The sequence below is a fragment of the Chelon labrosus genome, assembly GCF_963514085.1.
Source record: "Chelon labrosus genome assembly, chromosome: 1".
NCBI lineage: Eukaryota > Metazoa > Chordata > Actinopteri > Mugiliformes > Mugilidae > Chelon > Chelon labrosus.
In genome coordinates this window covers 37,436,718-37,707,078 of record NC_140337.1, presented here as the reverse complement: position 1 = coordinate 37,707,078, position 270,361 = coordinate 37,436,718, and the positions used below count along the sequence as shown (strand labels likewise).

At 42.7% G+C, this 270,361-nt stretch overlaps 5 protein-coding genes across 7 annotated transcripts; 3 read left to right on the top strand and 2 right to left on the bottom strand.

The window, feature by feature from the left end:
- Positions 1–6,514: 6,514 nt before the first annotated feature.
- Positions 6,515–9,595, bottom strand: LOC311496776 (high affinity immunoglobulin epsilon receptor subunit alpha-like; the record flags this gene model as incomplete). Its single annotated transcript, XM_084556757.1, has 6 exons — positions 6,515–7,173; positions 7,262–7,414; positions 7,490–7,735; positions 7,815–8,075; positions 9,459–9,494; positions 9,565–9,595. The coding sequence occupies 6 exons, from the start codon at positions 9,593–9,595 to the stop codon at positions 7,103–7,105; spliced, it is 798 nt and encodes a 265-aa protein (XP_084412883.1). The 3' UTR covers positions 6,515–7,102.
- A 28,745-nt stretch (positions 9,596–38,340) lies between these two features.
- LOC311490591 (butyrophilin-like protein 2) lies at positions 38,341–105,846 on the top strand. Its single transcript, XM_084548168.1, has 7 exons — positions 38,341–38,547; positions 73,654–73,998; positions 81,047–81,385; positions 82,436–82,543; positions 83,210–83,542; positions 92,558–92,893; positions 103,230–105,846. The coding sequence occupies exons 1-7, from the start codon at positions 38,481–38,483 to the stop codon at positions 103,283–103,285; spliced, it is 1,584 nt and encodes a 527-aa protein (XP_084404294.1). The 5' UTR covers positions 38,341–38,480; the 3' UTR covers positions 103,286–105,846.
- Positions 40,287–43,319, top strand: LOC311490599 (CD226 antigen-like; the record flags this gene model as incomplete). Its single annotated transcript, XM_084548178.1, has 3 exons — positions 40,287–40,647; positions 41,416–41,772; positions 42,027–43,319. Coding segments are annotated over 3 exons (939 nt in total), but the record flags the coding sequence as incomplete, so codon positions are not given.
- Positions 105,847–108,969: 3,123 nt separating the features above from the next.
- LOC311490574 (uncharacterized protein) lies at positions 108,970–163,080 on the bottom strand. Of its 3 annotated transcripts, XM_084548138.1 has the most exons (11): positions 162,684–163,080; positions 147,099–147,443; positions 146,470–146,808; positions 144,276–144,389; positions 142,973–143,299; positions 139,366–139,692; positions 117,201–117,527; positions 115,917–116,237; positions 110,659–110,988; positions 109,944–110,264; positions 108,970–109,669 (listed from the first exon to the last, which is right to left on the bottom strand). In XM_084548138.1, exons 1-11 carry the CDS (start codon positions 162,748–162,750, stop codon positions 109,614–109,616), a joined length of 2,874 nt encoding a protein of 957 aa, XP_084404264.1. In that variant the 5' UTR covers positions 162,751–163,080; the 3' UTR covers positions 108,970–109,613. The 3 variants fall into 3 exon arrangements, with proteins under 3 accessions (XP_084404264.1, XP_084404263.1, XP_084404265.1); XM_084548137.1 differs by lacking the exon at positions 108,970–109,669 and having other exon boundaries at positions 109,754–110,264; XM_084548139.1 differs by lacking the exon at positions 108,970–109,669 and having other exon boundaries at positions 110,126–110,524.
- Positions 163,081–204,974: 41,894 nt separating this feature from the next.
- On the top strand, positions 204,975–237,921 carry LOC311492962 (butyrophilin-like protein 2; the record flags this gene model as incomplete). The annotated part of the gene is made up of 7 exons (XM_084551422.1): positions 204,975–205,116; positions 221,410–221,745; positions 222,314–222,412; positions 223,079–223,402; positions 231,382–231,708; positions 236,891–237,214; positions 237,307–237,921. The coding sequence occupies 7 exons, from the start codon at positions 204,975–204,977 to the stop codon at positions 237,324–237,326; spliced, it is 1,572 nt and encodes a 523-aa protein (XP_084407548.1). The 3' UTR covers positions 237,327–237,921.
- Positions 237,922–270,361: the final 32,440 nt, after the last annotated feature.

Sequence of the window (270,361 nt, the reverse complement as noted above, 5' to 3'; positions counted from 1 at the left end):
ACAAATTGGGATTATTCCACCAATGTTGATTTCTAAACTCCTCCTAAGTTTGAAAAGTAGTGTTGTGTTCTAAAATGAATATGAACCTGTTTTCTTTGCATTATACAACGTCTGAAAACACCAGAATTGTTTTGTCATTTTGACCTGTTGCCATTTTCTGCAAATACATGTTCTAAATGACAATATTTTTATTTCCAATTTGGGAGAAATTTTGTCAGTAGGTTATAGAATGAAACAAAAGTGTTCATTCTACTCAAACACATAGCTATGAATAGTAAAACCAGAGGAACTGATAATTTTGAAGTGGTCTCTTAACTTTTTCCAGAGCTGTATGTGTAAGAATCATGTTGGTCTCATTGTTTTTTAGTTTTTCAAAAGTGTTCTGATTGTTTCTGTAATAAAACTTTAAAGAAATTGCACTTTTGTGTTGTCAAACTTTCCCCCAAAGGTAGGTTCTGTTAATACATTGTATTTATTTTTTTGTTATCAATTTTTTATTGTGTTTTATAAATCATACAGCAAACACACAAACAAACAGAGATACATGTAAAACAACAAATAAGACAACATATATCAAATAAGAAAACATACAGCATTCAACCGCATTCCTTCCCCCCCACCCCCAGGTCTTGCTCTCCCCGCCCCAGAAAGAAGGAGATTCGGTTATTTGATACAGCTCAACAAAGTTGACAAAATAGATGTGCCAAATTAAAATGAGAGATGACAAAGGAAAAGAGTAAGTAGCAAGGGGACATCAGGCCACTATCTACTATGGCTACTATCTTGACATACTATCAATAATAATAATACATTGTATTTATATAAATGTGTTAATTTATAGCAAAAAATATTTTTAATATCATTTATTAATCATTAAATGTATTATCTATATGTAAACACTGTAATTGTTTTTACAGTTAATCAGTCAATTTGAACAGATAACATTTCTACGTTGAACAAACATTAAAACGACGTCGAGACCTAGACGCAGCCAGGGGCTTTAAAAGTACCCTGCAAACATTTCATCAACCTGGGGGTTGACGGTAGGTCTAAGGGGCGACCTCTACCGTGAAACGAGTTTAAAATAGGTCTAGGTCGCGCTTCGACCACAAACCAACTAGATGAAAAAAATAAATGTAGGTCTAGGTTGCACCTCGACAAAACACCAACTAGAAGAAAAAATTAAATTATACAACCAATCGGGTGAGAGCCCTTCTAGCCAATCAGAGGCGAAAAGGGCGGGACCTTCTACTTCAAACCTGGCAGCGGAACACCACTGCAGAGAAGCAAGCACGGCACGTACCGAACAGTTTTTACGGTAAGTTCGTTGACATAAAACATTGGAGACGGTTTATATGTGTTCATATCATAGACTGTAGGTTCATATGCAGCTTTCTGTGTTTTAAAAAGTGGCATTGACCGACCGTGCGTTATGTGTTTAACTGTCGAGTGGATTTCAAGCTAGATGCTCACTCAGCTAACATGAAACAGGGCTCTTCAGTGTGCTTTCTGTCTAATATTCTGATATTTTTGGACTATTGGAGTTTAGAAGTCCAGACATAAATCAGTGAAGCACTTATACAGACGAGCTGACATGGAGGTGTCCAGAAAATGCATTTTTTTCCCCAAGATAATGTGAAAATGTTAATTTATCTTCATTAAAAAACAAACAAACAAAAAACAATAGTAGCCTAATCTATTGATTAGCTGCTAAAATGTTAATATTCAGTGGATTGTAAACATAAAAATTTGACTCCTAATGCAATGCCTAATTGTCTGCTTTGTTAATCAACAATGCTTCTTCTATTTAAAATCATGTAATGTTTTTATTTTATCATTATCTGGGACTTTTTGGCCTATGTAAATATAACCAAAAAGCAATTTATGTCTGTTTCATGACTTAACATTCATGTGATGTATGTAGTATGTACGTAGGTGAATTAGATGGTAAAACGGTGTACAATTTATCAAGATGTGTTTAAGAATTGTTAAGTAATATACTTCAAATGTTTTTCCAGCTTCCCATGACAGAGTGAGGATCTCCACACCAGGTGAAGGAGCCATTGATAGGAGGGAGAGGGGGCCAGAGGAGATCGTGATCGTGAAGTGTTTTTCAACTGTGTTGGTGTTTTTATGTTTATTGCACATACAGCTAAAAATAAAGAGACCACTGCTGCGATTAAATTGGGATTATTCCACCAATGTTGATTTCTAAACTCCTCCTAAGTTTGAAAAGTAGTGTTGTGTTCTAAAATGAATATGAACCTGTTTTCTTTGCATTATACAACGTCTGAAAACACCAGAATTGTTTTGTCATTTTGACCTGTTGCCATTTTCTGCAAATACATGTTCTAAATGACAATATTTTTATTTCCAATTTGGGAGAAATTTTGTCAGTAGGTTATAGAATGAAACAAAAGTGTTCATTCTACTCAAACACATAGCTATGAATAGTAAAACCAGAGGAACTGATCATTTTGAAGTGGTCTCTTAACTTTTTCCAGAGCTGTATGTGTAAGAATCATGTTGGTCTCATTATTTTTTTAGTGTTCTAATTATGTTTGTGTAATAAAACTTTAAAGAAATTGCACTTTTGTGTTGTCAAACTTATAATTTCCCCCAAAGGTAGGTTCTGTTAATACATTGTATTTATATAAATGTGTTAATTTATAGCAAAAAAATATTTTTAATATCATTTATTATTCATTAAATGTATTATCTATATGTAAACACTAATCGTTTTTACAGTTAATCAGTCAATTTGAACAGATAACATTTCGACGTTGAACAAACGTTGAAACGACGTCGAGACCTAGACGCAGCCAGGGGCTTTAAAAGTAATGCTGAAATGAAGGTTGAAAAGACGTCAGATCACAACGTCAACATCTTCTCTACCTGCATTTGTCAACCTCTTTTTAACTTCACTTCACCGCAGAAACAACATCTAAAACTCGACACATACAGCTGTAAAATATATATATCAGAATATTTACACTGGATCATTTTTAGAAAGTGAATAATGCGCGTTTAGAAGACATCTGTGTTACAACGTGACGTTGTGGAGACGTTGTTTACGACCGTTAAAAAGACGTCGAGGTTGCAACGCGACGTCGTTTCAATTTGCATTTCAGCATTACTTTTAGACCTCCTGGCGACGTGTACGTTTAGACGTCGTTTCAACCTTTATTAGACGTCGAAATGTTTGCAGGGCTGTGTCACTTCTAAGCAAATCCGCGAACTTCGGAGGTAGACGGTAGAGGTGGGCGGATCGATCCAAATATCGATTATATCGATACCAACGTTGGTATCGAGATTGATCGATACCAATGTAATGAGATCGATACTTAAGTTTCAGTTTCTCTCGTTTCATTAAAGAAGCGACCTGACTCTGTTTGTCTAGATGCCGCTGCTGTCACAGAGCAGATCAGGCTCGTTTTGCTCCTCTTCCCCCTCGCGTGTGTTTGTTGTACCGTCACGTGACTCCGCAGCGCCAGGTGACCGAACACCGAACGCCGCCCACCGCTACCAGCCAGGCTCGGCCAGCAGCAACGCATTACACACAACAAGAGAAAGAATAGGTCTGTTTGGTTGTATTTTCGGGCCGAAAATGAAACGATAGCAAGTCGTGCTATTTGTAAAAAGGTGGTAAGATACAGTGGTAACACAACAAACTTGTAAAAGCATATAGAAATTTTTAAAATCCCCGCCCACTTGGCCCCTACAGATCGCTGATACGACGAAAAAAAGTGCACTAAAGGGGAGAAATGTTGTCTTATTTTTGTGTTGTATTGTACTTCCTAAACACGTCCTTACATTATTTATAATATTTGTTGTGGAGTGATAATTTTCTACACTTTGTTTATTTAAGAAAAGAAAATCCAGAAAGAAGTTCAATGAAGGGAGAGATTAAGTTTTTATTGTAGTTTCTGAACATGCCTGAAAAATAATTTGTTTTTATTTGTCCTCAAGTGATCATTTTGTGTTTCTGAACAAAAACTTTTATTGTGATAAAGTATTTTCTATTTACTTATAAACCAAATTCTGTACTGGACTTTAATTGATTAATAATCCAAAAGGCAAATCACGAAAACACTTAAAATGTCATGAGAATTAATTCAGATTTAGATTGATTCAGACTGATGGTGCATCCACCTTAATTTTTAAAAAGTATCGATATCGGTATCGGTATCGGCGATACTGGCCCAGTATTTACTTGGTATCGGATCGATACCAAATCTAGCGGTATCTCACACCTCTAGTAGACGGCGCACCGCCGCTATTACGCAGGAGTAAAAGAAGTAGCAGATACTGGCACACAAGCCTAGAGCGCCCTCTCGCGGCTGTCAGTATGAAAATAACGAACAGGTGAAATTATATATTTTAATATATAAGTCGCACCTGAGTATAAGTCGCAGGGCCAGCCAAACCATGAAAAAAAGTGCGACTTATAGTCCGAAAAATACGGTAATTTCAGACTGATGGAGACTTGAAAAAGGCAAATTAGAATCTAAAGCAGAGGAGACATGAAGCTTCTCTTGTTGCTCTCTGAGCTGGTTTCCATGGAAACACTTTATTATAGTCAGTAATGTTGACTGAGAGACTTTAATGTTGTTACTCTGTAGTCTGAGTGGAGTCATTGTAACAGAGAGACAGCAGCACCACCATCAGGTCAAAGTGGAACACTGCAGTCTGTGACTTTCATCCTGCACAACTTCACTTATTTCTCACCTCTACACACTCCAGACAGAAAACAGAAGAAAAGCTAAGAAAACCACTGAAACGAATCAACCAATCACACAGGCTGTTCTTCAAAACAGGAAGTAAAGTATAGCAGCTTCAAGACTGTGAAGCAGCTCAGATGACCAGAGAGAGAGGAGAGGGAGGACAGTGTCTCCTTGTGTCTGATGTCTGGGACTAGAACTCAGTCCAGCTGCCACATGTGTGAGTGTGTTTCTCAGAGGAATGTGTTTGAATGCAATAAAAGGAAATGTTGCTTCACTCTTGTCCTGCAGACAGAAACTTAGGAAGCAAACGCTGCAGGATGCTGCTCTCTGTCTTCTTTACTGTCGCTTCTTGTTTCCCTCAGTGATGTTCACTGACCTGCTGTAAATCAGAGACACATTAATGTTTGTGAAACTAAGATGAAGAGATCCTGGAACACTAAGACGTGATCCTGAATCCTGTCTCCTCATCAACACACTGAGACATCTGAGCTGGGCTGCTCTCTGAACCTTCATCTGCTCTCACTCTGACTCTTGACCTTCATGGTTGACCGTGGTGTCCACGGCTGCAGCAGCGAGGCTTCCTCTCTGCAGAGTTCACTATAAAGCCCTCTGAGCTTCAGCTCTGGGATCATCACTGATCTTTGAACTCCTCATTCTGCAGCATCTGGATGCTGCTGCCTCCACAGCACCACATTCTGACTGAAGATGGAAGTGATCCAGGACTTAGAGCTCAGTTGAAGCAGGTCTGCAGCAGGTTTCAGTTCAACTCAGAAACAGCGCCCTCTGCAGGGCTCAGCAACTGTTCAGACTGAAGCTCAGCTGCAGTTCAACTTAGAATAAACTTTATTCATCCACAAGAGACTTGACTTGGTCACAGTAGCTTAGTATTACAAAAATAGAAAGTCTCTGCCAGAAACACTGTTCTGTTTGTCAGATAATCAGAGTCTGCTTCTGTCGTCACCAGTGAAGAGTGATTCCATCTAATGTGTGGATGCTCAGTCAGCGTCCTGAAAGGGACTTTGGTCCCTGACCTGGAGACAAAGCAGGACGTGGGACTCGTAGTTAACAGAGTCTCCAGCTGCTGCCATCACGGCCTGACTGGCTGTTCAAGTCCACCTGACATGAACATGAAGGAGTCTTTGTCAACGATTAGGACTGCTGTCATCAAGTGTCTTTTAGTCCATTCATTAAAACAGAACCAAGAGAACCAATCACACATGATAGTTGAATGTGATGTGAACTGAGAACCTTCTTTCAGTTGGATCATCAGGTCTGTTCTGTCTAAGTTTATGACAGGTTCTGTTGTCTTGGTCCAAACTGATATAAAGTCACAAAACTGACTGAATGACTCAGAAAGATTCCTTCATGTTCATGTCATGTGTTAGCAGCACTTTGTCTTCATCATTAATGAAGTTCTAATGTTAGTATTTATCTGCTTTCAATCTAGAACTGGTCCTTTTGTCAGTTTCAGAAGTTAGTAAAGAATCTAAAATAATAATTTATCTGAGGAACAAGAAGATCACCAGCTCCTCCCCCACTCCTCTGTTCCTCTCCCTCCCTCCTTCCAGGACCCGGATCAACAAAACCTCTCATCAAAGATTTTACTTTGGATTGGACTGTGTGAAGACCAGACAGCTGTCAGTGTGAGAAACACTTCAAAACATTACATCAACTGGAGATTCATCGTAGATTTCAAGAGAGACCACTGCACTGTCATCAGGGTGAGAGGAATTTTACAATATCTCATCATAATAAAATCACCAGCAAGACTGTATTATCTTAAGATTTATTGGAGATTTCAAGAGATACTGTACAGCTGTCATTAGCTTAAGAAACATTTCAAACATAACAAACTAAATATTCATCAAAGATTTATAGAGAGACCATACATCTGTAATTAGAGTGAGAACAATTCCAAAATACCTCAGTAACACAAAATCTAGCAGAGCCACCGTAGAGCTGTGACCAGTGACAGAAAGATTTCAGAACATTGCCTTAATGAAAGATTTATCATAAATGTTTAGAGAGACTTTAATGAAAATATGTTGACCATCATCTGCTCTGACTAAGAAGAGGAAAGTGAGTCTGTATCAGAGATTTGAAACCCTCCCTTCACTCAGTGACGTCAGACCTGTAAAATCAAACCTGACAGTGAGCAAAGGTCAACAGGACGTCTCACTCTGTCAGCCACAACAAAACCACACATGTACAAATACTTTCTATCTGATGACACAGGTCTTTATTTACTCTGCAGTGACTCCAGCTCCATAAGGGGGTACAGAAGATGAATGAATGAATGAATGAATGAATGACTCCAGCTCAGCTACTAAGAAAACAGAAAGGTCAAGATAACACCATCAGAGACTCAGGAGAGATGCTCAGTGGTGGCTGTCTCTCTGCTCCGCCTGGGTGGGTGGTGCTGTTGCCATGGAGACGAGGAGGTCATGTCCTGATAAATGAGGTAATCAAACATTGTTTAAGGAGGAAACAAGTATGATGAATAATCAGCTGATCAGATGAGTGATTCAGAGTGTTACCTGTTGGTCTGTGTCGACATAAAGACACCATGAGGAGAGTGGAGATGAAGTATGGACAGAACACCACCAGGTGGCAGACCAGTCTGAGGACAAGGTGGAGGGAGGATGAAGGAGAGGCCCCAGAGGTCGGCTGGATGAGGCCTGTAGGTTTCTCTGTAGAGAGAATCTCACCTGGTCAGGTGAACATGTGGATGAAATAAGAGTTGAAATCAAAGTGAAGCTCCTCACCTGTGACAGTGATCCAGCTGGATGGAGACTCTCCAAGACCACTGATGTTACACTTGTAGAGGCCTTCATCAGACCTGGTAACATGGTGGATGGTCATGTGACCTGTAGACTCATTCCTGATCAAGGAGCCATCTTTATAGAAAGCAGCTGAGAGGATGGAGGGAGTGGTCTCTGTTTTACAGAGCAGAGTGACGTCATCTCCCTCCATCACAGGGAGGACAGGACTCTGCAGGATCACTGGTCCACCTCAACACAGAGACAAACTACAGCATTTCATCCATTTCCACACAGCTTCATCAATACTAACTCCACAGTCTGAGCTTACCAGAGACAGTGAGGTTGATGCTGTTACTGGTTGCTCCCTCTCTGGACTCACACCAGTAAACTCCACTGTCCCTGGTGAGGATGCCACTGATGGTACAGGAAGAACCAGCTGGTTTTCCCCAGTCCTCACACTGAGTCCTCTGTTCTGTAGAGGTGTTTCTCCTCAGAGTCCATCCAGCAGAGCTGTCGTCCTCCTCACAGCTCAGAGACACAAAGTCTCTTTTAAAGAACTGAGAGCTGCTGGGACTCACAGTCAGACGAGCTGGGAGGAAGAGGGAAGGATTAACTATATGTTAACATTTTCAATAAAATCTGACAAATAGTGAGATAATAATTTGAGTTAAAGAACCAAATGAATTCAGCTCAGTTCAGTCTTCTTTATATAGCATCAATGACAATCAACATCTCAAGATGCCACCACTCAGAGCCTGAAAGCCCCAGAGAAGCACTAAGACTACGGTGGCAAGAAAAGCCCTTTTGAACAGAAAAAAAAGCCTTTAGCATCCCCCAGCAGCCTAGGCCTATAGCAGCATAACTAAGGGATGGATCTGGGTCACAGAGGTCAACCTAATTCTATGATTTGTGAAAAAGGAAGGTTGTAAGGCTAACCTTAGAGAGAGTGTCTGCCTCCTGAACCCACACTGGGAGCTGGTTCCACAGGACAGGGGCCTGATAGCTGAAAGCTCTACCTCCCATTCTACTTTTTGAAATTCTAGGAACCACAAGTAGGCCTGCACTTTCAGACCAAAGTGATCTGTTGGGATGATATGGTACAATGAGGTCTTTAAGATATGATGGAGCTAGGCCTTTAAGGGCCTTGTATGTAAGGAGGAGGATTTTAAATTCTATTCTAGACTTTAAAGGGAGTCAGTGAAGAGAAGCTAAAACTGGAGTAATATGATCTCTCTGGTTAATTCCTATCAGTGCTCTTGCTGCTGCATTTTGAATCAATTGGAGGCTTTTTAAAGAGTATTTGGAGCCAGACAGTAATGAATTACAGTAATCCAGTCTGGACGACACAAATGCATCAACTAGTTTTTCAGCATCACTCTGACACAGGATGTTCCTGATGTTGACCTATCTGATGCAGCTGACCCCTCACAACCCCTACACAATCTGTTTCCAGCATTACAGAGCACTGTACGCCAAAACCACCACCAAAAAGACAGTTTCTTCCCCCAGGCTGTCCACATGAACAACAACAATAACTATGCATTAGTTGTATATATTCACTGTACAAATTCCTGGATCATTGTATATATGATATGTGCTCTTATCCTTTTTTCCTTTTTAATTTTTCAATTCCTTTTTTTTTAGTTTTTGTGTACAGATTGAGATTTATTGTTTGCAGTTATTTAAATTCTGTGTGTTTTTACACAAGAGAGCAAAAGTTACCGAGTCAAATTCCCCGTATGCGGACACAAACTTGACCAATAAAGCTGATTCTGATTCTGAATGTGAAGACTATTGCTCCTAGCAGCGTTGATCTCCATGACTAATTGTCATTGACCTGAACAATTTGGATCTGATCTAGTCTAATGCAGTTCTTTTAATCCCAGCAATACATTTCAGTCTTTTGTAGTGAAATATTAAGTCTGTCGTTCAGTAATTCAGCTTTAAAGTGTGACAGAAGAAGTTGACTGACCTTGGTTTGTTGTGCTGAACAGCAGAGAGATCAGAACTAAAGGGAAATGACACTCAGGTTAGTTTGAGGTTTCACCTTCCAGAAGAAAACACTGTAGAGAACTTACAGAGCAGACACAGTAGAGATGTTTCCTCCATCCTGCAGCTGGGTCATATTATATCAACACTCTGAGCAGGTCATAGTCACATCAAGTAAATCCCTCCTCCCTCGTCTGACTGTCAGTGCTGTGGTTTCCTTTCTGTGGTTCTCAGAAATGTTTGTTATTTTCAGTGAAACGAAACAGAGACGTGACAATTTAAAATGAGGTCATGGACCATAACATGGAGTAAAGACACAATTGATAAGAACATCTGACAGAACAGCTGTATGTGAGTGATGCCTTCACTGACAGTGGATCAACTAGAGCACAGATTAATAATGATATGACTGACTAGTGCATCAATAGACTGATCTCATCAATCATGTTGCACGTTGGTAGATTCTGCAGGAGGCAGCGGTTGAACTGAGAGGAAGTGAGCTGCAGGCTGTCTGTTCCTCTCTCTGCTTTAACCACTGAAATGTGGTGAGAAACAAAATGAACAAAGTGAAGGGCATGGTGCTGACTTCTCTGGTTGTTGGTCCAGACTTATAGACTGAATGACACATTATGTGACAGTTTCTTTACACTTTAAATCAGTCTGTTGATGAAGACTTATGAACAAGACAATGAAGGAATGAAAGGACTTAAATGATTCATTCTGGATAATATCCAAACATATAACCATTGATTTAACCTAATCACAGACTATGTCTCAAGATTGAAAAATTCAAAGAGTTTATAGTCATGTGCACAGTGATAAAACCAGACCTGAATTATGTTTCAGGTGAATGAACTGATGAGTTTTACTAAACGTCCATGTGTCATACTGTGGAAGTAAAGCTTGTCATGGGGGCGGTTGTCCACAAACCAGAGGGTTAGCGGTTCGATCCCCGGAATGTGCCACATGCTGAAGTGTCCTCGAGCAAGACACTGAACCCCCAGTTGCTCCCAGTGTGTGGCACTGGTGTAAATGTGTGTGTGCTTGTGTGAGTGAATGGGTAGATGTGTCTGTGACTGTAAAGCGCTTTGAGTAGAAAAGTGCTATATAAAAGCAAGGCCATTTACCATTTTGTTACCATTTCCTTTTGTGTTATAGTTAGCTTGTCCTTCCTGTCTTCTTGAGGAAGGAAGACAGATTGTTTTCATCTGTGTCTCATTACCCCAGCATGTATATATTGTCTGTGTCCCCCTTAGTCTCATGTCAGTGGAACCAGTTCCATCTCTGCCTTTTCTTAACAGATCATTGTTTACCTTTAGTTTTTTTTTTTTTTTGTGATCAATTCTTTATGAAATAAAGACAAAATACAGCAGTCAAACATAGAATTTTCAATGTTCAACACCCACACCCCATGAACAAACTACCCCCCCACCCCCCCCCCCCCCCCCCCACCCCACCCCCCCCCCCCCCCCCCCCCCCCCCCCCACACCACACCCACACACACCCCCACCCACCCAGGTCTCTCTCAGAAAAAAATAAAAATAAAAAAAAAATAGAAAATTCTGCACTTTTTACGGCATATCATGTTGCACTCTGTCCTTCACCAGTCTATGAGCCACCTCCCACTCCCGAAGAGTTTTAACGCCGGCTCCACGTAATCGGGCAACAGAACACTCCATCAAAACTATATCAAGAAAGGTGTTGGCCCACTGCTGCCAGGTCAAAGAATGTGGTGGTTGCCATCGTGGAGCCAACATTTTTTTGGCAGCAGTGAGACCTGCCCACAGAACACGTCTCTGTTGCAAGGTCAGATCTAGAGGGGAGCCGTCATTAAGTAGGAGCAACAATGGCGAGAGTGGGACCCTGACTCCAAGTATGTCGCTTAACGTATGACAAACTTTTTCCCAGAATTCGGCCACCCCTGGGCATATGGTCTGGATTCTAAGATGTGTCACTCAAGTTTTTCCATATTTTGTCCCAACAAATGTCTTCATTTGCTACAGAAAGATCCCTATGCCATGTAGCTTCCACTGGCAGTGACTTGTGAGGGTCAGAAATGAATTTGTAAAGTTTAGAAACCACTCCCCGCAGTTGAAAATAGTAATTTATGAAGAGGATGTGTAGGGAGCACTGAGCCCCATGGAACACCATAAGCCCGTGTAGCAGTATAGAGATTGGTGGGTTTTTATTGACATCAATACAGCCAACCACTAGGGGGCGCACAGACCTATAAAAGGGGTGATCCCCCACGCCGCCAGCTCTCTCTTTGCTCCCCGACTGGGTATGTCATTTCCGGTTCGGAACTTCCGCCTCGGGCAGAGCATCTAATTGGGTGCCTCCTGTGCTCCTGTGTGTGTGCTGCCTGAATTGCCTTCGGTGGTGAGCGTCTTCCTCTCTCTCTTTCTGCACAGTCGAATGCTGCTAGTTAGCACAGCTAATTATTATATGATCACAGGTAGACGCTGTAGCTGTGCATCACTCTCTTGTCTCCCCCTGTGATGTGTTGACTAGCCAACCCTGCTAACTGGTACGTAGCCCCTTCACCTTTTCCACTCTGGTACATCAATACTAGTTATTATTAATTGATTTATTGGGTCCCCAGATCCCCGTGGTCAACGGTGCGCGGGTGACGTCAGCATCAGCCGACAGGGCCACGTGATGCTAAGCACGCTATACACTAGGCGCGTTCGACTTGTCTGCGCCTGTCTGAGTCTGACTTGCTTACGTCAGCGTGATCTTACGCCGACTGTAGGGGTGGAGCATAAAACGGCTGCAGACAAGTCGGACACGGTCAACTTCGTGTAAACAATGGCGGATCTCGCGGTGTTTGCATTCGTTGTTGCCGACGAAATAGAAGCTTTGGAGTTACCGGAATTTATACCCGTGTTACAACAAGCATGCTGCATGCAAAGGATTGTGAATAGCAGCAAATCTACTGAATAAGGATTAAGTAGCATAGTGCTTTGGTCTCCAATCTTGGCGAAAATGAACTGCTGATTAGGCTACTTATTTGAATATTTACTTTTACACCCAAAGTCGTTTAGCACCTGTAACTCAACCATGAAACGAATTCACACAAAGATATTGAGATGGAGATTAAATGCCATTTGTTTTCATTTTTGGACAGACAGGTGTGAAGAAGAACCCCAAAAATCCACTAACCGTTAACAAGATTTGAAGTACGGACGGCCGATCGCCAGACTGACGTGTTACCCACTAAACCAATTTAGGATGATACTGAAGAAGCAGTACTACGATATAAGTAAAGGATAATGGACGACACTTCTACAAATTGAATGCACGCGTTCTAGATGGTAAAACGGCCCAACGCCAAGCCTTAGAATGTAACCTGCGTTGTGTTGAACTTTGCACACGCCCGGTCTCGAACCAGCAGCACCTCGGATCGGGAGGCGAGCGTGCTGACAGTTGAGCCAATAGCCCAGGCTATTCAACCTCGTGATGCGTTTATTTTCGGATAGTCTAATGGAGTGAAGTCCATTATCCCGCTTATTCTACTGTTACCAACATGTTAAAAATGCCTTTTTACTGTTTAATCGAAGAAATGAACTCTGCATTGAACTGCAGTCAGATGTACAACGTTTTCAGTAGGCTAGCCTACCATTGTTGCAGAAATCACATATAAGAAGGTATCCCTTCGATTTCTGTTCATTTTCGCATATTCCAACATAAGGAAGCGAGAAACGTCAAAATCTTCATGAGGAGATTCCTCCCAAACTGCCCAATCACGTCTTTGAACTGACGTCATGAGGGCGGGTTTCCGGTCGTGCAGTTCGTTGGAGAGCAACTGCAAGATCTGTCTGCAGGCGAAGACTCCCGCGATATTTTAAGGTCATGTGACATGGTGACGTAGTGGTAAGTCCCTCCCCGTCTGACTCAAGTCGGACAGAATTTCTAACCAGCATGCATTGCGTCCATCCCAGCATGCATTGCGTCCATCCCAGGATGCATCACGTCAAGTCAGACTCAGACAGATCTGCATCAAGTCGAACGCGCCTATTGCTACCAGCTACGGGGGACCGCTGCTGTTTTGCTTCGCTGCTGTTTTGCTTCGCTGCTGTTTTGCTTCGTTGCTGCTTTACCTTGCTGCTGTCCTATTAGTAATTTGATGCTTCGCTTTATGCGTTGCATCGTTTTCGCAGTTTTTATATTGTCTCCCCTGGTGCTTAGCCGCCCATTGGGCGGCTCGGGCGTATATTGTTTCATGCATTAAGGGGGATTACATTTAACGGTTGACTGAGTAGTGGGGTTTACTCCCCTTTATGTTCGATTATTTTGTTTTCTTTTTATAGTTTACTTAGTTTATTTTGCCTGTTATTGGACTTGTTATTTTTCTTTATTTCGATATTCAGTTTGGTGGATTCCTTTTTATTATTTTTCATTATTATTTTCTAGACCTGGCAATTGGCTGTTTGTATTTTTGTTTTGTTTATTGATGGATATTGTTTTGCCAGTTGCCTGTTTGGTTAGAGTTTGGATGTTTTCTTTTGTTTGTGTGTTAGTGTAACCCCACTAATTCCCCTGTTTTCTTCTTTAGTTGCTGAGGTCCGGTGGTGGCGTTGGTGGTCTGGTGGTGGATCCCCCCCCCCCCCGTTTGGTGTGCTGTGCTTCCTTTGGTCCTGGGTTTCACTGCCTTTGTGTGTGCATGTGTGGCGACTGGCACGAGTGTCTGGGTGTTTATTGTTTTAGTTGGGTGTCTCCGCCCCAGCCCCTAGTTCCAACACCGGTAAGCCTCAGCACCCATTTTCCCCCATTAGTTTCCCTTGTGTGAATGGTGTTTTTACTGTGTGTTTTAGACCCTTTTGTAATAAAGTATATATATATTTCCCCTCATAAGTGAACTGTGTCTCTTGCCTTGAGCAAACGAACCCGTGTGTCCTTCAGGTGGCTGGGATTTAAAACTACTTCCTGGGGCGAAATTCCCCAGGTGGCGTTGTCGGTGACCATTCTCAGTGATAGTATAACTATGCATAGACTCCTCCATAACTCCCCCGACCACACCTCGCCACACCCGCATAGCTGATCTTAACTGAAGGTAGCAGAAAAAGGATGTTCCTGGTAAATTATACTCAGCCTTCAAGTCGTTAAAAGCCCGTAGACCACTATCAACACACAGGTCTTTTAAAACATGGACTCCCTTGTTTTCCCACTGTGGAAATGAGACTGGTTTACTGTCAATAAGAAGTGAAAAATTGTTGAAAATTGGTGAGTGTTCGTGCCATTTGGGGTCCGAACACACATGCTTCATTACAGCCCGATAAGTTGTCAGTAGAGAAGAAATTACAGGGCCTAAGTGTAATTTGGCCGTTTTCAGTGGGATATTGGAATATACTAGGTCCTGTAGTCTATGAGGGAGGGAAAGGTTCTCCTCAATCAATCTCCAAGTCACAGAGGAGCTAGGATTAAACCATATGGAAAGAGGACGCAGTGCAAATGACCAAAAATACATCTTGAAATTTGGCAAGGCAAGTCCTCCCTGGGACCTATCACGCTGCAGAGTTAAAAGTTTTAAGCGAGGCCTCTTTCCTTTCCATATAAACTTAGAAATCAGCTTGTGCAATTTCTCCCAGTAGCCAATAGGAGGGGCGAGAGGTATCATAGAAGAATAAAAGTTTACCCGAGGTAGAACATCCATTTTTACTGTGGATATACGAGCTTGTAATGATAATGGAAGTTTCGTCCAGCTCTCAAGATCTCTCTCTACCTTTCTGTAAATATCTTGAAAATTTTTTAGGCCAATGACTGAGGTAGAAGGAAAAATATCAATACCCAGATATTTAAAACTCTTAACAATTGGTATACAGGAGGGCAAGGAAACCTGACATGCAGCTGAGTTTAAGTGCATCAACGCTGACTTATTCCAGTTTATTTTGTATCCGGATAGAGAACTAAACGACTCAAAAGTAGACAGAAGATGCGGTATAGAAGTATCAGCCTCACCTATGTAAAGAAGAACATCATCAGCATGTAACGAAATCCGATGATGTGTATTACAAAAAGTAATTGGGTTCACTAACGGATGTTGTCTGATTTTCTGGGCTAATGGTTCAAGGGATAAAACAAATAATAGAGGTGAAAGAGGGCATCCTTGACGGGTTCCCCTAAATACATAAAACTGGGTAGAGCATAAATTGCCTGTACAAACCATTGCAGAGGGATTGGCATATAGGACTTTAATCATATCAATGAATTTCGTTCCTAGCCCAAATTTAGCCAAAACAGTCCAGAGATATTCCTATTCCAACCTATCAAACGCTTTCTCAGCATCCAGTGATAGAATTGAACAGGGAGAGTCAATGCTACCTGCAGCATGTATAATGTGCAGCAAGCGACGCACATTATCAGATGCTAGACGAGTTTTAATAAAACCAGCTTGATCATCATGTATTAATTTGTTAAGATGCATTTCCAATCTGGTTGCAAGTACCTTGGCAAACAATTTGACATCACCATTCAGAAGGGAGAGAGGTCTGTAGTTGCCACATTGAGTCGCATCCTTGTTTGGTTTTGGAAGTAATGTAATTAGGGCCCGAGCAACGAAGTGCAGGGGCCCAACGGGGCCATGCAACGGAGTTGCAAGGACCCTATTGTTTTCGTACTGTTTCTTTTTATTAGTGCCGAGTGCCTATGACACGAGGCCACTCCTCCCATGGGAGGAGTGGCCTCGTGCCATAGGCACGAGGCCACTATTGATCTTCTGCGTGTTTCTTTGCAGTTTTATTTTTTTTTTTACTTATTATTCATTTTCCGCCCTTTTTCGCCGATTAATGCGGCCCGAACCGGCGAGAGGACCCCAACACATGATATATCAAAACGTGTGTTTTGATCCCGAATCCCGTGCTATTACTTTTATAAGGGATTCGTGAGTTTTTTCGCGAAAAACCGCGATAAATTTCCCATTGAAATGAATGGAGAAGCCCGAAAAAAAAAAAAAATCAACAGACATTTTCAACAATGAACTGCTCTGGCATACTTTAACCGAGAGACTTCATTTGAACTTTAAAACGTAGGTACTCTCGCCTTCTCTTCAGAGATTCACTTCACTTATCGACAACTTTTACCGTTTTTAAACTATGAAGCCTCAGAGTTGTGTAGGTTTTTACTCAAATTTCAGGGTTTATAATGGGTGTGTATTGCGCGGAATGTTTGTGCTAGAGTGGATGACATCATCAGCTAGAGTGAGGAGGAGAGAAGAAAATTAGTCAAAAAACTGTACAGAAACTGCTCCCATGGCCACAAATTTCACACGACAGACATAATTTATACATAGAAACGTAGGAAAATTTGTCTTCTCACTCATATTCGTCTGCTAAAGCTGTAAGTCTTATAGTTTTGGCGTCAGACACAAAGATGCGCCAGCAACACCCATCCACAGCTCCATAGACTGCCATGTTAAAAAGGCAGGGAAATTTCTGGAGGAAAGCAGAAGTAACCTTTTTTGAATCGCTTTAAATAGGTCACATTTCTTCATTTTACCCACAAATTGCACATGTAGACGTTCAGGAAAGCCTCAAGATGCCCAAAGTTAAGTCGGTTCAATGATTGGAAATACGGTTTGGCCACAAGTCCTTCCTGTTCGAGGCGTTTTTTCAGCATTTTCTCTCTCTCTCCCCGTCTTCCAACTGACATTCTGACAGGAGCAGTTGACCCTGGTAGCCATGACAACCAGACCCGAGTGGCGGGAAAAGAGCTCTGAGTGGATAACAGGATCTGCCAAAACATTAAAACCCCCTCAAACCATTACTGCAGTACTGTAGGGGGCCAGAACCTGACATTATGACCCCCCCCACTCCAAACCCCCCCCACCCCCCCTCCCACTATAGCATTACAGACACAGACTGCCAAAACATTATGACCCCTCAACCCATTACAGGACTATAGTAGGGAGCCAGAATCTGACACTATGACCCCCCCCCCCCCCTCCACTCCATTTAAGCATTACAGACACAGACTGCCAAAACATTATGACCCCCTAAACCCATTACAGGACTATAGTAGGGAGCCAGAACCTGACACTATGACCCCCCCACTCCAACCCCCCCACCTCCCCTCCCACTATAGCATTACAGACACAGACTGACAAAACATTAGGGACTCTCAGACTGTTACAATGGGGAGACAGAACACTCCATGACCCCCCCCCCCCTCCCTCTCCCTCTCCCTCCTTCCCTCTCTCTCTCCCTCCCTCCTCTGTTGGTGCTATCACTTTATTAGGTAAGTGAGTTTCTAGAATTATTTATATGTTAAGTGTTTGTGCCCAACATAGCTGAACTGTTAATAGAAGTTAACTACTAGCTGCCCAATGTTTTAGCCTTAGGCTAGCCTTCCAGCAGAGCTCATGTATGTTAGCGAGCTAGCGGAGCTAGCAGCTAGCTAACCGCCGCGGACTAAACCGCTGAGTTAGCCTCGAGCTAACCGCGAGCTAGCCTCGAGCTAACCGCAAGCTAACCGGGATTTAATCGCGAGCTAACATTAATGACAGTATATATAAATAATTGGAGTAATTTAATATAATATGATATTTTTAATTAAATAAATAATGAGCTGTTGAACACTCATAAGAGTTATATTCAGTATGTTACATAACATTATTTGACATGTACTATTACTATTACTATTTGAGGGTATTGTGAAGCTATACCACACTAAGCCAATGCTAAAATTAGTGGCTAGCGCATCATGCTAATTGCTAACATTTGTGGTTAATGCTTTACTGCCATGAGTAGCTAGCGTGCTAGCCGCTCGTGGTAGTAAAGACATGCTAATTGCTAACATTAGTGGCTAATGCTTTACTACCAAGAGCAGCCAGCGTGCTAGCTGCTCGTGGTAGTAAAGACACGCTAATTGCTAACATTAGCGGCTAATGCTTGACTGCATGTAAAGACATGCTAATTGCTAACATTAGCGGCTAATGCTTGACTGCATGTAAAGACATGCTAATTGCTAACATTAGCAGCTAATGCTAGAATTAGTGGCTCATGTGTGTAAATATACATGTTAAAAATTACTATTTGAGGGTATTGTGAAGCTATACCACACTAAGCCAATGCTAAAATTAGTGGCTAGCGCATCATGCTAATTGCTAACATTTGTGGTTAATGCTTTACTGCCATGAGTAGCTAGCGTGCTAGCCGCTCGTGGTAGTAAAGACATGCTAATTGCTAACATTAGTGGCTAATGCTTTACTACCAAGAGCAGCCAGCGTGCTCGCTGCTCATGGTAGTAACTCAACTCTCAACTCAACTTTATTTATAAAGCCCTTTAAAACAGCTGTGGCTGACACAAAGTGCTGTACATAAAATACAACCTAAAATATAAGACATCAAACATAAGAGACAATATAAAAGCAATAAAAACAATATAAAAACAATAATAAATGATAAACAGTATTAAAATAATAATAAAACAGAACAGAAAACAGGGTCTCATGCTGTGTTAAAGGCCAAAGAATAAAAATGGGTCTTAAGATGTGTTTTAAAAATGGACAGCGAAGGGGCTTGTCTGATGTGTAGGGGGAGATCGTTCCATAATTTAGGACCGGCACCAGAAAAGGCTCTATCCCCTCTGAGCCTCCGTTTGGCCCTTGGTACCTCCAGGAGCAGCTCAGAGAGGTAAGGCGGGGCGAGACCATTTAAAGATTTAAAAACAAATAAAAGAATCTTAAAATGGACTCTAAAATGCACAGGCAGCCAATGGAGAGAGGCTAAAATGGGAGTAATGTGCTCCCTCTTACGTGCTCCAGTTAAAAGGCGAGCGGCAGCATTTTGAACCAACTGGAGACGTCCGAGGGAGGATTGGCTGACTCCAAGATAAAGTGCGTTACAGTAATCCAGCCGCGAAGTAATGAAGGCGTGGATTACTGTTTCAAAATGCTTACGTGCAAGGAAAGGCTTCACCTTTGCCAGCTGCCTAAGGTGAAAGAAGCTGGACTTTACTATTGCACCAATTTGCCGATCAAGTTTAAAATCACTATCCATCCTAAAACCCAAGTTTGTGACTATTTGCTTCCTGTAACCCACCAAGGGGCCCAAATCAACAGGAGGTGGTTTGCTGGGGCCACCGGGACTGAACACCATCACTTCAGTTTTATTTTCATTAAATTTTAAAAAGTTCAAGGACATCCAAGCTTTAATGTCCTCAAGACATAAAAGAAGCGATTTCAGGGAGAACGCATCCTTCTTTCTTAGTGGCACATAGATCTGGCTGTCATCAGCGTAACAATGAAAAAAGATCCCATGCTTTCTCAGGATTGAACCCAGGGGCAGCAGGTACAATGAGAAAAGTAGGGGCCCTAAAATTGAACCCTGTGGAACCCCATATGACAGCGGAGCAGAGCGGGACTCAGAACCACCAAGGCGTATGCACATGGTCCTGTTTGCCAGGTAGGACTTAAACCAGTCCAGGGCGGTGCCAGAAATACCTACTAGGTGCTGCAATCGATGCACCAAAATGCTGTGGTCCACGGTATCAAAAGCCGAAGACAAGTCCAGAAGCACAAGAGTCACGTAGTCTCCAGAGTCATTTGCCAGGAGGATGTCATTAAAAACTCTTAATAGAGCTGACTCTGTGCTATGCATTGAGTAAAGACATGCTAATTGCTAACATTAGCGGCTAATGCTTGACTGCATGTAAAGACATGCTAATTGCTAACATTAGTGGCTAATGCTTTACTACCAAGAGCAGCCAGCGTGCTAGCCGCTCGTGGTAGTAAAGACATGCTAATTGCTAACATTAGCGGCTAATGCTTGACTGCATGTAAAGATATGCTAATTGCTAACATTTGTGGCTAATGCTAGAATTAGTGGCTCATGTGTGTAAATATACATGTTAAAAATTACTATTTGAGGGTATTGTGAAGCTATACCACACTAAGCCAATGCTAAAATTAGTGGCTAGCGCATCATGCTAATTGCTAACATTTGTGGTTAATGCTTTACTGCCATGAGTAGCTAGCGTGCTAGCCGCTCGTGGTAGTAAAGTCATGCTAATTGCTAACATTAGCGGCTAATGCTTGACTGCATGTAAAGACATGCTAATTGCTAACATTTGTGGCTAATGCTAGAATTAGTGGCTCATGTGTGTAAATATACATGTTAAAAATTACTATTTGAGGTGTGCTTTTTCAATGCAGAACCCCGGCAACAGCCCACTCGGCACTCTCAAAATTTCCTGCGGGAATTTTCTAGTTATTATTATTCTTTTCAGCGTCTTTTAAAAATTCTAACGGCTTCAAATATGCGCGAAAAGTCCTGAAAATTTGCAGAAAGATTCCTTTGCCCGAAAATTGTAATGTATCAGGGCCACAAGCACGGGCGTGGCAAAATGGCTCTATAGCGCCACCTACGGACCTTCTACGGACCAGCCCCTGAAGCCCGTTGCGTCTAAAACACAGGGGTGGGACAGATGAAACAGAACAGCTTAAACGGCGACTATTCATCTAATGCTTGTTTTTATGAACAATGCTTGACAAGTACCTTATGTCCATACTGTTAATAACGTTTTTTGAAATTTATTTGTAATTTAAAGATCCATATTAACCATTTTTGTTCTGTCGCTCAATAAACAATAAGCGATAAGCCTATGCGCATTTTGCGTAATCTTTCTAATAGGATATTTTTACTAAGACAAACACATCCGTTTACAATTCATTTTCTTACATTTCTTCCTTGAGTCATATTGAGTGCTAGAGGCCGGAATAGCCTGTTATTATGAAGAAAACGAGGTCCACCGGAAGACGTTAAACTACTTCCAACTCACCTGATAATTATGGGCATCTTGCGCAATATTCTTCCTTTCCGTCGCGACCGGCATGGTGTGCAGATGTCACTCGACCCATCGCCCTTAGTTAAGTAAATAATATTGTTGTAAATGGTCTAGGCTTACAAGATGATGGAAATAATGTATGCATATAAGATTAAGATTAAGGTCTCTCGGCCAAGTATACTTGTGTATACAAGGAATTTGGTCTCTGCATTTATCCCATCCGTGAATTAGTGAACACACAAAGCACACAGTGAGGTGAAGCACACACTAACCCGGAGCAGTGAGCTGCCATTCTACAGCGGCGCTCGGGGAGCAGTGAGGGGTTAGGTGCCTTGCTCAAGGGCACTTCAGCCGCTTTCTACCGGTCGGGGGTTCGAACCGGCAACCCTCCGGTCACAAGCCCAAAGCGCTAACCAGTAGGCCACGGCTGCCCATATTTATAATGTATGTATTCTTATTCTTGGCATTTTCTGTAGGTTCATATCATTAAATAACTAGCTATTAAACATCGAAAACACATCTTAAGCACTAAAAATGTTTTTATTATTTATTGCAAAACACTCTTTATTGAATGCTTTAACACGTAGTTTGACTACATTCGTAGCGGTTTTCCTATGATCATTGTAGCGGGACGGTTGAAACAAGTGTTTCAATCGTCCCGACAGCGCCTCCTGCCACTTAAACCTATCTTGTCCTTAAACTAAAAAACTCTGATCTTGCACACTTATGGATGTGTTGTAGTACTAATACACCTGTCGTATTATCATTACAATGACACATGAAACAATAAATACAAGTTGTAAGTCAAAAAAAAGTACCGCACGAAAGAATTCAAAACCGTACTCAAAAACAGCTTTCCGACTATAATTTCACAACGGCATGACGTAAGCAAGAAATTTTTTCGCGGATATAGTTGACATTGCGTGCTGTACGTGCTGACGAAGTTTGATATATATGACGTGAGTGGTTTTTGAGGAAATCGCAGTGTTTCATCCGTCCCGTGTTTCAACTGTCCCGGCTCTCCCCTACTACTACTGTAAACAGTAGTTTGCACACAAGGTAAGCAATATAAGTGTAATGTACACCGATAGAGAAATAAAATGAAATAAAAATAAAAATATAGACTGGTAAACTCAGAGGGGGGCTAGTTGTATACAGTAACGTGCAGTGAGGTCCATGGCTGGGTAGGCAGGATCAGCCAGAGCTTAAATCGCATTCAAAAATATATATTATGTAGAACTCAATATTAAAACCACTGCAAAGTCAGTCAAATGCCGCTGTCAGAAATGTAGCTAATTACTGACATCGGCGGATTATAGCGCGCACACAATTACTGCCAATTAATTTTCAGAGAGTACATTCACCTGCATTTCTACAGGATTTAAAGCTAAACATAGGGGCACCCAGTTACAATACATTTTTTTTCCCCTCAAAAGTCAAGGTTGAAAATTTTCTCAGCTCAGAAATCTCCATCTTCGCTAGCCGAAAACACTGCACAGCGGTGACAACAGCATCGCGAGATCTTGGGGGGGTTCGGCACATGTCGGGATTCCCGCCAAGATTCCCGACATGTGCCGACTCGGACTGTGGAGGCAGAGAAGTGTTGTGCCTCAACGAAGCCTATTGAAGACAGCGTGAGAACAGACTACGCATGCGCGAACCTTCTAAACTGTTTGCGTTCATTTCACACAGGGCAGAGAGGCAGAGGTTGAGTCTGCCTCCCCTTAGGAAAAAGTAGTATACTTGAAGTTTATTTTATTAAGTATACTTGAGTATAAGTATAAGTATAGTAAGTATACTACAGACCATGTACTTGTAGTGTACTAGAAAGTATACTTATTTAATACTTCTTCCGGCTAAATTGGAACGTTTTAAGTATACTTTAAGTATACTTTTATAAACTAAAATGTGGACTAGAAGTATATACCTAGTACACTAGCAGTATATAAATGAGTGTACTTGTGGTATACTTAGAGTATACGTTTATAAACTAAAAAATGAACTAGAAGTATATAACTAGTACAGTAGTAGTATATTGAAGAGTGTATTTGTGGTATACATAAAGTATACTTTTATAAACTAAAATGTGGACCAGAAGCATATACCTAGTACACTAGTAATATATAGATGAGTGTACTTGTGGTATACTTGAAAGAGTACTTTTGTAAACTTAAAATTACCTTATAAAGTATACCTAAAGTATACTTTTATAAACTTAAAAATGTTCCCATTTAGTCCGTAGAAGTATTAAATTAGTATACTTTCTAGTACACTACAAGTACATGGTCTGTAGTATACTTCCTATACCTATACTTATACTCAAGCATACTTAATAAAATGAACTTCAAGCATACTACTTTTTACTAAGGGTAAGTATGAACTTAGAATTACTAAAACAGAATTTTTTGGCATTTTACTAGTTTACTTGTCGTTATACTACAAGTATACTTGTAGCATACTATTTATATACTTGAAATATACTTCTTAAAGTATTCTTAAAGTTTACCCATACTGTGTGTACACTAGACTGCAATGTATTTACAAAATCACAAGACAGAATGTTGAGAACAAGTTATATATTTATAGAACATACCATACAGTGTATTTACAAATACCTGCTTAAATATGCGCATTTCAAAAACAAAGAGCTTCTATGAAATCAAGTCCTTCTTTGCTGTTCACATTTACATGTAAAAATGTGTAAACAAAATGTCTCCAACTTAGAACTGAAGTCCTTCCTTGTCAAAAGAAAAAGGTAAAAGAAAAGTGTTATTTATTATTTTTGGTTCCAAAGACGTGCACTTTGGAACCAAAAATAATAAATACCTTGACAGAAACGAAAACGTTACTTTTATAACTTCTCTTCAGCTACTTGCTTGGCATAGCTTATATTGTTGCATTTCTTCTTCTGATTGATCTCACATCGTGCATGGTGGTGTCGGGGAACTTGGCCTGGACATGGACTGTGAGGGAAAAAACACAAAACATTACTTCAGTGTTATTTTTATTCACCATCCACAATTAACACACTTGTTAAAGAGGCATGAAGGATGGTTTATCAGGTACATTTCTGAACTTAAATGCGATCAGGAAAAAAAACTCTATTGAGGGAATGCACATACATCACACCTAAATCAGCTAGACCAGGGATGGGCAACTTAAATGATGGAGGGGGCCACAATTTTTCATCAACACTACCAGAGGGCCACATTGGACCGCACACTTAACCATATATGATAAAACTGCCATTTTAAATATGTTTGTGTATGTATGTATGTATGTATGTATTTAGTTTATAAAAGTATACTTTAAGTATACCACAAATACACTCTTCAATATGCTACTACTGTACTAGTTATATACTTCTAGTTCATTTTTTAGTTTATAAAAGTATACTCTAAGTATACCACAAGTACACTCATTTATATACTGCTAGTGTACTAGGTATATACTTCTAGTCCACACTTTAGTTTATAAAAGTATACCTAAAGTATACTTTAAACGTTCCAATTTAGCCGGAAGAAGTATTAACTTAGTATACTTTCAAGTACACTACAAGTACACTCATCTATATACTACTAGTGTACTAGTTATATACTTGTAGTCTACATTTTAGTTTTATAAGTAAACTTAAAGTATACTTTTATATACTTAAAACGTTCCAATTTAGCCGGAAGAAGTATTAAATTTGTATACTTTCTAGTACACTACAAGTACATGGTCTGTAGTATACTTACTATACTTATACTTATACTCAAGTATACTTAATAAAATGAACTTCAAGTATACTACTTTCTGCTAAGGGTAGCCTAGCTAGCACAAAGCCTCAATCTCCCAGCTGGACAGTCAACCGACTAGAAACCCAGCACAGACAGGATGGAAAGGGAGAGAGACACTAGCAGGCAGCGAGTCTTCAACAGCAGTGCAGTAAGTTTTTCCACTGTCTATTAGGCTAGTGAGTAGCTTCAACAGTGTAGACCAGTCTGATCTCTCGATGATGTATATATATGATAAATGATAAAACTGCCATTTTAAATATGTTTGTGTATGTATGTATGTATGTATGTATGTGTGTGTGTGTGTGTGTATACACACACACATATATATATACACGCACACATGTGTTTATTGAAGCAAACAAAAATAACCACTTAGTTATTTTTTTTAGTGCAAAGGGCTCATGAAAATAAAACATACAAATTACCATCCTCTTCAAGGATGGCAGAAACCTGCAGAACATCAAACATTAATTGCAAGAACTTATTTGTGATTTTTTTACACTAAGAAAGAGTTGAACATTTTCCCTGTATACCCACTCTACCTCACCACTATCAGTAGTGGGCACTGGTAAAAAGTCGCTGTTGTTTGTGTACTTTTGATTTAAGGTCCGCTACAATAGCAGCCCTTGCAGCTTCAGTATACTTCTCGTATTTAACTTTGTGCAACGTGTTGTAACGGCAACTTAAATTGAAATCTTTCATGGCAGATAACGTCTCTAAGCAGAAGCACATAGGTTTGCTTTTAAATTCTGTGAACAGATAATCTTCTTCCCATTTCACCTGAAACACACACGATTTTCTCCGCTCTTAGCCACGGCTCAACGTCTCTTCTTCACTGGTAGAGAAGACCCGGTGGAAGCACGAGGCGGCGTCTGCATTAGAGGCGCCATCTAGTGGCCAACTGTGTCATTACAACTGATTCAGTGCCGCAGAGGACACATTTTTATAATTATCAAAAATTAATCTAAAGGCCACTTCGAGTGAGGTCGCGGGCCGTGTGCGGTCCCCGGGCCGCCAGTTGCTCATCCCTGAGCTAGACTGAATATGACAGAGTGGTAACTGATGGAAAACAATGGGCAGCATGCCGGCGGTGACGTCACGTGCAAACAACTGGGCTATGACAAAGTGACAGATTAAATCAATGCTATGGTAACTAGGAAGAAATAAAAGGCAACAACTTACCACCAAACATTACAACCTTTGCTGGGAAAAAGGCTGGACCGTCTGACTTTTCTCTGCCTTTAATGTTCCACTTCACCTCCATGTCGTTTTCTCCTTCTTTCCTTGTTGAGAACGGGACCGTTGGTTTTTCTTTGGAGAACAAGATCGTTACCTGCAGCGGTGGACGCCAGTTTGAAACTAGGCTCCCATTGGCTGCCAGGTAGGGAGGCGGGAACATGGACCGGAAGTGCAACGCGCGACCGTACAGTTTATGTGCGCGACACTGTGACAGCGAGAGCTGGAGAAGCTTCTGAATTAGCTCATTAGAGCTAACATGGAGAAACGTCGTAGACCTTATAAAAGACATTTGGAGGATTACACAGCAGAGATTCCAAGGACTACCAAGTACAGATGGAAAGTAAAAGTAAGTAACAGATAATGAATTAAGACTGTTATGATTTCATGATGTCTAAGATCAGAACACAGCAGCTATCGTGCTGCTTACAGTGCAGCAGAGCTTTATGTTCAACACAGTTGGTAGAATATTCCATTCCATCACTTTCCACAGGCTGCTGGTGATGTGAGGTCAGCTCCAAGTTACCATGTGTCTAGCTTTACATTAAATGACCGTTTCCAGTTGCATATGTTGAACTGGTTTGATATGTAAATCATCATCAGTTGAAAAGGTCAGACTAAAATGTAATGTTTTATTTTAGTTTATTTGGGGACTACTGTATATAAATTACTAGTTGCATTAATTTGTAATACATTTAGTTGAGCAACTTTGATTGAATTCATCAATTTGTAGCCTGGTTTTGAAAAAATATATATATAGAACAAATATTTACAATTTAAGGCGAAATGTTGAATCTGGTTTTATTTTCAAAGGTAATTGCTACCCATGCACTATGTACAGTCTCATTTGGAGGCATCTTCCCAAAAAATGTTGGGATTATTTTATGTTAAAAATGAACTCAGTATACCCATGGGGAATGAAATGACTTGAGTAATAATTGACATTCATATTTGAACACCCCACCTTTCCAGGGCAGGACAGAACTACAGGACAACACACAAGATGACATGAGTCGACCTATTGTTTCCCACAGAGAAGTTAGAGATGGTTCAACAGTAGGAGCTCCCCCACACCTAGGCTTTTGGATACTGCCTTTCAACAGGTAAATACACAATGACACAGTTTGTCCAAGTTATTACACACATCCAATCTTGAAATATGTCAGGACATCTTCTGTTGCCAGGATACATTCCCCCATGTATCTGGGTAACTTTCTTATCCTGCTTGATTGAATTTTAAGAATCTTCCCTAAACTGTGCTGTCAGCTCCCCAAGTAGCTATAATCATTACCACATGTCATATGCCACGTCACTGATTTATATAATACTCATCAGAGGGCTTCCAGTGACACCCTCAAAAAGTGTCAGCAGTGCACACATGTAGTTTACTGTACATGTAGTTAGAGGTTTGCTGTAATAGTTGAGTGCATTCATACCATCTAACAGACAATTTATCTTAATTGTGGTACATTTTGACCTATCCTCTAGTCTAAGTGTAGACGAATGACAACATTGTCAGTACAAAGCAAAGGCTACAGTAAACCACCTGCACAATTTCAGTTAATCGTTTTATTAACTACATTTTTCATTCTCTTTCCTTGGTTCACATGTAGAATGATAATAAAGATAACCAAATCAACACAGAAGAACACTGGAGTAACACTTCCAGCAGTGAAGAAGATGATGATGAAGTCAACACTGGGAACCCTACCACAAGTAAACTGGACGTGGACATTTCAGACTAAAGAAGAGATACAACAGTACTGTATGCTTGAAAGATGATACATTAAGTTTAATTAATGACTTGGTTATTTTTAAACACATGTGTTAACATCAAATGTCTGCTTTTTGTTCATGTGGCAAACTATGTTGTGTTTTAGTTGAGGTACTTACTGAATGAGACAGGCCTGTGTATGTAAAGATTTCACAGAAGTACTTTATATATGAGAATAAAACAAAACAAAACTGTTAATGCTGTGTGGCCTGACATGATTAAAACTAAATGTGTTCTTGTTGAAACGGATGATGATGTGTACTTAACACCATTGCCAAACTCTTATGAAAGGGACTAGAACTTGATCAATAAAGTCAAGTCAATGTTTCTGTTGTTGTGTATGTGTTTAAGGTACATAAAGATAATGTTAGTGAACACACATACCATTTACTGTAAACTTCTGAAGTCCAGCACTATATGATCTTAAACATGTAAGTTTCTAAAAGGGGTAATACCACAAATAAATTGTGTAGTGGAAAAACATTTTTATTCTGCTAAATTAAATATATGCACAAGTCAATGACTTGATCTTATTCTGTACTTGGACTAAGATACAGTAAGTATTAGTACTTTGTGGCAGAAAGTAGTAAAAAGTATACCAAAGTACAAGTATAAGCTTTAGTCTTAAAGTATAAGTGTAAGTCTTAGTATATATATACTTAGTCTTACACTTTTCTTTATACTTTTCAGTATAAGCCAAGTATACTTCAGTATACTATTCTTAAGTATATGAAATAAAGTATATAAAAAGTAAACTTCAAGTATACTACCTCAATTTTAGTATAAAATAAGTATACTTTTAGTACACTTGAATAAACTTCTTTTTGCTAAGGGTCAGCCTCCTGTATTCACATGAATATACGCCAGCTTTGAAAACAAGCTCTCCTGAGTAGTGACATTCCTTATACCGTTAAAACAACACATTTCACGTTTTCATTTTTTAATTTTAAAACAATAAATCAACAATCAAAACAAAATTATAAAAATATTATTTTTATTTCTTTTTCTTTTTTTCTCATTAGTCTAGGTGAGGCACTGCCTACCCTGCCTCACCTGACTGCACACCACTGGTTGTATATGTACATACATTTACAGTATTTGTCAGTCTTTACTAGATGCAAAGAGAAGTTAGAGATACTTAGAGATACTTAAGATATATTCTTTATTTTATATTTAATCATCTTTTGTTGTATGTATTTCAGTTTTACGACAAACTTCAATTGGGAGTGACAAAATAAATCCTTGAAGCAAGAAGACTTTGCCTCTCATTGGAGAACTGTTAGCTATCGTGCCACGGTGCATTGTTACTCCTTTGTATCCCCTGAGAATTGCAGTGACCCCGTCCTTGCCGGACGCCGACGGGCGTGGGATGCGAGGGCCCGTTCAACGCTGCTTGCAGCTTTAATTATAGCTGTGTTTGCACTTTGATTGAATGCACCCTTGTCAATAGCCATATTAATCATATTTAACAGTGGTGGTCCCAATTCATCCCAGAATGCAACATATAACTCTGGTGGAATCCCATCCCAACCTGGGGATTTACCCTTCTTCATGTTAACGAGAGCCTTTTTTAGCTCATCTAGGGAAATAGGGGCATTAAGTGACATTGATTCATCATCAGACAAAGAGGGGAGATGGAGTTCCTCAAGAAAATTTGTGCACATATTTACATCAAATGAAAATTCAGATTTATAAAGATTAGAGTAGAAAATCTTAAATTCTGTATTGATACCCCGAGGATCGCTTAAAACCCCAAGGTGTGTTTTAATTGCCATAATATTTGAGTACTTCTCCTGATTTTTTAACCTCAACGCTAAAAGATTACTCGGCCTGGCTCCATTGAAATAATATGTTCTTCTGGTTCTATGCATTAAAAACTCCGCTCTGCGTCTCAGCAAGGAGTTTAGTTCAGTCCGTGTCACTGCAATTCTCATTCGCAAAGTCTCAGAAAATGTAGCCTGTTGTTGAGTCTCAAGACTGGATAGGGTATTTTCCAATTCAGTTATCTTGTTAAGCCTCTTTTTATTCAGATGGGATGAAAATGAAATTGAAGAGTCCCTAATACAGCCTTTTATGGCATCCCATAGATATCTAGAGTCATTAACTGAACCTGTATTAAGCTCTATGAAGGTTTTCAACCTATCTTTGAGAAAACCACAAAAGTCTTTGTTTTTCAGAAGTGAGACATTAAACCGCCAACGAGAGGCTTTGGGAGGTGTGCCCAAGAGTGTAAAATGCGCCGATACCATATTGTGATCAGACAAAGGGCAGGGCTTAATTACAACATTATGGATCTCAGAGAAGGATGTAGATGAAGCTAAGATATAATCTATCCTTGAGAAACTGTGATGTCTAGATGAGTAAAATGTGTATTGTTTAGACGTAGGATTGATGGTACGGTATAGATCTGTTAAACTGAGTGCCGACAAAAAATTCTGAAAATCATTGGACGCTCGTAGCTGGATAGGCGTGGAACGCTGAACAGATTTATCCAACGCTGAATTCACAAAAGAGTTCATATCAGCCCCAAGAATAAGTGAAAATTCCTGAAGATGCAGTAGTATTGAGGTTAAATTAGGAAAAAAATCTGGTTCATATTGAGATGACGCGTAAATGGAAACAAAGGCAAATTTACGCCCAGATATAACAGCTTTAACATAAGAAACCCTACCATCCCCACTACCAAATTTCCCTAATATGTTTACAGAAAGATTCTGTTTCAGTACCACTAAAGAGCCCCTGGTTTTGGTGTCCAGCGACGCAGATGCAGCAACATAATAGTATTTATTTGAAAAACGACGAACATTTCGTAAATGAGATTCCTGTATGAAAGCGACATCCACATGCGGTCTGCGAAGAAGATCGAGACAGGCTGTGCGCTTAATTTGACCATTCAGCCCATTAACATTCCAACTAATGACGTGTAAACTACTCATACTGACTGATAATAGTTAGATGTAAATCACAATCCATTCAGTCACTAGCGTGCAATCATAAACTACAAAGAGTGCGATGAACTGATTAAAAAAAAAGACGAAAATACTGAGAGAGACCCCTCCCACCCCAACACCCCAGTCATCCAAAACCCACCTTACTCCGAGGAACGGGAGAAGTCATAAACTTAGAACCCACGCACAAACACCCAAAAATATTAACAACAACAAAAATTCCTGTCTCCTCCCATGGAGACGCATACCCCCCCCCATAGGTTGGACCCATGATCCTCAGGTGGCATGATCCTCCCTAATGCCCCGCAGCCAACCCCCTCTATATGCAAGAATAAAAGAATCATACTGTTTTAACGACTGCCACAAAACTAAACCAGTGAGCAAATAAATGAGGAGTGGCATAATAAGATGTATAATAATAATAAAATAATACTAATAACAACAATATAGAAAATAAAAAATAAATTGTGCGTTCAAATCTCTAGCCCTACGCAGTCTAAAACTTTAAATTAGATCAGTGGACACACTAGTGATGGGAATTCCGGCTCTTTTTGGAGAGCCAGTTCTTTTGGCTCGGCTCACTAAAAAGAGCCGGCTCTTTCGGCTCCCAAGTGCCTCCTCAGATTTTCTGTTGCTTAAAGTATATTTATCACCAAAAATAATGCAAAACTATGTGTAAAATGAATTACTAATGTAAAAAACATACACTATATCAAATATTTATCATTTATACGGCTTTATTTAGCAACTGAACACACTCAAACTTGAACAGAGAATAAAATTTTTTAACAGAGAATAAAACAAAATATATAAATAATAGAAAAATAAATAAACTATAAAGTATGCTATAAAAAACAAAGACCCATCCAGGGCCATCCATTGCATTGATGGGTGAAGAGTTCTCATGTGCCTGTGCAGGTTATTTGTGGAGCCTGCTCTATATGATATTTTTACCTTGCACAAGTTACACTCCGCATTTGAGCTGCTTATAACATTGAAATGGGTCCAAATTTTACTACATTTCCTGCTGCTGTCGCTCATTTTCTCACCGTTTCTTCGTTGTTCTCTCTCTCTCTCTCTCGCTCGCTCTTTCGTCCTCTCTCTCTCTCTCTCTCTCTCTCTCTCTCTCGTTCGCTCTTTCCTCCACTCTCTCGCTCTCTTGTCTTCCTCCGTGTGTGTGTGCTCACTGCTGTGTGTGTCTGACCCTCCCTTTCCCCCGCCCCTACTGCTCTTTGTGTGGACACTGCAGTTGTCGCCACACATCTTGACCAATCACCGTGTGGCTTTCACCAAAACAAGCGGAGGAAAAAAAAAAAAGAAAGAAAAAAACTAAATCGGCTCCCAATGAAGAGCCGGCTCCCGTCGTTCACTTCAAAGAGCCGGCTCTTAGAGCCGTCTCGTTCGCGACCGACACATCACTAGGACACACATTCCAAGGTAAGGACCAACGTCCATTAGTCCGCATACAATAAAGAACATTGCACATATAAGTCAAAAAGCAGTGACAAGTCTAAGTAGGCATTACTGAACATATAAACAGCTGCTCTCATGCACAACATATAAGAGCAGCCCAACTGACTAAATTACCTGAATAAATGTGTGTTTCAGTCTTTGATGGAATCAACAAAGTCCTTCGCCTCTTGAGGTGTGTTGAAGACTTTGCTCACCTCTCCGCGTATGGCCCTCAGTCTCGCAGGATACAGAAGGAAAGTGCGGAAGTTCAGCTTCTGCAGGGTGCCCATTATATCAGAGAAAACCAGCCGGCGCTTGAAGGTGTGAGGGCTGTAGTCAGGAGCGAAGCGGATCATCTTTCCTTCCATTTCCACGGCAGCGTTACGTGCAGCTGTGAGGATCTTGTCTCTATCGGTAAAACGGAGAAACTTTACAATCAGAGTTCGAGACACGGGTTTGCCATTGGCATCTTCTTTAGGAGCGCCTACTCGGTGGGCCCGCATAATCTCAACTGGATCCAGCTGTGGGAACCATCGTGGGATTGCATCGGATAGGTATGCCAGAGCATGCACTGTCTCAGCATTTTCGGGTATTCCATGGATTCTGATGTTATCTCTGCGCGACCGGTCTTCCATATCAGCTATCTTATCCTCCAATTGGGCATGTTGTTCGGTCAACCTGCCCACAGCCATTGACAGCCGGTCCACCTCCGCCAGACGGTTCTCACATGTCTCCATATAATCAGTACACTTCGAAATGTTTTCCTGTATGGTAACCATCTCACCCCGAAGTTTAGTAGTTTGAGCATCCACCAAAGCTTGTGTTTTAATCGTGAGCCGAGCGACCACATCATCCACAAGAGTAGGGATAGCCTCTTTGATAGCCTCAGCGACTGCTAGCTTAACTAGCTCAGCTAACTCCTCGTTATCAGCTGAACGACAAAGTTGTTTACCGGTTGCTTTCCTTGAGCTTGAAGCCATCACGATGTACAAAACGTTTTCAAAAACCAGAAAAGCGGGCAGAAGTTTTTAAAAAAAAGGCACAAAGTATGAAACTATTATTAAATTTTTGGGGCATGACTGCAGCAGCACGAACAAAACCTCCTACATCCTTCGCGGTGGTCACGTGACTCCGTTTACCTTTAGTTTTTGATATTTTCCTTGATTGTCTGAGACTTTGTTATTTTACTTTACGGTACTTTTTTCCTCAAGAGTGATTTTGTCTTACCTTAGTAGTCATTGACTTTCTTGTCATGTTTTTGCCTCTTGAAGAGTGATTTTTAATTATTCTCAGAAATAAACACTGACTGAATTCAAAAGTCTTGTCTGAGTCGTGCATTTGTGTTCAAGCCTTGAACAGTCATGACACCATGATAATCTAGCTACGCAAAGTCCAGAGGGAACTCCGGCATAAAATCAGAAAAGGGAAGGACACCTACAGGAGAAAACTGGAGGAGAGGCTGGAGAATAACAACGCCAGAGACGTCTGGAGAGGGCTGCAGACCATCACTGGCCATGGGAAAGGAGTGAGGAGAGACCTAATCAGCGGGGACAAGGACTGGGCAGATGAACTCAACCTGTTTTTCAACAGATTTGATTCTGTCACACCTCCCCCCTCCACCCCCCCACCACTTCTTCTCACCTCCACTGGACAGCCCCCCCCCCCCCCCCCCCCCCACTCTCCTCAGCCGGCCACCCTCAGCACCTGACCCCCATCAGTCCACTTCTCCCCTCCTCACCAGCTCACCACCCCCCCCTGAGATACTCGCCACTCATCTCCCCCACATCACCACCCCAGTCATCCTCCACCCCCCTCTCCATAACAGATGATCAGGTGAGGAGTCAACTTAAAAAGATAAAGGCAAGGAAAGCCCCGGGACCGGACGGCATCAGCCCTAGACTCCTAAAGGACTGTGCTGACCAGCTCTGTGGGGTTGTCAGGCACTTATTCAATCTGAGCCTGAGCCTGGAGAAAGTCCCGGCCCTGTGGAAGACCTCCTGTGTGGTTCCAGTACCAAAGACCCCACGCCCCAAGGAGCCTAATCACTTCAGACCTGTTGCCTTGACTTCTCATCTGACGAAAACCTTGGAGAAGATCATCCTACAACACCTACGACCCCTGGTGGACACTCAGCTGGACCCCCTGCAGTTTGCTTACCGGCCTAGGATTGGGGTGGAAGACGCAGTGATCTACCTGCAGCACAGATCACTGTTACACCTGGAGGCAGAGCCGTTTCTTGCTATAGGCGAACTAGGCGAATGCCTAGGGCCCCCAAGCCACCAGGGGACCCCAAAGCTGCATGTTCATCCTCATCTGAGGAGAATTAAAATGTCCTGTCTATCTGTAGCTATCTCGTGTGTTTGTTACATCCGTTATATGCTTAAAAATAAACGTATGATATAAATAAAATAAACTGCAATGATAAGCAGTGGCTGGTGTTTTAATAGCATTATTGGTTGGACCCTGGCATATACAGTCAATGGTTGGAGCGCACTGTCGCACAGTGAGTGACGTAGCGGGCCGCCGACAGGTGTGATGGGCATGATTGACAGCTACTCATCATTCCCATTAGCGAGAACTTTAAACAAAACAAACACAGTAATGGCATCAAAAAGAAGTTATCTCAGTGGCGCGAAAAAACGGAAGAAAAAAAAAACGGAGGAAGAAAAACGGTAAAAAGATAAAGGTAAAGCATTTGTTGGTGATGTGGGCTGGATAGGCGGAGGTGAAACGCCGTTTTTAGCAAGTATGTTTATTTGTCCTGTTAGCCAGCTAGCTAGCCCTGGATAAATGTTTGCTAGCTGGCTATGATTTGTTTGTCATAAACTCAGCTTTAGTGTTTGCTTCATGAAAGTTGTCTAATATAAAATGAATATGTCGCATGTGAATGGACAGTCTGTCCTGCCATGGTCATGACTGACTGACTCCAGACCCCTTTATTCATATTATTATTATTTTTATTATTTAGTCTTCACTGTCATTGTTCAGTGGAAGTTGTCTCTCAGATATTTGACACTTAACATTATTTTAGCTTTACTTAGGATTCATTTACAAAGTTTAGTGTGTGTTTTATAGGCCTCTAATTAGAAGCGTGCTACTGTTTTATAATTTAAATCAATATTTTAAAGGTTTGTTTTTAAAGTGATTTATAAATATGAGTCATCGTGTTTATTATTTTAGACTATAGTGGCAGTGGATCATTTATTTTTAATTTCTTTAACTAGTCCAATGTGTAAATGAATGCAGAAAAGTCTTAAAAGTGACAACTTTTAATTTGGTATTTGGGTACAAGCTTTAAAGGCACACTGTACATCACAATATTTAATATAAAAACAGATTAATTTAAATTTTCTGTATTACTGCAGTTATATAATAGGAATATGTGCCATGATCTATTTTGCTTGATAACCTAAGGAGCCTTGTCTTTGCAGGGGCAATTCTGAAATATTTTGGAGCTCCAGACGTTGAGCCAGAGGGATCTTCTGACCAGGAAGCTCCATGACCATCACCTAAACATATAAAATGTTATTATTACTTTGATTAAGTAAATTAGGTGTTATGCTGATAAGTGTCAGACTGTGATGTTAAGCATTATTTTTAGTGTTGTTTTGTTTTCATTTTTGCACTTTAAAATAAATGTTGGTTTGTTGTATTTTCCTGTTTAAAGTAAACATTTAACTTAAACACTCAAAATCTGTTTTTTTATTGACGTTTAGAGGATTGTTGTTTTCCTTGTATTATAGTTTCAGTTTAACTTGCCTGAGTGGCTCAACTTAAGATGTTTAATTTTAACTCTAACCTGTTTTGCTCATGAAGTGTAATAGATTGTGGCATGTTTTAGGAATCTCCAGTTTGACAAACTAGGGGCCCCCAAACAGCATCTTGCCTAGGGCCCCCACAAAGCTAGAAACGGCCCTGCCTGGAGGACAGCGGGAGCACTGTGAGGGTCATGTTTTTTGACTTCTCCAGTGCTTTTAACACCATCCAGCCGTCTCTGCTCAGAGTGAAGATGGATAGTATGGGAGTAGACCAACACCTGACTGCATGGATTACAGACTACCTCACCAACAGACCACAGTATGTGAGGCTTCAGCACTGTGTGTCTGACGTGGTGCTCTGCAGCACAGGTGCCCCTCAGGGTACGGTGCTCTCCCCTTTCCTCTTCACTCTCTATACATCGGACTTCACCCACAACACCTCACATTGCCACATCCAGAAGTTCTCCGATGACACAGTCGTCGTTGGCTGTGTTTCAGATGGGAACGATCTGGAATACAGGATGGTCATCAGGGACTTTGTTAGCTGGAGTGAGCTTAATCAGCTTCAGCTTAACACCAGCAAGACTAAGGAGATGATTGTTAACTTCCAGAGGAAAGCATCTCCTTTCACACCGATGAACATCCAAGGATCGGACATAGAGGTAGTGGACAGCTACAGATTCCTGGGTGTCCATCTAAACAATAAACTGGACTGGTCTGTTAACACCCAGGCCCTCTACAAGAAGGGCCAGAGTCGCCTCCACCTGCTGAGGAGACTGAGGTCCTTCGGTGTCTGCAGGACTCTCTTAAAGACCTTTTATGACTCTGTGGTAGCCTCAGCTATCTTCTACGCTGTGGTCTGCTGGAGAGGGGGCAGCACGGACAGGGACAGGAGCAGGCTCAACAGACTGATCAGGAGAGCCAGCTCTGTCCTGGACTGTCCTCTGGACTCTGTAGAGGAAGTGGGGGAGAGAAGGATGTTAGCCAAGCTGACATCCATCATGAATAACACCTCTCACCCCCTACATGACACTGTAGGGTCCCTGACTAGCTCCTTCAGCAGCAGACTGTTACACCCTCGGTGTAAGAAGGAGAGGTTCTGCAAGTCCTTCATCCCGACCACTATCAGGCTTTACAACACCTGCATTGCCTGAATTCATGTGGTTATAGTCACTGTCACTGTTTACCCCTGCAATATTATATTATTCATATCACTTCACTTACTTTGAAATATTTTTTATATAATTTTTCAGGTCACATTACACTGCAATATTTTAGTTTTCTTATCTTGTATAAAACCTTGCACTGTTATTTATATTTATTTTTTACCACTTACTTTGCAATATTTCTTACAACAGTACTGTTTGTATATTTGTGTCTTATTTTCCTTTGTTGATTGTTTATTCCTTGTTATTTGTGTTTCTGCCTTTCTATTTTTCAAAATTCCGTGGTGTATATTACACTTTCTGCTGCTGTAACGGGTGAATTTCCCCGTTGTGGGATAAATAAAGTATAATCTAATCATCTAATCTAATCTAGAATAAAAGGTCAGCAGACTGTAGAGTAAAACCACCTGCAGCCAGACTCTGTCCTCTCAGGAATGAGTCTGAACAATAACTAAACTGACACAGAAACAGAAAGAAAGAAGAAAGCAGTAGAAAGTTGAAATGTCCTCAGTTCCTCTGAAGTCACGTGATTTAGTAGAAAGGCTGCAGCACAACAGACGCATGCGCACTCTCCTCTGAAGACTAGTCGGTCCTGTTGGTCTGGACATGTTTCACTTCTGCTAGAGACGTCATGTGACAGAAACCTGGAACATGTTTCCTCCTTCATGCGGTGTTGGAGTTTAATCATTAATATACTAATGTCAAATATACACTTTACATGCTCTTCATTCATTTGGAAGCTCTCTACGTGATGGTAGACAATGATGGACAGGTGAGATATGTTGTTATCTTTGTCATGGAGATCATTATCAGTGACACTCAGAGCGTCTCTTTACTTTCTGTTTGTAGTGACTCATTTCTTTATGGTTTGATTATCGCCCATCCCTCCATTGCTGTGACGCTCCATCGCTCCACCTCCATCGCTCCAACTTCCTGGTCGATTTAGCGCTAGCAGCTGAAAGACAGACGAGTCGTCACCGTCAGAGACTGTCAGGTTGATTTCAGGTTTATTTCAGTTTTATTTCAGTTTTACTTCAACCTTCCACAGAATGTGATCTAGTCAGGTTGATAGATTGAAGTCAGGAAAACAGAGGAGGAAGAAGAAGACAAGATGGCTGCTGGAACATCTGCGTGTCTCTGCATGACTTTACTGAGCGTCGTCCTGTCTGTCTCTGCTGGTGAGTTGAAACCAAAGCGTCTTTAGCTCTGACATGTTCAGGAGACAACGTAGAGTCTGACTGGATCTAGAAGATCTGATCAACCACATGTTCTACAGCAGCTCGTGTGTGTGTGTGTGTGTGTGTGTGTGTGTGGGTGGGTGGGTGTGTGTGTGTGTGTGTGTGTGTGTGTGTGTGTGTGTGCACTTGTCAACCAGCATAACAGTGGACTTTGGCGTCGTTACACTTTCACAAACAGGGGACTCCACGTTGAACATTTTGTGTGCGTGTGTTGTATGCGTGTGTATTGTGTGTTTTGTGTTTGTGTGTGTGTGTGCGTGTGTGTATTCCTGTGTGTGTTTTCGTGTGACCACTCAGACAGTGGTTTCAATCAGCTGATTATTATGTGAGGTTTTTTTTGCACTTTGCAATGTGGCGGGCAGCTTTGTATGAGGGTTTTTATTTACTGATGCCGCGCTCACAAAATGAGCGGCCTGTTAGCGATACCCTCTGTTAGCTCTGTACACTGGTGTTTAGTGGTGGGTGGATCGATCCAAATATTGATACTGATCGATACCAATGTAATGAGATGGATCCTTGAGTTTCAGTTTCTCTCTTGTTTCATTAAAGAAGAGACCTGACTGTTTATCTAAATGATGATGCTGTCACAGGAGGGGGAGACATGTTGTCTTCTTTTTGTATTGTATTTCCTAAACATACATGCTACTTGAAAAAAGGGAATTTGTTTTACATTATTAATAATATTTGTTGTGGAGTGGTAATTTTGTACACTTTTAGTTTATTTACGAAGAAGTCCAGAAAGAAGAATGAAGGGAGAGATTTAGTTTAGTAACTGTATTGTAGTTTCTGAACACTCTTTTTATTTGTCCTCAAGTGATCATTTGTGTTGTTTCTGAACAAAAACATTTATTGTGATAAAGTATTTTAATCCAGACAATTAATAATCAAAGGGCTAATCACAAAAACATTTAAAGGTCACGAAAATGAATTCAGATTTAAAATGATGATCCATATTAATTATTAAAAAGTATCAATATCAGTATTGGTATCAGCCACACTGACCCTGTATTTACTTGGTATTGGATCGATACCTAAACTAGTGGTAATCTATTGATTAATCTGTTGATTAGTTTGAGTTCTGCTGCCACCTAGTGACTGGAGGCTTGTTTATAGTTCAAGCATCAATAAAGACAGTAATTCTGAAAGTCCCCCGCTGCCGCTCACACTCCCCTGACCCACCTCAAGTCAGTCAGTACTTGAGAAGTACTGACTTAGACTGATCTTGAGCTCCTGATCCAGATGCAGCAGAATGAGACAGATCAGAAACCTTTAGTCCATCACAGATCAACCAACACTGATCCTCACCACAACACTTCATCTACTGCTCACTTCCTGGACTCTAATGTCTCTTCTTTGGTGACATGAACAGTTGATAGTCCTCAGACTGCTCTAGACAGATGTTGAAACCATCAGTCGTCTAGAACTGATTGTTACTGGCTCTATTCTTGAAGCTCATCAACAGTTAGGTCCATCTACGTCTTCATCTGGACACATTCAGGTTACTGTTCTACAACCAACTCAAGACACACTGGCTTTAACAGAGACTTCTTATTTAAATGTCTCTCCAGTGTCCTCTGGTGTCCTCTGGTGTCCTCTGGTCCTGTCCATCAGAGACCAGTGTCCTCTCTTTGGTAGCTCTTCCCACTGACTGACTGCTGCATGTTGACCTTTAACCTCTCTGCTCTGTCTTGTTTCCTTCAGGACAAACAATCATCAGAGCTGAACCTGGACAGACTGTCTCTCTACCATGTAAAGCTCTGAACAATGATCCTGTTACAGCTGTAGAGTGGATCAGAACTGACCTGAAGGAAGATGAATATGTTCTTTTATATCATAATGATCAGTTACAGTACCAGCATCCATCTTATAAGAACCGAGTGGATCTACAGGACAGACAGATGAAGGATGGAGACGTGTCTCTGATTCTGAAGAATGTGACGATAGAGGACAGTGGAACATATGAGTGTCATGTTGAAACTAAAACAAACCGCAGGAAGAGAGATGCTGGTCCCACCGTCATCAAACTGAACGTTGTTCCAGGTGAGTGAGTAGAGTTGAGTTTGTGTCTTTGTCTCTGATCAGAGTTGAAGCTGCTTCCTGGTTGTTGATGTGAGAGAGAAAGATCTCAGATCAGATGTTTGACTTTTAGAAAGATGTTGTTGATGAGACTTTGTATAAATCAACAAACTATTCTTCTTTTATTCCGTATCCAGCTAATACCTGATTTCAGAGACAGGTTTAGGTCACAGAGACATGAGCAGCATGTTGTTAGCAGTGAAGACAAAGATCAGATGTGTTTAATCTGTGTTAAAGGTTTTCTATCGTCTGGACACTGTGACCCATTAATGTGATATGACTTTAATATTGTGGGAGGTGTGGATGGGGGCAGGTTGGTCTCAGCAGACCTCTACAGTAGACTAGTCTGTATTTAAGATGACTCCATGATGAATGAATTCATTCCACTGTTAACATAGACCCATCACTTCATACACCATGTTCTGTTCTGTGTTAAATAATAACTCAGTAGCAGTGTGTACTCCATCAAGGTGGACTGGTTTAGTCCTGACTCCTGAATGACTGAGTTAGTCCAAGGACCTGGATCAGAAACATGGTTCAATGTTTGGTTTCTCTGTATTTAATTCACTTATTCTGAAAATATATATGGTGTCCTCTGGTGTCCTCTGGTGTCCTCTGTTGTCCTCTGGTCCTGTCCATCAGAGACCAGTGTCCTCTCTTTGGTAGCTCCTCCCACTGACTGACTGCTGCATGTTGACCTTTAACCTCTCTGCTCTGTCTTGTTTCCTTCAGGACAGACAAACATCACAACTGAACCTGGACAGACTGTCTCTCTACCATGTAAAGCTCCGAACAATGAAACTGTCATATTTGTAGAGTGGAAAAGAACTGACCTGAAGGAAGATGAATATGTTCTTTTATATCGTGATGAGAGGTTTGTTACTGTCAACCAGCACCCATCTTATCAGAACCGAGTGGATCTACAGGACAGACAGATGAAGGATGGAGACGTGTCTCTGATTCTGGAGAATGTGACGATAGAGGACAGAGGAACATACGAGTGTTACATCAACCAAAGAGAAAAAAACATCATCATGAAATATGTTGATCCCATCAGCATCATCATCATCAGACTGGAAGTAGATTCAGGTGAGTGAGTAGAGTTGAGTTTGTGTCTTTGTCTCTGATCAGAGTTGAAGCTGCTTCCTGGTTGTTGATGTGAGAGAGAAAGATCTCAGATCAGATGTTTGACTTTTAGAAAGATGTTGTTGATGAGACTTTCTAGAAAACAGCTGGTCTGAGTGATGTGATCAGAGTGCAGTAGATAATGTCTGACAGCAGTTTGTTCTTCACTCATCAGCTACCTCACACCTCACACCTGATTCTGTTGCTTCTGTCTGCAGGTCACACAGATGGACACAAGGAGGACGGAGGAGACAAGCAGGGAGGAGACAAGGAGGGAGGAGACAAGGAGGGAGGAGACAAGGATGGATCTGTTGGTCTGATAGTTGGTCTGATAGTTGCTGGTGTTGTTGTTGGTGTTGTTGGTTTTCTGATCTACAGAAGACGTAAACATCGATACCATCCTCCTCCTGAACAATCAGCTGATCCTCAGCAGCTTTAAATGTCTCAGATCAGTTTCCAGCTGAACTCTGAGTGTCCTGCTGCTGTTTGTTGAGGACAGACAGGAGTTAACAATGCTGGACATCCAGCAGACATGAGCAACCCACTGTAGCAGCTGACCTCCAACACTCAGCAAACAGCAGGACTGTGTCCACAGAGGAAGGACTCAGTGGAAGCTCAAGTCATAGAAACAATCAATCTTCACTAAGAAATCTTTCATTCCTTTTTAATAGTAATCCAGAATTCTTCAAACATCTCGTTTCAAACTTCTTTCTGTTAAACACAAACTCTACAAAGTCTTCAAAATGTTCTCAGTGGCAGACGAGAAGATCTACCAGTGACCCAAAGTGTCCTGAGAAGTCTGGGAGGTTTTATTCATTTCAATTCTAGTTTTTATTCTTTTTTTTTTGAAAAAAATCTACTGTGAAATATGTAAAGTTCAGACAGAATTTAATTAAAAGAGCAGTCTTTCCTCATCATCATCATCATCACAACAAAGACACAATGGATGATGATTACTGTTGATTAATAGAAACCAGTAGAAACAGTGTGAAGGATCATGTTGATATGCTGAATGTATGAATGAACTGATCTACTTCTTCAGTCTCCAGTAGAACATCTGTGTTCTGCTGGGTTCTTCCTGTTCTACTGTTTCTCTTAATGAAGCTGTATAATTAAAGGTGATATTCAGAGCAGTTGATTGACAGAGAGTCAGATGTCAGTGATGAGCAGCTTCAGTTCAGCTCTTTGTAAAGCTCTTAGTTGTGTTAGTGCTGAATGTCACTGAGTCTTTATTGATAATGATGCTTGTGTAGTTTTCTGAGCTGAATGTAGAAGCTGCTCCATCACAAACTGTCTGACCTGTTGAAGCAGTTGAAGCAGCTCTAATCTGATCTGGAATCAGTCCAACAAAGCTCAGGGAGCAGGAGTGGAGTCTGAACCAACCTCCTACATTCACTCTGACTGTACCTGGGATTGACAGACTATAACTTGTGTGCCTTATCATTTGGTTTACTTGATGTGTTGATGCTGTCTGCCTATATATCAATAAACATTATATATTGTATATTACACTTTAATGATTTTATTGTTCCATTTATTGTCTTCATTTATGTCTCAGGGAGGGATAAAGGTAATTGTTATTTAACCATCTATATGATGACAAGATGTTCTTGATCTTTAAACTCACCTGGAACCTGTCTGAGAAGAGAGAGACACCAAGATGGAGGAGGAGAGTTTCCACCAGGAAGTGGTTTGATCAGAGTTCTTCCTCTAAATGTTGAAGCTCCTCCTCCATCTTGTTGTCTCTTGTTACAGGAACAGATTTCCTGTGTGTCTTAGTTGACATGCTGGATGTCTGTCTGTCAGCTTCTTTCTATTAACTAGAGATGTTATGCTCGAAGCAGAGGCTCGAAACAGTGTTGAGCTTTCAAAGCAGAAGTTTTGCAACAAGATGTTTGGATGCCTCGCTTCATCAGTTGAAAAATCACGTGACTCCCCAAATGAAAGCTTCATTATGTCACATGCGTATCGGCCGTCATCGGCGACGTGTCACGGGATTGTTAAACTCACGATGCTTATAAATGGACACAGTCCCTCAGATGGTTGTGGGGTTTTGAGAGGAGGAGAGTTTTTCATACGTTACATAGTTTCATTGATTTAGAACGAGGGACAGTGAAGTTTAAGGTATTAGTAGAACATCAGATGAACTTGGCACATAGGCATTCACACACTAGACATTGATTTACATACCTGGATACATAGAAGAGGACCATACTAAAGCCTAACTCAGCTGAAATGATCTTGTTTTTAAATAAAAATCTCTGAATCCTCTTCCCAGTTTCAAAAGCATTTAGTACAACTACTGTCATCACCGTCCCTATAGACGCACAAGCATTTGACTTATTTTGTAAATATATTTTTGTATTTCTATCAATCTCATAAAAGCATATATCTAAAACATACAGTATTATATGATGGCAAACTCATACAAGTATATTATTTTATATAAAAGAAAGAAAATTAAGCATTTCAAGATCCTTTATTGTTAAGCAAACACAACTTTGATGTGATCTATGATCTATGAAAAAGCAAAATACAATAAACAGAAACCCAAGAAACTTAAACTGTGACTATGAAAAGACCTGACAAAAGAAAACATGACAAAACCATGACAGATTAACTGCAGCTCTTCTTCTACATGTGTGTGTAAATGCTGAGAATCCATGTGAAGATAAATCCTAAACAACGAAGCTGAACTGAGTCAGGTGACATGAGAATGTGTCTGTGATTGGTTAGTAGTTTTAAACTCTATACGGTTTGTCTGATCAGTTCATGAAAAGTTTTTGTTATAAAATGTGATTAACTTGAGACTGATGGAGACTTCTATGAAAAAAGGCAAATTAAAATCTAAAGTGGAGGAGACATGAAACTTCTCTTGTTGCTCTCTGAGCTGGTTTCCATGGAAACACTTTATTACACTTAGTAATGACTGAGAGACTTTAATGTTGTTACTCTGCAGTCTGAGTGGAGACAGAGAGACAACAGCACCACCGTCAGGTCAAAGTGGAACACTGCAGTCTGTGACTTTCATCCTGATCAACTTCACTTATTTCTGACCTCTACACACTCTAGACATAAAACAGAAGAAAAACTAAGACAAACAGTTTGAAAACCACTGAAAGGAATCAACCAATCACACAGGCTGTTCTTCTAAACAGGAAGTGAAGTTTAGCAGCTAACGAGAGACAGAGACTAACAGCTCCCATCTTTAGAGAGCATCAAACCCAGTTCAGGGGGAACCTTTAGATCTTTGCTTGATCATCTCTGAGCTCTCATCTCATCTCATCCTGCTCCAAACTCACTTCAGGACACTGGCTGCAAGGCAACCCACCACCAAACACTCCTTCAGGAAATGGTCACCTGTGGCAGAGGAAGCTGAAGGACTGTTTCCAGTCCACTGACTGGGAGTGCTGCAGGAGGCCTGCAGTGAGGACTTAGAGAGGATCACTGGTCGTCTTCTGTGGCTAATAGCAACATATTAGCAAGAGGCTAATAAATAGCCTATAGCCTACTGTCAATCACGTCACTCATAGAAATCTGCATACCTTTATCTTTTCTTGTTTTTCTGAACTGATCACCTGATGCTTCTTTGGTCTTTTACTTTGATCCATGATGAAGATGAAGATGAAGTCATCATTAACTTTTGCCAACACCGTCCGTCAGTATTCCTCAGTCACGTAGATGACTGCACAGATTTATGTATTTATATTTTCATTTTCATTTTTCACATAACCCAATTAATTCCATGTAGGTCTATGGGTCTATGTTAATTTTAGGAATGAAATACAATGTATTTGAAGCAGTTTGTGTTGTGTGGCCCCCTCGCCCCCCTCCACCTTGCCTCTTCTGACACACACACAACCTGTATGACTCTCAGCAGCAAGTTAACGTGACAATAAGACAACTCCACTAACTTGAAATGAGCGGTAGGCTAGAAAACTGGAGAGTTTTGAGTTACTTTTATTTATTTATTTTTTTTTTTTTTCGAAGGCACTCGTGCGTCCTCACATAGATTGTGCCCTTGGCGGTCGCCCACATTGCCCAAAGCAAAAGCCGACCCTGATCTCAGGTACACGTTCGAAACTGTTCAGAAGGTTTTCATAGAACTTGGTACAGACCTCGCTTCAAGGGTCAGATCCCTCAAAAAACAGACTCCTTCAGTAAACCCACAAGTGAACTGATAATGTTGGTTCTGGAATTGTTGACCTCTAAAAGTTCCCTTCTGTCCAGCCAACACCATGTTAACTCACTCTTTACATTTATTTTGCACTTTATTGGGTTTTTCTTTAACATGTTACATGATAAGATTCAGTGTTCAGTATACTGTCACATAGTATTGAGCAGTTACAAAAAATATACTGATTCATTTGAGACTGGAGGTTATGGTGCTCAATAACCTTGTAAACAGATTTATTATATTCATAGCTGTGTATCATACTGGTTCTGTGAAGTCTGGTGTACATGACTCATGTTTGATCTTTTTCTTCAATCTAAGTTTACACGCATACAATGTAGCACAAGTTGACTGCTAAGACTGGGACAACTCATTAGTTTTCATTTACTTAGCCCTGCTGGAAGGGATTTGATGCTGGTAGTAAATGTTTTGAATGTACATGTTGCATCTGTAATTATTCATACATTTGATAAAAAGTTATTGGTTCTAAATTATAAAGTTGGGTTACACTATAAACTCACTGTGCAATAAATTCCTCTTAAATTATTCTCCTATACTAAACCAAATTAAAGTGGAATCTGTATAAGAATTCAGAGTAAAATTCATGACAGAATACAGAATTCCACCTCAAAAGCATCTCCAAACTCCGATCCTCCCTCAACGCATCTGCAGCAGAAACTCTCATACATGCCTTCATCACATCTAGGCTTGACTACTGCAATGCTCTACTGTACGGCATCCTGGCTAAAACCTTAAACAGGCTGCAGTATGTCCAAAATTCTGCTGCAAGGCTACTCACCCGCACCAGGTCCTGGGATCACATTACTCCCATCCTCCAGCATCTGCATTGGCTTCCTGTCCACTACCGCATTCAATACAAAATCCTTCTCTTAGTCTATAAATCCTTACACAATCTGGCCCCATCCTACCTATCAGATCTCCTTACCCCATACTTGCAATCCCGCACCCTCCGCTCTGCAGACACATGTCTTCTATGTACCGTGTATCTCTGTATCCATGTCCACCTTATGTTATGTCCTTCCTTGCCTATACCTAATTTGTACAGTGTCCTTGGGTACCTTGAAAGGCGCTTTTCTAAATAAAATGTATTATTATTAATATTATTATTAAAATGTACAGGAGAGTTAGAAGAAGTAAGTATTAAAAGTTTTTACAATGTAAAATTATAAGTTAGTACAACTTGCCCATCTTAAAAAATTATCGAAGTTTGTTGCCTTGATTTTGAGTTCACCCAGCTTTTCTTTTTTTGCAGTGTACGATAAAACAGTGCAAACTCTGCAAGACAAACAATACAATGCAGATGGTGTAAAATGCTTGGAGTCAATGAACCCATAAAAAGACGTTACACAACAACAGAGAACCGACGGCTGTAAAGATCTGAATGATTAGTATCATAGAGTACAAAGGTTCAGATATGATTGTGGGTGTGTGTCTATTGGCGTATGTTCAAGAGTCTGATGATCAACAACAGGGAAGTACTGTATCTGTATGTAAATGGAGACGAGTCAAACAGGTTTCTGATAGGCTCCTCCCACAAATGTTCCTGTTTACTTCATCTTCGCAGCAGTTCCATAGGAATGATGAAGCTTTTTTTAATACACATGACCTGTTGAGCTTTGATGATGAACTGAAAGAAGTGACATTGAAAGTGTTGGATGTGTTGAAAGAGTGAAATCTGATCCTGTGTGTGGATGTGTCTAATTTGTCTCTACCTGACAGATAAAGGAGCATAAATCAGACTTTATGGTGGTTGTTAACCTTTGAGCTGCAGCTATTCATTCATTCATTCATTCATTCTGGTCGGTGTTTACATCCCGCCGGCAGCCAACGTCCATGACGCACAGCGCGTGCTGGCCGACCAGATTCTACACGTGGAGAAAACTAACCCAGACTCCTTAGTTATTGTCCTCTGTGACTTTAACAAGGGAAATCTCTCCCACGATCTCCCTAAATATAAACAGTTTATCAGCTGTCCCACCAGGGAAGACAGAACTTTGGACCACTGCTACACCACAGTCAAAGATGCCTTTCACGCTGTCCCCCGTGCAAGACTGGGAGAATCAGACCACGTCATGATCCACCTGATTCCAGCATATAGACAGAAACTTAAACTCTGTGAACCTGCTGTGAGGACATCTAAGATGTGGACCAGTGAAGCTGTGGTAATGAGCTACATATATGCTATATGCTAACTTAAATAACTTCTGTACCGGTCCAGGGTCAGGAAGCGGGCCAGAAAAATCACCACAGACCCCTCACACCCTGGCCACAATCTGTTCAGACTCCTCCCCTCAGGTCGGCGTTACAGAGCGGTGTACGCCAAAACCACCCGACACAAGGACAGTTTCTTCCCCCGGGCTGTCGCTCTGTTGAACTCTGAGTAGTCACAGAGTGTGAGTCCATACACATGATCAATAAACTATTTTTGTATATACTCACTGTACAATAACCCCGGTTCGGTGTATATATTATCCTGTTTTTATGTGTACAATTTGAAGATTTATTTTATTTTTATCTTATTTATCTTATTTTTTTTTTATTTATTTTTTTTTATTTTTATCTTATTTATGATGCTTGAGTACTAGAGAGGAAGGTGCCGGAGTCAAATTCCTTGTATGTGTCATACTTGGCCAATAAAGCTGATTCTGATTCTGATTCTGATTCTGATTCTTCTAATATACATTGACATGGTGTGCATTATGGTCATTTTCATTGGGTAACTGATGCATGTGTGATGTAAGTGTGATCTAACTTACATATTTTATCTTAACTGTAAATTCAGGGGCACTTCTGAAATATTTTGGAGCTAGAGCAGCCACTGGCCAAAATGAGGAGTCAGATACTTCCACAGCAGCCACAGACATGATGAGGAGTCTGATGAGGAGCCATCTACCTCTGCAGCCACACAGGCCTCTTCAGGGATGGATGTTTTGTATAAGAGTTATATTGTAGTCTATGGTCTCGTCACTTTCAACTGCAATTGCAATATTTTGGAGCATCCTCTGCCACTGGTCAGGATGAACCACCCACCTCCTCTGTTAGACAAGACCTGACATCTACCTACCTATGTTGGAGGTGGAGATTGTGCACCTTAAAAAGTGTGTTTCCTGTTGTAATTGCAATAGTTGAATAACTGGATTCTCTTAAGTGTGATTTTCAAATGTGCTATTGAGGGATTTGTTCTGTTGCTTGCAGGGAGTCTCGCCCCGGGGAATAATTCAATGTAGAACCGCCACTGCCAGCTCTCTCTGTCACAGTGTCACGCACATAAACTGTACTGTCACGTATTGCACTTCCGGTCCATGTTCCCGCCTCCCTACCTGGCAGCCAATGGGAGCCTAATTTCAAACTGGCGTCCACCGCTGCAGGTAACGATCTTGTTCTCCAAAGAAAAACCAACGGTCCCGTTCTCAACAAGGAAAGAAGGAGAAAAGGACATACCTAAAACGTAACTGTCAGCTTTAAGATACCACAGTGGCATTTACCATGTATTATTTCAAGGACAAGACTGGGGAAGGTTTCATGTATGAAGACTGAAGACCAGCAGCAATGTCCAAAGTTAATCACCCAGTGTCCTAATCTGGAAGATGAAGATGGATGGATGGAGGTGAAGTGGGACATTGAAGGCAGAGCAGAGTCAGACGGTCCAGCCTTCTTCCCAGCAAAGGTTTTAATGTTTGGTGGTAAGTTGTTGCATTTTATTTCTTCCCCGTTACCTTGATAGCATTGATTTAATCTGTCACTTTGTCATAGCCCAGTTGTTCTCAAAGTTCTCTAACAGCTTCCTCAAAGGCAGAAACAACAACTCAAAAAGCCACTTTAGGTCGTACTGGAGGCTGGCTGACAGCGAGGACACTGACGTAGCTGGAAAACCAAATCATCTGACATGAGTGGTGAGGGTGAAGCAGGCTTTTATGGAGCAGTGACTCCTGGATTGAACTCAGGTGTGCTCTGCTGTGCTCCTCAGGAAAAGTGGGTCAGCCACGCCCCCGAGCTACTACCTGCACTGCTGGAGAGGAAAAAGGAAAACCTAAACACAGCCACAAACCACATGAACACAAGATTAAACATAGATAAGTAATATCTAAGACCCTCTGAGTCTCTTTAAGCCTGATCAGTATCAGCAGATGATTAAATACATTTAATAATCGGCCAAGTCCACATTGAAATGATTTTTGTTTTGATTATTTACTCATTTCTGAATCTAAGTGTGATCCATCAGTGGTGCAGTTGATTCTGTAACTAGATTAAATCATTAACAAGGATGTTATAAAAACAAAACTGAATTATAATTTTGACAGAAGAGAAAAAGAGAAGGGTCAGAAAGAGTGAGCGAACCAAATGATGGAAGAGCTGAGGAAGCAGCTGGCAAACAAAACATCTTCAGAGGTAAAATATCTGACTGTGTTTTAATTGTGCTGCTTTGAGTTGATGCAGTAGTCATGGTGTGAATTTTGCTGCCACAGAGAAGGCTGATTCTTTGATTCCATGTGTTTGGGTGTAGTGAACTAACTCAGACAAGGAGCAGCTGCCCAGAAACTGGAGCGTGGCACAGCAGAAACAGAAAGAGCTTCAGAGAGAAACCAAGAGCCTGAAAGAAGACCATGAGAGGTATTTCTGTTTGTTAATTCAAGTAAAGCAAATTCTAAAAGAGCAGCTTTGACAGACTGTGGTGGTGTGTCTGTACTGATTCCTGTGGTCAGGCACCATGAACTGCATGAGATCCAGAAATCCAGAACATTCATTTGTTTTATTGTCTTTGTGAGAAGGTGGTAGGCTGATAACAATCAAAGCTGGTTTCACCTAAATAGATGCTCCAGTAATGAAGCACTGACGTCTGGAACATGAACACAAAGAGACTCACAAATCACACAGACAAACAGTTGCTGCCAGGGAGAGCTGGGATCTGCTGCCATGTGTGGAAAACACTGAATCTCACGTGGCAGAGTAAGGCCACCTAACTCATGACCTGGAGGATCCAAACCAAAACTAACGACTGCTAACCGTAACCTTAACTCATAACCAGATTCCTGCTTTCACTCGCGGATCTCTACTTTCTCACAGTCTCACACATAGACATGAGTTCTTCTGTTGTCGATTAAACTGTCGTATAAGCTTGGAGCATGTGTTGTGAGTGAATTAATATCCTCTGCATCCACTCCACATACATTTTAGACCAGAAGAAAATAAAATATTCTTTTGTAGTAGTGACCCTGTCCTCATTCAGTTTTTTGAACAGAAGGTTCTCAGTCATCCAGGTCATGGTATATCCAACAAAGGTTCAAAAAGGCAACTGAGTACAAGGATAAAAGGATAGCTATGAGTAAAGTGCAGTGGTGCAGTGGTATTTAAGTCCAGTTAAGGCTCAGAGTTGAGCAGGGGTATGGCATGTGGATAGAAACTCTTCTTCAGCCTCTCAGTCTTTGTCCTCAGGCATCAGAAACGCCGGCCTGATGGCAGTAGAGAGAAGAGAGAGTGTCCGGGGTGACTGGGCTGTTTCAGGATCTTTGTGGACCTTAACCTGCAACGTTTGGTGTAAATGTCCTGCAGGTTGGGTATGGGGGTTCTGATGGTCTGGTTTGCCCATGGTTACCATCATCATCTCTACAGAGACCTCCCTCAGAGACTCATCAGCTGCTGTTCAGTCGACTCGTGTGGAAACAAGAAGACGTTGATACTCAGACTCAGCGTCCGGTCATTTTAATGTTTGTGGCATGAATACACAACTGCTGATGTTTGATGATGATGGTGGTGATGAAGGCTGTTAGTGGCTGATGTTTGATGATGACGATGGTGGTGATGAAGGCTGTTAGCTGCTGATGTTTGATGATGAACTGGATGAAGTGAATTTGAAAGCAGCATGTCTCCACCTTTGAGCCTTTGAGCTGCAGCTAATAACCGTCTTCAGGGACAGAGAGGAGTCCTGCATGGCTCTGAATGAACCTGGTCCTCGTTAACACAACTAAATGGAGGAGAGTTGTTGTTTGCAGCGCAGTCTGAATCAGGAAGTGGCCTTCACCTGAAGGCGGCGGCGGGGATTTTTGTCAGTGTCATGATGTCATTGTCAAACTATTCTCTCTCTTCCTGTCGTTCAGCTCTGTGACTGAAATGGAAACTAAAGCCCCTTCATCACACATGACTCTGTGTAGGACCTGTCTCTAGGCAGCAGGGACACAGTATACCTCTGTAACCCTGAATTTGAATTTCAAATGTCAACGCAATCTGTTTTCCTTGTTCGTGCCACGTGTTGCATAAGGCTTTCATAAGGCTGAGGCGTTGAATTGACACCTCCTCTTCTCTGAAAGTCATTGAGAAACTGTTCAGAGGAGTAGGTTTTGTTTTACAGTGAATGAAAGAACAACAAGCAGCCGCCATTTTACAGTCTGAGTCTGACATAATGATCACATGAGTTATGAACATGTTCTATATAACACAGCAGATCAGCCTTAGTTCCTCCAAATTATTCAGCCTAGTTTTAAATCCAGACAGACTCTGTGACTGGGACTCAGTGTCTTTACTGTGGCTGGGTCTTAATGTCAGCTGATGTGTTTTTATGTGCTATGCTACTGATCCAGATCTCAGTTTGTCAGTGAAGAACAAAAAGCTGCAGCGTTCACTTCCTGGTTTCCTTCTTTGATATTTGCTGTAACTCTCAGTGTCTGTGAGGATACAAACCTCATACCTTCACGTTCTTCCTCCTCAGACGTTACAGACTCCAGAGTCAACTCCATCATGTGTTCATAGACTAACTGAAGCTCCTGTGATGCCCCCTGCTGGCTGCATCTACAGGATGCTTTTACCCAGAGTGCTTCACTCCCCTCTGACGCTCCACTGACAGGAGCTCTAATGTGTTCACAAACAGTAGCTGCTGATGCTGATGATTTTAATTGAATCAAATCTGTTCTGTTTCAGTTCTAGGTCTCATCATCTCAATAAATTCTGTTTCCATTTACACTCCTTCTGTTTTTTGTTCTGACTGTAACAAGTAAATCATACTAATGAATCATAAATCATTGTAACTGAATTAAAGTCAACATCCATGTTAAAGTGAAGACATGTGGGCTGTACCAAGGAATCAGTGATGAAGTGAAGACCTTCAGATAGTTCTCTGCTCTGAGGAGAAGTCCTGTTAGTCCAGCTCTTCATCTCTGCAGCCTGTCTGGATCAGCTGGAGGAAAACTAGACACACACAAATAGACATGGACACAATATTACTATTAAATGTTGACATTGTGCTTCCTCCATGGTCTAGGTTTACATCAGCGTCTAGCTTCAATGACTGACTCTGTCTGGATCAGCTGGAGGAAAACTCTACACACACAAATAGACAGTGTTGGGCAAGTTACTTCCAAAATGTTTCTTTACAATATTACCTTCTGTGTAGAGTAATAAGTTTCTCGTTACTTTTTAGTTACTTCCACCAAAACAACTAAACATTCAGGACAAGGCATTACAAAATGAAGGTGTGGAATATTTTGTCACTTCAAGTAGTCCTCAATTAACTCATAAATATAGTGTGTGGGGTGGGGTGGGGGCATCTGCAAGTAGTGGTTACCATGAATATCTGAATTACAATAATGTAATGATATAGAACAATTAATCAACCAAACCTTTACACGACATGACACAAACTCTTCTTCTACGCCTCATTTATTAGCTCCTGAGTTACAAAGTGCAGCCACACAAAGATTTATCAAAGAAGTTACATTTCCATGAAATGAAACATGTTAATAGTTTAGACTATTTCAATAATAAAATAAAAGTGCACTTCAAGAATGAGGTCTAACAGCCCACAGACAGGGCATGTTTTGTAATTAAGTATTTTAGAACCTGAGCATATATCCTGCCCTGAAATAACAGCAGTAATAAAAAGAGCATGAGAACAGCATTAATAATGAATCACATTCAACATTTCTAAATATGGCTCATTTCAGTCCCACAGAGACTTTACAAGGAACTTATGCTTAGAGCCTATGAATATTTTGGTTAGGACCAAACAAAGTCTTAATAGACCAAATATACAGCCAAACAAAAGCTGATAATAATGAACACAACTACTGAAGGCATTAAAGCCTTGACCTTAGCCTAAGGCTCTACAGGACTACTCCATACCACTAAAGTATTTGTTATAGCGCAACAGGAGAAGCTGCTGAAAGCGTTCATCACCAAGACGGTTTCGCTTTGGGGTGAGCACGAGTCCTCCTGCACTGAACAGTCTGCTGCACTGGATGGTGTTGCAGCGTTATACCAGAGTGCCACTTTTTTAACTCTTGGAAAGCGGTGCAGGCTTTCCATCACAGGAGCAGGTTTAAGATAATCTATTACCTCTGTTTCCACGGACATGGGTGCATTTGAGTCATCTAGCTGTGCATCAAAAGAAAAAAAGTCATGTTCACTGGGAGCGGCCGCAGCAGCAGCTGGATGAGGATCAGGCATCTGGGCTGGAGGTTCCTCTGACAAGGAGCTGCAGTCTGAAGTAAGCAGGACCTTGATGTAGTCTTTTCTTGGTTTCTCACTTACCCAGCGAAGTTTAAACTTTAGCAGTGAGACAGCAGCCAGCAATGCATCCTTGGAGTCAAGAGTTGCTGCAAACCAGCTTTTGATTGCTTTCACAATGATGCCAGGCAGTTCACCAGTCATCTTTGATAGGCCATTTTTACCTGCGAGGGTGTTGGCCATCAGAATTTCCAAAGTTGGCAGAAGTGTACCGTAAAAGGAAGCGTCCTCACCCTGCAAAATGTCTACGGTGCTACGGTGAAAGGTTTCATGATCAAACAGTATTCTTTGAGAAACTGGTATTCCTTGTCATTCATGCTTTTAATGTGAAGCTGTGTGCAAAGCTTATTGATGTTGTCAAGGGGCATTTTAGTGATACGTGTGTAGGCATCATAGAACGAGTTACTGTGGGAACGATTAGCTTTTTTTCACTGACCTCTTCCAGGTACTGTGATGCAACAGTGGAGCGGCTGGCCTTTGTCCACAGTGCTGCACATTTTCCTGTAGCACTACGATACACAGCCCTTGAGTCTGGATTAGATGGCAGCCATTTGTCAACTTCATTGTTTGCAATTAGATTTAGTGTACGGGCTGCACATCTATGATGGGGAGGCAGTTCACAAATGCTATGACCATCATCGTCAGAGGCGGTGGTGAGCACATTGTGCAGGTCTGTAAAGGTTACCTCACTAGCCTCTTCCTCCTGCTCTTCATCAGACTCAGGTTGTGCTTGTTGAAACTCCTTGAACCCCTTCACAAAGTTACTCCCATTATCTGTCACACATGCAGTCACTTTGTTGTTCAGTCCATATCTGGAAAAGATGTCCTCCAGCTCTGTTGCAACTGCCCCTGAATCTTTTTCCAGCTATTGCTGCTTTCTCTCTTATTAAGGTACCTGCATCGATCCAGTGAATAGTCACTCCCATGAAACTTTTGTTATTGACGCTCCATATATCAGCTGTTGCAGACACATAATCTTGGGCGTCAATCTTTTTCTCAAGCTCCTTTTCCATCGCTTCAAAGGCTTTGTCCAAATCTTTGGCAAATGTTTTTCTGTCTGGTAGTACACGTTGAAAATGAAGAGGACAACTAGGTTTTATTCACCCACATGGTCTGCAGTGCATAAGGAGGTAAGACACTACAAACATTGTCTACTCGTGCACTAATCAATTTTGAATTGGGAGCAGTTTTGCTGTCAATATAAATTTTTCAGACTAATAGAAATAAAATATCCAAAATAATGTTCTGACCATGAATGCAAATTTGTGCATATTTAATTAGACAGAGCATTTGTGTGTTTAATCATAAAAATCAGACTCCACTCGTAGTAGAATGTCTCATTGTGATTGATGATTTATGGTTGTATTTCTTTTAAATTAAGCTTTTTAATATTTTCACTTGTATTCTTTTAATCTGCTACAACTATATGAATTTCAATTTACATTGCATAGTTTTAAAGGTTGTCTGACCGTGAATGATTTTTCCTCAGACACTGAGACAAATCTCTAGTGACTCATAACTTTATATATTTCTGTCCATATTTTTTCTTAGTTAGGGCTTTGTTCATCACCACCCACAGTCTCATTTATGATTATTGTAAAACATGGAGATGTATTATTTATTGTTTTACTTCTGAGATGATGTGACAATAACAACCATGAAAATCCCTCTGCAAACACAACCGACTTAACAAATTAAAACACTTTTTAATCATTGAATTACCTCTAACACCACCTGTAGTGTCTCATCTTAAATGAACTAACTGTGGAAATGTGTTTATACCTTAACAACAGGACTGTATCATTACAGATTTGTTTTTACCTTGTCACTTGATCGAACAGGGATTTTGCTGACAAGCTTTTGAAACGCCGGCGACTCAACTGTAGAAAGAGGCAGCGCATCCTCCACGACATACTCAGCCACCAGCCTGCTCACTTCTCCTGGGTCAAACATCTTCACCTCTGGTCTGGAGAAATCCAACTTTCATTGTTTAGATTTGCTCACGCCGTCATCTTCCGCCTGTTTGCTAGCAAGAGGTCGTTCAGTCACTAGCTTAAGGTTGCTGTGCACTCTCTCCAGGTGTTTCTTGAGGTTACTTGTACTATTTGTAGCCGTAGACAGTTCCCTCAGCCTCCCACCAGCACATAAAGAGACTGAACAAGCTGGTGAGACGGGCCGGCTCTGTCCTGGACTGCTCTCTGGACTCCATGGAGGAGGTGGGTGAGAGGAGGATGTTAGCCAAGCTGACATCAATCATGGACAACCCCTCTCACCCACTGCATCAGACTGTTTCAGACCTCAGCAGCTCCTTCAGCAGCAGACTGCTGCATCCACGATGCAAGAAGGAACGCTACCACAGGTCCTTCATCCCAGCTGCCATCAGGCTGAACAACACCAGCCTGAGTCAATAAGAACTGTCTTTCTGCACAAATTAATCTGCCTTTTTGCACAAACCAGTACCTCACCAACTCATGGTTTTTTTCTTCAAAGTTTAAGCAACTATTTATCTGTAAAGTTTATTTCACCACCACACTGTACATACAGAATGTCTTTATATTTCTAGTTCTTTCTCTCTATATTTTCTCAGAGTATGGTTATTTTTTGTATATGTTTTTCGAAATTTTTGTATTTGTTTGTTTTGGTAACTTTTCCCCTGTCAAAGTTGTCACTGTTTTTCTGTATATATATATTTTTTTTTTTGCCAAATTCCATGCTACCATGACAAGGAAATTTCCCATACGTGGGATTAATAAACATGTCTTATCTTACCAGCACATAAAGGGCACCTTACTGTGAGGTTCTGATCCAATTCTCTGATAAATTCAAAATAGTGCGAGTATAACCACGTAGAAAACGTTGAATTATCAGTTGTTGTTGTTGTTGCCATCTTGCCATCTCCAAACCGTCTTCTTCTCCTCTTTATTTACGGCCGTTGCGCCTGGATTGTTTTTTCTAAACCTCCGCCTGTGCGACAGCTCGGGATGTAACGCGTTACCGGACTCAGTAACTGTAATATTATTACCAAAATATAGTTAGTAACGCGCTGTCACCCTCTATCAGAGTGGGAGACCATCCACAGGAACAACAACAGTAACTCTGCATTAATTCTATACTCACTGTACAACTCCTGGATCGCTCTATCTGCTCTTATGATTTATTTTTCTTTTTTCTTTTATTTATTTTATGTGTACAGATTGAGATTTTTTTTTTTTTTTTACACTTTTTTGAGTTCAGTGTGTTTTTGTACAAGACACACTGCAAAAATTAACAATCTAACCAAGTCTTCCAATCTTGTATCTAGCCAAAAATGATCTTGTTTTGAGAGCAATATACTATGCAAGCACAGAATGTGTAAGATTATTATTCTTGTTTTGAGAATATTTTCTAACTTTTTGTTTCTTAGTAAGTAGATCCTAAAACTACATATTTTTCACAGAAAGTAAGCCAAATTATGTCAGATACTCTTTCATGACCACTTCTTAGCTTAGAAAACTTGTTTCAAGACCTCCCAGTAAGCATTCACACACTTTGGCCACAGTTGTAACATATTTATTCACATTCATTTCAATGTTTAAGTGCAACAACATCACCAAGATAATATTTTGTCAGAACATATGTGGTGTTTTTGAAACTGACATGGTAATATGATGTATGATCCACTAGCTTTTCAGCATCGATCAACTCTGTTGCTTGAACAAGATTAGGCACTGCAACTTCATAGGCTAAAAGATCTCTATTCCAACCCACCATCTCATAAAGTTGGTACTCAAAACAATACAATGAACTGTCTACCACATAAATGTTTTTTATAAATCCGAAGACAGGCACTGTCTCATTTGTACTGGTGATTATTAGAGACCTGTCACTTAAGTACTTGTTCCCATTGAGAATAAGCCACTTTACTTTGACTGTGTGTTGTATGCCATAAATCCCCCAAAAATCTCTCATCTTTGTATTAACATACTCCATATTTGCTACTTCTGAGACAGGACCCAATTCTTTCTCATGTAAAAAAATCGGATGCTCCATACCCATTTAATTTTGACAGCATTCAAAAAGCTGATTATGTTTCACAAGTGACTTACAGACTTTTTCAAAGTTTAATTTAGATGACTACTGTTTGAAAAAACAGTGCTTTGACTCAAATCTCATGCACATGTGTCTTGTCATGGGGCCCAGGGAAAGAATGTGGGCAGGGAGAAGCAGCAGGTAATGTTGCTTAGGAATTACATTATTCTCAGGAAAAAGTTGCTTAAACTGTTTCAGATGCTGTTCAGTCATACTTCTCAGTCTTAATACAGTCTGCACAGATAAAACAGGAGCAAAAAGTATCTGAACTACCTCAATCAAGTCCAAAACAAACTGAACATACTCATTTTTCTCTATAGTATTCAGCAGAAAAGGCATGACCTTCAGCAATATCAGCATTTGCCCTGAGGACTGTTTAAGTTTGTTATCATTTGATGCCAAGGTACTGACACTTATAGGGCAGGGTTTGTCACGTACATCTACTGGTGACAAAGGACAACTCTGCATGGCTGAATTGAACACATCCAACTCCATCTGTCCAGACAAAACAAGGTATTTTAACACACACTTAATTTCCATCGGTGCAACACCCTCGAGAATTATGTGCATTATGTCCTGTGGAGTTTGCTGAATGAGGTCAAAGGCTGGAAAATCAAGCAGCTTGCTTCTTCTGTTTATACCATAGGTGGTTTTGAGGGCTGATTTCAAGAAGTCTGTGCTGGCCTTTTCTATTTCACGGCACTGCTGAATATGATTTTCCATCGTCCTGTTTGTAAAGGTCTCTTCATTAAAATTAATTTGCATTTCCTCAAAGGTACATTCACAATGCCTACACTTACTGTATGCAAAACCAACTCCTTCCTTGAACCCAGCAAGCTGATGCTGCGCAAGTGTGTCACCACACACTGAAACTACTGCACCAAATAACTCAAACCCACCACCCTGTGTTTGGATTGTGACACCATTATACAGCAACTTTAAGTCTTCATCAATTCTTTTTAATACAAAACCAACACCACACTTGTCAATATCACCAGCTTTTGCTATAGCAAGGAGTCTGATTGCTGCCAGTTTTGACCTAAACTTGGGGTTTATGTTTCCTAAAGTATAATAAACCATCAGTAATTTCTTTACTGAAGCATGTGACCCAAGGGGATTGCAGATCTCTATTTCATCAGTGTATAAAATGATCTGTAAAGCAGAAGGTTTCACTGAAAACAGTGGGTGGGATCTGAAAAGGCTCCCATCAACAATATCATACAAAAATCCATCTTTGTGGCAACTCTGTGGCGTGGTGCGGATCATATCAAAAATCCTAGAATTGGACAACAGCTGTTCAAGACTCTTAACCAGGGACACATAGTAAAAACTTCTGTTTTTAATTCCAAGAACTCTTGATTGTCCTTTCTTAACTCGACAAACCCTCTGAGACATAACTACCTCCTCTGGTTTCACTGGGTTAAAAAGCCTCTGGATGGTGCTGTCTTGCATGTATGTGGTGGCCATCAAGGAGAAAGGATCTTGAAACTTGTCTAATGTAGCCAGTACTTCCTCTTGTAGCTGCTCCACGCTGTCTGAATGTCTTTCAAAGATCCTCTTCATTGTGTCCCTCAAGGTGCTCAGAAGAGTAGTTTGATACTGCTGGACTTCAGAAACAATGCTGTTGACGCTCCTCTGAAACACAGTCAAGAATGAAGTGTCAGATACATGATGTTTGTCCAGTACAACTAGCAGAACCATTCTTAAGACTCATTTGAGGATTTCACACCAAAATGGTCACTGTCCTTGAACAATGTGGATCATTTGCATATTCAAAATTACATCCAAATATGACCCCCTGTTGCTTGTAGTAACTGAAAGATGCTAACACTAATACAAACTGCATCCTAATAGCACCAGCATTACAACAATTAAAGCTAACATTAAGTTTTGAAAAACATTGAAATTGAGGATAACTATGGGGCTGTTGTTGCTCTGACAGTGGGAATATGAAATTATCCAGTTAGAGAAATGTCAGGTTACACCCTCTCAGGGTTCTTACACTTTTTCCAGAGTCAAAGCACTGTTCAAACACTTTCAAGAATTGTTTTCACACTGCACTTCTTCACAGTACTGCTACTGATGCAATTATGCGTATACATTTATAAAAATGGTCTCCTACTAAGCAGTTTACTGACTAAACACTCTCTAGTGAATCATTTAAGAATATAGAGCATTTTTAACACTTGCTTTATAAAATCCATTTTCCTACAGCACTTTTAATATCATTAAAGGATAAACATGTTGCCATAATGGTAAAATCATAATAATGATGATAATATTAACACTGGGTTATGTGCAATACCTGAGACAGGGGACATCTCTCCCTCACATTGATGGCAAATGCAGCTGCACGTCTAATATTTGCACTTGATGCACCAGCTCCTTCCTGTAAATATGTTGTGTTAATAATATACATTAATATACTCTGTACATAGAAGACTGGTTCACATCAAATGTTGGATAATATTATCATACTGGAGCTTAGCTGATTATCAGGGTGTGGAATCTGATGACATGTAGGCTCTGGGTTCAACATTTCATTGGAGATGACAGGTGTGTTGACTTCACTGTTGGTCCTTTGCATTCCCCGTGTTTCAGTGGCACAGTCAGAACAAACTGGGATGTCAAAATGTTCACTTCAACCCGAGATAGGTCAGATGCAGCTGGTGTCATCCATCCAGTAGGTGGGTGCCCAGTGGTAAAATATAGAGCATGTGTGCGTCTAATGTGGTAGTAAAAGGAGTTGAAGACTCTGTATTCAGCAGTACAGCCATCAAATCAGGACTGGGACTATGTGCTGTGCTAATATGGCTCCAGAGAGACTTCAGTGTTAATGCAACGAAAACCAAGCAAATCACAGATGAATGCTGACAGAAGATGTTTAAGCCGTGGGAAAATCTACACTAATCTGAAAAATGAGTCCACACTAGAAAAACACAAATTGCAAAAGGGAGTAGTCCAGGTATTTGAAGAGCAGCACTGAATTATTACCGCTTAAATCTGAATCATTTGAACTTTACTTTGGCGGGCACATACGAACTAGAGAGGTCAATACCAAATCTGGGCGGGAAGGGGGGTGGATCATACCAAGATTATTTAATTTGCATAGTGATGTGATTATACAGGGATCAACAACCGGCCTAGAAATTAAAATATAATTTATAGTCCTAGTATTCTCCAATTATGTATGTTTGTATTCCATTATTATCAGTTTTCTTACACGTTTTACCCAGACTGACATGGTCTGCACCACCCCCCCTCACTACCCTCATGTGGTCTCGTCTGCCCTGCGACGGTTGGGAGAAGGACCTGGACGGGATTCTGTCGCGGTAAGGAGAAAACAACGTTATATTAAAAATTATAAAGTTATAAGTTTTACAGTTACGTTACAGTTTTACTCTTCACATTTACTCCACTCATCGCGATGAACTGCGGCCGTATCAATGAATAAATCGGCCTCTTCAGCAGGGACGTGCACAGGAATTTTGAGGGGCAGTTGCTCTGACCTGAAAAAAGGGCACCCCCCCCCCCCCCCCCCCCCAAAAAAAAAACAAACAAAAAAACTCACGGGCTCTATGAAGGACTGAGAATAACAGGGTCTTTATTAAAATATACACAAAGATTGTAATGCCTGTTGTGCACTATTAAATATTACTGACTGGACCCCAGGAAGACTAGCTGTCGCTTTGGCGTCAGCTAATGGGGATCCTTTTTAAATAAACAAATAAACAAAGAAGTAAAACACTGAAATACAGCACTCAATCACCTTAACTACTACTAATAACACAGAAAAACATGACTTGAGTCATGAAAATCCCTACATCAATATCCCTATCAATATCCTATCAAGTCACTGATACTGTAGGTTTCTCCAAATTTACATACTAAACATGAAAACTTACAATACCAAAAATAGTGATAGGATTTAACCATTTTGAATAAAATAATTAATGTGATGCATTACTTCCATCATCCATTCTTCTTGCTAAAACGAAATGTGAGAAACTAATCAGACATCAGCAGATGTAGCTTAGTTTGCCTAATGCCTAAAAAATAGCCTAGTCTATTTGATAACGGGCTGCTTGTCTGCAAGCTATCCGCCTGATTATTTAGGCAAAACGTGGCAAACTCAGAATATAATAATTAGGGCCTACCGTATTTTCCGTATTTGCCATAAGCCGCACCCGACTATAAGCCGCACCCGACTATAAACCGCTGGTGTTTTAATGTTTAATTACCGTAAGGGTTTCTTCTACCACGGAGGGAATTGTCGGGACAGAAATGACTGTTTGGAAACGCAAAGCGTCCCATTTATTTACATTTGACAAACATAAATCTTTCGATCAATCAAACAAAAAATCAATCGATCAAACTTTCACATCTTTGACATTACAAACAGCATTCGTGCAGTGCACAAATAATACAACGGTGCGCTCCTAGCGCACTTCAGTCATAGTACCGTAGTAGTGCAGTACAACAAAAAACAAAGCTTACAACGCTTGACGAGGCAATAATGTTAAATGGCTAAATTTAATTCGTTTTTAAAAGTGCTTGCCTGTAACACGGCAGCAAAAGTGCAGTAACCTGCTGCTCAACTAAATAACCAGCATCTTTTTCGAAAACAGCCAACACAGCAGTAAAGGTGCAGTAACAGTTACGGCCGTTTACTGTATCAAAATAACCAGCCTACTGTACCAGAAAAGTCAGTTCTTAATCCTCGTGTCATCGTCTATGACATGATAGTGCACCCCTGGTGACCGTAGGTGTAAGAATCCATGTATCCGTTGTATAAACCGCAGGGTCCAAACCAAGTGACAAAAGTAGCGGCTTATAGTCCGGAATTTACGGTAATGTGATGCATTACTTCCATCATTCATTCTTCTTGCTAAAACGAAATGTGAGAAACTATCAGCAGACATGTAGCTTAGTTTGCCTAATGCCTAAAAAATAGCCTAGGCTGTGTGATAACGGGCTGCTTGTCTGCAAGCTATCTGTCTGCTAAACGTGGCAAACTCAGCCTGGATTTATGAAGATTTTAATTCATTTAATAAAACTTGATGATGATGATCGTTCGTTTGTTATACATCACAAACTCACCTTCTCCAACAACGTTGAGTCGTCTCACCTGACAACCCTATCTTTTACTGTCTATGCGACAACCTCGACGTGCTCCTACTAGGGCCGCTGCCGGTCGCGTGCAGCGCTGCAGCCACGTAAATAGAGTTTGCCCCTACTGACTTTCACTTTCGGTGCCCGAATGGAAGTGAATGAGGCTTTGCGATTATTATTTTTTTTATCTAGGCCTACGTGAAATTCTGCATCCATTGTGCATTTTTTTTTTTTTTCCCCCTCAGAAGGGCAACGTGAGTCGAGAAGGACATATGGGCAGTTGCCCAAGCAACCTGAGCAACCCCCCTGTGCACGTCCCTGCTCTTCAGTGTAAACTCCAGCTAGCTAGCTAGCTTAGCTAATGTTAGATGACTTTGCAGGTTTGCTGCTACAGCGTCGTTACAAGTGTTTTCTTGTGCTTTTTCTCCTGCGACTCATTCAAAACGTTGTTGATACATTTTATATGTATATTTATCACGAGAGTAAGTTGTGCCATGGTTTGTCTCCACTTCCTTGTCCATGTCCTGTTTTATTGTGAAGCTCCATGTCTTGTCCTCCTGTGAGTCCCTGGTGTGTCTCACCTCCACCTGTGTCTGGTGTCCTCATGTGTTTGTCCTCAGTGTTGGTCTGTGTCCATGCCGTGTGTTCCTGTGGTGCCTCCGTGAGTTCATAAACTCTGTTTTGTTTCACTGCACTAGTTTCTGTGTCTGTCTGCATCAGGGTCCAGGTCCCTAAACCCTAACATGTTGTTTCTAATTGTGTCTGTCATTTCCATCTAATAATTGTGTTTAGATTGATTGATTTATTTATCTGAGGATGAGAATGCTGCTTTACCAGACAAAGCTGGCCCAGGTGAAACAGGAACTGTGTCGTCACTTCAAGGATCACCTCCAGTACCCCCCCCCCCCCCTACAGCTTCCTGCTCCTCCACAATATGTGGTCTACACAGACACTGAGCTGGAACCACCATGTTGAGATGGTCTGCTCTGGTAGAGAGGAGGAATCTGCCGTGTCCAGAGAGCTGAGATGAGATGCAGCTGGTGAGGAACAATCTTGAGAGCAAGTCACCAAGGAGAGAAGTTCTCCAGTGAGGTCACCACAATAGCTGAGAGACTAGTGGAGTATTATCCCATGCTACAGGAGAAAGATGACCCATCAGACATGGAAGTGAGAGATAGATTATTTGATTGTTGTGTGATATTCAAAGGGTTTTTTCCAACCAGTGCCTTTTTCCACCACAGCTGAGCAGGTACAGTTATCTTCAGAAGAGCATTCTGAATGGGACGTCCCCACAGAAGAGGCAGGGGCCCAGACCAGAGAGAAGACGTCACATTGACTTGTCTCCAAGGGACCAGGGACAAGATGATGACGCAGACTCAAGTGGTGCATCAACAGTTCTTCTGCCACCTGGGAGCAGTTCTGAAGGCCACGCTTCAGGTGACACCAAGGCCAGGTGATACTGTCCTAGTTTAGTATCTAATGATAGATTACAGGTGTTTCAACTGTACATTGAAGTTATGATCAGGCTCTGATGTGTTGGGATGTGACAGTAGTTTTCACTTATTTGATTCCATTGTGTAGAAATGACAGTAAATGTTGTGTTTGCTGCTTCAACCTGTCGTATCATTCAGAGGACATGTCCAGTACCTGCTGCTGATTTGTGTCTCCTTTCAGTGGACAAAGACAGTCTGGCAACACAGGCCAGGCATCACAAGACTCTGCAGGAGACGGATCAGAAACCAGAACCCAACCAAGATGCTGTGTGCCAGATCCTTGAGCTGGAGTTTCAGGTGAGAAGAGCCTTCATTGACAGTGACGTTGTGAAAGAAGACGACAGAGCAGCAGAGGTTTCTGAGGCGTGTGCATGTTTCAAAGAGCTTCATCACGTATGCACTTGTTGTTTCTGGCTTCTCCACAGAGTTAGCATCGCTGCAGACTCTAACACTTCTTATTTGCGTCGTTGCAGGTGATGGATGAGCTGCGGCGGATTCTGGATGAGGACGACGGCCAGTTGATGAATGAAACAAAGAAGAGATGGGCCGACTTGTGCTCCACGGTGCAGTTTGATGGTGTTTGGAGGAAAGTGTTGAAGCCGCCCATGAGCCTGGGTGCAGGTAAGTAACTCTGCTGTCTTTAACACATGGAGCTGTCTCAGCAGACACAATTCATAGAGCTGCTGTCAATGCACAACACTGATTCAATGAGAACACAATGACAGAGCTGTTCACTGCAAAGCATCTTTTATCACCTGACCATAAAGAAAGCTCATCAGACGCTGACTTTGAACTCAAACTTGATTTATTGTGTTCCTTGTTCAGGGCGCTACCCTCACTCTTCCCCTCACAGTCTGCGCCGCCTCAGAAGATGGGACAGGCCAGTGAGGCGTTGCTTCATGTCCTTCAGCTGAGTTTGTTCAGAAGAATGAATCCTCTAAGTGTTTAGTGGCACACACTCTTTAAACAGTGACTGAGCCACAAGTTCTTTTCATGTTCTCTCCTGTCTTTAGAGCAGAAATGATCCGTTTGAATAAAGCACATGTCAGTATGGTTGTGTTCATAGATATATACAGCTCTGGAGACAATGAAGAGACCACTCCCACCAATGTTTCTGAAAGCAGCAGCAGCATCTCTCCATCTATGGCAGCCAGTCCATCCCAGTGTTTGTTGGACTCCAACACAAGCCTCCTCACTCTACTGACTGAGACACTGATCAGCTGATCACCTCAACCACATCTGATTCTATCAGGAAGATTATAAAAGCCACTGCTGTGATTAAAGACTGAGATGATCCCACCAGTAATGATTTCTAACCTCAACATGTTTTCTTTTCATTATTCCAGGTCTGAAAACGCTGCGTCTTTATTCTGATTTTGACCACTTGTCATTTTCTGCCAATAAATGATCGAAATGGAAATATTTTCATTTCAGATTTGAGAGAAATGTTGTCAGCACTTTATAGAAGGAAACAGAAATGTTCATTTTACTCCAACACATCCCTATAAATAGCCAAACCATCAGAACTGATCATGTTGCAGTGGTCTCTTGTTTTGTTCCAGAGCTGTAGATGAACACAACGGTGTTAAAACATCTCAGTCCACTGGCCCAAGCAGTTGTTCAGTTTGTCAGCGTACCCTGAAGAAACTTGTGTTTTCTGTTTCCTCCTTCAGCCGTCGACCTCCAGGAGAGAACTCTCTTCAGCCCTGTCCTGGTCTCTGACGGGTCCCGCTGTCTTCTGGCAGCTGGAAACACAAAGAAGAGCTGGGTGAAGGTTTGCTGGATGTGACGGGTTATTACTACACCCTGCATCTCACCTGTCCTGAGTGTGTGGCGACCCTTCTCTCTGTCATTCAGACACAAGTCTCACAGGACGGTGTCCACCAGCGACGAGACGCCACAGGCTCGTACAAAAGAGCCACGGCAGAGTGGAACGCTTTCACTAAGAAATAGACCTGTTCAGGCTGGGGGGGGGGGACAAAACTGAAGCCCCTGTGTTTTACAAGTTTGACACATATACTGAAGGCTTGCTGTCTACTGTTGTTGATGCTAAGTAGTTTATCTCCTTGACTACCATGTTCTGTCTGATTAAATGTTCCCAGAGATAATGAGGTTCTAGCCTCTGTTACCTCTGAGGGTTCACAGGGAGCTTTTTGATGTTCTAATTGTAAACATTGTAATCCAGCTGTTCTGCAAGCACTTCAAATAAATGTTGTTGTCAATCTTCTCTGTGTGTGACTTTAATTTGGTGTAAATGCTGTGTATTGATTTATGACCAAAGCTGATCAGAACTGTTGAACTAAGAAGAATCATCTCGTTAAGTTGCTCTGGATTTATGGTTCTTTCACTCAGTCTGAGGAAGAAACAAAAAGTCAGATAAGAACTGAAAAGCTACTTTAGAGATGATTTGACCTACACACAGAACTTGGAACGAGTGTTTAACTACTTACTTGAAGAGATTTCTTCTCACTCGCCTAATATGTGTTTATTTTTTCTTATCTCAAGAAATCTCACCAAGTGTGATTCTCTCACTGCACTGGCAGATTATTTCACTTAGTTTTAGTCTATATCTGCTCAAACCAGGTATTTATTTCTTAGATTCAGACTATTAATTCATGCAGTGTGAGGAGGAGTCGTCATCTGGAGCCCACACACAATCACACAATCCCAAAGTGTCATTTGTGTAACAGGAGCCAGATGCTGTTGAGGGGGAAAGGCAGCCTGGCTACATAGTGAGTATTAATGGAAGGACTCTCCACTGTCTCCATGTGTTTACACAACTCAGGAGCTATCAGACAGTTGGATGCCAACCAGATCCAACTGTCAGATGTAGACATGCAGCACAAGAAGAAAAAGATGGAAAACCTTTCACTGGAGTCTGAAATAAAAAGAGGACGATTAGAAAACTGGAGCTGGAAATAAAGCAAGTGGAGCAGGAGGTGAGTTCTGCCTTCAATGCTCACTGTATGCTGACTGGAACACAAACCCAGCTCCAACAAGATGACACATGTTCAATACAAATAATCTTCCTTTCTGCTCTGACAGTGGCGTGGCCATTCTTGTGAGAGCCTTTCACAGCTTTAATGTTCAGGTGAACTCTGTCCATTGCTGGTGATGTGCACTGATTGGTTTAATAGTCCTCATCTTGTGATCTCAGATGCTCTGCAGTGCTGACTGTCTGATCACAATGGCCTGGCTCAGTCCATGACTCCAGATCTAGCAGCGCCTATCACAAGGTGAGCCACACAGCCCCTGTTAATAACCACTGTCTCTCTGTTTATGAGGCTGGAATGATGACATGTTGTGTTGACAGGTCAACTCTCTGCTGTGTTGCTAGGAGACAGGGGCTATGCCTGCCAGCCTTTTCTCCTGACACCATCCACAGACCCCCAGGAAGCACATATGCATGCTTTAAAGTTCAGTTCATGTGTCCTGCAGTGGCAGAGGAGGGTGTGTTTTTATTGATTTCAATTAAACAAACATAGATAAAGATATATGCTGTAGTTGTAAACAGATACATCTGACCAACATGTGGAGTGAACGTTCTCACATGACTGATAGTAATGAATGTTTCCTCTGAGTGAAAAGAAACTGATCAAACTCATCAAGTGATGTAGACCGGAGCAAACCAGCTGGAAGTGTGAAGACAACATTAGAATCTAGTGAAACAGATGATGATGATGATGATGATGATGATGATGAAGAGAAGCAGCAGCCTCTGGTCAGCTTTCAACAACAACATCAACAAACACAGACTGATATCTGTCCTGTGAGATCAGACTGGAGCTGGTGTCTTAAATCCTGTGTCCCTGGTCCTGATCACTGGACTGATCCACTCAGAGGGAAGTTGAAATATTATCACCTGACTGTCTCACCACTGACAACGTTCCTCTTTACTAATAACACATCATATTTACAACATCCTGCTGCTTGCTCTCTGCCGGAACCTTTAGGACTGAGTCCGTGTACCCGGGGGAATCTTTTAGCCGCGCACCCTGGAGCAGACACAGACTGGACAGGTAAGAGTTCAACTCCAACCACTCACTGTTCTCACTATTGCACCAACTCCCAGCCTGACCACTGATGATCTAACAGCACACTTCTTTACAGATACTTCTTCACTCTTATGGTTTAATCTAGTGATGGAGAAACTGAAGCACTGAATCAATCTGAAGCAGTTGTGTTGAAATGGTTCAGTGTTTGGAAGCATTTGATCAAATGAAATGTGGCCACATCTGCTGGATAATATTAGACATAGCATTCACATGAAACAGGACAAAGGCTGGTGAAACACAAAGACTCTGTTGTGTTTGTTCAACAATAAAGGATCTACAGTATGTGCATCTAGAAATGCTGGATTTCATTTTCTTTTATAGTAAATAATAATATACTTGTATGAGTTAGCCATCATATAATACTGTATGTTTTAGATGCTTTTATAAGATTGATAGAAATATAAAAAATGACTAAATAAAAAGTGAAATGCTTGTGCATCTAGGGACTGTGATGACAGTAGCTGTACTAAATGCTGGTGAGACTGGGAAGAGGATTTGGGTGGTTCACAGATTTTTATTTCAAAACCAGATCATTTCAGCAGACTTGGGTTTTAGTCTGTTCCTCTTCTTACTTATCACCTCTCCAGCTTTGGAGAAGACCCTCTCACATGGGACAGACGTTGCAGGCATGTGTAAATATTGTCTGTCAAGCTTGTACAGATTGGGATAAACTGCCGCCCTTTGCTGCCAGTATTTCATGGGTCTTCTCCTCTGGAGAGGTAGGACTCAGATAAAGACCACTGAACCTCCACTGTTTTCTGGACCCTCTGAGTTTCACCTGCAAGAAACCAGAACAGAAGAAGGTGAGATCCATTGTCTGTGTTTTTGTCTCAAAGAAGGTTTTTCTACAGACTAATGCAACCAAGCAACTCAGCAGTCCAGACGTTCCCACAGGTTGTCAGGGTCAGCCTCTTGTGTTGAGGGACCAGGGACTTCCTCTGTTGTGGACTGTAAAACAAATGGAAATCCATCCAGATGTTTGATAGAGCATATATACAAGCAATGATCAGATAAAGAGAAAGCTATTAGCTGTGATGTTGAGGGTGGGACATGTTCTGATCTCCTCAGTCCTGCACATTCTGCTGTGACTCTGGTAACTGCCTCCTGTGCATTGGTCTGGTTGACAGATGTTATTGTTTTGAAACGTGGCTCAAGAACAGTTGCCGTTGACAGGACCTGAATGTTTTCAACACTGCACCTTGTCAATGATAAGTGCAGCAGATTTAGTCTCAGCAGCTGTGAGCATGGATGGAGTAGGGATGTGGACTTGATAGGAATGATGGGTATGAGCTTGGATGCTGACACCTTCTTCTCTACTGAAAGCTCAGTAGTAGCCAGAGACAGCGGCCCCAGAACCTCAAGGCATTCAGCCACAGCCTCGTAGTCCACACAGCTTAGTGGCACCACATCTGTTGTTAGTGATGCAAGTGCTGCTCCCACTGGCTCACGCTGCTCATGTAGACGTTGGAACATGAGGAACGTGGAATTCCCACCACCAGGGACCATCAAGAGAGGCTGAGCTGATCCACCTGAAGCCTTTTATACTGCACCTGGCAGGAGGCGGAGCTAAGGGAGGAGACCACCTGGGTTGCATTCTCAACCTTTGACTGAGGTTCAGCACATGTATAAAGTCAAAGTATCCTAACATCCATAGACTAGAACAATGTTTACCTTCTTAGAGTCAGTGATATCCAGTATGATGACCTCATGACCTCTAGGGGCTTTAGGGAGAATATTTCCCACTCTGGTGAGCTCTCCCATCCATGGTGCCAAAGTGGAGTGACCAACAGATGCACAATATGAGTTTGTCACAGATGTTCCTGTTAGTAAAACATACAACACTGTAAATGTGTTTCTTCAGACTTTGTTAGCGTAGCATCCATTTAGCCAAAAGTGGACGGTTGAGATCATTTTTCACTTTTTGCTCTATTCTACATTTCTGAGAATCTAATGACTCCACCAGTATATATGACTGACAGATGATCAGACATGTTCCAGTTAAACTGAACACTGAACATCATGTTATTTAGAGAGAAAAGAAAGACTTTAAGGGAGCTTTGAACTGATTAAGACTGAAATGAAAAGGTCATGTAGTGATCCAAGGTCAGAAAGGAACCTGAAGAGGAGCATAGATGTAGAAAACCATCAGGTCAAAGCCAGACTCTGAATATATAGAAGAGTCAATGTCCTCAGTTCCTCTGAAGTCACGTCATTTAGTAGAAAGGCTGCAGCAGAACAGACGCATGCACACTCTCCTCTGAAGACGAGTCGGTCCTGTTTGTCTGGACATGTTTCACTTCTGCTAGAGACGTCATGTGACAGAAACCTGGCTCTGATCAGAGACGTGTGTGATTGTCTGTTCTAACTGCTTCTAAAACATAATGTGTAAAATGATCCCATCATTCTGTGTTACATAGTTTTAGACAACTTCATTCCAAGTCATGACCAAGTTTGAAACTTCTTTTACTCTTTTACTTACTTCTTTTAGGAGACAGTGAAAATAAATCCTTAGATTTAGTTTAGTTTACTTTCAGAGTCAGACTGCTGCACCTGACACAAACTGGATGAACAGGTGTGAAAGTATGAGGAAACTGAACGTCTTCATCAGAGTGAAGCTGAATGTAGAGAGAGACACACCTGGCCCCTCCCTCTCTTCACCTGTCAGAGGAAAGCTGACACTGTCTTCACAAACGTGGCTGCAGAGAAGTGTTGTCAGAGAGTCAGTAGATGATCAGCTGCTGTGAGCCTTAGTTTGACAGGAAGATGAAGACGTTGGTGGTGTTTGTGATCCTCGTTCACGGTAAGATATCTTCTTCCTGGATCCGATTCTCACTTCAGTCTGACATCATTTCTCTCACGTCTGTCTCTTTAAAGAAAGTCAGTGATGACCTGTTTCAACTTTGATTAGTTCTTAGTTTGTCTGTGAGGGACACGTCCAGAAGCAGAGTCTGATGTTCTGTTCACGTGGACTGTTTCTAATCACTGCTGTAAATGTAAAATTACATCAATAAAGAAAGAATCAAACAGATTGAAGGTGAGCTCAGAGCTAACGACTGCTTGATGATCTGGCTGCAGGTCAGGACTTCACTGTTGGACACAAACATTTACAAATGTCAATGTGTTTGAAAGTCAAACTGTCAGCTAGTGACTTCTTCATGGGGGGATGTTGACGACTAGTTTCCTCATCCAGATGCCACATTACTGAGAACAAGCAACAGAGACATATTAAAGGTTAAGAAATGTTAACCTTATTAAACAGCAGCTGTTTTCATTCACCCTATCTATCCTGATGTTTCCAGTGGTGAATGTGGGACAGGTTTTCAGTGACTGGAACAAACTGAATGTCCTGGTCTGGACTTCACAGCCTCCGTCCTGTTTATTTCTGTCTCTAGACAAAAGTCTGAACATTCACACATTAACAACAGGTCAGTCTTCAAATGGGTTCTTACTGGAATCAACACAAATGATCCAAAGCTTTCTGAGCAGCACAGAGGACAGAACGTTGACTATCACATGTCTGGATGTATCAGATGATCAGAGAACAGTCGGTCCAGTCTTCTGTTCCTGACATTGTGAACTGGAACCAGGTCAGAGGTTAACTATCAAACACAAAGACAGTGAGCTACGGTGTCCTGGAGTGGACAGAAAGACAAACATCTGTAGAATGAGGCCATGTTTCCTAAGCTGAGTGCTAGAAATGCTAGAAAGAAGACAAGAGAACAGAGCATTGACTTTGGACCCAGCCCCCCTGGACCTTATGGACAAGCAGACCATGAACATGAAGGATGTTTCTCAGTAACATCTTGCTCCAATCAGTAGATGTTCTCTCTGTGTTTGCTGCATGTTAGCTTCCTAGTGTTCCAGACTTGTAAATCTGTGAAAGCAAGAAGCCATCTCTGAATACTTGACATGAATAACACGGTTGGAGTTCTAGTTTGGACGTTGAGACAGTTTGTGGTTTAGATTGGTGCTGTTAAAGAAGAGATGTGTCTCTGTGGTAGTATCAGGACCAGAGGAGGCCTTTTACTGATGGAGTGTAGTGCAGAGATCAGTCCTGAGAGATGGTGCACCATGAGTTCATTCATCAGTTAGAGCTAAAAATCATCTTCTGCTTGACTGAACTCTAAACTGTTCCAGGACTGGAGTAGAGGACAGACCTGATCAACACAATCTTACAAATGTCATTACTCATTACTTTGAGCAAGAGAGGAAGTTTTTCAGACAAATCTATGAAAACTGTCAAAACACATTCAATGATCTGTTCTTTGACTTCAGTCTGTGAATGAAATGTAGTTTTTCATTGACTGACTGATAGTTCAACTGGTTTCTCTGGTCCCTGCAGATAATGTGACCTACAGTCAGTCATGTGTCAAGTCAAACCCACAGCATGCAGCTGATTTGTCTTTCTCTTTGTGTGTCCTCTCAGTTTCCCAGCATGCCCTGGCAGGTGTGGTGCAGGTGAATGAGGGGGCGGAGTCTGTCCTGCTACCCTGCCACTACTTGGGTTATTTACCTGAGGACCCCACAGTGATTTGGACCAGGAACGATCTCAGTCCCAAATCTGTCCACAAACGAGGAGAAACGGATGAAGTTAAAGGTCAGAACCAGGTTTACAGGGGGAGGACATCGATGACGCCTGATGCTCTAGACACTGGAGACTTCAGCCTCACTCTGACAAAACCCCACCTCTCTGACAGCGGCAGCTACACCTGCTCCATCAGTGGTGGAAGAGAAGAATGGAGAGTGACAGACGTACATCTACAGGTCAAAGGTCAGAAACAAACCTCAACATGTGGTTTCACAGGAAAACAAAGACTCAAGGCCAAACAGTTTCTGGTCTTTCCAGTGGATAATCAAAGTGGTGATCAGGAGCTCTTTGTTGGAGTCACAGACACATTTCTGATCTCATCCAACAAGCAGGACTTCGTTCTTGTCTACAAGAGGAAGTCTCAAGGACACACACACACACTTCAGTCTTCAGGGGGAGGAGGGGAGAGGGACACACAGCAGTTAACATTCTATACAGTAATAGCACAGAATTGTATGACTAGTAGTAGATAGGAAATTAGAGGACAAGAGCTCTGTGCCAGAGAAAAGAAAGTGGAGGATGCGAGAGAGGAGAGAGAAGAAAGAAGGAGGACATGTGTTTGGTGCATCGTCCCCCAGCAGCCTAGGCCTATAGCAGCATAACTAAGGGATGGTTTAGTCCAACCCTAACTATAAGCCTGATCAAAAAGGAAAGTCTTAAGCCTGACCTTAAAAATAGAGAGAGTGTCTGCCTCCTGAACCCAAACTGGGAGCTGGTTCCACAGGAGAGGAGCCTGATAGCTGAAAGCTCTACCTCCCATTCTACTTTTTGAAATTCTAGGAACCACAAGTAGGCCTGCACTTTGAGATCGAAGTGATCTGCTGGGGTGATATGGTATAATGAGGTCTTTAAGATACGATGGAGCTAGGCCTTTAAGGGCCTTGTATGTAAGGAGGAGGATTTTAAATTCTATTCTAGACTTTAAAGGGAGCCAGTGAAGAGAAGCTAAAACTGGAGTAATATGATCTCTCTTGCTAATTCCTGTCAATGCTCTTGCTGCAGCATTTTGAATCAACTGGAGGCTTTTTAAAGAGCTATTTGGACAGCCAGACAGTAATGAATGACAGTAATCCAGTCTGGACGACACTAATGCATGAACTAGTTTTTCAGCATCACTCTGAGACAGGATGTTCCTAATTTTGACGATATTACGCAGGTGAAAGAAGGCAGTCCTGGTCACTTGCTTTATGTGACATTTAAAGGACATATCCTCATCAAATATAACACCAAGGTTTTTTACAGTAGTACTGGAGGCCAAGGTAATGCCATCCAAAGACACCACGTGATTAGATAATGAATCTCTGAGATGCTTAGGACCAAATACAATAACTTCTGTTTTGTCTGAGTTTAAGAGTAGGAAATTACAGGTCATCCAAGCCTTTATGTCTTTAAGGCATGCTTGGAGTTTAACCAACTGATTAGTTTCATCTGGTTTCATAGATAAATATAGCTGGGTGTCGTCTGCATAGCAATGAAAGTTTATGCCATGTTTTCTAATAATCTTGCCTAATGGCAACATGTACAATGTGAAGAGTATTGGTCCTAGCACAGAACCCTGAGGAACTCCATAACTTACTTTTGTATAAGTAGAGGAATCATTATTGACATGAACAAACTGGAATCTGTCAGACAGATAGGATTCAAACCAGTCTAATGCAGTTCCTTTAATCTTGACCTCACTTTCAAGTCTCTGTAGTAAAATATTATGATCAATAGTGTCAAATGCAGCACTAAGATCTAGCAGAACAAGTATAGAGACAAGTCCACTGTCTGAAGCCATGAGGAGATCATTGGTAACTTTAACCAGAGCTGTTTCTGTACTATGATGAACTCTAAAACCTGACTGAAACTCTTCAAACAGACCATTCTTGTTTAAGTGGTCACACAACTGATTAGCAACAATTTTAACTAGAATTTTGGAAATAAAAGGAAGGTTGGAGATTGGTCTATAGTTGGCTAAAACATCTGGATCTAGAGTGGCTTTCTTGAGTAAGGGCTTAATTACAGCAATCTTAAAAGACTGAGGCACATATCCTGTTAATAAAGATACATTTATCTGGTTCAGTATCGAGGTGTTCATTAGTTGGGATTGGATCTAGAAGACAGGTTGATGGTTTAGATGCTGTAATTGTTGAAGAGAGCTCAAGAAGATCTACTGGGGAAAAGGATTCCAGATATTGATAAGGTCTTCCAGAAGTTTCTAATGTCACTGTACTTACATCTTTGACAGCTGTTGGAAGGATGCCTTGAATGTTTTCTCTAATGCCAACAATTTTATTAGTAAAGAAGCTCATGAAGTCATTACTACTGAGGGCTAAAGGAATAGATGGCTCAACAGAGCTGTGGCTCTTTGTCAGCCTGGCTACAGAGCTGAAAACAAATCTGGGGTTGTTCTTGTTTTATCCAAAAAAGGTTCAACAAAGCCAACTGGACTTGTAGTGTTTTTTGAGAAGACGTTTCATCCGAGTAGCTTCTTCAGTTCTAGGGGACTGGTGCGAAGTTTGAGGTTTAAATAGGAACTCCTACTGAAAAAACTTGCTTGTTGTGTTAACAACCAGAAACCGGTGCAGCTAATTTCTGAGACCGATGTTTTAAAAGAGGAGTAAAGGAAGCCATCTATGTCAGACTGGAAAAACCTTCACTAAACAGAGGAGGTGGACTGAGATTTAATCTGCCATCTATTTACAATACAGTTTTAACTTCTGTCCCCAAGAAGGTTCAGTCTCATTCACACCTTGACACTGGAGCCTCTGACGGACAAGAGTCTGTTAGAGAACCATTCATAGGGAAGAGGACAGGGACAAAACAGTCCCCCCTCAACAACAGGTAAGTACCCAGTCGTTAATAGAAATTAACTGCACCAGTTTGTGGTTGTTAACACAACAAGCAAGTCTCAGGAGGAGTTCCTATTTAAACCTCAACCTTTGTTGAACCTTTTTTGGATATATCATGACCTGGATGACTGAGAACCTTCACAGACGTATTGTTCTTGTTTTCTTCTATTAATGATGAATAATATGCCGTTCTAATCTAACGGAGAGCTTTTTTTTTCAGTTCCTCCATGTGACAACTTGGCAACGGGGACGCTGGCTGCTCAAGCCGCTCCGTCTGACCTGTTTTTGTTTGGATTTTTATATTTTACTATTTTATTCCCGATTATCTTTCTTCAATTCTTGTATATTCGTTACTTTAGCTGTACAGTTATAGATAGCCTTTTTTGTTTTGGTTGTTTGTTTTGTTTTTCCGCACTTTTGTTGCGTTTTGTGGGGTCTGTCTAGTCCGCGTTCTGCCTGCGCTGTTTTGGTGATCAACTGTTTTGGTGATCAACTGTTTTTTCTGCTGTTTGCCATCAGCGAGGCCTATTTCACTGCTACTGGACTTGCTGTCTGCTTGTGTGGTGGACGCTGTGTTGGACTCGAGCTTGCTAGTGTCTCTCTCCTTTTCCATCCTGACGCTGTGTTCATATAGTTGGTTGACTGTCCAGCTGCTTGGTGAATCGTGACGTTGCGTGAGATTAACGGGCGTACAGCGTTTGGCTGCTGCTGCTCACTGGGACTACAGCCCTCATTTGGATTGTTTTATACCAATTTGGATTGTTTTATACCAATTTGGATTGTTTTATACCAATCTAAGTTTGACTAACCTGAAAAAACCTTCTACCACCGTCTCCACGAACTTCCATGAACTTGACTGGAGTCCACCGTGAGAGGTTTTCCTGGCAGCTGATCCATGGTCTGGGCTGTCCTCCTATGTCTGCCTTCCGTAGCGGGCTATCGGCATACTGGCTACCTTGTCGGCAAGCGGCTAGCGAGGCTAGGTGGCATCCGCCCTTGGTTGGCATAGCGTTCAGCTATTCCTCCTCACAACTCCACAAACTAAACGCTCCTGGACTTCACACTACTGGACTTAACATCGCCATCATAAATGAACTCAGACTTCTGCGTCGCCCCCGTTATGTCCACCGGAGTACACGCAGAAGCTTCGTTTACCACCAGCAGCCTGAGCAGTGCATTCCTTCCATCCGACGCCCGTCGCACAACTGACACGTCATCAGTGCACTGCCACCAAGAGGCTATTTCATTCCAAGCAGGACAGAAAACGTGGAGTGGATTACAGCCTACTCCGGCCCCTACAGAGACACTCCGCTGCCACCAACCCAGCACCCCCTGTTAAAATTGAACTCTTAAATGCACAATCCCTCAATAACAAGGCATCTTTTATTCATGAGCACATCATCAAAGAGCAGATACACTTTATGTGACTAGTTGAAACCTGCCAACAACCTGAAGTCTACTCTAGTCTGAATGAAGCCTGTTCTCCTGGCTACACTTACCTCAGCAGGGCCCGCACCACTGGCCGCGGTGGTGGCCTTGCCGTTGTGCATCGGGTAGACTTTGAGTTGTCCCCCCTGTCTCTGCCGGTCCTCTCCTCATTTGAATGCCTTGCATTCAAATGCAAACCGCCACTTTCCACCACAATGTTGCTGATTTACCGGCCCCCCAAACCGAACTCAGCTTTTATTCCCGAGATACATGATCTCCTCACCACACTCTGCACAACCCCAGGGAATATCATCATACTCGGTGATTTTAATATCCATGTTAACGACCCCCCTTCCTACTCTGTAGCTGAATTCACTAATCTTCTTGACAGTCTCAACCTCACCCAACACGTCAATGTCCCAACACACTCCAAAGGCCACACTCTTGATTTGCTGATCACCAACTCCGCCACCATCAGCAATCTCTCGGTGCATGATCTGGGCGTGTCCGACCATAAGGCCATCTCAATGGAGCTACCCACCCTGTCCCCCCTCAGTAAGCCCAGCAGACAAATCAGTTTCAGGAACCTTAAGAACATCAACCCAGTCACCCTGACTACTGACCTCCGTCATCTCTCTGCTGCCAACCCACTTTCAGTCACTGAACCTGTGGATCTCTACAATTCATCACTCAGCACCCTTCTGGACCGCCATGCCCCACTCAAGTCCAGAACCGTTACCTTCACACGCTCAGCCCCCTGGTACTCCAGGGAGCTGTGTTTACAGAAGAGAACAGGACGTGTCCTTGAACGGCGTTTCAAGGATTCAGGACTTGCTGTTCACAAGCTAGCCTACCGGGAACATCAGAAGGCCTACAGCAAGTCCCTCAGTGACACACGGTCCCGGTTCTACTCCCACATAATCAACAATAGCCCTGGTAACTCCAAGCAACTTTTTTCAACCATTAAACATCTCCTTAAACCTCAGACCCCCCTATACTCAGATAACACGCAGGAGCGGTGTAACAGCTTCATCTCCTTTTTTAAAATGAAAGTGGAAAACATCCGCTCCTGTCTCTCCAGCACCCCCGTCCCCCTGCCCTCCAGCCCCCCCGCTGTATCTGCTGCCCCGCCCCCGCCCCCTCTTCTCCCTAGCCCCTCTCCCCCCTCAGTTACTTCCACTGACCCTCAATCTGGGACCACCCAGCTCCTCTGCTTTTTTACGGACATCACTCAGCATGAGATTGAGGACCTCCTAAGGAAGATGAAGCCCTCTACCTGTGACCTGGACCCATTTCCCTCAGCCCTGATAAAAAGTCACTCCTCTGCAATAAGTCCCATGATCACCAAAATCATCAATCAGTCCCTCCGATCCGGCCATGTCCCCACATCTCTGAAAACTGCTGTCATTAAGCCACTACTCAAAAAACCCAGCCTTGACCCCGAAGTACCTGCCAACTACCGCCCCATCTCCAACCTCCCTTTCCTGTCAAAGGTGTTGGAAAAGGTAGTTTCTGCCCAACTCCACAACCACCTCATAACTAACAGTCTTTATGAGAAGTTCCAGTCTGGTTTTCGCTCTGGCCACAGTACAGAAACTGCCCTGGTCAGGGTCACAAATGACCTACTGATGACGGCTGATGCTGGATCTCCATCACTTCTCATCCTTCTTGACCTCACCGCAGCCTTTGACACCATGGACCACCACATCCTTCTACACCGCCTCCACTCCTCCATTGGACTCTCTGACACTACCCTGGCCTGGTTCACATCATATCTCACCGACAGAACAGAGTATGTATCCCTGGGTGGTGCTAAATCGGACGCACACTCTGTCACCTGTGGTGTCCCTCAAGGATCAGTCCTTGGCCCCACCCTCTTCACGCTCTACATGCTCCCCCTTGGTCATGTCATCAGCCGGCATGGAATATCTTTCCATTGCTACGCTGATGACACCCAACTTTACATCAAAACCAACCCAAACCCCTCTGCAGCCCTTTCCTCACTTTCCACCTGCCTGGAGGAGATAAAGGCGTGGATGATGGCTAACTTCCTGCAACTTAATAGTTCAAAAACGGAAGCCATTCTTGTTGGCACTCCACACCAGACCCGGTCATCCACCATCACCAGCATCACCTTCTCCAGCCATGACATCCACCTCTCATCCTCAGTCACAAACCTCGGTGTCAGAATGGACCCTCACCTGACTTTTGAGGCTCACATTAAACACCTTTGCAAAACCACCTCCTTTCACCTCAGGAATATTGCAAAACTCCGCCCCATACTCACTCTCCGTGATGCCGAACAACTTGTCCATGCCTTTGTCTCCTCCAGGCTGGACTATTGCAACGCACTCCTCATCGGGATCCCAGGCAAGAACATCAAGCAGTTGCAGTACATCCAGAACTGTGCTGCCAGGATCCTGATGGGGGTACGGAAGTACCACCACATCACACCCATCCTCAAATCCCTCCACTGGCTTCCTGTCCAGTACAGGATTGAATTCAAAGTTTCCCTTCTGACTCACCAGTGCCTCCATGGCACTGCCCCCGGTTACCTCAAACAACTCATCACCCCCCTTTCCTCCTCACGCCATCTCCGCACTGGACAGGCCAACCTCCTCCAGCCTCCAAGGACAAGGCTTCGAACCATGGGCGACCGCGCATTCTGTTCAGCTGCACCCAGCCTGTGGAATACTCTTTCTGTGGATCTAAGGGCAAAACAGACTGTGGACTCTTTTAAAAAAGGGCCTTAAGACTCATCTTTTTATAAAAGCCTATAGCTAAAACTGCTATTTTTAATGTCTCTCTTTTTTATTCTTTTATGCTAGTTTTAAAGTCTTTATGTTGTTTTATGTGCACTGTAGCACTTTGAGATCATTGCTTTGATGTAAAGTGCGTTATAAATAAAATTTATTATTATTATTATTATTATTATTAAACCAGCTGATTCATCTTTCTGTCTCTCTCAGTTTCCCAGCATACCCTGACTGTGGAGGTGGTGGAGGGGGTGGAGTCTGTCCTGTTGCCCTGTCAAGACTCTTCTGTTCCTAGGCGTCCCACTGTGGAGTGGATCCGCTACGACCTCAGTCCTTCAACCGTCCACCAGCGTCAGACAGAAGGTGATGACCTGAAAAACCAAAACCAGCTTTACAGAGACCGAACATCCATGAAGACTGACGCTCTGACAACTGGAGACTTCAGCCTGAATCTGAGGAAACCCCGCCTCTCTGACAGCGCAACCTACATCTGCTCCATCAGAGCGTTTGGAAACGAACGGAGACTGGCAGCCGTACAGCTGCAGGTCAAAGGTCAGCAATAAACACTACCACTGTAAACAGCAGTATACTGTATGATCACACACAGTGGACATTTGTAGGGTTACCATCTCTAAGGCTTTTAGCCTGAGTCAGACTCCTTCAGTCTCACACTGTCCACACACATCTCATGTATAATAAGAGGCTGAGTCCTTTATTATTTTATTCTACTGTCAGTGGAGGTCAGTACTGTAGGTACAGGTCAGAGGTCAGAGGTCAGAGCTGTAGATACAGGTCAGAGGTCAGAGGTCAGAGCTGTAGATAAAGGTGAGAGGTCAGTACTGTAGATACAGGTCAGAGGTCAGAGGTCAGAGCTGTAGATAAAGGTGAGAGGTCAGTACTGTAGATACAGGTCAGAGGTCAGTACTGTAGGTACAGGTCAGAGGTCAGAGGTCAGAGCTGTAGATACAGGTCAGAGGTCAGAGGTCAGAGCTGTAGATAAAGGTGAGAGGTCAGTACTGTAGATACAGGTCAGAGGTCAGAGCTGTAGATAAAGGTGAGAGGTCAGTACTGTAGATACAGGTCAGAGGTCAGAGGTCAGTACTGTAGATACAGGTCAGAGGTCATTACTGTAGATACAGGTCAGAGGTCAGAGGTCAGAGCTGTAGATACAGGTCAGAGGTCAGAGGTCAGTACTGTAGCTACAGGTCAGAGGTCAGAGGTCAGTACTGTAGATACAGGTCAGAGGTCAGTACTGTAGATACAGGTCAGAGGTCAGAGGTCAGTACTGTAGATACAGATCAGAGGTCAGTACTGTAGATACAGGTCAGAGGTCAGAGGTCAGTACTGTAGATACAGGTCAGAGGTCAGTACTGTAGCTACAGGTCAGAGGTCAGAGGTCAGTACTGTAGATACAGGTCAGAGGTCAGTACTGTAGATACAGGTCAGAGGTCAGAGGTCAGTACTGTAGATACAGGTCAGAGGTCAGTACTGTAGATACAGGTCAGAGGTCAGAGGTCAGTACTGTAGATACAGGTCAGAGGTCAGTACTGTAGATACAGGTCAGAGGTCAGAGGTCATGTTATTCTTAATGTTTCTCCACAGAACCACCTCCAGTCTGGCCTACAGTTCTCATAGTTCTCCTGGTTCTCCTGGTTGTTCTTGGTGTCATTGGGGGTCTTTTGTATCATTTTCGACACTACTTCATGTCAGGTGAGTCTCTACTACTACACTACCCATAATGCTGATGGTAACATGTGTCCTGTGGAGGAGACTTGTTCCAGCTGCTGAAAGAGTTCAGAGTTCAAACAGCTGCTACAGAGAGCTGAAGAGAAACTTCCAGGTTTAGTTCCAGAAGTCAGAAACTCTTCATCAAACATGTCTGCAGCACTTTACAGGACGCTTTGACTAGTTACCAAGGAACGAGTCAGGAAGACATCAGGAACAAACGGAGACACAATCCAGCTCTAATCAGAAGCTCCTGACGTCCTCAATCAGGACCTGAGCTCTGAGCTCATGAGTCCAGGTCTCTCCCAGTCCCAGTAAAACCAGAGCAGAGGGTTAGGGTTCTTCCTCATCCATTCATCTGATTGGTTCCTCATTAGTTCCTGACTTCTTCTTTGGTAACTGCTCCAAATGTCCTGAAGAAGAAAACTGGTGTTCAGTCACAAACTAGTTTCCACTGGTTTGTGTCAGAGGTGTGACAGACGTCAGGTGAGCTCAGGTCACCTGGTTGATCCACGTCCTCAAACAAACTGAACACTGAGAGTCCTCCACCAACATGAGACACATAGACAAGGATGGACAGAGACGTCCTGTTACCATCAGAGCTGCTGCTGCTGTCTCTACAGCTGATGATGGGATTTGTTGTCCTCTCAGTCTACCAGGTGGAGGTGGATTCAGGGGTGGAGTCTGTCCAGCTGACCTGCAAAACCACAGCTCACCTGCCTGAAGACGCTAAAGTGGAGTGGAAGGACAGTTACTACAAGATGGTCCATGTGTATCAGAACGGCTCTGACCAGCTTGAAGACCAGAACCAGATTTACAGAAACAGAACGAAGATGAAGAAAAACCTGAAAACTGGAGACCTCAGTCTGACCCTGAAATACCCCACAGATGGAGACACCAAGATCTACACCTGCACCGTCTACAACAAGAAGGGAGACATCCTGATGGAGAAACAAGTGAAGCTCAATGTCAGAGGTCAGTACTGTAGATACAGGTCAGAGGTCAGAGGTCAGTACTGTAGATACAGGTCAGAGGTCAGAGGTCAGTACTGTAGATACCAGAGATGGGACCAAGTCTTTGTCCTCCAGTCCTAAACTTTTCATTTAGTCCTTTTAACAGTAATAATCTATTCCATTTAAATGACAGATCATAAATCCTTTTTAAATCTACATTTATTTATCATAACATGTGATAAAATGTCTAAAAGCAAAGAGCTGATCCTTCCATATGGCACTATTAATATTAGTATACACAAGTATACTTGGCCGACAGACCTTAATCTTAATCTTAATGTTAATCTAACCAGTTCCATTGAACTCATCTGCAACAATATTCTTCCTTTTAAACTTTCTTTGCTGAAGAAACATTTGATCAAATGTAGAAAAGTGCAGCTGAAATCATTTGAACAAAAAGTGCTGACATTTCATTTCCAAAGCTCTAGAATGAGTTCCACAATACTTCATTTCTGTCCTGTCTTGTCCTCGTCTCATCTCATATTGAAACATACCATCATCATCATCAGCGTATCCGTCAACAGCTTGGTGTATCTTCTGCTATTTCAGGGCCTTATTCTCCGTTGCATTTCCTAAAGTTTGTCAGTCATTTGTGGACGATGAGGTGATGAGATTGAAGGCTGTTGTGGTTCATTGGTGATGCTTTTGTTCATCTGGTATTCCTCAAATCTGGAAAGAAGTCATCTTGTAAAACAGATGTCAGTAAATCCCTTCTAGTCCTCCATAGATAGCATTTAAAATGACACTTTGCTCCTAATACTAGTAATATATCAACCTTAACATTAAGTTCCTAGACGCTTCTGGCGCCGGTCGAAGCCGACAGCTGCTTGTAACAGCTCTTACTTGATCTCTCTTTCTTTCCAGTTTATTTCACTTTTAGTGGAGATTACTTTGTAGATACTTTTAAGACAGCACCACACTTTTATAGTTTTACTGGGAGTCTCACCATCGCTGTAGTCTACATATTTATAACAACATCCAGACCGGCCGGTGTAACAGTGCACCAAGCGGCCCTTTGTTTACAGGAGGGAACAGCTGATGGTGCTGTGTAGCGCTGTAGTGTTCCCTCAGGACAGACATGAGATCCCCCCAGAGTCCTTCTGTTGATGGAGACCTGGCTTACACCGAGCATCCTGGACGCCACTGTTATGATGGACAACTTTCACCTTCTGAGGGTGGACAGAACAGCTGACAGTGGTAAGGAGAAAGGAGGAGGCCTGGCTGTGTTCATGAACCAGAGGTGGTGTAAACCTACACACTGCTCTGTTAAAGCTGTGTATAAGGAGGAGAATAAGGAGGAGCTGAGGACTGTACAGAAGGAGCTGAGAAGGAAGATGAGGGAGGGAAAGGCCAGCTACAGGAGGAAGATGGAGGAGCAGCTGCAGAGGAAGAACATCAGAGGGTTTGTACGTCCCAGTCTAGCGTACCTGACCCCTCCCTGTCTACGCCTCTTTTAAATATGGAAATTATATTTAAATTGACCCTCCACCTGAGATTCCCCTCTCTGTACGATCAGATAATGAAAACATAAGAATGAGTAAGACGGGAAAAAGAAGAACTTCACAGAAAGAGAACTGGAGACGCTGCTCACTGGAGTGGAGACAAACATGTCCTCTTTGACAGCTGTCCTCCACTGGAGTGGAGACAAACACGTCCTCTTTGACAGCTGTCCACCACTGAAGTGGAGACAAACATGTCCTCTTTGACAGCTGTCCTCCACTGGAGTGGAGACAAACATGTCCTCTTTGACAGCTGTCCTCCACGTCCCACCATGTTGGTTAATATCACATCTGATCTGAACATTGATGAATGAACATGTTTCATCATGTGATGGTTCTTTTATATCAATGTGTGTCCAGTCTATCGCTGACATGAGGATAACTCCGTCCCACACGGCTGGCATGGCTCTGCTCAGGGTCGACCGGTCGGACTAATAGTTTTCACACTGATGACAGTTTCCCAGCATCACCTCTAAGTGTCTCCAGAGGATCAACAGCTGTAGAAGCCAGAGTACGCCAGACATGACGTTGGTGAAGGAACGGACAAGTTCACGGTCATTTCACTCTTCAGAATCAGAATCAGCTTTAATGGCCAAGTATGACACATACAAGGAATTTGACTCCGGCAACTTTTCTCTCTGGTACAGAAGCAGCTTAAATAAGTGAAATAAAAATTAAATTAAATTAAATAAAATAAGATAAAAATACAAATAAATCTGAATCTGTACACATAAAATATAGGATAATATATAGACGGGTTTCCTGTTTACAAACATTACTGGGTGCGAGCGCATCCAGGGGGCAGAAAGCCAGACTGACTTATTGGTCCCCTACGACAACAATCTTAAATATTGAAGTATTGAAGCTTTTTTGTTTTGTTTGTATATAAATGCACAACTGCAGACTCAATAAAACGTGATTTTAGTTGGATCTGTTTGTCCATCTTTAATTTTGCAATGTTACTGTATATGTATGGCTATAATTATCATGTTCGGCGGGTAATGTAAAACGTAGCCCATTTTAACAGCGGCATCAATCGGACAGCCCGATTTTACTTTTAAATTAAAGTTAAGAACCCTTCGTTTTTCTTTAGTCACAGAGCGTACCTGGCTTGCTCACATATCATGAACATTTAGCTGAATTTACATTTTTGTAGATTTCGAGCTCTTTGTCATTTGACGTGCAGGCTATGCTAAGATATGTTGACGTGCAGGCTACTTGCTAAGATAAGTTGGCTAATGTTTACGTATTTCGTGTTTTAAGTATTAAAATACAACCTGTAGTTAAGTTGAAAGGATGATGATCCAACCGGCATGCTATAACAACATTAGCACTCGCAAACGTGATATCAGTTAGCTAGCGCTAGCTGCTAGCCTGCTACGAACAGATTTACTGAACGCAACGTCTTTTGTTTACAACTTTGTTAAACTTTAACATGAATGAACGTGAACATGGACGAGCATGCAGTGCTAACTTAAACTCATAGATAGAGAATTAAGATAGCTCTAAAACAAAACACCATCTGGACCCCAATCTGCCCTTTTTATTGCCTGAAGCCATAACCTCCTCCGGTTTTTTGCAAAAGTATGATTCCCCCTAGGAATATTAAACATCTGGCACTCATCACTGGCTCTTTTAGCTCAGCCAACACAACAACTCCTTGGCATTTTGACTGTACTACTACTACTACCAGCTCCCAGTTTGGGTTCGGGAGGCAGACACTCTCTCTATTTTTAAGGTCAGGCTTAAGACTTTCCTTTTTGATCAGGCTTATAGTTAGGGCTGGACTAAACCATCCCTTAGTTATGCTGCTATAGGCCTAGGCTGCTGGGGGACGATGCACCAAACACATGTCCTCCTTCTTTCTTCTCTCTCCACTCTCGCATCCTCCACTTTCTTTTCTCTGGCACAGAGCTCTTGCCCTCAAATTTCCTATCTACTACTAGTCATACAATTCTGTGCTATTACTATGTAGAATGTTTACTGCTGTGTGTGTCCCACCCCCCTTCCCCCCCTTCCCCCCCACTTCCCCCCTCTTCTTGTGAGTATCTCTGGCCTGGAGTGGTGTGTTTCCCGTGGAGCTCTATACTACATCTGTTGTCGTGGTCTCATCAGCCTGCCCAGTCTTCATGGAATCCTGCAGTTATCCACTCCTACCTGAATGAACAATTCTCCAACCTGCCTATGATTCCTCTTACATTTTCAAACTGTCATGTAACATCATCAGTTTGTATCATAAGATTCCACATGTACACTTTAGTCAGATATGTGTATCTATGACAGATGTACGTTTATCTTGCTGTTCTCTTCTCTCTTTGCTGTTCTCTTGTCTCTTTCTTCTGTCTGTACCCGGCTGGCCTTAGGCAGATGGGTCCCTCCATATGAGCTGGGTTCTGCTCGAGGTTTCTTCCTGTTAAAAGGGAGTTTTTCCTTGCCACCGTTGCCTTCAGGCTTGCTCTGGGGGTTTCAGGCCGGGTTTTTGTAAAGCGTCTTGAGACGATTTGTATTGTTATTGACGCTATATAAATAAAATTGAATTGAATTGAATTGAACTACTAAACGAAACACGCAAAGATTCAGTCCTCCTCCGTTATCAACACTCTCTGAAAAGACGTCTTTCTGCCCCGTCTGCGCGCGCAAACACTTGTGACGTTGCCAAGAAATCCGTCTATACACCAAACCAGGATTATTGTACAGTGAGTATATACAACAGTGCAGAGTTATTGTTTAATGTTCATGTGGATGGTCTGACACTCTGTGACTGCTCAGAGTTCAATAGAGCGACAGCCCGGGGGAAGAAACTGTCCTTGTGACGGCTGGTTTTGGCGTACAGCGCTCTGTAACGCCGGCCTGAGGGGAGGAGTCTAAACAGGTTGTGACCAGGGTGTGAGGGGTCTGTGGTGATTTTCCTGGCCTGCTTCCCGACCCGGGACCGGTACAGGTCCTGGATGGAGGGAAGATCGGTACCAATGATCCTCTCTGCAGACCTGACTGTTCTCTGCAGTCTGACCTTGTCATGCCTGGTGGCGGATCCAAACCAGACAGTGATGGATGTGGTCAGGACAGACTGGACTATTGCAGTGTAGAAGATGATCAGCAGCTCCTGAGGCAGGTTGAACTTCCTGAGCTGACGCAGAAAGTACAGCCTCTGCTGGGCCTTCTTCCTTTGGGAGTCTATGTGGGAGGTCCACTTCAGGTCCCGTGAAATTGTGGACCCGAGGAACCTGAATGAGTCTACTGTTGGGACTGTCCTGTTGAGTATGGTGAGAGGAGATGTTGATGGGGGTCTCTTCCTGAAGTCCACTGTCATCTCCACAGTTTTGAGCGGGTTTAGCTCCAGATGATTCTGACTGCACCAGAGGACCAGCTGTTCCACTTCCCTTCTGTATGCAGACTCGTCGCCGTCCCGGATGAGTCCAATGACGGTGGTGTCGTCTGCAAACTTCAGGAGTTTCACAGAAGGGTCCCTTGAGGTGCAGTCAGTGGTGTAAAGGGAGAAGAGCAGTGGGGAGAGAACGCATCCCTGGGGGGCGCCAGTGCTGAGGGACCGGGTGCTGGATGTGAAGTTCCCCAGTTTCACCTGCTGCCTCCTGTCAGTCAGGAAACTGGTAATCCACTGACAGGTGGAGGGGGGCACGGTGAGCTGGAACAGTTTTTGGTGGAGGAGCTCCAGGACGATGGTGTTGAACGCAGAGCTGAAGTCCACAAATAGGACCCGTGCGTCGGTCCCCGCTGAGTCTAGGTGGTGCAGGATGTAGTGGAGAGCCATGTTGACTGCATCATCTACTGACCTGTTTGCTCTATAGGCAAACTGCAGGGGGTCTAGCAGGGGATCCGTGATGTCCTTCAGGTGGGTCAGCACTAGTCGTTCAAAGGATTTCATGACCACAGATGTCAAGGTGACTGGTCTGTAGTCGTTTAATCCTGTGACAGGGGACTTCTTGGGAACCGGGATGATGGTGGAGCGTTTGAGGCAGGAGGGGACCACGCACAGCTCCAGGGAGTTGTTGAAGATCTGAGTGAAGATGGGAGCCAGCTGGTCAGCACAGACTTTCAGGCAGGACGGAGACACTCCATTGGGTCCCGGGGCCTTCCTAATCCTCTGTCTCTGAAAGAGTTGACGCACATCCTGTTCGCAGATCCTCAGCGCAGGCAGGGGGTCGGGTACGGGGGTGGTTTGGGGTGCTGCTAGGCCTTTTGTGATGGAGATGGTGGGGGAAGTGAAAGGTGTGAAAGTCCTTTCAAACCTGGAGTAAAAGTCACTGAGGTCCTCTGCTAGGCGGGGGCTCCCCGTGCGATATGCGTCCTTTATTGTGGTGTAGCAGTGGTCCAAAGTGTTCATGTCCCTGGTGGGACACATCATGTGCTGTCTATATTTTGGCATTTCGAGTTTGAGATTTGCTCTGTTAAAATCCCCGAGAATGATTAGCAGAGAGTCCGGGTGTGTTTTCTCCACGTCTATAATCTGGTCGGCGAGGTGATGTAACGCCTCCGTTACGCACGCCTGCGGTGGAATGTACACACCGACCAGCACAAACGAGGTGAACTCCCGTGGTGAATAAAATGGTCTACAGTTCATGAAAAAAGACTCCAAGTGAGGGCTGCATGTCTTCTTTAACACCGTGACATCTGTACACCAACCTTCGTTAATGTAGAAGCACGTTCCTCCTCCCTTTGACTTCCCAGACAGTTCCGTGCAGCGGTCCGCACGGAACAGCTGGAAGCCCGGCAGCCGTAGTGCGCTGTCCGGGATGTGTTCACTGAGCCAGGTTTCAGTGAAGCACAGGGCGGCTGAACAGCGAAAGTCTGAGTTCTTGGTTAGGAGAAGGAGCAATTCATCCATTTTGTTAGGCAGAGAGCGGACGTTCCCCAGGTGTATGGACGGGAGAGCGGTGCATAATCCCCGCTGCCGCAACTTGGCGAGCGCTCCAGCTCGTTTCCCGCGCCGGCGTCTCCTTCTAAATCCACAGAGCGCTGCTGCTCCTCCGACCAGAATCTCCAAAAAACAGTCTGGTTGGGTAAAAACCGGTGAAAAAAGTCCAGCACTGGATAGTCCTATTTTTAAGAGTTCCTCTCTGCTAATTTTAATAGCAGAGGGAGTGCAGAAAACTACACTAAAAAGTAAAACAGCAACAAGTACTAGAGAGCAAAGTACCAAGGCGTCCGTCCGCGGCGCCATCTTGGATCCAGGCTTGATGGAAGGCTCTTGATGGTAAATGGTAAATGGCCTTGCTTTTATAGAGAGCTTTTCTACCTATTGGTACTCAAAGTGCTTCACAGTCAAAGACACATCTACTCATTCACTCACACATTCACACACCACTGGGAGCAACTGGGGGTTCAGTATCTTGCTCAAAGACACTTCAGCATGTGTCACTTTTCTGTGAGCGAGTACGTATGGAACGTTTTTTTGTCTGCACGCACCCTTCATACATGAGGCCCCAGGAGAGAAAAGAGCTGAGGAAGATAAAACCAAGGAAAGCATCTGGACCGGATGGTATCAGCTCCAGGCTCCTTAAGTCCTGTGCAGATGAACTGTGTGGAGTTATGGAGCATGTCTTCAACCTGAGCCTTGGGCTGAGAGTGCTACCACAGATTTAGAAGACCTCGTGTGTGGTACCGGTTCCTAAAACATGACTTTTCTAAGCGATTCTTCCAACGGTGTGGGAATAATCGGGAAAAATACGGATGTTTTGTCCCATTGAAATGAATGGAGAAGACTGAAAACATCACCAGCATTCCAAAATGACCTCCCTCACTTTGCTGAGCGATTACTCGGCCGTGCTTTGGAGTAGAAAAATGACTGGAAGTTTGTACGAGGCACGGGAAGTGTAGCTTTCTTTTCCTGAAAACAGTGTTTGGATACCTTTTACGGTTTGGTCAGGGTCACAGTTTACGTTTTGGTGAAATTTGAAAAATCTGAAAAACTTCTGGTTTATAATGGATCCCTATGGCTGCACTCTAACTCTCACTCTAACTTCAGAGATTCTTTGAAATTCTGAAGAAAAAAAAGTTTCAATCTTACGGGGTGGCCACAGTTTTTGAGGTACAGAGATAAAAAATATTTGAAACGTAGATATTTTTGTTGGCTTTCAGATGGTGTTGGTCTGATTTCTGTAGGTCCTACGGTTTGGACTGTAGACTCCACTGAGCGAGGAGTGCGCCGACCACTTTTCAAATTTTTCCCCGTGTGTGTGTATGTGAAAAGTGAGAGCGATTTTTTTGTAGATAATACCTTTCCTTCCTCGTCTTTCTCAATCGACTGAGGCCACAATTTTCACAGTACGTGCATGGAAATACACAAAATCGTAGAGAACAAGCGGCTGACGCTGACAATGTGTTCGTTTTCCCGGTAGGACTTGTAGTTTTTGATTTATGAGCATTAGTTCGGACCCCTAATCCTAGGGTCCAGTTTTTTTGGACCTCCCTCTCACTCAGGCAGAGGTGAGAGTCAGAAGGAGACTTCAGCAGCAGCTGGCCCTGGTAGCCATGACAACCGGACCCTAACGAGCTTAGACACGCCCAACTGAACACTGCCCTGCCCCTGATTGGCTTACCATGAAATCTTAGCCTACCTTAGCCAATCATCATCACTTATGTGGCTGAATGCTTGGTTACAACATCTTGCAGCAGTTACTTGGCGACTTCACCGCTGCGTTTCATTTTCCCTCATTCTGCTGAACGAGGTGAACGAACACAGAAGTGAAGTCTGTCTTTTTGTTTTATTCACCTTACAGGTAAATAAGGTGAATAATCCACGTCAAAATAACTTGATGAATGAGCGTAAATATGACGTTATGCACTGTTGATAAAGAGAAAACAAAAAGATGTTAGTGAGGAAAGTGACCATGTTGCATGTAGTTGAAGTCTGGGGTGTTGCCGTGTTCCACCAGAGTAGAAGATGGCACAGAATATGATGTTTGGAACCAGATACATTTATAATGTTTGGTGTTAAAGGCTCACATGTCAATAAATTCTGCTGAACGAGGTGAACCAACACAGAAGTGAAGTCTGTCTTTGTGTTTATTACACTTTACAGTGAATCTATAAACTGTTTACCAGCGTACCAGTTGATACTGGTAACGTGATCGTAAACACAACTGAAGAACTTTAGTGTCATTAATGAATAATTAGAGAGCTCCTGTTTGTTCTTGGGTAAGAAGGCCCTCGACCATACATGAGCCAGAAGACAAGAAAGACAATCTGCTGCTGGTGCTGGGAAATAAGAATGAAAAGGAATGAACCTGATTAAGACACAGGGAAATGTTCTGAAATCATTCATTCACTTCATGAATAGATAGTTGAACATTTAACATTTAATACATCAGTAGTTTACACTTCTTAACTTGTCTCTGTTCAATGGAGAATGGGACATATTTCAGACTGGAACCAGTCAAACATGTTTCACTCCAAATATTTCTCTTCAATGTGCTCAGAGCTGCTGCTGCTGTCTCTACAGCTGATGATGGGATTTGTTGTCCTCTCAGTCCCCCAGGTGGAGGTGGATTCAGGGGTGGAGTCTGTCCAGCTGACCTGGAAAACCACAGCTCACCTGCCTGAAGACGCTAAAGTGGAGTGGACGATAGACTTAATTTTCTTTACCAGGAAGGTCCATGTGTATCAGAACGGCTCTGACCAGCTTGAAGACCAGGACCAGATTTACAGAAACAGAACGAAGATGAATGAAGACCTGCTGAAAACTGGAGACCTCAGTCTGACCCTGAAATACCCCACAGATGGAGACACCAACACCTACACCTGCACCGTCTACGACAACGAGGGAGAGACCCTGATGATGAAACAAGTGAAGCTCAATGTCAGAGGTTTGTTTGTTTCTCTTTATTTCTTTCTTTGTCTTTTCTTTCTCTCTCTGTTTGTCTTATTTCTTTCTGTCTGTCTTTCATTCTGGTTTTATTCCTTTCATCCTTTCTCTCTCTCTCTCTCTGAGTGCATGCTGGGAGTGTGTGGAGTTTGTGGAGAGTTTGTGTGTTTTTTTCTAACTTTTGTTTCCTCTATGTGATTTCTCACGGTGTGATTGTGATGTGAGGGGTTTGTGGTTGTTGTTTGGGTAGTTTACTGTAATTTGGTGTGTGTTTGGTGGGTGTTTGGTGGAATTTAAGCCGTGGTTCACGGCGGGGATGGCGTCATTGGAGACGCCTTCCCTCTCAATCCGACATGGGGTGAGGGTTCAGCCCGACCCGTGGGTGCCGGTGGAGGAGGTTCTCCTGGCTGTGGGAGACCAGGTGGGACACGCTAACCTGTCCTACGCCTCCAGGATGAATAAAGGAGTGGTGGTGTTTGTAAAAGAGGAGCGTTTGGTGGCTGATCTGTTGGCGAGCGGAGTGACTCTGAACGGTTTGTACCTGCAGGTGTCCCCGCTCGCCGTACCTTTCACCCGGGTCACCGTCTCCGGTGTTCCCCCGTTCATTCCCAACGAGGCAGCTGGATCAGGAGCTGCAGCGCTTCAGGAAGATGGCGAGTAAGTTTAAAACGGTGGGTTTAGGCTGCAAGAGTGACAAACTGAGACACGTCCAGTCCTTCAGGAGACAGGTACACATGTTCCTCACCTGTCCGTCACAGACGCTACACGTGTCTTTCAGAGTCAGACATGGAGAGGGGCATAACATGGTGTACGCCAGCACAGGGAATATGAAGTGCTTTGAGTGTGGGGATGTGGGGCACAAGCGGGTCGCCTGTCCTCACAGATGGATGGACGCACTCAGACCGCCGCGGTGTCCAGAGATGAGGCGGCGGAGGCAGCCGTCACTAAATGGCGGAGCGGCCCCGCCCCTCCGACAGAGTCTGATGGAGGACAGGACTCCAACACAGCAGGAGAGGAGGTCCGTCGGGGACACAGCGGTGGAGGACAGGCAGCTGAATCCGACCAAAGTCAGGCTGCCGGTGTAGAGGTGAGGAGGGGGGAGTCAGGTGTGACACAGACTGTGGGTGAGGAGGAGGACGGGATGGACTGTGACTCAGACTGTGTCTCTGTAGCAGACTCACAGTCTTTGAGTGGAGACATATACACCTTAGAGGACATCAGTACTTTCCTCGATGAAACTTTTGGACAGTCCGTTAAAGTAACAGATTTTTTCCGATTCAGATAAATTTATGAAAACTGTCACAATTTTACAGAAGAAATTTGAGGCATTTTGGGAAATTTGGAGGGGGAGGAAGGGTGAGTTTGAGTTTTTGAGTCAGTGGTGGGAGGTAGGTAAGGCACATGTATGACAGACTATATAGGGATCTTAGGTGGCAGCAATCACTTCAGGGTGTCGGGTCAGGACACTGTTGTAAGGTTCAGGTGAGTGCATTAAGAAGAGGCACAGTCCTTTAATACAGTTCAAACTGTTTATCGGCGTGAGAGTGTGTGTATGTGTGTGTGTGGTTGCTGCAATACAAGCACAACAATACCGACTGATGAGAAAATAAACTACAACTTAAATATAAAAACACACTGAGCTAGCCAGATAACAACTGAAATACAGCTCCAGATTAGTTATGCATTTAAAGTAGGGCTGTCAAACGATTCATTTTTTTAATCGCGATTAATCGTGTTTTTCCCATAGTTAACTCGCGATTAATCTCTATATTAAAAATATAGAGTTAGAATCAAATAAACACAAAGAAAAAATTTCATTTATCTTTTATTTCTTCTTTCAAATAAAAAAGTGCATTGTAGACCCATTTGTCTATTTCAAAAACACAGCACATAAAATGCCACAACAATGTGGTCTTAAAACTGAAGAGGTAGTAGACAACAAACGACAAACAGAACAGAGCCTAATGACAGTTTAATGAAGGAAAAACTAAGAGTAGTGGGTGGTGGCGAGAGACTGGAGAGAGAAACTACGGGAACAAAATACAGAGACGGCTGGGCACTGAAGCGGGTTATCGCAAGGACATTGTTTTGCATTAGCGTCACCAGTTGGAGTACGTTGTTTCTCCAGGACTCCAGTAAGGCTCTGCGGGCTACAGTCAAGGACGCCATTATCGGCGGCCGTATACGCCACGAGTAACGGCTGAGTACGCCACTACGGACGGCAGAGGACGGAAGCACGCCAGGAGCGCTCGGTTTCCGCTGGTCGTTTGGATTTGTCAGTTGGACAAAACGGGAAACATTAACTGTGCTTAACTCCGTGGAGACCGGGAGCAGTAAACAGGCCTGCAACGGGTATTGCGTGTGTGTGCGTGCGTGTGTGTGTGGGCCCATGTGTGTTTATACTGTTTAGTATTGTGAATGTGTAAAGGTTAAATACGACAGTAGTTTTACCAACATTTAATGAGTCATTATTCAGTTAAGTTTAGTAAAGTGACTTAAGTTCGGGTTTACGTGTTTTGTTAGTATTAGGTAACGTGGTAAGCATTTGTTGTTGCCCTTTTTTTTGTGTTTAAACCTAATATTTGAGTAAATAATCATTTTGTTTACTGATAAAAACATTTGTCTGGGGTCAGTTATTCCTAATAAGGTTCACCCATAATACACCTTGAATCACTGAACCCAAAACGTCCCTTCATTCATAGAGTGCGGGGGTGCTACATAAGCCAATCGCTAAGGCAGACCAGTCTGGTAACATTTTCAGTGGACAGTGCTGCTCTTTTCTTTTGCACAATGTGACCAGACAGTGAGAACAGTCTTTCGCATGGTACTGTCGTTGCAGGTGTAGCCAAGTACTTCTGTGCGAGAGATGCCAAGCTTTTGTAGGCCCCTGCATGTTCAGACCACCATTTCAATGGACATGTTTCCATAGAGGTGCAGTGCTCTGCTCTGTACCGATCTACACAAGCATTATCTGCTGCCTCCACTTCATCTTCTGAATCTGATGCAACCAACAGGAGGTTCATCTTCTTTTTTGGTGGTTCTGGATCTGTTGTTTCTTTCAGATCTGGGAAGGCATTTCAGATCCTTAAATCTGGGGTCGAGCGCTGTTGCCACTTTCAACCATCGGACATTGGTGCTTTCTTTCCGCTTTGAAAGGTCAGTCATGAAGGACTATTTAAACCAGATCACATAGGCTGGATCATCATCAGAAGATTTCATCGCCCGCATCAAATGGCACAGTGCAGGCAGGACCACAGAACAGGATATGTACTGTTCTCCACCCAAAAGATCAGTCACATACCTGCCATGAAAAATATAGTGCAATTATTAAGAGCTAATAATTCATAGATGAACAACTATCAAATACAACAGTTTCTCCTACCACCACACCTGTCCAGTCTACTACAGCCCCACACAGAAAGCACAACTTTATCTACTCCTTCAACTACCACAACTGCTTAAACTACAACAACAGCATCATACTTTTGTTGCAACAATGCAATTACTTGCCAATGATTAAAGAGACAATAATTAATTACCTGTGCATTTTCTACCACATAAATTCAAAATAAATGTTTTTACTGTGTTTTTATTTTATTTTTTAAGTAGCTTACCTGCAGGGTTCAAGAAGAATTTCAAAGTTTTTGATTTTCTCCAATTCGGCATCGGTCAGCATGGCTGGAGCGCTCCTCTGCTGATGGAGGTCAAGTGCAGCTCTGAGAGCATCTTTGTTTCTGTGAAGCCGAGTGATCATGCTCAGAGTGGAGTTCCATCTGGTGGAAACGTCTTGGATTAGAGGTTCCTCCTTCTGGCCCTTCTCCACTTGTTTGTGTCGCAGTTCTTCAGCGTTAGCTGGACTGTGCTTAAAATGTCCAACCAGTTTGCGGCATTTTGCCAGGACCGTCTCCAAACCACTGTCACGGATTGACGTTGTAATCAACCTCTGTATACTGTGTGCAATGCACGGCATGTGTTCATATTGCATAAGTCTTGCTGCTGCTACCATATTCCGTGCATTATCTGTGCCAATTGTTGTCACCTTTTTTGCAATATCCCATTTCTCTGCAACTTCTGTGAAATGCTGGGCACATGTTTCAGCAAAGTGTCGTTCTCCTGTATGTTGAACTGTTAAAGCAAACGACTGCAATATCCAGTCATTGTCTATATGGTGTGCAGTTACTCCAAGATAATTTTTGTTGCTCACTGACGTCCAGTGATCCCCTGTTAATGTGACGGCATGTGCAGTTTTCAGGAGTTCCACTTTACTTGCCTTCTCAGTCTCATACAGGTCATGTATGCGTTTACCAATTGTTCCCTGCGACGGTAATGTGTATGATGGATCAGCAGTTGCCAAATGAAGAACGTCCCTTAGACCCGCATCTTCAACGATGTTCAACGGTCTGCAGTCATTTGCCACCCATTTCGCCAGCGCTGTGGTTAACTTAGCTTCATCCAGTGGTTGGCAACGACTCACACACTCAACCAGAGAGCTTTGACGAATCTGCTGCTTGTTGTTAGCCTGGACTGCACTGCCGGGATGTTTTGCTTGTAGGTGGTAGCTCAGACTGCTAGTACTTCGGTGATAGTGAAATTCCATCGGACACAAGGCGCATAATACTTTTGTTTTGTCGACTGAGCCATCTTGAAGTTTTTTAAAGTGAAACGAACCATTCAGAAGCCCAGAGGTATTTTTTTCCATGACCACGGTTTGAATGGAAGAAGTATTGCTCTCATTCTTCTTCTACGTCTCTGCGGTTGGCAACCAGCTTCAAGGTGCCTTACCGCCACCTGGACTGGAGGTCCGACACTGCAGTCTAGTAGAGGACAAACCGATTAACCGCGATCAAAAAAAATGAATGCGTTAAATTTTTTAATTAATCGCATCGCTATTAACGCTTTAACTATGACAGCCCTAATTTAAAGTCAGCATTAATCAACCTGAGTATTAATCTATAGGCTTAGATGCAACATAAGAGGGACATACACTGTCGCTGATCAATTAGCATTCAGTATGCAACGTATAAACAACAGGGATTAGCAACACAGCAACACAAACTTCTCAGGTTATGGCTAGTTAGCAGCTAGCTTCATGTCACTCATTAACAAATAAATGCTCATCACATTAAACAACCGATGGCGAAAAACTACTGCTAAGTCATCAAAACAGACTCATGGATAAACACAAACATCAACAGAGTGTAACACATAAGAACAACACCATAACTCATGGCTCTATGGATGCACACACTGCAGAGATCATTCAGCCAATGTTTGCTCTGAGCCAAGCCATACGTCTATGGTGTGTTCAAGGCCCTTGGTAGTGTGGGAATTTACATGTGAGGCAATTAAAAACAATGAAAGAAACATGCACAGAGGGATGAACTTTTGTACAACACACATTAGGGTTTTCTGTCAGCAGTACACTAGTCACTCCACAACACGGATCAGAAGAACCATACAACACTTAGAGCAGGACATCAGGGACATGGAGGAAAAAATAAAATAAAAAAAATAAAAAATATATGTGTGTATATAAAAAAAAAATATATATATATATATATATCAGCCGCGGGAGGTGGCTAAAGGGATCACAGAGGGAAACTTTCACATTGTACACAGAAAATGAATGAAATAAAAACAATGATGAAAGAAGGTGTTGATGTTGCCAATATCAATGAAAAAACAAATGCATTTCTAACAATGTTGGATGAATTTAAAAGGTGTCATGAAGCTGTTCAGAAACTGCTGCCTGAGGATGTCAGAATAAATGAAACTTTGGACTGGTATGAGCCAAAAATGGCAGATTATGACGCTTTTCTGACTGAGGTGGATGAATGGATAAAATCTCAGCCTGACCCACAAACTCTTGTGGACTTTGGGGACAGTATCTCACAGACTGGTTTAAAGAGTTCAAACGTTTCTAAATGTTCAAAATCTTCATCCATTGCTTCAGTACGCATGAAGGCTGCTGCAGACAAAGCTGCTCTACTGGCCAGAGCTGAAGCTCTTAATAAGAAACATGAACTGGAAATGGAGAAGCATCAGCTTAGTTTAAAGATGGAATCTCTGAACTTGGAAGCAGATATTGCTGCAGCTGATGCGAGGTTGAAGGCTCTGGAGGAATTTGAAAGTGAAGAATCTGGAAAACAAATGGAGGAACAAATAAATGCATCTGACAAAATAGAAGTAAGCCTAGAACAACTGGAGTTTGCACGGATAGGAACTATACCTAAAACACCCTTACAAAAAATGATACACACCCGGTACTCACCACTAGCTGGAACTACAGAAAAGCCTGAGCAACCACCAAGAGCTACAACAAAACCTCATACACCCAGAGTTGTCGTATCTGACGGACCACACAGGAGAGACCAATCCACTCCCAGAGGTGAAATAGCTCAGAGCCTCGATCTTACAAATATTATGCAAAGACAGACAGACTTGGCAGATCTGCTGGTGATGCAGCAGAGAGAAGATAAACTTCCAAAAAGGGAGGTTCTGGTGTTTGATGGCGATCCTCTCACTTTCCGACCATTTATGTAGGCTTTCAAGCATAACATCGAGGACAAAACCAACAGTAATGAGGATCGACTGTACTTCCTGGAACAGTATACTGTTGGTCAGCCAAAGGAACTAGTGCAAAGCTGCTTTCACATGACTGCAACAACAGGCTATGATGAAGCACAACAGCATACATGGAAAAGGCCTCAAACTGGAACTCAATACGCACAGATGATGGAAAGGCACTTCACAGCTACGCCCTCTATCTAAGGGGCTGTGTTAATGCGGTTCAGGACCTCCCATACATGTCAGAGCTGGATTTACCATCTAACATGAAACGGCTTGTTTCCAAACTACCATTTAAACTTCGGGAGAAATGGCGGTCTTCTCTATGTAACATCACTGAAAGAACACAGCAGAGACCTAAATTCCGTGACCTTGTTCAGTTTATAGAAAAACAAGCCAGAATGATTCAAGATCCTGTCTTTGGAGATATCCAGGATTCTGCTAATGGGAGAAAATCCAAAAATGACTTGCCTTATGTGAGATCTAGCAGCAAGAAAAGCTTTGCTACAGCAGTAGTTCCCAAGACAGAAGCCAACATGAACACCAAGGCTAGGAAAAAGGGGGACAAGCCAGAGGGCATCCGTACAGCCATCGATGCTTTCATCAAGCCTTGTGCTTTCTGTAAAGGAGATCATGTGATGGAAATATGTCAAGCAATGACAAATATTCCCCACAAGGAGAAAGTTGAACTGCTAAGGAAAAATGGACTCTGCTTTGCCTGCTTGGTTAAAGGTCATATGAGTAAAGAATGTAAAAGACGTCTCACGTGTCGTTCCTGTGAGAAGAAACATCCCACTGTCCGACATATGGAGAACTTTACTCCAGGAAATGCCAAACCAGCAGCTAAGAAGGATTCAGACACCAGGAGCAATGGCATTGCTAAAGTTTCATCGGCAGCACAAATTGCTATGGTATCATCAGCGGCACAAACAGGAGACAGAACAACAGACTACAAGTTGGCAGTGGTACCTGTAAAAATGAAAGCACATAAAGGCAGCTGTTTGATTGAAACCTATGCGTTTCTAGACCCTGGAAGCAATGCTACTTTTGTCACAGAGAAACTGATGGAACAGTTGTCTGTTAGAGGAAAGAAAACCGAAATCTTACTCCGAACAATGGGTCATGAAAAGCCTGTGAAAACCCATGTTATGAGAGGACTGGAAGTATGCAGCCTGGATGGCAACAGCTTCATAGAACTTCCTGAGGTCTTCACACAAAATGCCATTCCTGTCAGTCAAGAGAACATTCCTACAGAGATGGACACAAAAAGATGGTCTTATCTAAAGGATGTCCACCTAAGTCCCATCAAGGCAGATGTAGGCCTATTGATTGGTGCAAGTGTCCCAAAGGCTATGGAGCCACTGAAAGTGATCAATAGTCAAGGTGAAGGGCCTTATGCAGTCTTAGCACGGCTAGGTTGGACTATAAATGGACCTCTTGGCAGTACTACACCTATGGATGAGCATGGTCGTCCACGAATAATGTCCAACAAGTATCTGTGGTCAAGCTGGAGGAGCTCCTTGTACATCAATATAACCAGGACTTCTCTGAAAAGAAGAAAAAAGTGCACTAAAATAATTTGTTTTTATTTGTCCTCAAGTGATCATTTTGTGTTGTTTCTGAACAAAAACTTTTACTGCGATAATAAAGTATTTTCTATTTACTTACAAACTCTGCCCAATTTATGTACTGGATTTTGACTGATTAATAATCCGAGAGGAAAATCACAAAAACCCTTAAAATGTCATAAAAATTCATTCAGATTTAGATTGATTCAGATTGATGGCGCATCCACCTTAATTATTAAAATGTATCGGTATCGGCGATACTGGCCCTGTGTTTACTTGGTATCGGATCGATACCAAATCCAGCTATCGCACACCTGTTCTCTTGTGCTGCTCTACTGCGCATGTGCAGCGGTGAGCCTCCGTGTTCACTCCAGGAACATAAAGTTACAAGTCCAGTTTACTCAGATGACCTTAGTTTTATAGCTCTTTAAGGAAAAATGTGTGCATGCTTACATTCCATGAGTTAAATCAACAGGATAGGGGCAACTAAGTAAAGTACATCACGATTTAAGTAAGCATAGCTATTACCTTTTAGAGTGCAGGGCGGCTGAACAGCGAAAGTCTGAGTTCTTGGTTAGGAGAAGGAGCAATTCATCCATTTTGTTAGGCAGAGAGCGGACGTTCCCCAAGTGTATGGACGGGAGAGCGGTGCATAATCCCCGCTGCCGCAACTTGACGAGCGCTCCAGCTCGTTTCCCATGCCGGTGTCTCCGTCTAAATCCACAGAGCGCTGCTGCTCCTCCGACCAGAATCTCCAAAAAACAATCTGACTGAGTGAAAACCGGAGAAAAAAGTCCGGCACTGGAAAGTCCTATGTTCAAGAGTTCCTCTCTGCTAATTTTAATAGCAGGGGGAGTGCAGAAAATAACACTAAAAAGTAAAACAGCAACAAGTACTAGAGAGCACAGTACCGAGGCGTCCGTCCGCGGCGCCATCTTATGAAACACAGGCTCTCTGGAAGGGACAGAGGCCTCATCAAGGCCCCATGATTTAGCTTTTATCTCTGTTCTTAACCCTGCTGTTACCAAGAAGCTGAATGAGACTGTCTTCCATCTTTTCACTGAGTGGACAAGACTCACTGAATTCTTTAATCTTTTAACTGTTGTTCACTATTTGGTGAAAAGTTCTCTGAGAGCAGCTTCATCTTTGGTGCAGGCTACAAAAAGACAAAGCACATTAAGTGGCAGCTACTGAACTTCCTGTCAGGAGAGGCTGAATGAGCCATATACGTGAGCAGGAAGAACTAAATGGAGGACAGGGTGGGCCAGGAGGACACTTCAGTGTGGCTTTGTAATGTCAGGTCCAGACTTTGGCTGGAGTTCAGATTTTAGAAGATGATGGCAGACTTGGACACGTTTGAACAACAGTGGTGTTATAAGAACGTTATTTACACTGTGGAAGATGAACTTTTACTGGATCAATCTGTGTGTGTCTTATTTATTACTATGATGATCTCTATGGAAGATGACTCATGTGTTCATAGAAATGAAGTATTTCTGTCAAATCAAATCTTTCTCTTTCTCACAAACAACCAACCATCAAGACTCTGATCATCTGCAACACCTTTCTAGATCTCTGTCCTGTTCCTTCTGCTCTCATCTGCTTCTGTCCTTCAGCTTTCTCTACAATCATTCAATAAAGTCATGAAAACCTGCTGCTGCTGCTGCTGCTGCTGTCTCTACAGCTGATGATGGGATTTGTTGTCCTCTCAGTCTGTCAGGTGGAGGTGGAGGAGGGGGTGGAGTCTGTCCAGCTGCCCTTCAGAACCACAGCTCACCTGCCTGAAGACGCTAAAGTGGAGTGGACGGACAGAGACAACAGGAAGGTCCATGTGTATCAGAACGGCTCTGACCAGCTTGAAGACCAGAACCAGATTTACAGAAACAGAACGAAGATGAATGAAGACCTGCTGAAAACTGGAGACCTCAGTCTGACCCTGATATACCCCACAAAGAGAGACAGTGGAGTATACAATTGTGTAGTCTGGAACAAGGAGAGAGACATCCTGAGAGGGAAAATAGTGGAGCTCAGAGTCAAAGGTTTGTTTTCTGTCTGTCTGTCTGTCTGTCTGTCTGTCTCTAACTGTCTTTGTCTCTAACTGTCTTGTGTCTCTGTCTGTCTTTGTGTCTGTCTGTCTTTGTCTCTAACTGTCTTGTGTCTCTAACTGTCTTTGTCTCTAACTGTCTTGTGTCTCCTCTGCAGACAGAGTCCAGGTCCAGGATGTAACGTCTCCTCTGATGGCTGAAGAGTCAGTTTGATCAGGTTGATTTGATCAGTGAAGGATCTGATGATGATTTCAAAGAAGATAAAGCTGCTGGTGATGCAGAGTTCATGTCAGCGACCTCCTCCTGTTTCAAGTTAAACCCTCAAAGTCAGTCAACACGTTTGGAAGAGGGAACTAATGACCTTCATTCAAATGTCCAGCAGAGGACAGTCCTGACTGAAACCTTCAACAAGACACAAGTTAACATGAGCTTTTGAACATTTCTGGGACTTCTGATGTGTTGATGAAACCAGGACAGAAGGAACTGATCAGCAAATATGTTTTAAAGAACGTCTGAAAATGAGAAAAGGAAGAAAAAGCCACAGTAAATAAATGACTGAGGACAGATTGAAATGAGCCTTTCAAAAGTGTAGGGGTCCTGTGGTCCTCTCTATTCTCCCCCTCTCTGGAATTTAAATTTACGAAGTTGTTTTGTAGAAGAACTCTTCTAACAGATCAACCTTTTACACCTTAGCCATAAAGGTGCCATGTCCAAACACTGAACAGACCCACGCTCCCCCCAATCGGATCTCCCTAATGCTGAGGACGTCATCTGAGCCAAAAAGACAGATTTACACTTCTTGTGGAATTTCCCACTCTTATTTATGGACTAATTAGTTCTGAATCGAAAGAACATCAACGCGATGTCAGGAACTACAAAGAATGAATTAATTGACTTCTACTATCATAAGGACAAAATCAAGAGGCCTTAATGTTATGTTCATCTATGTTTTAAACTTGTGATGTACTAATTTTCCTTTTCAGAGACAAATGCAAACATACCATTTTAACAGGTTTTGCTCCCCCCTCTCCGTGAATGACCGAGAGAGTGAAACACGGATAAGCAGGTCGTAAATAACTTTCTTTCCCCAGAACCAGACTCTGATCTGCATTCTCCTCTCTAAAAAGAGCCTAAGTTTGATAATATGACTATCACAATTGTAATAACCTGGTAAGTTATATATTATTGTTCAGGAAGCGCTTACGATCACAATGAGATGGTTTTGATCCTTGTACGATAAAGCTAGCCCAAATTCACATAAGTTGTCACAGTAAGGATGGATCAACATTGCCATCAAGTGGCTATCTTTAAAAGTATTTTCTCTCTTTTAATCATTGAAGTTAAAGCATGTTGCATTAGGAATGTTCTTATACTAATAGTAGCTATTAGTTGAAATCATAACTATTGGAATTGTTATGTTAGAAACCCCAACCTTTTGTTATTAGCAAAATGTCAATGTAAAGAGAACCTGAGTTTATTAATTTATTGATGCTTTTGAGTTACTTTGATGTAGTCATTCTGATACGTCATCTTGTCATGTTGTAATGTTGAGTGTTGGCGCATACGAAAAACATTGCTAACGAGTGATGATGAGTGATGGAATGATTCAATTTAGTAATATAAAGTAGGTTAAGAAGATCAGGCAATAAGACATCTTGAGACAAAGAAGTAGGCGTTCTCTTCTCTTTCCGCGCGAAGAATATGGAAACCCGATCCAAACACGCCCTGAATAATTAACTCATAAAACCAGAGAGACGCTCCTCTTTCTCCGGACTTTTATACTTTTGTACTTTACTTTCTCCGCATCTCTTTCCACTTTCCGTTTCCGTTTTACTTTTATTTTAGTCTTCTTCTTTACGTACTTAGTCACGTTTATACTTATTAACTTTGTTTTAAGAACAACTTGAATATTGACAATCCGGTCATTTTCAAGCTCTGTGTGTTTCTCGTCGGATGTTTTTCCCGACGTACGATTTTTATAGTGACTTAAATATTTTTCTAGTTTTATTCATTTTATACTCTACGAACCGAAGTACTAACCAACATCGTTTATAAGTTAGCCAGCGTAGTCAGCTGGGATATCAGAGAAAGACCCAATCTCTTCGACAGATCAAGAAATCAAGAAGCAGTTGCCATAGCAACGACACTGAGAAGACATGACGATCCAGCTTCTTTCTTCAAACACAAAGACATTGCAAAGTGTCATCTGCCTTTGACTGAACACCTACAACGCTCTCAAGAAGCTGGGTGTTGGAGTTGCAGACCAAGCAACGAGTCCCGTCTACCGTTCCTACCGCTTAAGACAAAGAGTTGATGTCACTACTTTGAAACTCCCTACTAACATCTTTTAGAGAAGATTAATTAGATTAGATATCAAATCTATTCCCTTTAGTTTAGGACTTAACTATCTCCATCTCTCACCATCGCTCCAGAAATTAATTATTTCATACCTTATCATATTCGTTTTATTTGATTACACTCCTATATTCTATTAGTCCCTCATTTATTCATAGTTGTCACTTTTTTAAATAAATATTTGTTCACACTTAAGAAGTTGTTTGTGATGTTGTTTTACGGCAGAGAATGACTGGTACAAATTGTAGTAAAGGATTCACTCCTTCAGATATGCAAATGATTTAACTGAGACTGATAAATTGATTTAAACCGTGTTCTTCCTACGATAACAGGAGGTGGTGCCCTAACGAGACATTTTAAAAGGTGTAGAATATCCTACAGGAGTGTGTAGATTGCTCCTCTCATAAGACCCAGGTTAAACCCCCGTGTGCCCCTTTGCAGCCGTCAATCACATCCAGACCCTTCGAGCGGGTGTCGTTAGACATATTGGGCCCCCTCCCAGAAACCCCTAGAAAAGGTAGGTATGTCCTAGTGGTGGGGGATTATTTTTCCAAATGGACTGAGGCTTTTCCCCTTCCTAATCACGAAGAGAGCAGTATTGCTAAGGTGTTGACAGATGAATGGGTTTGCCGTTTTGGGGTCCCATAGAGCATCCATTCGGTCCAAGGTCGGAACTTTGAGTCCACATTATTTAGTGAATTGTGCAGGCTCCTACAAATCTACAAAACCCGTACATCTCCCTCTCATGCTCAGTATGATGGTCTGATAGAGTGTTTTAACCGCACGCTGTTATCTATGCTGTCACTGTTGGTGGAGGATAATCAGTTAAACTGGGACACTTTGTTTCCTTATGTGATGCTGGCATACAGGAGTAGTGTTCATGCTAGCACGACAGTTAGAACATCCTCACTGGAGTGAGGGGGTCACTAGGAGGACAGGGAGCCCTGAATCCCGCCTCAAAGGATGTTGGGAGCACACAGAAGGGGTCATCAGGGGTCCCATTGGCATCTGGATTAGATTCCCCCTCCGGTGTGACTGTGTCCTGTCTAGGGCTGCAGGAACAACAATTTCCAGGAGGCGTGTCTTCAGGTGAAGGGGGACGCCCAGCACGCCAGCGGAGACCGCCTGTTTGGTCCAGTGATTATCAGATGTCACCGTAGGGACTCAGGGATGAGTCCTTTTTGCCAAGAGGGGGAAAGTGTGGTGACATTAGGAAAGACCCGGTGGGTGACATCAGGAGCAGGACTCCTTAATTACTGATGTGGTGCAGCTGTGAGGGATGGTGTGGGGAGAGACAGTTTGGTAAGCGCGGGAGATGTGGCGTGGAGGGAGAGGAGCAACATGTAACCCAGGTTAAAATATGACATGAATAAGAATAAATAGTTTAAAAACTGCATAAATAAGTTTGAAAGTTAAGTGATTCATTTAATGTAAGGTAATTCATCAGTTCATTAAAAATGTTAATACAGCGATAAGTTAATGTTTAAGATTAAAAAGTATGCTGACAGAAATTCAAGTCGCTGCCCCTTTAAGGGACAGGTGGCGCGAGACGCAGCACCTCAGTGACGCTGCAGCAGAGACCTGAGGGAGAGAGCAGAGGAGAAATCAGAGAGAATGAGCGGTGGTTACTAAGCAGAGGAAGGATTGAAAAAGTTGATATTGCAGTTGAAAAACATAACTTACCTGGTCGGGAACTGACGAGAACTGAGCCACACCGGTTTGGTGAGTTTTGTGTTGTTTTCTCGCATGTTGTACCTTTTTTTTTTTTTTCTGGCGGAGAGCTAACGCTAAAAACGTAGCTGTTTACAAGTAAATTCTTCGTCATAAACTGTTTACCAGGTAATATTTTGGGTTTATGAAGACTGTGGAGCCGTGACTTAAAAGAGGCAGCAGCAGCAGCAGCGCTTTGAGCTGGTGAGTGGCATATCTCTCTCAATATTATGTAAAACTCTTGTAGTAAACCATCATTACTATCTAAGTATTGTGAGGTAAGACACTGACCTCGGCGTGGTATCATCCACAACTTTCCCGATAAATCCCACAACCGCTTCCGTAAACTCCTCGATGTCTCCACCCGCACTGCTGTGAAACATGTCCCAGTCGGCTGAGTCCAGCGCACCCTGCAGAGCGGCCTCCGATTGATCTGTCCACCGCGTCACTTCTCTGACAGCAGGGGGTTCCTGCTTCAGCCGTTGTTTGTATTTAGGCATGAGAAAGACAGCGGCGTGATCCGATTTTCCAAAGGGGGGGAGAGGTTTCGCTTTGTAGCCTTCTTTGAATGGGGAGTAGCAGTGGTCTAGAGTCCGTACTCCTCTGGTGGGACAGTCGATGTGCTGAGTGAACTCCGGTATCACCTTCTTCAAGTTAGCACTGTTAAAGTCCCCGGCTACAATAAGGGCCGCTTCACGATGGTTAGCCTGAAGGGTGGAAATCGCCTCATGTAGCTCGGACAGTGCAGCGTCCGTGGCCGCCTGGGGTGGGATGTAGACGGCGCTGATGATGACCAAAGTAAACTCACGGGGCAGGTAGTGGGGACGGCATTTAATGGATAGGAGCTCCAGGTTAGGCGAGCATGAGCGTTTGAGAGGGACAACGTTCCTACTGTCACACCAGTTGTTGTTAACCATAAGGCATACTCCACCTCCCTTTGATTTCCCCGACTCACTCGTTCTGTCCATGCGGTGAACTGTAAGGAACTCCGCAGGTTGAATGGCGAAGTCCGGTACGAGAGGAGTCAGCCATGTCTCGGTGAGGCAGATGATGTTGCAGTCCCGTCTGTCCCTCTGGTACTGTATCCTGGCCCTGAGGTCGTCCAGCTTGTTCTCCAGTGACTGGACATTGGCTAGTAAGATACTAGGCAGTGGAGTGTGGTGTGCGCTACAAGAGTAAATGCTATTCCTAATTTGTCCATTGTTTTAGTCAGAGTAGCAGACAGAACACAACATACAGAACTAAACGGTAGATGGCAATAAAATTGCACTTTTTTAAAAAGAAATCCCAGGTTGTTCATAAATGTTTTGTAAAAGAATAGCTTGGTAAACATAAAAATTTTCATGATGCACTTGTTCTTCTTTGAACTAAAACAAAAGGAAACATTTGGAGTTGTTGTTATTTTTAATAACGCATTGACTGTAGGTTTTTTAGGGTTTCTCAGTTGGACAGTCCCTCTAAATGTGTTTTGCCTGGGATTTCGGCACAACAAGGCATAACATCTAACCTAATGTTCACATTAGCCATCTTCTTTCCCCTCTGTTGCTAGCTACTTCAGACCTCTTCTTAAAAAGTATACATTTATGTCATAATCTAATCTAATAGTTTTTTATACAAGAGAGACGGTGTTGACATGTTATGGTTTCATTTTAAGAGAAAATAGCAAACTTACAGGAGCTTGAGTGATGTTGAAGCATGCAGCGGAGCTGAAGGTTTGAAAATGGGGTCCTAAGGAATGTAGTTGACCTTGCAGTTACCTGATTTTATTGCTTTATATAAATATCTGACAGTGGTGACGAATATGTGGGACACATTTTGAGCAGCTACAAAATAATAGTAAAAAATGTTTTATTTTAGTAAATAGTTTTTAACACATATTACAATGTACTCTTTCATGTGGTAAAGATATTATTCAATTCAATTATTACTTTTTGTTTTTTGAATCAAGTTGAAATGATTATCTCCTATCTGAGGGCAATTGATTTTGTAGGCAATGGGCCAGCATATAATCATTAAATTAATAAAAAATAAAAATAAACTATAAAGGAACCTTACATATGTGCAAAGGACCCCCTGATTATGATCTTGATTCTTTTTATTCATGAAAATCTTATTAATTTCCAACAGAATTAGCACTTTTCTTAGTGGGACATGTTTTTGCCAAAGTTTCAAGAATCTGTGATTTGCTGATCAGTTCCTTCTGTCCTGGTTTCATCAACACATCAGAAGTCCCAGAAATGTTCAAAAGCTCATGTTAACTTGTGTCTTGTTGAAGGTTTCAGTCAGGACTGTCCTCTGCTGGACATTTGAATGAAGGTCATTAGTTCCCTCTTCCAAACGTGTTGACTGACTTTGAGGGTTTGACTTGAAGCAGGAGGAGGTCGCTGACATGAACTCTGCTTCACCAGCAGCTTTATCTTCTTTGAAATCATCATCAGATCCTTCACTGATCAATAATCAAAGATCAACAACCTGATCAAACTGACTCTTCAGCCATCAGAGGAGACGTTACATCCTGGACCTGGACTCTGTCTGCAGAGGAGACACAAGACAGTTAGAGACAAAGACAGTTAGAGACAAAGACAGTTAGAGACAAAGACAGTTAGAGACAGACAGACAGACAGAGACACAAGACAGTTAGAGACAAAGACAGTTAGAGACAAAGACTGTTAGAGACAAAGACTGTTAGAGACAAAGACTGTTAGAGACAAAGACAGTTAGAGACAAAGACAGTTAGAGACAAAGAGAGACAGAAAGAAAGACAGAAAGACAGAAAGAAAGAAAGAAAGAAAGAAAGAAAACAAACCTTTCACTGTGAGCTCCACTGTTTTCTCTCTCAGGATGTTTCCCTCCTTGTTGTAGACTACACATGTGTATTCTCTACTGTCTCTCTTTGTGGGGTATTTCAGGGTCAGACTGAGGTCTCCAGTTTTCAGCAGGTCTTCATTCATCTTCGTTCTGTTTCTGTAAATCTGGTTCTGGTCTTCAAGCTGGTCAGAGCCGTTCTGATACACATGGACCTTCCTGTCTCTGTCCATCCACTCCACTTTAGCATCTTCAGGCAGCTCTGTGGTTCTGAAGGGCAGCTGGACAGACTCCACCCCCTCCTCCACCTCCACCTGGGGGACTGAGAGGACAACAAATCCCATCATCAGCTGTAGAGACAGCAGCAGCAGCAGCAGCAGCAGGTTTTCATGACTTTAGTGAATGATTGTAGAGAAAGCTGAAGGACAGAAGCAGATGAGAGCAGAAGGAACAGGACAGAGATCTAGAAAGGTGTTGCAGATGATCAGAGTCTTGATGGTTGGTTGTTTGTCCATGTGCTGCTTCACAGTAATGTCTCCTGTCAGTGTGGAGCTGCTGTCTGCTGCTTTTCTATCTGTGGATCTAACATGTGACAGTGAAGAGAAGAAGAGTTCAGATCCTAACATGTCTTCAGTCTCTTTGTCTCTCTGTGGTGTCAATGAATCTCAGCTCCACCAGCATTTCAAACACAGAAAGAAAGAAAGAATGAAACAAACCTTTTACTCTGAGCTTCACTCTTTTCTCTCTCATGATGTTTCCCTTCTCGCTGTAGACGGTGCAGGTGTAGATCTTGGTGTCTCTCTCTGTGGGGTATTTCAGGGTCAGACTGAGGTCTCCAGTTTTCAGCAGGTCTTCATTCATCTTCGTTCTGTGTCTGTAAATCTGGTTCTGGTCTTCAAGCTGGTCAGAGCCGTTTTCATACACATGGACCTTCCTATCCCACCAGTAAGTGTCCCACCACACCACTTTAGCGTCTTCAGGCAGCTCTGTGGTTCTGTAGGGCAGCTGGACAGACTCCTCTCCCTCCTCCACCTCCACCTGACAGACTGAGAGGACAACAAATCCCATCATCAGCTGTAGAGACAGCATCAGCAGCAGCAGCAGGTTTTCATGACTTTATTGAATGATTGTAGAGAAAGCTGAAGGACAGAAGCAGATGAGAGCAGAAGGAACAGGACAGAGATCTAGAAAGGTGTTGATGATCAGAGTCTTGATGGTTGGTTGTTTGTCCATGTGCTGCTTCACAGTAATGTCTCCTGTCAGTGTGGAGCTGCTGTCTGCTGCTTTTCTATCTGTGGATCTAACATGTGACAGTGAAGAGAAGAAGAGTTCAGATCCTAACATGTCTTCAGTCTCTTTGTCTCTCTGTGGTGTCAATGAATCTCAGCTCCACCAGCATTTCAAACACAGAACCCTTCATCTCATCAAAGTCTCAGCTCAGCTCTACATTAGTGTTGGATCAATAACGTCCAGCTCTGATCACATGTTTGCTGCTGAAGGATCACTGTCAGTGTTTTTCATCTTCTCTCATTGATCAGAAAGTCTGGCTCCAACACTGACTGGACATCAATCAAACACTGCAGCTACTGCACCAGACTCCATTCACAATCCACTCCATTCAAGCAGAGGAGCCTCTGGATCAGAGAAGGAGCTTTCCAGCCTGGGTTCTTCAGAGAGCATTTAGGATGAGACTGGAATCAAAGTCTGATCCAGTTTACTGAGAACATGAATCCAAACCAGTCACCTCACATCTGCTGGAACTGACCTGAGAACAGTAGGAGTTGGACAAGCTCTCTGGTCTCTGACCTCTGACCTGTATCTACAGTATTGACCTCTGACCTCTGACCTGTAGCTACAGTACTGACCTCTGACCTCTGACCTGTATCTACAGTATTGACCTCTGACCTGTAGCTACAGTACTGACCTCTGACCTGTAGCCACAGTACTGACCTCTGACCTCTGACCTGTATCTACAGTATTGACCTCTGACCTCTGACCTGTATCCACAGTACTGACCTCTGACCTCTGACCTGTATCCACAGTACTGACCTCTGACATTCAGTTCAGTTCAATTAAATTTTATTTTATTTATATTAGCGTCAATAAAATACAAATCGTCTCAAGACTCTTTACAAAAACCCGGCCTGAAACCTCCAGAGCAGCCTGAAGGTGACGGTGGCAGGAAAAACTCCCTTTTAACAGGAAGAAACCTTGAGCAGAACCAGCTCATATGGAGGGACCCATCTGCCTAAGGCCAGCCGGGTACAGACAGAAGAAAGAGAGAAGAGAACAGCAAGATAAACGTACATCTGTCATAGATACACATATCTGACTAAAGTGTACATGTGGAATCTTATGATACAAACTGATGATGTTACATGACAGTTTGAAAATGTAAGAGGAATCATAGGCAGGTTGGAGAATTGTTCAATCAGGTAGGAGTGGATAACTTCAGGATTCCATGAAGACTGGGCAGGCTGATGAGACCACGACAACAGATGTAGTATAGAGCTCCACAGGAAACACACCCCTCCAGGCCAGAGATACTCACAAGAAGATGGAGGAGGAGGAACCATGTCCAAAGAAACCACGTGATTAGATAATGAATCTCTGAGATGCTTAGGACCGAATACAATAACTTCTGTTTTGTCTGAGTTTAAGAGTAGGAAATTACAGGTCATCCAAGCCTTTATGTCTTTAAGGCATGCTTGGAGTTTAACCAGCTGATTAGTTTAATCTGGTTTCATGAATAAATATAGCTGGGTGTCGTCTGCATAGCAATGAAAGTTTATACCATGTTTCCTAATAATATTTCCTAATGGCAACATGTATAACGTGAAGAGTATTGGTCCTAGCACGGAACCCTGAGGAACTCCATATCTTACTTTTGTATAAGTAGAAGAATCATTGTTGACATGGACTAACTGGAATCTGTCAGACAGATAGGATTCAAACCAGTCTAATGCAGTTCCTTTAATCTTGATCTCACTTTCAAGTCTCTGTAGTAAAATATTATGATCAATAGTGTCAAATGCAGCACTAAGATCTAGCAGAACAAGTATAGAGACAAGTCCACTGTCTGAAGCCATGAGGAGATCATTGGTAACTTTAACCAGAACTGTTTCTGTACTATGATGAACTCTAAAACCTGACTGAAACTCTTCAAACAGACCATTCTTGTTTAAGTGGTCACACAACTGATTAGCAACAACTTTTTCTAGAATTTTGGAAATAAAAGGAAGGTTGGAGATTGGCCTATAGTTGGCTAAAACATCTGGATCTGGAGTGGCTTTCTTGAGTAAGGGCTTAATTACAGCAATCTTAAAAGACTGAGGCACATATCCTGTTAATAAAGATAAATTTATCTGGTTCAATATGGAGGTGTTAATTAATGGAAAAACTTCTTTGAGCAATTTAGTTGGGATTGGATCTAGAAGACAGGTTGATGGTTTAGATGCTGTAATTGTTGAAGAGAGCTCAAGAAGATCTACTGGGGAGAAGGATTCCAGATATTGATAAGGTCTTCCAGAAGTTTCTAATGTCGCTGTACTTACATCTTTAACAGCTGTTGGAAGGATGCCTTGAATATTTTCTTTAATGCCAACTATTTTATTAGTAAAGAAGCTGATGAAGTCATTACTACTGAGGGCTAAAGGAATAGATGGCTCAACAGAGCTGTGGCTCTTTGTCAGCCTGGCTACAGTGCTGAAAAGAAATCTGGGGTTGTTCTTGTTTTCTTCTATTAATGATGAATAATATGCTGTTCTAATACTACTGAGAGCTTTTTTATAAGTTGTTAAACTATCTTTCCAGGCTATGTGAGTTTCATGAGAATTAGTGGAATGCCAAATTCTTTCTAGCTTTCGGACTGCCTGTTTTAAACAGTGCAACTGTGAATTATACCATGGAGCTAGCCTCCTCCTATTTATGACCTTCTTTTTCAGAGGAGCAACTAAGTTTAGAGTTGAAGCGATGCTGCAGTGCCATCGACAAAATAATCTATTAGTGCAAGGGTTAAATTGTGGTTGCTGTCGTCCACAACATTGGCACATGGCACTGAGGTAAATAAAGAAGGAATTAGTTCTTTATATCTAGTTACAGCATCATCAGATAAACATCTACTGTAATGAAATGTCTTTTCAGTTCCTGTGTAATCCATTATTGCAAATTCAAAAGTTATGAGGAAATGATCAGACAAAAGAGGGTTATGAGTAAATACTGTTAAACCTTCAGTTTCTATGCCATATGTTAGGACAAGATCTAAGGTGTGATTAAAACTGTGAGTTGATCCGTTTACATTCTGAGAAAAGCCAATTGAATCTAATAATGATGTAAATGAGGAGCTAAGGCTGTCACTGACAACATCAACATGGATGTTAAAGTCACCTACTATAATGACTTGATCTGTTCTAAGAACTAAATCACATAAAAACTCAGAGAACTCAGCTAAAAACTCAGAATAAGGAGCAGGTGGGCGATACACCACAACAAAAAGAATTGGTTTTTGTATTTTCCGGTCTGGATGAGGAAGACTAAGAGTAAGGCTTTCAAATGAATTAAAGCTCTCCTTAGGTCTAGGATTAATAGATAAATCAGAGTGGAAGATTGCTGCCACTCCTCCTCCTCTACCTGTGCTTCTAGAAATATGATAATTACTATGACTGGGTGGAGTAGACTCATTTAAACTAACATATTCATCATCCTGTAGCCATGTTTCAGTCAAACTAAATAGATCAATCTGATGATCAGTTATCAAATCGTTCACTAAAAGAGATTTAGATGAGAGAGATCTGACATTTAAAAGACCACATTTAATTTTCCTATTCTTCTGTTCTAACAATGAACTTGTACTGATTTGTATAAGGTTTGAATGAGTAACTCCTCTTAAAATAACCTGGGAGCAGACAGAACATCTATAGAGTTTATAGAGTTTAGGGTGTGAGACAGTCCTAGAGAAGCGGCAGAGAAGTGTGTAAGACTACAACTCCGCCTCCTGGTCTGAACTCTGGGTTGTCATGGTTTCGGGGGGTTAATAAAATCGGCCATATTCCTAGAGATGAGAGCAGCACCCGCTAAAGTTGGGTGGATGCCATCTCTCCTAATCAGACCAGGCTTTCCCCAGAAAGTGTGCCAATTGTCAATAAAGGCCACGTTGTGTTCTGGACACCACCTAGATAACCAGAGATGGAATGACGACATGTGACTAAACATGTCATCATTGGTCAGGTTGGGCAGGGGACCAGAGAAAACTACGGAGTCCGACATAGTTTTTGCAAACTTACACACCGATTCCACATTTTGTGACCTCCGATTGACGTAACCGGGTGTCGTTACTGCCGATGTGAATAACAATTTTAGCATATTTAACCTTAGCCTTAGCCAGCAGCTTCAGATAAGATTTTGTGTCGCCCGCTCTGGCCCCTGGAATACATTTAACTATGGTTGCTGGATTCTCTATCTTCACGTTCACACCGGCTACAGGGCCCTGGCTAGCTGCTGGTTGGCTTTCAACGGAGCGGAGCCATGCTTCCAGTTCAGAAAGCTCCGCCTCCAATGCTATAAATAAACTACATTTATTACACATATCATTACCATTACCATACCATGTGACACGACATGCAGGAGAGAGAAGGGGAAGCAGAGGGAGACTGAGAAGCCATGTTTAACTGTTAAAATTAACAAAGTTGGTTAGAAGAGAGATTGTGTGTGGTTCAAAAGGAGCTATGGAGGACAGATGGTTGAAGATACGTAAGAATTGCCCGCTACAAACAGAAAGTTTTTGGAATTTCGAGGGAAGCTAAACCAGTCTACAAACAGCAATACCACACGGTGCAGAAGCAGGAAATGACGCAATACGCATACTCACGTGATGGACGTTAGAACTGTATCTACAGTACTGACCTCTGACCTCTGACCTCTGACCTGTATCTACAGTACTGACCTCTGACCTCTGACCTGTATCTACAGTACTGACCTCTGACATTGAGATCCACTTCTTTCTTCATCAGGATGTCTCCCTCCGTGTTGTAGACGGTGCAGGTGTAGATGTCTCTCTCTCTGGGGTATTTCAGGGTCAGACTGAGGTCTCCAGTTTTCAGCAGGTCTTCATTCATCTTTGTTCTGTTTCTGTAAATCTGGTCCTGGTCTTCAAGCTGGTCAGAGCCGTTCTGATACACATGGAGCATCCTGTAGTTACTGTCTATCCACACCACTTTAGCGTCTTCAGGCAGGTGAGCTGTAGTTTTCCAGGTCAGCTGGACAGACTCCACCCCATCCTCCACCTCCACCTGGGGGACTGAGAGGACAACAAATCCCATCATCAGCTGTAGAGACAGCAGCGGCAGCTCTGAGCACATTGAAGAGAAATATTTGGAGTGAAACATGTTTGACTGGTTCCAGTCTGAAATATGTCCCATTCTCCATTGAACAGAGACAAGTTAAGAAGTGTAACGAATGAGTGGAAGTCAATGAATCTCAGCTCCACCAGCATTTCAAACACAGAACCCTTCATCTCATCAAAGTCTCAGCTCAGCTCTACATTAGTGTTGGATCAATAACGTCCAGCTCTGATCACATGTTTGCTGCTGAAGGATCACTGTCAGTGTTTCTCATCTTCTCTCATTGATCAGAAAGTCTGGCTCCAACACTGACTGGACATCAATCAAACACTGCAGCTACTGCACCAGACTCCATTCACAATCCACTCCATTCAAGCAGAGAAGCCTCTAGATCAGAGAATGAGCTTTCCAGCCTGGGTTCTTCAGAGAGCATTTAGGATGAGACTGGATTCAAAGTCTGATCCAGTTTACTGAGAACATGAATCCAAACCAATCACCTCACATCTGCTGGAACTGATCTGAGAACAGTAGGAGTTGGACAAGGTCTCTGGTCTCTGACCTCTGACCTCTGACTTGTATCTACAGTACTGACCTCTGACCTCTGACCTCTATCTACAGTACTGACCTCTGACCTGTAGCTACAGTACTGACCTCTGACCTGTATCTACAGTACTGACCTCTGACCTCTGACCTCTATCTACAGTACTGACCTCTGACCTGTAGCTACAGTACTGACCTCTGACCTGTATCTACAGTACTGACCTCTGACCTCTGACCTCTATCTACAGTACTGACCTCTGACCTGTATCTACAGTACTGACCTCTGACCTCTGACCTGTATCTACAGTACTGACCTCTGGCCTCTGACCTGTATCTACAGTACTCACCTCTGACCTCTGACCTGTATCTACAGTACTGACCTCTGACATTGAGCTTCACTTGTTTCTTCATCAGGATGTCTCCCTTCTTGTTGTAGACGGTGCAGGTGTAGGTGTTGGTGTCTCCATCTGTGGGGTATTTCAGGGTCAGACTGAGGTCTCCAGTTTTCAGCAGGTCTTCATTCATCTTTGTTCTGTTTCTGTAAATCTGGTTCTGGTCTTCAAGCTGGTCAGAGCCGTTCTGATACACATGGAGCGTCCTGTAGTCTCTGTCCATCCACACCACTTTAGCGTCTTCAGGCAGGTGAGCTGTGGTCTTCCAGGTCAGCTGGGCAGACTTCACCCCTGAATCCACCTCCACCTGGGGGACTGAGAGGACAACAAATCCCATCATCAGCTGTAGAGACAGCAGCAGCAGCTCTGAGCACATTGAAGAGAAATATTTGGAGTGAAACATGTTTGACTGGTTCCAGTCTGAAATATGTCCCATTCTCCATTGAACAGAGACCAGTTAAGAAGTGTAAACTACTGATGTATTAAATGTTAAATGTTCAACTATCTATTTATGAAGTGAATGAATGATTTCAGAACATTTCCCTGTGTCTTCATCAGGTTCATTCCTTTTCATTCTTATTTCCCAGCACCAGCAGCAGATTGTCTTTCTTGTCTTCTGGCTCATGTATGGTCGAGGGCCTTCTTACCCAAGAACAAACAGGAGCTCTCTAATTATTCATTAATGACACAAAAGTTCTTCAGTTGTGTGTACCATCAGTTTAGGATCTAATCTGTGCTGATGAATGATTCATGCAAACAATGATCTTCAGTTCTCATCCTGAACTTGACAAAAACATCATTTATCAGAAGAGGATTAATGACAGAACTTCATGACAGACTTGAATCAATCAATCAAATCAAAGCTCTTGAATCCATTTATCTTTTCTACCTCATGTTCCTATGATCATTAATAAGATGAGTTAACATTTATTGTCATTATCCAGAGACCTCTACAACCACATTAGAATAACTACGACTGAAGGTCAGCTATAAAAAACACTTCAATGAATGAATGAGCTGAGCACAGGAGCTCCACAAGGGTGTATGCTCAGCCCGCTGCTCTTCACCCTGCTAACCCACGACTGTGTTCCAACCTACAGCACCAACCACATCATCAAGTTCGCAGATGACACACCTGTGGTGGGCCTCATCACCAACAACGATGAAGCCAACTACAGAAGAGAGGTGAGCCTACTGGTGCAGTGGTGTAAAGACAACAATCTCATCCTCAATGTGGAGAAAACAAAAGAGATTGTTGTCGACTTCAGGAGAGGTCACCCCCAGCATCCCCATGACCATCGAAGGTGCTGCTGTGGAGAGGGTGAGCAGCACCAAGTTCCTGGGGGTGCACATTGCTGAAGACCTTTCCTGGACTAATAACACAACATCACTAGCCAAGAGGGCTCAGAAACGCCTCTACTTTCTCCGGAAACTACGAAGAGCACAAGTTCCGCCCTCCATCATGTGTTCTTTCTACCGGGGCACCATTGAGAGCGTCCTCACTGGCTGCATCACTGTGTGGTACGGAGGCTGCACTGCCTCCTGCCGAAAGACCCTGCAACGCATAGTGAACACAGCCAGCAAGATCATCGGTGCCCCCCTGCCCTCCCTCACAGACATTTTCCACACCCGCCTCACTCGCAGAGACACCAGCATTGCCAGTGACTCCTCCTACCCCCTACATCCCCTCTTCAGTCTCCTGCCTTCGGGGAAAAGGTACCGGAGCCTCCAGGCCCGCTCCACCAGACTGCTGAACAGCTTTGTCCATCAGGCTGTCAGGGTGCTGAACTCTGCGCCCCACCCGCCTCATGCCCCCTGCCGGACCATAACCCACCCATCACAAAGGGACTCTACCTCACCTGCTTCTGACAGCAATCTACACCTTACCTTACCTTTGCGCATTTAAAAAATCCAAGCTGTAACTATACATTGCACTGTTGTACATAGAAATTTCTATTTTCTATTTATTCCCTATATTTATATTATATACAGAATGTTTACATAGCAACTGTTTCACTGCCAACTTCACCCACTTTAGGTCTATTTAGGTTTTTATTTTATTTTACTTATTATTATGTGAGAAAGAGAGAGAAACGTTTTTTCGATTTTTCTGTATGTTGCAAACGTATTGAGAAATTGACAATAAAGAAATCTTGAATCTTGAATCTTGAGTGAATAAATAAGATAAGATCAAATAATAATGTTCTCCAGAACTGTGTTAAGTAGTCAGGATGAGGTAACAGGTTAAATCCATTGTGGATGTTATGGTGAAATTGTACATATAGTTAGTAATGCACATGTTAATTAGGAGCAGGGGAAGTTAGTGGCTCATCTAGAAGCTGAATGTCCTGAGAGCACATTTGTTATCTCTGATGTTGAAGCTCCTGTATCTCCTTCCAGAGGGCAGCAGGCTGAGCAGGTGGTGGTCACCAATGATCTTCTTGGTCCTGGAGAGGCAACGAGAGATGGCCATGTCATCCAGGGAGGGTAGAGAGCAGCAGTCATCTTCTCAGCTGACCTTTTGACCTCATGACCCTCAGCAGCTTTTTCTGCTGTGCAGCCAGGGCACCACATGGTGATGGAGTATACTAGCTCCATCAGCAGCTTCTCCTTCAGTCTGATCCGTCTCAGGAATATTCTCACTGCTTGGCCTTCCTCCCAGTGGTTGTGCTGTTGGCTGACCAGGATAAGTTCTCACACATGTAAGTCTCAAGGAATCTGAAAGTGTGGACCCTGTCCAAACAGACACTGTTGATGTGGAGAGTAGGTCAGCTTTTCCCTCCTGAAATCAATGACCACCTTCTGTTTTTATTTGATGTGGAGACAAGTTGTTCAGAACCCACAGTCTCATCCTGGAATGAATCCCACCAAGCTGCTGTCATTGGCACATTTTATTAAAGAGTTGATGGTGAGTAGGAGTCCAGACACATATCAGGGTCCAAGGTTCCTATTCAATTCAATAAATATCGTCTTTGCTGACATTTCTTGAGGATTTCCACAGTGTTGGAGGATAACCTCAGAAAGCTGTCAGATATTGTGCCCAGGTACCTGTATTCCTCCATGACCTCCCCCTGGATGGTGGTAGTAACAGCCTCTGCCAGGTGTCTCTGCTGGATGGAGAAAGTCACGATGACCTCTTTTGACTTGTTGTTGTCCAGATGAAGACAGACGTCCTCACACCAGGTGACCGACTTATTCAGTACAGAGCCATGGTGCCATGGAGTGGAGCTGCAGTCGTCGGTGTAGAGGATATAGTCACTGCACCCTCTGTGACCGGTTGGTTAAAAAGTCAGTGGTGATCCACAGAGTGAGCAGGTGGTCCAGATGAAAGACAGTTATTAACTTCCCTGCAAGGATGTGTAGCTGCTTGGTGTTAAATGAGAAGAAAAGCTTGGAAACAGGAGCCTGGCAATGGAGTTGGGGGTTTCCAGATGTTTGTGCATGGTCTCCAGGATAAATACTTTGGCATCATCCACTACTCTGCCAGTCTTGTATGCAAACTGGAGTGGGTCCATCAAAGGATCAACAATCTTGGGTCCATCAAAGGATCAACAATCTTGGAGTGATTAGATGACAGTCTGTAGTTCTGCGCTGTTGCCCTTCTCAAATCTGGTAAAAAATGAGTTGAGGTCATTAGGAAGAGATGCTGTGTTGGAACCATGGTGGCTGTAGGTGGAGCAGGCTATTAGCATCGACTCCAGAGTAGCTATGAGTCATTACTCAGTGAGCCAGCAGACAACACAAAGATGTTTCTAACTTGGTACTTTATCACCTGTTGACTTGAACCTTCACCACACAAAGCCTGTATCTACCGACATACATGATCTGTAGAATATAGTCAGTACAACCTACGCCTCTGTTACTGGGGAGAAGAGGGAGCTACACACAGAGCTCAGAGACTGGAATGGCAGCACAGAGTGAACTCTGACCTCTGGTACATTACAAGACAAAAGGAGGCGCCACCTTGTGGTGCTATGTGGCATCAAGTACAAGACAAAATCTGGTTGTTACAGCAGCAGAGCAGAGATTCCCCTGGGCAAAGGAGAGCTCTGCTTTGTTTTTATATTTCTACTGGCCTTCTTTATGGCAGCTTCACTTCTCCATTAACTTCCATCTTTTCCTCTGATCCAGTGAAATCAATCATTTCTTTCTTATTTAATATTTGTTTCAGTTCTTTTGTAATCCATAGTTTGTTTTAGTTGAATTGTACTGTCCACACAGAAGGAGAAGTATGCAGACACCGTCTCTACCTGCTCATTAATGTTACTAGAGGACCATAAACTATTCCAGTCTGTGGTTTCAAACACCCCTGTAGTCTATCGATGCTATCTGGAGTCCACTGTTTGATGTTCTTAATAGTTTTATCAGTCCTCTTGACTACAGGTGAATAAGTCGGAGCAAGCTAAATGCTGTGGTGGTCTGCAGAGTCTAGAGGAAGTAGAGGGACAGCTCTGAACCAGAGCATTTGTCTATCGTCCTCCCAAGTCCTGAGGTACAGTGAATATATCGATCAAAATCTTTCATGGATTTATCAAGTACACAGTGGTTAAAACTGGCCATGATGAATCTGGGAGCATCTTGAGATATGAGTTCTAGATGCATATAGATGCAGACTCCTCCTCCATGATGCTTTCCAGTGAGTACAGACTCCCTGTCAAGCCTTATGGAAGAGTCAAAACCATCCAAGCACAAGGCGTCATTGCTGTGGTTTCCATTTAACCAGGTCTCAGTGAATTCTACAGTTGATGCCGTCTGATATTCATACATGTGACTGACGTTGGCTTGCAGCCCATCAGTCTTATTACAGAGTCAGCGTACATTGGCTAAAAAGACTGAAAGAAGTGCCTGACGTTTCACTTTTCCACTCTTCAGTCTAGCTATAGTGTTTCCTGTGGAGCTCTATACTACATCTGTTGTCGTGGTCTCATCAGCCTGCCCAGTCTTCATGGAATCCTGCAGTTCTCCACTCCTACCTGAATGAACAATTCTCCAACCTGCCTGTGATTCCTCTTACATTTTCAAACTGTCATGTAACATCATCAGTTTGTATCATCAGATTCTATGTGTACGCTCTTTAGTCAGATGGATGTATTTATGACAGATGTATGTTTGTCTTGTTTTCCTCCTGCTCTCTTCTCTCTTTTCTGTCTCTACCTGGCCGGCCTTAGGCAGATGGGTCCCAAGCTGATGTTCCAGTGCTGAAGGCAGTCTTTGCCGTGTGTTCCTGATGGCAGATGTTGGAGAAAACTGGCCGCTCCTTGAAGTCCTTTGAAGTAGCTTGTTAGCAGCTTGGTGCTAATTAGCTGGTTGACTCCTGTTGGTTGGGTGTTTAGCCTGCAAACCTTCTGCTTGTTGGCTAAAAGAACTTGAAGATTTCTCAGCAGGATCTCTCATCGCTGCTGTAAGGAGAACAGGCCTGGAGTAGTTGCTCTTTATTAGCAGACTACCTGAGGTAGCCAGCTGCAGCTGAGCAGCTGGGGGTCTCCAGTGTGGAGATGAGCAAAATGAGAGGAAGAGAGAGAACAAAGGCCAAGCAGAGACTTTTATATGACCTGATGACCTCAGTGGTCACATGCCACTGTCAGCCAGTGATAACTGCTGGGTCAGTTTTCACACCTGGAGGATTGTGGGACTTGAGGTTTCCAGTGCTTCCTTTGTTTCCAAGACAAAGACAGCCATGTGGTTAACTTTGTTATGCATGTTGAGCTTCCATCCCTCACCACCAGGTTCAGGTCCCAACAGTATTGTTATTGACACAACATAAATAAAATTGAATTGAATTGAATTAATACTCAGTAATACTCAGTAATAATCTGTAACAGTTTCATAGATGTTAAAACCAGGGCATGAAATTGGCACCCGCCCACCCGCCAAATGCGGGTAACTTTTGTGATTGGCGGGTGAAACTGTCAATCTACCTGTCACGTTGGCGGGTAGCCAATGACTGCGTTTACATGGTCTTTAGTATCCCGATTTTGAGGCTTATCCCGGCTTTGAGCATATCCGGGATATGGTGTTTACATGGAACACAGAGAAACCCGGCTATTCATATCCCTGTATACATGATAAATAACAGTAACCCGTTTTCCGATCGCTGCATCCTATCTGCGCATGCGTGTTTCACGTCTTTTTCAATGTTTTCCAACGCGACCTAACTTGTTCAACGGAGCGAGGTGGAAAACCAGCGTCACGTAGCTTTTCCGCAACAGATTTGAATACATCAGCATTTCGGTGTTTTCTGCCATCTAAACACGTCGTTATGTTGAGTTCTTTCATTACTTTAATGTCTCTTCGTCGCTCCAAAAGTGAGAAGTTCTCGTTGCCGCCATGTTGTTTGTATATGTAGTGCGTCACTTGGCATCACTCGCGCCTGCGCAGACAGTAGGCAGCCGTCAGAAATCGGGATAAGGTGTATACATGCTCCAGTATCCCGGCTTCTATCGGCGTACTCCAGGTAGCAAAACCGGGTTTCTTGAAATCAGGAAATGAGCATATCCCGATTTCTTAAAAATAGTCTTTTGATATAAATGTGATTAAAATCTAAAATGTAAAAAAAAAAATAATAATAAACTGAATACACTACAGTGACTAATGGATTGCAGTTAACTAAATAAATGAAACCGTCAGTGAGATGATTGGCTGTTTGTATTTATGTTATTTTTTATTCTAAATGCCTGCCACGACACCAGGTCAGATACAGTTGTAAGCATTATGTAGGTCTAGTCATAAATGAGATTGGTTAAGTTGGTTAATAACCAGACAGCACTTTAATGTGTATTCTGTACAAGTTCAAGAACCATTCTTATGCATTTTCACCTTTATTTTAGGCACAAAAAAATTTTGGCTGGTAAAAAACTACTGTGGCAGGTGGCTGGTGGCCTAAAAAGTTAACTTCAGGCCCTGGTTAAAACCCATAAATGACATCAGCAGATTTTATCTTGTTGTCTCATCCTGTGTCATCTGATGACTTCACAGTGTAGGGCAGGGATTCCCAAAGTGTAAACTGGGGTGTGTGAGATGAAAAATTGTTTAATGCGGCTGAAAATATTAGCCATATTTCCCCAACTTATCTGCTTTATGCCTCTGAGCCTGAGCCTGTCATCATCCTTTTTGCTCTGAAAAGTGGAAGCTTGTGCGTAACTTTGTTTCAATATATGTAAAATGTTAAAGTGTTTCAGTTTAATTCAAATGTGAGAGCGTGTTGTTGTGATTGTGATTATTTTGTTGTATGCGTGTTCTGGTAACTTGAGCATGATTAAACATACTGTCTCTTATATGGCTATAAAAAAACTTGTTTTTTTTGTTTGTTTTTTAAGGTGTGGGAGATTGGGGGTGCATCAGCGCGGTTGGGATATAGAAGGGGGTGCGCGGCCAAAAAAGTTAGGTAACCGCAGGTTTAGGGGATCCTGTCATCCTCGCTATCTCTCTCCCTCTCTGGAAAGTAAATTTAAGAGATTCCCTGTGGAAGAACCCTTCTAAAGGACCAACCTTAGTTTACACCTTAGACATAAAAGTGACAAGTCCAGATGCTAGACAGACCCACACTAAGGGGCTCTTAAGGGGCTTCTCTGAATGCTGAGGACGTCAACTGAGCCAAAAAAACAGATTTACAAGTCTGTGGAATTTCCCACTCACTTGTCTCGAATTGAAAGAACATCAACACGATCTCAGGAACTAAAAGAGACAGATGAGAGGAGTTACCTCTCCTACTTCATATGAACAGAATCTAGAAATATTAATGTTATATTCATTATGTTTTAACCCTTTAAATGCCGGCTCAACCATATGGTTGAGCGCATTTTGGGTCACTATATCTCAATGACAGGAGTGCGTAACTTAACTCAACCTGGTTGAGCCATCTCTATCACTCGGCTGAGGTATATTATGCTACAAAAATCCACTAGAGGACACTTTGTCTTTAAATCGTAGTCTTCTTCATCTCCCCTCCAACCAGGAAGTCAGAAACGGGAAAATCATCTCAGACATGTTGACTGTTTTTACTAAAACTTTGAACAGGAATAGTTATATAGTTGTATTACATATTATAGTGTTAGAGACCTTACTAAACAGAATTATGTTACTTGAATTATGTTACTTGAAGCCACCTAAAAACCTAAATTTAATGTCTAATAATTTTTTAAAAACATGCTCAACCAAATGGTTGATTTGTCGCTTTATGGTAAATGTAGCAAATAAAACAAATGTAATTAAAATTGACTTTTTTTTGCTATAAAATCAAAATTTCTTTTCATCTATTGCTGTAAATATAAAATTGAGTGTTGTGACAGTCATATACATCGTGAATATGATGAGAGAATTATTTTACTAAGTAATTTTTGTGACTTTCTGAGTTAATATTAGTAAATACGATAAAAATCTAGAATAAATGTGGGGACATCATAATTTTCACAACTTATTCCCTTTCAACTAAATGACACAAGCTGGTATATCAATATTACTACCATTAGAGGTTTTAAATTATAATTTAATTTGAACTTGTATTACAACTGCTAGATGAACCTTTTATGGTACAACACATCCTAAAAACTGTTCCCTTGAAGGAGACAGATGACAGTCCTGACCCAATTTACACACCAGGTCCAAACGAAAGCACAAGTACAATCTGGAAGCATGAAGACATTGAGAAGTTCCAGGTTCCGAATTCAAAATTTGAACCCCCTGACCAGTACCTCAAAATGCTCTTTAACGATGAGATGATTCAAGATTTGAACACCCTTCCAGTACTTCAAAATGCTCTTCAGTGATGAGATGATTTAGCATATTGCACTTCTTACCAAACTGTACTCTGCTCAAGAGTTTGGGGATCCCTAAAGAGTTAGAGCATGTCTTCTCCGGACCGATTTTACAAAATCAGCAATAATAGTTCAATCAATCCAGGAAACCAGCAATAGGAAACCAATATAACCAGTAATAGGAAACCAGCAATACTAGTTCAATCAATCCTCCAGAAATGTGACTATTTTGTCCCAAAAAACATAACTGCTGTTGCACCAATGCAGACAAGGTGTGTTGAGATAGTAATGCGACAAATGCAAATTTTTCTATTGTTTTTCAGTATTTTCTTTTCCTTTTTGAATGCAAAAATTTATGTTTTGCACTGTTACATTTAGTCAGATGTGGACTGAATGTGAGACTTTTGTGCTGTTGCACTTTAACACGGATACAGTCAAAATTCAAGTAAATTAGAAATACAATATTTCTAATTTTCCTTGTTTGAAGCAAAAATTTCCTTGGTTGAGATAAAAACAGTGGTGTTTTGTGGCATACTGACAGAAATTAAGTGTAACCAAGATCCCAGACATTTTCTGTTGTTTATTTTTTCATAAATTAGCATTTTATTTGAATTTATCTACTGTTTCTGGTATTTGTATTACGTTCTGCACTTAAACCATTAAGGGACATCTCAACCATTTGGTAGTAGAGATGTAACAATATGAAAATTTCATATCACGGTTATTGTGACCAAAATTATCACGGTTATCAATATTATCACGGTATTGTTAGATGTGTTCAAAATGTTAATTTATTTATTTATTTTTTAAATACTTTTCTTTACATTCACCGCTCAAGACTAGATCTAGTCTTACAGATTCAAGAACTGGTACAGAAAAGAAAACTCACTGTTTTATGTACCTTAAGTTGAAATCAAATGTGCATATGAAAGCAGCACTACCATTTTAAACAAAGTAATGTGGCAGAAACATTAAAATAATAACATAAATAAATAAAAATAAATGTGAAAATTGTGCAAGATGGCACCTTGTGGCCATAATAAGTAACTGCACTACACTCGCTGAAAAGTTGTGGGTGGTGGTCACGGAGTTTTCTCATCAAATTGGAAGTGTTACCCCCCTTTGCGGAGATTTATTTTCTGCATTTTCTGCACAAGGTTTGATGTCTAAAATTATTTTACCGTCAACATCCTTTATAAATCCAAAATATACCCAGACTTCGGATCGTGTTTTTTTACTGAGGGGGGGATCTCTGGAGCGAAGGTGGCTTCAACCATGTTTTCACGTTTTCACAGGACAGACAGTGTAAACTGCGCATGCATGCCCGCTTCTGAGAGCGCCGTTCAGGTGCTGCTTCTCCAGGTAATGAGCAGTATCACTTTGAGTTTTTCGGTAATCAGTTGTGGCAAACAATCACGGTTTTAACGATAATTACAATTTGAAACGGTAGTACTAACCGTCTGGAATTTTACCGCGGTTTATCGTCATACCGGTAATCGTTACATCCCTATTTGAAAAAAAAAAAATATTGATTGTGCTTGTGACTCACCCAAGGGTACCCAATGCAAAGAAAAAATGTTTTCACTGCCTTTTTCTTGGTGGGGTTGTTAAAGGGTTAAGTCTGTGATTCATTAATTCTTCCTTTTCAGAGATACACACATGCAAACATGCCGGACACTTTCTTCCTCCCCCTCTCCCAGAGGGACCAGGGGAGTGAAAACAGATAACAGATAACTTTCCTATCCCAGAGCAAAACTCTGATATATTCTCCTCTGTAAAAACTTAAGTTTGATACTATTTTCTATCGAAATTGTAATAACATGGTAAGTCATATATTGTTTTTGAGGAAGTGCTCAGGATTGCTATGAGACGATTTTGATCCTTGTACGAGAAACCTAGCCCAAATTCACATAATTTGTCAGTAAAGATGGATCGACAGTGCCCTCAAGCGGCCATCCTTAAAAACGTTTTTCTTTCTTTTGAACTATTGTTAAAATTAAAGTGTGTTGAACCTTATGTATGTTCTTATAAGAGTAGTAGCGATAACTATTGAAATTGTTATTTTAGAAACCACAACCTTTTCTTCATTAGCAAAATATCCTGAAGAACCTGATGTTATTAATTTACTGATGCTTGTGAGTTATTTTGATTTGTCATCATCGTCATTATCATTCAGATACGTCATCGTGTAATGTTGTAATGTTGGATGTTGCTGCATAGGCAAGAACATTCCTAACGAGCCATGATGAGTGATGGAATGATTAAATTAGTTCATTTAAAGTAGGTTAAGAAGATCAGGTAATAAGATATCTTTAGACAAAGAACTGAAGGTGTTCCCATCTCTTTCCACATGAATAATTTGGAAACCCGATCCAAAACACGCCCTGAATAATTAACACATAAAACCAGAGGGATACGCTCTTCTCCGCACTTTTCCTTTACCTTTTCTTTGTAGCCAGCATAGTCAGCTGGGATATCACAGCAAGACCCAATCTCTTCCACGGATCAAGAAACCAAGAGGCTGTCGCCATAGCAACGACGCAGAGAAGCCGTGATAATCCGTCTTCCTTCTTCGAATACAAAGAAATCGTGAAGTTGCAATCTACCGCCTTCGGCTGAACACCTACAACAGGGGTGCCCACACACTGGCTTGCGAGCTACTTTCACAATGACCAAGTCAAAGTGATCTACCCGTGTATACAGTCAGGTCCATAAATATTGGGACAACAACACAATTCTAATCTTTTTGGCTCTATACACCACCACAATGGATTTGAAATGAAACTAACAAGATGTGCTTGTGGTTAGCGGTGGCTAAACCAGGCTGGCAGAGAGGGTGGGGGTCAGAGCTGAGTGGTGAAGTCCTGAATGGCCGAGGGAGCAGTTCCAGGATGCTGGTTCTGCTGTCGAGCCCCAGTGAGGTGTCGTGGGCTAGTTGACGAAACACCGGTGAAGTGGGGTGCCCACTTGAAAACCCAGTGAAGTCATCAGGCCTGAATCATGCAGCTCTGCCCTCAGTTGAAGACGTCTGAGGGGAGCGACTCCTACGCCAGCCACCCACATAGGGAGCAGGACGTAACTCCTGCCAAGTGCGGTGGCTGCGATAGACCCTATCGTTTAAAGACACGCTTTAACTGCAAACTTTTAGCTTTAAATTGAGGGTATTTACATCCAAAGCAGGTGAACGGTGTAGGAATTACAACAGTTTGTATATGTGCCTCCCACTTTTTAAGGGACCAAAAGTAATGGGACAATTTAACAATCATAAATCAAACTTTCACTTTTTAATACTTGGTTGCAAATCCTTTGCAGGCAATTACAGCCTGAAGTCTGGAACGCATAGACATCACCAGATGCTGGGTTTCATCCCTGCAGGGACGAGCGGTCAGGGGAGGCAGGTGAGGCAGTGCCTCACCTAGCATCATGAAAAGTAATGATGATAAAATAAATTATACTATTGATAAAATAAATCATACTATTTGTCCATTGGTCTGATATAAATCGGGCATAAATGCAATTTCTGTATGGTTCCCGTAATTTTGATCATTTTTATAGTCAAAATCGCTGAATATGGAAAATATTAAACAATATTATAAGAAATGGATCTAAACACAATAGTCTGCCTAAGTATTTCATTGATAAGGATATTGAAAATTATAACATGACAGATGTTTTAACGAATACTTTGTAAGTATTGGACCTGAGCTTGCAAGAAAAATCCCTGATCCAGGGACATTTGATGAACAAATATTAGAGAGGAATCCTTGCTCATTGTTTCTACAAGCTGTGGATAAAAATGAAATCTTGAATATTGTCAAAAAATGTAAGAATAAACTGTCCACTGACTTCAATGATATCAATATGGTACTAATAAAAAAGGTCATTGAAGGTATTGTTGAGCCATTCACATACATCTGTAATTTATCATTTCAAACTGGTTCATTTCCAAATAAAATGAAAATAGCTAAAGTCATACCTCTGTTCAAGGCTGGAAACAAGCATCATTTCACAAACTACAGACCTGTCTCCTTGCTCCCACAATTTGCAAAAATACTGGAAAAACTCTTCAACAAAAGATTGGACATGTTTTTAGAAAAACACAAAATTCTTGCTGAGAATCAGTATGGGTTCAGGTCAAAAAGATCAACATCATTGGCAATAATAGAGGCAATAGAAGAAATCACAAATGCAATAGACCATAAACAAAAGGCTATTGGAGTATTTATTGATTTAAAAAAGGCTTTTGACACAATTGACCATAAAATATTAATCAAAAAACTGGAAAGATATGGTCATCAGGGGAATAGTGCTGGATTGGGTGAAAAGTTATTTAAGTGGGAGACAGCAGTTTGTGAAATTGGGTGATTGTCTCTTTTCTTGTTTGGACATTGCTTGTGGTGTCCCACAGGGGTCAGTGTTGGGACCCAAGTTTTTCATTTTGTATATTAATGATATATGTAAAATCACTGAAGTGTTGCATTTTGTGTTATTTGCTGATGACACAAATATTTTCTGTTCTGGGGATAACTTACACAAATCACAAAAGGACATCACTACAGAAATGAACAAACTAAAAATATGGTTTGACAGAAATAGGTTATCATTAAATCTGAGCAAGATAAAATTAATGGTCTTTGGTAATTGTCCACCGAATACAGAGGTATTAATAAAATTAGAGGGAGTTAAAATAGAAAGAGTTCACGAAATTAAATTTTTGGGGGTAACCATAGATGACAGAATCAACTGGAACTCACATATCAAACATGTACAAACCAAAGTCTCAAGAAGCATTGCAATAATAAACAAAGCAAAAAAAGTTTTTGGATCAGAAATCACTTCACACTCTTTACTGTTCCCTAGTCTCACCATATTTTCAATACTGTGCTGAGGTTTGGGGCAACAACTACAAAACATCACTACAGCCACTAACCACCATTCAAAAAAGAGCAATACGAATCATACACAACGTTGGCCATCAGGAACACACAAACTCTTTATTTCTACAGTCCAAGCTACTAAAATTTACCGACATTGTGGAATATCAAACAGCTCAAATAATGTTTAAAGCTAGAAATAATCTTTTGCCAATAAATATACAGAAATTATTCACTATGCATGAGGGAAGTTATAATTTGAGGGGAAAAATCAATTTTAATCTAACTTTAATTGGGACAAAGAGGAGGGGTTTTTGTGTTTCAGTGAGCGGGGTGAGACTATGGAACAGGTTTACGATGGAGTTGAAGCAGTGTCCAAACATAAAATGAGGTACAAAGACACTATTTTTAAGAGGTACAGGGATGAGGGAGGTGTTGGGTAGCACTAAGTCTTATTAGGTTATTGTCTCCTTTGTTTTTTGTTTTTTTTTGTTTTGTTATTTTTTATTGTTTCTCTTTGTGCATGTGTGTATGTGTGTGTGTGTATTGTATTAAGTTTATATGTAGATTATGTTTTGTTTTGTGTTTGTTTGTTTGTTTTTGTCTTTTGTTTTTGTTTTTTGTTGTAATTCAAGGAATTCAGGAATATATTTTATTTATCAGGCACATCTAAACTAGTTGCAATGAAGCTGGTATTGTCATTTATTATTTAAAGAGAAGGGGTGGGAGTTTATAAGTTATTCTTCTTCTCACTCCTTTTCGAATATGTATTTCTATGTTTAAATGTTTGCCTTACTTTTCTTTTTTATTTTGGTTTGCATATTCGAAATAAACACTTCAATCAATCAATCAATCAATAATACCACGACTAGTGGGCGATGGTATCTTAGTGAGACGCAGCAGGTGGATAGAAGAAGTCACGTTTGATATCTGTTAGAAGTACGTTACCTAGGAAACAGCGAAGCATACTGTCTGTTTACATGAGCGAATAACCGTTTACATCTTATGCTATACGAAGCATCGTCGGTATGTATTATTGTTGTATATTCTTATGTTTAATTACGGTTCATTATTTGTCATTACAAAGGTTTTGTGAAGTTTTAAGAAAAATGCTGATAACAATTCTCAGTTGATTCCAAGCGAGTCTCTATTGATTTAATTTAACATATGCTACGTGTATAGACAGCGGGAGTTTACAGCAGTAAAAGATCGATAACATGTTAAGAATAAGAAAGTTATGGCTAACTAAAGTGATAGTTTAAAAATGATATATACACAATACAGATGTAAACATGAGTGAGTTAAAAAGGTTCAGTGATTTAATTCATGATAAAAACATGTTTATGGCGTATGTACAAGAGATTTACAGTAACCAATTTGTCTGTCTGTTTGTGCGTTCTCAGTTTCACCCTTTTTCAAGTCAATAAACCTGTGGATAAACGGATGACTGTCTCCAGAGTTTTGATGAGAAGAAGGCGTTTAACTTAATGCCAAGATATATTCAGTACATATATTGAGGGCGGCACAGTAACATATTTAGTCTTGTTGATCTGATCTCACTGAAAAACAAGGAGATGAGGCAGCCAGTACTTGTGCCTCATGAAAGAGGGCGCTAGTGAGCCACAGCTTCATGCTGTTGCTCTTCTTCTATGCTGAGTCAACTGTACTGTCTCTATTAACTGGATCTTTTCTCTGTACCAAAAATAGACGATTGTAAATCTAAACCTTCAGTCAAAACAGGAAGTGGTAAATGATGGAAGATATTTTGTTAAAGAGTCTGTATTAAAAATGGATGAGATCATCAGACGATTTAACAAAGCAATATATATTTGATTGAGGTGACGATTTGGTTTTAAATTAATTTCTCATTTGAGATATTAAACGTAACCAGTAAGTGTGAAAGCAGCCAATTGAATGGCGAATTTAAGCTATTCCATTGGGTTCATAATTGTAAATCTGTGCCTCACCAACCACGAACCTCACCGCATGTCACTGCATCCCTGGTGATGCTCTGCCAGGCCTCTACTGCAACTGTCTTCACTTCCTGCTTGTTCTTGGGGCATTTTCCTTCACTTTTGTCTTCAGAAAGTGAAATGCATGCTCAGTTGAATTCAGGTCAGGTGATTGACTTGGCCATTGCATAATATTCCACTTCTTTGCCTCTCTTTGGTTGCTTTCTCAGTATGCTTCGGGTCATTGTCCATCTGCACTGTGAAGTGCCGTCCAATGAGTTCTGAAGCATTTGGCTGAATATGAGCAGATAATATTGAAACGCTTCAGAATTCATCCTGCTGCTTTTATCAGCAGTCACATCATCAATAAATACAAGGGAACCAGTTCTATTGGCAGCCATACATGCCCACGCCATGACACTACCACCACCATGCTTCACTGATGAGGTGGTATGCTTTGGATCATGAGCAGTTCCTTTCCTTCTCCATACTCTTCTCTTCCCATCACTCTGGTACAAGTTGATCTTTGTCTCATCCGTCCATAGGATGTTGTTCCAGAACTGTGAAGGCTTTTTCAGATGTTGTTTGGCTCTAAACTCTAATCTGGCCATCCTGTTTTTGAGGCTCACCCGTGGTTTACATCTTGTGGTGAACCCTCTGTATTCACTCTGGTGAATTCTTCTCTTGATTGTTGACTTTGACACACATACACCTACCTCCTGGAGAGTGTTCTTGATCTGGACAACTGTTGTGAAGGGTGTTTTCTTCATCAGGGAAAGAATTCTTCAGTCATCCACCACAGTTGTTTTCCGTGGTCTTCCGGGTCTTTTGGTGTTACTGAGCTCACCGGTGCATTCTTTCTATTTCAGAATGTTCCAAACAGTTGATTTGGTCACACCTAATGTTTCTGCTATCTCTCTGATGGGTTTGTTTTGATTGTTCAGCCTAATGATGGCTTGCTTCACTGATAGTGACAGCTCTTTGGGTCTCATATTGAGAGTTGTCCTGAAGGACAAAGGACACTCCGTTGAAGATAACAACGTCCAAATCTTAGCCAGAGAAGACAGATGGTTTGAAAGAGGAGTAAAGGAAGCCATCTATGTCAGACTGGAAAAACCTTCACTAAACAGAGGAGGTGGACTGAGATTTAATCTGCCATCTATTTACAATACAGTTTTAACTTCTGTCCCCAAGAAGTTTCAGTCTCATTCACACCTTGACACTGGAGCCTCTGACGGACAAGAGTCGTTAGAGAACCATTCATAGGAAAGAGGACAGGGACAACACAGTCCCCCCCTCAACTACAGGTAAGTACCCAGCCGTTAATAGAAATTAGCTGCACCAGTTTCTGGTTATTACCATAACAAGCAAGTTTTTTCAGGAGGAGTTCCTATTTAAACCTCAGACTTCCCACCAGTCCACCAGAACTGAAGAAGCTACTCGGATGAGTGGTGAAACGTCTTCTGAAAAAAAAACTCTACAAGTCCAGTTGCCTTTTTTGAACCTTTTTTGGATATACCATGACCTGGATGACTGAGAACCTTCACAGACAGACTGGGTACTTACCTGTAGTTGAGGGAGGACTGTTTTTGTCCCTGTCCTCTTCCCTATGAAATGAGTTCTCTAATGACTGTTGTCCGTCTGAGGCTCCAGTGTCAAGGTGTGAATGAGATTGATCATAGGGAAGAGGACAGGGACAAAAACAGTCCCCCCTCAACCAACAGGTAAGTACCCAGTCGTTAATGGAAATTAGCTGCACCAGTTTCTGGTTATTAGCATAACAAGAAAGTTTTTTCAGGAGGAGTTCCTATTTAAACCTCAGACTTCCCACCAGTCCCCTAGAAGCTACTCGGATGAAACGTCTTCTCTAAAAATCTACAAGTCCAGTTGCCTTTTTTGAACATTTTTGGATAAACCATGACCTGGATGACTGAGAACCTTCACAGACATATGTATATATATATAATGTATATATATATGTATATATGTATATATACATATATATATATTGGTTGTTGTGCGTGGCTGTGGATGTGTGCTGCTGAACAGAGGTTGTTGCAAGTATAAAGTAAAAATAAATAAAGATGAACGTTTGTCTTCCTGTTTGTTTTGGAGGTGCAACAACAAATGTTTTAGACTAACATCTAAAACATGTTTGTCAATGGCACGCGTTCTATCCGCACTACCTTCCCGATCTACCGGTTGATCGGGATCAACGTAATGGGCACCCCGACCTACAACGTTCTTGCTCGAAGCTGGGTGTCAGAGTGCAGACCAAGCAACAAGTACCTGTCAACTGGTCCCAGAGAGACCTGCATCAGCTGTGCCGTGTCGTAATACTTCGTCACACCGGAGCACGCTGACGCTTCGCCGTCACTGTGCCAAGAAGACTCGACTACAAAAAGTAGGCTCAATCGTTCCTATTGTTACCCGCTTGAGACAAGAGTTGGTGTCACTACTTTGAAACTCCCCATTAACATCTTTTAGAGAAGATTGATTAGATGAGGTATCAAATCCAGTTCCAGTTAGTTTAAGCCATAACATCTCCATCTCTCACCATCGCTCCGAAAATTAGTTATTTCAGGTCTCATCATATTCTATTTGATTACACACACATATGTATTCTGTTAGTACCTCATTCATTATAGTTGTCACTTCAATAAATAAATATTTATTCACACTTAAGAAGTTGTTTATGACTTTGTTTTATGGCAGAGAATGTATGGTATAAATTGTGAAAAGGATTTGCTTCTTCAGATATGAAATATATTTAATCGAGACTGACAAATTGACTTAAACCGCGTTCTTCCTACGATAAAAGGAGGTGGCGCCCCAACTAGACATTTAAAAGGTGTAACAAACCCTACAGTGGTGTGGAGTCATGAGCCAATGGTAATGCACGGGCTGACGCTTGTCATTCAAGAGCAGAGGTGTAGACTCGAACCACATGACTTGGACTCCAGTCGTTAATTTGATGACTTTAGTCTCGACTTGACAAAGTGTAAAAAGACTAGCAACTCAACTTGGACTTTAACACCAATGACTCGTGACTTCACTCTGACTTGATCCTCTACCCAAAACCTGAAGATTAAAAGGTATGCCATTTAAAAAGTGATCACAAATCTATTCATTTCACACCTAAATGATAATAATAATACATTTTATTTAAAAGCACTTTTCAAGGTACTCAAAGACACTTTACATAAAAAGAACATCAAATCAGCAAAAACAAATCTGAAATATAACATTAAAAACACAATAAACTGAGCTAAACATTAAAAGCAATTTTAAAAAGGTGTGTTTTTGTCAGAGATTTGAAGGTAGGAGGGTCGGTACAGTCACGGATGTGTTTGGGGAGAGAGTTCCAGAGGGAGGGGGCAGCTGCAGGGAAGGCTCTGTCGCCCCAGGTTCGATGCTTGGTCTTGAGTGATGGAGTAAGGAGGTTTGCATCACATGAACGGAGGCTGCGGGATGGATTGTGGCGATGGAGCAGGTCAGTGAGATAGGAGGGAGCCTGGTTATGGAGGGCTTTGTGTGTGAAGAGGAGGATTTTGAACTGAATACGCTGTGGAACTGGGAGCCAATGGAGTTTCTGGAGGACAGGAGTGATGTGATCATGGGAGCGGGTTTGGGTGAGCAGACGTGCAGCAGAATTTTGGATGTACTGAAGTTTATTTAAAGTTTTGGATGGTGTGCCATAGAGGATGCTGTTGCAGTAGTCAATTCTGGAAGTGATGAAGGCGTGAATGAGGGTTTCAGCAGCAGAGAAGGAGAGTGATGGACGGAGTTGGGCAATGTTCTTGAGGTGGAAGAAAGCAGTTCTGGTGATTTGATTGATGTGATGATCAAAGGAGAGGTTACTGTCAAAGATGACTCCGAGGTTGCGGCTGTTGGGGGATGGAGACTGGGTGGAGTTGTCGATGGTGAGGCGGAAACTGTCTGTGGTGTTGTTGAGGGATTTGGGGCCGATAATGATTAGGTCTGATTTGTCACAATTTAGTTTGAGGAAGTTGATCTGCATCCAGGATTTGATGTCAGCGAGGCAATTGGAGAGAGTGGAAAGAGTGGCGGGAGTGATGGAGTTGGTGGAGATATAAAGCTGGACGTCATCAGCATAACAGTGGAAATGGAGACAATGGTGGCGAATGATGTTGCCAAGAGGGAGCAGGTAAAGTATGAAGAGGAGATGACCAAGCACCGAACCCTGGGGGACACCTTGGGACAGAGGAACAGTGGAGGAGGTGCAGTTGTTGATGTGGATGAATTGTTGTCGGTCTGAGAGGTATGATTTGAGCCAGGAGAGTGCAGTGCCAGTGATGCCGAGGGAGGACTCAAGGCGGGAGAGGAGAATGGTGTGATTTATGGTGTCGAAAGCTGCAGTGAGGTCCAGGAGGATGAGGATGGTGAGCTGGCCGGAGTCTGCGGAGAGGAGGATGTCATTGGTGACTTTCAGGAGGGCTGTTTCGGTGCTGTGTTGGGAACGGAAACCGGATTGAAATGGTTCGAACAGGTCATTTGAGTTTTGAGTTGTGTGGCGACAATGCGCTCCAGTATTTTGGACAGAAAGGGGAGATTGGAGATGGGCCGGAAGTTCGACAAGATGTGAGGGTTGAGTCCAGGTTTTTTGAGGATGAGTGAATGGGAGACTGAGCCAGACCTGAGGGAGGAGTTGATGATTTCTGTGATGAGTGTGGAGATGGCTGGTAAAGAGTCCTTAATGAGGTGAGATGGGATGGGATCCAGAACACATGAAGAGGTTTTCATGCCTATCATAATTTTGGGCAGCTCCCCTGGTGACACGGGGGAGAACTGAGACAGAGGCTGAGAGGTGAGGAGGGGAGGAGCAGGTGAGGGAGTGGGAGTGCAGGCCGTGGGGGCAGGAGAGGAGGACAAGTTGTTGTAAATGGTGTCAATTTTTGTTTGGAAGAATGAGAGAAAGGAGTTGCATTTGTCAGTGGTGAATGAGTTGGAGGTATTGTCGCTGGGCTTGAGGAGTTTATTTACTGTAGAAAACAGAGCCTTGGGGTTGGTGGAGCCAGAGTGAATGAGGTGAGAGTAGTAGGTGGATCGGGCAGTACTGAGAGCATCCTTGTACTGCTGAAGGTAATCTGTATAGGCTTGTAGATGGACAGTCAAACCGGTTTTCTTGTGAAGTCTTTCAAGCTGTCGTTTTCGTGATTTCATTTTGTGTAGTTCAGGAGTGTACCAGGGGGTGAAGGAGACAGTTCTAGTTTTGATGGGGGCTAGCTGGTTGAGACAGGAGGAGAGTGTTACGTTGTAGAATTTGGTGAGGTCAGAGGGATTGTCAGTTAACGGATGGGTGGAAGCAGATATTTTACTAGAAAGAGAGGCAGAAAGGGCTGAAGGGGAGATGGATTTGAGGTTTCTGAAAGATATTGTCCGTTTATCCTTAGCGGTGGGAATGGGGATGTTGATGTCCATGATGATTGCCAAGTGGTCGGAGATGTTGAGGTTGAAGCTGGAGAGGTGATGTAAGGTGAGACCAGTGGAGCAGACCAGGTCCAGGATGTGACCACGGCTGTGGGTGGGAAAGTTGACGTGTTGAGTGAAGTTGAAGCAGTGTAGCAGTTCCAGGAATTCAGTGGCAGATTTGCAGTCAGTGTCAATGTGGATGTTGAAGTCCCCCAGAAGAAGAACGGAAGGTGAGATGGCAGATAACTGGGTGAGGAAGTCAGAAAAGCCAGAGAGGAAGGAGGGGTTTGGTTTGGGAGGGCGGTAGATGATGGCAGTGACCAGAGGAGTGGGACCAGAGAGTTTGAAAGTGAGGTGTTCAAAGGAGCAAGCAGCAGGGATAGAGATGGTGGACACCTCCCTCAATGAACAACACACTCCACCTCTGGCAGACGGCTGCGATCCATCGAGTGCAGGACAAACTCGCATGGCGAACAGTTTTTTCCCCCCCATGAACACATCAAACCCACCACCATCCCAGTGAAAATGTTCTAGTTGTTGTATATACTGTGTATATATTTTTTGTATTTTTGTATATTTGAGAGTATTTTTTTTCTGCTGAGTTTCTATATTTTCATTCGGGGTCTGCTTGAGCCTGTCCCAGCTGTCATTGGTCTAGAGGGGGGGTCCACCCTGGACAGGTCTCCAGTCTATCACAGGGCTAACACAGAGAGACACTCACACCTACGGCCAATTTAGAATCACCAATGAACCTAACCAGCATGTCTTTGGACGGTGGGAGGAAGCTGGAGAACCTGGAGAGAATCCACGCAGACACAGGGAGAACATGCAGACTACACACAGAAAGGAACCAGTCGGCATAATAGGTGCAACAACACCAAAACAAATTCCTTGTATGTACAAACATGCTTGGCAATAAAGTATTTTCTGATTCTGACCTGTATCTACAGTACTGACCTCCGACCTCTGACCTGTATCTACAGTACTGACCTCTGACCTCTGACCTGTATCTACAGTAATGACCTCTGACCTGTATCTACAGTACTGACCTCTGACCTGTATCTACAGTACTGACCTCTGACCTCTGACCTGTATCTACAGTACTGACCTCTGACCTCTGACCTGTATCTACAGTACTGACCTCTGACATTGAGCTTCACTTGTTTCTTCATCAGGATCTTTCCCTTCTTGTTGTAGACGGTGCAGGTGTAGATGTAGTTGTCTCCATCTGTGGGGTATTTCAGGGTCAGACTGAGGTCTCCAGTTTTCAGCAGGTCTTCATTCATCTTCGTTCTGTTTCTGTAAATCTGGTGCTGGTCTTCAAGCTGGTCAGAGCCGTTCTGATACACATGGACCTTCCTGTAGTCACTGTCCTTCCACTCCACTTTAGCATCTCCAGGCAGGTGAGCTGCAGTTTTGCAGGGCAGCTGGACAGACTCCTCCCCCTCCTCCACCTCTACCTGGGGGACTGAGAGGACAACAAATCCCATCATCAGCTGTAGAGACAGCAGCAGCAGCTCTGAGCACATTGAAGAGAAATATTTGGAGTGAAACATGTTTGACTGGTTCCAGTCTGAAATATGTCCCATTCCATCATCATTTCAAGTAGTGTGCTACTTTGTCCAGCAGATGGAGCCATAGCATGTCTCTCTGGTGGCTGTATGTCAGTGTGTGTGAGTGTGTGTGAAGCTGTTTTAACATACTTTGATGCCACAGAGAGAATACATTCAAAACAGCCAAGAGTTACAGCTGTCACAGATGATTTGCTCTGAAAAATATTGAACTGCACAGACTATGCATTGTGCCACGTTGCATTGTTACTCCAGTGTATCCCCTGAGAACTGAAGTGACCCCGTCCTTGCCGGTCCCGGACGGACGTAGGGTGCAAGGGCCCGTTCAACGCTGCTCACAGCTTTAATTAAGGCCCAAGTTATGCTTCCGTGTAGACACAGCGCGAGGGGGCGTACGGACCTATTACGGACCTATTACGTCCTTGCGGACCCCCGTACGTCCTACGCAAGGGCCAGACGTGCACCTCCCAAAAATCCTCGACGCGCGTCGAGGCGACGCAACAGCAACGCAGCAGCAACGCAGCAGCAACGCAGCAGCAACGCAGCGGCATTGGCTGTGATTGGTCCGCTAACTACATCCGCTGGAGACCGCTTTTCCGGTTTCCACTCATAAACACCGCTATTTTCACTTTTAGTACTTTAACTTTACTTTTCACACTTTAACTGTTTAACTAAACTTTTAATACTTTAACTTTTATTGTTTGCACCGTGTCACTTTTGCACAAGAGTCACATATTCGCCGGTCCTCTGCCTGGGTACGTTCAGGCGTACAGACCACCTCCGCTGTTGTCTCCTTTGTCTCCTTTGTCGTGCCCTAATTTGCAATAGAAGCATTTCTTCCTCTGCTTGAATAATTTGGAGCTCCAACGCCAGTCTCTCTGTCTCGGTGTCCATCGTTCACTGTGACTACGACAAAAGCCGGAAGGTAAATAACTATACGAGGCGAGATACGTCACAAGAGTCTCGGTCGGTCGGTCACAAATAATCATAGCGCCCTCTACCGGTGTGGCATTGAATTGCATTTCGACACGTAAACCCCACGCAGAACCATCACGGTCTCACGACTGCGTCCAAGCAACTGCGTGGCCATTGCGTGACCATTGCGTGATCACTACACGGAAGCATAATCCAGGCGTAACTCTGCTTTTAATGAGGTACATTGGTTAGCACTGTCACCTCACACCAAAAAGCTATGACAGAACAACTTGTGGTGGATGACCTACCTGACTGAAAAACTTGTCTAAAGGTAAACTACAAGAGACTGAATCTGGAAACTGGAAGAGAAGCTCTGCAGGAGTAGATCTGAGTGTAATCTGTAATGAATACTAGTGTAACATCTAATCACCACAGATGAGATGGAAACTGGGACAACTACAAATACATTTTAGAAAAAATCCATTTTAATAATCAGTATGAATCGTTTGGACAGAAAGATGGACTGACCTCTGACCTGTATCTACAGTACTGACCTCTGACCTCAAGAAAGGTGATAGGTCTGATCCGGGAAATTATCGACCGGTTTCTATTTTGAGTGTAGTCTCCAAGGTCCTGGAGAAAGTAGTTCATGAACAATTGTATCAATATGCTGTGGATGCCAAACTCCTCTATGAATTCCAATCAGGGTTCAGACAGTCACATTCAACAGACTCACGTCTACTGTACCTAACTGACTTCATTAGGGGCGAAATAGATGTTGGCAAGCTATGTGGTATGATCCTAATTGACTTACAGAAGGCCTTTGATATGGTCGATCATAGCCTACTGTACAATAAGTTGTCTGCCTTGGGCGTGTGCCCTTCCGCCTTAAGATGGTTTGTTTCCTACCTCTCCGGGAGATCCCAAAAGACTGAATTCCAGGGTCATTTATCCAAAGATCAACTGGTAACCTGTGGAGTTCCCCAAGGGAGCGTCTTTGGGCCATTACTTTTTTTAATCTATATCAATGACATGAAATCCGCCTGCAATGAGAACTTGTTTTTATACGCTGACGATTCAGCTATTATAGCCTCCAACAAAAATGAGCTTGAGCTGCATGCCATTTTGCAAGAGGAATTCAGTAAAATTCATAGTGTTTGGCTCTAAGCCAAGACTGTCTTAGAAAGAGTTGTCCAGTATCAGCCTTGGTGGGCAGCTCTTCCCTGCCAAGCCCACAGTGACCTATTTAGGATGCTGCTTAGACAGCAACCTAGATGGGGGTAGCATGGCCTCAAAGGTCATGAGCAAGGTTAATTGCCGATCCAGATTCCTAGCTAGGAAAGCGCCATTCCTTGATGCAGTGAGCCTCAGACTGCTAGCTAATTCACTGGCCTTATGCTGCTTTGATTACGGACTTAGCTCATGGTATGGTGGTCTAACTAAGGCCCTAAAAGACAAACTGCAGGTTTCTCAGAATAGATTAGTTAGGGTAGTGCTAGGGCTCACATCAAGGGATCATGTGGGTAAGCTCCAGTTCCAACAGCTGGGCTGGCTCCCCCTGGAGGCTAGGGCAGTACAGCTCCAGCTCAGGGTGGACCATAATGTTTACAATCATAAGTCACCGGCATACCTTAAAAACCACTTCACTAGGAGTAGGGATGCTCATGCTTACCACACCAGAGCTAGTAATGCAGACTTGTACTTGCCTAAGTTCAAAACAAACATTGGCAAGTGTACTCTCAAATACAGTGGTGCAGTGAGCTGGAATAAATTACCATTGGAAATTAAGAGCATAGATAATTATCATTGTTTCAGGAAAAAGGTAAAATCCTGGCTCATGGACAATTTAAATCCATAGTGACACTAACATGTCATCCTTCATGTGAGTTGTTGGTGTTGTCTTTGTATGCACTTTGCACTTTAATACAGAATGGTTTGGTTAGGGAAAATTCTTTTATTTGTTTAGCCTCTCATAGTCTATTTTTATGATGTTTAATTGTTTTGTTTTATGTGGATATATGTCCTGTCTTGTAACATCAGAGACCATGATGGAAATAAGTGCTTGCACTTTGTCATGATCTATCCCTTGGATATGTCTTTATTCCAATAAAAAATGAATCAAATCAAATCAAAAGACCTCTGACCTGTATCTACAGCACTGACCTCTGACCTCTGACCTCTGACCTGTATCTACAGTACTGACCTCTGACCTGTATCTACAGTACTGACCTCTGACCTCTGACCTGTATCTACAGTACTGACCTCTGACATTGAGCTTCACTTGTTTCTTCATCAGGATGTTTCCCTCCTTGTTGTAGACAGTGCAGGTGTAGGTGTCTGTGTCTTTCCATGTGGGGTATATCAGGGTCAGACTGAGGTCTCCAGTTTTCAGCAGGTCTTCATTCATCTTCGTTCTGTTTCTGTAAATCTGGTCCTGGTCTTCAAGCTGGTCAGAGCCGTTCTGATACACATGGACCTTCCTGTCTCTTCTGTCCTTCCACTCCACTTTAGCGTCTTCGGGCAGGTGAGCTGTGGTTTTGCAGGTCAGCTGGACAGACTCCACCCCTGAATCCACCTCCACCTGGTAGACTGAGAGGACAACAAATCCCATCATCAGCTGTAGAGACAGCAGCAGCAGCTCTGAGCACATTGAAGAGAAATATTTGGAGTGAAACATGTTTGACTGGTTCCAGTCAAATTCCATTTGAGACAAACAACCATTCTCACTCAGACCTACGGCCAATTTAGAATCTCCAATAAATGGTAGGAGGAAGCTGGAGAACCTGGAGAGAACCCACGCAGACACGGGGAGAACATGCAAATTCCACACAGAAAGGAACCAGTCAGCCATTAAAATTCTAGAAATTAGAAATTAAAGATAAACAATCCTTGTATTCACAATCAGTTTAGTTTTTTTCTTCTGTGTAAATGTTAAACACTACCCTCCACTTCCTGTCCACCCTCTCCTCCATCCTGTTTCTAACCACCTTTGCATCCCTTCCCTGGGTCTCGTCTCCTTAAACTACTCTCACAAGGACTTGAATGACAGTTACAGTTTGCTGTAGTGTTAATCTGGCAGTCCCAGGTATTTCCTGAGGAAGGTACTGACCTCCATCTCTATGTTTAGTCAATCAAAGACTGGAGCCTTTCAGACCAGTGGTCACAGGATTGTGGAGAGAATGTCACGTTGGTGCAACTATGTTTGCTTTGCCTCTGTTCAGGTCGTCTGACCACATCCAGCCCTGGTGGTGCTCACTGGTTCTTTCAGTGAGGTCATTTAGACTCTTCTTTAGGTTTCCTCTTTGTCCAGCGTGCTCAGTAGATATACAGATGAGGATCTTTGTCATAGATTAAGGTTTCTTACTGATACCTATTGTTATAATTTTCTCCAATATTTAGTCGTCACGTCGGCGTCAAACTGATTCCACAGTCATGTTTGATGCTGGACTGGTTATGTCACTCCTCCCACCAGATATTTATTTTTTTCTATTTATTCCTGCTTGTTTTTATTGTGTCTATTGTCTTCATCTACTAACACTGTGAGAGATTAACACACACAGCATACCTTTGTTGAAGAATCTTCTCAAATACACTCCAAGACCCACAATGACACCACCAACAATCATGACAATGATGACAACCAGGAGAATCCAGGCCTCGAATGGAAAAATGTACGGTTCTGTGGGTTAAAAACAAAGAACAGAATGAGGTCCACATGAACACTACTACTCTGGTCCCAACTCCTGAATGTCTCAGAGTTAAAACAGGTCTCATATTTCCCTGGTTAAAGTACAACACAATATGACACTGAAAAATTATGAGAAAACTAAGTGGTTACTGTACTGTACAGTACTGACCTCTGACCTCTGACCTGTATCTACAGTACTGACCTCTGACCTGTATCTACAGTACTGACCTCTGACCTGTATCTAGAGACAGTCTCAGATTCATTATCTAATCATTTAGTTTCTCTGGATGTTGTTACCTTGCTCTCCAGTTCTACCGTATGTCCTTTAATTCAAACAGGACTGGTTTCTCTGACCTACATGATATTGTCTGAATTGGGAACATCCTGACGTATTCTGGTAGTTTCATAATTGGTTAGAGAAGGTTTATTCTGTTAGTTATGGGAATCGTGTGTGTGCTCAGTAATGGCCTTGCTGTTTCAGTTCTTCAGTAAGACTGTGAAACTGAAAAGTCACAATAATAACTAGATGATAACAAGCGATCATAAAAGAGTCCATGCCGTGGAAAAGTCGTCCCCGAGTGGGACGCAGAGGCATAAGTGTGTCGGACACTGCCTGAAAGGAGGCAAAGGGTCTGCGGAGGAATCCTTTGGCTGACAAGTGAATGAGAGTCAGGCAGGTTGGAAGCAACAAAATTTGGTGGGCTTTTATGGGTTTACTGTGGTGGTTTGTGAGCTATAAACATGTAGTCATTGTAGCGCCCCCTACAGCCCGAATTTCACGAAACTTGGCATGATTGTACGCAACCATATTATAATGATGGTTGCTATGGTTGGTTTCATAAGGTTTGGGTGAATACTTCAAAAGTTATCTGCCTTAAAGTCATATGAAATGTTTCCGTGTCACCTGTAGCGCCCCCTGTTAACGTAGTGTCATGCAACTTGATGGGCGTCTACACAATATGTTACAGATTGTGTATGCCAAGTTTCATGAAGTCAGCTATTGCAGTTCTGGAGATATTGAAATGTTGCTTGTGTAGCGCCCCCTAGAGACCAAGGGTCACGAAAGTTGGGGTGCTTGTATAGAATCATATTATTATCAATGATATGAAGTTTGATTAAGTTTGGGTATATACTTCATAAAATATTAGCTTTGGAGTTATACTGTTGGACGCCATAAAAATGAATTATCCATTAACTTTGTAATCAATAACTCTGCTAAAGTTCTTTTGAGAACTTTTCATTATCTTTGTCCATAAATGATACATGCCAAGTTTGGTGAGAATTGGATGAACGGGCTAGGAGGAGTTGATTTTGATTTGAGGTACAATTTTTTCACAATGGCGGAAAAAATGTAAGGTGGAAATAGGTGTGGCCTCGTCCATTAGAACCAGGGCTATGGAGGGAATCAGAGGGGGAAAGAATTTTGTTTCTAGGGCACACGGTTCTCGAGATATGAGGCAAAACGTAAACTGGCTCATTATAGTGCTACCTAGCTGCAGGCATGTGTATTGACACCTTGGCAAAGTGACATGCTAGGACTTCTACCAAGTTACCAGGTTTGATGGCTTTGGCCTTTGCAGTTTGTCCTGAGCAGACACTTTTAGATAAGCAGAATAAAATTAATCATAATACTAATAATAATAAGAAGAAGAATGAATGAAACCTTTACTGATCCCACAATGGGGAAATTACAAAAGTGGGGGGCGGAAAAAGGGAAAAAAAAAAAGAAGAAAGGGGAGGATAAAAAAAGCAGCTCCCAGACTACACTCATCTGGGGGAATACAGTGTGGGACCGGGAACAAAAATCGCAATAAAATCGATAGGGATCCTAACCCCAAATAAGAAGAAGAAGAATAACTAAATGATCGCAAGCGACCATAATGAACGAAACTTGTTGGGCTTGTAAAGAGTCATCCACAGATTATTGCTGTCAAGTTTCAAGCAGTTTACTGTGATGGTTTGTGAGATATAAACATGTAGTGGTTGTAGCGCCCCCTACAGCCCCGAATTTCACGAAACTTGGTGTGATTGTACGCAAACATATTATAATGACAGCTGCTAAGTTGCTGACCTTTGACCTGCAGCTCTATGGCTGCCAGTCTCCGTTCGTTTCCAAACGCTCTGATGGAGCAGATGTAGGTTGCGCTGTCAGAGAGGCGGGGTTTCCTCAGATTCAGGCTGAAGTCTCCAGTTGTCAGAGCGTTAGTCTTCATGGATGTTCGGTCGCTGTAAAGCTGGTTTTGGTTTTTCAAGTCATCACCTTCTGTCTGACGCTGGTGGACGGTTGAAGGACTGAGGTCATAGCGGATCCAGTCCACCGTGGGACGCAGAGGAACAGAAGAGTCTTGACAGGGCAACAGGACTGACTCCGCCCCCTCCACCGCCTCCACAGTCAGGGTATGCTGGGAAACTGAGAGAGACAGAAACATGAATCAGCTGGTTTAATAATAACTGTCACATGGAGGAACTGAAGCAGCCTAACATGTTTAATACACGGTCCAGAGTTCCTGGTGGATTTAGTTAAATATCTGTAGATTGTTTTTCAGCTCAGGGGCAACGTTGTGATATGTGACCAGACTGAACCAGAACTCTTCATCAGCTCCTGATCACCACTTTGATTTTCTACTGGAAAGACCAGAAACTGTTTGACCTTGAGTCTTTGTTTTCCTGTGAAACCACATGTTGAGGTTTGGTTCTGACCTTTGACCTGTAGAAGTACGTCTGTCACTCTCCGTTCTCCTCTTCCATCACTGATGGAGCAGGTGTAGTTGCCGCTGTCAGAGAGGTGGGGTTTTGTCAGAGTGAGGCTGAAGTCTCCAGTGTCTAGAGCATCAGGCGTCATCGATGTCCTCCCCCTGTAAACCTGGTTCTGACCATTAACTTCATCTGTTGCTCCTCGTTTGTGGACAGATTTGGGACTGAGATCGTTCCTGGTCCAAATCACTGTGGGGTCCTCAGGTAAAAAAAACAAGTATTGGCAGGGTAGCAGGACAGACTCCGCCCCCTCATTCACCTGCACCACACCTGCCAGGGCATGCTGGGAAACTGAGAGGACACACAAAGAGAAAGACAAATCAGCTGCATGCTGTGGGTTTGACTTGACACATGACTGACTGTAGGTCACATTATCTGCAGGGACCAGAGAAACCAGTTGAACTATCAGTCAGTCAATGAAAAACTACATTTCATTCACAGACTGAAGTCAAAGAACAGATCATTGAATGTGTTTTGACAGTTTTCATAGATTTGTCTGAAAAACTTCCTCTCTTGCTCAAAGTAATGAGTAATGACATTTGTAAGATTGTGTTGATCAGGTCTGTCCTCTACTCCAGTCCTGGAACAGTTTAGAGTTCAGTCAAGCAGAAGATGATTTTTAGCTCTAACTGATGAATGAACTCATGGTGCACCATCTCTCAGGACTGATCTCTGCACTACACTCCATCAGTAAAAGGCCTCCTCTGGTCCTGATACTAACACAGAGACACATCTCTTCTTTAACAGCACCAATCTAAACCACAAACTGTCTCAACGTCCAAACTAGAACTCCAACCGTGTTATTCATGTCAAGTATTCAGAGATGGCTTCTTGCTTTCACAGATTTACAAGTCTGGAACACTAGGAAGCTAACATGCAGCAAACACAGAGAGAACATCTACTGATTGGAGCAAGATGTTACTGAGAAACATCCTTCATGTTCATGGTCTGCTTGTCCATAAGGTCCAGGGGGGCTGGGTCCAAAGTCAATGCTCTGTTCTCTTGTCTTCTTTCTAGCATTTCTAGCACTCAGCTTAGGAAACATGGCCTCATTCTACAGATGTTTGTCTTTCTGTCCACTCCAGGACACCGTAGCTCACTGTGTTTGTGTTTGATAGTTAACCTCTGACCTGGTTCCAGTTCACGATGTCAGGAACAGAAGACTGGACCGACTGTTCTCTGATCGTCTGATACATCCAGACATGTGATAGTCAACGTTCTGTCCTCTGTGCTGCTCAGAAAGCTTTGGATCATTTGTGTTGATTCCAGTAAGAACCCATTTGAAGACTGACCTGTTGTTAATGTGTGAATGTTCAGACTTTTGTCTAGAGACAGAAATAAACAGGACGGAGGCTGTGAAGTCCAGACCAGGACATTCAGTTTGTTCCAGTCACTGAAAACCTGTCCCACATTCACCACTGGAAACATCAGGATAGATAGGGTGAATGAAAACAGCTGCTGTTTAATAAGGTTAACATTTCTTAACCTTTAATATGTCTCTGTTGCTTGTTCTCAGTAATGTGGCATCTGGATGAGGAAACTAGTCGTCAACATCCCCCCATGAAGAAGTCACTAGCTGACAGTTTGACTTTCAAACACATTGACATTTGTAAATGTTTGTGTCCAACAGTGAAGTCCTGACCTGCAGCCAGATCATCAAGCAGTCGTTAGCTCTGAGCTCACCTTCAATCTGTTTGATTCTTTCTTTCTTGATGTGATTTTACATTTACAGCAGTGATTAGAAACAGTCCACGTGAACAGAACATCAGACTCTGCTTCTGGACGTGTCCCTCACAGACAAACTAAGAACTAATCAAAGTTGAAACAGGTCATCACTGACTTTCTTTAAAGAGACAGACGTGAGAGAAATGATGTCAGACTGAAGTGAGAATCAGATCCAGGAAGAAGATATCTTACCGTGAACGAGGATCACAAACACCACCAACGTCTTCATCTTCCTGTCAAACTAAGGCTCACAGCAGCTGATCATCTACTGACTCTCTGACAACACTTCTCTGCAGCCACGTTTGTGAAGACAGTGTCAGCTTTCCTCTGACAGGTGAAGAGAGGGAGGGGCCAGGTGTGTCTCTCTCTACATTCAGCTTCACTCTGATAAAGACGTTCTTTTACTCTTTTACTTACTTCTTTTAGGAGACAGTAAAAATAAACCCTTAGATTTAGTTTAGTTTACTTTCAGAGTCAGACTGCTGCACCTGACACAAACTGGATGAACAGATGTGAAAGTATGAGGAAACTGAAGTTTCAAACTTGGTCATGACTTGGAATGAAGTTGTCTAAAACTATGTAACACAGAATGATGGGATCATTTTACACATTATGTTTTCTAAGCAGTTAAAACAGACAGCAGGTGTGACTATATGCTGCTATTAAAAAAGATAATGAGATAATGGATCAACACACATGTCTCTGATCACAACCACTAAATAAATGATCAGTCATTCTCATTGTTTAAAATTATTTAAATGATTTAATAATTTTATGTCCATTAGGTGAATCATACAATAAATAAAAAAAATAAATGTAAAGTTTATGTTAATGTGTTGGAAACAAGTTCACTAAAAAGGTGAAACAAACGATAATAAATAAAAATTCATAGCTGATGTTTTCTAAGCAGTTAAAAGAGACGGTGAGCAGTAAACAGGAAGACAAGACGAAGGATCAACTAAAGAGCATTAGAGGAAATAACAGAGAGGAAGTTGATGTAGTAAAATGATGACTACTAATGTTGGAGCTGCTGTAGAATGTTCACACACCACACAGGACATTTATCACACTGAGACCTGATAAAACTCACCTCACATTATTAACACAGATTAATAATCTATGAATGGATGAGGAGAAGGCACACTGCTCTGTTTGAACCAGTGACCTATCAGCCAATCACAAAATAGTACTTCTGTTGCCAGGTGAAATAGTACCATGCCTTCCACAAATGCACACGTCAAAAGAGAACTGGAAGTGGAGACATCCGGTAATTGTTTCACTTCATCACTTGGAACTATGCAGGATATTTGCTCTATGGATCATTTTACTTTATTTAAACAGCTTTGGACGGTTCTGGTTAGATGGGGCTATTTAAGAAGGTTTAAATGAACTGAGCAGTAGCGGTTTTAGCCACGGGCGAACCGTGTTTTCGCCCGTGCTGTGTTTTCATGAGACAAGGGGGGCGGCACGAGCACTTGGAAAAAAGTAAACCAATAAATGTGCGTTGCTCCATGGTTTTCTATCATCTGTCATATCTGTGTGGGGATATTGTCGCCCCCTGCTGCTGAGAAGGTGCCGTGAACAGATTGATCGATACCAACATAATGAGATGGATCCTTCAGTTTCAGTTTCTCTCGTTTCATTAAAGAGGCTGTAACCTGACTCCGTTTGTCTAGATGCTGCTGCTGTCACAGAGCAGAGCAGGCTCATGCGGGAAAATGCCATGCGGGCTAGAATTGCGAAAACATTATTGGATCATTCTTATAATTGACATTTCTCTGGGCCAATCGGAATCTTAGCACTTGCTCCTGTATTTTTAGGACCGAGTCAACGCCGAGTACTGCACGAACGTAGACCTTGCATAAAGTTAGCCTATGCTTCGAGCTAAATGGCTAATGTTAGCTAGCAAGACAAGCGGCGGTTGTAACCTCAACGTTAGTAACGTTAGCTAGGCTTATTGTTAGCCGGGTACTCGGCCCTGAGTTCCGCGATATACGGCTACTACTCGAATTCTGAGCTAACCTTAATATTCATTACGGATGTTGTCGTGTGCGTTGGGGAAATAAAAGGTTGCACATATTATATTGGTATTTTATCGTATTTGACTGAGTGACGTTACCAACACAATAGATTGGCCGTAACACACTCATTTCACCCATTTTAGAATCACATTCCCTCTCTCTGTCTCTCTCTCTCACTTTCTCACAAACACACATACAGACACAGGCAGAGAATGTTAACTTGTGTCTTTATTATTTTGTCAGAATGCACCAGAATGCTTCGTTTGTATGTGAAAATCACAAAAAATTCACCAGCCGCCACTGATCATGAGATAGTAATACTAACCCACTCTATTTCTCTCTTTCTTCCCCTCTTAACCTCAAGGATGTTTTGACATTGATTTAGTTAAGTCACGCTGAGAAATGTGTCATCTGCATATTAAAATCACAAAAAAAAATAAAAAATCGAGCGCACTGGCAAAGTGCACTATACCAGTGTTTTTCAACCACTGTGCCGCAGCACACTAGTGTGCCGTGAGAGATCGTCAGGTGTGCCGTGGGAAATTATCAAATTTCACCTAATGGTCTAAAAAACATTTTTTGAAAACGAATTAATTATTACATGCAAATAATATGCTATTGTCAAGTGTCTGTGTATATATACACTATATTACCAAAAGTATTCGCTCACCTGCCTTTACTCATTCTATGAACTGAAGTGCCATCCCATTCCTAACTCATAGAATTCAATATGATGTCGGTCCACCTTTTGCAGCTATTACAGCTTCAACTCTTCTGGGAAGACTGTCCACAAGGTTGAGGAGAGTGTTTATAGGAATTTTTGACCATTCTTCCAAAAGCGCATTGGTGAGGTCACACACTGATGTTGGTCGAGAAGGCCTGGCTCTCAGTCTCCGCTCTAATTCATCCCAAAGGTGTTCTATCGGGTTCAGGTCAGGACTCTGTGCAGGCCAGTCAAGTTCATCCACACCAGACTCTGTCATCCACGTCTTTATGGACCTTGCTTTGTGCACTGGTGCACAGTCATGTTGGAAGAGGAAGGGGCCCGCTCCAAACTGTTCCCACAAGGTTGGGAGCATGGAATTGTCCAAAATGTTTTGGTATCCTGAAGCATTCAATGTTCCTTTCACTGGAACTAAGGGGCCAAGCCCAGCTCCTGAAAAACAACCCCATACCATAATTCCTCCTCCACCAAATTTCACAGTTGGCACAATGCAATCTGAAATGTACCGTTCTCCTGGCAACCTCCAAACCCAGACTCGTCCATCAGATTGCCAGATGGTAAAGCGTGATTCATCACTCCAGAGAACGCGTCTCCACTGCTCTAGAGGCCAGTGGCGGCGTGCTTTACACCATTGCATCCGACGCCTTGCATTGCACTTGGTGATGTGTGGCTTGGCTGCAGCTGCTCGGCCATGGAAACCCATTCCATGAAGCTCTCTGCGTACTGTACTTGGGCTAATCTGAAGGTCACATGAAGTTTGTAGCTCTGTAGCAATTGACTGTGCAGAAAGTCGGCGACCTCTTTGCACTATGCGCTTCAGCATCCGCTGACCCCTCTCCGTCACTTTACGTGGCCTACCACTTCGTGGCTGAGTTGCTGTTTTTCCCAAACGCTTCCATTTTGTTATAATAGAGCTGACAGTTGACTGTGGAATATTTAGGAGCGAGGAAATTTCACGACTGGATTTGTTGCACAAGTGGCATCCTATGACAGTTCCACGCTGGAATTCACTGAGCTCCTGAGAGCGGCCCATTCTTTCACAAATGTCTTGTTTCACAGTCTGCATGCCTGAGTGCTTGAATTTATACACCTGGGGCCAGGCCAAGTGATTAGAACACCTGATTCTGATCATTTGAATGGGTGAGCGAATACTTTTGGTAATATAGTGTATCTGTCTGTGTAGCAGAGGTTGCACTAGACTTTTTCGATGTCTGTCATTTTGACTGACAGGGTCATAAAAATACCGTCATAATCTATTTGTACCCGTCACTTTAATTTTTTTAAAATGATAATAAATACATATTCAATAGCATTTAATTTTCATTAAAGTTTAATTAAATTTTAAGTACTTTTTTCAGAACAGTATTGAAATGGTAACAAAAACAACAACAACAAAAGTTTCGGCTGCCGACACGTCTTGTCCGTACTCGGAACGGGACTGCTAGCGTAAACAGCTCTTAGACGGTACCGTAGGGTTGAAGTGCTTCAGTGGTATGTAAATTCCATTTTGGTAGCCGTAGCTGCATAGACATAGACCATTGACTGTATATACTAGACGTAGACTGTTAGCCGAGCTCTGACGTGTGCATCAGTATATTCGGTGTACCAGGAAATCGTGCACGGACAAAAGTTCCGCAATGTCTGGAATGAAAACTGTGATGAGAGACAAGAGACAATTAATAAGGTTAATAAGACTATTTTCTTTGTGTTTATTTGATTTCTTTTCAAGACAATTTGACAAGAATGACTTTATATTGTCATTCTATTCTATTGTTTATATAGGCTACAGAGTTTCATTTTTTTTAACGTTTTCGGTTGGTGGTGTGCCTTGTGATTTTTTCAATGAAAAGATGTACCTTGGCTCAAGAAAGGTTGAAAAACACTGCACTATACTACTGTGGTGACATTAGGAGAGCAGGACTCCTTAATTACTGATGTGGTGCAGCTGGGAGGGATGGTGTGGGGAGAGACAGGCTGATAAGCAGTGGTGGACAGTAACGAAGTAGATTTACTTGAGTACTGTACTTAAGTACAGTTTTTGAGTATCTGTACTTTACTTGAGTATTATTTTTGGGGGATACTTTTACTTTCACTCCACTACATTTGAAGGACAAATATTGTACTCTTTACTCCACTACATTTATGTTGATGCTCTCGTTACTCGCTACTTTTGAGCTTACGTCAGCTGATTATTTTTGTTTTTATTTAATTTTTTCAAAATTCTGAGAAAATAAACTGTTTCTGCTGATTCGCATATGGTTTGTCTTAGTCGTATTGCCGTACCTGTACTACGTCATGCCATACAATCCATACAGTGGAGGAAGAAACTGGAGAAACACCTGGAGGAACTCCCACCGAGCACCCGTGGCCTTATCTCAAACCCATGTTTGAGATAAGGCCACAAAAACTGATTCGTTTCACTTTAAATGTTTGTTGTGCTTACCGCGAACAAATTATATCACGGCCTACAAGAACTCGTCTTCCAACCTGAAAAAGCATGTCATGGTATGTAAAGTAGCCACTGACGTTAGCTTAATGTTTGTTAAATTGCTGATGAACATTTTAAACGTAATTGTATAAAAACAGGGTGGCACAGTGGTGAGGTGGTTAGCACTGATGCCTCACAGCAAGAAGGTCACCGGTTCGAATCGGGTGGGTTCTCTCCAGGTACTCCGGCTTCCTCCCATCATCCAAAGACATGCTCATTAGGTTAATTGGTGATTCTAAATTGGCCGTAGGTGTGCATGTGAGTGTGAATGGTTGTCTGTCGCTGTGTGTGGCCCTGCGATGGACTGGCGACCTGTCCAGGGTGTACCCCTGCCTCTCGCCCGATGACAGCTGGGATAGGCTCCAGCAGACCCCCGTGACCCTTAACAGGACTAAACGGGTATAGAAGATGAATGAATGAATGAATGTATAAAAAGAGACAGAGAGAAAGAAGCTGTCTGCAAGAGAAAGAGAGAGGCTGTGGATTGTAGAGTGGATTGTATAATGACAATAAAGCTACTTTGCTTTCCTGTATTTCCTGAGATACTTTTTAAATACTAGTAGTAAAGTACTAAAGTATTTTTTTAAGCAAATACTTTAGTACTTTACTTAAGTAAAACTTTGACTAAGCTACTTTTACTTGTATTGGAGTAATATTTGACAAGGAGTATCTGTACTTTTTTTTTAAAAACATTTGTTTATTGATTTTTCAGTGACATAACAAAATCAAGAGGTGACATTTCGAGAGTCAAAACAGTGTCAAGTATAACGAGTAAAATTAAAAAATAAGAGATAAAATAAAAAATGAAATGAAATCAGATACGGAATAACTAATAATAAAAACAAAACAAAACAAAACAAAAACACGACTTGGTCACCCACTGCTAAATAAATGTCTAATATGTTCACTTAAGCAGAGACAAATAAAAAACATTCCCAGCATGCTACAAATTCACACAAGAAAAACTCACAATTAGAAGACAATCAGCGTGGCTATTCTGGAATAGCCGTAAAAATCAATCCCTCAACATGTGCAAAAAATGGATTCCAAGTTTTATTAAACTTTTCAAGAGAACCATGTATCGAGCACCTAACTTTCTCCAGCTTCACAAACTGGAGGATGTCCCTGATCCAGGAGGAGTGAGAAGGCAGCGCAGGAGACTTCCACCTCAATAAAATCAAACGTCTAGCCAATAAGGAGAGGAAGGCCACAAAGTCAGCTTTATATTTAGGAAGCTGCAGAGTAGGAGGTAAAACCCCAAACAAAGCCGAAAATGCTGTTGGATCAAATTGAACCTTTGTACAAACAGAAATAGAGTTGAATATCTGTGTCCAAAAATTAAGTAGTGAAGGGGAAGACCAAAACATATGGACATGGGTAGCTGGAGCCTGATGACATCTTATGCATATGGGATTGACATCATTATAGATTCTGGAAAGCCTAACTCGAGTGAGATGGGTACGATGTAGAATTTTGCACTGGATCAGACCATGTCTAGCACAAATAGATGAGGAATGAACCCGGCGCAAAATGGCATCCCACAGCTCCTCCGAGATCTCCTCCCCTAGATCCTCTTCCCATTGGGTTTTAATTTTATGCTGTGGGGCTAGTTGCAAAGAATAGATAAGATTGTATAAATGTGAAATAGCACCCTTAATGGTAGGAAATGGGGTTAAAAAGGAATCAATTAGAGAGGCTTCTGGGAGACTTGGGAAATTGGGGCTGGGATTGCGGGTGAAAACTACAAACTTGAAGATATCTAAAAAAATGCTGTCTAGGCAAATGGAATTTCTCGGAGAGTTGCTGGAAGGATGGAAATGTACCAGCAATATACAAGTCCCTAAATGCCTTGATGCCATAGTCAGACCACAAAGAAAAAGCCCCATCAACTAAGGAAGGATGAACAACAGGGTTAGCTGACAAAGGTGCTAGGAAAGAGAAGGTCTGTAGACCAAAGTAGCGTTGAAATTGCTTCCAAATTTTAAAAGAAGATTTAACTAAGACATTATTGCAAAAAGGGGAAAGAGAAAAGTTGAGAGGAGCATGGACAAGGGCAGTCAATGAAGCAGGTTTAACAGAAAACATCTCCATACTCAACCATGAAGGAGGAGCTGGTGCCCCTTCCAGAGAAATCCAAAGCTGAATTACTCTAAGGATGGAAGCCCAGTAATAAAACCTCAAGTTAGGAAGGGCCAAGCCCCCCAGGAGCTTTGGTCTCTGCAACAGCTCCTTTCGCAAACGAAGGACCTTCCTGTTCCATATAAACTCAGTGATTGATTTGTCCAATTTGTGAAAAAAAGACTGAGGGAGAAAGACAGGTATGCACTGGAAGAGATAAGACAATTTGGGGAGGATGTTCATCTTAACCGAATTAACCCTGGCCACAAGGGAAAGAGGCAGCAGTGACCACCGTTGAAAGTCCTTCTGTATCTGATCTAACAAAGGGGCAAAATTATATTCAAACAAATCTTCAAATCGGTCTCTAATCTGGATACCAAGGTACTTAAAGCCAAATGGAACAATTTTGAATGGGAAACCCTGAGCAGCATTTCGGGCACCTTGATTTAAAGGAAACAGCTCACTCTTGTCCAAATTTAGTTTATAGCCTGAAATCTGAGCAAATGAACTAAGGATGTCAAGAGCAGCTGGAACTGAGACAGAGAGATTAGACACATATAGTAATAAATCATCAGCATAGAGGGAGACTTTCTGTTCAATACCAGTGATGCGCGGCTCTGAACGAAGCGCAATAGCCAGAGGTTCAATAGCAACAGCAAATAGAAGAGGACTCAGAGGACAGCCCTGATGAGTGGAGCGGTACAAAGGGAAATAATCTGAATGGGTGTCATTAGTTCTGACTGAAGCCACAGTGGATGAATAGAGCAACTTAATCCAAGAAATGAACTCCTGGCCAAAACCAAATTTCTCCAAAGCGTAAAAAAGGTAATTCCACTCCACTCGGTCGAAAGCCTTCTCCGCGTCTAATGAAATTACGGCTTCTGGCCCCATTGACGTAGAAGGATTATAAACAACATTAAGAAGTCGTCTGAGATTAAAGAACCCATGTCTGTTCTGGACAAAACCTGTCTGATCAGGAGAGATTATCAAAGGCAAAACTGATTCCAGTCGCAGAGCTAATAATTTGGACAGAAGTTTTACATCTACAGATAAAAGACTAATTGGACGGTAGCTTGAGCAGGACAGAGGGTCTTTATTCTTTTTTAGGAGTAATGATATGGAGGCATGATTTAGAGTCTGGGGTAATTTAGAAAGAGTAAGAGATTCATTGAACATTTCAATCAAAACTGGTGCTAGTTTGTCAAAAAAGGTCTTGTAAAATTCGGTCGGAAAACCGTCCGGGCCTGGACATTTTCCAGACTGCATAGATAATGTTGCCCGTTTAAGGTCATCTATGGTGATTGGGCCCCCTAACCGCTCAGCAGTATCAGCATCTACCCTAACCAACTCCAGTGAATCAAAAAAACTATCCAGGGCTGACAGATCAGACTCAGCCTCAGAAGTATATAAAGAGGAGTAAAACTGTTTAAACTGATCATTAATTTTTTTAGGATCGGTTATGATGCCAGAAGGAGTATGAATCTGTGAAATCTGCTGAGAGGAGGAAGCCTGTCGAAGCTGATGGGCCAAAAGTTTGGTCGTCTTATCCCCAAATTCATAATAAGAATATTTAGCCTTAAATAAGAGCTCCTCAACTTCTTTACTAGAAAGAACATCAAACTCAGCCTGAAGAGAGAGACGATCTTTATATATACAGTATTAGGGGATGGGGAGGAAGCATAGATATTATCAAGCTGGGAGATTCGTAACCTCAATTCCTTTAATTTTTTTTTCCTTTGTTTGTTCGCATGGCTGCTGTATGAAATAATTTCACCTCTAATGTATGCTTTCAAAGTCTCCCAAAGAAGAGAGGCTGAGATCCCTGCAGTTCTGTTGGTAATAAGAAAAAAGTCAATTTGATTAGAAACAAACTTAACAAAGTCCTCATTAGACAGCAAGCGCGTATTAAGACGCCAAGAGGGGCAAGTACGTTCGCGCTCCTGTATGAATAACTCCAGTGTGGTCGGAGCATGATCTGATATTAGAATAGTATCATAAGAGCAAGACTGAACAGAATGTAGAAATCGGTTGTCCAGGAGAAAATAATCAATACGAGAAAAGGAGTGATGCACATGAGAGAAAAAAGAATACATTTTACCAGATGGATTAAGAAAGCGCCATGGATCAGAGACCGAGAACTCATCCATAAAGGATAAAATGGTCTTAGAAGACTTAGAGAGCACTCCTGGTCTAGTAGAAGAACGATCTAATACAGGATTAAGCCAACAGTTGAAGTCACCCCCCATAATGAGATGATGTGTCGACATGTCAGGTAATCTGGCAAACAATTGGTGGAAAAAATTGTCATCATCCCAGTTTGGGCCATACACATTAGCCAGAATCACAGAATAACTATATAGCTGCCCCGTTACAAACACAAACCTTCCATTGGGGTCAGCTATTACATTAGAGCACACAAAAGGAACCGATTTATGAATCAAAATTGCAACACCCCTAGATTTACCATTAAAGCTAGAATGAAAAACTTGACTCACCCACCTCCCCTTTAATCTGATGGCTGGAAGATTGGCTGGAAGATTTCAAATGGGTCTCTTGAAGGAAAACAATATGAGCACCCAATTGTTGAAGGTGGTGAAGAACTTTGCTACATTTAATAGGCTGATTTACACCATTACAGTTCCAGCTAACAAATTTGAGGCCTGTCCCTGATTGTCGTGGCATCCTAGACTGCTGCATGCTAATCAAGTATTAATGTAAAGCATTAATGCAGGGTGGAATGTATAACAGTCATAGAGATAAAATAAAACATGGGCGACCTGACCAAACAAAACACAAAACACACAACAAGAAAAAAAGGTAGAACTCCTCACACACCCACCCACCACCCCACAAGCTGAAGCGTCTTCCCAAACAAGATGCAAGCAAATCCCACAAACTACCAAAAACATCCTAACACACTCTGTTAACAGCACAAACCAGTAGTGCTCATCCGAGTTTGTAATAAAGCATAAAATAATCTAATAATATTAGAACATATTATTAGAATATATGGTCTACCATCACTGGTCTTGGGTTGGACAGTGCGATGCGCACGGTCGAGCAGGGGTAACTCATCCAGGCCAAGGGAGTCCATCAGCAGCTGGGCAATAAATCCGGTTGCCGCACACCGTCGACCCCCTCCGGTACACCTACCAGCCGTATGTTGTTCCTCCTCGCTCTACCTTCCAGGTCCTCACATTTATCGGTCAGCAGTTTAACCTCGGCTTTCAGCGTGGAAACTGTTGAATCCAGTGAAGTTAGCAGGTCACTGTTATCAGTGCACGCGCGCTGCAACTCCGTGATAGCTTGATCATGGGAGCTAAGTTTTTGCTGCATCGGTTCAATTGCGTGCCTAAGCTCCTCTCTTACCGAAGAAATGTCCGATTGAAGCTCGCAAGACAGTGAGTCTATTTTGCTGCAAATGTCCCCTTTCAACTGGTCTACCATAACCCGGAGGTGATCCAAATTGGGCGCACTCGGGGTCCGTGACCACCTTCGGCGGAGATGCGGGCTCAGTCGAGGTAGAAGCCTTAGCACGGCCTGTGCGAGCCGAGTTTCCACGTGCAGCTGCCATTGTCGGTTGAAATTCCCCAAAAACACACAGAAACTGACAAAGTACTTGTCAAAATTGTGCACCGGCCAAACTAATGAAAAGAAACTTTGTTAATAAGTCAAAATAAACACAAACTCGCGGAGCAAAAGGGCGAATATATATATTGTGAATGTTTTTCATTCAGTAATCTTCTATGCAGGATAAAACCAGGTGATCTGGGACCACACTTCAAGTCTGCCAGTGACCTATCCAGTCTACTCTTTCTACATGTCACTTTGAAAAATATAAATTCATCTATTAATATTAAAAATATTTTAACTGTATGTTTAATGAAAACATGGTATTGATTATTTATATGATGATGTTGAACTAACCGCAGCATTTGACACAATCTCCCACTCCATTCTCATCCATAGACTAGCCTCCATTGGTATCTCTGACACACCTCTCAATTGGTTCATCTCATACCTCTCTGGCCGCACTCAGTTCATTCAGTTAAAAACATTCACATCCCGCCCATCCCCCCTTTTCTCTGGTGTTCCCCAAGGCTCTGTTCTCGGTCCTCTTCTATTCATCATCTACCTCATTCCCCTTGGCCAGATATTTCATAGGTATAATATTAATTTCCACTGCTATGCGGATGACACCCAGCTCTACTTGTCCACCAAACCCAGCTCCACCTTTCCACCCACTTACCTCTTGGACTGTATTCAGGAAATCAGAACCTGGTTCTCCACCAACTTCCTCAAACTCAACAGTAGTAAAACTGAAATTCTTCTCATTGGCACCAAATCCACCCTAATCACCATCTAATATAAACAACTTCTCTATTCAAATTGACAATTCCCCAGTCTCCTCCTCTCCCCAGGTTAAGAGTCTGGGTGTTATCCTTGACACCACTCTTTCTTTCCATTCTCATATTAACAACATCACCCGTTCAGCCAATTTTCACCTACGCAATATCTCCCGTCTCCGTCCATCCCTCTCACCTGAAAATACTGCCACTCTGGTCCATAGCCTGGTCACGTCCCGTCTGGACTATTGCAACTCCCTTTTATTTGGTTTACCTGACAAATCCATCCATAAACTACAACTGGTTCAAAACTACGCCGCACGAATCATCACTAGAACCCCCTCCATAAGTCACATAACACCGGTCCTGCAGCAACTCCACTGGCTTCCTGTCAAATTCCGTATCATCTACAAAGTCCTACTTCTCACCTTCAAGGCATTAAACAACCTCGCCGCTCACTACCTCACTAACCTGCTCCAAATAAACACTCCTGCCTGCACTCTTAGGTCATCCTCATCACAACAACTCACCATCCCACCTGCTCGCTTGACCACCATGGGGTTCAGAGCATTCTCCCATTCAGCCCCCTGCCTCTGGAACGCCCTCCAGGAAAACACTTAAAACATTCAGACTCAGTCACCACCTCCAAATCTCAGCTCAAAACTTATTTATTCAGACAGGCCTGCTCCATTCCATAGTCTCACTTCTATCTCCCATTCTATCTGTCATTCTATGTTCTATATTATGCTTGTGTGTACTTTGTGTTTTATTTTAACTATTTCGTGTATTGAATTGTGTTTTATTTTAAACAATTTGTACAGTGACCTTGAGTGTCGTGAAAGGCGCCGATAAATAAAATGTATTATTATTATTATTATTATGTTTATTCACAGAGGAAACATCCATCTACACTGACCTCGTGGCAGCACGGAAGCGTACCCTGGAACCAGTAAAAACCCAAGCAAGGAAAACTGTCTGACTTGGAGGCAGTGGGTGGAACCAAACGTGTGCCGCAAGCAAAGGTTGACATGGTTCTGATTAACTTCATTTGTGAAGGCCTTCATCCATTTTCTGTGATTCTGTGGCTTTTAAAGAAGAGAGGAACTTTAAAGAGGAACTGTAATCTGGATCTATGTGTGATCTGTGTGTTTTCTTTAATAAAAAGGTGAATTTGATCTTTGTGTATGTTTTTGTACTTTTTTATTGCATGGGGAGAGATTATACACCCGCCTAAGAAGTTACTTTTACTCTGAGTACATTTTTAATGAGATACTTTTTACTTTTACTTGAGTAGATTTTTACACCAGTACTTTTACTTTTACTTAAGTATAATTTCATCAAGGTAACAGTACTTTTACTTGAGTAGATTTTTTTGGTACCCTTTCCACCCCTGATCCTTGTCTGTGTGTTTGTTCAGAGGTTCTGACATCCCTAGCTTTTATAGCTAAAAGTGAAAACCCACAATTATTACACTACTATGCTCCTCATGTCTTTGTCTCTAACAAACTGAAAATAATGAGAGTATGTCCATCTCGAAAATGTACTGTTCGATGCCAAGCTTGCTTCAGCCGCAGTCATCTTTTACCACTTCATTTCAGATTAAAATGCATTGTAACACGCGTTACTGACCTGTGTACCGAGTGAAATATTACCCAATTTGTTTTTGGAATGCCTTACATTACCGCATTACAGCACTCGGGGAGTAATTCAGTGTAGAACTGCCACTGTAATTGAGTTTCTGTTTTTAACTGTTAACATGTAAATGTACACACGTATGCTGTCTGCATGTTCAGACTGAACCTCCCAGAAACACAGGAGACAATGACCAGTGCTGTTCAAGGGGACACTTATGGACAAATGTCTTTTTCTACTTGTTGGTTTTTGTCCTGAAAGACATAAATAAAATGAATTTGTGCTTTTTTAGATTAATACTATACTAATACATTATCTTCAAACACACTTCACCCTGCCCCCCTTAAAAAATAAATAAATAGATAATCTCACAAACAAGCTAAGTTGAAAACTTGAGAGCCCTGATTCTAGATCCAGTCAGACTCTACGTTGTCTCCTGAACATGTCAGAGCTAAAGACGCTTTGGTTTCAACTCACCAGCAGAGACAGACAGGACGACGCTCAGTAAAGTCATGCAGAGACACGCAGATGTTCCAGCAGCCATCTTGTCTTCTTCTTCCTCCTCTGTTTACCTGACTTCAATCTATCAACCTGACTAGATCACATTCAGTGGAAGGTTGAAGTAAACCTGAAATAAAGCTGAAATAAAACTGAAATAAAACTGAAATAAACCTGAAATAAACCTGAAAGTCTCTGACGCTGATGATTCGTCTGTCTTTCAGCGCTCAATCAACCAGGAAGTTGGAGCGATGGAGGTGGAGCGACGGGCGATAATCAAACCATAAATAAATGAGTCACTACAAACAGAAAGTAAAGAGACGCTCTGAGTGTCACTGATAATGATCTCCATGACAACGATAACAACATATCTCACCTGTCCATCATTGTCTACCATCACGTAGAGAGCCTCCAAATGAATGAAGAGCATGTAAAGTGTATATTTGACATTAGTATATTAATGATTAAACTCCAACACTGGATGAAGGAGGAAACATGTTCCAGGTTTCTGTCACATGACGTCTCTGGCAGAAATCAAACATGTCCAGACAAACAGGACCGACTAGTCTTCAGAGGAGAGTGCGCATGCGTCTGTTGTGCTGCAGCCTTTCTACTAAATGACGTGACTTCAGAGGAACTGAGGACATTGACTCTTCTATATATTCAGAGTCTGGCTTTGACCTGATGGTTTTCTACATCTATGCTCCTCTTCAGGTTCCTTTCTGACCTTGGATCACTACATGACCTTTTCATTTCAGTCTTAATCAGTTCAAAGCTCCCTTAAAGTCTTTCTTTTCTCTCTAAATAACATGATGTTCAGTGTTCAGTTTAACTGGAACATGTCTGATCATCTGTCAGTCATATATACTGGTGGAGTCATTAGATTCTCAGAAATGTAGAATAGAGCAAAAAGTGAAAAATGATCTCAACTGTCCACTTTTGGCTAAATGGATGCTACGCTAACAAAGTCTGAAGAAACACATTTACAATGTTGTATGTTTTACTAACAGGAACATCTGTGTCCAGATCTATACTGGTGATGATGATATGGTTACATCAGAGCTCTTTGTCATACAGGACGTCCCACCTCCAGAGGAAGACCTGTTAAAGGTGGAAGTCAAAGAAACAAAGCTGCAGAAGAGACAGAGTCCAGCAGTCACTGCCTGGCCTGGACATTAAAATCATGCTTGTTCCAGCGAGCACCTGGGACAAGCAGGTGTGTAGAGCAGACATTTATTTACTATTATGTGTCCAGTCATTTTCAGCTCCTTTAGATTAAATATTAAAAGAACAAACAGGTTTAACATCATGGTGGCTTCACAGGAGTAGGACTTCTACCGGGGAACACAAATATGTGCAAAATATTAGAATCTAGAGCAGGACAAGTGGCAGGTACAGAGCATGTGACAAACACAAAGAGAAACACAGGGTTTACATACATGAGGAAACGAGACACAGGTGGTGCCATCAACACAGGTGGGAAACGTTAGGTCATCACAACAGGTGGGAAACTTGACAGGAAGACTTCAAAATAAAACAGGAAGTGAAGTCACACAAAAGGAAGACGCTGGAGACGACACTAACAGGAGACAACGAGACAACAGGGACACAAAGCATGATATTACATCCTGGCATTTTCTGTCCACAGGCTGTTAGTGTGTGCTCACACTGTACCGTAAGTACACAGATAGACGCGCAAGAACAAATCAGAGCACGGCTTGACTGGCTTTCTGTGAACGACGGCTCACGTGATCACAGTGATGGAATGAAACTTGCTGCCACTGGAAGGGGAGGACTGTTAACAGTTTGAGTTTCTTTTGGTTGTTTTGTTGTTGGCCTGTGAAAAAGGGTTTACACTAAAAATAAACTCAAAAGACTACAGACAGAGAGAGGCATGAGATTGATTTATTTCATTAAATAACAATAAGAACTAAAGACACTGATGTGTTTTTATTTCAAATTCGATTTTTCATGTGTTTATAATATAAAGCTTTGCTTGTTCCACATTCAGAGTTTAAGAAACTAAAGTTTGTTTAAAAATGTAAAAAGTTTCTGATTAAATATGTGGAGAGAAAACATGATGAGTTTTGTTGAATGTTTCAATAAATATCCAGTCTGACCTGAACATTTGTCCCAGTTTTCATTGAATGAATCCAACGCTCTGCTCTACCTCCAGCAGTTACTGCAGCCAGACACCAGGGGGAGCTCTAGTTGATTTGTCTTCACTGTAGAGGAGCTGTTCCTACATCCATCTTTATTCAGTCTATGGTTCATACAGACTGTGGTTGACTCCAGCTGGTTTATCTGAACATGAGCTGATACATATTAATACAGTCATCATTTATTCTGAATGAATAGAAAGAAGTACTTTGATTTAAAGCTATTTCATTCATTTAATCATCAACACTCAACAGCCTCTTCTCTGGGGGAAGAAATCAGTTCATTTGTCTCCAATTTTAACAGCACACATGTTTTCCGAATACATTGATTTAACCAGATCATACATTTTGCCACCTATGCCACATTTTAAAAGTCTGTAATAAAGCCCTTCATGCCAAATAGAGTCGAAAGCTTTCTTGAAATCAATAAAGCAGGCGAATATTTTTCCATTCTTAGTTTGTTGTACATGTTTGTTGATTAAAGTGTGAAGGGTATATACATGTCGGTGGTGCGGTGTTTTGGGAGGAAGCCAATCTGACTTTTACTTAAGACTGACTGTTCCTCAAGGAAATCTAGTATTCTTGTATTAAGAATACTACAGAATAGTTTACCCAGACAGCTGCTGACTCAGATGCCACGGTAGTTATTAGGGTCTGATTGGTCCCCACTCTTATGAATGGGGGAAATGAGCCCTTTGCACCAGATGTTGGGGAAACATCCTGCCTGTAGTATAAGGTTGAACAAATGTAACACTGCACCCTGCATTTCTGGGCTGCTGCTTATGAGCATTTCATTTCTAATGCCGTCTGGACCACAAGCTTTTCTTGGCTTCAGACATTTTATCTGTGTGGTTATTTCTTCCCAAGTAATTTTGAAATCAAGGGGGTTTTGGAGTTTTTCTTTCATAATACACTGATCTGAATTGATTTGATTGATTGGTATGTCTTTGTATAGATTTTCAAAATGCGATCTCCAGATGTCACCGTTTTGGATGGGTAATGTCTGCTGTTGCTTTGAGTTGAACTTGTTCCACATATCCCAGAATTGATTTTGGTTAATGGCATTCTCAATATCTTCAAGTTTCAATTGGGTATAATTTTGTTTTTTGATCCTAATTGTGTGTTTATATGTGTTTAAAATTTCATTGTATCGAATGCGCAGGGCTGGGTTGTTCGGTTGGCGATGTTTCTCATTGGCTATTTTTCTCAGCTCTTTTCTGATTTCTTTGCATTCTTGATCAAACCATTTGTCGGTATTTTGCCTTTTAACAGGTCTCCGTCTTTGCTTTATGAGGTCAGCCCTAATAGCTGCCTTATGAAATATCATATTGATATCATCAGTGGCCTTGTTTACCCCATCTCTGGTAGGGACATATTGATTTTGAGTATATGTTGATATGTAGTTCATCAGATCAGGGGAGTTTAGAGCCTTGGTGAATTTGTCTCCACTGTCTGGGGCCCATCTGTAAGAAGGATTTAATTTATACAGCTTACTGGGCTTCCTTTTTGTGTCACTAATTTGACCTGACAATTTAAAGAACACATTAATTTGGTTGTGGTCTGAAAGGGGGGATTGCTGTCTGACAGTGAATGCACTGATAGTTGAGGGGTCCATGTCAGTGATTGGGTAGTCTACAACACTAGACCCAAGAGCTGAGGAGTATGTGAACCTCCCCAAAGAGTCCCCTCTGAACCTACCGTTAACTATGTACAGGCCCAAGGCCCGACAGAGATGCACCCTGCCACTTTGATTCAATATTGAGTCAAGGTTATTCCGACGGGTGATGTTTGGTGTGGTAAACAGGGGGGCCTGACCAAATACATGGCGGTTGCCCTGTGTGTCAATGATATCAGGTTCAATTCCTGTACGTCCATTCAGATCTCCAGTGAGAAGTACATTTCCCTGGGCCTGGAAATAGGAGATTTCTGAATTTAGGGTGTCAAAAATGTCCTCTTCAAAATAAGGAGAATCCACTGGGGGTATGTAAATTGCACAGAGGTATAGATCCCTATCGGTTATGCCTAGGGTTTGATCTAACCTCAACCAAATGTGCGATTTACCCTGTTTTACTGTCTATCTATCTATCTATCCATCCATCCATCCATCCACAGTGCAGCTAGAGTCCCTGTCTGCAAACAGCTGTGTCCAGGCCTTCCTCGTCCACCTTGGACCTGGACGTCTGTCAGGTTTGTCTCCCTGCTGTAAATGTTGCCGTCCCACAGACGTCATGACCTGTCCTCTGAAAGGAGACACCGTCTGTTGGGTGGAGCCTGGAGACAAGTGAAGGGTGGATGGTTGGGTAAAAGCTGACCATCATCATTTAGCTTCTGATCTGATCAACAGAGGAGACACTTTGGCGTCTGGTGAGACGACCAGGCCGTCAGAGAGAGACTGTTCATGTGTTCATCTGTTAAATCAGAAGAACGTCCTTGTTTTATTCCAGCCTCTATGTCCCCTGTGGACATGGATGCTGATGGTTGACATGAACTGACTGGTTCAATGTTGTTTGACTGTAGAGGTAACAATAAATCACAGAACTGAAGCTGTTGTTCATGGATTAGAGCTGTGGAACCCAGACCAAAGGTTCCTGAACAGGTTAAAGGACTGTTGTCATGGTGATATCAGCAGCTGGTTCTGACCAGAGCTAGAACACATGTGACCAAGTGTGTCTCAGAGTATTAACTAAAGGGTAACGTTGAACATTCAAGGCTTTTATCCACTGTTACTGTCAGTGTGTTATATTTTAGGATCAGAATGATGAATCACAATAAAACAGTCGTGTGATTACAAACCACGTTGTTTTCTGATCGTCATTAGAAAAATCACTTTAGACGCCATGAATGATGGAATATGAAGTGTATATAGATGGACATGAGGTTCATTGTAGTTCATCTATCCGTTAGTAAAACTAGAAGCTTTGGGTTTCTTTCTGTTCCCATCTGCAGATACAGCATGTCTGGTGTCATGCAGGGCACCTGAAGGCTCCACCAGGCACAGATGGAACGTATCACCACATGTACTGACAGTCTGGAAACAAGGACGCTGTGATTCTGGTTCATTAACATCACATGTGAACAGCATGTGGCAGCTTGCTGTTGCTGGCCAGTATCTGCTACTAATCAGGTCACTGTCTCTGGGGTCAACTTGCAGGAGCAACGTGGGCAACACACAGCAGACAGACAAAGGTTGTATGGACCTGAAGACTAAAGACATACAGCAGCAGGACACAGTGATCCTAGTGAAGCATGATCACCTTGTGATGGACACCAACAGTAGAAGGACGTGACGGCGTAGCTCTGATAGTCACAGACAGTCTGCTCTCCTGCTGATGGTGCAGGAGCAGATCTGTGTTGGTGGAGGAATCAGCAGCAGACGTAGTGTAGTGATGAACAGATCAGAATGAAAACCTGTAGTCACATCATCAAACACTGGAACAGTTAGCTCATAGTACACCACTGGATATGGACTGCATCTGTGGACACATGCAGCTCAGTCATGTGTTCATTCAGCTCACACACACTTTATTAAAGAGTTCAAATATCAACACTAGTCAAAGAGTCATTTTAACACTGATCCATGAGAATCCTATAGTGTTAATATTTAACCCTCTGTGTTGTTTCATGACACCACATCAGTGAACTCTTATCAGTGAAAACTGTCCAGATCATCACAGTAAGTCCACTCCCTGTCCTAGAGGACGTCCACAAGAAGAAGGACTCCTCCCACCTGGTACATGGACTATTGTCCCTCCTGTCCTCATGAAGCCTCCAGACAAGGACCAGCAGACTGAGGAAGAGCTTTGTACCCAGAGCTGTGACCTTGTTGACCTCTGACCCCTGATGACCTCTGATGACCCCTGATGACCCCTACACACCCAAAGACTTTTCCACCATCACCTCTCCACTACTGATTGCTCTGCACATGCTCTCTTTATATAATCTGTTAGTACAGTACTATGTAGTGAATACTGCACTAGTGTAGTAAAATCAGGTAGCTGCTGCTTATTGTTTATTCACTGTTCATTTTTCACTTTATCTGTTTCTGTATCAACTGATTCATCATCTGATCATCTCCTCCATTGTAAATGATGTTCTAGTTCCTGTTTCTAGTCTCCTCTCATGTAATGAACAAATCCATCTGTATAATATGTTCATAGTAGCTCATTCAATCATTGTGTAGATCCTGCTCATTCACCTGTATATATGGTCTCACCTGTAACATAGGTTTGATCTGGGAATATTGTCCATATGCTGTAAAACAACCTGTACCATACTACTACTATATACAACTACTATATACCATAGTATTTATACCACGTGTACTTACTGTCTGTTGTACTTCTGGTTAGATGCTAAACTGCATTTGGTTGCTCTGTACCTGAAAATGTGTAATGACAATAAAGTTGAATCTAATCTAGTCTAATCTTATTCTCTTTCACGTTGAGTGTTCATCTTTAACACACAGTGTTATTTTATTCCATTAAAGTGTATTTTAACACTATAATGAAGTCCTTTTCTTTCACTAATGTCTTAATAAACACTGATTGTTCAGTTTTCCATTAAAGAACATGTGTGTGTTTACTATCCTAACATACAAGTCACCATCTGAACATCCTTGTCGTCACCCTGAAGGCTACAGGAAGTTAACATACACAGCACTAACTCTCTTTACTGTTCCATCAGAAGTTCAGATGTGTTGATCAAGTAATAAAATCATTCAAACATTTGATCTTTGTTTATTGTTCATTCAACTAAAGTCCTAATGTCCCAGCACCGTAGGAATGAGCTCAATAAGATCATCACATGTACAAAGATAATCATCTCCATCACCATCTCCACCATAAGTAAATCAAAGGGCTCAGAAAGCACCAGACTGCTTGAACAACATCTTTATCATTATCCAAAAAAGGTTTAAAAAGGACTTGTAGAGTTTGTTCAGAAGACGTTTCACCACTCATCCGAGTAGCTTCTTCAGTTCTGGTGGACTGGTGGGAAATCTGAGGTTTAAATAGGAACTCCTCCTGAAAAAACTTGTTTGTTATGCTAATAACCAGAAACTGGTGCAGCTAATTTCCCTTAACGACTGGGTACTTACCTGTAGTGGAGGGGGGGACTGTGTTGTCCCTGTCCTCTTTCCTATGAATGGTTCTCTAACGACTCTTGTCCGTCTGAGGCTCCAGTGTCAAGGTGTGAATGAGACTGAAACTTCTTGGGGACAGAAGTTAAAACTGTATTGTAAATAGATGGCAGATTAAATCTCAGTCCACCTCCTCTGTTTAGTGAAGGTTTTTCCAGTCTGACATAGATGGCTTCCTTTACTCCTCTTTCAAACCATCGGTCTTCTCTGGCTAAGATTTGGACGTTGTTATCTTCAAAGGAGTGTCCTTTGTCCTTCAGGTGTAGGTGGACCGCTGAATCGTTTCCTGATGAGCTGGCTCTCCTGTGCTGGTACATGCGTTTATGGATGGGTTGTTTGGTTTCTCCAATGTATAAATCTGTACACTCCTCACTGCACTGAACAGCGTACACCACATTACTCTGTTTTTGCCTGGGTGTTTTGTCTTTAGGCTGGACCAGTCTTTGCCTAAGTGTGTTTCCTGGTTTGAAATAAACTGGAATACGGTGAAGTTAGTAGCATCACACTGGGTCCAGAGGAAACCATCGTATCCTATGATGTAACCTCCCTCTTTACGTGTATCCCCACCGGAGAAGCCACTAGAGTAGTAAGGGAAAGACTACTAAAGGATGACTCCTTGGCTGGTAGGACCACCCTCACCCCAGACCAACTCTGCGTGTTACTCGATCTGTGCCTGACGACCACCTATTTCCAATTTAATGGAGGATTCTACAGGCAAAAACACGGCTGTGCAATGGGGTCACCGGTGTCACCTATTGTGGCCAATCTCTACATGGAGGAGGTCGAGACCAGAGCCCTGAACTCTTTCACAGGTAACACCCCCACACACTGGTTCAGGTACGTGGACGACACTTGGGTTAAAATCAAGACGCAGGAAGTGGAATCTTTCACACAGCACATCAATGCAGTGGACAGCAACATCAAGTTCACTCGGGAGGACATCAGCGGAGGTAGTCTGGCTTTCCTGGACTGTCTGGTGCATGTGGAAGAAGACCGAAGCCTCAACATTGAAGTGTATAGAAAACCCACCCACACTGACCAGCACTTATTATTTGATTCCCACCACCCTCTGGAGCACAAACTAGGGGTCATCAGAACGCTCCAGCACAGAGCACAGACTGTACCCACAAGACCGGATGGCCAGGAGAAGGAGAAAAAACACATTAAACGGGGACTCAAGACATGTGGATATCCCAACTGGGCCTTTTATAAAAGGCTCAAAAAGATACCCCAAAAGGGACAGAGAGGAGGAGAACAACAAAAGAAAAAACATCGTCATCCCGTACGTGTCTGGAGTGTCCGGAAAACTCAGGAGAATTTTCAGAAATCACCGTATTCCAGTTTATTTCAAACCAGGGTGTAGCTCCTCTTGGTAGTAAAGCATGAGGCCCGAGATCATTTTATGAAACAGGGTTTATTCACTCATCAAGCGACCCAGACAGACCCGTGAGAACTGAAGCAAGGAAGTAAACAAACAATCACGTAAATGAATATGCTGATGCAGAGCTCGTAGCTTAATGTAATTACTCAATACAACAATAAACCACACCTCGTAGGCTGCACACTACCAAAGGGGCTGAATCTTGTCTTTTCTTCTTTCTCTGTCTTCTTTGTTTACATTTAACGTTGTAACTCTTTATATTAACTTTACTTTAATGTGTGTGGAGACAACCTGCCGTGATTTCTCCCTTGCCGTGCTCTGCCAGGCGGTGTATCATTAAAAGGGTACCGTGTAGAAACAAAAACAATGAGCCCGAAAAGATAGGTAGGAACCAAAAATAAATAAATGTATTAACTGACGTGGGCAGTTACACTCCCACCAAATCACAAGTGATTTCTTAGAACGACTTATGGGAGACATATACTGTATATGAACGTCACTTTAAATATTATCATGTAACAAATCAATAACAAATTGATAAGGCCAGCTAATACACTGAGAGTGATAATGGTACACAGTGGTCTTTAGTCTGCTTCTAACAGTGTGACCGTCTTCTGAATGGGCCTCTCCAGGTAGACTGGTTTGGAGGTGCGTCTTCCCATTTTATCCAGCGCTGAATCACTGAGTAACAGCTTGAGTGTTCTCACTCTTCCATCCTTCCCAGAATGAACTTGCATGACCCTTGCCAACTTCCACTTGTTCCGTGGTATCCCATCCTCCTTCAGAAGAACAATGTCATTGACCTGTGCATTTCTGCGGTCCTTGGTCCACTTTTGCCTGTTTTGGAGATTTAGGAGATACTCCTTCTTCCAACGTGACCAGAAGTTGTTGGCCAGGAGTTGAACTCTACGCCATCTCTTCCGGAGATAAAGGTCTTCCCTGATGAACTTCCCAGGGGGAGGCGCTATGATTGTGGACTTCATGGTCAGAATGTGGTTTGGTGTCAATGGCTCTGGACTGGATGAATCATTCAGGTTGTCCGTGGTCAGCGGTCTGCTATTAACTACTGCCATGACCTCATACAAGAATGTTCGTAGAGAGGAGGTGTAGGAGCCAAATTAAGTTTTGTGTTGATTTATGTTTCTTTCTTGTGAATAGTAGTGAGTGTATGTGTGTGTGTGTGTGTGTGTGTGTGTGTGTGTGTGTGTGTGTGTGAATGAGTGAGTGAGAGATTATATATGGCCACAGGTTGTCTGTCTACCCCCACCTAGTGGACTTGAAGGTCAGTGGAGGCTGAAGGTGGAGCCCAAGGGGAACAAGGCCTTAAGAACAGGAAGCCACAGCATCTGGGGTGGCTGAGAGGGCAAACAGTCTTTTGACCGTGCTGCGTGGAGACTTGACAAGCCAGTCAATCCGTTTGATAACTAAGAGACTGCTTTAGTTTAATTTTTTATTTTATTTTTATTCAAGTTCTGTACCACCAACAACAACAATAAATGGTCATTGGAACAACCGGATCAACCATCATTACTCATCTTCTACACTACACCAGCACGCGTCAGGATATCTCAGTCACCAGTAGCAGTAATTCAGGGATCAAAAGGGAGAAACAGAAAAGCTGCTACATTTAGTCAAAAGACTGCTCTGAATGGATGTACTTGGACCAAAGGAATCTTGGATACTCTGAACAAAGGAACACCAGACCAGGAAGTTCAAGTGACATCCTGGATTGTTTGAAGGCCGAAATCAATCCTAGACAATCCAAAGGAATCGGTACGTTAAGCAAAGAACTTTTTAAGCAATCTTGCTCTATTAATTTATAAGAATTCATTTTGATGAATATTTAGTTATATTTTTGAAAGAAAAAGTACTTTTTGAGTTTACCCATGGAACAAAGAGCTTAAATCAATATGGAGGATTAACACTGATGTTGCACCTGTTGAGGTAGAAAAGCAAGAAGAATTGGCTGAGTTAGAAAAGAAGAAGAAAGAAGCAAAAAATGCAAGAAAGAACAAGTGTGCTGCATTAACTCGCAAAATGAACCAAACAACTGAGCTTATGACTGATACAGTCAATTTGCATAAAGTAAAGGAGAGTGTTCAGAAATACAATGACATGTTTGAAGAGTTTAATGACCTGCACAAACAATACCAACAGTTTTTATCACAAGATGAGTGTGCTGCAGACGCCAAACAGTGGTATGAACCCAAGTTAATTAACATCAATGAGTTCAAGATTAAGGCTGAGTTATGGATACAGTCATGTCCTGTTCAACCACTACCAGAAAGAGATGAAATTGGTCCTAAAGACAGCATCTCTCTAGTAAGTCAGGGTTCACGTAAAAGTAGAAGTTCACATGCAAGCTCAGCGTCAGCTCGTCTGGTAGCACATGCTGAGAAGGCAGCGCTTTTAGCTAAAGCCACTGCTTTGAAAGAAAGACATGCATTAGAAGAAAAGGAAGAGCTCTTAGCTAAAGAAAGAGAAGAAATAAGAAGAAAAAAGGAGACTCTGAACTTCGCAGCTGAGTTGTCTGCAGCAAATGCAAAGCTCGCAGTGTTGGATAGCGCAGAAGAACAAGTCTATTCCACCCCAGCGGATGGCATGAACGCATACTTTCAGGAGAGGAACTTGGAACTTGCCAACATGGAAACTCTGCTAAATGGGGCTCCAACCACCAATGTGCACGAACACAGGAGTGTGCGTCCAAGAGATGGGGTACAGCATCTACAGCATCTGCCATTGTATCGACCACCATACGCAGAAGATCGTTCCCATGGTGACCGGAGAGGACACTGGTTATTCCAGGAGACCCAGGGTGTTATAGGGATAGCACAAGGGCAGGCACAATCTCTGCAGGCAGACAGTATAGCTCAAGAGGGGGCTAGAATTGCTGAAAACTCCCATGATCAATCTGACAGAGCAGAACTCAGCACAGAATATAGACAGCTGGATGATGTTCTTCTTCAATCTCATGCAGACAGAGCAGGTCCTACATTATCAGAGCAAGAGCTTGAGCATCGTAGACCATTAGAGGAAGGGGCAGCTTCCAATAGGCTAATTTCTGTCTTAAACAGACAAAATGAAATTACGTATATGCTTCTCAGACAGCAGCAATTGTCATTATTGCCACCTAAAAGTGTCACTGTATTTGATGGGGACATTTTACAGTTTAGGTCATTTATGACGTCTTTTGAACACAACATTGAGAGGAAAACTGACAGTGGACAGGATAGGTTGTTCTACCTGGAGCAATTTACTAGAGGACCAGCTAGAGACCTAGTAAGAAGTTGTCAGCATATAGGTGGAGAACAGGGCTATCTCAGGGCAAAGCGCTTGTTGCTTGAACATTTTGGCAATGAGTATAAAATTTCCACTGCCTATATTGAAAAGGTTCTCAATTGGCCAAATATAAAACCTGAAGATCCCAAAGCCTTGAATGAGTATTCCCTGTACCTCAAAGGATGCTGCAATGTCATGGCGAAGATGAACTACATGGATGAATTGAACGTAGCCTCTACCTTGAAAGCCATTGTTATGAAATTACCCTACAAGCTGCGGGATAGATGGCGGACTAAAGCTCAAGAGAAACTGGAAGACAACAACAGCAGGATTACATTTACAGACCTTGTACAGTTCATTGAGAAACAGGCCAAGATATGTTCCAACCCGATATTTGGAGATATACAAGAACCAGTTGCAAGCAGGAATAAAAGGCCCAATGTAAGTAAGACCCTTTTTAGGCCAAAGTCTACCTATGCAACTAATGTAACAACACTGAGCACTCCAGCTGCTCCAAGCATGAATAGTAATGTGAAAACTCCATGCCTCTGCTGTGATGGTGCTCATTGTCTGGAGAACTGCACTCACTTTAAGAAGAAAACACACAGGGAAAAATTAAACCTCTTAAAGGAAAAAGGACTGTGCTTTGGTTGTTTGTGTAAAGGGCACATAAGCAAAGACTGCAAAGACCGTCTTACATGTAACATCTGCAATCAAACACATCCCAATGTGCTGCACATCAACTTTGGGGCTAAAGGTCACGCCTCAAGGTCGGCAGAGCAGCCACAGAAACAGATCAGCAAGGTGTCATCAAATGCTTGTGGACATACAGGGGCCGGATACAGTAAATGTGCACTATCAATCCTTCCTGTGCAAGTTAAGTCTGTCAAAGGCAACAAAATCAGTCAAACTTATGCTCTTCTTGATCAAGGCAGTTCGGCAACATTCTGCACGGAGAGGCTGGCGCAGAAGTTAGGTCTAGAGGGGAAACAAACAACCGTACTGCTGAGAACAATGGCACATGAGAAACCCATAAAAAGTGTCTTAATATCAGGTTTAGAAGTCAGTGAACTTAATGGTAAGACGTTCATTCCTTTACCTGATGTCTACACACAGGAATCCATGCCTGTAACAAAGGAGAACATCCCAACACAAGATGATTTAAAGCAATGGCCTTACCTTAGTGAAGTCCAGTTACCTCACATAGACAGTGACATTGACCTGCTCATAGGAATGAATGCAGCAAATGTTATGGAACCATGGCAGGTAATCAACTCACAAGAAGATGGACCTTATGCTGTAAGAACATTGTTAGGTTGGGTAATCAACGGTCCATTGGGAGGTAGCAGCAAAGGTGTGGAAATGGCCACAGTGACTGCAAACAGGATCTCCTTGGTTGACCTGCAAGAACTCCTGGTGAGTCAATATAACACAGACTTCAATGAGAGAGCCTATGAAGAAAAAAGTGAAATGTCAGTGAATGACAAAAAATTCCTGAACATAGTCAATGAATCTGTAAAGATGAAGGAGGGTCATTACTGCATTAACTTACCTTTCAAGGCAGATAACATCACAATGCCCAACAACCGCGTTGTTGCAGAACAGCGCCTGTGTAACCTGAAAAGGAAGTTCAAAAGGGATCCAAACTATCAGAGGGAGTATACAGAGTTCCTCAGTGATGTCATTCACAAGGGCTATGCTGAAAAGGTTCCCTCTGCACAACTGAATAGAACTGATGGAAAAGTTTGGTATATCCCCCATCATGGGGTATATCACCCAAAAAAGAAGACCATTAGAGTAGTGTTTGATTGTGGTGCGACCTTTCAAGGGACATCCCTTAACTCTGAACTACTCCAAGGCCCAAATTTGACAAACACACTGATTGGAGTACTGACACGTTTCCGAGAACAACCAGTAGCACTGATGGCGGACATACAGGCCATGTTCCACCAAGTCAAGGTGACTGAAAGTGACACAGACTTTCTGCGCTTCTTATGGTGGCCACAAGGAAAGGTGGATGATGCTCCAGTGGAATATCGCATGACAGTGCATTTGTTTGGCGCAGTCTCTTCGCCAAGCATAGCCAACTTTGCTCTCAGAAAGACTGCACAGGACAATGCAAGCAACTTCCCTCCTGAGGTAATAAACACAATCATGGAGCACTTTTATGTAGATGATTGCTTGAAATCACTAGCCACTGAACTAGAAGCAATGGAACTAATTTCAAACATCACTGTAGTCTGTCATAGAGGAGGCTTCCATTTGTCAAAGTGGATAAGCAATAGTAGAGCTGTCCTTGGTGCTGTTCCACAAGAAGACAGAGCTAAAGAGATAAAAGACTTGGACTTGAGCAAAGATCAACTGCCCATGGAACGAGCCTTAGGACTTCAGTGGTGTGTCCAACGTGACTCTTTCAAGTTCAACATCACCATTAGTGAGCGTGCACTTACCAGAAGGGGCATCCTATCCATGGTAAGCTCTGTATATGATCCATTAGGCTTTCTGTCTCCACTTACCTTGCCAGCTAAACTGTTGTTGCAGGAATTGTGCCGACAGAACCTTGGATGGGACATGACCGTTCCCAACACAATTTCTAACCAGTGGACCAAATGGACCGGGAGTCTCTCACAACTCACAGACTTTGAAGTTCCACGCTGCTTCAAGCCAAATGATTTTGGTGAGTCAGTGCATAGCCAGATCCACCACTTCTCTGATGCCAGTGAGCTAGGCTATGGTACAGTCAGCTATCTCAGAATGACAAATGCAGAAGGAAAGATCTATGTAGCATTCTTGATGGGCAAGTCAAGAGTAGCTCCATTAAAGCGGCAGACCATCCCAAGGCTGGAGTTAGCAGCTGCAGCTTTATCAGTTAAAGTGGATAAAATGTTGAGAGAAGAATTGCTGCCACCTACAAATAGGTCAGTATTTTGGACTGACAGTACATCTGTTTTAAAGTACATCTCAAACGACCACACACGTTTTCATACCTATGTGGCAAATAGGACATCTAGGATTAGGGAGGCTACACAAATCTTTCAGTGGAGACATATTGACACAAAGAGAAACCCTGCTGATGACTGCTCTAGAGGTGTGAGCGCAGAGAGGTTCATGAAGAAGCCAAGATGGATCTCTGGACCAGAGTTCCTTTGGTCATCAGAAGAGGACTGGCCGAACGAATCTGCGGACAATGTTGAACTGTGTGAAGATGATCCAGAGGTGAGGAAATCTGCAACAGTGAATGCAATTATTCAGACATGTGAGGAAAGGCCCACAGACAAGTTACTCAATCACTTTTCAGACTGGCTGAAGTTGAGGGTAGCTGTTGCATGGATCCTCAAAGTTAAAGAAGCATTAAAACACCTTGTGCAGAAAAGAAATGATACAAAGAAAGGTTGTAAGATAACTCAAAGGGTAACCAGAATGACTAAAGGGTATGTCACAGACAACATAAAAGAAGCAATAACTGTTGATGATCTAATTATGGCAGAAAAGGCTATTCTCGCTTATGTACAAAGGCAAAGTTTCCCTGAGGAGATCAGCATACTGCAAGAGGGTGCTTCCAATGTCAAAAAGGGCAGTAGCATATATAGACTGGATCCAGTGCTGGACAATGGAATCCTCAGAGTGGGTGGTCGCCTCAGAAGAACAGCAATGCCTGAGGAAAGAAAACACCCTGCCATTTTGGCCAAAAACCACCACGTGTCCACTCTGATCCTGCGCCACGTCCATATTCAAACTGGACACGGAGGAAGGAACCACATGTTATCTGAGGTACGAAAAACATACTGGATAACAAATGGTAACTCTGCTGCTAGAAAGATTCTCTCTCACTGTGTGACTTGCAGAAAGCATAGAGGTAAAGCCGGCGAACAAAAGATGGCTGACCTGCCAAGTGAAAGACTGGTCCCAGACTTACCACCATTCTTTAACGTTGGCCTTGACTACTTTGGTCCTTTTGAAGTAAGAAGGGGAAGGAGCGCAGTGAAGAGATACGGCGTCATCTTTACCTGCATGACCAGCAGAGCAGTACATCTAGAGGTAGCATGTTCTTTAAGTACAGACTCATGCATCAATGCCATTCGAAGGTTTCTGTGTCGAAGAGGGCAGGCACGACACCTACGATCAGATAATGGCACAAACCTTGTAGGTTCAGAAAGAGAGTTAAGAGAAGCACTCAAAACTTTAGATCAAAGGAAGATCCACCAGACTCTTATGAAGGAAGGAGTTCAGTGGAGCTTTAACCCCCCTACAGCTTCTCATCATGGTGGGTTGTGGGAACGCCTCATCAGAATGGTAAGGCATGTCTTATGCTCAGTCTTAAAACAACAAACCTTAGACGATGAAGGGCTAAACACTGTCTTTTGTGAAGTAGAGGCAATTCTTAACAGTCGTCCCATTACCAAGGTATCTGGTGACCCACAAGATCTAGAGGCCATAACACCAAATCATATTCTGTTGCTCAGGACTAATCCACTTCTGCCCCCTGGAGTCTTTTCAAGGTCGGACCTATACCACAGGAGACGCTGGAGACAGGTCCAGTATATAGCAGAGCTGTTCTGGAAGAGGTGGCTTCTGGAATACCTCCCTCTTCTACAAGAACGACAAAGATGGTCAAGAGCAAGAAGAAACTTCATCCCAGGGGACATCGTCCTGATCGCAGACAACACCGCTCCTCGCAGTTCGTGGCTACTGGGAAGAATTGTTGAAGCCAAACCTGATGCCAGAGGTCATGTCCGGATTGTGAAGCTGAAAACAAAGACAAATGTACTGGAGAGGCCAGTGTCCAAAATCTGTTTGCTGTTAGAGGGTGACGAAGGTTCTGTAAAGAAGTCCTGAGCATTCAAGAACATTGAAGATAAGTTGACATTCATTTGAGTTTAATTTTGAATTTTACTTTAAGATGTAAATAATTCTGGAAAAGTTAAGCTGCAAGTACAAATGGCTCCTTTATCATTTAAAAAAAGTAATTGTTTTTGCCACAACAAATACAATTAGGGGCCGGTATGTAGGAGCCAAATTAAGTTTTGTGTTGATTTATGTTTCTTTCTTGTGAATAGTAGTGAGTGTATGTGTGTGTGTGTGTGTGTGTGTGTGTGTGTGTGTGTGTGTGTGTGTGAATGAGTGAGTGAGAGATTATATATGGCCACAGGTTGTCTGTCTACCCCCACCTAGTGGACTTGAAGGTCAGTGGAGGCTGAAGGTGGAGCCCAAGGGGAACAAGGCCTTAAGAACAGGAAGCCACAGCATCTGGGGTGGCTGAGAGGGCAAACAGTCTTTTGACCGTGCTGCGTGGAGACTTGACAAGCCAGTCAATCCGTTTGATAACTAAGAGACTGCTTTAGTTTAATTTTTTATTTTATTTTTATTCAAGTTCTGTACCACCAACAACAACAATAAATGGTCATTGGAACAACCGGATCAACCATCATTACTCATCTTCTACACTACACCAGCACGCGTCAGGATATCTCAGTCACCAGTAGCAGTAATTCAGGGATCAAAAGGGAGAAACAGAAAAGCTGCTACAGGAGGAGTCAAGCTGTTTGGCAGACTGTTCCAGGATAGACATCAAAACACTCCTGATGGTGCGGATCTGTCTTTCCCAGACTCCGCCCATGTGGCTTGAGCTTGGGGTGTTAAAGATGAACTCACATCCCCTTTCCTTGAGTTCCTCTTGATCCATCCCTTTCAATGCCTCCGCAAACTCTCGCTTTGCACCGACAAAGTTCGTCCCCTGATCGCATCTTATCTGCCGCACTGCTCCACGAATGGCAATGAATGAACGCAGGGCGTTAATGAATGCATCAGAGGTCAAGTCATCAAGCATTTCAATGTGAATTGCTCTGGAGCACATACAGGTGAGTAACAGTCCGTACCTCTTTAACTCTTTTCTTCCTTCCTTGATGTAAAATGGACCGAAACAATCCAAACCACAGAAAGTGAATGGCGGTGTAGCTTCAGTTCGGTCTACAGGAAGGTCTGACATCCTTTGTTGCTCCATACCTCTTCTGTATTTCCTGCACTTAGTGCACTTGTAAATGTGGGATGAGACCAAGTTGCTGCATCCAAGGATCCATATGCCATTGGCACGGAGCTCATTCATGGTCATTCCCCGGCCTTGATGGTGTACTCCTTTGTGATAGTGCTTGACCAGTAATGATGAGATGTGACTGTCTCTTGGAAGAACCGCTGGATGCTTTACATGTGCATGTAAGGCAGCGTGAGTCAAGCGGCCTCCAACTCTGATGATACCTTGGTCATCCAGGAATGGATTTAATTTATACAGCTTGGACTTTGGTTGTGTCTCCTTGTGATGCTGAAGACACTGGATTTCTTGAGACAGGTTTGTTTCTTGAACCATTTTTATTATGGTTATCTGTGCTTCTCTCCTTTCCTCTAAACTGGTGGCTTCACAGGACCGTGGCTTCTGGCCTTTGACTTCTCTAACAAGGCGCTTTAATCTAGCAATGGCCTTCACCAATCTTGACCAATCAGAGAACTTGTGTAGCCGATCCAAGAGTGACCTCACCTCCTTTGCCTGCGTGTCATGAACTTGAGCCTTCTTGAGCTCTGGGTCATCACTTGGGATCTCTCCCACCTTGACATCTTCAGTTGGTAACTCTTTCTGCCAAAGCAGGTCTGGGCCTGTGAACCAGTTAGATGTTGACAGCTGGTCAGCTGAGAGGCCTCTTGAGGCGTGATCTGCTGGGTTTTCCTCCGAAGTCACGTACCTCCATTGCACAGACTCTGTGCTTTGTTTGATACGTTCCACGCGATTAGCTACAAACACATGGAATCTTCTGGCTTCGTTACTGATGTAGCCTAGAACAATCTTTGAATCTGTCCAAAAGACTTCATGCATGCATTCCACTTCAAGTTCTCCTTTGAGCATGTCACTGACTCTGACTGCTACTACAGCCGCCGACAGCTCTAGCCTCGGTATGGTGGTCACCTTAGTGGGAGCAACTCTTGACCTCCCCATGACTAGAGTACAGTGCACTTCTCCCGATGTACTGATCGCTCTGAGATACGAACACTCTCCATATCCCGACACACTGGCGTCGGAGAAATGATGCAACTCATAGTGCAGAACCTTGAAATTTGGTGGAACGTAGCACCTCTGGATCTTCACCCCAGCCAGGTTTTTCAGGTCTAGGAGCCATGATTCCCACAAAGGTCGCAGGTCGTCAGGTAAGGTGTCATCCCAACTTAGCTTGTCGCGACACATCTGCTGGACAATCCTTTTCCCGACCAGAATGAAAGGTGCCACAAATCCCAGCGGGTCAAATATTGAGGCAACCGTGGACAAGACTCCTCTTCGGGTGAGTGGGTTCTCTTTGACGACTACTCGGAACTGGAACTCATCTGAGGTCACACACCACTGAACGCCAAGCGCTCTTTCCATATGATATTCACCCAACGCCATGTCCAGATCTTTGGCAGCCTCAACACATTCCTCCTTAGGAATTGCGGCCATGACTTCCTCACTATTTGAGATGAACTTATGCAGCCGGAGTTTGCCTGTGCTGCAGAGTTCTCTTGCTTCCCTCACTAGTTGGATGGCTTGGCTTTGAGATGTGACACTTGCTAGCCCATCGTCAACGTAAAAATTCCTTCTGATGAACTGGATGGTGCCTTCACTGAATCTTCCCCGTCCTTCATCAGCAAGATGTCTTAGTCCAAAGTTGGCGCAGCCTGGGGAAGAAGCCGCACCAAACAGATGAACTTTCATTCGGTAGATAGATGGTTGAGCTTCCAGATTTCCATCCTCCCACCAAAGGAAACGTAGGTAATCTTGGTCTTCTGCTTTGACATAGAACTGGTGAAACATGCGCTCGATGTCACACATTATTGCCACAGGGCCTCTACGAAAACGACAAAGGACTCCGACCAAGTTGTTTGTCAACTCAGGACCAGTTAGTAGGTGGTCGTTCAAAGAAGTCTGCTGAAACCTTGCCGAACAGTCAAAGACGACGCGGATTTTTCCAGGCTTCTGTGGATGATACACCCCGTGATGGGGAATGTACCACACAGGAGTCTTGTTGATATCTTCTTCAGGAACCCTTTTGGCGTCTCCGCGAGCTATGATGTCATCCATGAAGGTTTTGTAGTCCTTGTAGTACTGTTAGTTTCTTTTCAGCTTCCTTTCTAGGCATCTGAGACGATGGACGGCGCATACCTTGTTGTTTGGTAAGTTAGGTCTCTCCTTCTTGAAAGGTAGCGGCATCTCATAGTGACCGTCATCATTGAGCCTGATGCTTCCTTGCACCTTTGACAGGAATCTGAGGTCTTCTTGGGAGATGCTTGTATCACCTGAAGTTCTTTCCACGAAGTCGGACTCCAGGACCTTAATGACATCTACAGGTGAGACTACTTCCTTGATCAGCGTTCTGCAGACATAATGCACTTCACTTGTGACATCTGAAGCCAACTGACAATCTGGAATGACTTGTTTCACAACAACTTGGTGACTTACTCCTATTGCATCTCCATAATCAAGACGGAGGTTGCCATAGCCTACTATGCTCCAGCCCAAGTCTGTTTTCAGTCCGAATGGCTGATTTCCTTCACCAGGCACCACCTGTCTTGGAACGAGAGCTTGAGGACAGTTGTAGCCAATTAACAAGCCAACGTCACAACTTTGTTGAGGAGCTATCTCAGCTGCAATGTGTTCAAGGTGAGGCCAAACTTTAGCCGTCTCTGGTGTGGGAATATGTTCTCTGTTTGCAGGTATAAAGTCTCTCGTATATGTCACCGGCAGAGGTATTACCTTGTCCGAGTAGAATCCTCTTACTTGCAGACCAGTAACTCTTCGACATGGCACAATGGTGTTCTTTGAGACCATGGTGGACAGCTTTAACTGAACTGGTTCATTTTTTGCGTGCAGAGCCCTTGCAGTTTCTTCAAGGAGAAAGGTTGTGTCACTCTGTGTATCTAGGAGTGCATACACAAGAACTTCACGATCAGGCTCACTTGTGGCTGACACCCACACTGGGATGATAGTGGATGTATGAGTATCTTTAATGTTCTGTATGACTCTGTTTGACGTTGCCTCAAATGAGGGTCGCATTGCTTTGTCTTGTTGCCGTTCAGTGCTTCTGTCCTTTAGCTTGTCATAGTCAACTGCTCCATTAGCTTTTGTTAGCACCTTTGTTTCTTTAGTGCGATTATCATGGAGGCAAGTCGGATGTTTCTTCTCACATATATTGCAGGTCTGTCTCCTTTCACATTCTTTCGAGCGATGACCGGATTGCAGACAGCCGAAACACAACTTGTTTTCCTGGACAAACTTAACTTGTGCAGAGACGGTTTCATCCATGAACTTGTAACACTTGAGTAAATTGTGACCTGCCTTCTCACAGAATACACAACTTATAACAGCAGTCCTTTCACCTGCATTTGTTGCAAGCACCTTTGCTCCTGGACCTCTGTTCCTTGAGACCTTGATCTTCTCACTTTCACTTGGCTTTAGAGCATGGAGTGACGTTATTGGGTTGCAAGCGATTCTGGCTTCACGTGTGACGAATTCAACAAAGCTGCTGAAGCTTGGGAACTCATGACTTTGCTCTTCTACGTCCATGACCTTCCTATTCCATCTAGAGGTCAGCCAATCTGGAAGTTTAGCGAGTATCTTCTGATTCTCACTACAGTCGTTGAGCACTTCAAGACCCTTGATTTGAGACATGGCTGTCTCACAGCTGCGGAGAAAGTCAGCAAGTTCTTGAAGTTCTACACTGCTCTTGGAGTTTAACTTAGGCCATGAATCAAGCTTGTCCCTGAAAGCTTTGGCGATGAGGAATGGATTGCCATATCGCTCTTCGAGGATGGTCCATGCTGCATGGTAGGCAGACTCTGTGCCTAGCAGGAAGTAGCTTTCTATGGCTTTCTTGGCTGTGCCACTCACATACTTTCGCAGGTAATATATCTTTTCTTCACCTGGTATGTTCTTCCTGTCAATTAGTGTCTGGAAGGAAACCTTCCAATCATTAAACCTGAGTGGATCACCACAGAATGTTGTTGGTTCAGGTATGGGAAGACGACTTGCACTGATGGCCTCTGCAAACACTCTCACAAGAGCTGCTGTGCTATCTTCACTCCCTAGCAGTGTCATAGCTTGTGGTGGAGGCTGATGTTGAGACAGGTTACTTTCACCTTTAATTTCTTCCTTCAATTTCAGAGAGACATGTTGATGGAGCAGTTGATCTATATCATCATCTGACCATTCATTTTGCTCATACACTTGCTGTCGTGCTTTGGCAGCCCTTAACTTCTTTACTGTTTCCAGTCGTTCCACTTCTCTTCGCTTGGCCTCTAGCACTCTTTGCATCTCTGCATTTTCAGCCTCAAGTCGTTCAAGTTCTTTGATATGATGTTCTTTCTCTAACAGTACCTGCAATTCAGCTTCATTGGCGGCGACTTCAGCAGCAGCTTCTTGTCTGTGAGCAGAATACTGACTTGAACGTCTGGATGTGACCCTTGAGTTGCTTCGAGAATGAACCGAAGACCTGGCGAACTTGGACTTGGTATGGTGAGAGATACTTGTTCTATCTGATGCTGCAGACTTAAACACAGATTCTCCATCTCTCTCTTTCTTGTCTTGTTTTTTAATCTCTTGATCTTCATCAGCTTCGGTGGTTAGATGACCTTTAGCAGCTTTAATTATTGTCTTTGTTACTGCTTCACAGGTGTCGATTCTACGACGTGTGTCCTGATCTGGAATGTCAATGCGTCTCAGCTCTTCATAAACATCATTCAGTTCCCTTGCAGCATTGTTTACCTTAGTGATGTGTTCATGCAGCGGGCTGTTTGAGCATGCTCCACTCAGCACTCCTTTAGCATCCTTGATGATTGTCTTCCACTTATTGTAGCTCTTAATGAAACGGTGTTCAACCCTTTTGACTTGCTCCTTGTGCAATTCTTGGCCTTTTTCCGTCAGCTTGCGAGCTCTTTGACTTCTTTGTGGCTCTGGCGAAGAAGTGTGGCAAGCAGCTTCGATGCCTTCCGATGCTTGTGGCTGCATGTCTGTCTCATGCTGCTGTATGTCTTCACCACCACCATTTCTGTCACTCTCAGAAAAGGGTTCAATGTCTGACATTTTACCTTGATTAAATGAGTTAGATTAAATGTTATACAACTCTTAGCTTTGTAGTTACTTTATTGAATGGCCAAAATAACCTTAGCGTAGCTGAATCAACACTCAGTTTTAACCTAGAGCAATAATTGTACTTTTCTGTTAAATAATTTGGCTTATCTACTTATACTCTTATTCATCAGTGACTGCGTTTACATGGTCTTTAGTATCCCGATTTTGAGGCTTATCCCGGCTTTGAGCATATTCGGGATATGGTGTTTACATGGAACACAGAGAAACCCGGTTATTCATATCCCCGTATACATGATAAATAACAGTATCCCGTTTTCCGATCGCTGCATCCTATCTGCGCATGCGTGTTTCACGTCTTTTTCAATGTTTTCCAACGCGACCTAACTTGTTCAACGGAGCGAGGTGGAAAACCAGCTTTCAACAGATTTGAATACATCAGCATGTCGGTGTTTTCTGCCATCTAAACACGTAGTTGTGTTTAGTTCTTTCATTACTTTAAGGGAAAATTCTGTCTCTTCGTCGCTCCAAAAGTGAGACGTTATCGTTGCCGCCATGTTGTTTGTATATCTAGTCTAGTCTAGTATTATGCGTCACTTGGCGTCACTTGCGCCTGCACAGACAGTGGGCAGCCGTCAGAAATCGGGATAAGGTGTATACATGCTTCAGTATCCCGGCTTCTATCGGAGTACTCCAGGTAGCAAAGCCGGGTTTCTTGAAATCGGGAAATGAGCATATCCCGATTTCTGAATTCGGGATATGGTGTTTACATGGACAAACACGAAATCGGGACACTTCAATATCCCGATCAAATTCGGGATACTAAAGACCATGTAAACGTGGTCATTGATAACTACACAAAGGTGTTAACTCTAACACAGGTAAGTTAGAAATGCAATAAATCTTTGCAATGCACCTTTAAATTACTGTGGCGCTGTTACATCTTAATATTACTACTTATTTTAACAGAAATTTTACAGTGTAACTGTCGATAAACACAATCTCAATATCAGCGCGATTTGTATCAATGAACGTCAACGGACTTCAACGATGAAAGGTAAGTAAACAACAACAACTTGAAAATGTTTCAGTCTCTTGTGCAAAGCACTCAAAGTCTCTTATTTACACAAAATTCACACTAGCGGCACCGTAACCCTCCCGCAGATGCTTCCTTGGTTGCTGTGAGGACGGCAATAAACGATGCACCCGCGACGTGGAAAGGCTTCATCCCGACCATGGATCACTGTGCTCTAGCGACGTTTCCTCGGCTACTCACGCGAAGCAGTCGAGTTCTCACTGTAGCTCCTCTCGGTAGTAAAGCATGAGGCCCGAGATCATTTTATGAAACAGGGTTTATTCAGTCATCAAGCGACCCAGACAGACCCGTGAGAACTGAAGCAAGGAAGTAAACAAACAATCACGTAAATGAATATGCTGATGCAGAGCTCGTAGCTTAATGTAATTACTCAATACAACAATAAACCACACCTCGTAGGCTGCACACTACCAAAGGGGCTGAATCTTGTCTTTTCTTCTTTCTCTGTCTTCTTTGTTTACATTTAACGTTGTAACTCTTTATATTAACTTTACTTTAATGTGTGTGGAGACAACCTGCCGTGATTTCTCCCTTGCCGTGCTCTGCCAGGCGGTGTATCATTAAAAGGGTACCGTGTAGAAACAAAAACAATGAGCCCGAAAAGATAGGTAGGAACCAAAAATAAATAAATGTATTCACCCAGGCAAAAACAGAGTAATGTGGTGTACGCTGTTCAGTGCAGTGAGGAGTGTACAGATTTATACATTGGGGAAACCAAACAACCCATCCATAAACGCATGTACCAGCACAGGAGAGCCAGCTCATCAGGAAACGATTCAGCGGTCCACCTACACCTGAAGGACAAAGGACACTCCTTTGAAGATAACAACGTCCAAATCTTAGCCAGAGAAGACCGATGGTTTGAAAGAGGAGTAAAGGAAGCCATCTATGTCAGACTGGAAAAACCTTCACTAAACAGAGGAGGTGGACTGAGATTTAATCTGCCATCTATTTACAATACAGTTTTAACTTCTGTCCCCAAGAAGTTTCAGTCTCATTCACACCTTGACACTGGAGCCTCTGACGGACAAGAGTCGTTAGAGAACCATTCATAGGAAAGAGGACAGGGACAACACAGTCCCCCCCTCCACTACAGGTAAGTACCCAGTCGTTAAGGGAAATTAGCTGCACCAGTTTCTGGTTATTAGCATACAAGCAAGTTTTTTCAGGAGGAGTTCCTATTTAAACCTCAGATTTCCCACCAGTCCACCAGAACTGAAGAAGCTACTCGGATGAGTGGTGAAACGTCTTCTGAACAAACTCTACAAGTCCAGTTGCCTTTTAAACCTTTTTTGGATATACCATGACCTGGATGACTGAGAACCTTCACAGACATCTTTATCATTACTTTCAGATACTTTGTCAGCATGAAGATGTTGACCGGCTCAACCACAAGCTTGTTTACCAGGAAGCAGATAACACTGTCAACAGCAGTTATAGTTTCATGTTCAGTCTCACTGCAGATTATTAATCCTACCCTGTCCTCTGTCCACTGATGCTAACCCAGTTAGTTACATGGATGTCTTATGATACAGACTCAACATCAGCATAGTCCTCATTGTCCTCATAGGTCCATACTCAGTACATTATGAATGTGATGTCTCTCAGTGACATGTGAGAGACGTTTGATGTTTCTGTGATGTTTCTGACAGTCCTGTGTTTTGTCTCAGATCTCATGCTCCACATATGTTAATTTCAGCAAAAAATAATAATGTTGTCTCTTATCTGCCATAGGTTACTACATCCAGGAGCTATTAGCTATGATACCTTTCTGATGGTCAACAGTGTAAATGACATGTGCTGCCCTCAGCTTCCTCTGACTCAGAAACCTCTGTGCTAGGCCTGGCTATGACTTCAGAGCTGGATGTACGTCTGCCTATGGGAGTCCCATGTTCTGTTCCACTGGAGTGGCCATGGTCACCTGAAGGAAGTGATGTGTCGGTGTTACGTTTCCCTTCATGAGCAGAAACAATAACGCTGACAGCCAACAGAGGAAGAAGTCAGGGAAGACGGGAGGCAGTCACAGAAAGAAGAGATTTATTGAAATGAAAAGGTGAACAACTAATGTAGGTTTGAAAAAGGTGGAAGAAGAGGGAACTGTGGGGATTGTGTCAAACAGAATAAAGAAAGTAGAATAAAATAGAGCCTAGCTCCACCTATCTGTGAGGAAAGGCCTGACTATCTGATCTACAAACAATAAAACTACATCAGAGGCAACAACCCATGACCTAGTGTGGTAACAGTGTGTGTGAATGTACAGGGTACCCAGTCTAAGCTCAGTCCTACCTCCTCACCACAAACCTTCAGAGACAACAAAGCAAAGTCAGAGAGAGCAGAACAAGAGAGAGGCTTTTAAAGGGTGAGAAGGAAGGAAGTGGAAAAGAAATCAACCTGTGACACGCCTGAAATGTAGCATCTGGTGGTTGTCACCTGAATCACACCTGATCACACATGTTCAGACTGTTTCTATGATTAGAAATAGATCTTTCTGTTAAATCTAATGCTGGATCATCTATTCTGTTAAACCCTGAACATTGATTACACCTGATGTTATCATGAGACACACCTTCCTCTGAAACGTCATCTGGTGTTGTTGAGTTTGGACCACGATCAGTCTGTATCTGGAGAATGATGTCTTCGTCCTCTAGTGTCTGAGCTGGCTAGAGTAAAGAACACAGGTAGATATTAAAGGATCACACTGAAGTCTTTAAAACACAGTGAAACAGTTCAATCATAGACTTAGAGCAGTTTGTTTCAGAGCCCATTGATTTGTCCAGCTCTAAATGAGGACTTTGTTCCAGTGAATATCAGAGTAAGTTCCTCCTCAATGTTCACTGATGGTGACTGAACCAGTATCTGGTTTATGGAGAGAAATGGACCTACCTGTATCAGGAACTGTGTCACGTCCTGTCAGACACAGATCCAGACTGTCCTCTGTCTCTGTCCTCAACTACTGCCTTAGTTTCATCAGCAGCATCCAGAAGCTAAACCTGGATGTGACTGCAAGAAGAGAAACAGATTAAAAACAACATGAAGCAGATGTTAAGGTGCAATCAGTGATTTGTGTTTGTGAATAAAGTGTTGAACAGCTCTAGTCTTTAGTTCTTCAGGGTGTTTGTCACTAACATAGATCTCCCAGTCTCTCTGCTCTGCAGCAAACACAAAACAAGAAAAGACTGATAACCAGACCTGTCATCCTAAAGACATAAAGCCTTGTGTATATTTGTTGTGAGGGCAGCTATGAGATGGCTACTTACCTTGAACAGGTGAACCCTGACAGTAATCAGAGTACTTGTTGGTATTCTGGTATTTCACCTTCAGTAACATTACCACATCTTTAGATTGAACCTCGTAGAATAAATGGAGACATGAGCAGGAGTTCATGTTGAGACTGAGATGGACCCAAGGTCAACGAACATCACTGAGCAGAACAAACTGAGTCTCTTTAATGAACTGGAGGTGTTTTAACGTCCAGAAGATGTTTCAAAGCATAATCTTATGGTGAAATTAGATCTGGTGTTTGTTAAGATGAATTACTGTTGTATCAGCATTACAAGCATCATAGTAAAAGGCTAACAAACGTATAGCAGCAGTTAACATCAGCCCTTCATTCATGACATGATACTGTAATCATACAGAGAGAACATAGCAGACCTTTATCTTTTCTTTTGTTCCTAAACTGGTCACCTGATGCTTTGACCTTTTTCTGTCCATCTCTGTTTATTTGACACTCCACAATCAACAGATTTCCATCCTCCAACGCTGTCACTCACGACCAGAAGTCAAGACTAAACCAGTTCACCTTGGTGACCACATCATCGTTTTGTATTAACTAGTTTTATTTGGTCATTTCACATAATTCATAAAAACAAAAACGTGCAGGAATTATAGGCTTGTATTTATAATATTAGGAATGAAATGTGCGTTAAGCCTGACATATACTGTGCCATATTTTAAATCCTTTGATTCAGCTCCATCTCAAACTACACGACTAGATCGCTGAGTTCAAAAGTTCGCAGCCCACGAATCATGTTCTCACACTATACGGCCTGATGCTCTGATGCGACTGACGATTTGTGATCGGGAGCTCGTCGTGAGGTGTTAATCTCTCCTCGTTAATGCACGAAGCAAGACACGCGATTGAGACGAAATCCAGCCCGATTCAAAAAATTGTTGCATGAGTGGAAAATCAGCTCAAGATGAAACGACAATTGCACAGTGTATGTCCGGCTTTATACGGAAGAAGGTGAACTCAGGGGCGATTCTAGACCTAGAGCTTTGCTGGGGCACAGGCCAGCATAAATGTTAATGTTAGGCCTACCATTAATGTGGACAATTATCATACCTCCCTCGTCCTCCTCATCTCTCCTCACTGTTCCTCTCCCTCTGCCCCTGTTCAGGAAGAATTTTCTGATGTCCATCTCTGAATAGTTTATCAGAGGGCTATGTTTAGTTTTACAGTAGGACAGCTTCACAAACAGTATAGGCTACTTTTACAGGGCTCTCTCTACAGTATACGTATAAATCATTATTAATTGTCCGCATGTGTGCATGCAGCCTACGCATGGTGTGAGTGTGTGTGTGAGGGAGAGAGCACAAGCGGTTTCCACTGTGTACTGTGTGTGTGTGTGTACAACGAAACACTCGGAAGAATCATGTGAACGATTTTCATTGGTTGTTGCATTCAATCTTACCCAGCTACAGAGGTGCTATTTCCTGATTGACTATTATGGCCCCTTTCTTTTTTCCTTGTTTTTTTTTTACTGGCTGGTAAGTGACAGGCTCAAGTCATGACTAAAGCAGGCACGGAGATGCGCTCATGAATGCCATTTTCAGCGAGAGCAGCGCTAGAATTTTACTGGGACACTGGAGACTTTTACTAAGGCACGTGCCCCAGTGAATAAGGTCTAGTAACGCCCCTGGGTCCTGGAACTGTCCTCCTCCTCTTTCTCTTTCTCTCACACAGCTTCTGTTCACGGCACCTTCTCAGCAGCAGGGGGCGACAATATCCCCACACAGATATGACAGATGATAGAAAACCATGGAGCAACGCAGATTATTAAAGTCCAAGTGCTCGTGCCGCCCCAGTAACTGTATTCATAATACAGCAAATTAAACTGTAACTGTAACAGAATACAGTTACTCTTATTTTGTTTTGTAAATACATTACATGTAATACGTTACTGTCAGTGGAGCGTCAGAGGGGAGTGAAGCACTCTGGGTAAAAGCATCCTGTAGATGCAGCCAGCAGGGGGCATCACAGGAGCTTCAGTTAGTCTATGAACACATGATGGAGTTGACTCTGGAGTCTGGAACGTCTGAGGAGGAAGAACGTGAAGGTATGAGGTTTGTATCCTCACAGACACTGAGAGTTACAGCAAATATCAAAGAAGGAAACCAGGAAGTGAACGCTGCAGCTTTTTGTTCTTCACTGACAAACTGAGATCTGGATCAGTAGCATAGCACATAGAAACACATCAGCTGACATTAAGACCCAGCCACAGTAAAGCCACTGAGTCCCAGTCACAGGGTTTGAACAGAAACTCTGCTGGGTGTGTCTGACATAGAGACTCAGATATGAAGATCAGGAAGTTCACTCAGCCTCAACTCTCTCTCTCTCTGTTCCCGCCTTTCTAATCAGCTGACTATGGCTGCTTCCATCTGAACCAATCAGATGTGCCACAGTCTCAACCAGCCAATCATCTCTTGTCCTCTACTTGTGTCCTCAGCTGAGCCTCCTCCTCCTCCTGTCAGACTCTAAGGTGTTTCTCCGTTAAATCAATCATGTGATCATCATGTCAGATTCAGACTGATCTGTGGTTCTGTGCTCCTTGACTCATTGTTCTCAGTTTAACTTGACACAGTCAGAATCCTGAAGCAGCAGCAGAGAAGAAGAAAACATTTCAAATGAAAACCATTCTTCTCAGTGGTTGACAGGCTGTGTTTCATTCTGCTGTCTACAGATATGTGTGTCACTCTCTGGCCTTTTACTTTCTTCCATTTCAGTCACAGAGCTGAACGACAGGAAGAGAGAGAATAGGTTCGTTTGAGATGTCTGCGCCTGTCTGAGCCTTAGGTGCATACGTCAACGTGATCTTACGCCGACTGTAGGGGTGGAGCATAAAACGGCTGCAGACAAGTCGGACATGGTCAACTTCATGTAAACAATGGCGGATCTCGCGGTGTTTGCATTCGTTGTTGCCGACGAAATAGAAGCTTTGGAGTTACCGGAATTTATACCCGTGTTACAACAAGCATGCTGCATGCAAAGGATTGTGAATAGCAGCAAATCTACTGAATAAGGATTAAGTAGCATAGTGCTTTGGTCTCCAATCTTGGCGAAAATGAACTGCTGATTAGGCTACTTATTTGAATATTTACTTTTACACCCAAAGTCGTTTAGCACCTGTAACTCAACCATGAAACGAATTCACAGAAAGATATTGAGATGGAGATTAAATGCCATTTGTTTTCATTTTTGGACAGACAGGTGTGAAGAAGAACCCCAAAAATCTACTTACCGTTAACAAGATTTGAACTACGGACGGCCGATCGCCAGACTGACGCGTTACCCACTAAACCAATTTAGGATGATACTGAAGAAGCAGTACTACGATATAAGTAAAGGATAATGGACGACACTTCTACAAATTGAATGCACGCGTTCTAGATGGTAAAACGGCCCAACGCCAAGCCTTAGAATGTAACCTGCGTTGTGTTGAACCTGCACGATTCAGCTCTGCACACGCCCGGACTCGAACCAGCAGCACCTCGGATCGGGAGGCGAGCGTGCTGACAGTTGAGCCAATTGCCCAGGCTAATGTTATTTTCGGATAGTCTAATGGAGTGAAGTCCATTATCCCGCTTATTCTACTGTTACCAACATGTTAAAAATGCCTTTTTACTGTTTAATGGAAGAAATGAACTCTGCATTGAACTGCAGTCAGATGTACAACGTTTTCAGTAGGCCAGCCTACCATTGTTGCAGAAATCACATATAAGAAGGTATCCCTTCCATTTCTGTTCATTTTCGCATATTCCAACATAACGAAGCGAGAAACGTCAAAATCGTCATGAGGAGATTCCTCCCAAACTGCCCAATCACGTCTTTGAACTGACGTCATGAGGGCGGGTTTCCGGTCGTGCAGTTCGTGGAAAGCAACTGCAAGATCTGACTGCAGGCGAAGACTCCCGCGATATTTTAAGGTCATGTGACATGGTGACGTGGTGGTAAGTCCCTCGCCGGCTGACACAAGTCGGACAGGATTTCTAACCAGTATGCATTGCGTCCATCCCAGCATGCATCACGTCAAGTCAGATCTGCACAGATCTGCATCAAGTCGAACGAGCCTAATAGTTTGACAATGACATCATGACACCGCCTTCAGATGAAACTCAGTGGATTAGATTTAAAGAAGGACGCTCCAGAACATGATGTGAACTGCATGGATCTGGATTCTTGAAGGTGTTTCTCTACAGAGCAGCTGGTTAAAGAGGGAGAGCTCAGGTCTCTGTTGAAACCACTTCCTGATTCAGACTGTGCTGCAAACAACAACTCGAGGACCAGGTTGATTCAGAGCCATGCAGGACTCCTCTCTGTCCCTGAAGACGGTTATTAGCTGCAGGCCGTCGCTCAGTCTGACTCTGAGTTTCAGATCTGTAGAGAGATACAGCTGCCGTTGTCTGGAACACGGCCAAGTGGGTGTGATCAACGTCTACATCCAGACACAGAGTCCACACTCAGACTCTGGATTAACATCCGTCCACAACATGTCTGTGTCTCATGGAGACTTTGTCTTCTTTTCCTTTGATTCTTCTGGCCACATGAACAGGAGGAAAGTCTTTCTAGCCTTTTACAGTTGATTGTGTTAAAGAGGAACAGCTCTGTTCTTCCTGGTTCACACTGAGGGGGAGGTGCTGATGACCATGAAAACTTTCCACTTGACTTGATTCAGACTCTGTGGAGTTTTTAAAAAGTGCTTCAGAGCGACTGCAGTGAAATCCCCTGAATCCCAGAGCAGAGAAACCCACCAGAATGTGACTAAATATTAGACTTTCCAGGGACTGACTCTTGAGCAGACACTCAAACAGTAACACAGTCTGATCTCTGAGTTCCTCTTTGAACCTGCTGCTCACTGATAACGGGGACGTCCTGAGGCCAGAGTCCCGTCTAGTCTAGATTTTAGTCTGTGAATACTTAGTAGAGCTGTTTAATATCAATCAAGTCAAATATGTGATCAGCAGCAGCTTCAGCAGCTCGGACACTTTTAGACTTGTTTCCAGGAACTGTCTCTACTTCCTGTTGACAAAGCAACATCATGACCCTGATCATGAGAAGACTGAACAGAACAGCAGCTTCTTCAACCTGTTTCTATCCATTTCTACTCTCAACCAGCACATATGCTCAGAACTCAGTGTTGTGGCTTTGGGTTTCTCCGCTCTGTTTCTAAACCAGCATCAGATGACTTCTACTCAGACTTCCCCTGCTCTCACTCACATCAACATTTTGAAGTTGCTGCTGCCAGAAAGGAGCCAGTCCAGGTTGGCATTCAACACGGAACTGGACGACAAACACTGACTGCAGCCGTCACAGACATGGTTGAGTTCAGCTCAGTCTGATAAAACCACTTCCTCATTCAGCTCCAACGGTGGGGGAGGAGGCGACTGCAGCTTGAAACCAGAGACGCTCTGAAAACACTCCTCCCTCCATTTTGTTCTCTGGTTCCAGGGCGAGGCTCGTCTGGAGGCCTACAGGCTTTCTATCAGCTTCATTGAAATATTCTTCCTTCTGTTGTACAAGCAGGACATCATTCAACTGAAACCAGGCCTGATTTAGGATTTGATATGATATTATTCTGTTAGATATGAAGAGAGACGTCACTCTGAACTGTTCCAGATGAACTGAGGACATAATGAGAGACTGCTGGACTATTTGAAGACCTGACTGTGACCTCTGCAGGTTGTTGACCTGACGTTACCTGGAAAACTGCTGCTGTGTTGTTGTAGTTGTAGTTTGTGTGGGACTGGTTGAGCTGGACTCAGAGAGATTAGACTCTGGATTGAACATCTTTTAGATTCTCAGACTGCAGAAAAGAAAGCAGCCAGCAAATCCTTTCAGCTTCATTTTATTCATCAAAGCTCTGCAAAGAAGCTCAGGACAACAAGAGTGCAGCAAACAGTGTTCATCATCAGCTTGACAAACACAGAGAGGGAGGGTTTACTGGAGCTTTGACCTTTCCATCACAGTTAGAGCCATTCCATCCTCTACATGTTGCTCATTCACTCCATCTGTAGATGGACTCTTTGACAGTATTAGTATCTCAGGCTGCATTTCTTCTTCAGGTGCTTCAATAAATACACAAACCTCCCAGCAGAATAGAAAAGCATTAAAAAAGCAATCAGCACGTTAATAGAAAAATAAAATACAATGTTGGATACATGATCCTGAAATGCACCAGACCAAGCTGAAGCGGCTCACACGGGCCCAGATGTGAGGGAGGAATAAAAACAGCTGGAGGAGTAGAGGGAGTAGCAGGAGTCCACGGTTCTTAAAGGGTAGAAGAAGGAGCAGCAGTGGGAGGTGGATGCTACTCAGTCACCTTCTCTGCTCTTTCTAGTCAGAGGAAAATGAAATCCTGACGACACTCACTTCAGAACTGAACCAGCACCAGTAAACATCAGTAACGGTCAGATTAGCATCATGGGGAGATGTTCCTCACAGGACACACACTCCCAGGATGTTAGTTTGACTGAACCTTGAACCAGAGGATGTGATGACAGCAGACTGGAACTGGTCCAACGTCAGGGGAGGGGTCAGGGGTCAGGGGTCAGGGGTCAGGGAGAACCAGAACAGAACAGGGGGTTGTACTGGTCAGTTAGCAGAAGTGAACAGAGAGGACAAGGTCATCACACTGGGCCATAACACAGAGCTGATCAACACTGATCCTTAAAGAGTCTTCAGACCAGGACTAGGAGCTGACAAAGAGTCCTCCTCTCTTCATCCATCGTCCATCAGATCCTTCACTGATCAATAATCAAAGATCAACAACCTGATCAAACTGACTCTACAGCCATCAGAGGAGACGTAACATCCTGGACCTGGACTCTGTCTGCAGAGGAGACACAAGACAGTTAGAGACAAAGACAGTTAGAGACAAAGACAGACAGAAAGGAAGAAAGAAAGAAAGAAAGAAAGAAAGAGACAAACCTTTGACTCTGAGCAGCACTGATGTCCCTCTCAGGATGTCTCCCTCCTTGTTGTAGACGGTGCAGGTGTAGATGTTGGTGTCTCCATCTGTGGGGTATTTCAGGGTCAGACTGAGGTCTCCAGTTTTCAGCAGGTCTTCATTCATCTTCGTTCTGTTTCTGTAAATCTGGTTCTGGTTTTCAAGCTGGTCAGAGCCGTTCTGATACACATGGACCATCCTGTCTTTTCTGTCCATCCACTCCACTTTAGCGTCTTCAGGCAGGTGAGTTGTGGTTTTGCAGATCAGCTGGACAGACTCCACCCCTGAATCCACCTCCACCTGGTAGACTGAGAGGACAACAAATCCCATCATCAGCTGTAGAGACAGCAGCAGCAGCTCTGATGGTAACAGGACGTCTCTGTCCATCCTTGTCTATGTGTCTCATGTTGGTGGAGGACTCTCAGTGTTCAGTTTGTTTGAGGACGTGGATCAACCAGGTGACCTGAGCTCACCTGACGTCTGTCACACCTCTGACACAAACCAGTGGAAACTAGTTTGTGACTGAACACCAGTTTTCTTCTTCAGGACATTTGGAGCAGTTACCATAGAAGAAGTCAGGAACTAATGAGGAACCAATCAGATGAATGGATGAGGAAGAACCCTAACCCTCTGCTCTGGTTTTACTGGGACTGGGAGAGACCTGGACTCATGAGCTCAGAGCTCAGGTCCTGATTGAGGACGTCAGGAGCTTCTGATTAGAGCTGGATTGTGTCTCCGTTTGTTCCTGATGTCTTCCTGACTCGTTCCTTGGTAACTAGTCAAAGCGTCCTGTAAAGTGCTGCAGACATGTTTGATGAAGAGTTTCTGACTTCTGGAACTAAACCTGGAAGTTTCTCTTCAGCTCTCTGTAGCAGCTGTTTGAACTCTGAACTCTTTCAGCAGCTGGAACAAGTCTCCTCCACAGGACACATGTTACCATCAGCATTATGGGTAGTGTAGTAGTAGAGACTCACCTGACATGAAGTAGTGTCGAAAATAATACCGAAGACCCCCAACGACACCAAGAACAACCAGGAGAACCAGGAGAACCAAGAGAACTGTAGGCCAGACTGGAGGTGGTTCTGTGGAGAAACATAAAGAACAACATGACCTCTTACCTCTGACCTATATCTACAGCAGCTGGTTTGTTTCTGACCTTTGACCTGCAGATGTACATCTCTCAGTCTCTGGTATCCAATCCTAAAGTCTATGACGGAGCAGATGTAGGTTCCACTGTCAGACGGTTGGAGGTTCCTCAGATTCAGGCTGAAGTCTCCAGTTGTCAGAGCGTCAGTCTTCATGGATGTTCGGTCGCTGTAAAGCTGGTTTTGGTTTTTCAGTTCATCACCTTCTGTCTGACGCTGGTGGACGGTTGAAGGACTGAGGTCGTAGCGGATCCACTCCACTGTGGGGTGGTCCAGGTCTAAAGTTTGAGACTCACAGGGCAGCAGGACAGACTGGTCCCCCTCATACCCTTCCACTGAGCTAAGCTGGTAAACTATGAGGACACAGAGACAGAGAAGGTTCATGTCAGCAGCTCATCTCATGTCTGGTCCATCCTCAGGTCAAACACAGATCAATGCAGCAAACATTAAAACTGAAGCCTCAACATGTTGTTGTGCTTTATGACAATAACATGGTTATTAACAATAATAATCACTGTTACTGTTCCAAGTGTTAACACAACACAATGAATGACTCCATGGTCCCAACAATGAGTCTGAATGAAGCAACATTTCATCCACATCTGTTGTTGCTGTCAACAAGAAGACCACAGCAAAGCAGGATGATTACTGAATATTATGAACATTAAACATAGAAGAAGCTGAAGAAACAGTCTGCAGACTCCCTGTTGAACACTAAATATCAGACAGAGTACAGACTGATGAAGCTAAAGCACATCATCCAGGTCACTCCTGGGTTAGACAGCTCAGTGGTTTGAAGAAGACTTAGCATCTGAAGGCCTTCATCAGAGTCCTAGTGGTTCTCTTCTTCTTCAGGACACATTTTACTAGTTAACAGAATATTCAGTCATGTTTCTAATAGAGGCGTTTTACAATGTTGGAGCTGTTAGGTCATAAAATGATGAGCAGAGGAATAAATGAAGAGCTTCCACTGAGTCCTTCCTCTGTGGATACAGTCCTGCTGTTTGCTGAGTGTTGGAGGTCAGCTGCTACAGTGGGTTGCTCATGTCTGCTGGATGTCCAGCATTGTTAACTCCTGTCTGTCCTCAAGAAACAGCAGCAGGACACTCAGAGTTCAGCTGGAAACTGATCGGAGACATTTCAATCTGCTGAGGATCAGCTGATTGATCAGGAGGAGGCTGCTATGGATCAGGATTCATGTTCTTTATGTTTTTAAAGATCAGAGAAGCAACAGAAGCAGGTGTGAGGTGTGAGGTAGCTGATGAGTGAAGAACAAACTGCTGTCAGACATTATCTACTGCACTCTGATCACATCACTCAGACCAGCTGTTTTCTAGAAAGTCTCATCAACAACATCTTTCTAAAAGTCAAACATCTGATCTGAGATCTTTCTCTCTCACATCAACAACCAGGAAGCAGCTTCAACTCTGATCAGAGACAAAGACACAGACTCAACTCTACTCACTCACCTGGTGGAACTACTTCCAGTCTGATGATGCTGATGGGGTTACTTTTCAAAATGGCTCTCTTCCTGCGCTTTGTTTTAGTTTTAACACGACACTCGTATGTTCCACTGTGCTCTATCGTCACATTCTTCAGAATTAGAGACACGTCTCCATCCTTCATCTGTCTGTCCTGTAGATCCACTCGGTTCTTATAAGATGGATGCTGGTTCTCTGGATCTAACTGCTTATCACGATATAAAAGAACATATTCATCTTCCTCCTGGTCAGTTCTGCTCCAGTCTAGAACTATGACAGATTCATTGTTCAGAGCTTTACATGGTAGAGAGACAGTCTGTCCAGGATCAGCTCTGATGGATCTCTTTTCTGAAGGAAACAAGACAGAGCAGAGAGGTTAAAGGTAAACAGAGGACAGGACCAGAGGACACCAGAGGACAGCAGAGACTGTATGATTGTGGTTTGTCAGCCTTCATCAGTTTGTTCTTTCAGTTCTGGAGACTGACTGTAGATTGTAAATGTGTTCCAGACTAATGAGACACTAGGAGCAGAGAATATGGACAAATCATGATCAATGTAGATTTAGACCCAATGTTCATGTTTTGATGATTAAATGAATGAAATAGCTTTAAATCAAAGTACTTCTTTCTATTCATTCAGAATAAATGATGACTGTATTAATATGTATTAGAGCCATTTTTGTATATTTGGTTTGATTATTATTATCATTTGAACTGGAGCATAACTGTTTAGATGAAGTTTACTATTTCATTTGACTGTTCTGATTATTCGTAGTTGTGATGCCGCCTCCCAGGAAATGAGGACAAAAGGGGAGAGTGGCACAGGTGTCTCAGATGAGACAGCGGAGAGCCATAATGTTTTTTGACCGCTCTCCTTTTTGTTTTTGTTCTTGTTTTTTTTTCTTATTGATAATGATTGTGGACACTGAGAACCAGACGCAAATAAAACGCCGTACACAACTCAAAGGAGGAAGTGATTGTTTTACTTGGAGCGCGTCACGACCACAGCGAACCCGTGAACAAAGAACGGCGTCTAGAAGCCGGTTGCCAGTTAAAATGCCGTCACGCATGTTCCTGTTAAAAAGTCATCCTTTAGTTCCAAATCCAGATTACATCCTAAATCTATGCAACGTGTTGTTTAGCAGGCTGCTGTTAGACTGACTATCAGTGACTGCAGAGGTGATTTCTGATCAACTCTGGACGTATAAAACCCTCAAACATGTTCCTTTACTAGTGAGAGCTGAAGGTGTAAGAAATGTTTTCTCATCATGATGTTTTTAAATGTCTGTGATGGGACTTGATGGACTTCTGATTTTTCGACTAATATGTCAAATGACAAAAGTGACGTTGTGAATAAAATAATGTTGACGTGAACAGAAGTCATGTTGGCAGCAGCTGCAGCCATGAAATGTTCATGTGTTCACACTGCAGATGTGGATCACATTTAGAGTGTTGAGTTCAGTTCAGTCTGACAGAGACAAAGTCACAGATCCATCTGTATTTAATAAATCAAGCTGTGTTCAGACACAGACATGAATCCAAAGAGTCTGTTATTACATATGTGTCAGAGTTTTAGTTACAACATGTGGCTCTAGAGCAATAACTCTTCTCTCTGTTCAAACTTCCTGTCAACCAGGAAGTTTGAGCAGGAACCCAGAACAGATGAAAGCTTTAGTGATGGGGGGATGGGCAGTAGTCAAATCAATAAGAAATGTGATGAGAATAAAAGGAAAGTGAACAGACGCTCTGCGTGTCACTGACAATGATCTCCACGACAACAGCAACATATCTCACCTGTCACCTGATATTTAAAGACAAACAGCTGACATTTCCAGACATCCTGTCCTCCCTCGTCAAAAACCAAACCGACACATTCAACTGACGGAAACTGATGTTATAGTTGTGGCTGCTGCTGAGAGACTCCATCTTCCTGTTTCTTTACAGTCAACACTTTCACTTCAGTGGAAACAGTTTGAGCTGATAACGAGAGGAGGAAAGTCAGAAGTGTCTCTTGATCTGAAGAAGAGTTCAAACACATCAACTGAGTTCTTGGAGTTTTGACAGGAAGATGAAGACGTTGGTGGTGTTTGTGATCCTCGTTCACGGTAAGATATCTTCTTCCTGGATCTGATTCTCACTTCAGTCTGACATCATTTCTCTCACGTCTGTCTCTTTAAAGAAAGTCAGTGATGACCTGTTTCAACTTTGATTAGTTCTTAGTTTGTCTCTGAGGGACACGTCCAGAAGCAGAGTCTGATGTTCTGTTCACGTGGACTGTTTCTAATCACTGCTGTAAATGTAAAATCACATCAAGAAAGAAAGAATCAAACAGATTGAAGGTGAGCTCAGAGCTAACGACTGCTTGATGATCTGGCTGCAGGTCAGGACTTCACTGTTGGACACAAACATTTACAAATGTCAATGTGTTTGAAAGTCAAACTGTCAGCTAGTGACTTCTTCATGGGGGGATGTTGACGACTAGTTTCCTCATCCAGATGCCACATTACTGAGAACAAGCAACAGAGACATATTAAAGGTTAAGAAATGTTAACCTTATTAAACAGCAGCTGTTTTCATTCACCCTATCTATCCTGATGTTTCCAGTGGTGAATGTGGGACAGGTTTTCAGTGACTGGAACAAACTGAATGTCCTGGTCTGGACTTCACAGCCTCCGTCCTGTTTATTTCTGTCTCTAGACAAAAGTCTGAACATTCACACATTAACAACAGGTCAGTCTTCAAATGGGTTCTTACTGGAATCAACACAAATGATCCAAAGCTTTCTGAGCAGCACAGAGGACAGAACGTTGACTATCACATGTCTGGATGTATCAGATGATCAGAGAACAGTCGGTCCAGTCTTCTGTTCCTGACATTGTGAACTGGAACCAGGTCAGAGGTTAACTATCAAACACAAACACAGTGAGCTACGGTGTCCTGGAGTGGACAGAAAGACAAACATCTGTAGAATGAGGCCATGTTTCCTAAGCTGAGTGCTAGAAATGCTAGAAAGAAGACAAGAGAACAGAGCATTGACTTTGGACCCAGCCCCCCTGGACCTTATGGACAAGCAGACCATGAACATGAAGGATGTTTCTCAGTAACATCTTGCTCCAATCAGTAGATGTTCTCTCTGTGTTTGCTGCATGTTAGCTTCCTAGTGTTCCAGACTTGTAAATCTGTGAAAGCAAGAAGCCATCTCTGAATACTTGACGTAGGATATTGTACACCTTTTAAATGTCTCGTTAGGGCACCACCTCCTGTTATCGTAGGAAGAACACGGTTTAAATCAATTTATCAGTCTCAGTTAAATAATTTTCATATCTGAAGGAGTGAATCCTTTACTACAATTTGTAACAGTCATTCTCTGCTGTAAAACAACATCACAAACAACTTCTTAAGTGTGAACAAATATTTATTTAATAAAGTTGTTATGGCCCCTGCCATTTCAGTCGGCCGACCACACACAGGTGTGGCACATTTCATCTGGGAGATTCATCGCCACGCCCCTGGATGGACTGATTGGTCAGGAATCCTATTTAAAGACTGTGCCTGACACTCAGAAGCTGGAAGCATCCCCACTTATCTTGCAGGATAATGGTCTGCCCGTTTGGTGACTTTCTGAAACTTTGAAACTTCTGAGAATTTGTGAATCTGTGCTTATTCACCCTAATAGTTCCAAAATACTTAGGCTGAAAACCTTTTGATTTAAGTACTTAGTTTTGTTTGTCTATGCTGGACCGCACCAGCATAGTGCGTATATAAGAACATATCTAAGGTCCTACATGCTTTAACTTCAATGATTAAAAGAGAGAAAATACTTTTAAAGATAGCCACTTGACGGCAATGTTGATCCATCCTTACTGTGACAAATTATGTGAATTTGGGCTAGCTTTATCGTACAAGGATCAGAATTGTCTCATTGTGATCGTAAGCACTTCCTGAACAATAATATATAACTTACCAGGTTATTACATTTTCAATAGTCATATTATCAAACTTAGGCTCTTTTTAGAGAGGAGAATGCAGATCAGAGTCTGGTTCTGGGGAGAGAAAGTTATTTACGACCTGCTTATCTGTGTTCCACTCTCTCGGTCATTCTCGGAGAGGGGGGAGAGCAAAAACCTGTGAAAAGCATGTTTGCATATATATTTCCCAAACAAAGAAAAATTAGTACATCCCAAGTTTAAAACATAATTGAACATAACATTAAGGTTTCTAGACTTTGTCCTATGAAGTCAAAAAGGAGTCAATTCATTCTTTGTAGTTCCTGACATCGCGTTGATGTTCTTTCGATTCAGAACTAATTAGTCCAGAAACAAGAGTGGGAAATTCCACAAGAAGTGTAAATCTGTCTTTTTGGCTCAGATGGTGTCCTCAGCATTAGGGAGATCCGATAGCATGGGTCTGTTCAGTGTTTGGACATGGCACCTTTATGGCTAAGGTGTAAAAGGTTGATCTGTTAGAAGAGTTCTTCTGCAAAACAACTTCGTAAATTTAAATTCCAGAGAGTGGGAGAATAGAGAGGACGACTGGTTCCCCTACAAATAACACGGTTGGAGTTCTAGTTTGGATGTTGAGACAGTTTGTGGTTTAGATTGGTGCTGTTAAAGAAGAGATGTGTCTCTGTGTTAGTATCAGGACCAGAGGAGGCCTTTTACTGATGGAGTGTAGTGCAGAGATCAGTCCTGAGAGATGGTGCACCATGAGTTCATTCATCAGTTAGAGCTAAAAATCATCTTCTGCTTGACTGAACTCTAAACTGTTCCAGGACTGGAGTAGAGGACAGACCTGATCAACACAATCTTACAAATGTCATTACTCATTACTTTGAGCAAGAGAGGAAGTTTTTCAGCCAAATCTATGAAAACTGTCAAAACACATTCAATGATCTGTTCTTTGACTTCAGTCTGTGAATGAAATGTAGTTTTTCATTGACTGACTGATAGTTCAACTGGTTTCTCTGGTCCCTGCAGATAATGTGACCTACAGTCAGTCATGTGTCAAGTCAAACCCACAGCATGCAGCTGATTTGTCTTTCTCTTTGTGTGTCCTCTCAGTTTCCCAGCATGCCCTGGCAGGTGTGGTGCAGGTGAATGAGGGGGCGGAGTCTGTCCTGCTACCCTGCCACTACTTTGGTATATTACCTGAAGATGACCCCACAGTGATTTGGACCAGGAACGATCTCAGTCCCAAATCTGTCCACAAACGAGGAGAAACAGATGAAGTTGAAGGTCAGAACCAGGTTTACAGGGGGAGGACATCGATGACGCCTGATGCTCTAGACACTGGAGACTTCAGCCTCACTCTGACAAAACCCCACCTCTCTGACAGCGGCAACTACACCTGCTCCATCAGTGATGGAAGAGAAGAACTGAGAGTGACAGACGTACATCTACAGGTCAAAGGTCAGAAACAAACCTCAACATGTGTTCACTGTTTAAATATGAGGAGGAAGAAAAAGACTCAACTGAACCTTTGTGAGGTTTCACTTTCTGTAGCAGAACATTTGACAAACAGCAGTGGAGACAAGAGCAGCACCTCATTCATTCATTCATTCATTCATTCATTCATTCATGCTACAAGATATGACAGAACCAGTATTAACTCTGTCAAAGACTGGAAAACCTGAAGGAAGGTGATGGGTCCTTCTAAGAGTGTTAGAGAAAAGTGTAAGGAAGAGTTTCTCACAGACATTTAGCAACGATGAAAGGATGAAAATCTAACTCAGGTTTTTATGTGATCCAGGAATGAAGTTTGAAAGCAGCAGTGTTTTCATATTATTAGGAACAGTCTGGGGAGACATTCCTGTAAAGATGATGTGTTGTGTTTCTGCTAATGTGATGAGATGCTTCTAATTAGGGCTGTCAATAGATTCAAATATTTCATTTCATAGTTACATTCAAATGAATCACACATTCTTTAAAAGTCTGTTTCAGATAAACCTGGAAGGTACATTTGAAAGTTTTTAATACTCTTCTCAACGTAAGAAATTAGAGGACAAGAGCTCTGTGCCAGAGAAAAGAAAGTAGAGCATAGGAGGTTGGTATGTGAGAGAAGAGAGTAGAGGACATGTGTTTGGTGCATGGTCCCCCAGCAGCCTAGGCCTATAGCAGCATAACTAAGGGATGGTTCAGTCCAGCTCTAACTATAAAAAGTAAAGTCTTAAGCCTGACCTTAAAAGTAGAGAGGGGGGTGTAACGGTATTTGTATTCGTCCCGCGGTCATCACGGTTTGGTGCACGTAGTCATAAGGCGAATACGTCTGAGTGAGTAGTTTATTAAATTAAAGAAAAAGTCGAGTCCTCACTTCAATCCAGGTGGCGCTAATGAGCCTAAAGCTAACGTCATTAGCCTACAGAAGAAGAAAAACAGACGAAGAAGAAGTCATTGAGAGTGTGGAGCATAGATGTACTAAGAGACGTGTGGAGCTTCATTTAAATCACCAGTGTGGGAACACTTTGGTTCCTGGTGCAACATAACGGTGATGGCAGCGAGTGGTGGACCGGACAACGACTGTCTGCCCACGATGTTTGGTGGAGGTGCGGTACGTCGCTGGAAACACATCAACGCACATAAGACACACTCTTTATTTATTTTGTAATATTTTCAAGAGATTTTCAGTTTTGATACTATTTGAAATATTTGTTTGACTTGTTTGACAATATCGCTAATATGAGAGTATGTTCACTGTTTACATTTTATTGTGTAATACAACATTGAAAATGTTAGTTTCTTCTAATGAAGTTACCAAAGTTGCCAGTTGCTACCAGACTACCTCAAGAAATGTGCTTTTTCTTTTCTTTTTATTTAGTTATTTTTTTATTTTACGTTTAGAACAGGAGGTGGTTTTTAGTTTTTTCACTCTATTGGTGTCTGTTCAAAATAAATGAAAAAATCTAGTTTTATATGTAACCCGTTGCCCGCATAACAAATCAGGTCACTAATCCTGTGTATGTCATTTAGACACCATTATTGTATTTCCTGTAGGGGGCAGTGTTCCCCTTGAAGGTCAGTTATTGCGGGAAATCTGCACCTGTGTGCAATGCCACTCTGTAAAAACGTGAAGGATACACTGAGCAGCAGACACGAGGTAGACGGTGGAAAAACGCTAAGCAGACAGCAGCGGATAGAAAGCGGATAAGGAAGATGGTGGCATCTGGAGGAAGGGCGCGTAGACGTTTGTCTTTTGATCGTAAGCTTCAGGCGGTTGGCAACAACTGGACTGTGAAGGGTCAGGGGTCGGAAAGTGACGGACCAGGAAGTGAGGATGGGGAGATGGATGTTGGACATGGGAGTTTGGAAAAGTGGAAGGTAGTAGTAAAAAAAAACCCGGAAAACTAAAGATAGAGACGATTCAGATAATGGTGACATTGATAAGGAAATAAAAACGATGAAAAGGAATGAAGATGAGTTCAAAGTATTTATCAAACTGTTGCAAGATGGAAATACTTTTGACGAGTGGAGTCCAATCCAACTAACTAAAACTCTACATAAAGAAATTGGGGAGGTAAGATACGCTAAAAAAATTGAGGAATGGTTCTTTACTGGTAATATGTAAAAATGAGGAACAACAACAGAAAGCAATAAAGATAAATAAACTAAATGGACAGTGAGTGAAGGGTTCAATGGCGTATGGCAAAAAGTTTGTTAGAGGTGTAATCTCAGGGATTCCTCTAAGTGAGTCAGTGGATTCAGTGAAAGAAGGCATAAACAATGTTAGAAGTAAGGGACGCAAAACGACTTAAAACCAGAAGGAATGGAAATATATGTGACAGTCTATCAGTAATGTTAACTTTTGAGGAAGATAAACTCCCAGATAAAGTGTTTATTGGTTACATGAGTTATGATGTCAAGGTTTACATTCCTCCACCACTGCGGTGTTTTAAATGTCAAAGATATGGGCATGTAGCGGCAATATGCAAGGGTAAACAAAGATGCAAATGTAGTGGTGAACATGAATATGGAAAGTGTGAAGAGGGGGTAAAACTAAAATGTTGTAATTGTGGAGGAGAACATAACGCAGCATATGGTGGATGTGAGGCTAACAAAAGAATGCAGGAGGTACAGCGAATTAAAGTGTTCCAAGGTGTTTCCTTTGCAGAGGCAACTAAGAAAGTCCCAAGACCTGTACCGATAGAAACAATAAGCTTAAAGGATGGAACTAAAGGTGTAAGGGAATGTGCAAAATGTGATAAATTAAAAGAAGATACACTGATTGTGAGTAAAGGTGATTTTGTGCTCTTTATGGCTGAGATAATCAATTGTTCAGCAGCACAGACCAGTAGTAGAACTGAAAGAATTAAAATAATCGTTAAGTCAGCTGAAAAATATCTGGATGCAAAGGGAATGCCTTGGGAAAGAGTAAGAGACATTCTTAATGATGAAGCACAACAATCACAGACATGGGGTGGGGCTGCATAATGGTTTTAATTATACTTCAGTGGAATGCTAGGAGTTTAATTGCAAATGGTCAAGAATTCAAGAAATATGTTGAAAGTTTAAAAGAAAAACCTAATATTATTTGCAGTGATGGGCAGTAGCGTCGCTACTAGCTTAACTACTTTTGTCAGTAGCTTGGCAGTAACGTCGCTATTTACAAAACCAAGTAACTTTTCAGTAGCTAAGCTCTTTTATTGATCAAGTAGCGCGGTAGCGTCCTCGAAAGCTAATTTCTCCTGGACAGTTCTGACATTTCACACACAACAGCATTTCCCTGCAGCCATCAAACACATAAATTAGGAAAACAGGATGTTTCTGTGTCGACAAAAACACGCCGGGTACAAGCGCATGCGTAAGCCTACAGAATGTTCACGGTGACGACATAGACAAGCGACACACACACACTGGAGAGAAAAGAGAATGGCAGAGAGGCCAAGATCCGTGGAAGAGCATGAGCATTCACCGTGGCCATACCTTCAAAAGTATGTCACTTTAGTGGAGACCAGTGAAAAGAAATAGATTTTCAGATGCCTTCTGTGCAACCCAAAGAAAAAGTTCCTGTCGACGTCAACGACGTCGAACACAAACATAAGAACACACGTTCGAACACATGGCTCATTGCTATCATGTTTTTTTATTTACTTACCAGAGGCGATTGCTCTAAGACTACAGGGGAAGCTCAGCCTCCCCTAAAATATCACTGGCAAATACTGCGAATTTACATACTCAAACTAAAATGTGCTAGAACATGATCGACTTCATGGCTACTTCTTATAATAACACAATCGTTAATAAGTTTTAGCCGTTCGTCTATCGTGATTTTTTTTCTCATATCACGGTCCGTTTAAAAACCCATTGAGGCTCGGCTTCAATGGACTTTCAATGGAGCTTCAGAATGGGCCGATCTCAGGGCAAAAAAGCTCGACATTTATTGGACAAACGCTCCAAAATCGTCACTTCCAGGGAAGCCGGGCGTCTCAGGGAGTGAATGGGCAGTGGGATGTACCAGGACGCCGAGCTTCTGTATGATGATTGGATGAACTGTTAACGTGGCTGGAACTCGTCGTGATTGACAGCGCTTTAAGCCTATACCAGACTATACTTCTGCATGGAAGGATTTTACGTCAGTCCCATGCGGATATTTGGCGAGTGAAGTTACAGTAATACAGGGTTAATACTAAGCTACTGCTCATTATCTGTTGCGATATATCGCACTATTTCCATCTGTCAAAATAAAGTCGTGAATATATAGCGTTATTGAGTTTGCTACTTGTTTTCATTTCAGTTTTAAAAAGTTCGTTTATTTTTAATTGTAGGGGGTAAACTAGCCAGCCAGCTAGCTAGCTGCACCCACTGTAGTTTAAAAGTTGATAGCTTAAAAGTTGAATGAAGTTTCTACGTTAAACGATTCAAGCTGAATTAATTAAATGAATTTTGGTTAGAAGAATGATAATAATAATACGAAGAACACTTCTGATAGTAGAGTGCATTTTTATGCACTGTAATTAACTAATAACTATAAACATAGGCCTATACAATATAAGGAGAATTAATTAGTAACCCTGTTAAATTTAATGATGTAATAATTGGCCAATTTTACAAAACTGGGCTTCCCCTATTTGAAAGACCAGCAGCCGCCACTGGTACTTACTGTATTTTATTTACAATTTCAGAGGGCATTCTTGCTGAAATATAGCAATTCAGTTAAATTACAGTTAAATAACAGTTCTTAGGAAAATACAATTACAATGTTAATTTGTAATGAAAATACAATGTTAATTTGTAAACTAAACACATATTTTTGTCATATTCAGGCTCATTGCTATAATTTTTTCTTACTTTATTTACTTACTTTGGTAACGCTTTATAATACCATGTGCTTATTAACTCGGAACAGTGCATAATAAGCCATTAACAATGCATAACTAACAGCTTGTTAACAGTTATTCCCGTCACTAACTGTTAACAAGCAGCTTGTAAGCAGCTTATAAGCATATTTTTATAGAGTTTACAAGCAGCTTGTTAACTGTTAACAAGCAGCTTGTGTAGCTGAGTAAATATTTAAAAAGAAATTGTTTTACATTATATTATTTGGTGAACCTTCTCAAAACCTGTTTATAATCTCCGCTGCAAAAGCCATTTTTTCAATGTACTTTCAAACTTTGGATGTGAGTAATTTTTGGTATATAAGTTAATTAGTTCCACATTACGTGTTGTAGCGGGGGACGGTTATTAGCGAGACACACATGCGTGACGCAGTTGCGCATTCCCGGCAAAAGGTGATGCTCTCTCTCATTGTTTTAAGCTAGCGTCTGTAAAAGTGATTAAACTTGTTTAAAACTGCATGAAACTATAACACAGCTTCGTTGTGGACATTCATGAGTTTTGCAGTAAGTTTTGGTCAAAAAGACGCTAAATTGCGCTGAAATCGCGGAGATTTTGCCTCATTTGCATATCGTTTCACTCGCTACAGGAGAGAGAGAAACCACTCCGTTGTCCGTGTGTGTGACTCATGTGCTCCCCTTTGTTGATTCGCAGAAATAAATGTGCAGATCCTGATTACGGCCTGAGTCCCTGACTTCATCTGTACTAGCAACCGACATAAGTCTGCTACACTTGTTAAAGGAACAGTATGTAGGATTCTGGCCAAAACTGGCCAAAACTGGTACTGCAATCACTTTCAAAATACTGTAGAACGGTGTATCCCCTCCAACCTCCCCCCGACTCGAGGTTGCCAGCTACGCTGCAGGATCCAGCAATTACATTTCACATTGCCATAATCGACGTGCTAATGTTGTTTTCCTCTGTGTTTCAGCATAATGACAGAGAAACGGGCTCATAATGCATCGCTAATGTTAGCAATGACGACTCGCCGTTTTTATTTCCCAAACAATTCCTTACCTTTTCAATTCGATGACCCACCTCCTCTGTATGCGCTAACGTAACGTTACTTTGCACGAACATGCATAACTTTGTTCGACTGTCGTGAATATTTGAAATGTCCATTTACATTATGTACAAGTAAGTTAGCCAGGAGAAAATTAGCAACGTTGGCGTCTGTCTTCAAATTCTTCTCCGTTTTCAGCCGTCTCCATCTTTCAAAGGCATCTCCTACAAATCCTTGTTTTATTTCGGACTTTGTCACGACGTAGTTCGGATTCATAACGAGGTCTTTTAGGTTTAGTAACGTTATACATGTTTTATCCGACACGTTCGTAGCTGCAGCTGTGGTAACTAGAGCAGAGCTGGCAACCCGGATGACGAAACTCTACTGACTTCGTAATTGGTCGATAGCTGGAGGGTGGCGCCTCAGACCAAAACACAACATGACAACAATAACATCAGTTGAGGGCTGCAACTTTCACTTTTAAATGACAATATCCTGGCCGGACCACTGTTGTCAGTGATATAAGTATTTGAAATGAACATGATTTCTTCATGTCTAGTGACATATCAGGGCCATTTTATGATTAATTGAAACACATTTCTTACATACTGTTACTTTAAGTGTTAAAAAGCAGCTTGTAAGCGCTTTTAAGCAGCTTTTTAAATACTCACAAGCATATTGTTACCAGTTAACAAGCAGCTTGTTAAGTGTTAAAAAGCAACTTGTAAGTAACTTAAAAGCAGCTTATAAGTGCTTACAAGCAGCTTGTTAACAGTTAACAAGCAGATTTGCAGAGCCCAGATCTAAAGCGGGGACTACTTCCTATACTTTCACTACCTCAAACATTTATCCCTATATTTCACATGGCTCGTCTCTGAATGTCACTTTCAAAAGTACTGCTCCAACCAGGATCTCCCACATCTGATTCTCAGCACTTACCAAGTGAGCTATATTCACATGAAATAACTGTGACTCTTTCCTGTAATGACCTTGATACTGTATTCCATGAAATATAGTTAACTAACGGCAAGGGTGATGAACCCTATGCAGCGGTTGATATTTGATTCCTGTCCCTGCCTGTTAAAACGCAGCTTGTAACTTGTAACTGCTGAGACTCAGATGTGGGAGACCTGGGTTCAAATCCTGGTTGGAGCAATACTTTTGAAAGTGACTTTCAGAGACGAGCCATGTGAAATATAGGGATAAATGTTTTAAGTAGTGAAAGTATAGGAAGTAGTCCCCGCTTTAGATCCGGGCTCTGCAAATCTGCTTGTTAACCGTTAAAAAGCAGCTTGTAAGCACTTATAAGCTGCTTTTAAGTTACTTACAAGTTGCTTTTTAACGCTTAACAAGCTGCTTGTTAACTGGTAACAATATGCTTGTGAGTATTTAAAAAGCTGCTTATAAGCGCTTACAAGTTGCTTTTTAACGCTTAACAAGCTGCTTGTTAACTCTTAAAAAATATGCTTATGAGCTGCTTACAAGCTGCTTGTTAACAGTTAGTGACGGGGAATAACTGTTAACAAGCTGTTAGTTATGCATTGTTAACAGCTTATTATGCACTGTTCCGAGTTAATAAGCACATGGTATTATTAAGCGTTACCAATTTTTTGTGTATTGGGCTATTGTTCAATGAATAAATCATATTTTAGCCTTTATCTGACTGACAGTTTGATCACTAAAATTGCATTGACTTGGCATGCAGTTTGATTAACTGAAAGTAGCTACTAATGTAGCTTATCAAGCTACTTTTGACAGATTGTAACTTAGCTTGCTACATTTTTATGGGTGGTAGCTTCTGTGTAGTGAAGCTGAATTTATTGTAGAGTAGCTGGTAGCTTAGCTCACTACAAATATCAAGTAGCTTGCCCATCACTGGTTATTTGTATACAAGAAACCTGGCTAGTGCCTAGGTTGGATTTTGTAATAAAGGGGTATAACTCTATAAGAAGAGATAGGGAAATAGGTAAAGGAGGAGGAGTTGTAATCTTTATACAAAGGGGACTTCAGTATAGAGAAATAAAGAAGGGGAATGACTTGGAATACATTGCTACAGAAGTATGGTCAAGTGAAGATAAGGTGACAATTATAAATTTTTATAACCCGTGTAGACAAGTGGAGATAAGGCAACTGGAGGATATTTGGAAGGATTTGACAGGGAGAATTATCTGGTGTGGGGATTTTAATGCACATAGTACATTATGGGGAGAGAGGGATGATGTGAATGGAAATGTAGTGGAAGAATTTATGGAAGAAAAAGAGTTAGTGTGTATAAATGATGGATCTGGTACCAGAATAGATGTGGCAAGGGGTACAGAGTCAGCAATAGATCTAACTATTGTCACAAAAACCATTGCAGATAAATGTGATTGGAAGGTACTGAGGGAAAGCACAGTAGGGAGTGATCATTATCCTATTAGAGTTCAGATAGGAGTGGAATTAAGAAATGAATATGAAGTAAGAGAAGGATTTTAGAAAAAGCAGATTGGGATAAGTATAGAGAAGTTAGTGATGAACTGATACTGTCTATTGATAAAAATCAGGATATTGAGAAATTGTGTAATGAAATCAGCAGTGGAATAGTTGTTGCAGCAGGAGATAGATAGATAGATAGTAGGGATGTAACAAATTACCGATATGAATCGGAAATCGGTTTTGATTTAAAAGATGTGAGTGCATCGATACACAAGCCCCTGGACCGATCTAAATGTACCACGAACCGGTCGATGGCCCGATTACAAAGTTATGAATCGGGTTATTACCATAATTTCCAGACTATAAGGCGCACCTGAATATAAGCCGCACCAGCTAAATTTTGGGGAAACTACAGATTGTTCCATATATAAGCCGCACCCGACTATAAGCCGCACCCAAGCCGCTGGTGTTTTAATGTTTAATTACCGTAAGGGTTTCTTCTACCACGGAGGGGATTGTCGGGACAGAAATGACTGTTTGGAAACGCAAAGCGTCCCATTTATTTACATTTGAGAAACATAATAAATCAATCAATCAATCAATCGATCAAACTTTCACATCTTTGACATTACAAACAGCATTCGTGCAGTGCACAAATAATACAACGGTGCGTGCGCTCCTAGCGCACTTCCTGCAGTCATAGTACCGTAGTAGTGCAGTATAACAAAAAACAAAGCTTACAACGCTTGACGAGGCAATAACGTTAAATGGCTACATTTAATTTGTTTGTAAAAGTGCTTGCCTGTAACACGGCAGCAAAAGTGCAGTAACCCGGCTGCTCAACTAAATAACCAGCATCTTTTTCGAAAACAGCCAACACAGCAGTAAAGGTGCAGTAACACGGCCGTTTACTGTATCAAAATAACCAGCCTACTATACCAGAAAAGTCAGCCAGATCGATCGCCTTTAACTTAAAAGCAGCTCTCGTACTGCATTTGGACTGACTTGGTTTGTTTTGCCCTCGTTACCTGGCGCAAACTGTCTGTCTCGCTCCTGCGCTTCCATGATAGTGCGCCCCTGGTGACCGTTAGCTGTAAAAATCCATAATTCGTTGTATAAGCCGCAGGGTCCAAAGCAAGTGACAAAGGTAGCGGCTTATAGTCCGGAAATTACGGTATATCAGCAATACAGCTGGAAGCCCCGCTTGCTTATTCTCTTTCTCTCTCTCTTTCCCGCAAAAATCTCGCGAGACTCTATTAAACTTATCACTATGAAGGTAAACAATATCACATTTTTAGGATTGATTTTGGATCATTCATAATGTAAAATGTCTACTTTAAACAAGGAACTATATCGGATTACTCTCTAGGCAGTTGAATCAGGTCAACTGGACTTGGTTTTTGTCTGTGTCTGCGGGCTAGTCAGACTTGCTGCTAGTCTCTCGAACTGATGAAGCCACTTGGATAAGGAGCGAAACGTCTTCACAGACAAAAACCAAGTCCAGTTGACCTGATTCAATTGCCTAGAGATGCCTTTGACCTGGACAAATGAGAATTTGCACAGACTCATCGGATTACATCATATTGCACTGAATCGTACCGAATCGTACCGCATCGGATCGGATCAAATCCTTCCGAATCGAATCGAATCGGTTGTTTTTAAAATGTATCCTTCCTGAATCGTTTCATACCCCATGTATCTAGATACGTATCGAATCGTCTTATATTGGAGAGATGCACACCCCTAATAGATAGATAGGTTTTTATTTGTCACATGCACAGTTATACATAGTACAATGCACAGTGAAATGTATTGTTATACCTGCAGCCAGTAGTATAAAAAAAATAAAGAATATAAGTACTACAGTAAACAGTAGTTTCCACACAAGATAAGCAATATAAGTGTAATGTACACCGATAGAGAAATAAAATATAAAATAAAAATAAGAATAAAATATAGACTGAATAAAAATACAGACTGGTAAACCTAGAGGGGGTGTAGTTGTGTATGTACATAAATTTACAGTATTTAGTATTTAGCAGCTACATGAATAAAGTGCAGTGATATTTAAGTCCAGTTAAGGCTCAGAGTTGAGCAGGCGGATGGCATGGGGATAAAAACTCTTCTTCAGCCTCTCAGTCTTTGTCCTCAGGCATCGGAAACGCCGGCCTGATGGCAGTCGAGAGAAGAGAGAGTGTCTGGGGTGACTGGGCTGTTTCAGGATCTTCTGGGCCCTAAACCTGCAACGTCTGGTGTAAATGTCCTGCAGGTTGGGGAGGGGGGTTCTGATGGTCCGCTCCGCTGAACGGACCACCCTCTTGAGGGCCAGGAAGTCCTGCCTGGTACAGTTTCCCATCCAGGTGGTGATGCTCCCACACAAGATGCTCTCGATGGTGCAGGTGTAAAAGTTTCTGAGCACCTTGAGAGGGAGCTTAAAGTCTCTGAGGCGTCTGAGGAGGTAGAGACGCTGTCTGGCCTTCTTCACCATGATGTTCAGATGGTGGGTCCATGACAGGTCCTGTGAGATGGTCACTCCCAGGTATCTGAAGGTGTCCACTCTTTCCACCTCAGAGCCACAGATAATAAGTGGATGGAAGTCCCTCTGCTGTTTCCTGCTGAAGTCCACAATCAGTTCCTTTGTTTTGCTGACGTTCAGCAGGAGGTGGTTCTCCCGGCACCAGTCCTCCAGGGTAGACACCTCCCTCCTGTAGGCTGTCTCGTCGTTGTGGGAGATTAGTCCTACAACAGCGGTGTCGTCAGCAAACTTAATGATGATGTTGGAGTCTGAAGTGGCCTCGCAGTCGTGTGTGTACAGCGAGTACAGCAGAGGGCTGAGCACACAGCCCTGGGGGGATCCAGTGTTGAGAGTCAGGGGGGCTGAAGTGTGGTGACCCACTCGGACCACCTGTGGTCTGCCGGTCAGGAAGCTGTAGATCCACCTGCACAGGGAGGAGTCCAGGCCCAGGTCATGCAGCTTAGCAGCCAGTCTGGAGGGGACTATGGTATTGAATGCTGAGCTGTAGTCAACAAACAGCACTCTCACATAGTTTCCCTTACCAGTGTCCATGTGGGAGAGGGTCTTGTGGAGGAGGAGGTTTATGGCGTCGTCTGTGGATCTGTCTGGCCGGTATACAAACTGTAGTGGCTCCAGGGTGGCGGGCAGTGTGGAGGTGATGAATGTCTTGATCAGTCTCTCCAAACATTTCATCACCACAGATGTGATGGCTATGGGCCTGGCGTCATTGGAGCAGCTGGGGTGAGGTTTCTTTGGGACAGGGACTATTGTGGACTTCTTGAAGCAGGTTGGGATCACACACTGTCTGAGTGAGAGGTTAAATATCACTGTGAACCGAGGTGCCAGCTGATCAGCGCAGGTTTTGAGGACACGCCCACTAATCCCGTCTGGTCCAGCCGCTTTCCTGGTGTTCACACTTTTAAACACCCTCCTCACGTCGCGCTCCGTCACAGTGAGTGTGTCCTCCCCTCCGGCTGGGAGCGCAGCAGGCAGTCGGTTTCCCGACTCAAAGCGCGCAAAAAAGGTGTTCAGTTCGTCTGCCAAAGAGGCGTCGGCACTCACCGGGGGGGCGGGTGCTGCTTTGTAGTCCGTGATTGTACGTAGTCCCTGCCACAGTCCCCTGGAATCAGACTGTCCCATCAGTTTCTCCAGTCTTTGACCGTAGCGGTGTTTAGCCTCTTTCACCGCTCTGCGAGCACTGTAAGAGGCCGACTTGTATTCCTCCATATTAGAGGAAAAGAAGGATGTTGAAGTTGATCATTACAGGGTCCAGAGTTACATAGCTAGCAAATATAAAGAAGCAGTCATTTTATATGCCGATGCATCTAAGCAGACTGATAAAAGAATGGGAGTTGCCTATGTTATCCCTCAAGTAGACATTGAATTTGCAAAAAGAATTACTGATCATTTAGCTGTATACACAGCAGAAATGATAGCAATATGGATGGCCTTATTGTGGATAGAGAGCAATAGACCTAAGCAAGCTGTGATTGCATCAGACTCCAGCTCAGCTTTAATAAGCCTTAAACGTTGTCACTCTGAATCTAGACAAGATATAGTGTATGAAATAATCCAACTAGCTAACAATCTGCTTAAGGCTGGTAGTAGTACTACATTTATATGGGTACCCGCTCATATAGGTGTAGGAGTTAATGAACTAGCAGATAAATGTGCGAAGAAAGCAGCAGGAAAGTCTGATATAGAGGTAGATATTAAATACAGCAAAGCTGAAGTCAAGAGCATAATTAAATCTAAAATAAATGGAAAATGGCAATTTTTATGGGATAATGAACAGTCTGGGAGACACCTGTATAGCATTCAAGGAAAGGTGGGGAGGAGCAGGAATATGTGCAGAAGTAAGCAGGAAGAAGATGTGGTGTCTAGAATAAGGCTAGGACATACAGGATTAAATAGAACATTATTTATAATGAAAAAACATGTTGATGGAATGTGTGAATATTGCAATAGTCGAGACCATAGAGCATGTAATTATGTATTGTCCTAAATACCATCAAGCCAGACAAAGATTGATTTCGCAACTTACTGAAAACCAGATGACATTAAATTTACATGATATACTGCAGAGAGAATCTGGTGGAATTTGTTTTCATTTTTTGTTTTCTTTTTTGAAGGTAACTGGGTTAGTAAAAAGAATTTAAGAAAGTGTAGGTTGATCTTTTGATCCACACTCCAGTCCAGTTGGTGGCGGTAATGCACCAAAAAGCTGGTTGCCAACTGCCATATAAAAAGAAGAAGAAGAAGAAAGCCGATAACTGGAAACAGACATCTGTAAGCAGACCCCGGTAGTCACAGACAGGTCCAGTTTTCATACCGATAAGCTGTGAGCCGAGGAGGATTACCTTTATATTCGATGACACTCCAGTAGTGATGGGCAATCGAGGCTTTGTTGAAGCCTCAACACGTGATTCAAAAAAAGGTTCATTACTCGAAGCTTCAGTGACACAGTGCTCTATTAGGACATCTAGTGGACAATAAAATGTAGTGCAATGGAGACGTGTCTTACTGGTTCATGCTTGTATGGGACTTGATTTGCCATGCACATTCCTATTCGACTACATTACATGGATATGTGGTTTAAAGCTGATAATAAATACATTTTATACATATAACAATAAAATACATAAAACGCAACCACTGGGAATCGAACCCTTGCACCACTAACGAAAGAGCGTTGTTTTATCGACGTATCACAAGCCCCATTCGTTTCGAGCTTTTGTCGTTGGACCATTTCGATTACGTCACTACTACACTCTATGAACGTTCGCTAATTTGCACTAATGTTTATGTTTCAGCACTTACATCAGCTATTTTCATTTGCTCTTGGTGTCATGGTTTAGAGAATATTTGTACTGAATGCAACTCTGTCAAACTGACTCATTATTTGCTTCGAAGACTCATCTCATGTCTCCTGAAGAGCTGAGACAACCAAACCAGTGACAGGGTTTCTGAATGAAGCAGTGAAATGGTTCATACGTCACAAAACACGTGATTTGTCCTAACCAAAACTATACACGCACTTCTGACTATAAATTTATATCTTATCTGTATCTCTCTCTCTATCTTATCTATATATAACACTATTTAGAACTATCTATGTAACTGTCTACCAATCTAGTGTTATCTAACTATGTAACTAATTTATCTATTTCTCTCTGAATCTTACGATCTATCTCCACAAAATACGCAACTAACTCCAACTACAGCAACGAACCAACCTACTATGCAAAGAAACATTCAAATGAGCACCACTAAATAGGGATAGGATATCCGAGATATCCCTGAACACGCTCGATCCCACCAAGTGATTCACATGACAAACCGAACCCCTCAGGTGATTCGTTTGCCGCTGAAGCACTTGAACTGCTTCGAACGTCACTCAAGTGCTTCAAACGTCACTAGTCACATGACCGAACCACGCCTCGGCACAGTGGTTCGATACAACTGCTTCATGAGCTACCGCGCATGTGTCGGAGCCTCGGGTGTCAGAGGGCCATCACTAGTCACAGCCTCGCGGACGCGGACACGGGGGGGGTTTGATGAAGTCTCCTTGGCCAGCCGGTGATAGATTGGAGTTATAGCCCGTCTGAGCGGTTCATGCCAGGCTCGAATCAAACCCACCTCTGATGATGAACGTCATCAAAACATGCTTTTTTTTTCTTAAAAGACACAGGTGTCCAAGCTGTGTTAACAGGAAAGAGGCAGACTAGAAAACCTCAAAACCAACTGGGGCAGTGCGGGCGGGGCATCAAGGCCACCGTGGCCTTAGGGCAGATATTTTTTTCAAGGGCACAAGGCCAAATCGTGAAATTCCTGCCCTGGATGTGAGTATCTATTTACCTAAAAGTTAGGACCAAAGGTGCTACATATACATGCAGGGCCTGAAGTTAACTTTTTTGGCCACCAGCCACTGTGGCAGGTGGATTTTGAAATCCACCTGCCACAGTAGTTTTTTACCAGCCAAAATTTTTTTGTGCCTAAAATAAAGGTGAACAACTCAGAAAATGCATAAAAATGGTTCTTGAACTTGTACAGAATACACATTAAAGTGCTGTCTGGTTATTAACTACTTGGCATCGTTTCAAGAAATATCCGCGTCCACACAGGTCCGTTTCAGCTCGACCGAAAACGCTACTTCATATTCTAGGCCTATAGGTGGCGCTGTTTCAGTTTCAGAAATTCACCAAAAAACGGAGAGGAAGAGGCGGAGCATGCGCACAAATCTTGAGCGCTGTTTACAAATCGCCTTTTTTGCTCAGCGTGGTGGCACAGGAGCATGATATTTTGCCCTAGTAGCCCTAATAGGCTCAATATCTTCTCCAGCAGGAAAACTAGCATGTAGTCCGCCATTGTTGTTGATGTTGTTATGAGACGTCTCGCGGGATATAAGAGGTGGAAGGCTGCTCGGGAGTGTGGCGATGACATCATCGTTTTCTCCGTTTCTGTCTGTCAGAAACGCAAGAGGTGCGTTTGCGAATTTCTCCACCCTGGGACCCGTTTTCAGAAAAGTGCGTTTTAGGGCTGTGCGTTTACAGGATACTATCAGCCAAAACGATGCAAAACTTCTGCGTTTTTGCGTGTCTGCGTGGACAGGCCCCTTATTGGCTACCCGCCAACGTGGCAGGTAGGTTGACAGTTTCACCCGCCAATCACAAAAGTTACCCGCATTTGGCGGGTGGGCGGGTGCCAATTTCATGCCCTGTATACATGTGTGAGTTTTTGTTGCTTTTTTTCCTGTTGTACCGAACCGTGAGTTGTGGACACCCTACTGGAGAGAGTGTCTGCCTCCTGAACCCAAACTGGGAGCTGGTTCCACAGGAGAGGAGCCTGATAGCTGAAAGCTCTACCTCCCATTCTACTTTATGAAATTCTAGGAACCACAAGTAGGCCTGCACTTTCAGACCGAAGTGATCTGTTGGGATGATATGGTACAATAAGGTCTTTAAGATATGATGGAGCTAGGCCTTTAAGGGCCTTGTATGTAAGGAGGAGGATTTTAAATTCTATTCTAGACTTTAAAGGGAGCCAGTGAAGAGAAGCTAAAACTGGAGTAATATGATCTCTCTGGTTAATTCCTGTCAATGCTCTTACTGCTGCATTTTGAATCAGTTGGAGGCTTTTTAAAGAGCTATTTGGAGCCAGACAGTAATGAATTACAGTAATCCAATCTGGACGACACTAATGCATGAACTAGTTCTTGATCCAGTGGTAACTCTGTTCACATCCACAGCAAATGCAGATAACTTAGTTCTAGTAGAGAGGAGACTCTGACAGGACGTTGAAGATGAACTTATCGTCCAAAAACCCATTCCTTTATCAATTACTGCTCCTTTTTCTCTGCTTGACTTCATCCTCTTCTTCTTTGGGGAGTTTTGTCAGTGTTGATGCAAACACCTGCCTCTACAGTTTATTATTGTCCTCTCAGACCAGCAGGTGGACGTGAAGGTGCAGGAAGGGGCGGAGTCTGTCATCCTACCATGCAGAACAAACGCTGACCTGCCTGAGGACACCTCAGTGGAGTGGACTCGCTCTGAGCCAGAACTCATCATGGTCCATGTGTATCGAAACGGAAGTAACCAACTTAACAATCAGGACAGGTTTTACAAAGACAGAACAAAGATGAATGAAGACCTGCTGAAAACTGGAGACCTCAGTCTGACCCTGAAATACCCCACAGAGAGAGACTCTGGATCATACATCTGCACCGTCTACAGAGGCCAAGACATCCTGAGAGAGAAAGTAGTGCTGCACCACCTCAAAGGTACTGTAAGGACTGTAGATACAGGTCAGAGGTCAGAGGTCAGAGCTGTAGATACAGGTCAGAGGTCAGAGGTCAGTACTGTAGATACAGGTCAGAGGTCAGTACTGTAGATACAGGTCAGAGGTCAGAGCTGTAGATACAGGTCAGAGGTCAGTACTGTAGATACAGGTCAGAGGTCAGCTGTAGATACAGGTCAGAGGTCAGAGCTGTAGATACAGGTCAGAGGTCAGAGCTGTAGATACAGGTCAGAGGTCGGGGCTGTAGATACAGGTCAGAGGTCAGAGGTCAGAGCTGTAGATACAGGTCAGAGGTCAGAGGTCAGAGCTGTAGATACAGGTCAGAGGTCAGAGCTGTAGATACAGGTCAGAGGTCAGAGGTCAGAGCTGTAGATACAGGTCAGAGGTCAGTACTGTAGATACAGGTCAGAGGTCAGTACTGTAGATACAGGTCAAAGGTCAGTACTGTAGATACAGGTCAGAGGTCAGTACTGTAGATACAGGTCAAAGGTCAGTACTGTAGATACAGGTCAGAGGTCAGAGGTCATGTGTTTCTTTATGTTTCTCCATAGGACTGTTTCCAACCTGGGCCAAGGTTCTCCTGGTTCTCCTGGTTGTTCTTGGGGTCGTTGGGGGTCTTCTGTTTCATTGTCGACACTACTTCATGTCAGGTGAGTCTCCACTACTACACTACCCATAATGCTGATGGTAACATGTGTCCTGTGGAGGAGACTTGTTCCAGCTGCTGAAAGAGTTCAGAGTTCAAACAGCTGCTACAGAGAGCTGAAGAGAAACTTCCAGGTTTAGTTCCAGAAGTCAGAAACTCTTCATCAAACATGTCTGCAGCACTTTACAGGACGCTTTGACTAGTTACCAAGGAACGAGTCAGGAAGACATCAGGGACAAACGGAGACACAATCCAGCTCTAATCAGAAGCTCCTGACGTCCTCAATCAGGACCTGAGCTCTGAGCTCATGAGTCCAGGTCTCTCCCAGTCCCAGTAAAACCAGAGCAGAGGGTTAGGGTTCTTCCTCATCCATTCATCTGATTGGTTCCTCATTAGTTCCTGACTTCTTCTTTGGTAACTGCTCCAAATGTCCTGAAGAAGAAAACTGGTGTTCAGTCACAAACTAGTTTCCACTGGTTTGTGTCAGAGGTGTGACAGACGTCAGGTGAGCTCAGGTCACCTGGTTGATCCACGTCCTCAAACAAACTGAACACTGAGAGTCCTCCACCAACATGAGACACATAGACAAGGATGGACAGAGACGTCCTGTTACCATCAGAGCTGCTGCTGCTGTCTCTACAGCTGATGATGGGATTTGTTGTCTTCTCAGACTACCAGGTGGTGGTGGATTCAGGGGTGAAGTCTGTCCAGCTGCCCTGCAAAACCACAGCTCACCTGCCTGAAGACGCTAAAGTGGAGTGGAAGGATGATGAAGATGTGGTAGTCCATGTGTATCAGAACGGCTCTGACCAGCTTGAAGACCAGAACCAGATTTACAGAAACAGAACGAAGATTAAGAAAAACCTGAAAACTGGAGACCTCAGTCTGACCCTGAAATACCCCAGAGATGGAGACACCAACACCTACACCTGCACCGTCTACAACAAGGAGGGAGACATCCTGATGAAGAAAGATGTGATGCTCAATGTCAGAGGTCAGTACTGTAGATACAGGTCAGAGGTCAGAGGTCAGTACTGTAGATACAGGTCAGAGGTCAGAGGTCAGTACTGTAGATACAGGTCAGAGGTCAGAGGTCAGTACTGCAGACACAGGTCAGAGGTCAGAGGTCAGTACTGCAGATACAGGTCAGAGGTCAGAGGTCAGTACTGTAGATACAGGTCAGAGGTCAGAGGTCAGTACTGTAGATACAGGTCAGAGGTCAGTACTGTAGATACAGCAGGGTTCCCACGCGTCCTGGAAAACCTGGAAAACCTGGAAAATAACTGACCAATTTTCCAGTCATGGAAAACATGGAAAATGAGAAAAAGGTCAAATGTCCTGGAAATTATTAAATTATCCTGGAAAATTATTATCCTTCCCCTGCCTTGTGAGCGAATGCAAAAGGGTTAAAAGTTATGCACATGCATGTCTTCTGGGCAACATACGGCACAGAGCTTCTCTGCTTCTAGCCAGCGCAGCGCCCCATGTGACACTACCAGCAAATCAAATTTGATTTTGTCGCTAGTTTTAGCAAAGAATTTCTGGCTTTAGCGACTTTTCAGACCCAGCGCCTAGAGACAAAACTCGGGACTACGGTAAGTTGAAAAGTGCCAGTGTCGCTAGTATTGGCTCTTCCGCGGCCACGGGCTCCTCTCTATCCTCCGTTGAGTGACAGGCGGAGGAGCAGAGGAAAGGTATTAGTGGGCGTGTCGTTCACCGAGTTAGCTGTGCGCAGTGACATTAAACATATTTCTGATTTCAACAGAGCGGGAGCTTCGAGGTAATTAACAGTTAATGGGCCACCTTGTTTTATTGTCTGACAATAGAAACAGAAAATAAGTGAATGAAAACAACTTTTGGAATTCTGTTGTATTAAAATACTGTGTATGTGCACAGATAGATGGGGAGAAGAAATGAGAGGGATTAACGAGTTTTCATGTAAACTTGAGATCGTTAATTTCCAAAGAAAGTAGTTGAAAGTCAACAGTGTGAGATGTGCACAGAAACCACAGGGAATAGGAGCACCCTTAGAAAAGTAGGCAGTGAAACCTTAAAGTAGCCTACCCTATTACATGTTCATGTGAACTGCTGGCATGTTTTATTTCCACTGTTAGCATAAATTAATGTGATTTAACATGGCTAAATTGGCATTACAGCTATCAATCAGTCGATTTGACTTTATTCAAGAGTCAAGAAAGTCTTTATTGTCATTATGCTGGATAACGAAATATTTGTTGGACCCGTGGCTTACATATAATAGAATAATAAATAGAATAAAATAGAGGTACATGTTAAATAAAAAGTATTGCATATTAAGTAATAGACAGTTTCAAATGTTTGTGTTGTCCTCTTATAACAGGAGTGAGTGACAATGTCAGGAAGACATTGCAAATTCAAAAGGGAGTGGATGGAAGACCCCCAGTTCAGGGACTGGCTAGGAGAGATGTCAGGCGATGTACAAAGGGCATGCTGCAAGTTTTGTAGAAAGTCTTTTGATGTTGGCAACATGGGTTTGTCAGCTCTAAAGAGTCACGCACGAGGGCAAGGCCACATCAAGACAGCTGGACAGTTAAAGAATGAGAGACGAATGACAGATTTTATGAGGGGGGGCTACTTCAAAGGACACAGGAGAGGGAAGTAGCTGTACAAGCAACAAAGAACCACAAACAGCCACTGAAAGTGTCAGTCATGGAAATGCAGCACAAGGCTCTAGTACAGAAACACAAGGAAGCTTAGCATGTTTTACAGGTCAAGCTGTGTTTGAAGCAGAGATTCGCTGGGTAATCAAGATGGTCAAGTCACACTATTCATTCAATTCCAGCTCTGACATCTCAGCAATTTTTGGACAGATGTTCCCCGACAGCCAAACAGTTTTCATGTGGCGCAACCGAGTCTGCTTATCTTATATGTTCTGGTTTAGGTCCTTATTTCAAACAGCAACTGATCACAGATATAAGAAAAGCACAGTGCTACGTGATTTCTTTTGATGAATGCTTAAATAAAGTGACACAGACAGAACAGTTGGATGTTCTGGTGCAGTACTGGAGCGAATGTGAAGGGAAAGTTGTGGTGCACTATTATGATTCAGAGTTTATGGGACACACTCAAGCAGAGAAGCTTCTGGAAAGAGTAAAGAGAACCCTGTCACCACTTAATCCCAGTAAACTTCTACAGATTTCAATGGATGGCCCGGCAGTTATCTGGAACTGAGGCTATTCCAAGAAGATAAGAGCCGAGAGGACCCAGATTCACCAAAGATGATCAATCTGGGAAGCTGTGGTTTGCATATTGTGCATTCAAGTTTTCAGGACAGAGAGAGAGAAACAGGTTGGAAGGTGGGAGATGTGCTCAGAGCTCTTTGGCAGATGTTCCATGACTCACCAGCAAGACGAGATGACTTCATTGAGGTGACCAAAACAACAAAATTTCCTCTGAAGTTCTGTGCCCATCGATGGGTTGAAGACTTAGCAGTTGCCGAGCGGGCAATAGAACTGTGGCCAGCTGCACAACAGTACATCAAAAGCCACCAGAATCTCCCGAAAAGCAAAGTACCATCATCTGCATCCTACTGTACAGTAAAAGGGGCCACTGGTGACCATCTTTTTCAGGCGAAGCTCCAGTTTTTTGCAAGTGTTGCCAGACAGCTGAAGCCTTTTTTGGAGAAATTCCAGACAGATGTGCCAGTGGTGCCCTTCTTGGCAAAAGAGCTCCAGTCCATCCTGAGAAGCTTGCTGTCATGCTTTATCAAAAGGGAAGAGTTGGAGAAGATGAAAACACCTGTCCAGCTGCTGAAACTGGACCTCCAAAACAAATCAATCCATGTGCCACTCAAACAGCTGGACGTAGGATTTGCCACAAAGCAAGCTTTGGAGAAGGCATCTGAAAAGCTCCAGGAAAATCCAGTTAACATACAGGTGTTCAAGAAAGAATGTGTCTCATTCCTTGCTGTGACCTGCAAAAAAATGATGGAGAGAAGTCCTCTTGTGTACCCAGCAGTGCGGCACATGAGCTCCCTTGACCCTGTGCTCATGGTGACAGAAGCTGAAAGTGCAATAGCAATGTTTGAGAAACTCCTACAGGTTCTCCTCAATGCAGGATGATGCACTGCCTCAGAGTGTGACAAAGCCCTTGCTCAGTATAAAGCTTTCTCATTACATGCCAATGCAAACCATAAGGCACAGTTCAAAGATTTTGTTTACAGTTGCCGGCTGGATGAATTTTTTGGAAGATTTTTCAGTGGCAAAGAAGAGTATGCAGCACTGTGGGACTTGGTGAAATGTCTGCTCACTTTTTCACATGGACAAGCAGCAGTGGAAAGGGGCTACTCCGTCAACAAAGACATGCTCGTTGAAAATCTGAAGGAGAGGAGTCTGATTGCGCTTGGTTCAGGATGCAACAGCTAAGTGTGCAGTAGATGAAGCCCTGCCAAAGGACCTCATACAACACTGCAAAGGAGCAAGAATGAGATACGTACAGTACCTTGCGGATGAGAAGGAAAAAAAGAACAGACCTCAAATGAAAAGAAGAGAAAGGAGCTCCACCAAGAAATTGAAAACCTGAAGGCAAAACAGAGAAGAATTGAGAGAAGCAGTGAGATGATGCAGAAAGAAGCAGACGAAATGGCAGTGCATGCTGAAAAAAAACAAGACTTTACATTACTAACCAAGTCAAATGCATATCGCAAAAGTGTGGCAGAGAAAAAGGAGGAGCTGAAGCTCTGGCCCAAACACTGGAAAGCCTGCAGGAGAGTGTAAAAAAGCTTAAGTAACTGAGGAACTTTTTTTATTTATTTTTTTTGAGGAACAGTTTTGTTAGAATGACATTGCTTTGTTTTATATTGATCTTTTGCACTGCAGGGTAAAATTTTATTTTGATATTTATATTTATGACAATTTATGTTTTGTTTGGCAAAAGGAAGTGCAGGAGAGAAAGTAAGAGAAAAGAGAAATCTGAGTTGGCAATTGCCCAATTGAACATTGTTACTCCAGTTTGTCATGCTAATAAAGTGCCACGCTGTAATCTGTGAGTGTTTGCTTTATTCTGTGATACATTTGTCATATCTATTTTTCACAGATAAATTATAGCCATAGACTGCACATCAAATGTCTGAGTAATAAACATAGAAACAATCTAGGTAAATGCAAGTTACAACTGTAGAAGAAAAAAAAAAAGAATATTTCCAAAGAATGAGCGGGACAGGGGAATGTATTAGTGTATGACATGATAACTTGTCTCTGTAGCAGCTGAAAAAGTCCTGGAAAATAATTTCAGGTTAGGAGTTGGAACCCTGTACAGGTCAGAGGTCAGAGGTCAGTACTGTAGATATAGGTCATAGGTCAGAGGTCAGTGCTGTAGATACAGGTCAGAGGTCAGTACTGTAGATACAGGTCAGAGGTCAGAGGTCAGTACTGTAGATACAGGTCAGAGATCAGTAGTGTAGATACAGGTCAGAGGCCAGAGGTCAGTACTGTAGATACAGGTCAGAGGTCAGAGGTCAGTACTGTAGATACAGGTCAGAGATCAGAGGTACTGTAGATACAGGTCAGAGGTCAGAGGTCAGTACTGTAGATACAGGTCAGAGGTCAGTACTGTAGATACAGGTCAGAGGTCAGTACTGTAGATACAGGTCAGAGGTCAGAGGTCAGTACTGTAGATACAGGTCAGAGGTCAGTACTGTAGACACAGGTCAGAGGTCAGAGGTCAGTACTGTAGATACAGGTCAGAGGTCAGTACTGTAGATACAGGTCAGAGGTCAGAGGTCAGTACTGTAGATACAGGTCAGAGGTCAGTACTGTAGATACAGGTCAGAGGTCAGAGGTCAGTACTGTAGATACAGGTCAGAGGTCAGAGGTCAGTACTGTAGATACCAGAGATGGGACCAAGTCTTTGTCCTCCAGTCCTAAACTTTTCATTTAGTCCTTTTAACAGTAATAATCTATTCAGTTTAAATGACAGATCATAAATCCTTTTTAAATCTACATTTATTTATCATAACATGTGATAAAATGTCTAAAAGCAAAGAGCTGATCCTTCCATATGGCACTATTAACCAGTTCCATTGAACTCATCTGCAACAATATTCTTCCTTTTAAACTTTCTTTGCTGAAGAAACATTTGATCAAATGTAGAAAAGTGCAGCTGAAATCATTTGGACAAAAAGTGCTGACATTTCATTTCCAAAGCTCTAGAATGAGTTCCACAATACTTCATTTCTGTCCTGTCTTGTCCTCGTCTCATCTCATATTGAAACATACCATCATCATCATCAGCGTATCCATCAACAGCTTGGTGTATCTTCTGCTATTTCGGGGCCTTATTCTCCGTTGCATTTCCTAAAGTTTGTCAGTCATTTGTGGACGATGAGGTGATGAGATTGAAGGCTGTTGTGGTTCATTGGTGACGCTTTTGTTCATCTGGTATTCCTCAAATCTGGAAAGAAGTCATCTTGTAAAACAGATGTCAGTAAATCCCTTCTAGTCCTCCATAGATAGCATTTAAAATGACACTTTGCTCCTAATACTAGTAATATATCAACCTTAACATTAAGTTCCTAGACGCTTCTGGCGCCGGTCGAAGCCGACAGCTGCTTGTAACAGCTCTTACTTGATCTCTCTTTCTTTCCAGTTTATTTCACTTTTAGTGGAGATTACTTTGTAGATACTTTTAAGACAGCACCACACTTTGATAGTTTTCCTAGTGGCCAAATTCTAAGAAAATTCTTAGAATCATGACGTTTTCTAAGAATTTCCTCTCAAAGTTAGGAGTAGCTCCTAGTAAAGATAAAAGCTATTCCTAAAGAATCTTAGCTCTTAAGAGTGCTCCTAAGGTGAGATCTGCTAAGAGCAGGGAGGAGGACTTTTAGGAGGCTTTGGAATTTCTTAAGCAGAGGAGAAAATGGCTGAAAGAAGAGGCAGGAGAGATATTCTCTGAATGACAATCAAGCTTGTTACAATCACAATATCACCGGAAATGAAAGTCATCACAACACTGAGGTATTTAGCAACAGGAAAAATGCAACAATGCAGCAGTGATGACTTGGAGCCAAATCTACTCTAAACACTTTTATTCTCATTGACCAGTTGATCCAGAAGCAAACACTGTTCCTCTGTCCAGTTGGGTTTCCTACTTCATTTCTTCTCCACTCCTGTTCGGTTGTTGGAAAATTTGAACACCAACCAACTCTGCTTCTTCTAGGCCGGTTAGCAATCACAGAAACAGATGAAAGCTGAGACATTTTACTCTTGTTAATACCAGATGATGAAAAATGACCAGCATGGTAAATGAATGGAAGCAGATCAATAGAACTATCAGCATGTGAATACTGTGGTAGTGGCCTGAGTTTAATCACACATTTTATAGGATACTTTTTAAAGTATAGCTTACTATTTATTTATTTTTATGTAAAGTATTATTTATAATTACACAGTCTTCATAGAGATTAGATTCTGTTATTAAGTCTATTAATTTGACGTCCATTCTAGGCCAATTATCACCAAAAGTGTATTTTTATCTAGTTTTAGGATCAACCAATCACACCTCTTGAAATGATGACTCATACCTAGCAACGGGGTCAACCACACCTCCTCACTAAGATAAGAGTTTCTGTCCATTCCTTGCTAAGAGTTCTCTGAGAATTTTCTGGAATCACTCCTAAGCTAAGACTCCTAGCTAGGAATTTTTAGGCTAAGTTAGGAGCTCTGAGAGGATTCTCAGAATCTGAAGGAATATGGGCCCAGGTTTGTAATGGATCCCTATGGCTGCACTCTAGCTCTCACTCTAACTTCAGAGATTCTTTGAAATTCTGAAAAAAAAACTGTGGCCACAGTTTTTGAGGTACAGAGATAAAAAATACATAAAAACCTATGGATTTTTGTTGGCTTTCCAATGGTGTGGGTTTTGTTTGTGTGGGACATACGGTTTGGACTACAGGCTCCTCTGAGCGAGGAGTGCGCCGACCAGTTTTCAGATTTTTCCCCGTGTGTGTGTATGTGAAAAGTGAGAGCAATTTTTCCTTCGAGAATACCTTTCCCTCCTCGCCTTTCTCAATCGATTGTGGCAACAATTTTCACAGTACGTGCGTGGAAATACACTAAATTGTAGAGGACCCTTGGCTGACGCTCCCAATGTGGTCGTTTTCCCGATAGGACTTGTAGTTTTTGATTTATGAGCATTAGTTGGGACCCCTAATCCTAGGGTCCAGTTTTTTTGGACCTCCCTCTCACTCAGGCAGAGGTGAGAGGCAGAAGGAGACTTCAGCAGCAGCTGGCCCTGGTAGCCATGACAACCGGACCCTAACGAGCTTAGACACGCCCACCTGAACACTGCCCTGCCCCTGATTGGCTTACCATGAAATCTTACCCTGCCTTAGCCAATCATCATCACTTGTGTGGCTGAATGGTTGGTTACAACATTTTGCAGCAGTTGCTTGGCGACTTCACTGTTGCGTTTCGTTTTCCCTCATTCTGCTGAACGAGGTGAACGAACACAGAAGTGAAGTCTGTCTTTATGTTTATTACACTTTACAGTGAATCTATAAACTGTTTACCAGCGTACCAGTTGATACTGGTAACGTGACCGTAAACACAACTGAAGAACTTTAGTGTCATTAATGAATAATTAGAGAGCTCCTGTTTGTTCTTGGGTAAGAAGGCCCTCGACCATACATGAGCCAGAAGACAAGAAAGACAATCTGCTGCTGGTGCTGGGAAATAAGAATGAAAAGGAATGAACCTGATTAAGACACAGGGAAATGTTCTGAAATCATTCATTCACTTCATAAATAGATAGTTGAACATTTAACATTTAATACATCAGTAGTTTACACTTCTTAACTTGTCTCTGTTCAATGGAGAATGGGACATATTTCAGACTGGAACCAGTCAAACATGTTTCACTCCAAATATTTCTCTTCAATGTGCTCAGAGCTGCTGCTGCTGTCTCTACAGCTGATGATGGGATTTGTTGTCCTCTCAGTCCCCCAGGTGGAGGTGGATTCAGGGGTGGAGTCTGTCCAGCTGACCTGGAAAACCACAGCTCACCTGCCTAAAAACGCTAAAGTGGAGTGGATGGACAGATACAACAGGAAGGTCCATGTGTATCAGAACGGCTCTGACCAGCTTGAAGACCAGTACCAGATTTACAGAAACAGAACGAAGATGAATGAAGACCTGCTGAAAACTGGAGACCTCAGTCTGACCCTGAAATACCCCACAGATGATGACACCAGCACCTACACCTGCACCGTCTACAACAAGAAGGGAGACATCCTGATGAAGAAACAAGTGAAGCTCTATGTCAGAGGTTTGTTTTGTTTTTTTCTTTCTTTGTCTTTTCTTTCATTCAGTCTTTATTATTTCTTTATTTTATTCTCTCTGAGTGCATGCTGGTAGTGAGTGTGGTGAGCAGAGACATTGATGAATGTATCACCGTCAATGATCTGTTTGTGTCGGTGCAACCGTTGACGCTGTCCACAACAAAGGTCATTCTGTCTAATGTCCCCCCCTTTATCACTGATGAGTTCCTAAGCAGAGAGTTATCTAGACATGGAAAAGTTGTGTCTCCTCTTAAAAAGATCCTCTCTGGCTGTAAGTCTCCATTGTTGAAGCATGTGGTGTCTCACAGGAGACAGCTCTACATGATCCTGAACAACCAGGATGAGGAGCTGTGGGGTCAGGGCGGGATGGTGCTGGTCAGCAGGACGGCCTGGACGGCGCTGCTGGTGAGGACAGTGTACAGGTTGAGGGAGAGGAGGGACTCACAGGAGGAAGATGTTGGTGTAAGTGGTGAAGATGACCTTGAGGAAAGAAAGGCTCACACAGCCACAATGGTCAAGTCCTTCCTCCAGGAAACAAAGAACATGAAAGGAGTTAAAGTGGAGGATTATTTTCCTGACTGGAACAGAGGATGGGAGGGGGAGGTGGTTTCTAGTCACCACACAGCAATCAGTGGAGGAGTGGGTCTCCTGTTCTCCAGGAACTTCACTCCAGCTTCTCTGGAGGTCCAGCATGTCCTAGAGGGGAGGTGTATTTCAGCTAAGGCTCTTTTTGACCATTTTATTAATATCTATGCTCCAACCAACGGTGCAGAGAGGAGGATGTTACTGAAGCAAGTTAGTGACAAACTGAGTGACTGTGGCTCGGAGGATTTTTTATTCTTGGAGGGGATTTGAACTGAAAATGAGTTTTTAGAGCGTAACCATGCAGAGCCTCATCCAGCCTCCCAGCATGCTCTGAGGCAGCTGCTTCACTCTCATGGCCTGGTGGATGACTCCAGGCAGTACACATGGTCCCATTCTAGAGAAGACAGGGTCTCCTTAGCCAGACTTGACCGTTTTTATTGTTTGAAGCAACATTTTAATATTATAATATATTTTTTACCTGTTGGAGACAAAAGCACATGGTGGACTAGTGAGATCCAGAGTACAGAACATCTCAGAGATGGATGCACCGTCCAGCTTCTTCTTTGGTCTGGAGAAGAAACGAGGACAGAAGAATCCAGTGATCCACTCTCTCCTGTCAGACACAGGGCAGGAACTGACAGGTTCTGGACAGATCAGAAGGAGAGCTGTTGGTTTTTATTCCTCTTTGTTCTCCAGTCAATATGAAGAGGATGAGCCACTGTGTCAAGAGTTCTGCAACGAGCTGCCTCAGGTCTCTGAGGAGACCAACTCACAGCTGGAGAGGCCTTTACAGCTGCAGGAACTTCAGGGCGCTCTGCAGAGCATGCAGGGGTGGAGGGCTCCCGGCATCGATGGCCTGACTGTGGAGTTTTATAAAGCCTTCTGGGACATTTAATCAGCTGATCTTTTAGATGTTTTTAATGAAAGCATGGCCTCAGGTTCATTGCCACTGTCCTGCCACAGAGCCATAATCACTCTCCTGCCTCAGAAAGGAAACCTGCAGGATATTAAGAACTGGAGCCCTGTGTCTCTGCTTTGTATGGATTACAAGATCATGTCCAAAGTCCTGGCCAACAGGCTGAGAGCGGCTGTCCATCAAGTCGTCCATCAGGACCAGGCGTACTGTGTGCCCGGCAGGTCCGTGGTAGATAATATCTACCTAATTCCAGATGTTTTGGAGGTCTCCAGCTCATTGCAGACATGAAAATCACTCACCTTTTGGCGAAATTCGCTGTTTTGAAACCAAAATAAGTGACCTACGTGAATCGTGTAGATTTGATGAGAAAAAGTTTGGGGGGGGGGGGGGAGCGGGGGGTGCAGGTGTGGCGAGTGCATGGCAGACTGATCTCATGAACTGCGTATGTATGACACACCAATGGCCACTAGCGTGCTATCCAACGCATTAATAGCATTTTGGCGTGTTTACAGATAACACGCTAGTTGGCTAAGTTGAAAGTGGCGTGTATATTTACGCAAAACCATGATGCCACGTTGCGCATGGAAATATTAGCGCGAATGGAATACCGTTACCGATTGGTTTACAAGCAGTTCGCTTCGTGCTGACCAGAGCGTGCACACAAGGGGTGCCGTGCAGACCACCACCACTGACTGAATTTGGTGAATGATGGTTTCAATATTTTTTTATATTTTCTGGTAGGCCTATATCTAAGTTACCCAGGAGCTCTGTTGACATAGGCTTAGTTAACGTACAGCTTGATGAGTCATTGAACACAGCAGGAGAGAACGCAACGTTAGCCAGCCAAAGCAACGGTGGAAAATTATTAGCTAACGCTACCGTTACGTTAGACTAACATTAGCTAAATATTGTTACTAAAGTTAGCTGCTAGCTTGTAATAGCTAACGATAAATCACAAAAAAGAAACACTGGTTAATGTTAGTGCTTCTTTCTTAAATCTCTACAACTCGTTTTTCTGGTTCTGAGAGTATTACGAACTGTGTCAAGTCTCAGGAGGGAGAGTGGCAACTGTAACTGCAGTATCACAAGGACATCCCTTTACTCTCCCTTTCATTCATTATACAAAACAAGATTGATTGTGTTCCTTTTCTATGTTGATGACCTTAACAGATTTAAAATAATATATCACTATCCCTTGAAAAGTGTTTAATGTTTTGATAATGCTGGAAACCACTGTATTGTGTGTTTTAGGTTGTTATCTTTGCCAATAAAATGTATTAAAATTACATAACATTGTATTGGCTGTCAACCATGATGGAAGAGTAGACAAGTTAAGTGACAGCATGTCCACCATCTCTTAATGCTCTCCCCAGGTTGGCAAAAAAATGCATCTCAAAATGCATCAGATTGATGCTTTAAAATATGGAATTTTCAAAATTTTCTTCCGGGGGAGCATGCCCCTGGACCCGCCTAGAGGGGTAATATCCTTCTCACCTTTTTCACCCCTGACCCGTTTTCATGTCTGTCATTGGGTGTAGACTCTGGTCTGATTTCTCTGGATCAGGAAAAGACTTTTGACCGTGTTGAACACTGCTTCCTCTGGAAAACTATGGAGAAGTTTGGGTTCAGTGCTGGTTTCATTGCTAAGATCAGGGTGTTGTACAGTGGTATTGAGAGTGTGCTGAAGTTCAGTGGTAGTCTGTGTGCTCCTTTCAGAGTGTGTAGAGGCATCCGACAGGGCTGTGCACTGTCTGGTATGCTCTATGCACTCTCCCTAGAACCCCTGCTGCACAGGATACGCACAAGTACTGAAGGCCTGACTGGACCTGGTTTTAGAGAGAACATGGTTTTATCTGCTTATGCTGATGATGTCATTGTTTTTATAAAAAGCCAGCGTGAAATAGACATTTTAGCTAATATTACAAAAGATTTGAATGTTTTATCATCAGTGACTGTGAATTGGAAAAAAAGTGAAGCACTTGCAGTCGGTGAGTGGCGTGACGGTCTCCCAGTTCTCCCCCAGAACCTGGTTTAGAAGAGAGATGGTTTGAAATACCTTGGTGTCTTTTTAGGAAACGAAATAATAGTCCAGAAGAACTGGGAGAGCGTCACAGATAAAATAGAGGGTAGACTGGCTAAATGGAAATGGATGCTTCCTCAGATGTCTTACAAAGGTAGAGTAGCCTCTCAGCTCTGGCATGGCCTGACATGTATGGACCCCCCCTCAGGTTTACTAGCCCAGATTCAAACAAAAATGAGCAGTTTCTTCTGGGATGGTCTACACTGGGTACCACAGAGTGTACTGTTTTTATCCAGGGAGGAGGGGGGACAGGGCCACGTCCACCTGGCCAGTAGAAGGAGGGGGGACAGGGCCTCGTCCACCTGGCCAGTAGAAGGAGGGGGGACAGGGCCTCGTCCACCTGGCCAGTAGAAGGAGGGGGGACAGGGCCTCGTCCACCTGGCCAGTAGAACAGCCACATTCAGGTTCCAGTTCATCCAGAGGTTCCTGACAGGTCCGTCAGACCTGGTGTGGAGAGAAGTGGCTAGTTGTATTCTCAGACGTGTGAATAACCTGGGACTGGATGCTGCTCTGTTTTAACTGATTCTAACTTTCTAAATGTAAGGGTTTTACCTCCGTTTTATCAGGTGTTTTTAGATCCTGGGCTCTTTTTAGCCTTAAAGAAAGTGAAAAGTCTAATGCTCTGCACTGGTTGTTGAAGGAGCCACTGATCCACGGGGCGAGGCTGGATGTGTGCAGCGCCGCCACGCCTGGCCTGATGGGGGCGCTGCACCAAACTAAGACCTTGTGTCTGAAGCAGCTGGTGGATGCAGCAGGTCCAGACTTGACTGATGCCCGGGCCGTGGGCTCTCTGCTGGGTGGCTCAGAGGGTCCTGGGGCTCTGGAGGCAGAGGCTCTCTGGAAGGGACAGAGGCCTCATCAAGGCCCCATGATTTAGCTTCAAAGGCTTTTATCTCTGTTCTTAACCCTGCTGTTACCAAGAAGCTGAATGAGACTGTCTTCCATCTTTTCACTGAGTGGACAAGACTCACTCAATTCTTTAATCTTTTAACTGTTGTTGGTGAAAAGTTCTCTGAGAGCAGCTTCATCTTCGGTGCAGGCTACAAAAAGACAAAGCACATTAAGTGGCAGCTACTGAACTTCCTGTCAGGAGAGGCTGAATGAGCCATATACGTGAGCAGGAAGAACTAAATGGAGGACAGGGTGGGCCAGGAGGACACTTCAGTGTGGCTTTGTAATGTCAGGTCCAGACTTTGGCTGGAGTTCAGATTTTAGAAGATGATGGCAGACTTGGACACGTTTGAACAACAGTGGTGTTATAGGAACGTTATTTACACTGTGGAAGATGAACTTTTACTGGATCAATCTGTGTGTGTCTTATTTATTACTATGATGATCTCTATGGAAGATGACTCATGTGTTCATGGAAATGAAGTATTTCTGTAAAATCAAATCTTTCTCTCTCTCACAACCAACCAACCATCAAGACTCTGATCATCTGCAACACCTTTCTAGATCTCTGTCCTGTTCCTTCTGCTCTCATCTGCTTCTGTCCTTCAGCTTTCTCTACAATCATTCAATAAAGTCATGAAAACCTGCTGCTGCTGCTGTCTCTACAGCTGATGATGGGATTTGTTGTACCTCTCAGTCCCCCAGGTGGAGGTGGAGGAGGGGGTGGAGTCTGTCCAGCTGCCCTTCAGAACCACAGAGCTGGATGGAGACGTTAAAGTGGAGTGGAAGGACAGTGACAACTGGATGGTCCATGTGTATTCGAATGGCCCCGACCAGCTTGAAGACCAGGACCAGTTTTACAGTAAAAGAACAAAGATGAATGAAGACCTGCTGAAAACTGGAGACCTCAGTCTGACCCTGAAATACCCCACAAAGAGAGACAGTGGACGATACAGATGTAGAGTCTACAACAAGGAGGGAGACATGCTGAGAGAGAAAAGAGTGGAGCTCAGAGTCAAAGGTTTGTTTTCTTTCTTTCTGTCTGTCTGGGTCTCTAACTGTCTTGTGTCTCTAACTGTCTTTGTCTCTAACTGTCTTGTGTCTCCTCTGCAGAGTCCAGGTCCAGGATGTAACGTCTCCTCTGATGGCTGAAGAGTCAGTTTGATCAGGTTGTTGATCTTTGATTATTGATCAGTGAAGGATCTGATGATGATTTCAAAGAAGATAAAGCTGCTGGTGAAGCAGAGTTCATGTCAGCGACCTCCTCCTGCTTCAAGTCAAACCCTCAAAGTCAGTCAACACGTTTGGAAGGGCCTGCCCTCTAATTCAGCCATATTGGCAGGAACTTGCTGGAGAACTCCAGACGATCGTTGGCCTAAACATTGATTTTTCCTTTGTTACACTGTATTTGGGTAAAATCCCAGTTGGACTTATGGACCAGGACAATTATCTTTATAAAATACTTTTGGCAGCGAGCAAGAAAGCCATCACACGGAAATGGCTGCAGACAAACCTGCCTTCAAAGACGGACTGGATTACCATTGTAAATGAAATACAATGCATGGAAAAACTGACCTACTCTCTAAGATTACGGGCGGAACAGTATACAAAATACTGGGAAAAGTGGACTTCATATTTGTTGATGTGTAACTCGCTGCCTATGTGATTGATCACACCAATTTATGCAAACAAATGGCCTTTGTCAACTTTGTCAACCTGTCTGTTCCCTTATATTCTGTTTATTTTTTGTCCTTTGTATGTTCTTTACTGTTGGAAAAAGAACTGATAACTCAATAAAAAGAAAGTTAAAAAAAAAAAAAAAGAAGACGTGACGATCCAGTTTCTTTCTTCAAACGTAAAGACATTGCCAAGTGTCATCTCCTGCCTTTGACTGAACACCTACAACGCTCTCAAGCAAAGCTGGGTGTTGGAGTTGCAGACAAAGCAACAAGTCCTATCTACCGGTCCCAGAGAGACCTGCATCAGCTGTGCCGTTTCGTCACTGACCACCTCGTCACACCGACGCTTCGTCACCATCTCGTCACACCGACGCTCCGCCATCACCGACGCCGAGAAGACTCTACGGAAAAGTAGGCTTGAATCGTTCCTACCGCTTAAGACAAAGAGTTGGTGTCACTACTTTGAAACTCCCTACTAACATCTTTTAGAGAAGATTGATTAGATTAGATATCAAATCTATTCCCTTAGTTTAGGACTTAACTATCTCCATCTCTCATCATCGCTCCAGAAATTAATTATTTCATACCTTATCATATTCGTTTTATTTGATAACACTCCTATATTCTATTAGTCCCTCATTTATTCATAGTTGTCACTTTATTAAATAAATATTTGTTCACACTTAAGAAGTTATTTGTGATGTTGTTTTACGGCGGAGAATGACTGGTACAAATTGTAGAAAAGGATTCACTCCTTCAGATATGCAAATTATTGAACTGAGACTGATAAATTGATTTAAACCGTGTTCTTCCTACGATAACAGGAGGTGGTGCCCTAACGAGACATTTTAAAAGGTGTAGAATATCCTACAGGAGTGTGTAGATTGCTCCTCTCATAAGACCCAGGTTAAACCCCCTTGTGCACCTTTGCAGCCGTCAATCACATCCAGACCCTTCGAGCGGGTGTCGTTAGACATATTGGGCCCCCTCCCAGAAACCCCTAGAAAAAATAGGTATGTCCTAGTGGTGGGGGATTATTTTTCCAAATGGACTGAGGCTTTTCCCCTTCCTAATCACGAAGAGAGCAGTATTGCTAAGGTGTTGACAGATGAATGGGTTTGTCGTTTTGGGGTCCCATAGAGCATCCATTCAGTCCAAGGTCGGAACTTTGAGTCCACATTATTTAGTGAATTGACCTTTGGCTAAGCCCCGCCCCCCTTAATTACTGTTGCTACGTCCGACATTCTCTTCTGGGCTGTGGTTTTCTGGTTATCTATAAGGCTCTGATATCAACGTGGCTTATGCTGTGACAGCTCTTCCTGCTGAACTTTTGTCAAACTTTTATAAAGCAGCAAATAAAGTGTCCGATAGAAGTAGGCAAAAGGGGCTGCAATATGCGTTGGAAGGCTATATTCAGGACATACAAGTGAAACGCAACGAACAACAAGGCATCCAAATAGAGGCAAAAGCTACCGGTCACAGTCAAAAAATGAACCACCGCATATCCTATTAATGGAGACGGAGGCTGGGACTGACAATATCAAGGAGCAAAGCTGGGTACGTCTCTATTCACTTCTATAATCGTTATTACGAAGCAAACGGACTAACGTTACGCACGTATAACGTTGTATTTCTTCAGCGTGTGCTAGCGTAGCAACAACTGTGCAACTTAAGCTGTAACGGTGATGTTTTGGTTAGCTCCACAGGGTTTTGCTTTTTTGCTTGTTAATCCTGTTTTTTGTTGTGTGAGGAGCACATACACAAGGGATGACCTGCTAAACATCAGAACTGCAACACCATCAGATTTATCCCCGGATTTTATTGCTCCATCTGGGGATATTTTGGACATATTGGTCAAAGGTGCGCTCACCTTTGCCAACGCGATACGCCGGCGACGACGCAGGAGAGGAAAGCGCGCTGGCGCACTGGTGCGCCTTCGTCAGCGCGGACATCGTACTCCGCTGCCGGGCATTTTCCTCTCTAATGTGCGCTCACTGTGCAACAAAATAGAAGAACTCCAGCTACGGATGGGGAAAAACAGAGACCTTTCTACATCTTCAGTCCTTTGCTTCACCGAGACCTGGCTGAGTGGATTAATACCGGACTCCGCGCTGCAGCTGGATGGATTCTAACTCTTCAGAGCAGATCGCCACACAGAGCTCTCCGGCAAGACGAAAGGTGGAGGTCTGTGTTTTTACATAAACTGTAGCTGGTGTACCGACGTGACAGTGATCCAGCAGTACTGTTCCCCGGACTTGGAATCACTTTTCATAAACTGCAAACCCTTTTACTCCCCCCTCGAGTTTTCTTCATTCATTCTGGTCGGTGTTTACATCCCGCCGGCAGCCAACGTCCATGACGCACAGCGCGCCCTGGCCGACCAGATTCTACACGTGGAGAAAACTAACCCGGACTCCTTAGTTATTGTCCTCGGTGACTTTAACAAAGGAAATCTCTCCCACGATCTCCCTAAATATAAACAGTTTATCAGCTGTCCCACCAGGGAAGACAGAACTTTGGACCACTGCTACACCACAGTCAAAGATGCCTTTCACGCTGTCCCCCGTGCGCCACTGGGCGAATCGGACCATGTCATGATCCACCTGATTCCAGCATATAGACAGAAACTTAAACTCTGTAAACCTGCTGTGAGGACATCTAAGATGTGGACCAGTGAAGCTGTGGACCGCTTAAGGGCATGTTTGGACTGTACTGACTGGGACACTTTCAAGGCGGCAACAAACAGTTTGGATGAGTACACAGAAGCAGTGACATCATACATCAGCTTCTGTGAGGACTGCTGTATTCCAACACGCACCAGGGTGAGTTATAACAATGACAAACCCTGGTTCACAGCCAGACTCAGGCACCTCAGGTTGGAGAAGGAGAAGGCATTCAGGAGTGGAGACAGAGAGAAATTCAAAGAGTCAAAGTACAAGTTCAGCAAAGCAGTGAGGGAAGCTAAATGACAGTACTCAGAAAAGCTGCAGAGCCAGTTTGCAGCCAACGACTCGAGCTCTGTCTGGAGGGGCTTCAAGAACATCACCAACTACAAGCCCAAACCCCCCCACTCTGTGAACGACTCACGCCTGGCCAACAACCTGAATGAATACTTCTGCTGCTTTGAAAGACAATGGGACAGTATGACGACCACCACCCCCCCACGATGACACCTCTCCCACCAGCACTGGTATCTGTGAAACCTCACAGGCCCTCACACCAGTGCCCCCCTCCTCCCCGACAACAACAATGGCCAAGGCTCCCTCACATCCGGTGGACTCAGAGCTTCCCTCCTCCATCTCACCTCTCACCATCCTGGAGAAGGACGTGAAGAGGCTGTTTACAAGGCAGAACCCCCCCAGGCTGCTGGACCAGACCAGTGCCATAGAGAGAGAGAGTTGCGACACTCTTTGATGTCGCCGCTATGGCTGTCACGTGGTTCATGTAAACCCAATTAGTTCCTAAACATGCGCTGGCTGTCATGTTCTTCTATGGGACAGACAGCAGCGATTGCATTATTGAACGGTAAATATAAAATAAAACACACACCCAAGTACTTTCTCAGCTGTTATTACATTATTGCATTTTTGTTAATGTCAGTTTTGCATTTGGAGAGGCAGGGTGACAACGAAAAACTTACTTACATAAGTTTTAGGCTACATGGAGGGAAAAGCTTAGTGTTCATGTTCGCATGGGTAGTAGCACTGGCTTTAGAGGCTCTAACTTAACTTTTCCATATCATTCATCTGATGGTAGACATCTCATGATATTCATTTGAGCACAACTGGGCTGTATTAGGCTATTGATTCCCGTGATTTTGCTTATAAATTCCGATTCAGCTATTAGCCTACCTTCGTGATAACGCAAAGAGGTCTAGGACAAGGTATAGGACAAATTAAGTACAGCCAACACGTCACATAATTAAAAGTTAGTATATCCCAAAATTCAATTAAATAAAAGTTGCTATAAAGGTGGTAGCGATTCATAACCGAACTACCTTCACAGCAGGGGAAGTCACGCTAGCTAATTAGCTAGCAGGCAATGCTAGAAAATTGGTTGAAACAACCAAGATAAAATATAAATAATTACGCTGTGCATATCTATCTATAAATCAAGAAGCGTCTGTGTGTCTGTCTGTGGCACGCATATCTCGCAAACCGTTGGCCCGATTGATTTGAAACTGGGCAGGTGTCTCGCTACGGGCACGAAGATGTGCACTGCTAAGTTTGACGTTGTTTGGATAAGAAATGTAAAATATATCAGTAAAATAGGTTTTCTCCGCTCTAATATTTCCACTACTCCGGTTGCCATGGCATCAAAAACAGCCACTTTCAAAAATTCACCAAAAACGGAGAGGAAGAGGCGGAGCATGCGCACAAATCTTGAGCACTGTTTACACATCGGCTTTAGAAGAAACCAAACTCAAGGAGAAATTATATTTTGCCCTGGTAACCCTAATAGGCTCAATGTCTTCTCCAGCAGGAAAACTAGCATGTAGTCTGCCATCTATCTATAAATCAAGAAGCGTCTGTGTGTCTGTCTGTCTGTGGCACGCATATCTCGCGAACCGTTGGCCCGATGGATTTGAAACTGGGCAGGTGTCTCGCTACGGGCACGAAGATGTGCATTGCTAAGTTTGACGTTGTTTGGATAAGAAATGTAAAATATATCGGTAAAATAGGTTTTCTCCGCTCTAATATTTCCACTAATCCTCATACACAGCACCTGTAGGCTCCCACTATAGGAATACATACTTCCGACGGACACTGCACTAGTACAAATGAAGACCAGTATAAGCATCGCAAAGGGCCTCTGATACAACATAGACAGTTGACAATTCAAAAGAGGTCGATATTTCAGCAGCTTAGCTCTGGAACAACTCAACTCGCAGCAATGTAAGTGAATGAGGTCGAACGCCCAAATGACAGTGTTTGGAACTAATCCGACTTTCAAATCCGGAAGTAGGCGGTTAAAAGCGCCGCCATTTTTTACAACGGAGGTCTATGGGAGTGTCGCAACTCTCTCTCTCGATGGCACTGGACCAGACGCTGTGTCTCCGTCCACCTTGAAGCACTGTGCTGATCAACTGTCTTCAGTGTTCACGGATATATTCAACATCTCACTGAAGTCATGTCACGTGCCAGCTTGCTTCAAGGCCTCCACCATCATCCCAGTCCCCAAAAAGCCAAGGACTACTGGTCTCCATGACTACCGCCCTGTTGCCCTGACATCGGTTGTGATGAAGTCTTTTGAGCGCCTTGTGCTTTCTCACCTTAAGGATTTAACAGACCCATTCCTGGACCCCCTGCAGTTCCCCTACAGATCAAACAGATCTGTGGATGACGCCGTCAACCTGTCCCTCCACCTCATCCTCCAGCACCTGGACTCCCCCAGATCATATGCCAGGGTCCTGTTTGTGGATTTCAGCTCGGCCTTCAACACAGTCGTTCCGTCTCTACTACAGGACAAACTCTCCCAGCTGACTGTGCCTGACTCCATCTGCAGGTGGATCACAGACTTCCTGTCTGACAGGAGGCAGCATGTGAGGCTGGGAAAACACATCTCAGACTCCCGTACCATCAGCACGGGTTCCCCTCAAGGCTGTGTCCTTTCTCCTCTGCTCTTCTCCCTGTAAAACAGCTGCACCTCGAGTCTGTCAAGCTCCTGAAGTTTGTGGATGACACCATCCTCATCGGGCTCATCTCAGGTGGAGATGAGAGCGCCTACAGACTGGAGATTGACCGCCTGGTGACTTGGTGCAGCCGCCACAACCTGGAGCTGAACGCCTCCAAGACAGTGGAGACGATCATGGACTACAGGAAGAACACAGCCGCACTCCTCCCCATCATCCTGTCTGATTCTACAGTCAACACTGTGGACTCCTTCCGTTTCCTGGGCACCATCATGTCCCAGGACCTCAAATGGGAGCTGAACATCAGCGCCCTAATTAAAAAAGCACAGCAGAGGATATACCTCCTGTGGCAGCTGAAGAAATTCAACCTGCCAAAGACAATGATGGTTCACTTCTACACTGCCATCATTGAGTCCATCCTCACCAACTCCATCACCACCTGGTATGCTGCAGCCTCTGCTATGGACAAGAGCAGACTGCAGCGTGTCATTGTCTCTGCAGAGAAGGTGATTGGCTGCAGTCTGAAGTCTCTAGACGAGCTGAACGCTTCCAGGACTCTGAAGCAGCTAAGATTGTGGCTGATCCCTCTCACCCTGGACACCGTCTATTCAGTTTTTTCCATCTGCAGTCCGTCTGCTGAACAATGCCAAGCCCCCCCCATGAACACATCAAATTCACTACCATCCCACAGTAAATGTTCCGGTGGAATATACATATATATACTGTATATATATTTTTATATTTTTCTGTTTTATATATAGTTTCTGTATGTTATTTTATTTTATTTTATTTTATTCGTAACAACACCAAACCAAATTCCTTGTATGTACAAACATGCTTGGCAATAAAGTCTTTTCTGATTCTGATTCTGATTCCTGAACATTAATGTTGTAAACATGTTACTGATGTCACATGATTGGACAGACACCATAGACAACACTGTCTCTGTTCAATGGAGAATGGGACATATTTCAGACTGGAACCAGTCAAACATGTTTCACTCCAAATATTTCTCTTCAATGTGCTCAGAGCTGCTGCTGCTGTCTCTACAGCTGATGATGGGATTTGTTGTCCTCTCAGTCCCCCAGGTGGTGGTGGATTCAGGGGTGGAGTCTGTCCAGCTGACCTGCAAAACCACAGCTCACCTGCCTGAAGACGCTAAAGTGGAGTGGATGGACAGATACAGGAAGGTCCATGTGTATCAGAACGGCTCTGACCGGCTTGAAGACCAGAACCAGATTTACAGAAACAGAACGAAGATGAATGAAGACCTGCTGAAAACTGGAGACCTCAGTCTGACCCTGATATACCCCACAGAGAGAGACACCTACACCTGCACCGTCTACAACAAGGAGGGAGACATCTTGATGAAGAAACAAGTGAAGCTCAATGTCAGAGGTCAGTACTGTAGATACAGGTCAGAGGTCAGTACTGTAGATACAGGTCAGAGGTCAGAGGTCAGTACTGTAGATACAGGTCAGAGGTCAGAGGTCAGTACTGTAGATACAGGTCAGAGGTCAGAGGTCAGTACTGTAGATACAGGTCAGAGGTCAGAGGTCAGTACTATAGATACAGGTCAGAGGTCAGTACTGTAGATACAGGTCAGAGGTCAGAGGTCAGTACTGTAGATACAGGTCAGAGGTCAGAGGTCATAGAGCTTTTCCAGCTCCTCCTGTTCTCAGATCAGTTCCAGCAGCAACAAGCTGTTGGCATCAGTGGAAGTAGAGAAGGAGCCAGAGCCAACAGGTGAAGCTCTCAGAGATATCACATCCTTAATGAGCATCATGAAAGCAGAAGGAAGTTTATCAGAGACGGCGGCTCACAGCTCTGTTCTCCTGATTCAGAGAAATCCTCTGCTGCTCAACAAGTGACAGAGCAAAGATCAGGTTGATATGAAGAACTTGACAGAGCAACACACACTGATAGTGACCTGTTGATGGCTTTGACTGGATCTATACTGGAGTCAAATATTCATCAGCAGTAGATGGAACTGGAATGAAAGCTTTAAGCTGAACTGTGTCCTTTAGTTGGAGGTCCAGAGTCATGGCAACCAGACAGCTTTAGTTTGTTGTGTCTGATAAAGGAGTCACTGCTCAGGACGTCCTGGATGGTGATTGGTAGAAACCAGAACTCACATCAAGACTCTGATCATCTGCAACACCTTTCTAGATCTCTGTCCTGTTCCTTCTGCTCTCATCTGCTTCTGTCCTTCAGCTTTCTCTACAATCATTCAATAAAGTCATGAAAACCTGCTGCTGCTGCTGCTGCTGCTGCTGCTGTCTCTACAGCTGATGATGGAATTTGTTGTCCTCTCAGTCTGTCAGGTGGAGGTGGAGGAGGGGGTGGAGTCTGTCCAGCTGACCTTCAGAACCACAGAGCTGCCTGAAGACGCTAAAGTGGAGTGGATGGACAGTTCCAGGAAGGTCCATGTGTATCAGAATGGCTCTGACCAGCTTGAAGACCAGCACCAGATTTACAGAAACAGAACGAAGATGAATGAAGACCTGCTGAAAACTGGAGACCTCAGTCTGACCCTGAAATACCCCAGAGAGAGAGACAGTGGACGGTACATCTGTAGAGTCTACAACAAGGAGAGAGACATCCTGAGAGGGAAAACAGTGGAGCTCAATGTCAAAGGTTTGTTTCCTTCTTTCTTTAGTTTTTTTCTTTGTAGCTGATGAGCCCTGATCTGGAGGCTCCTCTGCTTGAATGGAGTGGATTGTGAATGGAGTCTGGTGCAGTAGCTGCAGTGTTTGATTGATGTCCAGTCAGTGTTGGAGCCAGACTTTCTGATCAATGAGAGAAGATGAGAAACACTGACAGTGATCCTTCAGCAGCAAACGTGATCAGAGCTGGACGTTATTGATCCAACACTAATGTAGAGCTGAGCTGAGACTTTGATGAGATGAAAGGTTCTGTGTTTGAAATGCTGGTGGAGCTGAGATTCATTGACACCACAGAGAGACAAAGAGACTGAAGACATGTTAGGATCTGAACTCTTCTTCTCTTCACTGTCACATGTTAGATCCACAGATAGAAAAGCAGCAGACAGCAGCTCCACACTGACAGGAGACATTACTGTGAAGCAGCACATGGACAAACAACCAACCATCAAGACTCTGATCATCTGCAACACCTTTCTAGATCTCTGTCCTGTTCCTTCTGCTCTCATCTGCTTCTGTCCTTCAGCTTTCTCTACAATCATTCAATAAAGTCATGAAAACCTGCTGCTGCTGCTGCTGCTGCTGCTGTCTCTACAGCTGATGATGGGATTTGTTGTCCTCTCAGTCTGTCAGGTGGAGGTGGAGCAGGGGGTGGAGTCTGTCCAGCTGCCCTTCAGAACCACAGAGCTGCCTGAAGACGCTAAAGTGGTGTGGATGACACACAGGTTTTGGTTTACCTGCAAGGTCCATGTGTATCAGAACGGCTCTGATCAGCTTGAAGACCAGAACCAGATTTACAGAAACAGAACAAAGATGAATGAAGACCTGCTGAAAACTGGGGACCTCAGTCTGACCCTGAAATACCCCACAGAGAGAGACACCAACATCTACACCTGCACCGTCTACAACAAGGAGGGAGACATCTTGATGGAGAAAACAGTGGAGCTCAGAGTGAAAGGCTTGTTTGTTTGTTTCTTTCTTTCTTTGTTTCTTTCTTTCTTTCTCTCTGTCTTTCTGTCTTTGTCTCTAACTGTCTTGTGTCTCCTCTGCAGACAGAGTCCAGGTCCAGGATGTAACGTCTCCTCTGATGGCTGAAGAGTCAGTTTGATCAGGTTGTTGATCTTTGATTATTGATCAGTGAAGGATCTGATGGACGATGGATGAAGAGAGGAGGACGCTTTGTCAGCTCCTAGTCCTGGTCTGAAGACTCTTCAAGGATCAGTGTTGATCAACACGTTGTCTTCGTTGGTCTTAGACTATAGATCAGGAAAGCTGAGCTCCAGATATTTGTCCTGATCAGCTGAACACTTCCTTCTTCTTCTTTCATATCAGTCTTTGTGGATTTCCACCGTGTCCAGATGGTTTCATTGCTCCCTCACATCTTCAGCTCCGTCTGGATCTCTTCCTGCTTCCATCTGAATGTGGATCCTGGAGGAATCATCATCTGCTTCACTGCTGAGCAGGAGGAGAAACATTTAAGATTCACCTTCATCACCTCAAAAGACTGACTGAACTCCTTCAGACTGATTCTTCCTCTGCTGGTTCATTGTTGATTGATTTTGACCAAATAAGTCCAAGTGGGAGGAGTTGGTGTGTTTCTATTGTGCAGCCTCTAGGTGGTGCTGTTGTTTCATGCACACAGATGAAGTAGTTATCAGTACAGTTCAAAACAAGGAAAGTAAAAGTAAAAACTTGTTGAATACAGAATACAATAACTGAACTTGTTTAAAATAAAATGATGTGGAGTTTTGAAACATGAAACATTATGGTGAGACTCTGAAGGATGTGTATTCAGTATATCTGCTCTGTCCTTCCAGAGCTCCTCCCACCTTTCAGAGAACTGACCACATAGTTATGAGCTTTAGAGTCATGTGGTTTTTCTTTCTGATCTGGTTTGAAACTCTAAAAGTTCCTGGGCTCCTGGAGTCATGGACATCAGCTGTTAACCTCAGATGAAGTCCAGTCCAGTCACATGTCATAGTTTTCTGTCAGGCTGGATGTCAACAAGCAGCTCTGGTGCTAAAAGGCTACTTAAACATGAGGAATATTAATGCAGCACTTTCAACAGGTCAACATACGATGTGATCAAGGACCCTGACTTTGCTGAAAAGAATATTGAATTATACATTTATTTTTCTTTAAACTTAAACTCCTACATGTTTAATTAAAGGCAAAACAACAATAACACAATCAGACCATTTCCAGGTGACTCTTTATAATTCACTAATAACACACTGTCACTGTCACTGTCAATTTATCTATAAAACACATTTAAAAACAACTGAAGAGGAAGAGGTGAAATAAATCAAAAGCTTAAAACACATTGTGTCAATGCTGTGAAGAAAAGAACAGTGTCATCTGATCCTGATTCATCCTTTCACTGTGTCTGGATCATTCACTCATTAATGTTACTGATGGAGTCATCTACATGACTTTACTGAGCGTCGTCCTGTCTGTCTCTGCTGGTGAGTTGAAACCAAAGCGTCTTTAGCTCTGACATGTTCAGGAGACAACATAGAGTCTGACTGGATCTAGAATTAGGGCTCTCAAGTCTTCAACTTGTCTTTCAGGACAAAAACCAACAAGTGGAGTAATTCAATGTAGAACCGCCACTGGTCCCATGTAATTAATGAAATGCTCCATGTTTGACAAATAAAAACCTGGCTTACACACTACAGACAATCTCTGCTCACGTCTTACCTTTGTTGTTTTGGCTCAAAAGTTACATTCCAGCTGTAAAAGAACGCTGCTACTTAGCTATAGCTAGCTATAGCTAGTTAGTCTGAGATGCACCTGGAAGGTCCTGGTTGTTTCTAGAGTTCAGTGTGACTCTCTTTACCATATCTTTGGGGTGACTTCCTTCTGGAGCATCAGCTGGGTTTCTCATTTTACGCATGGATGCACAGCTGCTCCTGTGAAAGGTCCTTTAGTGTACTGCGTCGGCTGCACTCCTGGCTGCGTCAAACAATGGGTCAGAAAAGACTTCACAGTCATGTCAACTGAAAAAGTCGAGCTTCAGCATCTGAGTCACAACAGAGTGACAGACCGATTGGCCACCCTTAAAAACAGACGGCATTCTTTGATGCTTCCACCAAGTAACTGTAACTACTGGGTAAACCTTTGTTTATTGTTGTACTGTATTAAACAAACAGACTGATAATAAATACTAATAAATAACTACTAATAACTAATAAATCAGTTCTCAGTCGTTTGCTCACATCCTGTGCATCTCCTTGGGGCTAAGCCCCCCCTGTCCTGAAAACCTAGTGACGCCTCTGTCTGATGCCAAGGTGTTATAGCTCTGTTAGTGACACAAGACAATATACTGGCTGCAAGTTTCAGTTCAGTTCAGTTCAATTTTATTTATATAGCGTCAACAACAATACAAATCATCTCAAGACACATTAGAAACCTGGCCTGAAACCCCCAGAGCAGCCTGAAGGAGACGGTGGCAGGAAAAACTCCCTTTAACAGGAAGAAACCTTGAGCAGAACCAGAACCAGAACCAGCTCATATGGAGGAACCATCTGCCTAAGGCCAGCCGGGTACAGACAGAACAGGAGGAGGAGGAGGGAATCCACTGTCATCTTCTTACCACATCAAACACCGCTGTCTGAACCAAGAACACTGGTGACCTACAATGGTGCATCTTCCATGGTACTGTGGCAGTGAATGCTTCTGTTGCTGTGATCAATCCTGCAGTTTCTGATGAGTGTCCTTTCTGTTTTGGAACAGAGACTATTTTTCATTGTTTTGTGAAATGTTCCAGATCAGTGTCCTTATTTAGAACACTTAGAACCTTATTAGTGCTGATCAGAGAGTCTTTACTGAACACATGTTTAGTTTGGTAGAAGAAGAAAGGTCAGCTGCTTCATTGTTTCTTTGGCCAGAAAAGTTGACAATTTATTGAAGTAGAAAAGTGAAGATGAACAGAGGACAGAGTTATGATTGTTTATTGCTCTTTAAGAGTTTAGTTAAAGCACGTGTGCAGGTAGAATTCAACTACTACGTGAAAATGGAGGATTTAGAGTGAAGGTGAGGGATTTGGAGGGAAAATGTATTACTGTGAAAAAAAATCACGTTTACAGAAGTGTTGCTTTGATTTAATTTAAACCAACTGTGTTAATTGGTGTAATCTATTTTTTTTTTTTTTTGAGATTGTTGACTAATTCCTCCTGAAGAAAGTAGTGGTTTAAAACCTCAAAACCTCTCTCTCTCTCTCTCTCTCTCTCTCTCTCTCTCTTTCTTTCTCTGTCATTCTTTTTCTTTCTGTTTGTCTTTCATTCTGTCTTTATTCCTTTCATACTTTCTTTCTTTCTCTGTCACTTTCTGTCCGTCTTTCTTTCTCTCTCTCCCAAACAACCAACCATCAAGACTCTGATCATCTGCAACACCTTTCTAGATCTCTGTCCTGTTCCTTCTGCTCTCATCTGCTTCTGTCCTTCAGCTTTCTCTACAATCATTCACTAAAGTCATGAAAACCTGCTGCTGCTGCTGCTGCTGCTGCTGTCTCTACAGCTGATGATGGGATTTGTTGTCCTCTCAGTCCCCCAGGTGGAGGTGGAGGAGGGGATGGAGTCTGTCCAGCTGCCCTTCAGAACCACAGAGCTGCCTGGAGACACTAAAGTGGAGTGGAGGGACAGAAGAGACAGGAAGGTCCATGTGTATCAGAACGGCTCTGACCAGCTTGAAGACCAGGACCAGATTTACAGAAACAGAACGAAGATGAATGAAGACCTGCTGAAAACTGGAGACCTCAGTCTGACCCTGAAATACCCCACACATGGAGACAACAACCACTACACCTGCACCGTCTACAACAAGGAGGAAGACATCCTGACATGGAAAAGAGTGAAGCTCAGAGTCAAAGGTTTGTTTGTTTGTTTTTTCCTTCTCTCTCTCTCTCTTAGTTTTGTGTTCTTATTGTGTCCAGTTGGACTCTAAATGTTATTCACTGCAAGTGACAGGTTACTGTGTCTTTAAGGTTTACAGCAGTGATTTACGGTAAGGTTAGAAAGTGTCAGGTGTGCGTCAGTTGAGTAAAGGCAACTTGAACAGACCGACACAGTGTTGTTCTTGAGTCCTACGCAAACATAATACCAGAGCCCGTCTACGGAGAGCCTTCCCACTCTCTACTAAGTCCCATTGTAACGAATTTTGGTTGCAGTTCCACCAGATTTCCACTGGGGGCGATCGCCCTGAGTGCAACATGAATGGGACTCTATGGAGCTAAACGGCTAAATGTGTCTCTTTCATCCGATTGTCGTTGAGAAATCTCAGATTTGATTGTAGGTTTTGCAAGTTCAACATGGGTTATAGATCAAAAGTTGAATGAACGAGAACTTATGTCCTTTCGTTTTCTTACAGGTTGACTTGTTGTTGCCCATAACACGCTAGCATTGTGCTAATGAACGCTGATTGGTCAGTGAAGGACTGATTACGACCAGATCCCGCTTGACGGCATCGTGGCATCCGAAGCGGGACCAGAATGTTATGGCGGACTTTTTCGCCCAAGTTTTTTTTTTTTCGGCCCGGTCTTTTAAAACAACAAAACAGAAACTCTTCTGGCACGATTATTTACCCGTGTCAGCTGTGTTGTCCATGCCTCGAGAGAAAAGAAAGTGCAGAGCGTGAAAGCACCAAAGCAGTGACTGAAGGATTGCCGTAAAGCAGTATCTGGTCGTACGATGTGTATGACGTCATTGACATTTTAAAATACTTTTTAAAGCAAATAAGTGACTCTAAAAAATCTAACACCCAGCAGTGTGTCATTTCTTTGCATCTCCTTTCAAATACAATATTCAAATTACTGCACAAAAAATTATATCCTGAGAAAAGTGGATTTTGAGGGGTATTGCTCCATAGACCGCCATTCATTCTGCACTCGTCCTGAGAGCGCCCTCATATGGAACCAGAGTGGAACTGCAACCAGTTCAGAAGCCGGAAGTTCAGTGAGAGTGGAACTTCTCCCCATATTAGACGTTCTCTGATAATACCCACCCACTTCCTCAGGCTCAGCTGTCACTTGTCAATCACACTGTGTTAGCGGTGTAAGACATCTTTGGTGGACTGAGAGCCAGTGCTGTCTATATTTAAATAACATTTTTATTGAAATGGGCTCATTGTTGTATACGGTCCTTTGTCTGACTCTGAGCGGCCCACGTAAAGCTTCATTTGTTCTCCACATCATCCAGACAGAACTTTGTTTTTTTAGTGGTGTCCTAAGTTAGCATGCTAATGCTAATACCATGTTAAACATGCTGCTGTTATTTGACACGGTCACTTTCAGTGTGTCTGTGTGTTAGCATGTATGCTAACAGACTGGTGTTTAGCTGCAGTGGTGTTGTCATTTATAATAGTTTTCTGTTAGCCGTGTGTGCTACCTGGAACAGTAGGCTAACAGATTTATGGGGCGTTCTATTTGTCCACCGAACTCGGTTTCCAAGTCGTTTTCCCCGAGTTACGAACCGGAAGTTGCAAAACACAGTCAAGAATGAAGTGTCAGATACATGATGTTTGTCCAGTACAACTAGCAGAACCATTCTTAAGACTCATTTGAGGATTTCACACCAAAATGGTCAAGTGTCCTTGAACAATGTGGCTCATTTGCATATTCAAAATTACATCCAAATATGACCCCCTGTTGCTTGTAGTAACTGAAAGATGCTAACACTAATACAAACTGCATCCTAATAGCACCAGCATTACAACAATTAAAGCTAACATTAAGTTTTGAAAAATATTGAAATTGAGGATAACTATGGGGCTGTTGTTGCTCTGACAGTGGGAATATGAAATTATCCAGTTAGAGAAATGTCAGGTTACACCCTCTCAGGGTTCTTACACTTTTTCCAGAGTCAAAGCGCTGTTCAAACACTTTCAAGAATTGTTTTCACACTGCACTTCTTCACAGTACTGCTACTGATGCAATTATGCGTATACATTTATAAAAATGGTCTCCTACTAAGCAGTTTACTGACTAAACACTCTCTAGTGAATCATTTAAGAATATAGAGCATTTTTAACACTTGCTTTATAAAATCAATTTTCCTACAGCACTTTTAATATCATTAAAGGATAAACATGTTGCCATAATGGTAAAATCATAATAATGATGATAATATTAACACTGGGTTATGTGCAATACCTGAGACAGGTGACATCTCTCCCTCACATTGATGGCAAATGCAGCTGCACGTCTAATATTTGCACTTGATGCACCAGCTCCTTCCTGTAAATATGTTGTGTTAATAATATACATTAATATACTCTGTACATAGAAGACTGGTTCACATCAAATGTTGGATAATATTATCATACTGGAGCTTAGCTGATTATCAGGGTGTGGAATCTGATGACATGTAGGCTCTGGGTTCAACATTTCATTGGAGATGACAGGTGTGTTGACTTCACTGTTGGTCCTTTGCATTCCCCGTGTTTCAGTGGCACAGTCAGAAAAAACTGGGATGTCAAAATGTTCACTTCAACCCGAGATAGGTCAGATGCAGCTGGTGTCATCCATCCAGTAGGTGGGTGCCCAGTGGTAAAATATAGAGCATGTGTGCGTCTAATGTGGTAGTAAAAGGAGTTGAAGACTCTGTATTCAGCAGTACAGCCATCAAATCAGGACTGGGACTATGTGCTGTGCTAATATGGCTCCAGAGAGACTTCAGTGTTAATGCAACGGAAACCAAGCAAATCACAGATGAATGCTGACACAAGATGTTTAAGCCATGGGAAAATCTCCACTAATCTGAAAAATGAGTCTACACTAGAAAAACACAAATTGTAAAAAGGGAGTAGTCCAGGTATTTGAAGAGCAGCACTGAATTATTACCGCTTAAATCTGAATCATTTGAACTTTACTTTGGCGGGCACATACGAACTAGAGAGGTCAATACCAAATCTGGGCGGGAAGGGGGGTGGATCATACCAAGATTATTTAATTTGCATAGTGATGTGATTATACAGGGATCAACAACCGGCCTAGAAATTAAAATATAATTTATAGTTCTAGTATTCTCCAATTATGTATGTTTGTATTCCATTATTATCAGTTTTCTTACACGTTTTACCCAGACTGACATGGTCTGCTCCACCCCCCCTTACTACCCTCATGTGGTCTCGTCTGCCCTGCGACGGTTGGGAGAAGGACCTGGACGGGATTCTGTCGCGGTAAGGAGAAAACAACGTTATATTAAAAATTATAAAGTTATAAGTTTTACAGTTACGTTACAGTTTTACTCTTCACATTTACTCCACTCATCGCGATGAACTGCGGCCGTATCAATGAATGAATCGGCCTCTTCAGTGTAAACTCCAGCTAGCTAGCTAGCTTAGCTAATGTTAGATGACTTTGCAGGTTTGCTGCTACAGCGTCGTTACAAGTGTTTTCTTGTGCTTTTTCTCCTGCGACTCATTGAAAACGTTGTTGATACATTTTATATATATATATATATTTATCAGGAGAGTAAGTTGTGCCATGGTTTGTCTCCACTTCCTTGTCCATGTCCTGTTTTATTGTGAAGCTCCATGTCTTGTCCTCCTGTGAGTCCCTGGTGTGTCTCACCTCCACCTGTGTCTGGTGTCCTCATGTGTTTGTCCTCAGTGTTGGTCTGTGTCCATGCCGTGTGTTCCTGTGGTGCCTCCGTGAGTTCATAAACTCTGTTTTGTTTCACTGCACTAGTTTCTGTGTCTGTCTGCATCAGGGTCCAGGTCCCTAAACCCTAACATGTTGTTTCTAATTGTGTCTGTCATTTCCATCTAATAATTGTGTTTAGATTGATTGATTGATTTATCTGAGGATGAGAATGCTGCTTTACCAGACAAAGCTGGCCCAGGTGAAACAGGAACTGTGTCGTCACTTCAAGGATCACCTCCAGTACCCCCCCCCCCCCCCCTACAGCTTCCTGCTCCTCCACAATATGTGGTCTACACAGACACTGAGCTGGAACCACCATGTTGAGATGGTCTGCTCTGGTAGAGAGGAGGAATCTGCCGTGTCCAGAGAGCTGAGATGAGATGCAGCTGGTGAGGAACAATCTTGAGAGCAAGTCACCAAGGAGAGAAGTTCTCCAGTGAGGTCACCACAATAGCTGAGAGACTAGTGGAGTATTATCCCATGCTACAGGAGAAAGATGACCCATCAGACATGGAAGTGAGAGATAGATTATTGGATTGTTGTGTGATATTCAAAGGGTTTTTTCCAACCAGGGCCTTTTTCCACCACAGCTGAGCAGGTACAGTTATCTTCAGAAGAGCATTCTGAATGGGACGTCCCCACAGAAGAGGCAGGGGCCCAGACCAGAGAGAAGACGTCACATTGACTTGTCTCCAAGGGACCAGGGACAAGATGATGACGCAGACTCAAGTGGTGCATCAACAGTTCTTCTGCCACCTGGGAGCAGTTCTGAAGGCCACGCTTCAGGTGACACCAAGGCCAGGTGATACTGTCCTAGTTTAGTATCTAATGATAGATTACAGGTGTTTCAACTGTACATTGAAGTTATGATCAGGCTCTGATGTGTTGGGATGTGACAGTAGTTTTCACTTATTTGATTCCATTGTGTAGAAATGACAGTAAATGTTGTGTTTGCTGCTTCAACCTGTCGTATCATTCAGAGGACATGTCCAGTACCTGCTGCTGATTTGTGTCTCCTTTTAGTGGACAAAGACAGTCTGGCAACACAGGCCAGGCATCACAAGACTCTGCAGGAGACGGATCAGAAACCAGAACCCAACCAAGATGCTGTGTGCCAGATCCTTGAGCTGGAGTTTCAGGTGAGAAGAGCCTTCATTGACAGTGACGTTGTGAAAGAAGACGACAGAGCAGCAGAGGTTTCTGAGGCGTGTGCATGTTTCAAAGAGCTTCATCACGTATGCACTTGTTGTTTCTGGCTTCTCCACAGAGTTAGCATCGCTGCAGACTCTAACACTTCTTATCTGCGTCGTTGCAGGTGATGGATGAGCTGCGGCGGATTCTGGATGAGGACGACGGCCAGTTGATGAATGAAACAAAGAAGAGATGGGCCGACTTGTGCTCCACGGTGCAGTTTGATGGTGTTTGGGGGAAAGTGTTGAAGCCGCCCATGAGCCTGGGTGCAGGTAAGTAACTCTGCTGTCTTTAACACATGGAGCTGTCTCAGCAGACACAATTCATAGAGCTGCTGTCAATGCACAACACTGATTCAATGAGAACACAATGACAGTGCTGTTCACTGCAAAGCATCTTTTATCACCTGACCATAAAGAAAGCTCATCAGACGCTGACTTTGAACTCAAACTTGATTTATTGTGTTCCTTGTTCAGGGCGCTACCCTCACTCTTCCCCTCACAGTCTGCGCCGCCTCAGAAGATGGGACAGGCCAGTGAGGCGTTGCTTCATGTCCTTCAGCTGAGTTTGTTCAGAAGAATGAATCCTCTAAGTGTTTAGTGGCACACACTCTTTAAACAGTGACTGAGCCACAAGTTCTTTTCATGTTCTCTCCTGTCTTTAGAGCAGAAATGATCCGTTTGAATAAAGCACATGTCAGTATGGTTGTGTTCATAGATATATACAGCTCTGGAGACAATGAAGAGACCACTCCCACCAATGTTTCTGAAAGCAGCAGCATCTCTCCATCTATGGCAGCCAGTCCATCCCAGTGTTTGTTGGACTCCAACACAAGCCTCCTCACTCTACTGACTGAGACACTGATCAGCTGATCACCTCAACCACATCTGATTCTATCAGGAAGATTATAAAAGCCACTGCTGTGATTAAAGACTGAGATGATCCCACCAGTAATGATTTCTAACCTCAACATGTTTTCTTTTCATTATTCCAGGTCTGAAAACGCTGCGTCTTTATTCTGATTTTGACCACTTGTCATTTTCTGCCAATAAATGATCGAAATGGAAATATTTTCATTTCAGATTTGAGAGAAATGTTGTCAGCACTTTATAGAAGGAAACAGAAATGTTCATTTTACTCCAACACATCCCTATAAATAGCCAAACCATCAGAACTGATCATGTTGCAGTGGTCTCTTGTTTTGTTCCAGAGCTGTAGATGAACACAACGGTGTTAAAACATCTCAGTCCACTGGCCCAAGCAGTTGTTCAGTTTGTCAGCGTACCCTGAAGAAACTTGTGTTTTCTGTTTCCTTCTTCAGCCGTCGACCTCCAGGAGAGAACTCTCTTCAGCCCTGTCCTGGTCTCTGACGGGTCCCGCTGTCTTCTGGCAGCTGGAAACACAAAGAAGAGCTGGGTGAAGGTTTGCTGGATGTGACGGGTTATTACTACACCCTGCATCTCACCTGTCCTGAGTGTGTGGCGACCCTTCTCTCTGTCATTCAGACACAAGTCTCACAGGACGGTGTCCACCAGCGACGAGACGCCACAGGCTCGTACAAAAGAGCCACGGCAGAGTGGAACGCTTTCACTAAGAAATAGACCTGTTCAGGCTTGGGGGGGGGGGGGACAAAACTGAAGCCCCTGTGTTTTTCTAAGTTTGACACATATACTGAAGGCTTGCTGTCTACTGTTGTTGATGCTAAGTAGTTTATTTCCTTGACTACCATGTTCTGTCTGATTAAATGTTCCCAGAGATAATGAGGTTCTAGCCTCTGTTACCTCTGAGGGTTCACAGGGAGCTTTTTGATGTTCTAATTGTAAACATTGTAATCCAGCTGTTCTGCAAGCACTTCAAATAAATGTTGTTGTCAATCTTCTCTGTGTGTGACTTTAATTTGGTGTAAATGCTGTGTATTGATTTATGACCAAAGCTGATCAGAACTGTTGAACTAAGAAGAATCATCTGGTTAAGTTGCTCTGGATTTATGGTTCTTTCACTCAGTCTGAGGAAGAAACAAAAAGTCAGATAAGAACTGAAAAGCTAGTTTAGAGATGATTTGACCTACACACAGAACTTGGAACGAGTGTTTAACTACTTACTTGAAGAGATTTCTTCTCACTCGCCTAATATGTGTTTATTTTTTCTTATCTCAAGAAATCTCACCAAGTGTGATTCTCTCACTGCACTGGCAGATTATTTCACTTAGTTTTAGTCTATATCTGCTCAAACCAGGTATTTATTTCTTAGATTCAGACTATTAATTCATGCAGTGTGAGGAGGAGTCGTCATCTGGAGCCCACACACAATCACACAATCCCAAAGTGTCATTTGTGTAACAGGAGCCAGATGCTGTTGAGGGGGAAAGGCAGCCTGGCTACATAGTGAGTATTAATGGAAGGACTCTCCACTGTCTCCATGTGTTTACACAACTCAGGAGCTATCAGACAGTTGGATGCCAACCAGATCCAACTGTCAGATGTAGACATGCAGCACAAGAAGAAAAAGATGGAAAACCTTTCACTGGAGTCTGAAATAAAAAGAGGACGATTAGAAAAGTGGAGCTGGAGATAAAGCAAGTGGAGCAGGAGGTGAGTTCTGCCTTCAATGCTCACTGTATGCTGACTGGAACACAAACCCAGCTCCAACAAGATGACACATGTTCAATACAAATAATCTTCCTTTCTGCTCTGACAGTGGCGTGGCCATTCTTGTGAGAGCCTTTCACAGCTTTAATGTTCAGGTGAACTCTGTCCATTGCTGGTGATGTGCACTGATTGGTTTAATAGTCCTCATCTTGTGATCTCAGATGCTCTGCAGTGCTGACTGTCTGATCACAATGGCCTGGCTCAGTCCATGACTCCAGATCTAGCAGCGCCTATCACAAGGTGAGCCACACAGCCCCTGTTAATAACCACTGTCTCTCTGTTTATGAGGCTGGAATGATGACATGTTGTGTTGACAGGTCAACTCTCTGCTGTGTTGCTAGGAGACAGGGGCTATGCCTGCCAGCCTTTTCTCCTGACACCATCCACAGACCCCCAGGAAGCACATATGCATGCTTTAAAGTTCAGTTCATGTGTCCTGCAGTGGCAGAGGAGGGTGTGTTTTTATTGATTTCAATTAAACAAACATAGATAAAGATATATGCTGTAGTTGTAAACAGATACATCTGACCAACATGTGGAGTGAACGTTCTCACATGACTGATAGTAATGAATGTTTCCTCTGAGTGAAAAGAAACTGATCAAACTCATCAAGTGATGTAGACCGGAGCAAACCAGCTGGAAGTGTGAAGACAACATTAGAATCTAGTGAAACAGATGATGATGATGATGATGATGGTGATGATGATGATGATGATGAAGAGAAGCAGCAGCCTCTGGTCAGCTTTCAACAACAACATCAACAAACACAGACTGATATCTGTCCTGTGAGATCAGACTGGAGCTGGTGTCTTAAATCCTGTGTCCCTGGTCCTGATCACTGGACTGATCCACTCAGAGGGAAGTTGAAATATTATCACCTGACTGTCTCACCACTGACAACGTTCCTCTTTACTAATAACACATCATATTTAGAACATCCTGCTGCTTGCTCTCTGCCGGAACCTTTAGGACTGAGTCCGTGTACCCGGGGGAATCTTTTAGCCGCGCGCGCACCCTGGAGCAGACACAGACTGGACAGGTAAGAGTTCAACTCAAACCACTCACTGTTCTCACTATTGCACCAACTCCCAGCCTGACCACTGATGATCTAACAGCACACTTCTTTACAGATACTTCTTCACTCTTATGGTTTAATCTAGTGATGGAGAAACTGAAGCACTGAATCAATCTGAAGCAGTTGTGTTGAAATGGTTCAGTGTTTGGAAGCATTTGATCAAATGAAATGTGGCCACATCTGCTGGATAATATTAGACATAGCATTCACATGAAACAGGACAAAGGCTCGTGAAACACAAAGACTCTGTTGTGTTTGTTCAACAATAAAGGATCTACAGTATGTGCATCTAGAAATGCTGGATTTCTTTTTCTTTTATAGTAAATAATAATATACTTGTATGAGTTAGCCATCATATAATACTGTATGTTTTAGATGCTTTTATAAGATTGATAGAAATACAAAAAATGACTAAATAAAAAGTGAAATGCTTGTGCATCTAGGGACTGTGATGACAGTAGCTGTACTAAATGCTGGTGAGACTGGGAAGAGGATTTGGGTGGTTGACAGATTTTTATTTCAAAACCAGATCTTTTCAGCAGACTTGGGTTTTAGTCTGTCCCTCTTCTTACTTATCACCTCTCCAGCTTTGGAGAAGACCCTCTCACATGGGACAGACGTTGCAGGCATGTGTAAATATTGTCTGTCCAGCTTGTACAGATTGGGATAAACTGCCGCCCTTTGCTGCCAGTATTTCATGGGTCTTCTCCTCTGGAGAGGTAGGACTCAGATAAAGACCACTGAACCTCCACTGTTTTCTGGACTCTCTGAGTTTCACCTGCAAGAAATCAGAACAGAAGAAGGTGAGACCCATTGTCTGTGTTTTTGTCTCAAAGAAGGTTTTTCTACAGACTAATGCAACCAAGCAACTCAGCAGTCCAGACGTTCCCACAGGTTGTCAGGGTCAGCCTCTTGTGTTGAGGGACCAGGGACTTCCTCTGTTGTGGACTGTAAAACAAATGGAAATCCATCCAGTTGTTTGATAGAGCATATATACAAGCAATGATCAGATAAAGAGAAAGCTGTTAGCTGTGATGTTGAGGGTGGGACATGTTCTGATCTCCTCAGTCCTGCACATTCTGCTGTGACTCTGGTAACTGCCTCCTGTGCATTGGTCTGGTTGACAAATGTTATTGTTTTGAAACGTGGCTCAAGAACAGTCGCCGTTGACAGGACCTGAATGTTTTCAACACTGCACCTTGTCAATGATAAGTGCAGCAGATTTAGTCTCAGTAGCTGTGAGCATGGATGGAGTAGGGATGTGGACTTGATAGGAATGATGGGTATGAGCTTGGATGCTGACACCTTCTTCTCTACTGAAAGCTCAGTAGTAGCCAGAGACAGCGGCCCCAGAACCTCAAGGCATTCAGCCACAGCCTCGTAGTCCACACAGCTTAGTGGCACCACATCTGTTGTTAGTGATGCAAGTGCTGCTCCCACTGGCTCACGCTGCTCATGTAGACGTTGGAACATGAGGAAAGTGGAATTCCACCTGGTTTCAGCCTCTTCAATCAGCTTATGAGCTGCTTTTTCAAGTTGTTCCTGAACCTCTGTCAGTTTCTCCTTGGCCCTTGTGCTGGTTTTGAAGAAACAAACAACTTTTCTGGCTCACATCCAGATCTCTGCTAGTTCTGCTGTTGCCTCCACATTTAAACTGTGCCCAGAACAAGGTATGTTGTGTAGTCTAAGAAGCCTAGCACTAGCCTCCATATTTGCCTCATTGTCAGTGAGCAGACAGTGGATCTTGTTTTTAAGGCTCCATTCGACAGTTCAGAGTTCTTTGGCATTCTTTAGGTTTTCAGCTGTGTGGGACTGAGGGACTCTAGTGACACCTAACAGAACACATGACACTTTCACTTCCTCATTTCTATAATGACAGGTGACCCCGAGGAAGGCGTCCATATTTCCAGATGTCCACATGTCTGCTGTCCAGCTGACTGCCACAGTCTTCTCCAGCTCTGCTCTAGCTTTCTCCTTGGCTTCTTTCTACTTTGTCTCCACCATGGCTCTCAATGCTTGTCTTGTGGGCAGGACATATGTTGGCTCAAGCTTGTTAACAAAGGCTTTAAAGCCTTTATCCTCAAGCACAGAAAATGGCTGGCAGTCCTACCTGAACTCATCCAGTTCAGCTTGTCGCCCTTTAAAGCAGAAAATGGAAATAGTTATTGACACAGAACTTTTTCAGATGTATTATTGTTGTTTTGTATCTTTTCCATTTTAATCTTGCTCTGTCTTTTTAATACATATCCATGCTAGTTGCCATAGGCTAACCATGTCCAGTTCCTCCAGGAGCAGCAGGAGCAGCAGGAGCAGCTGGATTGGGTGTAGTCTCAGGGTGTCTTGAGTGCAGGTGCCTCAGCATTGAAGAGGTGTTGTTATTAAAGGCCAGCTCTGGAGCACAGATCAGACACTTGACCTTTGTTGGGGTAATAATGTCAAAGTGCTCCCACACATAAGATCTGGTTCTTTTAGGGGCCTCTCCTCCATTCTCCCTATCTCTCCTTTCCTCACTGTCAAACACTCAGACTATCACACAAACACACGCATCCAAACATCTTGTGGTGATACTTCTGCTTTGAAAGCTCCACACTGTGTCGAGCTTTCTGCTTGGAGCATAACATCTCTAATCTAAGCTGCTATATGTTTACTTTTATTCAGCTTGTTAACTGTTTATTTTTGTAAATTTTGTAGATATTCCTTTGTTTTCTCCGTTCTATGTATTAGTGGTGACACCTGGGCTCTGTGAAATAAACCCTTTCTTTTGGACTGGACCAACGTTTTGAGTCTGTCTCCTACTAACTCCTACCGCTCTGGCCAGGCTTCCCTACACATCCTTAACATTTGATCACTCTGTCTACTTTTATACCATCATCAGTTAGTAACATCACATACTGACCAGACTTAGCAGCAGACTGGAGTCCCAGCATCCCATGCAGGCCAGTACACAACTGTGTGTTGCACAAGGCCAGCTCCTGTTAATCTTCTCATTATGGATCAATCAGCACCTTCCAGTCTGTCTGAAGTCTGCCTCCTTCATCTGGCACAATGAATACCTCCCAGACACAAGCTGACCATTGGACTGCTCTGCAGCTGAAGAGTTCACTTCAGTTGGTAGGGGAGGACAACTTTTGTCCTGGACGTCTCTGGTTCTTCTGATGGACCCATCATACAGGGAGGATCTTTCACATGTCCCTGTGACTGGACCCCATTACATCATGTGACATGTTACAGTGAACACACACAAAGAAGAGTTATCTGAGGACAGCATGGAGGACTATGTCTATGAGGAAGAGGAGAGGAAGAGGAGATGAGAGGAGGAGGAGAGGAAGAGGAAGAGGGATAGGAGAGGGGAGGAGAGGAACAGGAAGAGGAGAGGAAGAGGAGAGGAGAGGAAGAGGAGAGGAAGAGGAGAGGAAGAGGAGAGGAGAGGAAGAGGAGAGGAAGAGGAGAGGAAGAGGAGAGGAAGAGGGAGAGGAGAGGAGAGGAGAGGAAGAGGAAGAGGAGTTTTCCAACGTTCACTAAAAAGAGAGACCACCAACGACACCTGGGGACTTGAAGCTCAGGATCTAAAGAGCAGAAAACTAAACTAATGTGATGCAAAGAATAAGGAGACAGGTTGAAGACTGAGGAGGCAGAGACAGTAGATAAAGATAAGAAGTTGTTATTGAACAAATAAACCTGAAGAGAGAAGTGGAGAAAAGATAAGACAAGGTCAGTATGACTACAATGATTAGATTCATATTAATGTAAAAGGCTGACTACAATCAAACTAAAAGTCTAATAACTCCAACCAGTAGCTACCATCAGTGGGCTGGGGCCTCAGTGGGAGGCAGACTACCAGTTACCTTCTCCTTCCCAGTGGCCTGGGCTACAACACTAAAATAATCCCATTAAAAGTCACCCAGTGTCTACTTGCATGCAACAGGAGTGAGGTCCTCACCACGGTGCCTAGCCTCCCACCTGACCACACCCAGGCTGCACTGACAATCAACAAAGGAACAACAACTCCCTGAAACGCTAAGAAACTAAAAGGTTAAACAACTAAAAGCCACAACCCAAATGATCATTAAACAATACACTTTAAATAAACTTAATAAACCTGGACCAATAAGACCAAAACAAACGGAAAGCCTGGTCCAAAAAGAAAAGAAAAGATAACAAATGAAACAGCAGAGGAAGAAACAAGGAGAGAGAGAACAGCAGATGTTTGATTTCTGCTAGAGACGTCATGACAGAAACCTGGAACATGTTTCCTCCTTCATCCAGTGTTGGAGTTTAATCATTAATATACTAATGTCAAATATTCACTCGGAGCGCCTCCTTACTTTCTGTTTGTAGTGACTCAGTTCTTTATGGTTTGATTATCGCCCATCCCTCCATTGCTCCACCTCCATCGCTCCAACTTCCTGGTTTATAGAGCGCTAGCGGCTGAAAGACAGACGAGTCGTCACCGCCAGAGACTTTGAGCTTTATTTCAGCTTTATTTCAGGTTTATTTCAGGTTTATTTCAGCTTAATTTCAGCTTTACTTCAACCTTCCACTGAATGTGATCTAGTCAGGTTGATAGATTGAAGTCAGGTAAACAGAGGAGGAAGAAGAAGACAAGATGGCTGCTGGAACATCAGCGTCTCTCTGCATGACTTTACTGAGCGTCGTCCTGTCTGTCTCTGCTGGTGAGTTGAAACCAAAGCGTCTTTAGCTCTGACATGTTCAGGAGACAACGTAGAGTCTGACTGGATCTAGAATCAGGGCTCTCAAGTTTTCAACTTGTCTTCCAGGACAAAAACCAAAAAGTAGAAAAAGACATTTGTCCATAAGTGTCCCCTTGAACAGCACTGGTCTTTGTCTCCTGTGTTAGTTCCAAGGGATGAAGTGAAACAATTACCTGATGTCTCCACCTCCATTTGTGGAAGGCGTGGTTACGGTGCTACTATTTCACCTGGCAACAGAAATCCTATTTTGTGATTGGCTGATAGGTCACTGGTTCAAACAGAGCAGTCTGCCTTCTCCTCATCCAGTGATCCTGAGTAACCGTTCTGCACTGGAACCTCTTCATAACTGTCTTCAGGATATCAAAGAATGGCTCGCCCAGAACTTCCTTCATTTTAATGAAGGGAAAACTGAGTATATTCTTTTCAGCCCCGACTCACCACAAAATTCACTCTGTTTTGATCCTGTAACACCTCAATTCACTCCCTCTGTGAGAAACCTGGGTGTTATATTTGACAACGGACTAAAATACGACAAACAGATAAATGCAGTGGTAAAGGCGAGTTTTTGCAAAGGTCAAACCATTCTTGTCCCGACCTGACCTTGAAAAGGCTATTCACACCTTCATCAGCTCGCTAGATTGACTACTGCAATGCTCTTTATGCTGGACTTAACCATTCTCTCCTCTAAAAGCTCCAACTTGTACAGAATGCAGCAGCACGCCTTCTCTCAGGCACCTCCAAACACTCACACATCACACCAGTCCTCTGTTCCCTTCACTGGCTCCCGGTGCGGTACAGGGTGGACTTCAAAGTCCTTTTATTTATGTTTAAGGCCATTCATGGCTTGGCCCCGGCCTACCTTAGTGAACTTGTAACCCTGTACAACCCAGTTAGGAATCTGCGCTCCGCAGATCACACCACCTTGGTCATCCCTAGGTCCAAGTACAAGGCTTTGGGGGGGGGGGGGGGGGGGGGGGTCTTTTGCTGTCTTAGACCCTAAACTGTGGAACGCTCTCCCAGCTCATATTCAATCTGCCACCGAGCTCACAACTTTTAGGTCAGAGTTAAAAACACATTTATTCAGGCTGGCATTTCACACATAGCCACTAACTGGGACTGTTGCTCCTTTATGTTACAGTCATGTTCTAATTTTGTTTTAGTAGTATTGCTTTTATTCTTGTTTTTACACTTGAATGCACTTTGCACACCTTTTTGCGGTGCAGCTGTGTCTTAATTATGTTTTAGTAATATTGCTTTTGTTCTTGTTTTTACCCTGGAAAGCACCTTGTGCACCATTGGGTGCTGGAAGGTGCTATACAAATAAATATTGATTGATTGATTGATTGATTCATAGATTATTAATCTGTGTTAATAATGTGAGGTGAGTTTTATCAGGTCTCAGTGTGATAAATGTCCTGTGTGGTGTGTGAACGTTCTACAGCAGCTCCAACATTAGTAGTCATCATTTTACTACATCAGCTTCCTCTCTGTTATTTCATCTACATTAGAGGAGTTCCAGTCTGGAACCAGGTCAGAGGTTAACTATCAAACACAAACACAGTGAGCTACGGTGTCCTGGAGTGGACAGAAAGACAAACATCTATAGAATGAGGCCATGTTTCCTAAGCTGAGTGCTAGAAATGCTAGAAAGAAGACAAGAGAACAGAGCATTGACTTTGGACCCAGCCCCCCTGGACCTTATGGACAAGCAGACCATGAACATGAAGGATGTTTCTCAGTAACATCTTGCTCCAATCAGTAGATGTTCTCTCTGTGTTTGCTGCATGTTAGCTTCCTAGTGTTCCAGACTTGTAAATCTGTGAAAGCAAGAAGCCATCTCTGAATACTTGACATGAATAACACGGTTGGAGTTCTAGTTTGGACGTTGAGACAGTTTGTGGTTTAGATTGGTGCTGTTAAAGAAGAGATGTGTCTCTGTGTTAGTATCAGGACCAGAGGAGGCCTTTTACTGATGGAGTGTAGTGCAGAGATCAGTCCTGAGAGATGGTGCACCATGAGTTCATTCATCAGTTAGAGCTAAAAATCATCTTCTGCTTGACTGAACTCAGGGGCGGATCTAGAAAAATATTCATGGGGTGGCGAGGGGGGGTGGGGGGGGTGGGGGGCAGGAATTTTTGAGGGGTGGCAACATATGGCAGACGTATATATACTGAATTTAATCACAGTCACAGTTTGATGAGAAATAGTATGTACCAGGGTTCCTGCGGAGTCTTAAAAAGTCTTAAAAAGTCTTAAATTTGATAATGCCAATTTAAGGCCTTAAAAAGTCTTAAGTACGAGCATAATTTGCATCGTAGGTCTTAAATTACATTTCGTCAAGTCTTAAATCCTGACGTCCTTTTACCGCTTCATTCGCATTTCGTTCAATGCGTCGGTGTCATTCACTGTTAGTTCCGTGTGTTCTGTGTAGTTCTTTATTAAATATAACTATTAGCAGTACGCCGAAATTAAACTACAAATGAGACCTGGAAGTGGAATCCGGTGTTCAGCCTGGTTTGTGATGTGTTACTGCACCGGGTATGGTCCGGTCGTACTGCGCAGGCGAAGCGGGGAGATTTTATCGCCACGTAGCGTTTGTTAGCGATATGTATTTATGCCTTTTGGATTCCAGACTTCTTCTGTCACATGAACCTCGTTGTCAACTTGGGAAATGGACAAAATGTAAGTTTAATGATTGCTGGCTTTGTAAGGTGGAGTTGGAGAGAAGCTTAGCCACGTTTGCTAGTAGTATGCTTCAACATGAAGTAGCAAGGCAGGAGACGAAGTGGAGGGATTTCAGCACAATACATTTATTAAACAGAACCATATAAAGCAGGTCTCATGGCATATTACAAAATATAATAACGATAATAAAACGTTCATGGCTTGTAGCCTTCACCAGCGTCCACATTACGGAGATGGAGGATGTAAAAAAAATAAAGAGACGGATTCAAGAGTGACACCTGCTGAACTAAGCGATGAAAACAAATGAGGCGCCGCCGTGTGGCGTAAACTGGTACTGCTCCATGTAAAACTGGCTGTTACAGCTTGAACAAAATTATTTCGTTGCTTGGCTGAAACGTGCTGAACAATCCTTATGAGGCGAACTGCAGACTGCAGACTTTCAATGCTCAAAAATAGCACACCTGGGGCATGATAAGGATCTGTGATATATAATCTGTTTAAAGTGCGCAGTAAATTCTGACGGACTGAAATCACCCCTGGCTCTATTAATTTGTCCTCAGTTTTCCTGCCAATATGGCAGTGTCAGCAAAAAAAAAAAAAGTCACGTGATGCCCGGAGCTCTATATCCAATCCAATCCACTTTATTTATATAGCACAATTTTAACAAACACAAGGTTTCCAAAGTGTTTTACAAGATAAAACACAATAAATGGATAACACGGTCTACAGCGATGTGTTTCAAAGCCGTTTAATTCCATTGAAATACATTACAAATCTATGCATGGCACATAGGATGGAGGAAGTTGGGACATGTCTCAATGCATGTTAAATCATGTCTAGAGGATAGTTGATAGTTGAATGACAATATATTTTATTATTTTGAAAGTAATTCTGGGTCTCTGATTTTCCTTATTTTTTGTGCTTGGAGTAGGTCTTAAATTTAACCTATAATGGTCTTAAAAAGGTCTTAAAAAGTCTTAAATTTCACTTGCTCAAACCTGCAGGAACCCTGTGTACACACTAAGAGCACACGAGAGAACACAGGCTGTAATATACAAACTCATACAGACAAACTTAATCTCATGCAATCAATGTCTTGCATTTGAGATTTCATGTGAAACAGCTCATATTAGGAATAAATGACCATACAACGTGATCTCACATAATAGGAGATAGAAGTATGGTAACACTACTGTAGGTGTCACATAAAAATTAATTTTGCTCCAAGTCTGAAAAAGTACAAAAACATTTTGTGAGTAGGTTCTGGACAGTTTTATACTGTATATAAAAAATAAGAGACATTAAAAAACAACAATAATAACAACTCTGCTTCATGTTCAGCAGGATTTACACCAGTGTCACATTTTACTTTATTTCTCTAACTTTAGGTTTCATTAAAGGTGGTATCAGATTTTCTCAGCTGCCAAAACAAAGATATCAATACAGAAATTTAAAGTGCAGATTCTGTTGAGGTCATCATTTTAACAGCTTTGTAAAGGCTCACCAGTGAGTATAACATGAAGTTGTCATGCCTATAACAGCTGAATGCACATCTATTCAATTCAATTCAATTTTATTTATATAGCGTCAATAACAATACAAATCGTCTCAAGACGCTTTACAAAAACCCGGCCTGAAACCCCCAGAGCAAGCCTGAAGGCAACGGTGGCAGGAAAAACTCCCTTTTAACAGGAAGAAACCTCGAGCAGTACCCAGCTCATATGGAGGGACCCATCTGCCTAAGGCCAGCCGGGTACAGACAGAAGAAAGAGAGAAGAGAACAGCAAAGAGAGAAGAGAAGAGAACAGCAAGATAAACATACATCTGTCATAGATACACATATCTGACTAAAGTGTACATGTGGAATCTTATGATACAAACTGATGATGTTACATGACAGTTTGAAAATGTAAGAGGAATCATAGGCAGGTTGGAGAATTGTTCATTCAGGTAGGAGTGGATAACTGCAGGATTCCATGAAGACTAGGCAGGCTGATGAGACCACGACAACAGATGTAGTATAGAGCTCCACAGGAAACACACCACTCCAGGCCAGAGATACTCACAAGAAGAGGGGGGAAGGGGGGGAAGGGGGGGGAAGGGGGGTGGGACACACACAGCAGTAAACATTCTACATAGTAATAGCACAGAATTGTATGACTAGTAGTATATAGGAAATTAGAGGGCAAGAGCTCTGTGCCAGAGAAAAGAAAGTGGAGGATGCGAGAGAGGAGAGAGAAGAAAGAAGGAGGACATGTGTTTGGTGCATCGTCCCCCAGCAGCCTAGGCCTATAGCAGCATAACTAAGGGATGGTTTAGTCCAGCCCTAACTATAAGCCTGATCAAAAAGGAAAGTCTTAAGCCTGACCTTAAAAATAGAGAGAGTGTCTGCCTCCCGAACCCAAACTGGGAGCTGGTTCCATAGGAGAGGAGCCTGATAGCTGAAAGCTCTACCTCCCATTCTACTTTTTGAAATTCTAGGAACCACAAGTAGGCCTGCACTTTCAGACCGAAGTGATCTGCTGGGATGATATGGTACAATAAGGTCTTTAAGATACGATGGAGCTAGGCCTTTAAGGGCCTTGTATGTAAGGAGGAGGATTTTAAATTCTATTCTAGACTTTAAAGGGAGCCAGTGAAGAGAAGCTAAAACTGGAGTAATATGATCTCTCTTGCTAATTCCTGTCAATGCTCTTGCTGCAGCATTTTGAATCAACTGGAGGCTTTTTAAAGAGTATTTGGAGCCAGACAGTAATGAATTACAATAATCCAGTCTGGACGACACAAATGCATGAACTAGTTTTTCAGCATCACTCTGAGACAGGATGTTCCTAATTTTGACGACATTACGCAGGTGGAAGAAGGCAGTCCTGGTCACTTGCTTTATGTGACATTTAAAGGACATATCCTCATCAAATATAACACCAAGGTTTTTTACAGTAGTACTGGAGGCCAAGGTAATGCCATCCAAAGACACCATGTGATTAGATAATGAATCTCTGAGATGCTTAGGACCGAATACAATAACTTCTGTTTTGTCTGAGTTTAAGAGTAGGAAATTACAGGTCATCCAAGCCTTTATGTCTTTAAGGCATGCTTGGAGTTTAACCAGCTGATTAGTTTCATCTGGTTTCATAGATAAATATAGCTGGGTGTCGTCTGCATAGCAATGAAAGTTTATGCCATGTTTTCTAATAATCTTGCCTAATGGCAACATGTATAACGTGAAGAGTATTGGTCCT

Bases quoted from the DNA above. Each gene is read 5' to 3' on its own strand.
- LOC311490591 (XM_084548168.1), top strand. From the start codon at position 38,481: ATGGCTGCTGGAACATCTGCGTGTCTCTGCATGACTTTACTGAGCGTC. The intron at 38,548-73,653 runs GTGAGTTGAAAC...GTGTCCTCTCAG, and splicing joins CGTCCTGTCTGTCTCTGCTG to TTTCCCAGCATGCCCTGGCA. The intron at 81,386-82,435 runs GTCAGCAATAAA...GTTTCTCCACAG, and splicing joins CGTACAGCTGCAGGTCAAAG to AACCACCTCCAGTCTGGCCT.
- LOC311490574 (XM_084548137.1), bottom strand. From the start codon at position 162,750: ATGGCTGCTGGAACATCTGCGTGTCTCTGCATGACTTTACTGAGCGTC. The intron at 146,809-147,098 runs GTCAGAACCAAA...TGTCTCTCTCAG, and splicing joins CGTACTTCTACAGGTCAAAG to TTTCCCAGCATACCCTGACT. The intron at 116,238-117,200 runs GTCAGTACTGTA...TTGTCCTCTCAG, and splicing joins AGTGAAGCTCAATGTCAGAG to TCCCCCAGGTGGAGGTGGAG.